Source organism: Petromyzon marinus, chromosome 25 (assembly GCF_048934315.1).
Source record: "Petromyzon marinus isolate PM22_M1 ecotype Great Lakes invasive population chromosome 25, UKy_Petmar_22M1.pri1.0, whole genome shotgun sequence".
Taxonomy (NCBI): Eukaryota; Metazoa; Chordata; class Hyperoartia; order Petromyzontiformes; family Petromyzontidae; genus Petromyzon; species Petromyzon marinus.
Window position 1 is genome coordinate 8,864,833 of NC_133691.1, and position 268,344 is coordinate 9,133,176.

Genomic DNA, 268,344 nt, shown 5'->3' on the forward strand with positions numbered 1-268,344 from the left:
AACGTTTTACCTGGTTAATAACATCCTTCCAATGATTGCTCAAATTGTATCCATCTTCTCGGTTGAAGTTATGTCTATGTTTATATATCTGGATGGCTTCATGAACAAACCTTTGATAGTAGCCTGATGGTTTGCAGAGCACCTTGGTTTCGGGAAAAACAATATCACGAGAACCCAAAGCGTTATAACAATGGTCAGCAACAGCGGAGGAATTAGTTCTGCCGTGTTTCAGATCTGACTTATGAGGTTATGTAAGTAAGAGAGGGGGAAGGAGCAAGAGAGGGGAGGAGTAGGGCCAGGGTGGCGTTGCGTGGATGCTGCTGGACGGGGGGGGAACTCGCAAAATTTAAAAAGAGGGATTGAATAGTCATCCTCTCGGCTGACAAGGGCAATGGTACTGTCATTATGGATAAAACCACATACAACAACAAATCCAGGACCTTCTTAATGATGGTAGCTACTCCAAAATCAACAAAGATCCTACTAACAGCCTGACTACAAAAACCTAAATATCATTACCAGTTCGACTTCTCTAATCGAATCAGCCAAACGGCTCTCCCTAAAACCTTCTGTTGCCAGACCACCCAGATTCTATGGTCGCCCTAAGAACCATAAAGAAGGCACTCCACATCGACCTATCGTTTCCACTATCAACTCACCTACCTACAAACTGGCCCGTTTTCTGTCTGATACCTTGCTTCCATTCACTGGCTAGACTACCTCAGCAGTACATAATTCAGCTCACTTGGTTTCTATAATAAAGGGCATTTCACTGTCCCCAGATGATTTGCTCGTCAGCTTTGATGTTGTTTCTCTGTTCACCAAGGTTCCTGTGCTTGACACCTTAGCAATAATTGAAGATTTAGACCAACATGAACTGAACCCTGATGTCCTTACCCTGGTTAGGCACTGCCTTACCAACACTTACTTTACCTGGAATGGTACTTTCTACAAACAAAATTAAGGTACCCCTATGGTTTCCCCCTTATCACCTGTGATAGTTTATGTTTTCATGGAGAAATTTGAAACTGATGCCATCCAGACATCCAACCTACGTCCTTCCTTGTGGAAGAGATATGTGGATGACACTTTCGTCATTTAGCCACATGGCCTGCCAGCACTAAGCCAATTTCTCAACCACATTAATTCCATCCACCCATCCATCAAATTCACCATGGAAGTGGAGAAGGATGGTAAGCTACCATTCCTGGATGTTTTATTTGAGAAGAGACCTGATGGCTCTCTGGGACATTCTGTCTACAGGAAAGCCACCCACACAGATTCCTATCTGAAACCTGATTCCCACCACCATCCGGCACAGAAGAATTCCCTCATCAAAACAATACACCACAGGGCCCACTGCATTTCTGACCAACACCACGTAGCCAGTGAACTGGAACACGTACACCAGGTCCTTAAGATGAATGGATATTCGGTCCGCATTATCCGCAAAGCTGTTTCTCCAACCATGGAGAAACAACCCCCTGAGACGCCGATCAAAACCATCACGTTACCATACATAGCAGGCGTTACCAAAAACATTTTCAAAATCTAAAACAAACACAAGATCTTGGTCCGATTCAGTACAGTACACAAAATCCGTGATCTAATCCCATCTGTGAAGGATGTCATTCCTAACTTGCAATACCCTGGAGTCTACAAACTAAGTTGCATCTGTGGTGATTGTTACATTGGGGAAACGAAACGACATGTCTCTGACCGTATCCGCGAGCATAAGTCAGATTTGAAACGCGGCAGAACTAATTCCTCCGCTGTTGCTGACCATTGCTATGACGCTTTGGGTTCTCGTGATATTGTTTTTTTCCGAAACCAAGGTGCTCTGCAAACCTTCAGGCTACTATCAAAGATATCTAAACATAGACGTAACTTCAACCGAGAACATGAATACAAATTGAGCAATCATTGGAAAAATGTTATTAACCAGGTAAAACGTTAACTGTTTATGGTTGTTCCATCACATTTACCGGACACTAATCTATTCTACCGAGTCAATTTCATCCCCAGCGTTTGACAATGCTGCTACTGTTGCTTTGTTGTCTTTCATTGGCTTTGCTGCAGTGGCGTTGGCTTTTTGCACCATCCCCCCCCCCCCCATCTTTCTAGCCCTGCCATCTTCCCCCCGTCCAGCAGCATCCACGCAACGCCACCCTCCCCCTACTCCTCCTCTCCCTTGCTCCTCCCCCCTCTCTTACGTACATAACCTCTTACCACAGCATCTCTCCCACTTCAGTTAAAAACAATTATTGCTGTAGTTTTCACACCTGATGATTGCTTGTGTTGCAATCGAAACGTCGTGATTTAATTTATTTTATATTTTCTACCTACGTGACTTTACCGAAAGAACCAAAGAGTATGGATCCTTGCAGTCACAAAAACTTCAAATCTAGAAAGATAACCACCTCCTTCTTTGCTCATTGCGAGCGACGTTTGCTTAACGCCATGACATTTGGAAGAACAGCTAGCTATCTCACACCCGCCTACCACCAACGTGGCTCAAGAATAATAAAACAAAAGTGTTTGATAAGTGTGAGGTGGTTATCTGTTGCTTCTGCTAATGTAAAGCACTTGGGGGGGCAGGGCTGGTAACCATTCGCCCCCCCACTCCCACCGTTGCTCAACAACAAATCCACACGGGTAAAATTTTACATCCTCCTCCTAGCGGCGAGCTCAGAGTGCGCGGAGCGAGGCGAGCCGATGGGCGAGCCCCCCCGTGCGCAGGGCCCCTTCGAATGTCAGCTCCTTCGAAACCCAGGGCCGGATTCACATTTTGTAGGCCCCTGGGTTACAGGTACGGTGAGCCCCCCCCCCCCCAAGTAATATTTTCAAAAGGAGAACAAAGTTGTAGAAAAATAAAATTATTTTTTTACAAGGTTAACAACAAATACAATTCAGCATTCACAAGTGAAATCACTTTTCACTTCATCTCTGGAGGCCCTCCAGCTGTTTGAGGCCCCCTGGGCTGCAGCTCCTAAAGCCCCCCGTACCTTAATCCGGCCCTGTTCGCACGCGACGCGCCTCGCGTGCGAAGGACACCGAGGCAGCCGCCGTGTCCCTGTTACCTGCCGCGCGTTTATTGCGCCGGCTATCTTAGAGCAAACACCAACAGATTGCACCACCCCCACCCCAACACTCATCCACTCCGCTGCTCTGTTATCTGCGTCCCCTTGTGTAAACTGAAGTACTGCGCGCGCGTGCGTTTGTGTGGGTGTGCTCCGTGACTTCCTGCCGGCGGGCGTTCGACACTTCACGTGGCCTCAACGTGCACCTAGCCTGGCACAAGCGCCGTTTTGACGTCACCGCCACTTAGTGGCGAATGGCGGTTGTTGTTGGTGGTGGGGGGGTGGCAGTGTAGTGGTTAGTGCGCTGCGCTACGCACCGGGCGACTCGAGTTCGATTTCCGCTCACGACCAACACCAGTGACGATTATCTGAACCGGTACTGGGCCTCCCCTAGGTCGACTCAGCCTCAAATGAGTACTTGGTGTGGTGTGTAAACATCGCCACTAGGGAGACAAAGGCGGCCGGGCGTGGTGCTGGCCGCCCACCTCCTCGTGTGCCGTGCCGGCCTTCATAGGCGCTACTCGCTAACACTTGCCCCGAAAGTATCTTTAAAAGCTACACGGGGAATTGTTGTTTTGGGTTATTTTTTACGAATGTTAAACTGAGTATAAGCTGGTGCAGGGTTGCCACCTTCCCCCCCCCCTCCCCGGAGGTACAAAAAAATAACGGGAAGAAGGGCAATCTGACGATACCAGAATATGGCAGAATGTGCGTCAGTACCCGCCTGACAAAAGCCCGGAGTCCCGTATCGTGTCACGTATCGTGTCCCCGGGAAGACTGCTTCCCCAGGACAGCAGCTCCCTCAACAAGAGGATTAATCCCGGGGACGCCGGGACAGGTGGCAACCCGAGACTGCTGGTATGTTGCAACGCTTGCGATCCAGTGAATCCGTGGCCAGCGTTGGTGGATCAATCGGAGACCACGTGCGTTAAATACCCACCCACAAGGCATGGCGATTGTTGCATGATGCGGACAGCAAATCGGGCTCTAACAGCTTTGAATTTATTATATTTGTATGCGTTGCGTTGCTTTACAGGCACGCGCTGGTTTCATCCGAGAAAAAAAACACATCGCGACAAACATTGTTGAGACTCGTGGCTTTTAGGTGTTTATCCGCCGATAATGTAACCACGTGTGGATGAATCAAGATGATTTACACTTTTCTGAGAACACCACCGATGCAGTGAAGTTCTCTCGGCCAGGTGAATGTTTGCGAGCTGTTCGTATTTGTGTTGGCAGCAGGAGGCCCCTAGGGTGGGCGTTACTCCGCACGCGTTCTGAACGGGGCTAAACACCCTTGGGTTTTTTTTTTTCCGATTTGGCTCATGCTACTCTGTTGCAATTTAAAGACATTCAGCACAGCGGTTCCTTTGGAGCCCACGTTTTTGGAAGGTCAACGACTTGAATCCAGCACGTGGGCTTTCGCAACCAAGTATTATGATCCATAATTGCGTTTTTGGGGCAAAACACGTGACTAAAATGTGTGTCAAGATGTTCAAACGCCTAATAGACATCGATCACAAGGCATCTAAATTGAAAACGTATTTCTCTAATTTGAAAACTCATTTATTTTTAACAGTTTTTTGTGTTTAGTGTGTTGCCCTTCCCCCGCACCTCCGATTAGCACGGTTGGCTACGTACGGTGCGAAAGAAGTTCAACATGCATACATACTTCAAGTCTGAATTAACCACACAGCATGCTTGTGTTCGGTGAGTTGGAGAGCAATCCACACGCACGTTGTTGATTCGCTGTGCCGGGTAGAGGAGTGTGTACGACACACGTTTTGCTCTGACCCTACAATCAATAATGAATCAAGCACTCTTGACTCATATGAATGTGGCTCTGAACGAAGAAATAATTTTATTGTTGGAAATACTGCCTGCAAGTGGTGTGGCGCATAGCATTTGTCATAATTACCCCGAGGCGAATAACTCTCACCCACTTTGGTTGATCAGCACAGATGGTTATCGTCAGGGTTTCGCTGGAGGATCATCTGACAGGCTCGGTTATGCACGGCGCAGTGGCTGGTCACATCCGCGATATTGGCAATGAAACTGTATGTGTCTGTCTCGGAGGAATTCCTGCAGCGGTCATGTTTACTCTCACTAATATGTCGTGATCAAAACAAAAAATTCATGGGAAATGTAGCAAGGCTTATTTTCAAACTCTTCAGTTGCCTGGAAGGAAACCAACACCATTGATTTATACTGCAGAACGGAATTGTGACTGCACAGAGTGCCCATGACGGGTTCCCCTTGAGACGCCGAAAATTGGTATTTTATTGATATCTACCAAAGAAAATGCATCGCGTGTGGTTTTTATTTTTATTTATTTTAATGAATGTTTAGAAAGCTTGACAATGAAAGACCGCCCTCTCCACGCGAGACTTATAAACCCAGCTCTAGACAGTCCAGTACTCAGTGACTTTCCCGTTCATTCAATGACACTGATTTTTCAACTGGCAGCACCGAGGGAGTTTTAACTTTTTAGAAGTGCGTATCTGCTATTTTATATACTGTACACATGTCCGTGTGGGGAACGATGGGGTAGCAGTTAGCGCGCTGCAGTATGACCACGGTGACCCTAGTTCGATTCCAGTTCACGATCAATAACAGTGGCGATTATTTGAACCAATCTTGGGCTTCCCCTAAGTCGACTCAGCCTCAAATGAGTACCTGGTGCGGTGTGTAGTAAACATCGCCACGAGAGAGACAAAGGCGGCCGGGCGTGGTGATGGCCTCGCACCCCCTCGTGTGTCGTGCTGGCCTTCAAAGCTGCTGCCTAACAGCGCTTGCCCCAATATTTTGTTGAGGCTATACGGTGGATCATTGTTATTGTGTGTGTGGACCCCTATTATGGAACATCTGCGAAGGTTCGAAACATTGAGGCTGACCTTCCTACGATCCATCCTGGGTTTAACCAGGATGGATTGTGTGAGGAGCTCACGCATCGTTTAAAGATCTGGACACAGTCCCATCAGTGAGCATTCCGGCAGGCAAGGCTGCGTTGGCTGGGTCATGTAGCCCGCATGCCAAGCCACTGCATGGTCAACCATCCTTTATTCGCGGAGACCCTGAACTTCGCCTGCATGACCACAACAAATGGCAAATTATGCATTTACAGGATGACGTATTTACATTCCCTGGCCTTGGCCACTCGCCAACTTTAAACGGAACCAGGTTTTCTAAGCCTCTTGCTAATTGCCCTCGGTTATTTCGCTTTTGTTTGTTGTTGTTGAAGTGAGTGTGCGTGTTAACTCAGCGGGGAGCGATGGTGCAGCGGTTAGCGCGCCGCGCTATGAACCCCGACCCCCCCCCGAGTTCGATTCCCGCTCACGGTCAACACCGGTGACGATTATCTGAGCCGGTCCTGGGCCTCCCCCTAGGTCGACTCAGCCTCAAATGAGTACCTGGTGCGGTGTGTAAAAAGATGACCACTGGGGAGACAAAGGCGGCCTGGCGTGGTGCTTGCCACCCACCCCCTCGTGTGCCGTTTTGGTCTTCATAGATGCTACTCGCTAACAGCACTTGCCCCAACAGTCTGTAAAGGCTATCGGGAGAATCTTTGTCTTTGTGTTTTGCCTATGACGATGTATGCGAGGGAGCGGTGGCGCAGTGGTTAGTGCGCTACGAACAAGGCGACCCACGTTCGATTCCTGCTAACAGCAGCAGCAGCAGCAGACCAAGCTTTCCCACCTGACGATGGACGCTTGTGTTGCGCCCGAAACGTCGCGATTTATTTTATTTTATACTCTACGTGACTTTACCGAAAGAACCAAAGAGTATGGATTCCTGCAGTCACGAAAGCTTCAAATCAAAATAGAATGTGTGTCGGGTGTCACGGGACGCAAGGGCTGCGGAGCGCGTGACCCGCGATGGAGGGCCGCTTCGGTATCACGACAGGGCGGAGGAGGGACGGGAAGGAGTGGAGGGGGTCGAGGGAAGAGAATCGGCAACGACGCGTTCACGGCTGCCGTGGTAAACATCCTGCACGTGTTTCCCTTTTTTTTTTTAACCCAGTTGCTGCGCAGAAGTCCAAACACCCCTAAAACAACACGCGGACAGCAACAAGCGGCAAACTCAAAAAGTTGTAATCGGTAAGAGTGTGAACGCTCAATCCTATGATGCAATTGCTCAAATGTGCACTTATCTACGCAAGTCTTTAATGTGCTGTAAGAATTGAAGGGCTATAGTTAGGCGGTGATTATGGGGAGTGGCTTCTGAGATAAAAGCTGAAGGTGATGCTATCCGCATATCTGATTAGCACGGCTGGCTACGTACAGTGCGAAAGAAGTTCAACATACATGTGCATGAAGGATTAGGAGCTGGTGAACGTGACTGGAGACACGATGTCAACACGATGCCGGTGCGATACGAATCTGTATGGCAGCAGCTCAAGTCTCCGAAACCAGACACAATCTCCCAGCAAGCAGCCAGGCGTGCCACAGACATCTCACTCAACCACTGTGTCTGTCACGACACCTGTGTGTGCATGGCGCTCGTGGTTAATTTAGTCACGTTTGTGGGTCCGCTGTGAAACGTTAGCGGAGGAGGCACTTCAGGTGCGTGTCTTTAGAATTGTTGGAGAGAAAAAAAATGTAGCACTTTGAATGCACAAGCGGTACATGTTGAAGCCTCTCGGCGAAGGCGGCGTTTATTGACGATTGCAAACGCTGTACAGAATCTGCAATTGGCTCTGTCAGCCAAACGGAGCGGCCTCAATAAACGACGGATAGTAACCTGCACCCAAGAGAGCCGACCACAATTGAGTAAATTCCCTCTTTCAGGAAATACTTTAACAGATACAGTATATGTCATACCTGTCAACCCCTTTTCAGTGCCGACCGTATTATAGACCAATTCAAACCTCATTGGTCACCCCGTGCTCTTATAAATCTCAACGTTCATTCTACAGAGTCCCATCACAAGGGAGAAAAATACATTTTTTTTGTCCATATTGCAACGGCTGTACGCAGTAAGGACCTGAAAACTCAATTTCTTTGTAAAAGAATGCGGGTAACCCGTATAGGTTGACGGGCATGTATATATATATTTTGTCTCCCAGTAAACTTACGTTTACAATGCCTCTTCGCTCTGGGCGGGGGTGGGGGGTTACTACGAATCGAAGCCAGCTGTGGTCGCTGTTCAATTGTTGAGGCTAATGCCCCCCCCTACCGGCGCTACACGAGGCCGGCACTGGGTCAGTACTGCTGGGGCTGGCGTTGACAAAGGCGACATGGGGATAGAGTTTCGCCGGTTTATGACGTTCAGTCTATTTGGATGAGAACCCACAAGCAGTGTTGTTCAACAGCTGGTGGAAATCACGTTCAGATGTTCACAATAGCAGTGGTCGATGAAGGAAACAGCTCCGTTGCTTCCTGCAAAATACACAGCCTTTCCACTGCAACGTGACGGTCTCTCAAAGCCGTGGATTTTGACGCGGCGTTGTAAAACAGCTGCAGTCGGGACGGCAAGGCACTTGGGGACCCAGAACGGCCCAATGGCACACGAAATGAGGGTGACTCGGAGAGAGAGGATGACGTGGAGAAGATGATTCGGAGAGACGGGGCGACTCTAAGAGGACGACTCGGAGAGAGAGGATGACGTGGAGAGGATGATTCGGAGAGACAGGGTGACTGAGAGGACGACTCGGAGAGGATGACGTGGAGAGGATGATTCGGAGAGACAGGGCGACTGAGAGGACGACTCGGAGAGGATGACGTGGAGAGGATGATTCGGAGAGACAGGGCGACTGAGAGGACGACTCGGAGAGAGAGGATGATGTGGAGAGGATGATTCGGAGAGACAGGGCGACTGAGAGGACGACTCGGAGAGAGAGGATGACGTAGAGAGGATGATTCGGAGACGGGGCGACTGAGAGGATGGCTCGGAGAGGATGACGTGGAGAGGATGATTCGGAGAGACAGGGCGACTGAGAGGACGACTCGGAGAGGATGACATGGAGAGGATGATTCGGAGAGACAGGGCGACTGAGAGGACGACTCGGAGAGAGAGGATGATGTGGAGAGGATGATTCGGAGAGACAGGGCGACTGAGAGGACGACTCGGAGAGAGAGGATGACGTGGAGAGGATGATTCGGAGAGACAGGGCGACTGAGAGGACAACTCGGAGAGGATGACGTGGAGAGGATGATTCGGAGAGACAGGGCGACTGAGAGGATGGCTCGGAGAGGATGACGTGGAGAGGATGATTCGGAGAGACAGGGCGACTGAGAGGACGACTCGGAGAGGATGACGTGGAGAGGATGATTCGGAGAGACAGGGCGACTGAGAGGACGACTCGGAGAGAGAGGATGATGTGGAGAGGATGATTCGGAGAGACAGGGCGACTGAGAGGACGACTCGGAGAGAGAGGATGACGTGGAGAGGATGATTCGGAGAGACAGGGCGACTGAGAGGACAACTCGGAGAGGATGACGTGGAGAGGATGATTCGGAGAGACAGGGCGACTGAGAGGATGGCTCGGAGAGGATGACGTGGAGAGGATGATTCGGAGAGACAGGGCGACTGAGAGGACGACTCGGAGAGGATGACGTGGAGAGGATGATTCGGAGAGACAGGGCGACTGAGAGGACGACTCGGAGAGAGAGGATGATGTGGAGAGGATGATTCGGAGAGACAGGGCGACTGAGAGGACGACTCGGAGAGAGAGGATGATGTGGAGAGGATGATTCGGAGAGACGGGGCGACTGAGAGGACGACTCGGAGAGAGAGGATGACGTGGAGAGGATGATTCGGAGAGACAGGGCGACTGAGAGGACAACTCGGAGAGGATGACGTGGAGAGGATGATTCGGAGAGACGGGGCGACTGAGAGGATGGCTCGGAGAGGATGACGTGGAGAGGATGATTCGGAGAGACAGGGCGACTGAGCGGATGGCTCGGAGGCGCCAGAAGGAGGAATCAACAGCCGGAGTGGGAGAGCAGCAGCAGCAGCTACGCCGTGAGGAGCTCCGCACCAACACGTGCCGAGCTCTGCTTGTTGTTATCATATCATCACGTTAGCACACGATGGTGTCAATAACACTTCTATTTACCAAACAAAAAAAACACGATATGTTCATGAAATAATACTTACAAAGATTTAGGTGAAGTCGAAAATAGTTTTTTTGTGGAGGAACAAATTTCAAACGACACGGTGCATTTCAATACTTAGACTATGTTTTTATTATAATTGTTATTATGTACATTCCCAAAAGATGTGTCAATATATTGCAGCCATTGGGACAAAACTAATTTATACATCTCGGTGAAATTAAATTACAATGAAAACTTTGGCTTCATCAAAACACCTACGCATCAGAAGCCACCGACCACCGGATCGGGCAGCAGATCTCACGGACGCGCAAGCGCACCGAAAATCTTCAGGTTGTTGACACACGGGGGTTCGGCCTTCATACATTGATCCGTAAACAATACCGGCTTCCCCCCCCCCCTCGCTCTGTGCGGCAGTAGTAGTCGTATTAGTAGTAGATGCATTACGAGAAACGGGGTACACAAAGCGAAACCGCACGAGGAGACAGCTGCCTGCCGAGTAGCGCGCACAGTACCCACAGTACACACGCATAATTCTGTCCCACGCCCGACCGCATAACAGCATTAGTGAATTCAAACCGCATACCGCGAATTCTGGGTAGAAAGAGGTTAGCCGCATTTCATATACAGTGGGGAATTTGCAAAAGTGCTGATATTTGTTGCTTTGGAAGCTAATAATAAGTCGTCCCTGAGTGATGCGAGTGGTGGTGGTTTAACGTTCCGATTTAGAAGCATAGTGGGTGGAAGGAGTCAGTTGACTATTGATAAATACAGTTCGGTTTTCCGATGGGTCTAAGTTTATTTAGAAAAACCACGAATCAACCGTTCACATCACTGTTCCCATGGAGGCCTCTTGTCTGCCAACCACAAGAGGTGGTTGAGACAGATGTGCACGCTATACAGAATAGCCACAATCCCCAGCCTCAAACTGCAACATGAAGGGGGTTGGTCGGTTGACTGATCTGGCATTGCAATGCTCAGACCAATAGACGCTCACCCACACTGCCATCTCCGTCTGCCAACCCGATGCTTCTCCCGTCACCCAAACTATCTCTGTGACATTCACAGAGCACATTGCGGCAAACGTTGCTATACATTCATTTTCACATTTTCTTAAATACACGTATGTGTATTACAAATGCTGTGCTCTGTTTCTGTTCGAGAGATGATATCAGTGATAAACTCTATTATTTTTATGAGACCTTGAATAAAGGTGTCAGTTTTTGTGCCAGTTAAAAGGGTAAAACCTATTCCTATCTCTATTATTATTTTTAATTGCATGTGGTTTTTTTTAATACAAATTCACAGAAGCACCACATTTAAACCTTACCAGTTGCGGCGAGTCTCAAAGTCAGTGCTCGGACCGCTTAGTGCAAGGATGACAAACGCCCCCAACCCCAATCCCAGATGGGGCCTCTGAGGGGGTCCTGGTGATGCGGTTTGTGAGCTCAAAATGATGCGACTGAATGCTACGTTGCTTAAACACATCTTGACATTAAAGTCGATTGTCTCACATTTTATCTTAGTCTGAATAATACTTAAACATTTTTTTTTGCCAACTAACAGGTATTAAGATTGGCTGGAAACAAAGCTGGGAGTTTTAGAGTGTACCCAATGCCCTCTTGTTTAAATGAGTGCCCAAGTGGCGAGCTGTTGTGGGCACGAGCCGAGGACAAACGCACGCAAGGGGAGGGCGTTCGACTGCATCGTTCGGGTCGACTCACGTGTCAGTCATTCTGCTACGTTGCTGATCAATGTACAAGGTCACGCTGTCAGCTTCAGGCTGGTGATGTCTTCAACCCACACACTGATGGCCTGCAACATAGTGCATGTTTTGTCCTGTTTACATGCAACCCTTAACATCGTTGCATTACTTATCATTCGTCATTGGCCTGTACAGGCATTGGTAAGAATAACATGAACTTCTACTGGCTAAAAGTACCTTCTTCAGCCCATCATCCCACACCTTGGTTTATGATGAAAGTCAAAGGGTAACGCGTGTCACCGGGGTAAGCAAACACACATTTGGCAAAAAAGATAACGAGCTCCGACCGCTCCTGCCCGAGGAACACATCTCATATACAGTATATTCTGATTCGCCCCGACGCGGGCACGAGATGAGCTCCCTCCCTTAAGGCGCGGCCCTGCGCCTTCACAGTCGAGTCACCGCCGTCGCCTCTGACGTTACGTCGTGAGACAGAAGTTTACGACTGCAAAGCCGGAGTGTGTGCCCCTGCGAGAGCGGAATGGTGGCTCGTGCTCCTCAAGTCCTCCCCCCTCCCCCGGCGTGAGCGCCCGTGGTGCTTCCGGGCGCTACCGGTCGCGGATGTCAAAGAGGCTCTCGGCATCGCTGTCCGAGTCGTTGGCGAGGCCGTTCCGGAGCAGCAGCTCCACGGCCTCCTCGCGCTCGCGCACAGCCGGCTCCACCTCTGCCGGACGACATCGAGCAGCCACGCACAACGAGCAACAACTGAACAACAAGCCCACGGGCTCAACAAGTACGCAACTCACCAAGCCTGCAACTCACCAAGTCTACGAGCCAAAGTGACTTTCTGCACAAACACGCGTGGGGGATAGCGGTCGTATCCTGTCCAGGCGTTGAGATGCCAAGTTGCCGTGGTGAACCAGAGTCTATCCATAGCTCAATCACAGTTGGGATCCGATTTAGCAAGTAGCACCTATAAAGGTCAGCAAGGTGCACAAAGGCGCCGGGCCGCCTTTGTCTTCCCAGATGCTGACGTTTGCACACCGCAGCAGGTACTGATTTAAGGCTGCGTCGACAGAGGCATTTTTGCAGAGGCCGAATTGTGCATGAAAGCCACGGACGCCGGCCGAGGAGTGAATGCCGTACCAGGTGCCCGCAGCGCCTTGAGTGCCACGTGCAGCGAGATGCCCGCCAGGCACACGCCGAAGCCCACCCAGTTGAGCGGAGACATTATGTCCCCATTGATGTGCGTGGCCAGCACCAGCGTACACACCTCCTGCAACACCAAATGGGACCCAGACATTACTCTCCAGGGGAACGCAGGTACCCGCGCGCCCGCAAACATGCAGGCGCGCACGTACCACAAACAGTCATCGAGGAAGAGCAATGCCCACGCCGATAACAGAGCCGTCTCAGAGTGCCTGCTCAGAGCAAGATTAACATTCTACGGGATGAACGTCTTCTTGACATAACATGATCCGGAGGATCAGCTTACAGGGATTCACCAAATCGCACCCCAGTTAAACCTTACGCCAATACCTGCCTCAGGAATCACCCTGCGCTTGCTACGAACATCGTTCGTTCGTTTCTCAATCCGCTTGTGCTGCTGTGGGTCGCGGCGGCAGCATGTGGAGTAGGGCGGTCCAGATCTCCCTTTCCCTGGCCACAGACTCTAGCTCTTCATGGGGAATTCCCAGGCGTTTCCAGGCCAGCCGAGAGACGTAGTCCTACCCAGCGTGTCCTGGGCCGGCCCCGGGGTCTTCGCCCAATGGGACGTGCTGCCCGGTAGAGGTCCAGGGGAAGTCTATTGGGGGGCATCCTTCCAAGGTGCCTGAACCACCTCAACTGACTCCTCTCGATCCGGAGGAACAGCGGCTCGACTCTGAGGCCCTCCCGGATTACCGAGCTCCACATCTGATCACGGAGAGTGTGCCAGGCAACCCTCCGGGGAAACCTCATTTCGGCCCCTTGTGCCCACGATCTCATCCTTTCGGTCATTACCCAAAGCTCATGACCATAGGTGAGGGTGGGAATGTAGATCGACCTGCTACAAATATACACATGTTAAATATGCTATCTTGACCCGTTGCTTTTGCCCCGATTGCTATTTGCTCCATAGCTGGTCTTAGTTTTCACGTCAGTGCTGCTGTCGTTTCGGTAAACCATGTCACTTTTGCATACGAGACAATTGTGGTGAAAAAAAAATGGACAATTCATTATTCCTGATCCAGGGGCTGCATCGAGCGGAGCCACGGCTTACCCACTAAACGACACGGCGTTGCACGCCGTGGGAGCTACACCACGGCCAGCGCAGCCCTAGCTGAGACGGCACACTGCGCCGGTTTACTCGTGACAAAGACAAAGATCCCCCGTATAGCCTTACTAGACTGTTGGGGCAAGTGCTGTTAAGCGAGCACCTATGAAGGTCGGAACGGCACACGAGGGAGTGGGTGGCCAGCACCACGCACGGCCACCTTTGTCTCCCCAGTGGCGATGTTTACACACCGCACTAGGTACTCATTTGAGGCTGAGTCGACTTCGGGGAGGCCCAGGACCGGTTCAGATAATCGTCACTGGTGTTGACCGTGAGCGGGAATCGAACTCGGGTCACCGAGTTCGTAGCGCAGCGTAGCGCTCATCGCTACACCACCGCTCCCCATCCCTGGTGGCGAGGTGCCGCCATTGTCTGTCGCGCTGCTCGCGCAGGAAACGAATGTCGTCGTTCCGTTTCCCCAACATGGACACATCTCCTCCCCTTTGGCGACTATTCCGTCACCAGCCCTGTCCAGCGGCATATCCGTGTATCAGGCTTAGTGATGACGCGGCGCCGCCCAAGGCCCATTTACTTTTGTTTATCGTCAGCGGAAGCGCGGAAGTGACAATTGGAATTAACAGAGGCAGCAGAAGGAACAAGTGTATTAGAGCATAAACGCAAATCAGAAACGTCACATTGACAATGAAAACAGCGGCACGTGCTCTCCAAGCAATCGACCATTGGAGAAGAACAAGACAAAAAAAACATCTACATTTTTATATATATGTCAAAGCATAGCAAAAAGCAACTGGCCTTGAAAATGCCGGAAATGGAGAGAGTGAGGCCGGACGTTTGGGAGACGAGCAGAAACTCAGAGAAGCTGAGGCCAAACGCGAGCACGCCTCCGAGCGCCAGCGTCCCCACGGACCACAGCAGCACCTCGCTGTCGTGGAAGCCAAACAGCTTCTCCGTGCACGCCAAGCTCACACCTGCAGGCGTGGGGGGAGGGGAGCAAGCAACACGAGAGGTCACCGTCACACCAGCAGCACCAACGCTTGAAGGCAGCACTTTTATTTTTATAATTAAAACTCACGCTTGCTGACCCAGAAATCCTCGACGAGTCTCAAAGCTCTTTTTCAGGAGGGTCCTGCCAAGGTTTTTTCAGTCGGAGGCGATGTTCCTGCATGCAATCCCAATTTAGTAATTTGCAAGTAATTTTTCCCCATTGGATTTGGATGTTTCGGGCCAATACCAGGAAACCGAAGAGCCAGGAGAAAACCCATGCAGAACAGGGGGATAACATAAAAACTCCACTCACTCACTCTGCAGAACAGGAGGAGAACATAAAACTCCACTCACTCACTCTGCAGAACAGAGGGAGAACATAAAAACTCCACTCACTCACCCTGCAGAACAGGTGTAGAACACACAAACTCCACTCACTCACTCTGTAGAACAGGAGGAGAACATACAATCTCCACTCACTCACTCTGTAGAACAGGGGGAGAACATACAATCTCCACTCACTTACTCTGTAGAACAGGGGGAGAACATAAACACTCCACTCACTCACTCTGTAGAACAGGGGGAGAACATAAAAACTCCACTCACTCACTCTGTAGAACAGGTGTAGAACACACAAACTCCACTCACTCTGTAGAACAGGGGGGGGGACATACAAACTCCACTCACTCTCTCTGTAGAACAGGGAGAGATCACACAAACTCCACTCACTCACTCTGTAGAACAGGGGGGGGGACATACAAACTCCACTCACTCACTCTGTAGAACAGGGAGAGATCACACAAACTCCACTCACTCTCTCTGTAGAACAGGGGGGGGACATACAAGCTCCACTCACTCTCTCTGTAGAACAGGGGGAGATCACACAAACTCCACTCACTCACTCTGTAGAACAGGGGGGGGGACATACAAACTCCACTCACTCTCTCTGTAGAACAGGGAGAGATCACACAAACTCCACTCACTCTGTAGAACAGGTGTAGAACACACAAACTCCACTCACTCTGTAGAACAGGGGGGGGGGGGCATACAAACTTCACTCACTCACTCTGTAGAACAGGTGTAGAACACAAACTCCACTCACTCTGTAGAACAGGGAGAGATCACACAAACTCCACTCACTCTCTCTGTAGAACAGGGGGGGGGGACATACAAACTCCACTCACTCACTCTGTAGAACAGGGAGAGATCACACAAACTCCACTCACTCTGTAGAACAGGGAGAGATCACACAAACTCCACTCACTCTCTCTGTAGAACAGGGGGGGGGGACATACAAACTCCACTCACTCGCTCTGTAGAACAGGGAGAGATCACACAAACTCCACTCACTCTGTAGAACAGGGAGAGATCACACAAACTCCACTCACTCTTTCTGTAGAACAGGGGGGGGGACATACAAACTCCACTCACTCACTCTGTAGAACAGGGGGAGATCACACAAACTCCACTCACTCACTCTGTAGAACAGGGAGAGATCACACAAACTCCACTCACTCTCTCTGTAGAACAGGGGGAGAACATACAAACTCCACTCACTCACTCTGTAGAACAGGGGGAGAACATACAAACTCCACTCATTCACTCTGTAGAACAGGGTGGGAACATACAAACTCCACTCACTCACTCTGTAGAACAGGTGTAGAACATACAAACTCCACTCACTCACTCTGTAGAACAGGTGTAGAACATACAAACTCCACTCACTCACTCTGTAGAACAGGTGTAGAACATACAAACTCCACTCACTCACTCTGTAGAACAGGGGTAGAACACACAAACTCCACTCATTCACTCTGTAGAACAGGGGGGGAACATACAAACTCCACTCACTCACTCTGTAGAACAGGTGTAGAACACACAAACTCCACTCACTCTCTCTGTAGAACAGGAGGGGGGGAACATACAAACTCCACTCACTCTCTCTGTAGAACAGGGGGGGGGGACATACAAACTCCACACAGAGAGGAGCCTGAGTCAGGAATCAAACCCAGGCCGTTCTTGCTGTGAGACACAGGTGTTACCACTGCGGCACCCTGACAGTCAAACGAAAAAGAGTGGACAAATATCTCCGCCCTAATGATATCAACAATAACAAATAACTTTTCCTGGGCAACTATCCGAGTAACTCACTTGTACAATACACACTGAACCTACCGTGACGGTATCGCAAAGGGAGTGCACGTCACAATCGCTGCAACAAAAACAACGAGGACATGTCATGGGCTTCACCTTCGTTGTAGAGGAACAGTGGGAAGAGAGCGGCGAGCATGAGGGGCTGCAGGTGATACAGAGCATCCACAGGATTGTGCAACCCTGCAAGCCAGAGACAGGAAGTCAACCACTGCCACCGCTGTCACGAGCAAACAACAGTCACACCGAGCTTATTCAAATTCACTCCAACACCTCGACACGCCACACACACTTGCACCTTGATTGGTGGCTGCCAATACATCTGCAGAGTAGAATATGGGGGAAAAGCCCTTTTATAAACAACCCACTGATTTCTAACTTTATTCTCAGCAGGCGATTGAATATTGTCACAGCGATGGATCCATACCCCTCTTTCAGAGGAGTGTTAAAAGATGTAATAAAACATTGAATAAGCGCATTGAGAATGGTTGGTGCATGGACTTTGAACGTAAATGTTGCATTCTCTTCAATTTCTCCCTCTTAATTTAGTGGGGGTATCTACAAGTGGATCACGTGTGTAAAAAAACTGGAATCACATTGGGAATGCTACTTGGAGCAAGGGTGGTGCTGAAACAACCCAACGGTATTCCGCCAAGTGCCACCTCTTGTGTGTAATGCCTCAGTCGCAAGTTAACAGAGTCGACTGTTGAGAAACTGGATGAATGATGTGGAGATGGGGGACCCATTCCATACGCCTTGAGCAAAATAAAATCACGCGTTTCTGCAAAGTGCATGGGGACTTTCACACTGCACCTCGACATTGCTAAAGAAATCGCATGGGACGATGTTCAAGTGCGTAACTCTGGATCTCCTTTTAAGGAATCGTGTCCTGCAATCAGCGGAAGGCGACGCCTGTACCAAAAACGCAATGGCGACTTACATCATTGCATCTGACAAAAAAATACATTTACGCAGAACCTTTTGTCAATCCACTGTCGGATAAGAATCTTCCCCCCTCCCCCCCCACACCATGTCAGTCTTGGGGGTGGTTTGACCATACTTCACTACGCCGGGCAATGCGGGTTGGCAAAGTGGTGAGAGGGGGTGGAGGCAGGACCGGTTCGAACACGGTGGATGTTATCCACGGCTGGGAATCGAACTGAGGTTGTCCGCTTCATGAACTAACCACTGCGCTACCGCCTCTCTCCCCCGTCATACATTAGGGCAGTGGTTCTTAACCTGGGGTGCACTCGCCCCCTGGGGGTGGGAGGTACCCATTCTGAGAATCATAGGGGTGCAGATTGCAGTAAAGGTTAAGAACCACTGCATTAGAGAGGTGAAAGTGACGGGCGTGTAAACACGCCCGCACATGTGTCGGCGGCATGGTGGGGAGGGGAGGCGGTGATGCGGTCCAGCCATGGCGCATTTGCGGCTTGTTGCGTAAGTTTGCGGTTCGAGTCTGGCCGGCCACCCTGCTTAATACTGCAGTGCATTATAAATAATACAACTGCTTGCTACTACGTGGCAACTGCTTCACATGCTCTGCAAATTTACACAAGTGGGATTACACAGAGCAATATCGGCGACTGTGGTCACCGCCCAGAACAGAACCGTGGAGCGAGTGATGTGGATTCGGTGCCCGATTCACAAACACGAGGGAGGAGGAGGTACACCATCACAGTGATCCACTCCGCTACCCCCAACGCAATTAGCTTACTCAACCGCTTCATAGTAAAATTATAGCTGCAGCTCTACACCCACGCCAGCCGTACAAAGAAGACTGTGAAATATCTCCAACGTAAGGAAGCCACTGGAGCTATGCACTTTGAAATCTAGAAGGCTGTCTCTTCTTTAAAAGGCTATCTCTGTCTCTGGTGTTTGAACATCTTAACACCTGTAGTAATAGGTTTTTAGCCTTTTATCTGGCACCAAAACTGACACCTTTATAAAAGGGGTCATGTTTGCAATAACCACAACACAAGCAGTCAAAATGCAAACAAAAAGAGACAACTCTGATAATGATATGCACTGTCCTTGAAATTGATTGGTCCACACCCGAGACGGCTTTTTTTAGAGCCTAGTCTCCACTGGTGTTGGACCAGATGACGCTAAAAGGCGTACAACGCAAAAACAGTGCACTATCAGAGTATTGAGAGCTCTGGGTAAACATTTACACTGAGACCTCCTTTGCCAGTAGCAAGATATAGTAATGTTTTTACCCTTTTATCTGGCACAAAAACTGACACCTTTATACAAGGGGTCATGTTTGCAATAACCACAACACAAGCAGTCAAAATGCAAACAAAAAGAGACAACTCTGATAATGATATGCACTGTCCTTGAAATTGATTGGTCCACACCCGAGACGGCTTTTTTTAGAGCCTAGTCTCCACTGGTGTTGGACCATATGACGCCAAAAGGCGTACAACGCAAAAACAGCGCACTATCAGAGTATTGAGAGCTCGGGGTAAGCATTTACATTATGAGACCTCCTTTGCGAGAAAGGGTAAAACCTATTCTTATTTTTCAACGTATTCTTTTCATGATTATGTCGCACGTGCAACATGCGGTGGGGGGGGGGTAGGGCGGGGGGGTGTTGCGGCCCACGAACCGAGCTCTGCCTTCTGAGTGAGGATCTGGGTGAGCGTCCAGCGGATCCCGCCGATGAACGAGGCGGTGAGCACGAGCAGAAAGCCCTCCAGGTTGAACTGGGTTGACTCGTAGGTGAACATGAAGAGGCCGCCCGCGATGAGGATCACCACCACGATGAGGCTCGGCCGCTACGCGACAACAACCGTCGCAACGTCGCAATGACAATCACGGTCCAAACGAGCACAGGGACACCATGGCCAAGGCACACGAGGTCTCCACCTGGAGAGAGGTTGCAAGGTGCAGGAGATCTCCCCTTGTGTACGCTCGGAGGTCCGCAATGTTTCATTCACGGTAAGTAACTTTGCTAAGTTTGTGATAAATTCTGGATCGCTGCACTAAGCATCGTTATACACTTCCCATGCCGCTAGACAGACGCTGACATTAACGCGAGGATTTTGAGATGGCTCTGAACTCTGAGCTACAGTTCCGTCGATCCAAATAAGCGTGAATGTAACGCGTTACGGATGATTAATTTGTAGTCGGAGGGTGTAGTGGTCAATAAATTATCAAGAAGAAACAGTATACTCTCTGGTTCTTTCAGTAAAGATGGACGCTTGTGTTGTGACCGAAACGTCGTGTTTTCTTTTGTTGTGTTTTTCTATCTACATAACTTTACCGAAAGAACCAGAGAGTACGGATTCCTGCAGTCACGAAAGCTTCAAATCAAGAAGAAACAGGTTTGAGATTGAACCGAGCAGGAACACTGGCAAAAGCAAGCAACTATCAGCAGAACTCTGTCTCTCCACACACAAATACAAATATTCATGAGTCCATCAGCCCATCAGCTTTCTAGACCAACATCAATCAGCATTTGTTTAAGTAAGAAAACTGTGGACCGGTTTAAACATTATAGGTCTCATCAACAGTCAGGCCCGTAAAACAAATGCTGTGGATTACCAGCTGCAATTGAAAAGAGCACTCGAAGTTAAATATGGGGCCCCATATACATGCCGTATGAAGTGCTCTTGCCAATATGCGGAAATATAATTTTATGGAGTTCTCTTTCAATTAGCCAACTTGACCTATATGCGGGGTTATAAATAGATAAAGCACCTTACAAGATCATCTTTAGTCATGTATTTTTATTGTGATTCCTACCTCTGACAGCACCACACTAAGCGTGGCATACTTGTAGATAAGTGGGGGGCATGTAGAGGTATGTAGAGCCGTGCAGTGTCGCATGAAACTAAGAGTGGTGTGTGTGCCAACACTGTTGAGTACTCACAGCCTTCTCCAGCCTGAACACGATGGAGAAGAGGAGGATGAAGATGATCGACGTTGACTTGGTCATGGTGTATCTGGATGGGAGCAACAAAAATAAACATCAGAAATTACATTCGCAATAACAATTTAGTGCATTACGGTATTCGTGATATTCCTATTGCTCATGGCTAGTGCGAAGGCGCTGTTTCACAGACGGCTACAGTCTGCCAGTAGGGAGGGCGAGGATTTTGCGATCGTAATCCCAATTGAGTAACGCAGGTACATTTAAAATTTTGGCAAATTTGGGCTGTGACCCTAGCACACAATGACTTATTATTTCTGAATGACATTAGGGGATCTTTAACGTCAACTGTGTCGTGTTTTGTTACTACGCACAGTGCAGCCTCCTGGACTCAAACCACTACTCTGCAACAAGCGGCAAACGAGCTACTGCTGGGCCGTGTCACCACAAATAAAATCTCATTGCCAAAAACACTCTACACCCTGACCTTACAAAGTAATTATTTGAAAACTCGACGACAGCCAATGGATATATTTGCTTCATACACAAATAAAAATTAAAGTGGCATTTTTGAAGTGGTATGAAGGCGAGAGACAACTTATTTCTGAAAAAAAAATATTTTTTTTTAAAGATATGATTTTCCATCACTAGAAATGACTTCCTCCAAAGGCAGATCTAAAAAACTTCCTAAAAGATAGTAACGCTCCCAAAATACCAAGGCTCAATGTTAAACACAATAACCATGCTATGTATTTTATCTGAGAAATATCAAAACCCAATAGAACTTTCAGGGACTCAAGGGAGAGGGAGCCAAAGCATTGTTGAAACCTCCACTGCCCTCCTTTAGTCTTCACATAGATTATAAATATTGATATTACATGAAACATCAATGCTGAGGATGTTAAAGTATGGTATAAAAAATATTCTTCACATTCCACCGATCGTGCATTCACGTCAGTTCATGAGCTTTTAATCCTGGCCATATTGGTTTTATTTGCAGTTGTATATCTTTAATATTATAGCAAATGCATTTGTGACATACTTTGAATTCATGGACCTGCATTCTGTAACTCTTATCGAAACCTACAGTGGATGCCATATGGATTAAACCTTTCCAAAACAACTCTCCACAAAGACATTTCAGCACATCGAACGCCTGTATGAATTACAGGCCCATGACCAAATTTCTTTGAGTGTGCCAGACCTCATGGGATCTCGGAAGCTCCGCCTGGAAAGTGCTTGGATGGGTGTTATAGGCTACATGGCTACATGGTGGATAGTAGAGGGCGGTGTAGAAATACCCATTGTTGTACATGCTATGAAGAGGGCCCATTGCCCAAAACGTTACCAATTATAATTGCTTTTAAGGCAGTGTTGTTGACAAGTGCATCGAGTTTCACTGTTGTACTGTACTTTCTACGCACCCGCATCCATGCTACCCCGCTTCACCATCTCGCACAGACCAGCAGTGGATTGACAAAAGGACTCTACTTAAAATAAAGAACTGTACGCGTATGCGTGCATATATGTAAACGATGTGTGCATGCAAAAGCACGCTCGTGTTCGTGCCCATGAACGTGTGTACTCGTACACGTGAACGTTCAAATTGATAAGACATCAACGCTCTGACTCACAATGAAATTGTAATGAACAGGAAGCTCCAGTTAGACAGGCCAATATCCAGGGCGCTCGCAATGGCTGAAAACAAACAAAAGAATGATTACATGTTACATTAAACTTGTTAATGCAGGAATGTTTTGAATGTGGCAAACTTGGCCACTGATGCCAGCACACAGTGGAATAAACATCTGAGTGTTGCAGGCCTCAAGGCCATGGCCACGGGGCAACATGAAGTATCGTTCTCACGGTCTGTCAGGACGCTGGAATATATCTCAGGTCCAATGACTACGTCGCACATTTCCCAAGATGGTGGAAAGACATTTCCCGCAAATATTCGAGTACAAGACACAGGGCAACTGCTGATAACTTACACAAATCGGACTGTTCTATTGCTCAATGTTGGTGTGAAGTGGACTCTGACAATAATCAAAGCCGTTCTTGCACCCTGGACATGTGCTATTGCCTGCCCAAAGAGATACAAGTCACGCTCAATAATTTAAATTTATAAATACCTTTTATGAAACAATTTAAAGCGTTTTATTATCACTCTGATATTACGTAGTACACTTCACACGTTATATAATTGTTAATCATTATTTTTTTATCATAATGTATCCTCTCTTGTACACAAGGTGTTTTTTTTCACTCGATCTCACTGCAATAAAATAAGTGCTGCAGTTAATGGGCTGCGGGTGAAATAAAACATTGATATAACGTCAGCGTTCATTGCAACATCGTTAACATTGCACTCATCGAATGAACACTACCGCCGATTGCTCTCCCAATCAGCTACATCATTCAAATGAGCAAGAGGAGAGGTGGGGGTAAAATTACAACTGTAACTGTGCAATTCACAATAGATCGCAATCACAATTCAATATTAAACGTAATGTTAGTCAACCATTGCAATTGCAATCTTGGCAAGTGCCCAAACTCGGCGGGTGGAGAGTTGGTGTCCGTCTCACCCGTGGGCCCCACGCGCTTGAGATACTCGGGCCAAGGCAGGGCCACGCGCTCCCGCTCCCCGGCGCACTGCATCATCGCTCGCACCAGCGCCGAAAACATGAAGTTCATCGCCATGTGCACCATGGTCATGGCCAGCGGGAAGTGGAAACCCTGGGGAAAACAAACGGACGGGGCGTGGCGTCGGTGCCAGGCACGGTGCAGTCGCTATCCCGTATCGCGTTCCCATTGTGCTGGCGGGCCCCATGCTGCGTGGCGGCACAGAAGACGTCCTCCTTTGGTAAATCTTGACAGCAAACACAAATGTTTACATGACGTTGGGGAATGGGCACCCTGAACAGGATGTCACAGGGCTACTTTTGATTTAAAACTTTTGTGACATCTAGAATAGGGCTACTTTTGTTGTAAGTTTTGGTTCTCAAAACATGGCTACTTTTGTTGTACGTTTTGGTTCTCAAAACATTCACATGAATGAAGATGGAAACAAAGTTGGTAATCTTAACTAAATTTTATCACAACTTGCGATCGGCATCAAGGCCTTGATGCCGATCGCAAGTACCCGTCAGATCTGTCGCAGGGCAACCCTTCATATGTTGGTGGATTGCCTACGGAAGTGGATATCACAGAGCTACCTCTGAACTACCTTCAAGTGACCCCTGGGTCCACAAATAGCAGAGTGCAGCACTTCCCACTCGCGCTGCACTCCGACAGTGACATTTGTCACATGCAAGTCAAAACGTTATTTACACTTTTAGAGATAGGATTTTATCCGAATTAAGTGTGAAAACCAAATTTAACAAGATGCCCTTTTTGATTAGGTAAAAACAAAACGAATCAACCAGCTACACTTCAAAACCTGGTTGAATCATGGGTAGCTGCCCAGATGCGATCCAATTGTTGTCGGATCAGTGCTCACATTCCTGAATCACGCAGCCACTTCATCCCTGGCACATCTTTGTGGGCTTGGCGCATCTCTCAGGCTACCGAGCGTTGTGTCCGTGCGCTAAATGTCCAACAAGTCACCCCTCATTATTCCCGCAATTCAATAGATTGCCTTGATTCAGGGTCATATGAAATCAACTCAAGAATCAATATACTGTCTTGTTTGTTGAGTCTCGTCTGCACAATCTCAATGTGTGAGTGTTGTTTGTTCCATCGGTAAGGATAAATTAACATTTTGTAGGAGTTTGCACGAAAGAAAAGTAATTGGTTTTAACAAAGCAAGATTCGTTTCGTGAATTGCAACAACAATAATCGATGCTCAGCAATGAATCGTCTACGTTTCAGTCGCACGTATATACATATTTGTTAACAAGGGTCATCCTTTAGACACCAGCCAATACGTTCCCAACAGCGGGCACACAACTGCATTCAATTCAGTGTGTGGATATTGCTGAACTTCTGTCTCCGATGTATCTCACTAATGACAGTAGCCACTACAAAACATTTCACACAGCGACATATTGGCCAACCGCCTTTCACCATCATAATGCACACGTGTAAGTACCCTTTATTAAGTTGCAGGAATATGCATCCCCTCTGTTGGGCCTGCGTATTGCAGGGTTTTCACATTAAAAAAAAAACTGTTAGCCTTGCTTCATGTGAAGTTTCACGCAAACAGGGAATACAATGTACAGTAAATTCAATCCTCACCAACTTGCAAAATTTGTTGGTGAGGATTGTTGGATATTATCATCCTGGGGTACCGGTTTGAGGGTGGCTTCAAACAATGGCCCGGGCTTTCCAGTCTCAGCTGGTGAGGGTGGGATGATGTATTAAAATCATGAGGAGGTAACCTATAATGCACAAGTAATGGCAGGCCACTTTACCAGTTCTCCCTGGGACACAGACCTGTGTTTGCTACACAAGCAGAGGAATCCACTGCTAGACGAGGGCCTATCCAAGCCTTGCGGGTTGTGCATTGTGGGGAAAAAAAACGCTTTTATGAAGCCACACCATCTGCATTCCAGTTAATCTATGAAGCCACTCCCATTTGCAGGTAACTGGACACAATACTTGAGTACTCTGGATGGATTTGAATATTTGTCATGAGAAAGCCCTGTCGTTTTTAGTACAAAAATAACATGTATTTCAAATGTAGGCTTTCACGGCCAATATTATGATTCGTACTTGGTTTCATTTAGTTTTTCAACTGATTTGGTTTTTCAGAAAACTAGGAGAATGTTGAAAAGCATGAGTTTTTTTGACAATGTTTACACGAAGTTTCGCTGGAGATTATATCCAGCAGAATCAGGCGTTAACAAGAACTCAGCTCTTGCGTGAAAGAGCTTCTCAATCTGGATCCCTAATCAAAATAGAAAACTCCAGCTTTATAACATAATAAACCGTAATATATTCATGGATAGCCTATTTTCACCTGCGCTACAGAGATTCACCTTAATGCGATAAACTAACCTGGCAATTACAACCAACCAACAATCAACTGGTAATTATTAAACTGGTTCACCAGCATGTCTGCCCTAATGATACGATGGCACCAACTAAATGCCCTGGATCAGGAAGCTCTTTCACGCAAGAGCTGGGCCCCACGTCAGACAGGGTACAACAGGGCGAAGGGCACCTCACCCCAGCAGCGAACTGACAAAGGGCTGGTGTCTTCCCCTTCATCAAAGGGCTGGGGAAAGGGCCAGTCTCACCCGCATCAAAGGGCTGGTCTCACCTTCATCATCCACTTGTTGTAGAAGGTGATGCCGATGGAAAAGCTGTAGTAGAGCACCACGAGGCCCAACGTGAGCAGCGTGCGGCGGCACAGGCGGCACCAGTCGGCACCGCTGAGCCGTCGGGCCGGCATGCAGCTGGCAGTAGAGAGAGCCTGGCCCGAGCCCACGCAGCTCTCGGCGAACTTGAGACGGATGGAGACGCGCTTGCGACCCGCTCGCTTCCCCTTCGTCATAATGCCGCGGCGACGGGTCTCTCAAAAAATGAAATATTGGGGTGCACTCCCCAGTTATAAAGTCAAACCACACTGGTTTAACATGCACGAGGGCCAGGTCTTCTTTGTAAAGTAGTTAGCATGTTTAAAGTCTTCAACAGTGAGTCACTTGCCTTGAAGGACTTTAAAAAAAAGAGTGTGGTACGCAAATCCTCTTGCAGATGAGACGTGTCTGAAATAACCGCCCCCCCCACACACACATGGGGTGCTCGTGATATTGACTGATGCGTCTCAACACACCAATATCTCGTCACCTCTTGCCAATGCTTAATTCGCGATGTGGCGTTCCTATTCAACCCCAGGTTGCGTGTCACGACGCGGCAAGTCTTCAGAGGCTAGTCCGCGTCGTCGGGCTGCCTCTTGACGTTCATACTTTCTGCTGAGTGAGCACGCAGAGTCAGCAGATGAATTCACTTCTCTAGCCAGCGGAAGTCGCTCTCAGCCTCACGCTGTTTCACGCAGTTACAAAAGCAGTCGGGTCCTAACATTGACTTTCTCTCTGGCTGTGCGCGTTCCAAGTCTTTTCAAATATGCACGCACGTTTATAGTTTTGTCCGCGATCCAATGTCACACAATAACTTTACTTTTTAGATGATGATGATGATAATAGGAAGAAACCCCGACAATGCTGCATTTGCAGGGACATTAACTCGCCCCTTTAAGAGTAGTGCTGGCTCTCAAGCGGCCAGCTGTCAACATTCGCGCTGTTAAGTGTGCAGCCAACGTCAATAGCAAGCACAGCACCTCCCCGATGCCACGGCCATCCGTGTGACAGGCGACTAGACTTAGCAATAATAAACACGAATAATAATGATCAGTTTATAATAAGAAACATTGACACACTGCGTTGAGCGGTGGATACACGTAAACAAACTCGCTACCTGCGTAATTAACACATCTCTAAGACTGTAAGTGTCAATATTGTCCTCAACAAGCCTCGTCGACAACTCTCTTCCCAGTCACGGTAAACAATGAGAGCTGTGTGTAATCAAACCCGCTTTTCGTTGAGTGATGTCACCGAAGTTAGCAGGGGATGGCTACGCATGATGCGAACTAAGTTCAACATACACACTGAATCACCGACTTGAGATCGAACGCATTATAAAATACACCAGGCGTTGGTCAATAGCCGTTCGTTTTATAGCATAAACGGCAGGCAGATTATAATCAAGGCAGAGCTTCGGCTAGATCTCCAGACGCTTTCACCACAGATACTGGAATACTTAAATCACGGCACAATGAAGAACACCGACGCCGCATAGGGGAGGCGAGCACGCCTCGGTCCGCACGGACAGGTTCACGAAGCCGCCTCCTCGCTGTGCACCGCAACAACTCCCGACGACAATTCGCAGCAAGGCCGCTTTGGAAGTTTCTTTCCCTCCCTCAAATCTGTTACAGCGGACACGGAGCGGCTTGCAGAGAGATATAAAGGGCGGAGAAGAAGCCAGCCGAGGATCGAAGAGTATCGTCAAGTCCGACGTTGCCGGCTACAGAGCCAGGCGGGGGGGAGGGGGGGGTGCGGGGCCTCGCTCGGCCCCCGACGAGGCTCGCTCTGCCTGGGGCAGAGCTTCTATCCGACAGCGGGGGGTTAGGCCGCGGGGCCTCGCGCCGAGAGCGGTCGCCGCCGCGCGTCACCGGGCAGGATGAGACGGGCGGCGCGGCCCTGTCTCGCGTCGCGCACGGCTCGATGAGGCGCGTAGTGGGGACGAGGCGGAGGACGCGGCGAGGAGGCGGAGGCCGCGGGAGAGGCCGAGGCCGGCGATGTCACCGACGGACGCAGCGGGGAACCTCCACGTCACTGCGCGAGCGGGGCCCCGGCACGTGAATCCCCCAGCCCCCCCCCAGTCCCCCCCACCCCCCGTGCGAGGGGGTGGGGCCCTGAACGTGAATCGCACGCACCTTCATCCGGCAACAGCGCGCACATCATCCGCCGCACTCTCCACCGCTCTCCCGGCCGCGTCTCTCTCCGCTCTCTCCTCCTCCTCCACTCCGTCCCCTCTCTGGACCGACCTCCTCCCGTCCCGTCCCTCCGTCCCGTCCGTCCGTCCTCACGGCCATGAGCACGTGGAGTGACTGCGCCGAGCGCTGGGCGCTGGACGCGGCCGCGCTGCTGCTGGCCTGCGTGGCCGCCCCGCTGCTGCTGGTGGCGCTGCCCGCACTGCGCCTCCGCATCCCCTACGGCCGCTACGCCTCCCGCAGCTGGGGGCCCGGGCTGCCCCCGCGCCTCGCCTGGGTCGTGCAGGAGCTGCCCGCGCTCGCCGTGCCCGCATGGCTCATCTGCGGGGAGTCGAACCCGGGAGATGTTTACCCGGGAGGCCCGGTCGTGCCCTGGCCCAACCGCGTGCTGCTCGCCATGTTCATCGGCCACTACTTTCATCGGTGCGATGCTGATGGTGATCGATGGTGCTGTTGCTGCTGCAGGAGAATTCGTGGAGTTTTGTTATTGCTCCTGCATTGTAGGAGCGCAGACGTACGTTGGTGGTTTGCTATGATGCATGGGTCCCGTAGTTTGGGTTGCATGGACACAATTGCCCCACTCTCTGGCTTGTCTTTAATGTAATTCTGTGGGGTCCCGATGCAGCGCTGTGTGTGTCTCTATGGGTTTGCTATACAGTCTGGGTCGCGTGATCACACTCGCACGACTGTAGGCTCGTCTTTAACGCGCGGCCTGCTGATTCCTCAGGTCATGATGTTGCTGCTGATGCGGCTTACTGCTGCTGCTGCTGAATTGTTATCAGCGTTGTTAAAAGTGTGCGTGTGTGTGTGTGGATCGCTCTCCGACACACTGGCGTGTGCTGATGCAATAGATACGTCGGTGCGTTTGTTTACGTGACGACTGTATTTGTTCGTATGGCATTGTACTCAACGTTGTCTGACCCAGAAGGATCAATGATTATTTCGCGTTGTTTTCACACTGGGCAAAGGCGTTTTTTTCTTAGGAGGGTGCTGCCAAGATGTAACAGTAGGGGGTGATGTTGCTGCTCCTGCTGCCGCTCCTGCTGCCGTCTGTTCAATCGCAATTGAGAAAATAGCAAGTGTCGTTCAGGCTTGCGATGTCTTGGCCCAATACCAGTCACAGAGAATAAACCAGATAATCCGGAGTAACCCCCCCCCCCCACGCAGAACAAGAGGAGAAAATCTTGATTTGAAGCTTTCGTGACTGCAGGAATCCATACTCTTTGGTTCCTTCGGTAAAGTCACGTAGTAGGTAGAAAATAAATTAAATCACGACGTTTCGATCGCAACACAAGCAATCATCATCAGGTGGGAAAACCGCAGCAATAATTTTTTTTCCCACTTTGGCAAAAAAAATGTTCTTGCTGTGGTTTTCCCACCTGATGACGATTGCTTGTGTTGCAATCGAAACGTCGTGATTTATTTTATACCTACCTGACTTCACCCAAAGAATCCAAAGTGTAAAGGAGAGAAAATGCAAACTCTCACAGAGAAAGTTGCCCGAGTTGGGAATCTCTAATCCAGGCCCTTCTTTGCTGAGGAACAAGTGTTAACCGCTGTGCATCCACCCTCGCCTCCCTTATCAGGACTCGATCCACACGCTCACGGGTTCTCTGCATCTCGCGCGTGTGCGCAGGGCGCTCATCTACCCCTTCCTCCTCCGCGGAGGGAAACCCATGCCGTGCGTGCCCTTCCTCCTCGCCCTGGCGTTTTGCACCTTCAATGGCTACTTGCAGGGCCGCACGCTGCTCACGTGCGCCCGCTACCCCGACGGCTGGCTCTATGACGCCCGCTTCGTCGCAGGTGTGTGCACGCCTCTTTGTGGTTTTTATTACACGCTTTCTACTAACTCACTCTGTTGTTGTTGTCGTTGTATCCTCAAATCTTTTAACTCAATTTTAACCCACTTCCCAATGTGGTATCGACTGCAAACTTGGTTTAATTATGTCATACTGATGACAATACTATATTCTATCATAAAAATTTAAAAATATATATTTTTAAACATTCTTTTTTATATGTTATGTTTCGGCTTGGGTCTAATTGTCCACGGTCAACTGACGTTGGCTGTAATTGGCCAGGGTCCCTTACGTTGTGGCAAGCTTCGGGGCCACTTCCTGGAGTCGTGGAGTTCTTACATTACTAGTACATTTTATAAAAGCGTGTTTAAATTTTTTTTATTAAATATTACTTATTTTTATTTTTTTGTTTGAACGCAGTCGCTGAGCCTCAGGGCCCGACGGCCCATCATGCCAAGCGGCCAGCAAGCATCATCAAGAGTTGTAACGGATAAGCGTTAAAACGTTTCTCGAATTTGAGCCAGGCAATTGTTATGAGAGCTTGGAAAAGACACAATGGGAGGGAATTCCAAGGTGTGTCAGCGTTTGAGGGAAGACGCAGAGAGAGGAGAGGAGTGATCTGCAGTGTGGTGAGTGGGTGGAGGGTGAATGTCTTTTTGTTGTGACCTGCAGTGTGGTGAGTGGATGGATGAGTGTGTTGTTGTCACCTGTGCTATCGCACGTAACAGGTGAAACGTGTGAAGGTTTCCACCCTGCACGCAATAGGTCAGTGCTGCAATGTTTCTGCAGGTCTCTCGCTCTAGCGTATGGCAAGTATGTGCAAATCACACGTCCAAGTTTAAGTCTGTAAGCCATGCGATAGCTTCAGTAGTAGCGCGACCTAATACTGCTCAGTCTCGCCAGAGAGCAGTTGTTCGCAATCTGGTCCATTGTCTGGTTCGGGTGGCCGCAGTCACTGTGGGTTGTCTTTAATTCTCCACTTGTGGAGGAGGTGCGTGCCGCGACCTGTTGCTGTTCTTCAACGGTTGATGGAGCTTTATTTGGAATGTCCACAGAACTCCACAGTGTTCGCCAGCGGTCTTCAATTGACCCCGCTTCATCCAATTGTCTCGCACGATCCCAGATTGGTTTCCTGGATTTCAAACGAGTTCGTGGAGGGTCAAGCAGGTGGGTGGCTGGTGTGACGAGGTGAAAGTTGAGGGTCACTTCCCTGGCTTCCCTCTGGTGCCAGTTAAAGCTTGAGGGACCGGTTTTAGTAGGGGGCAATAAAGAAGGGGTTGCGGGGACGTGATGTGGTGAGGAGGAAGAAGGCAAGCGCAGTGGCCTGATCCACTGTTGGAGTTTGGAAGAACCACACCGAGTGGAGCAAGAGGGCCTGGTCCACTGCTGGAGTGTGGAGCAACCACACACCCAGGGCTGCAATAGTCTCAAGCAGTGCTGCCCCAGAAGCTGAGTGTGCTGTACCTGGGGCTGAGTGTGCTGGGCTGCGAAGTGTGGGTGCAGTCTCTGCTGCTGGAGTGGAGGGGGGACACCACACCCAGGGCCACGAGGAGGGCCCTATCAACTGCTGGAGTGTGGAGAGACCACTTCAAGAGCTGGGTGAGCAGCGTCGACTGTTGGAGTGCGGGGACTCGCCAGACCAAGAACAACAAGGACATACATATATTCATATTCTTAGCTCTTTCGGTAAAGTCACGTTGAAGGGAAACAATAAAATAATAAAATATATATAAAACACCTGATGACGACCGTTTGTGTTATGGTCGAAACGTGAGAATTTTTATTGTTTTATATATTTTTTTATTATTTTATTGTTTCCCTTCAACGTGACTTTACCGAAAGAGCTAAGAATGTGAATTACTGCAGTCACGAAAGCTTTAAATCAAGACATACATATAGTTGCAAGGGCCTCTTCAGCTTTCATATGTCGGGCAACATCAAGACTTTGGAGTGCTGCATCCACAACCCCAAGGGAGCCACCTGCTCTACCTACCGCTGGAAGGCGGGCACACCACACTGAGGGAGCCATCAGTGCTCTGTCTACTGCTAGACTGGAGACACCGCACCAAAGAAGGCACTAAAGCTCTGCATATTGCTGCATGCTGACTATTAAGAACTGGGACACGCAGGACCGTGAGTCCTTGTAAACGGGCGCGCCGGTGGGTGCATATGCGGCATGGAGTCGTTCGGTTGGGTGCACAAACGTTCCTATTTCTTTGTTAAGTTCAATATAGAACACACAACTCAGACGATACTTGTGGGGTTCTGCCTAATAAGTGTGCATGAAAGCATCTCTAAAAGTGTGGCAAAACGACAAACCCACTTGGAATCGCACTCCCCATAAAGCCCGCAACTATTTCAAATGGTTACAACTGGTTTCCAGAAACTTGGACCACAGTATATTTACTGATACATCAGTAACCTGATACAGTAGTAATTTGATACAGAAACATGCCATGTCATCCGGTGTTGTGGTAGGGTTTTGTTTTATTTAGGCAGTCCGTGGAAGAGTTTTCAGCATTTCAAGCGGATAGGAAAGGATTTTTTACGCATGTGACCGTAGGAAGATTTTAAAGAGCCAAGATGCAGCAGATTTGGTGTAAGCTGTATGGAACAATAGCATAAATCCAACGAAAAGGTGTCGGAATAGTTTGGTGGGGTCAAGATAGGTGTTTGTCAGATGTGAAATGTGATTGTTTAAGATTGTTTTAAAAAATGTGTGGAGTATGAGAGGTAGAAGACTTGAATATCGCAACGGTCCTTTTGCATCCGAGTGACTCGAGTGCAAAATGATGATTCATTTTTGCTAGCGGGGACCTTTGCCTGGACTACTGCAGCTCTAGGCACCTGTAAGTACTGAGGCTGGACCCTGGGACATATACATTAATTTGCAGTGGTGGTAGGAAGGTTTCCTGAATATTTGAACTACGTTCTGACACAGGTTTCATAAATAAGGTGCAATGTGGAGGTCGTTAAAGGCTCTCTGTATTTAGGTAGTACTTCAGTGTTCATGATGCAATGGACTGTGACAAGGAGGTTATTGGCTATAGAAGTTTACAAGGGGTCTAATTTAGCTGCACTTTGGACTGTGTCAGGGGAAGAGTGATGGATGCCATGAGGGCTGCTAGATTGGTAACGTACTCAAATATAACATCATTCCACGTGTGGTACAGTTAACAACTGCCAAGCTGCTATGAGTAGAGGTATGTTTTCATTATTTCATAGCAAACCAAACGTGGTTTTATTTTCTTGAAGCACGGTAAATTTTTCTGAAATTATTCAGCTTTTCCGTAAATACAATTGGCCCTTCTTGATTTAAAGCTTTCGTGACTGCAGTTATTCATATTCTTAGCTCTTTCAGTAAAGTCACGTTGAAGGGAAACAATAAAATGATAAAATATATATAAAACAATACAAATTCTTGCCGTTGGTTTTCACACCTGATGATGACCGTTTGTGTTATGGTCGAAACGTCGTGAGAATTTTTTTATTGTTTTATATATATTTTATTATTTTATTGTTTCCCTTCAACGTGACTTTACCGAAAGAGCTAAGAATATGGCGCTTCTTGGTTTCTGTTTAATTGAATCGGAAGTCAGCCATTGTTTTTTGTCCGCAAATTGCCTGTTGCGATTTTGAACGTTGAAACACAACCGTACCCGCTACATTGTGTGTTTTGGTGTGTCGAGTATCCGGGTGTGGCTGACCTCGTGTGACCCTGGCAGTGCGGGGTGTGTGTGTGTGTGTGGTGTGGCTAGGGGCAGTGCTCTGGCTTGCTGGTTTGCTGATAAACCTGCACTCGGACCACATTTTGCGGAATCTACGCAAGCCCGGTGAAACGGGCTACAAGATCCCACGCGGTCAGTAGCCCAGCAGGTGCCCCGCCTCGCTCTACGAACCTCCTAATGGTAGTTTTTATATCGAGTCACGCCTTTTCAAATGTTGGCATTCGGTCTTCCCTCGTTGAACGGAAACTCAATACACAGAAGTTCACGTTAGGGAGTGAATTCGATGTACGTTACGTTAAATTTGCATTCGTGGAATTTTTACTGTCCAAATTCGAAAAAATGTTGCGGATAAATCGGACAATGTGTGGTCTAATCTTGATTTGAAGCTTTCGTGACTGCAGGAATCCATACCTACAGTGAGGGAAAAAAAGTATTTGATCCCCTGCTGATTTTGTACGTTTGCCCACTGACAAAGAAATGATCAGTCTATAATTTTAATGGTAGGTTTATTTGAACAGTGAGAGACAGAATAACAACAAGAAAATCCAGAAAAACGCATGTCAAAATGTTATAAATTTATTTGCATTTTAATGAGGGAAATAAGTATTTGACCCCTCTGCAAAACATGACTTAGTACTTGGTGACAAAACGCTTGTTGGCAATCACAGAGGTCAGACCTTTCTTGTAGTTGGCCACCAGGTTTGGACACATCTCAGGAGGGATTTTGTCCCACTCCTCTTTGCAGATCTTCTCCAAGTCATTAAGGTTTCGAGGCTGACGTTTGGCAACTCGAACCTTCAGCTCCCTCCACAGATTTTCTATGGGATTAAGGTCTGGAGACTGGCTAGGCCACTCCAGGACCTTAATGTGCTTCTTCTTGAGCCACTCCTTTGTTGCCTTGGCCGTGTGTTTTGAGTCATTGTCATGCTGGAATACCCATCCCCTTAGAAAAACACCCCAAAAGCATGTTTCCGCCTCCATGTTTGACGGTGGGGATGGTGTTCTTGGGGTCATAGGCAGCATTCCTCCTCCTCCAAACACGGCGAGTTGAGTTGATGCCAAAGAGCTCCATTTTGGTCTCATCTGACCACAACACTTTCACCCAGTTGTTCTCTGAATCATTCAGATGTTCATTGGCAAACTTCAGACGGGCATGTATATGTGCTTTCTTGAGCAGGGGGACCTTGCGGGTGCTGCAGAATTTCAGTCCTTCACGGCGTAGTGTGTTACCAATTGTTTTCTTGGTGTCTATGGTCCCAGCTGCCTTGAGATAATTGACAAGATTCTCCTGTGCAGTTCTGGGATGATTCCTCACCGTTCTCATGATCATTGCAACTCCACGAGGTGAGATCTTGCATGGAGCCCCAGGCCGAGGGAGATTGACAGTTCTTTTGTGTTTCTTCCATTTGCGAATAATCGCACCAACTATTGTCATCTTCTCACCAAGCTGCTTAGCAATGGTCTTGTAGCCTATTCCAGCCTTGTGAAGGTCTACAATCTTGTCCCTGACATACTTGGAGAGCTCTTTGGTCTTGGCCATGGTGGAGAGTTTGGAATCTGATTGATTGATTCTGTGGACAGGTGTCTTTTATACAGGTAACAAGCTGAGATTAGGAACACTCCCTTTAAGAGTGTGCTCCTAATCTCAGCTCGTTACCTGTATAAAAATCGTTCTGATTGATAGGGGGTCAAATACTTATTTCCCTCATTAAAATGCAAATCAATTTATAACATTTTTGACATGCGTTTGTCTGGATTTTCTTGTTGTTATTCTGTCTCACTGTTCAAATAAACCTACCATTAAAATTATAGACTGATCATTTCTTTGTCAGTGGGCAAACGTACAAAATCAGCAGGGGATCAAATACTTTTCTTCCCTCACTGTACGTGACTTTACCGAAAGAACCAAAGAGTATAATCTTTGGTTCTTTCGTGACTTTACCTGATAGATAAAAATAAAAATCACGACGTTTCAGGCGCAACACAAGCGTCCGTCATCAGGTGGGACAACCACAGCAAGAAACAATTGCTGACTTTACCAAAAGAACCAAAGAGTATGGATCCCTGCAGCCACAAAAACTTCAAATCTAGATTTAACTAAAGAGTAATGTGTGGTCTGTTTCTCCTCGCGTGCATGGCATGCTGTCCCAGGTTGTCTGCACAGCACGCTTTTCAGACTGTACTGGTTCTCCCACGAGAACCAGTACAGTCTGAAACTTATCTTGAGTCATTCTGTTAAGAGTTAACTCCGTCACACTCTCATGCTGTTACAGTTAACTCTTACCATGGATTTACATCACGGGCCAGGTGACAGCCTCGTGGAAAAAAAAAATGTAATTTTTACCATCAGTGGAGTATTGCATTTGTGACTTGACAAGAACGTGTCTCCCATGTTCGAATAAGCAACAGGCGGCGTCCATCTCCATTAGTGGTCATAAACCAATGGTGGAATTTCCACATTCTGTTGGTAGTTTGATCACTGTTGGCTTCTCCTAGGATGGCGACTTGTATTGCTGGCACAATGTGTGACCCAAAAAGATGTGTTTACTTACCGATGTCCGTTGGCACGTGTCCGCATTTTTCTTCTAGGGGGAATGTTTGAGTTCGTGTCGGGAGCAAACTTCTTTGGGGAGATGGTGGAGTGGCTGGGCTTTGCTATCGCGTGCTGCACCCTGCAGGCCTGGGCTTTCTCTGTGTTCAGCATCACGGTCATCGGGCCACGCTCCGTTCACCACCACAAGTGAGTCTACACCCCTAAACACGGCATGGCGCGAGGACCCAGCACGGGTGGTGACGTGGCCCAGAGGTGGCGCGTTCGCCGCTTGTTGCCGAGGTTTGCGGTTCGAGTCCGACGACCGCCCTGGTTAATACTGCGGGTGAATTTATCGTAAAAAAATACTACGACTACGTGCCGTTTGCTTCAAAGTGGATGTTAGAGATCCCGCGGCATCGTTCAAAAAGTCGGCCATTGTGTGCCGACGTAACGGTCCACATTCGGAGCAACAGCAGCCGCTTCTTATGCGATGGTTCTCTTGCTGGACAGAGCGTGAAATCACCGAGCCAACACGATTATAGTCCTCTCGGTGTATTAAAGTAACCTTTTTGATTTAGCAATGAAAGGTAAACAAACAAACGTTCATTTAAACAGTAATCAAAACATACACGAAAGTAATATTTCGCTAAATAATTCACCCGTTTTTAGGATTATCAGGTAAAAAATGGACTGCCAACATGTGATAGACAACCCCAGAGCACAACCCCGGTTACAGAGACCATCCCCAAAATAAATTAACAGCACTTCGCCTAACTTGCAGTTGAGTACCACTGCGCGCTCGTTCGGTGCCCTACAGTGCAATTTTAATTGGTAACCTCTGGCGTTTTGTGCTGTTTGCTGCAGATGGTATCTGGAAAAGTTTGAAGACTACCCCAAGAAAAGAAAAGCTGTCATTCCATTCCTATATTAAATGCAAATTAAACAAATTGAACGTGGGTTGGGTGCTTGGCCTGTGCAGAATAAAATGTGTGCTGCCTGTTGCACATTTAATCATCTGCTTGCATTTCCTGAAATGAACAGGGGAGTTCATGGTCGAAGCACTACTCCTTATGGACAATAGTTTTTTACGTCACTGTCATTGCTATATGAGATTTGCGAAAACATTTTTACTTTTTTTGCGGCCGTTCTAATTGGAGGTGGCGTATTTGAGCTTCCTATTCAGGCTCTTTCCCTTCCTTTCACTTCGCAGCTCATGGTGATCATTATCACCTGCAAGGATTACTATTTAATGGCATAACACACCTTTGCTAAAAGCCAAACGCATGAAATATATTTTTATTCACGTAAAAAAAGAAACATTTTAAAAATTATTTCTAAAATAGGATTTTACATGAACTTTCGATACAAGACTGACATTTTATAGAAACAATATTAATGTAGACGTTGGCTTTCACGTCAAAATAAAGTGCACATCACAGCACGTGCTATTTCAGTGCATGACAATATGTGCATTCGCGTTTGTTTCCATGTAGAAATCAGTTCATATATACAGCACGTGCTCACATCATCACAAGCAACGAGGGACACCTCACCTCGTGAACGCTTCCCCGGGGTTCTGTTGTGGTACCGATACTCAAAATGATCATGTATTGGATGTAATGATGTTTAAACCAATATACAAAAATATTCCTGAATTCTGAAATGTTACATTTGTTACGTTCCCTGATGGTAAATGTATTATATCGGTCGTGTGACCAGATTCAAATATAATAATTTACACCCCTCTTGTCAAGCCATGCCGTGTCATTCAATGGGGGGGTTGATTGTACTTCACAGCTGGTCAGTGTGGGTTGGCGGAGGACGGCTCGGAACCGAATCACGTATCGCTCGCCACCAATGTTAAACGGAGCTTGGAATTGAACTCGGCTCGAAGGGGTTATAGGACACTGGCTCAACCCGCACAGTAAAGAGTGTAGCGTATACATTTTGGTTAACATTTTCAAAGTGCAATTTTGAAAGTGTTCTAAAAATATATGGATATTGATTTTTTTTTCAGTTTCCTTGCAAAATAGTTACATGTGTATCACTGCATTGAGACATCCGTGAACATTTAAAGAGTACCCCAATTTATTTCAAACGAGATCAATTGAGGCCACCGCTAAGTCGCCAGTCCTGAGATCTTGTGATGGAAGAGTTTCTCAAGCTGCAAGAGCAGACCCAGCCTGTACTGGAGAGTGTCTGTATTGAGTTTCAGTAGAAATGTGTACAGTGGTTCCCTGAGTAAAACCTCAATGGGTACAAACTCCAGCACCTGCTGCCGAACGTTACCCTCCCGGTCTCCTCTTCCATCGCTGCATTGCTCTCCAGCGTTTGAGACCGCATGCTGCAGCACACTGATAAACTCCTTCACGCCTTTGTAAAATGATGGATGGCGCAGACCCACGCAGAGTAAGACGGTGGTGATGTGAAACGAGCTGGGCGAGAGGTTGAGGAAGGAGAGGCGGGAGAAACATTGTGAAAGGGCAAAGATTATTCCTGCAGAGAATCGAGTAAGGGCGGCGGGTAGGGGCAGCACCAGACAGTCGCCCTCTGCCAAGTGGGAGAACATCAGTTGCAATCCGTCAACGAGATTTTGCTGAAACACCACATCTCCGTCGTAGAGCAGTGGGCTGCTTAGAACGCCGACGAACGGTTTCGGAATGAGGGCCGTGTCGCGAGTAGTGCTGCAAGTGTCAAGAGGCGTGGGTGGCAGAACTGAAGGTCCTCCACCGCAAGCACCGTCAGGCTGTGCGCTGTGTACGACTGCACTTGCACTGGATTCATCGGCACTTTGGGATTTGTTTTTCCGAGAATTATCGATGACATCGTCCATGGCGTTTAACTGCGCACAGAGCGTTTGTCCAACAGACGCAAGTCGAGTCTGTTGCCCGATATCCATATAGTAAACGCCTCTCGGTTCCTTCCCATTCAAAAGTTTCATGAGCGTCGCTCGGACGCGCTGCTCCATTTCCGCGGCGCTCCGGCTTCCGTCGCGGTGCTGCCCGCTCAGCCACACGGCGTTGGCCGGCCGCACAACGGCCGCCTTGGCCCGCGCCTCGTTGAGACGCTCCAGCAGTTTCACGTCGCAGAACGGGGAGTTGGCCACGCGTGTGAGCGCAGGCCCGTGCCGCACGGAGAAGGTGCCCTCGTCTGGAGGATCCTGCGAGCACTCGAGCACGCGCTCCTCCGCAGGGTCCTCGGAGCGCCCGTCCGCGCCCTCGCCCTCGCCCTCACGAGCCGCGTCGCGACTTGGCGAGTCGATCTTAAGCAGGGCATCGAAGGTCCGCATGTCCGGCTCAAAGTAACCCTGCATTACCTTCTCTCTCCAGCTCAGGCTCTCCAGTTCTTTCCTCTGGTTGTAGGTCCCCACCTGACGCTGCTTTCCCTTCCCCGAGTACGACTGAAAGGGTGGTGCGCCAGATCCCCTGGGTGGTCGCTGCATCAGCCAGTCGCGCCGGGCGAGGGGTTGCACGTCGAAGCGGTCCGTGTAGAACCAGGCGGCGGCCTCGCGCACTGCCTCGATGTGAGCCCAGCGCTCCTCGCCCGCGTCGTTCTCAAACAGCCACAGGTTCTCCAGAATCGTATCAGCCTGCAGCTTCTGCAACGGGGAAACATTTTCTTAAAAACGAGCTTCGGCACAATTAACACAAAACTATAGCAAGGTCACAATTTATGGAAGGCAAATTCGTGGTCTCCTTTGGGTCCCCTTGGCCATTCCGTATGGGGAATGGTGCGAATACCAAAACGTACTAAACAATTACTAAAGAAGGCGTGTGGCCACCTGGAACATGGTGGCGCAGGCCAGCAGCTGCTGGGTGAAGGAGGGAGGAAGACGGCTGGCAGGGAAGAGGGCCGTGTGGGCGCACGCATCTGGGCCCACGTGCTCCTCGAGCCGCTCCAGCAAGGCGGGGGGGAACGTGTGCCGCCCGCGGAAGCCCAGGCACACCACGTACAGCTCCGAGTTGCCTGCTTTGCTCGTGGCCGGTTTCACCACGTGGACCTCCTATGAAAACACCTTTGCGTCACTCGTACATATGCGCGTTCATTTATTTATGTAGCGTCATACATGGTAAATTGTATATACAAACGCCGTAGAATGTCACGTGCACTTTTCACGCGGGAAATCAAAGACGAGCGCGAAGGCAGCCGGGACCGGCACCAATAATTGCCCAAGCTCTGTGGTCCTATATTCGGACATCTGTGAGAAAGAGCTTCATAGCTCATGGGATTCCTCCAGTCTGAACACTCGATCCTCGTACAGATGGAAATGAATCCACTTGGCGTACTGCCATGCCCTGGCAAGCCAGAAGATGGTGAGCCCGCCATCTCACAATCTGTGTGACCCACTCATGCTTGCTCAAGCGTGCTGGTTTGTTGGAGTGCACAGCCACCAGCGGGAGCGGTCGCGCAGTGGTCAGCGTGCTGCACTACAAACCCGGCGACCCGAGTTCGATTCCCGCTCACGGCCAACATCGGTGATGATTATCTGAACCGGTCCTTGACCTCGCCTAGATCGACTCATCCTCAAATGAGGAACTGGTGCGATGTGTGTAAACATCGCCACGAGGGAGACAAAGGCAGCCGGGCGTGGCGTTAGCCACCCACCGCTTCGTGTGCCGTTCCAGCCTTCATAGGTGCTCGCTAACAGTATAAAAATGTATGGACGCATGTATATGTGTGTGTCGGTGTAGCTGTCAAAGCAGAAACGGTTGCGTTTTTTAATTGGATGAGCAGTCAGTTGAGATTATAAAACTTGCCGCACATGCAAACCCTCTCAACCGCAAAGGATCACACTAATGAAATTTTAAATCGGGGCATTGCACCGAACAATATAATTCTTTGTCATGGACCCAAGTGTCATGACCCACTGGCCTATTTCAGGATTACGCTTGAGAATAAGCTTTTACGCTTCAAGAGAACTCTTTAGGCATAAAGAATCAAATTTATGTCAGGAACCCTAAATATTGTTACCTTATTTCATCAAGTGTGAACTTATGTATCTTTGCTAATGGGTTGAATTAGTTTAATTAAAGTTGGCAAAAGGAGATATTTTGTATGTCACATTTCTCAAAGAGGATCAAGTCTCCAAAATTAGTTCATAATTATATCTAAATGTGCACAAATGTTTATTTCAAATACACTTTTAAAATGTACCATTATTAAATGCATTGTCAGAGTAATGAATCGGATTTTGAGAAGCAGTTCTTAATCATTTTTATATATTTGGCATGAGCACCATTGTTCTAGTTCATGGCTCTCATGGAGGAGCTATGTTTCAGAGATGGGTATAGGCTGTCGGGTAGGGGGTGATGTTGCTGTGCATAATCCCAGCCGAGTCATTCGTGTGCATTTTTTCAAATTTAGAAAAATGTGGACCATGACGATGGCACACAACAGCCTGCTTGTTTTGAAGTACGGCGGAGGATCTGCTACGGCTACTGTGAAGCAGACGGCGCTCGTATGTTTATGGTTACTACACAACTGCGGTAATAACCAGGGAGGGTTGCCGGAGTCGAACCAAGAACCTCTACAACAAGCTGCGAACGTGCTACCGCTGGGCCGCGTCACTGCCCCACATTCCTGCTGCAAAGACTCCAGCACGGGAAAACGTACGGGACGCTCACGAACCTGGAAGGTGCACACGAGCAAGAAAAGGAGGCAGGCCGAGGAATGCTCGAAGAGGGTGAAGAGTTTGAGGACAAAGGAGCCGCCGGGCGCCAGCAGGGCTAGCGCCGTCACCGTCTCGCAGAACACCAGCGGCGCCACACACGCCTCCTGCTCCCCGGGGTTACCCTGACGGCGTCATACCGCATCGCATCACAGCACGCACCACACCGCACGCATTGCGGAGTAAACACTCCACACTCGCTACATCGCAAAACACTGAACCACACACGGGACGTACTCCATTTTCATTTCACAGCAACAAAGATCCCCCTATATTCTTAGTTTTTTCGGTAAAGTCACGTTGAAGAGAAACAACAAAATATATATAAAAAAACAATAAAAAATTCTCACGACGTTTCGACCATAACTCAAATGGTCATCATCAGGTGTGTCGGTTTGCATAAATTTATTTTTAAAACGGCACATTTATTTATTTATAAAAAACGTTGGCGTCACGCGCAGCAATTGGCAGTTTGCCCAGGACTAGTCCATCTATTTTTTTTTTTAAAGAGGAGGGGGGAGACAATTTTTTATAATGTATGCTGTCTGAAAGCCACTGTAAGCGTGAACAATCAATCAAGAACTGAAATGATTTATCAAATCTTTCCAATGATTGCTAAGATAGAATCCATCTTCTCGGTTGAATTGTCTCTGTGCTTGTATATGTGGATAGCCTCATGAACAAATCTCTCATGGAAGCCAGATGGCTTACAAAGAACCTCCGTCTTGGAAAAGTCAATGGCATGTGAGCCTACTGAATTAGAACAATGATCTGCTACGGCCGAGGTGTTGGTCCTACCGTGTTTAAGGTCTGCTTTATGTTCACGAATGCGGTCCGAGACATGGCGTTTGGTTTCTCCAATGTAACTACTACCACAGAGGCAACTTAGTTTGTAGACACCAGGGTATTGTATGTCCGGAATCACATCTTTTACAGACGGAACCAGATCACGGATTTTATGTAATGTGTTGAAACGGACCTGGATCTTGTGTTTATTCAAGATTTTGGAGATCTTTTTTGTGATCCCAGCAATGTAGGGTAAAGTGATGGTTTTGAAAGGCTCCTCAAGAGGGTTCTTCTTCATGGTTTGAGTGATAGCTTTGCGGATTGTATAGTCGGAGTAACCATTAGCCCTAAGAGCTTGGTGTACGTGCTTGAGTTCACTGCTTATGTGTTCCTGGTCGGATATGCATTGGGCTCTATGATACAGAGTCTTGATGAGAGAATTCTTCTGTGATGGATGGTGGTGGGAATCCGGTTTCAGATAAGCATCCGTATGGGTAGCTTTCCTGTAGACAGAGTGGCTCATTGAACCATCAGGTCTCTTTTTAATTAGGACATCCAAAAAAGGTATCTTGCCATCTATTTCGACTTCCATGGTAAATCTAATGGCTGGGTGTATGGAATTGATGTGGTCGAAGAATTGGTCTAGAGCAGGCCGGCCATGTGGCCAGATGACAAAAGTGTCATCCACGTACCTCTTCCATAAGGTTGGGCGCAGAGTGGCAGTCTGGATGGCGTCAGTCTCAAATTTCTCCATGAAAATGTTAGCTATAACTGGAGAAAGGGGGGAGCCCATTGGGGTGCCCTCAGTTTGTTTGTAGAAAGTTCCATTCCAAGTGAAGTATGTATTGGTTAAACAGTGTCTCACCAGGGGGGGTACCTCAGTGTTTAGTCCTTGATGAACCAAGTCTTCAATGATTGCAATGGTGTCAGGTACAGGAACCTTGGTGAATAAGGAAACTACACATTTTGTTGTTTCTCTTCAACGTGACTTTACCGAAAAAACTAAGAATATGAATTACTGCAGTCACGAAAGCTTTAAATCAAAAGATCCCCCTGTTATAGTCTTAACCGACTTGGGGCAAGTGCTGTTAGCAAACACTTATGAAGGGCCGAATGGCACGCTGCAGGTGGCCAGCACCACACCCAGCCGCCTTGGTCTCCCTCGTGGTGATGTTTACGCACCAGGTACTCACTGGAGACCGAGTTGACATAGGGGAGCCCCAGGATCAGTTCAGAAAATCGTCACTGGGTTTGGCCATGAGTGGGAATCGAACTCTAGTCACCGGGTTCGTAGTGCAGCAAAACTAAACAGCACGAGACTGCTTGCACTCCACAAACTCACTCGCACTTCTTTGGGAGTTCTACCCTCGTGTGCGCGTGCATTTTCTTTAGGCACTCCTACTGACATAAGAGTCTCCAGAGCAAGCGAGAATTTCACAGTGTGACGCAAGGTGCCGGAATCGAGGGGGGGGGGGGGAGGGGGGGTTATCCTGAGTGGCACCCCGATTGGCACCCCGATCAGCAGCCCGAGTGGCACGGCAGTCCCGCACGAAACCCCTGCGGACCTGGCAGTCGAAGCTCCCGTCGGCGGTGACGAGGTGCGCGCCGTGCCCCAGCTCGTCGCGCGCGCGTTCCTGCAAGCGACGCAGGTTGGCCAGGCACATGGCGTCGCCCGTGTCGTCCGCACCGAAGCACCAGCGGGCCGCCGTATGCAGGATGAGGCGTGCGTCCGGGATCATACTCTCGCAAGTGTTGCTCTCGTGGAACGGGTTCAGGGTGGTGGCCAGCCAGCACAGCTTGCAGGCGGCCTGCACCGGGGTTACACACGGTGAGAATTGGCGTCTGGTAAACACCGGTGAGGCACGGCCCAATTGCACTCGGGTTGGGGTGGACTCAGGTTGAGATGGACTCAGGTTGCGGTGGATGCGAGTGTTTTTTCCTGTGTTGGCTCAAGCATTTTCCCATGATGGGCACTTCATACAACTATGATTCTTAAAATAATTGTTAGAGACTATTACACTTTTCGTTTCATATTTTGTTAGCTTTTTTTTCTTAGATAACAGATGGAAACATGCAATGGATTGTTAGTCATACTTGTAACACATTTTAAATATAAATTAACATTTACAAAGATAACCCTGAATTACCAGTTCTGAAATAATATTTAAATCCTATTTGAATAGGCACAATAATTGACCATAGAACCTGTCTGCTGCTCCACATCGTTTCCTTTTAGATACGTTGACCAGAAAAGGGAACACATATTTGACAGAGCCTGCTAGAGATACACCGAAAATTTACAAACTTTAATGATGGGAAAACTGATTTTGTGCGCCTACTTCATGAAGGTGCCACTGATCGTATCCCCTCCACCAATCAAAAACTTAGAAATGCTACAAAAAATACAAATTACTGACTATCCAAAATAATTACCTGCTCCACCCCAAGCAATCAAGACTTCAAGGATAAGTTCAGCACGACCTCGACAGTGCTGGAGACTCCTGATTTTATCTTCAACAGCCTGGATTATAAACACCTTCTGTGCCATCCTCTTTCTTGAACTACCTAAAGTGTTTCATACAGCAGATTATGTCATCTGACTGAGCCAACTTAAACCTCTCAAATTTTCCGATCCTACTTTAAAAACTGGTTCCAGAGCTACTTCTCAGACTGCGGGGAAGGGGGGCGGGGCTCTACCCCCCCTGGTCTCCTCCCTGGCTCTTCGGGGGGCCCCGGGTTACCTGGGGGGTGCCACGGTGGCCAGATGTTAAATACCTCACCTGATGTGCAGGTGGTCGTGGGTTCAATACCGACTCTAACGCCTGTATATTTGTTCTTCCTGTGGTCACGTGGATTTTTCTCCGGGTCCTCCGGTCTTTCCCTCCACATTTAGAAACATGCGTTTAGGGTATTTGACTGCTATAAATTTCTACGTGATACGCCACTTTGTTGGGACTATCATTTCTGGCCAGGTCACTTTTGAAAAAAGAGCTATATAGCTCAGTCGGCCTTACCTGGTAAGATAAAAAAAAACGTTTAAACAAAAAAACAGTTTCACCTGGTGCGTTCGCACGTAATGGTTGAGGCTGCAGATGAATGCGCCGGGCGCCTCGCACAGGTGCACCGAATTTATCCTGCTGCCACCGCCGCGTACCAGTGCGGAGGGTGGCAGCACGGGCAGGCCTCCTGCCAGCAGCTCGTGAAACTTGCACCAGGCCTGCGTGCACAACTCCGCGCCGGCCACGCGCCGCACGTGCCCCACCACGTGCCCCGTGCGGTTAGTGGCGGCCGTGTGCTCATGCCACACATCCAGAGGCTTGTCGCTCAGACGCCCTTTGACCTCGTTCAGATCCTTCTTCAGCCGCTGCAGGTCCGCGTGGGGCTGCGCCGAACACAGGTTCGAAGAGAGGATGTGAAGTCTCATTAAAGTGAATCGAGCTGACATGAAGCAGAGTTATATTCAATACTGTAACGGGCACACTGGGATTTGTGAAAAAGCTTAACGATCACGACTTAATTTGTTTTTTTTTTACATGCACCCAGGCCAGCTGTGAACTCTAAACCAATACTAACATCTATTCAAAATAATTATAACACTGATCTCAAGGATATGCTTGGTAGGCGACCGCTGTCTGTATAGGATACAGTAAGGACTCAATAAACTGCTTATCTACGACTGCACATTATGAAATGTTTCAAGTCAAAAAGATGTGCATTCAACAACAATGCTGTGACTCTGTCTTATCAACATTCATTTAAGAGAAACATTTATTTTAAAAAATATGAAATATATGATCCAACCAAGTGGCTCAGTGGTTAAGAATGTGCAGCTAGCCAATCAGAGTCCCGTCCAAAAGTTGACCAGGCCCTTCATTCCACCTGGGTGGATAAAACGAGTACCACTTTGGGAGAAACCAACTGCGGTTGTCTGATGAAGGAACTAACCTCCACCAAAGGAATGTGGAATTTCCAATCACCGAATTGGGGATTGCACGGACGATGAGCGCCATGAGCACGAGCATGTGCTCGGGGAACACAATTTGAACGTTTTCCTCCGAAAAGCACAATTACAACGCTGTGGTGCTCACCTGTTGCGCCGCTGGAGAGGAGAAGACCGAGCGCGCTTCTGGGAGAGTCCACGTTTCACCGGGGGGCACACGGAACTCAAAACGCTTCTCGAACAGCTGAGCCACCTCATCCAGAACTGCAGCGTTTATCGGTGGTGCCTCCTCCACCCGCACTCTCTTCCTCTGCCCGCTCTTCATTGTCTCTTCACAAGGCAAAGACAACGACCCCCGTTACAGCCTTTAATACACTGTTGGGGCAAGTCCTGTGAGCGAAAAATTACGAAGGCCGTGGACGGCACACGAGGAGAGTGGGTGGTCAACACCACGGCCGACCACCTTCGTCTCCCCAGTGCTGATGTTTACATACAGCACCGGTGACTCATTTTGAGGCTGAGTCGACCTAGGGGAGGCCCAGAAATGGCTCAGATAATCGTCACTGGTGTTGTCATGAGTGGGAACCGAACTCGGGTCGCCGGGTTTGTCGTAGCACAGCGCGCAAACAGCTACGCCACCGCTCCCCACTATACAGCTACACACCCATGCGAATATACAATTATAAGTTTGGGCATAAGTAGCTTCAAGTGTAAATTTATTTATTTAAAAAGTGAGAACTCTTAGAGATAAGGATAATCTCATTTGCAAGAGTGACCTGGACAGTCAGTGGACAAAGGCCACTAAAGGGAAGGTGGCAATAAAGCTAATTTCTCTGCCTCCCCCCCTCTATATATAATACCTCGTCACAGAGGCGTTGTTTCTCTCTCTCTCTGCGTCTCTCTCTCTCTGCGTGTCTCTGTATGTCTCTCTCTGTGTATGTGTGTCTCTCTCTGTGTATGTGTCTCTCTCTGTGTATATGTCTCTCTCTGCGTGTCTCTCTCTGCGTGTCTCTCTGTGTATGTGTCTCTCTGTGTATGTGTCTCTCTGTGTATGTGTCTCTCTGTGTATGTCTCTCTCTGTCTCTCTCTGCGTGTCTCTCTCTGCGTGTCTCTTTTGTATGTCTCTCTCTCTGTGTGTATGCGTCTCTCTCTGTGTTTGTCTCTCTGTGTATGTCTCTCGCTGTGTATGTGTCTCTCTCCGTGTCTGTTTGTCTCTCTCTCTCTCTGTATGTCTCTCTCTCCGAGCTTGCATTCGCACCTGATGACGGTTGCTTTGTGTTGCAATCGAAACGTCGTGTATTCTATTATTTATTTTATTTCTACGTGACTTTACCGAAAGAACCAGAGAGAAGGTGGCAATGTTGGGTGGTTGTCCAGGGTGCATGTGGCAGGACTTCTGGTCGAGATATGAGACGCCTAGGAGCCCCCCCCCCCCCCGGAGCCATAAACAACAACCCCCTTCCACTGCATGCGCACCGGACCCAGAACATCCCCATGCACAAGACGGGGGGGGGAGATAAACACGGGTGGTCGACACAGCGGGACTCACAGGCTCGCTTGCTGCACTACCACCTGCGCACCCACACTGGAGAGACCAGCCCGGCCCCCCCCCCCTACCCTGGATAGAGGATCCCGGGCCCCCCACTCTGGATAGAAGATCCCGGGCCCCCCACTCTGCACAGAAGATCTCGCTTCCCCGCCACCCAACTCTTGACGAACAACCGCCGGAACGCCCGGCTCAAGTGAGGGCACGGCGCTTACACACGGCCGTGTAGCTCGCAGCCCGCGTCGCCTCGGCCGTCGTCTCGCCTCGTCCGCACCCAGGAGGAGAAGGAAGAAGGAGAAGCAGCAGCAGAAGAAGAAGAATCGACCCCCCACGATCTCTGCGATCCCCCAGGGATCCCCGCTCCGTCTCCACACGGCGACGTGCTCTTCGGCTCCACCCTCACCCCCCCCACACTTGTGCGCATGCGCACTCCCGCCACCGCTGCTAGGCTACGGTGGCGCGGATGCTCGCGCCGGCGCGGTCCATTTACCAAACGCTCTCGGCTTGCGCGGACTGACACGCGCGGCGTTGCCTAGCGACCGCTCCTCATCCTCCTCCTCCTCCACCGTCGCTCACCCCAAGCCCGCAGTGAAAGGCCGCCAGACCGCGACTTGCCCCTCACCGTTGACCGCTTTGCTGTGCGGCGGCGGGTGCAGGAGAGACGCGCAAGGGGCGCCGCGAGTGGAAGGAGACGGAGTGAGAATTTGGCGGTGATTGGTGGTGGGAGTGAGGAGGATTGGAGATTTGAAGATGAACATCGGGCACCAACAGTCAGTTACCCACGCGCACATTACACACATGCCGAGCTCTTCAGTATATATATAAAAAAAATACAATTGATAACGTTTGATATAGAGTACTGTACATATATTAACGTCAGGCGCATTATAATGTTTTACTTATGAGGCGCCTTTGACAAGAGCGCTCCGGTTGGTTGCGTGACCGCGACGCGGTTAATATCGGCGTGAATCGCTTTCAGATCTCGCGACCCCCTTCAAAGTCACGCCAGCGTCTTTACTTTCAATTAGCGGAGCTTTGAAGCCTCCCTCGGGCGACGTTCCCGCTCGCTGAGAGCCCATCGCGAAACGATTACAGGATCGGAATAATTGCACCGTGTGGTCGGGATGTATTTCGCCTGGAGGATGAGGAGGAGGAATAATCCGATGAGCTTTGCGCACGGATGTCCAGTAGGGGGCCACGGGGTCAGCTAGTGAACAACAACAAACAGCATTTTTTTTTAAATCGCATTGGAAAATAGAGAGACGGGTTAGCAAGGAGCTAAACAAATATATTTTAAATGTATATAATAACAAATTGCATGAGTACGTAAATTCCTGCCGAAGTTTTCAACACTCAATGCAACCTTGAACGGGAAGTACATATTGTGTCTGCGGTGAATGCTGGACTTCTACCCCTAATTTGTGTTTTTGCTCTTATTGCTCAGATTTTTGTTTGGTTGTTTTTTTCTCTCTCAGATTTATATTTGCTTCATTGTGGTGCCGAGTTTTAATTGCGTTGCTTTTGTCATATTGGTGGGCCAGGTCGCTCTCGCAAATTATAAATGATACAATTCGCAAAACTGCTCATTATATAAACATGGCCAAGACCTAAGCGACACTTAGATATCTGTGAAAAAGAGCTTCATAGCTCATCGGATCCCTCCAATATAAATACAGATTCTAATTCTCTGGCTTTCATAGCCCAGTGAAAAGGGGTTTGAGTAAAATTATTATTAAAGTCGATCGCACGGATATATAATTTCTATCATCATGCGCCATATTGCAATATAGTTCATCTCGTGTCTCATTGTGTTCGTCAAAGTCCATGTTGTCTAGACCGCGGGTCGGCAAGCAACCAACATAACACAGTCATGTTTTTGGAATCCATGTGAATAACGTCGCGAAGCAGTCATTAAAGAGCCACCACATGGTCCCAACTCCTGGTCTAGGCCATTCGTCATAGCAGATTATACTCACAGATTTAAAACTTCCCTCTTGAGACACATTGCTATTTTACTCTGCTTCTTTATAGAGGTCAGCTTTCCAAAACCACACCCACCTGCTCTCTTCTTTAATTTAATTACTGTATAGTGATCCTGAAGATGCCTTCAACAGCCCTGAGATGAAACTACGTGGCTGTGTACGGTACCGACTGTTTTTTTAAAGATCAGTGCTCCACTCGATATCGTCGTTAACGCTAAATAAGTGTTAACCACATATATTTACGATGACATGTGTACAGTGCACTAATAACACACGAACATTCACAGCTTGTTTTACAGTTTAATTCGAGATACCATGAGAATGAAGCAGAGGAGGCTGGGGTTGGCTGGATTTGGAATGTTGTATACAAACTCAGTTTGCACCGTAATGGAGCAATCTGGCCATGAAAATCAATAAACAAGACCACATCTCACCAATAACTGTAAACGCTTTGTTTCACAGACGTAATCTGCAGTAGTTTTATAGCAGGGGGCGACGTTGCTGTGTGTAATCCCGATTGAGTAATTTTCAGGTAGTTATTTTTCGAATTTGTAAGCTGTGGATCATGTAATAGTTTCTAAACTAAGCTTATTTTTTTTATTTTACCAGGTAAGGCCCACTTAGCTATATAGCTTTTTTTCAGACGTGACCTGGCCACAAATTATAGCTCAACGAAGTGGCTTATCACGTGTAAAAGTATAGCAACCAAAACAACTCTAGAGGCATGTTTCTAAATTATGTCCGGGATTTTTGGTTTGTCTACTTCAACTGTGCAGCAAGACGGCCGCTGGTATTGTACGTTTAATACACCCGAAACAATCACCAGGGTAGCCTGCCAGAATTCGAATCGCGAACCTCTGCAACGAGTGTGCAAACGCGCGCTCCTGCTGCGCTACGTCACCGTCCGATGAGGCCGTGGGAAACGGGCGCGCGTTGCCATTCCTTCACAGGGATCGATGTGTCGTGGGTGGTCACTGGGCTGCGTGTGACACGTTAGAGGCAAGCCTGTTTGTTGTTCGTGCACGTTAGTGCATGTGTGCATTTAACTTATTTCGCAGCCAAACGTGCTCGTCGGACGTGCGATCGGAGTGCAGAGTACAATGACACAAACAAAAGTGTTTTTCTTGCGTGTTAAAGTTTGTCACGTGTTTTATTACACTTCGTAACACAATTCTTGTTCCTGGGTAGTAAGTGTTATTTCGTCATTGTTTTTGCCTAAAAAAGTATATATACAAAAAAAGTATATAAAGTATATCAGATGGCTCACTTTTGGCGTCATCTGGTCCAACACCAGTGGAGACTAGGCTCTAAGAAAAGCCGTCTCGGGTGTGGACCAATCAATTTCAAGGACAGTGCATATCATTATCAGAGTTGTCTCTTTTTGTTTGCATTTTGACTGCTTGTGTTGTGGTTATTGCAAACATGATCCCTTGTATAAAGCTGTCAGTTTTGGTGCCAGATAAAAGGGTAAAACCCTATTACTATAAGATGGCTATTATTCCCCACAAACTTTGCTTTTGTGACCAGGACAGTGATATTTTGAAATTTTCCCTATTTTGAATGAGAAAATGGGCGAATTTGTGTCTTTTCGTTCACATAAAGTCAGAAAACAACATATGAATCAAAATGAACATGTATTTATACTAAAGTAATACAAAAAATGACTACAAAAGATTTCGAAGTGAGTAGTTTTTCGAGATTTACCATTATACTGTAAATCACTTTCACGAATCAGCCCCCAAATGTACTCCCATCATGTTATCGTTATACTGTCCTTGGTAGCGGCATTCAAAGTCAAGTATATCCTGGTGGAAGCGCTCGCCTTGCTCCTCCGAGTACACTCCCATGTTCTCCTTGAATTTATCAAGATGAGCATCAAGGATATGGACTTTGAGGGACATCCTACAGCCCATTGTGCCATAGTTCTTCACCAGTCTCAACCAGCTCCATATAGTTTTCGACCTTGTGATTGCCCAGGAAGCCACGAACCACTGCGACAAAGCTGTCCCAAGCCGCTTTCTCCTTACTAGTGAGCTTCTTGGGGAATTCATTGCACTCCAGGATCTTCTTTATCTGTGGTCCGATGAAGACACCAGATTTGACCTTTGCCTCAGACAGCTTAGGGAAGAAGTCTCGAAGGTACTTGAAGGCTGCTGACTCCTTATCTACAGCTCTGACAAATTGTTTCATAAGGCCCAATTTGATGTGCAGTGGTGGCTTCAGCACCTTCCGGGGATCCACCAGTGGCTCCCACTTGACGTTGTTCCTCCCCACAGAGAACTCGGTTTGCTGTGGCCAGTCCTGCCTGTGGTAGTGCGCCTTGGTGTCCCTGCTGTCCCAAAGGGAAATATAACAGGGAAACTTTGTAAAACTGCCTTGGAGACCCATCAGGAATGCCACCATTTTGAAGTCTCCGATGACCTCCCAGCCGTACTCATCATACTTCAAGGTGTCCAGCAAGGTCTTGATGCTGTTGTAATCCTCTTTGAGGTGCACTGAGTGAGCCAGGGGAAGAGACGGGTACTTGTTACCATTATGGAGCAGCACGGCTTTGAGGCTCCTGGATAAGCTGTCAATGATGAGGCGCCACTCATTCTGGTTACAGGTGATTCCGACTGCCTCGAACAGACTGGTCACATTGTGGCAGAAGCAGAGCCCATCTTGACAGGTGAAGAAGCTGCAAAAAGGTTGGTGACGCTTCCTCTGATCTGCGACTTGCAGACTTTCATCCAACAAGTTACACTGCTTGAGCCTAGACGTCAAAGCTCGGCATTGAACTTGCTGAGACCAAGATCTCTGATCAAGTCGTTGAGGTCTTTTTGGTTAGGGTAGTATGGGTTTCTCTCCTCAGCTCCACCTCTGAAATTGTCATCTGGATTTACGTCTTCCTCGCTCTCTGACTTGCTGCTCTCTCTAAAAACGGCCGCTGTCTCTCCGGAGTGTGTACGGGCAGCTCATGGCAGTGTGGCACCGGGGCGATGAAGGAAGGTCGGGATACGTGATAACAGGTGCATTCTTGCCAGTCCGACGTTTGGAAGGGTCCACAATGCAGAAGTAGCAGTTGCTTGAGTGGTCAGTGGATTCCCGCCAAATTCTTGAGATAGCGAACTTCATGGCTCTCTTTTCCCCTCTGTATAATCCTACAAAAATAAATTTATTTCACCCATGACTAATGTGTAAGAGATTCTCGCAACGTTTTTCACATATGATAGATTTTTTTCAATAACATTGAAAATTGTAAAACATTTTAAAATTAAAATCTTTTACAATTTACATTTTTTTAAACAAATTTTATAACATAAAGTTCCAAGCAACAATTGTCCATCTTACCTTCCAGAGTTTTGTTGCATTGCTCGCAGTTGAAATGAGGTGCCCAGGGTTTGTCGGCCTCACGCATCTTAGCAGATGCTTCCACAGAGTACTTTTTCGCTCTTGTCTTGATAAATTGGCCGCTGACATAGCAACATGCGTCTGCCGGATGCTTGCGGCCTCTTGATGCCATCTCAGAATAATGCAGATATGTATCCACATAGGCAGCTGGAACTAAACTGAACTGGTGAGCTTAAGGCCCCTGTATTTATACTACTACTAGCGGGAAGTACCCGACACACACATCGACTTACACATACTTACAGACATCGACCCACACACACAAACACAGCGACTTACACACATACACACATATGGACTCACAGACATCAACTTTAGCTACACACACATGGAGTTACACACACATATCGACGTACACGCTTACAGCATCTCACACACATACATAGACAACCACACACATCGACCTAAACACACATAACAACAACCGCCATTCGCCACTAAGTGGTGGTGACGTCACCACGACGCTTGTGCCAGGCTATGTGCACCTTGAGGCCACGTGAAGTGTCGAACGCCCGCTGGCAGGAGGTCACGGGGCAGACCCAGGTGCCACGGGTCAACTGATTGAGATGACTGGCTGATGCACCACCTGTGCCCCCTACTGTGGCAACACACATATGGACTTACACACACACATATCGACGAACACACACACACGGACTTACACACACACATGGAGCCATGCACACACATCGACTTACACATAACATAACAACCGCCACACAGACACACACATACACAGACTAACAAACACAATGCCCTACACACAAAGACACATCGACTCGCGCACACACATCGACTTACAAACACATAAACATCGACTTACACGCACACATGGACTCTCACACACAAACACATCGACTATGACACTAACACACATGGACTCACACACACACACATCGACTGACAGACACATCGACTGACACACACACGCATTGGGGTGGGGGGGGGAACATGACATTTAGAAAAATTAACCTCAGCGTTTTGTGTGAAAATGTCCCCCTGACCCCGACCGACTTGGTCAAAGCCGCCCCCCTACTGAACGCGTGTGACTTGGTACGGTCGATCGTGCGCCAATTCATTTATAAATAAACGCAAACTGCACAAAATCGCTAATTAACGTAATTTAAAGTTGACAGATGGGGAAAATGAATAGCGCTTGCTATATTCCTGGAAAGTTCTTGAATGTTCTAGAAGTTACTCCAAGTTTACTCAGCACTGAATCTATCTGGAATGTTCTGGAAAATAGGTAAATTTCAAAATATCACTGTCCTGGTCACAAAAGCAAAGTTTGTGGAGAATAATAGCAATTTTCTGTACTCTTGAGGCATAAGCCTTACGACCCAGGAACAATCATTCGTTACACAGTGTTATTGCCAGCTTCAAGAAGGTGCTGCACTGGCAGTGTTTGCCTCGCTTGAGCTGGCTTGTTTCCACTGCCACTCGTCAGGACAGAGAGCCTCCTTGTGAGGGCCGGGGGGGCGGGCAGTATTTTTGCTGACTGCCGGCGCTTTGGCATCGGTTGACATTGCACTTGGATTGTGTTTAGTGGATCCCCCCCCCCACCCCCAAATGGTTCGTGCCTCTTGTATAAAAGTGTGGTTGTCAGCATTCCTTTCATTCATACCTTCCCCTGCATCGTTACAAAGAGGAGGATGGCGTCCGATGCTCAGTGAGTTGAGCAGTGAGGTTTAAAGTGTACATAATTTGACAGCCCAGCACCGGTTCTCGTTGAATGATTGCATAAAGTAATGGTTTGCGTTAATCGCTGACGAGAGACCGTGTTTAAAGTAAACCATACTTAAATCAAAACATATGTGTACAGGAACTACTGTATATGTTACTAGAATATAATTTCAGAGGTTCACGTACAAGATTACAAAATATTGTATTTTATGTATTAGGTTTATATAGTTCTGTATTACATTGCTTTGTATGTTAATTGTATACGGTAGCGTTTGTGAATGATGGATCTGATAATGAATCATGATCAATTTATGTTACACTTGAACGCCATTGCTATTGCAGTTACTGAAATACGAAGTAGCAAACACTGCATGTACCTATTTGTGTAAAATATGTGAAGTAATTTACATTGTACACAGAACTATAAAAATATACTCGGATTATTGGCTTTAATGCTCAAATGATTGAGCATTAAAATAATGCTCAATCATTTTTCTCGTTTCAAAGTTGTAGAATATTTTAATGTAGAGAAGAGTAATCATTTGCGCGATATACTTGCGTTATTCTGATTAGATGTTCATGGTTTTTGTGTTTAGTTTGTTGTCATTCCTCCGCACCTCCGATTAGCACGGTTGCGAAATAAGTTCAACATACATACGTGTGGTATGATAGTGGTTGACGCACGATTGCGAAGTTGTGTGTTCACATCCTGCCTAGGGTGGACTTAACTTGTCATCTCGCTAGAGCCAATGTAACAAGTAAGACTTTGTGTGGGGTTTTTTTGTTTCTGTGGTAAGAGTTGGCCTCACCGTGAAAGTCAGGAATTACCATCGCCGGCACGGGGCCATCAATTTCCACTACTGGCATACGCAGTAGCACGCCAATGCTCGCTCGGGCAGGGAGATGTGGTACAGTTTGGGTAAAGCTTGTGCGTGCGCGTGTTTTTTGTGCGTGCGCGTGTCTTTTTGTGCGTGTGCTTGACATTAAACAATGCCCCCAGGCAAGTCACAGTGGCTCCGTACAGCAACTGTCAAAAGCAGTGACGTTCCACCTTATGCATGTTTAAAACTCAGAAATGGCCAGGTGGCTCAAATGGCAGCAGAGCACTGAGCAAGGACTGCCGAGAACTTGGGATAAAATCCAAACAGCGCCCTGTGATGACACTGTGGGAAGCGAGGCAAGCTATGGTAACCAATTGCAGCCCCCAAAACACCCATCGTATTAAATGTGTCCATGCGTTTAGTTTGGATCAACTCTAGCTCTGAAAATTAATACAGTAAAACCTTGGATTGCGAGCATAATTCGTTCCGGAAACGTGTTTGTAATCCAAAGCACTCGTATATCAAAGCACTCGTATATCAGTTGTGATCACGTGATGCTCGGCAGACAAAGCGTATACGTACTACTCGTATTGCAAGACCTCGCTCGTTTGTCAAATTAATATTTATTTAAAAATTTTGCTCGTATTGCAAAACACTCGCAGACCAAGTTAATCGCAATCCAAGATTTTACTGTATATCGGTTTGACTCTTATGCATCAGAGCAATCTCAAAGGAGAACACACGGAAAAGCGTGACCCTTGTAAAGGATAAAAAGGCCACTTGAATATTTAGATAAAATACCTTTGATCGATTTCATCCTTAGTCTTTCTTTGACACACGGGGTGTACTGCTACATGAGATTTCTGGATCGATTCTTCGAATGATTTTATACCAATAGGATAATTGGAATTGTGAAAATAAGGAGACATGTAATTAACTAATGAACAGATATGAACACACTCACTTTATACTTTCTTTACTGTGTTAGCTCCATGGTGTATTTGAGGCATTTGCGTGTTTAGTTAAGTTTTATATTGCACACAAATGTGGCTGTCAAACAGCAGAGCTATTAGAATTATCACCGAGTGAGGCTCTAGGATTTGGTGTTACATGTTATTTATGTAGTTTATTGTAAAAATTCGGTCACAGTCCCTGTGATCACTGTTACGTTGCTATTATGGCTTTATTTTTGGTGATTTCACAAACGTTTTTGATTGGACATGTTTGTTTTGTTGTAGTACGGAGTTAGACTTATGGCCTTAATCTAAGTTTTCTTGTGGTTGTTGTTGTTTGACTTGCATCCCACTGGGATTTTTTTTCACACAGCGTTGGTGTACGGTGCTTTTTTCAGGAATCTTTTTGCTGTTTTTTCATGGATTTTCTGTTTGCACAGTCACATAGTCACTTTAAGATTTTTTTCCTGTTCGTGTTTTTTTGTTGTTGTTGCACCCGATTCAAGAGCCGAATGGCTCACAGGGCTATACCAAAATAAATAAACTGAAACTGAAGGCTAAAACTTTACATCACTGCTTAAAGAGACAGTAAAATGAAGCACTATTAAAGTGGTAATAGCTGCATTCTTCTTATTGGGGTAAAATATATGTTCGTAAAGTCATAGTACAGAAATAAAAATAATAGTAAAATAATAGTAAAATGTATATGCTAAGTCAGTCTATAACCTTGGTGTCATCTCTGCTCTCTTTTAGTCCTTACCAGGGCTGTGATAAAGACACTCACATTGTGAATCGCAGAGAAACAAGAAATGAGCAGCATAAAATACAGATACACAGGCACAGAAACACACCCTGAAACAGAGACGCAAACATGGACAAATACAACATCTGTGGGACCCTGTTTGCCGGTATCAAGATGACGAAAAGATAATTGGATGACCCTTGCCGACAAGGGTCATAAAGCCTTTTTTTTTCATTCAGGATAAAATAGTCAGACACAAAGACAGCGGCAGCCAACAACACGGACACTGTGAGAGACATGGGCAGAGAAATGGAGATATATATGGCAACAATAACACGTAGACAGAAACTAAGTGCTGTTCGCAACGACCATATTAATGCCAGCATGGCACGTACTGTACTTTGTTGTTGCAAGCATCACACCTGCACGGCCTTTATTCCCTTATGTTCATGTTTGCACGCCACACAAATACGTAATAGAGATTTGTTGACCTCGGTGAGCGCTCCAATAGATTCAAATACAATTTCTTATTGACATTATCCTTGGTGAGGGGTCAACCCAGGTGGGCAGGTTTGCAGCACGTTGCGTTAACTACTGCGCCAAATACAAAGCGAGCACCTGTGAAAGCCAGCACAGCACGCGAGGGGATGGGTGGCCAACACCACCCCCGGCCGTCTTTGTCTCTGTAGTGGTGATATTTGAGGCTGAGTCGACCTAGGGGAGGCCCAGGACCAAAAAGGCGAACAGGCCTGGTGCTGTTCTCCTTTTAGCGTGCTTTGGTCTCCAGCACGGGTGAGACAAAGCGATGAAGGAGGCTGTCCCTGGTATAAGCCAGTCAGTTTCAATGACAATGCATACATAATTATCAAAACACGTTTGTTTGCATGTTTTTACTACAAGTTTGTGTGGTTAATGCTAAACGTTATGCCTCGTAGTTTGTGTCTATTTGTTGTTGCAACATCTTAATACCTCCCGTATTATTTCCAGAAAGCTTAAAGCCGTTTCTCCTTTCTTTTTTATGAACTCACATATGCTACGGTAATACTTTTTTTTATATATATATAAAAATTATTTTGGTTGGCATTGGTGCACGAACACATTCCACCTTACTGGACTCTCTATGTGTTGTGAAGAAAGGCCATTGCCTGAAACGTCGCATATAATAGTTTTTTCTCTCTCAAGATAGTGTCCTGGACAGATTTGTCAAGTTTGTTTTCATCTAATTCAAAAAGGCCACTTGTTAATGACTGGAGCTGTCCCAAAATGACTTTAGAACGTTTCAAATAATCGGAATTACTTTGAAACTCCACCTACGTGCAAATAAAACTAAATGTGTTATATTTTTTATTTGATTGTTTTATATTAATAAAAACAACATTTTATTGTTTTATATTTTTATTATTTTATTGTTTCCCTTCTACATGACTTTACCAAAAGAACCAAGAATATTAATCCCTTATTTCATTGTTTTATATTAATAACAATTTTATTTTATTGTTTTATATTAATAAAAATAAAATTTTATTGTTTTATATTTTTATTATTTTATTGTTTCCCCTCTACGTGACTTTACCGAAAGAACCAAGACTATAAATGTGTTATTTTTATGAGCCCTAACTCGAACTCTACTGCAGCTCGGAGTCAATGCACTTTGTCCATAACCACTCTATGCAGCACAACCATGGAACGCGTTTCTTAACTTGGCAACGGACTCGATTCTCTCCCAACGTCAAACCTCACGTTCAAAATATGAATAAAAATGTAAGAATTAAGATGGGGACTTTTTTGATAGGAACAAATCACGTTTATCATTCTCTACATGCAAACATTTGTGCCTATCCTGATATCATATACAAATCAACCTCTAAAACCTTTCAATTTGCTAAATCTTACCTTTCATTTCGCCTTGAATTTTATCTTACACCCATCACTGCGATCCATAACAGAGGTTTTTGGGTTAGATCGCGTAAATATATACTTTGTAGATGTTTCGATTTAAAGCTTTCGTGACTGCAGGGATTCATATTCTTGGTTCTTTCGGTAAAGTCACGTAGAAGGGAAATAATACAAAAAAATACAATTCTCACGACGTTTCGATTGCAACACAAGCAATCATCATCAGGTGTGGTTTTCGTCATCAGGTGTGGTTTTCGTCATCAGGTGTGGTTTTCACACCTGATGATGATTGCTTGTGTTGAAATCGAAACGTCGTGAGAATTGTATTGTTTTAATTGTATTATTTTATTATTTCCCTTCTACGTGACTTTACCGAAAGAACCAAGAATATACTTCGTAGATGTGTTCACCACGCTTCTGTGCTCTTGCACAATGTGGGGGGGGGGGGGGATTACTGAGGCAACATACATGATGCATGTGCATTTTGCGAGCCCTTTGAACTTGTCCTTCCTGTCTATTGTGTTAATTATAATAGCCCTACCAATGGTAATCCCTATTGAAGTGCGCTGCCTTTTGTAGGCATGCATACAAAAGGCATATAAGGAACGAAGCACAAATCTGGCTGTCGCCTGACGAAGCTGGTTGTAATTACTGGCGAAACGTCGTACTCAGATTGTAAATGTTGTGGCTTGGCTCTCCAACACACCGGTTAGTGCTGTACTAGTGGCGAATTGGCCACGTTCTGTTTACGTGACAACCCTTACTCGTTGGCTGTGTCAGGTAGTGGCGGGTTTTAACGACACATTTATATATTTACGCGATCTAACCCAAAAACCTCTGTTATGGATCATATTAGTCGCGAAAGCCTACATGGTAGACATCACTACGATGGTTACTCCAAGCCCGGTTATCACCTCCTTCAACGAGCAAGGGGGAGACTCATTGGACCAAGTTCATCGGTAATGCATACGCACATAACTCAGTCCCTTACCTATCCAAAGTGTATATTTAGGATCAAAATCATCAAATCTTAGACGCGCCACAGCACTTGAAGGGCATTGTACCGAGCACAAAAATCCCCACGCGGTTCTTGCTCAGTCTCCGTTAATGCTCCAAACACCTGGAATCCCATCGCCTCATGGTTTCTCACCCATCCACATCACAATTGGCTGCTGAACTGTTGATTTTTCATGGTAACTTCCTTTGCAATCGCATGTTACACACACCATTGTTTATACATTAATACGCATTCGTCACCCTATATCTGTTTAATGTTTAACGTTTCTGGAGCTTAGTTTTGTAATTTATGATATGTGCGACCTGGAATTACGTGTTAAATATTTTCAGTTCCTCGTCGTGTGTGTCAGCTGTTTTTGTTCAGATTTTGTTGTATTTGCGTTGCTTTTATGATGTTGGTTTCCCAGGTCACTCTTGTAAATTAGTTTCCACCTGATTAAACACAATAAAACGTGAACTTCCCTGTCGCCCCGTGGTGCATGGGGCCGTGTTGTCTCACGCCTCCCCGACCCCACCACGCTCTGCGGAACTTCAAAGCCTGGGGAACCATTGGCGTACGTGTCGATTGCACTGGCAATCATTCCTGAACGATCCGTGACAATAAACGCGTGGCACTTCGGTGGCATTGGTTAAAGAAAGCCCGACTCTGCCGATGAGGCACTCGATGTGTTGAACCGAATGCTGCTGAAATTATGCACTCCCAGAAGGCCGTGCGGCTGATGGGATGTGTGAAAAATACTTTAGTTTTTTTGTCACGTGAAAAGAACAGATGTGTGAAGACGACCTTGTGAATGCTTGCCTGTTTAGTTCCCAGCGACCCTAATAATTATGTTGTGTACTAAATTACTCTGTTTGTCAGCTGCTAGTGGAATTGCAACTGGCACAAACAACCCCTGGAGCGCTGATAGCTATCCATGGCACATTTACTGAAATGTAAAACTAGATCATTGCAAAATGAGGGTGTGGCTTCCTTCACATTGGTTTTGTTCAGCATTCGTTTTCACAGCTCGGAGATAAACACAGAGCCACCATGGGGATGCCAAGGGTTTCACGTTGGGTGACAGGGTGGTACGATGTGACGATGATAACAATTGTACCTGACAGAAAGAAGGTTCCTAGGTTGAATTTCAGATTGGGGACACCTCTCTGTGTGGAGTCAATGTGTTCTCCCCCTAATCTGCATGGGGTTCCTCCTGGTTCTCCGATTTCCTCCAATAGGTAATAACTATGTGTTCCATTGCATGCCACACTTAGACAAGCTTTGACTGACTGGTTGGCTTGCATCTATCTAATGTTAATACATTTCTCTTGTTTACCCCGATACTCGTATTAATTGGATACTGCTGCGTTGAATAACAGTGCACACGATGAACGAGGGACGTTCTGGCTTATGGGTACAATGGAAAACACGAGGATTTGGATTTTAGTTTTTTTTATTATCAACGTCTATTCATGCGTCTGTTTCACTTCCCGTGTTATTTTTTTATATCTTAGTGTTGTTTGCTGTTGTTGCTGTGACTCAAAAGAGGTGCAGGGTGATTGTGTTTTATGGCTGAGAGTTCAACTGTAACAATGTGCAATGATAACATTTTACATCGGGTGATCGTGGTTGAGATTGAGTGTGGAGTTGTTAAACGTGGTCGCGTAGTTATGGGGGATAGGAGAACAGGCGGGAGTCGTTAAGGAGGTAGCAATAGGGGTAGTTAGATTAAATCAGTATCGGTTCTGTTCACATCTCTTGTTTGCCATGTAACATCCTGAGCAATTTCACATTTCTGGGGTGATTTCTCATAAAACGCCAGAGTTTGCCAAAGCTTAACGCAAACTTTGGCAAGCTCAACTATTACAATTCCATAGTCTCTCATCGACTGCTAACACTGGGTGACCGCTTGGGTTTTTTGATGACCCACTATGGGTGATAACCGTCGCCTTTTAGAGTCCACACGCTTGGTTGAGAACCCAGCTTGAGAAGATGTTGCAATTTAAAATGTGTATGGGATTAAGGTATACATGAACGTCATCAGTTCATCCCACAAATATAAAACAGACGTCCATAATTTCTCAAGCGAGACTGAATATAAAAGCCATGTAGATATTTTATTACTGACCAAAATATGTTTGTTTTGGTAGCTTCCACCATAGCAGTGCGATTAAGAATTGTTTTTGCAATTAAACATCATTACATAAATGCCTTACAGTACGTCTTACAATTCGGTAGCAACTGAAAATCCCAATCGTGAATCACAAGTCGACTGCTTTAATTTGAACGGCCCTTATCAGTATTCACACCGTGGTGAGCTCTTCCCAAATCTCTGTGCAAAGAATTTGAATCATTCGCAAGTTGAGACCTTTCTCACTCGCTAATAAACTTACAAAATGTGTGACGTTTGTGCCCCCGATATTGCGCATACAAGTGAGGTTTCTAGAGATGCATCAAACACCGCAAACATTCCAGGCTGGTATATTTATTTTCCTTTCACAAATCACCAGTGTAAAAAATACACGTGTTGTATCTTTTCAAGAAAATCTTTATTCTTGACAATCAGAGGGGCCAACTCACCCTATCACTCCTCCAGGATGGGTAAATTAAGTATCACATTGTGGGAAGTAAACGGTGGGAGTCCTCGCATGGATAGACTCGTCTCCATTAAAGGAATGTGGAATTTCCACCACTGGAGATGAGCGTCTTCCGGGGCTATTTTGATTAATCCGACACTACTTTTGACGGCTTAAACCTTGTAATGCAGAATACAATGTGGAAATATGCAAAATGGAACATTTGCAGGTATTTGTACATTATTGTGTTTATTCATGCTGGACTGACATACTTTAGTACCCTCACAAATACTGTACCTTCTGTCTCGTTTTATTCACTGTGTATATTTGGTGCCACATGTTTCTTCAGAATTATTATAATTTTCTCTACTGATGTTTACTCATTCTCGAGTTCCACTGCTCTCAGCTTCCACGAAGAAACCGATATCCACGGGGCTAGCCATGACTTGTGAAATCGAGAGAAATACAATTTTAATGAAGCCGAGCTTTGTCATATCGAGGGAGGGAGGGGGGGTAACTGTTTTATTGGCGATCAAATCACGAGCGAGACAAATACAAAGCACAGTGATTGCTGGACGATATCATCACTGTGCCACGTAGATAGTGCCACATTGCACCGTTTCACCATATGGCCATACTGGCTTCTGGCCATGGACAGTATGGTGTGTTGACCTCAACACAATAGCATTTATGTGTATGCCTTCTGTCCAATCCAATTTTTGGTAAAAAAATATATTCCATTGTATCTGTGAATAGCTATGGCAGACGCGTGTTTACCTTGTCTGACTCCCCTGTTCAAGTGTACGTTGGTACTTTCTCGATCTCATGGGAGCGTGGCTGTTCTCGTGAATGGTTTTATTGTTTCTAAATATAATAATACTTTACAGCCATTTGTCAATCCACTGCTGGATGAAGGCCTCCCTGCACTGTCACTCAAGGGGGTTGTTTGACCATACTTCATCACGCTGGTTCAGTGCGGGTTGGTGAGGAGTGGGACCCAGGATTTGAATGACCATGTGGCCAGACAACCAAAGTGTCATCCACATATCTATACCAAAAAGATGGTTTTAATGTGCTCGAGGCAAGTGCTCTTATTTCAAAGTTTTCCATGTACAGATTTGCTATAGCAGGAGATAAAGGAGAGCCAATTGCTCTCCTTTATCTCCAGTTTCTTAAAACAATTAAAATTCCATCTATCTCAGGAGTAACTGACAAATTAGCCCGTGTTTTGCAAAAGCAAAACATTACAGTAAGATTTGGTACAGTACACAAAATTCAAAAACTAGTATCTTGCACTAAAGACGAATTACCTAAATTATCAACAGAAGGTGTATATCGGATTAATTGTTTATGTGGCAAATGCTATATTGGACAGACGGGACGTAACATCAGTATAAGACTAAAAGAACACCAAAGAAATATTAAATTATCTCAAACACAACTGTCGGCAGTGGCAGAACATGCCTGTCAACAAGGACACTCAATTGATTTTGATAACGTTGAAGTGTTGTGTAAAACTAATTATTACTGGCAAAGACTAATTAGAGAATCCATTGAAATTGAGAGAAACAGTATTAACTTTAATCGTTCTGATAGCTATAGGCTTCGTGCGGCTTGGAAATGTATTATTAAATAATACATATTACAATACCTTATAGGGGAAACACATTAATTAACGGATTACTAATGTAGCATATAATCACAATAACACACATTACAACTAATTACTAATCTACAACTCATTACTAATCATAACCAATGACTGATTACCAATCGATTATATAATTACAATACCCCCCCCTCCGCCTCAAATCACTGCACCTGAAATGAGTTAAATGATGACGTCACCCTGCGTGCTCTATTTAAGACCGAGAGCAAGTGAGGGCTTTACCATTCTGGCGAATTGTCCAATGATGCTGGATGTAATTACCAGCGAAACGGCGTATTCAAACTGTAAATGTTGTGGATTCACTCTTCAACACACCGGTGGGCTAAAGTAGTGAACTAATTGTCTTTTGTCAGCGTGACATTTTTTTTGCTGATTGGCCATGTCGGGTGGTGGAGGGTTACGACACATTTATAAATAATGCGATCTAACCCAAAAACCTTTATTATGAATAATATTGTTCGCGAAAGCCTACGTGTTAAACAGTAGCCTTGGCTAGGAATCAAACTGATTTGTGGGTTCATAGTGCAGTTGGAAAAGCGCTGCACCACATGTTATGAGAATATTACACAATTGTATCTATATGACGTGATTAAAGTAAAATTGCTTTGCAAATAATTAAACTACGTCCCATAACTCACACTCAGAACAACCATAGTTTTTCAATGAATGCTTCACACAATGTGGGTTTGGGCTTCCACTGTTCCTAACCATGCTGTTGATAGTGAACATAAGCAGCCTCTAATTCCCACAGTAGTTCTTCAGGTTTCTGTTGAAGTGCCGACCCCTGAGTCAGCCGCTTTGAAATACTTATTCTGCAATTTGCTTAATGCCAGCCCCATGGAATCAGCTAGCTGGTTGACTGAGCGTTAATGTTAAACAACGCTACATATCATTAACAGTAACTGTATAGAGGTGACTGTAATTTGTATAACTTGGATTGCTCTTGTTTGCCATAAAACCCATCTTTTGAAAATTGCCACATTTGTTTGGCTGTGATCTTGTTCACGAAACTCACATTGTTTTTGTAAAAATATATATTTTCGTGTGAGTTCCACGAATGATAAATTATACGATTGTGGTCCCATTGTTAGTGCAAAAATCCATCTGTTACATCGGTGCATGGCATTCTCGTAATAATTAAAAACTCCGTTAATTCTGTTGCTGATTTTCGCAACGCAAGCAGCAAACGTAGCACTCCAGTGCATGATGATTTATTGTAAATATTCCAAAAGATTCAAAACAACACGTAAAGTGTGCCAGTGCATTTATCTCAATGCAGAACGACGTTGTGGTGAAAAACTTGGACTTTGATGACAGGCCTTGGCGTCGGTGGCCAATTGTCTTGAGATACATTTTTGCGCTCAATGGTCCTGCATGCGTGTTGGATGGAGTGGGTGATTTATACCTCCAAATGTAGCTGATAACCCAGCATTTTTTGATCACCAGTTATATTTTTCCAAATTGAGCAGAGAAATGGACTTAGGTGAGAACAATCTAAGCTCCTCCAGGAGATATGGGGGTTGATCGTGACCTGGTGTGGGCGCTGAGACTGGACACTGGGGATTTACGAGAGGGATGGAGCTCCTGACCTCTTGTTACAGGTCAGTAGGAAGTGATCATGTGGAGGTACCACAACATGTTCTTTTTTCACCATATTATTTTCATCAGATTTTCTCACATTATTTGGGTCTTTCTGTAAAGAAACGTAGATAGAAAAAAAATAACAATATCATGACGTTTCGATTGCAACACAAGCAATCGTCATCAGGTGAAAGACGAGGGGGAAAGCTGCTGAGGCAGGCTGTTTATAAAGATTTAGAGATGGATGGGGCAGCTAATGTTAATGTAGGAGAGGTCTCCGTTACCGGCAGTAGGTCTACCCCAATCAAAGAGCTGTTTAAAAAGTTTTAGAGATGCTTGTAAATGTAAGCTCGGAGAGAGCTAGGAAGGAGCCATCGCCACATGGAGGTGGAAAAGGATAGCAAGCCGCCATTTATGAACACAGCTAACGGTGGCTGTGTTAGTGAATGTAACTCAGAGGGTCGAAGATAACTGCTAACATAGGTAGGTAGGAAGTGAACATCACAGCCAGTTATGACCTAAACTGGTTAATAACGTCCTTCCAATGATTGCTCAGTTTGTACCCATTTTCTTGGTTGAAATTGTGTCTGTTTGTATATCTGGATGGCTTCATGAACGAATCTTTGCTGATAGCCAGTGGGTTTGCAGAGTACCTTTGTCTTGGCAAAATCAATTTCGTGTGTGCCTACCGCATTAAAATAATTGTCAGCCACAACTGAGGTATTGATCCTACCATGTTTCATTAAAACATCCATGTTAATCAAAAGAGGCCTGATGGCTCAATGGGACACTCTGTCTACAGGAAAGCCACCCATATGGATGCCTACCTAAAACCTGACTCCCACCACCATCCATCCCATCTAACCACGCTACGGCAGAACTAGACACGGTTCGCTATCCCGGTCCAGACCACAAACGGGGTCCTGGACCGCGTGGCTAGAGGCTTCTTCTCCCCGACGTGGATCTTCGTAACACCAGGACACAAGAAGAACCTCGAGCTCCTCACAGGGCCCTTGTTATATGCCCCCGGGCTGGGGCTGGCTCCGCCCTTCGCCCCGCCCACCTTCCAGGTCTCTCGAGCTCCTTCTCGAAGGTTCCTGAGAGCTCCTTTGGACCACGTGACCGCCCACGGCCCCCGTCCACCGGTGCCCCCCCTCCAATATCATCCAGTCACGTGACAGCAAGTCAACCGCTCCCTCACCGGGAGCCCGCACCGCACACTGCTCGCGGTGCCTCCGCGCTAACCAGCGCTCACCCAAGCCCCGCTAGGGCTAGTACTACATCCCGTAACCAGGGCTGCCGGTAATGACAACACATTACCGGCCGTGGCTTCGCAAGCCCCGGCACCATACAGTGACAAGTACAGTCACTACACATTTGCCAATTTTCCTGGACATTGCGCAACGCTGTGTTACGCAATGTCCATGGGAACATGTAGCATTGCATTAACCTTAACATCCGTGTGCGTGTATAAGGTGCAAAGACAAACACCCCCCGTATAGCCTTAACAGACTGTAGGAGCAAGCGCTGTCAGTGAACGCCTATGAAGGCTGGCACGGCACACGAAGGAGTTCTTTGACTTTGTCCTTCGTGTAAGCCTCAAGCCAAATGAGTGTAACGAACGATACGAGAGGCGGGGAAGTTCGGGGTCAGAGTGAGCACATGGGGGAGACCATTACCAGGGTCGGAATTGGAAAGATAAGCGTATTAAAGAGAGAGGGGCGGGGAGCTACCGCAGAAGAGCTATGTCTCGAATAAGAAGACAATTAGGGATGTCAACACAGAGAGGCATTAGGGCACAGCCACGGTGGCGGAGGCGAGGGGAAGGGCTGAGGAGGAGGATAAGGAGGAGAGGTGGTAGAATAGTGGGAGAGTAGAGTTGGCTTTGGAGCGAGAGGAAGGGAGATAGCGGGAGGAACCAGGGAGCGGGCGGATAAGCGAGAGAGTGGGGAGAGAGCGGGCAGAGGGGGCGGCTGTGGGACGGGCGCTCGTGGATGGAGAGATGCGAGGGTGAGAGACAGCGGAGACGAGACAGCACAGTGGGTTCAGCATGTGTTTTACACACCATATTCCTCACACAATACACACGTTGTGCACACCACATTTGCATGTATTTTTTTTAAATATTGATTTCCGATTACAGGTTATGAATTATGTACGATCTACGAGCACGTGAAAATAGAGCAAGATCCAGCGATTGGAAGTCAGACATTGCATGAACTTTGGGCAGTGCTCATCTCCATCGGCACTTCCTAACAAGTGGTGGAAACCCCACGTTCCCAAGTTCCATAACAATTAATCATGCTCCTTTTCCCATGAAAGCCACACTGAAGCTCAGGGACTTAAGTCAGATCGGTTTTGTGTTGTAATTTTTACATGTCCTTTACACATGACTTTTGCAATGTGGGAAGGAAACTCGTTCTGTACTCACACGTGCAATGGGTGATAACACTCTGCCATCTCCTCTGTGATTCGCCACGACCTGTTGGTTGGGATCGCCATGATTTCTCAACTCTTTGAGTTGGGTGTTCTGAACGACAAAATGGCCACACTTCCAGTTCTTTTCTGCTGGTGGTCTGGGTAAGGCTGTAAGCCTTTTTGTACAAGTGTCGTGTGCTCGGTGTGTGTGTGTCGCGCATACACTCAGTCGGAGACGAGGTAGTTGCAGGAGGCACCTTCTCTTTTTATTTCCATTACACCAGGGGTCGGGAACCTATGGCTCGCGAGCCAGATGTGGCTCTTTTGATGATTGCATATGGCTCGCAGATAAAACAAAATATTCTCACTTGTTTTAATCCATCCATCGATTTTTCACTGCGCATGTCCTGTTCAGGGCTGCAGGAGCAATTGTCCATTATTTTAATTGGATGATACTGGCCTACGTTTGCCGTTGCTGGGTAAAACAGGTAAACGCCCCCTTTTGAATCAGTCTGAGACTGCGTCTGCTCGGTCATTAGCTCAAAGCTAACCCTTCGACGAAGAAGATGGCGAAAAGAAAAAAAGACGACGAGTATCGTACATTTCAGGACGAATGGACCGAAGAATTCGCCTTTGTGGAGAGAGCGGGTTCTGCGGTGTGTCTAATTTGCAATGACAAAATTACATCGTTGAAACGGTCGAATGTAAAGCGGCACTTCGACACGCGCCACGCTACCTTTGCATCAAAATACCCTGCGGGAGACAGCAGAAAGAAAGCGTGCCAAGAGCTTCTGAGCAGGGTGCAAGCTAGCCAGCAGCAACTCCGCGTATGGACCCGGCAAGGTGACTATAATTCGGCTAGCTTTGCTGGTTCTTTAGCAATAGTGAGGAACGGAAAACCATTCACAGATGGCGAGTATGCTAAAACGTTCATGCTGGATGTAGCCAATGAACTTTTTGATGATCTTCCGAACAAAGACAAGATAATCAAACGGATACAAGACATGCCTCTGCCGGCAAGAACTGTTCATGATCGTACCATCGTGATGGCAAACAAAGTGGAGGAAACGCAAGTGAAGGACATAAATGCAGCGCCGTTCTTTTCTCTGGCTTTGGATGAGTCAACAGACGTGAGCCATTTGTCGCAGTTCAGCGTGATTGCAAGATATGCTGTTGGTGACACACTGCGCGAAGAAAGTCTTGCTGTTCTGCCATTAAAAGGGTCCACAAGAGGTGAGGATTTATTCAAGTCTTTCATGGAGTTTGCTCAAGAAAAAAGTCTACCTATGGATAAACTTCTCTCAGTGTGTACTGATGGTGCTCCGTGTATGGTGGGGAAAAACAAAGGATTTGTGGCGCTTCTCCGTGAACATGAAAATAGACCCATCCTAAGTTTCCATTGCATTATACACCAGGAGGCACTTTGTGCTCAGATGTGTGACAGGCAGTTTGGCGAAGTGATGTCGCTGGTCATTCGTGTGATCAACTTTATTGTTGCCCGAGCCTTAAATGATCGCCAGTTTAAAACACTGCTGGATGAAGTTGTAAATAACTATCCTGGTCTGCTTTTGCACAGCAATGTGCGTTGGTTGTCAAGAGGGAAGGTGCTTAGCCGTTTTGCGGCTTGCCTGAACGAAATCCGGACTTTCCTTGAAATGAAAGGCGTCGGGCATCCTGAGCTAGCCGACACCGAGTGGCTCCTCAAGTTTTACTATCTCGTAGATCTGACTGAACATCTGAACCAGCTCAACGTGAAAATGCAAGGCATTGGAAATACAGTGTTATCCCTTCAACAAGCTGTATTTGCTTTTGAAAACAAGCTGGAGCTTTTCATCAAGGATCTTGAAACAGGTCGTTTACTACATTTTGAAAAACTGAGCCAATTTAAAGATGCATGCACAGCAAGTGAGCCCATTCAAAACCTTGATCTCCACCAGCTAGCTGGCTGCACATCCAGTCTCCTACAGTCCTTCAAAGCACGCTTTGGAGAATTTCGTGAGCACACTCGTCTTTTTAAGTTCATCACCCATCCAAACGAGTGTTCACTGAACACAGCCGACCTGAATTACATCCCTGGTGTCTCCGTCAGAGATTTTGAAGCAGAAGTGGCTGACCTGAAGGCCTCAGACATGTGGGTGAATAAGTTCAAGTCACTGAATGAAGATTTGGAAAGAATCACACGACAGAAAGCGGAGTTGGCGAGCAAGCACATGTGGACAGAAATGAAAAAACTCCAACCCGAAGACCAGCTGATTCTCAAAACTTGGAACGCGCTTCCTGTCACATACCACACACTGCAGCGTGTGAGTATTGCTGTATTGACCATGTTTGGATCTACGTATGCATGTGAGCAGTCATTCTCACATCTTAAAAACATCAAGTCCAACCTACGATCACGTTTAACGGATGAAAGCCTCAACGCTTGCATGAAGCTTAACCTCACCAAGTACCAACCCGACTACAAAGACATCAGCAAATCCATGCAGCACCAGAAGTCGCATTAATGGTGAGTGTTATAACAACATTATTTAAAAGAATAAATTCAGAGGCTTATTATACTGACATTTAGTTGAATTCACTTTTAAAATATATTATATGGCTCTCACTGAAATAAATTTCCAAATTTTTTGCTTTCATGGCTCTCTTAGTCAAAAAGGTTCCCGACCCCTGCATTACACCAACTCCGGCTTCCCTTCTCGACCACGTTGCCATACAGCCTGGCCTAGACACAACCCCAGTTCCTCCGCCCTGCCGGCACACACACCGTGTATACGGTCGACGGCGTGTACGCTCACTGTTCACCGCTGTGTCACTACACATGCAATGCTGTGCACCTTTGTGTGTTGTTAAATCTATTAGTCACCACCGCGTGTTTTAGTGAAATCACTGTCATGCAGCACCAGTGTGGTGAAAGTTCCACAAATGGAATCTGCGCAATCGGCCAGTCCTGCGTACAAAGTGTTCGAATACAGGTGGTGTGCTTACACGCCAATTTTGGCGAACCAACATTGTCGTTTGTGTACTGAATGTGTATTTGCGCGTGTCGTACCTATGTATGTCATCTCAGTCAGTCAACCAATGGCACCTGGGTATGTCCCGTGACCTTCCAGAGAGCCTTTGACACTTCACGTATCCTCAAGGTGCACCTAGTCTGGTACAAGCACCGCGCTGACGTCACCGCCACTTCGTGGCTGACGGCTTTTGTATCTATGTGTTTCTTTATGCCTAGGTTTGTCTATACATATATACTTTGTGTTTGTAAGTTATATCCGCTTTTCCGTGGAAAATATCCTTCAATTCGCACCTCAGAAATAAGTTCAACATCGCTACGCTGCGTAGCAAAATAACACGCAATGTAACTGTTATTGGTCAAAATATCTCAACGTTGAAAGATGATCAGAAAATTACTCAACTGGGATTACCCATTACCACTCTCTATCGACTAAACTTGGCAAGAGCCTCCTGAAGCAGTTTTGAGACTCAGTGAGTCTTGCCTGGGTGAACTAGCGTCGTGACGATGATGATGACGACGACGACGTGGAGAGACAGATGTGTTGAAGAGGTCGTACGGCTCTGCTGATGTATGTGTCCACTAGGAGCACGACAGCAAAGCGCAATAGGGCAAGAGACACCGCCAGTACAACGTGAACGGGAAGTGATATTGGGCGTATCGTCATGTCCTGAAATGTAGTGTCGATTTAACACGCAGTATGCTTTCGCGACTAACATCGATGAGGTTTTTTTTGGGGTTAGATCGCGTAAATATATAAATATGTTCATAATAAAGGTTTTTGGGTTAGATCGCGTTTATTTATAAATGTGTCGTAACCCTCCACCACCCGACACGGCCAATCAGCAAAAAAAGTGCTGATTGGCCGTGTCGGGTGGTGGAGGGTTACGACACATTTATAAATAAACGCGATCTAACCCAAAAACCTTTATTATGAATAATATTGGTCGCGAAAGCCTACGTGTTAAACTGATATAAATATGTAATTAAAACCCGCCACCACCCGACACAGCCAACTAGTAAGGGTTGTCACGTAAACTGAACGTGGCCAATTCCTCACTAGTACAGCAGCACACCGGTGTGTTGGAGGGCCAAGCCACAACATTTGTAATCTGAGTAGGACGTGATTCATTAACCCCCCCCCCCCCCACTTTGCGCAAGAGCGTGGAAGCGTGGTCACCACATCTACGCCTCTATACAAGGAACGAAACAGACTTTTCCACAAATCTGTCTGTCGCCGTTATAATTACTGGCGAAACGTCGTACTCAGATTGTAAATTTCGTGGCTTGGCTCTCCAACACACCGGTGTGCTGTACTAGTGACGAATTGGCACGCTCTGTTTACGTGACAACCCTTACTAGTTGGCTGTGTCGGGTGGTGGCGGGTTTTAACGACACATTTATATACTTACGCGATTTAACCCGAAAAAAACCCTCTTATGGATGTAATATCGAATCGCAAATTATATGGCAACAATGCAAGCATAGTCCCCTCTGATGGCAGACTTAACGCCCCAAGTCGCTCTTGTAAAATATTCTCTCCTCCTGATCTCTCTCGAGTTCTTGCCTGGTTCAACAAAATGACATGACCGTGGGGAACTGCAAATACAAAGATCCCCCGTGTAGCCTTAACAACAAGTTGTTAGCGAGCACCGACGAAGGCCGGAACGCCACACGAAGGGGTGGGTGGCCAGTACCACGCCCGACCGCCTTTGCCTCCCGCGTGACGATGTTTACACGCCGCACCAGCGACTCTTTTTGAGGCTAAGTCGACCTAGGGGAGGCACCGCTCCGCACAACCGCGAACGGCACGCACACATTCCGTGACGTCACTCGGCGGCGGCGGCGGTGGTGGGGGGGGGAGCTCGCGCTCGGCCCGGCCACTCCTCCGCCTCCACCAATGGGCGAGCAGAACGAGCGCCGTGCTGGGCCGGCCCCACGTGGCGGAAGACGGAGCACGTGTGACGAGAATCCTGTCAAACGCGAGCCGAGACAATTCGCCCGCGCGCGCACGTACACACAGGCAAAGACTACTCCACTCTTCGTGTACTGTCGGGGAGATGCATCCCAAGGATCAGCACACGTGAGTAGCCGCGTATGTGCGCGTGCGTGTGTGTGCGCGCTTCATTTAATACCGAGGGGACAAAGGCGGCCGCGTGTGGTGGTGACCATCCCACCCCCCCGTCGTGTGCCATGCCGGCCTTCATAGGTGCTACGCGCCGGCAGCACTTGCCCCAAACAGCATGTTAAAGGCGATACGGGCCTTCTTGGTTTATGTTTTGTGCGCTGCACTGTTAGCCCCTCTCTCGTGTTGTAATTTTGTGTGCATCTTGCGCGCTCTGCTGTCGACGGTCACTACGCTCACTTAAGCGTTGCTCATGGCCGGCTCCGGCTTCGCAGCGGATGTCTCCGAATCGGTCGAGCGGCGTTTTCCTCCCGTCAGCTGCGTGACGCGGTGTGGAAGAAGCTACTTGGCTTGGCGCTCCATCACGACGCTCGCGAAACTGAACGACGACCCCCTTTTGAAGGAACATCTGCGCCGGTTCGAAACATTCAGGCGACGCTGCCTTACGATCCACCCTGGGTTTAATGGGATTGGATTGTGTGAGGAGCTCACGGATCCATGAAATAGTTTGGACAAAATCAAGTCGGTGAGCTCCGGCAGGCAAGGGCTGCGTTGGCTGTAGCCCGCATGCCCAACCACCGCGTGTCCAAGCTTGCTTCGGTTTAGCCGGAAGGCGGGGGTTGTCTGAGCGGGCGCGGCACGGTCTAGAGAAGAGGAGGCAGGATTGTCGTATAGGAGGATGCAGAGCTGATCGGACTTATCGATTACCGATACCAACGGTGTCAATATCGGTCTATGTAGAGGAAGCTAGGGCAGTTAGAGGCAGTCAACCTCCAAAAAAAGTGGACTGTAGAGGAGCGACGCTCACAACAACGAGCGGAGCCCTGGGCGGCTAAAACGCAGTAAGAAGGCACAGTGAGGATCGCAGGTGGTACATCTGCCAGTCATTTCAGTCAGTCAACCCATGGTACCTGGGTCTGGATATGAAGGGACTCCAGTGCGTACTTGGATTGGAACTATTGCAGGTTTAGCTATCTTGTAACTGCGATGTGCAGGGTTTATTATGATGTGGCCAGTGTAGTGCTTTATATGGGGATAAGGATATGGGTGTCGGCAGTGGGTGTAGCAAGGACGGAGTTGGGGGGAGAGTGGGGAAACCGCCCAGGATCAACAATTTTTTTTAAAAAAAATCTATAACTGGCAACGTTTCTGTTAATGGCCCTTATTCATAGCACATGTGACTACAGTATTGTGATTGTGTGCCACTGCCAACGCTGCATCGCCAAATCATGAGTTAAACTTTTGAATGACCAGGAGGATTTTTACATGTGCTAAGAAGAACATGTGCTATGAAGGGTCATTGCCTGAAACGTCATGAATCATATAGTGTAAATAATTACTTTTAGGGTAGTGTTTTTGACTGTTGGTCATTGGACTTTAACCTTAGACGCTTGAGTGTTAAGTAAGGACTCGGTAGTAGAGTTAGGGACTGGGTTAGACGAAAGCATTAAGAGAGGGCTCGGTTTACGAATATAGTTAGTGTTCACATTTAAATTCTAGTTTACGATAGTGAAATGGTTAGTAACGGGGGGGGGGAAGGTGGAGATTGTAAAAAATGTTGGGCACGAGGAAGTTGTCTCGCCAAGCGCCACATTGGTATGAAGAGTCCAACTCCACAACTTTGTTTTGGGTTTGAAGCCGACGGTAGCGACGTTAGTGCGTCGCCGCAGTTCTCGGCCATGGCCAGGGTGGGCGGTCACGAACAAGTCGCGGCGGGGCTGTTCACGAAACGACGAATGGTCACTCGCGAGGAGGACGGTGGAGGGCGAGAATTGTCTCTGAAAGAGCGTAGACACCGTAAACGCTGTTCCGCTGCATGGGCGTCGCTTTACTGCGCCTAGAAATGTTCGCGTGCAGAGCAGAGCCGCTAGACGAAGCGCACGAGTCACCGCTGTTTGAATGGCGGTCGCAGATAAATACATAAATAGCGTGCATTGTATGCGTATATGTTGGACTTCTTTCGCACCGTATGTAGCCAACCGTACATAGTCGCCGTATATACAATACATGCATGATATTATCTACACGACACGAGCAGGAATGAATGTTCAGTGCCGTGGACGCACAGGAATGTAACCGGCCCTGTAGCAGTAGAGCCAGGTGAAGGTTGAGTTCAACACCTCGTTGAGGGGTTGATTCAGCCCATCGTCTTTGCTTTTGAGTCGATAAAATAAGCCCATCTTTTGGGGGGAATTCAACAGCGGTTGTAATATGGAGAGACTCGCCCCTTGCCATAAGAATATGGAATTTCCATCACTCACTCAGGTCTGTTTAACACGTAGGCTTTCGCCACCAATGTTATCCATAGCAGAGCTATTTTTGCATTAGATTGCGTAATTTTATGCGATCTAACCCAAAAAAAACATCTTATGGCTCTGGTCTGTACTCATGTGAGCAACACATTACATTGTTTAACAGCGATCCACATATTTTCTTTTCATGTAAGAAATGCAACAAACACGTAAAATCCATCATTTTATAAACAACCATTTTCCATAATTTATACACTATAATAACTTGACATCGATAGCCAAAACGGTGAATGTGCCGGAAGTCTGTCTGGCCAAGCGGACGAGGCACTAAAAGAGTTATGTAGCCTACAGTGCTGAAACATACTCCACATTTGAAGGGTACGATCTATTTAACAGTTGCTAAAAAATACATGGCAAAGAGTTAAGTTGGTTTGTCTAACGTCCGAAACGTCCCATTCATCTGGTGGTCATACTTCTGGAAGGGTCATGCACACAAGGCAGTTGGGTATTTATTGCCTGAAACACCTCTTGTTCTGTCCTGCAAGTCGCAAAAAACTCCGCAATGTCAATTGGGAGCAGGGGTCTCTCCGTCGCCCTGGCCTGGAGCTTGTTTGAAGACTCCAGGGGACAATGCGTTCACAATCTTCACATCTCATGACACATGTTTTTTCCCCCCCAAGTATAATGGTGGACAAAAAAAAATGCTATGCGTATTGTTCTTATAAGTTAGGGCATCGGGTTTCAACTTGCCTTTTTTTCTTACTATTTTACATCCTGTCTGAAAATATATCTTCATATTCACATTCAGGAAATAAAATCTACATAACAGGATAGACATGTTTTTATATGCTCCAAATATGTTATATATATGAGGATTGAGAGTTGAATATTTATATTGAAGTCTTATTTATTGATGGAAACAAATTTAACCTTTTCTTAATGGATATTAAATTACATTCTTTGTCATTTTAAAAAAATAGTATATATTTGTACTTTTTAAAACTCCATATCCCTTTGGAGACTCAATCTTGTTCACAATGTAGGAAATTTACAATTAATATTTTAATTAAAGCACTTTACGTTTAAAGTAAAAATTCAGAACTTTAACTGAATAACCCTGTGACTCACATTTCCCTGTTCTGACGTTGGGTGAACGTTGTTGTTCATGTGTTCCTTGCATAAATGTCATAGAATTATACCGTAGTAAAATAGTTATTTAGAATTTACCTTTTGTCATTCAGGTACTTTTTTTTTACTGAGTTCGAGCCGCAGAAGAGAGCATTTGTCAAATTCAACGGATTTGTTTCGTAGCTGTCTTACGGTACGCGGGCTCACCTTATATGGTCACTACAACCACGTACATTTATACAAATCTGCAAGAAGGCAATGAAGATAAACCGTGTCTAAATTCGCGACATATCTTTTTCCATGCTGTTCGTTCAGAGCAAGTACCTATGCTCTGTTGGAACAATTAACTTAAAATATACAAAAAACAGTGTCGTGGTGACCATGCATTTAAAAAGATAAAATCAGCCAGTTTGAGGGATGTTTGTGTGACATCAGTGGAATGGAACATGGCCATTCCCGTATGTCTCGTGACTTCGTATCATCAGCACGGCCTCAGCAGCCACGTGGCCTTGCCGCCTCTGGTGACGATACCGCTCACGTTCACCGTAACATCGGCCTGTGTTTACGTGCCGCCGTGCAAACACGCACGACTAAACTCTCGCAAACTTTGCGAGCGTCGCATCACGCTCGTGGTCACGGTGGTCCGGTCACATTCTTTTTGGCTGGCTGGAACCTAAAATGTCTGGTTATGAATAACATGCATAACCGTAGTGTGGCAGGGTGTGGCCTTGTCATGATACATGACCGAGAAATAACTGCCCCAACCCAGTGATCACAGCCTTTCCCCCCCAAACCAAAGCTGCCATATATGGATAAAGTATCCACCGGAAAACCCTACAAGTGACGAAACCCAACATGATGCTGAGACTTTACTTTGGATGTTGTGACCGGCATATACTAAAGTTATATCTACTAAACAAAATGTAATGTGCATCATATATCCTTAGCACACCTAATGAATAGAGCAAGAGCATACATCACTGTGATTCCGTGATGCTAGCTCTATTTAACAAAATACAGGTAATAAACGTTTACGTCATAATTTATAATTGGTGACGCACTACTGGATGAATGTCTATCCCAGGACTTGCTGGTCCTGGAGGTTTGTTTGACCAAACCTCACGACTCTGGTCAGTGCAGGTTAGTAGAGTTGACCGAGAACCAGTATTGATATTTATATCACTCACCACACAATTTGGCCATGGCTGGAAATTAATCTCGGGTCATTCGGGTCATAGCATGCGGTGTAGGGAACACACTGGTACCACTTCCCTTTTTATACCGTACGTTGAAGCTATACAGTACGTTTGTTTTGATTATGCTTGGTTCAGTAAAATGCTGAAACAACTCAGTGCCCAATTTACAAATACGAAGGAGGCATCACAGCAGCGATACAACACCCGCCCCAGCTCCTGACGCAATTTATGTGGCCCAACCACCTCAATGTAAAGTTATAGTTGATGCTCTACAGCAACGTCAGCCATATGAAGAAGTAATCAGTTAGACAAGACACTCTACAAATCACACTTATTGACGGCAACAATGTCCACATCGGATTGGGAACATGTAGACAATATGACTGCCTCTTCAGCTGCCACTATGTCGACCAAATGTAAGGACAACTTGATTTCCAAATTCAACCGCCTCTCCAACAAGAAATCGGACCCACACACTGAAAAGCTAGACGTTAACAAAGTCGTAATTAATCGCAGTAACAGTTCTATTTCTGATGGTCTGAAAACCGTTTTAGCTGAAGGACTAACCTTTGCAGTCACACCTAGATACATACCAGTTAATATTATTGCCCATGTCGACGTGGCACTCAAGGGCCTGAGTCACATCGCTGCAGACGTAGCAAGATCTGAAATCGCTGCAACCCTCAAAAACGCTAAGATGCCAGCTAGCAACATCAGCAAAGATGAGCACTTTGAATTATCTCAATTAAAAAAGTGGGATGACATTGTCATCCTCTCAGCCGACAAGGGCAATGCCACTGTCATCATGGACAAAATAGAATATAACAACAAAATTCAGGAACTACTCAATGATGGCAGCTATACAAAAATAAGAAGAGACCCCACCAACAGCCTCGTCACTAAAACCAACAAAATCATTTCTGATTCAACAGCATTAATTGATCAAACCAAACAGTTCTCGTTGAAACCTTCTGCGGCCAGGCCACCAAGATTATATGGCCTTCCAAAGATACATAAAGAAGATACACCCTTCATCCCATCGTCTCTACTATCAACTCCCCCACCTACAAACTGGCTCATTTTCTGTCTGAAATCCTGTGGCCTTTTACTGTAAAAACCACCTCTGCGGTACTAAACTCTACTCACCTGGTATCGACAATCAAGGGTATTTCCCTGTCCCCAGACGACCTGCTTGTCAGTTTTGATGTGGTTTCCTTATTCACCAAAGTTCCTGTACCTGACACCATCGCAATCATTGAAGACTTGGTTCATCAAGGACTGCATACTGATGTACCCCCCCTGGTGAGACACTGCTTAACCAACACATACTTCACCTGGAATGGAACTTTCTACAAACAAACTGAGGGCACCCCAATGGGCTTCCCCCTATCTCCGGTTGTGGCCAACGTTTTCATGGAAAAATTTGAGACTAACGCCATCCAGACTGCCACTCTACGCCCGACCTTATGGAAGAGGTATGTGGATGACACTTTTGTCATCTGGTCACATGGCCGGCCTGCTCTAGACCAATTCCTCGACCACATCAATTACATACACCCAGCCATCAGATTTACCATGGAAGTCGAAAAAGATGGCAAACTACCCTTTTTGGATGTCCTAATTAAAAGGAGACCTGATGGTTCAATGAGCCACTCTGTCTACAGGAAAGCTACCCATACGGATGCTTACTTATAACCGGATTCCCACCACCATCCATCCCAGAAGAATTCCCACATCAAGACTCTATACCATAGAGCCCAATGCATCTCCGACCAGGAACACATTGCCAGTGAACTCAAGCACGTGCACCAAGCTCTCAAGACTAATGGTTACTCCGACTACACAATCTGCAAAGCCATCACTCCAACCATGAAGAAGGATCCTCTTGAGGAGCCATTTAAAACCATCACCTTACCCAACATTGCGGGGGTCACAAAAAAGATCTCCAAAATCCTGAATAAACACAAGATCCAGGTCCGATTCAACACAGTACATAAAATCCGTGATCTGGTCCCGTCGGAAAAAGATGTGGTTCCAGATATACAGTACCCGGGCATCTACAAACTAAATTGCCTCTGTGGTAGCAGCTACATTGGCGAAACCAAACGACATATCTCGGACCGCATCCGTGAACATAAAGCAGACTTGAAACACGGTAGGACGAACACCTCAGCCGTGGCAGATCACTGTTATAATTCAGTGGGCTCACATGACATTGACTTCTCCAAGACGGAGGTTCTCTGCAAGCCATCCGGCTACCATGAGAGATTCGTTCATGAGGCCATCCACATATACAAACACAGAGACAATTTCAACCGAGAAGATGGATTCTGGCTTAGTAACCATTGGAAAGACGTTATAAACCATTTCGGTTCTTGATTGTATTTTACAGTGACTTTCAGACCGCAGTCCATTCGCTGGCACTGCCTCTTAGTACCTTTCACACGACGGTCAATGGTATGGTTTATAGCATGTTGTATAATAATAAATAGTATTACAGTGTAATGTTTAACATAATTCATTAGGCAATATATAGTATCGTAATTGTATAGTGAATATACAGCAGTGTGGTATACAGTAGGGTTGGTGGAATAATACATAGTGTAATATTACAAGTCTAATTTTATAGTCAAAGTATAGGGTAGTGTATAGTAACGCATTGTATAATTCAAGGGTGGGTTTGTCTATGGCAGTGTATATTACGGTGTATAGTCGTGTAATTTAGAAAAAAAGTTTAGTTGAAGGCATATCAATATAATGCATAATGTTAGAGCTTACATTGGGCTGTGTATACGATATTATGCAATGTAGTTTAGATTGGAAGGTATAATATTGTAATGTATAGTAGTCTAGTTTATAGCATAGTTGTAACGCAACACAGGACTGAGGAGCGCATCGTGGCTGTTTCTTTCTCTCCCCCCCCTCCTCCGTTCCAAGCATAGATGGACTCGTCCGTCTGAACAAAGCTCGTCGCTTTCCGTGGTGCTAACCTTGAAAAGAAAAAAGAAACCGCCACTTTTTCCGACATAGTTACATGCTAATTCCTCACACTAACATTATGCTATTCTCCCAGTTACATGCTAATTTCTGACTTTAACATCCTGCTAATCCAACACATTAACACAGCTACTTCAATGCTAAATTCTCCTGTTGATGTGTAAACTCCTTCGTCAAGGCGCTCTGCTCCTCCCACCCAGCTTAAAAGACGCTGCCAAGCTTGGCAGTGTTCACTGAAGTGCTGTCTTCCCGACAGTTCTGTTTCTTCACCTGAGGAAGGCTACTTGTGTTGTGGCCGAAACGACGTGAGAATTTTATTTTATTATGTTTAATTTTTATGATTTTATTTCCATTCTACGTGACTTTACCGAAAGAACCAAGAAGAAGTAATACATGTGTATTAAAAAGTCAACTACTCGGCCTGAACACATTGGGGCCGGAAGCAAGATGCGATCGCGGAGTGGCTGACCCCATGCAGCCACGCGGAGTTTGTCTGAGAAGGGAGAGTGATCACTGCGTCGCACTTCCCGTAGAGTTGGCATTCTCTCGTGACGAAGCCAAACCGTGCATCTCGTGACACCACGCCTGCCTGATGTGTGCTTCCGTGGAGCTGTAGACTCGCATGCGTGTGATATTCAGAATCCGGATATATGGGTAATTTGTGTGATTTCATGCATTGTATGGCCACCTTTTGCGGTATAGCTCTCTTATCCGTGTGGTCTTTGGTAATTTAATGTGGCTATTATGGTGAATTTTATCCCTTCTGAGTCGCTACTCCCAGGTTTGCCTTTTATACATTGAAAGATGGACACAGAAAAAAACGGGAGTTTTTGCAGGAAGATTTGGGTCTCGGATAATAGGAGTCACAGATTATAGGGGCACGGATAAGAATTTCGCTCTGCTGACATAAACACAACCACAATTGTCAAGCAAGGATGTGTCTGCCACAGCAAACACAAGCGATATGGACGTGAACTCATCACTATTTTACAAACAACAACGATTTAAAAGTCCATATTTCATGACTAAGTTTTAATATGAACAGTCTCAATTCAGTTTTGTGCGTGAAAGGAATGTGTGCATGCGTGCGTGCGTTTGTTTAAGGCTCCGGATGGGCAGTTCCACACATTGGGCCACTTCAGAGTAAACATTTTAATATCATTCTCATAACGTCACTTTGAAGGTGATTATCTGAAGCTTGGGAAATTGTGGGTTTATGGAAGCATTCCATGGTTTGTCACATACACAAAAGAACATACCATCGCCATCCCGGCTTGGGTAGGATGTTTGGTTGGTCTGGCCCTGGTATATACGTCGCGCACAGTGGTATATTACGACAATGTCTATCTTATCCAGATAGGTGGACAAATTACAGTCCTCACTGGCTGATATGCAGCGCTCAAGAGCCACTTGACGATTATTTCAATGACTACCTACATCTTTAAAGTGTCTGAGACGTACGCATGATATCGATGGAGCTGGTCGGGTGTCTCTTTGAGAGCTCGCACGTGCGTGGCCCTGTGTCCCGCACGCGAGTCCACATTCGGCCGTTTGGTCGGCCTTGCTCCGTGACCGTGAACCACACGTGGCGACGTGGGAGGTTGTGCCATTTGTGGTGAAGCCTCTAAGCACGCCGTGGCTGCATGAGTGTGCTGCCACTTTGCCTTCTTCCATAGCTCCGCACGTTTGGTAATTCACACCCCTCCCTCGATTCCAGGAATTAGTCACGATTCGAGAAAAAAAAAACACGGTTGGAATCCAGAATCTTATTTATTTTTGCGCGTTCGTAGTGCATGTCGAATCGGTCGTGACTCCGGGGTGTCGGTGAGCCAAGTGCATGCAGTATGTTCATGCTAATCAGAAGCAAAATAATTGTTCATTCACAATTAAACGTACCCATCGTAAGCCTGCACTGATATAACATTTGTTACATCTGTACTTCACGGGGAAAGAAGGGAAATGAGCTGGCGCGATGCAGCTGCCCTTTCTGTGTGGCACAGTTTAAGAGATAAACCGTGCAGTCACAATCCAGTGAAGAGTGGACATTCTTTGACACCCATCGCACTGTTGACTTTGCAACCGAAATTCCGGAGTAAACACTGAAACAAAGGATTGCATTTTAACCTTGTATTTGCCTTATTCTTATCTGTTAAATAATGCATGACAGGAAATGTGCTTATATTACATCTTATCAATGCACCACAGTCTTCAATCTTGATACAGTGATAAGAATGGTACTGGCTCAGCAGGAGAAGGCAGTCGCCATCTGTTTATATCTGCATGGGGATGGAGCGTTTCCCCCTCTCATGCGCATGGGTTCTCTCCCACGTGTAATAACGCTCATTAATTGGCTGCATACACCTTCAAATGAACACCCAATGCAGGACCCTCCTGAAAATGAGTCGCGCAACTCGGCGCGGCTTTCCTGGGCAAATTATTGCGCTTGGTCAAACCGTTGGTGTAGCTCCCCGCCGACCCGTGTTGTTGCTACTCGTCAGGTACCGCTATGAGGACTACAAGGTGACGGCCGACTGGTTGCTCTCGAAAACCAAACACCGGCCAAAGGTGGGGATGGTGCTGGGCTCGGGCCTGGGCGGTCTTGCAGACATGCTGGAGGACCAGCAGTCCTTCCCCTACTCCGACATCCCCAACTTCCCGCAAAGCACGGGTGCGTACGCGCACGCACGCACGCACAGGCGGGCGGGCGCATGCACGCACGCACGCACGCGGGATACAACGTGTGGCGTCCACGCCACGTGCGGTGCCCGTTGGGACTGTAGAGTGCGTTGTGTGTATCGTGTATGCCACATCGTCGTCGTCGTCATCGTTAGCGATGTTGGGTATTCACATCCCAATTGATTTGTGGATTGGCCACTTGCCCTCTGCAGGTAATGGGTGCAGCTCTGGGAGGAGTGGCACTTGAAGGCAGCCAGAATTGACGCCAACAATCGCCCAAGCTCTGTCGGTCGACATCATGAAGTTTGGCCAACAGTGGTATTGGCTGAACATAAAATCGAATCTGAAGCGTGGTCCAGCTCTCGTGAACAACATAAATAATAATAAACTCGTTTAAAAAAGTTTTTTTTTTTAAACAACGGGTTTTATTAACAACTTCGTTTAACTCAGGTCAAGAAGTACGTCAATGGCGCCTGAGACACGCGGCGCCTGCGTTTTGTGTGAGCCGATTCCACAGTTTAGGGACCGTGGCGTTTTTTGACCTACACAAATATATAAATGATAAGGCGACCATACAAAATGTAAATTGCTTTAAAGTAGCGAATTAATTGATTAATTGATGCCGATTTTGATGCAGGCATGCATTGTCACCGGATCTGAGTACGTGTGCAAAATGTGGAATTGATTGGACAACGGGAAGTGGACGAACTTTTGATTACAAGATTTGACCCAGACAAATAAAGAAATCCATCTCTTTGCGAGCACACGACTCCACCCCCCCCGCCCCCCGTGTGCGTGAGCTCCATCGACTCGGCGTTCCTGCGGGGCTCACCTCGTCACGCTATCTTTGTGTCTGCGGGTGCAGTGGAGGGGCACGTGGGACGCCTCGTGTTCGGCCAGCTCAGCGGGAAGACGTGCGTGTGCATGCAGGGGCGCTTCCACGCGTACGAGGGATATTCCATGAGCAAGGTGCCGCCCCCACCAGCTTCCGCTCTGCATCGTGCAGTCGGCTCGACCGATGATCTGGCACTCGCGAATCCACTCCGGTCACTCGTTCATTGGTGCTCAGTCGCCTCCTTATCACTCTTCTACAGCTGCTACTGCTATTAACATGGTTACTGTTTCCTGTGAACGTCGGTCGACCAGACATGGACTATTTTGTCTCATCCACCACAAATTGTTTATCCAGCACATTTCAGGTCACAACAGCTAACTGACTTACTCCCCCACTCTCGACTACTCTCACCCAGACAAAGATAAATATCCCCCATATAGCCTTTTAATAGACTTAGGGCAAGTACTGTTTGGGAGCACCGATGAAGGCCGGCACGGCACACGAGAGGGGGTGGGTGGCCAGCACCACGCCTGGCAGCCTTGGTCTCCCTAGTGGCGATGTTTACACACCGCACCAGGTACTCATTTTAGGCTGAGTCAACATCGGGGAGGCCCAGGCCAGTCCAGATAATCGTCAATATTGTTAACCGTGAGCAGGAATCGAACTCTGTTGGCCAGGTTCGTAGCACAGCTTGCTAACCGCTACACCACCGCTGCCCAAACGCAGTCACCCACACACTCAATAGCCCAATCATTTAGCCACCACATTGCAGGTCACAAACACTTCTCCTTCTGCTTCATTCCCCACACTGCATAATTACCTTGCTCAAGTCAAGAATCGTGTTATCTCTTTATCGATTACAACTTTAGTGGCCACTTGACCTTTCCGGCCTTTGGACCTGTGTTCTGCAACTGTGTGGCTGACATAATAAAACAGACAACCTGGCAGTCATAACACGTACAGAAGGGTCATATGGAGATTAGTTGTCACTTTGCTGTTCCGCCTTCTCCTGGCGAGTTACCCACCCTCGCTGCTTCCACAAGTGCTGGATCACAGGTTACATGCGTAGCCGCCACCAGACACGTCACAGGCTACGAGCACTCGCTCCGTCTCTCTGCAGGTGACGTTCCCCATACGCGTGTTCAAGCTGCTCGGCGTGGACACCATGGTCGTCACCAACGCGGCCGGTGGCCTCAACAAGCAATATAAAGTGGGCGACATCATGATCATTCGCGACCACATCAACCTGCCGGGCCTGGCCGGCAACAACCCCCTGCTGGGACCCAACATCGAGAAGTAAGAGCCAGGAAAACATCCCATCGCATCCTGTCACAACTTCCAACATCACCAATCACCCACTAACGTCCCGTAACATCCACTAACGTCCCATAGCATCCACTAACGTCCCTTAGCATCCCCACTCCTGCCCCATGGGAGAACTGAAGAGTGGGCAGGTTACCAGGTTGATACAATCTGCAGTGATTGCTTCAGCCCATCATCTTTACATGGTCATTACATTAAGTACCAACGTGTGGGAGGATATGAACAGTAGTTGGGGAGAGAGACCGTCTCTTGCCATGGCAGTGTGGAATTTCCTTCGCTGGCCCAGGACTGCAAACGGAGAGCCATCCAATGCTTATTTAAGTCCGGGGAGCCAAATGCCCTGTAGTGAGCAAGCCAACAAACGCCGTCCACCAGACGTCAAGTGACGTTTCTTACGATGCCAGGTCACGTGACGCCAGGTCACGATGCCAGGTCACCGCGGGGGTGACCGTGCAGGGATCAGCGCAGCGGGAGTACAGTTGCGGGCTGGATATCAGGCCGGGCGACACTCACGATCGCTCGCGTCCCGACAGGTTTGGGCCTCGGTTCCCGAGCGTCTCCGATGCGTACGACCGCTCGTTGTGCGCGCTGGCGAAGAAGGTGGGTACCACGCTGGGCTTCGGCGAGTTCCTGCGCGAGGGCGTCTACGTGATGAATACCGGCCCGGCCTTCGAGTCCATCGCCGAGTGCCGCATGATGGTCATCCTGGGCGCCGACGCCGTGGGTAAGGCGGTCGTCGCCACATGTGTCCGTTGCTTGGGCCTCTGTGTATGTACGTGTTGCATTTTTAGCTTCTTTCGAAGCGTACGTAGCCAACCGTGCCAATTGGAGGTGCCATGAGCGCGCTCGTCGCTCGCGTGGCTGCTGCGCTGACATTGTGAATACCTCAAAAGCAAACATGACAAAAGAGACCCTGGCAAATCATTGGAGGTGGGGTTGATAAAAGGGTCAATGGGAGTGATAGGTGCTGGTTGGATAGTTGGTTTGGGCTCGTACTCAGTTGGCTGGTGAGCTTTGCCGCAACCGGTTGCCCGCCCCTCCCCATTGCATCGAATAACTGGTTCAGTTTTTGGCCGCTTTTGGTTATCGTTAAAAGCGCCATCTGGAAACTCTCTACCGCCACCTGCTGACGAGCGTGCGAAACGCATTCGTCCTCTGCACACAAGCGGCACTTGCCCTTAAGTGCTCGTTAGCTGCTGTAGCTGTTAGCGAGCACCCACCATTAACACACAAACATTCACAAAGACAAAGATCCCCTCTATAGCCTTTAAAACAGACTGTTTGGGCAAGTGCTGTTAGCGAGCACCTATGAAGGGTGGCATGGCACACGATGGGGTGGGTGGCGAGCACCATGTCCGACCTGTGACCCCCCAGTGGCTATGTTTACACAACTGCACCAGGTACTTATTTAAGGCAGAATCTACCTAGGGCTGATCCAGGACCGGTTCAGTTAATCGTCACTGTTGTTAGCCATGAGGGGGAATCGAACTCGGGACGCCGGGTTCGTAGCGCAGCGCACTAACCGCTACACTCCTACTCCCCCCACACACACGCACTCCCCCCACACACACGCACTCCCCCCACACACACGCACTCCCCCCACACACACGCACTCCCCCTCCCTGTATTGGTTGCGTAGCTGGCTCCACTGCTCACAAGGAAGTTGACTACCGCTGCAGATTTTACGCCGGTCTTCATCCTTCGTATGGCTAATCAAGGGCAATTCTTAAGAGATTCCGTTGTGGGTGATTCGCCCATTCGATTGCTTTGTCCAAGAGTTGGTGAATTGTGGACACCATCCACCCTCCGCCGTCACGTGCACGCTTGGGGTAGTGCATGGTTGCACGCGTAGCCGCTGTCGCACACAGGAGAGCGTCTTTGATCTTCCACTTGCGAGTCAGGTGTCCGCCGTGTCTCCCGTGGTCTGTGTTGACGCTGGTGTGCGCGCGCGCGTGCGTGCGTGCAGGCATGAGCACGGTGCCAGAGGTGCTGATCGCGAAGCACTGTGGCCTCCGCGTGCTCGGCATCTCGCTCATCACCAACGAAGCCATCTTGGACTACGAGACCGAGAAGACGGCCAACCACGCCGAGGTGCTGGAGACGGGCCGCATGCGCGCTGCCGCACTGCAGAAGCTCGTCGCCGAGGTGCTGAGCAACGTGTAGCATCAGGAGCCCGGCTGGTGACTGAGCTCCTGTTGTCTGCGGCGATGCGGGGGGGGGGGATGAGTGTCACGGATCCTATTGTCCGCAAATTTTATGTTCTGTAAATAATGGCACGTAAATGTGGGTGACGATGGGGCCGCCAATAATAGGAGTTCTCATGGACCCTATGGATGACAGAAGTCGTGGGTGAGAGGAATCCTACTTAAGTAAACAAGTTTGTTGATATTTCAACAAAAATATTTGGATTGACCACTTAACAAGCGATACATGTGATGAAGTACAATGCCTAGTCACCGAGTCTAAAATTGCACGAGCACTTTTTACAAAATTGCAGGTAAACTTCCAATGGAAATTTTGATTTAAAAAAATCACTGCTGAGTACGTGATGTAAGCCAGCACAACGTGTACACTCCCAGAGAATGGTTAAATTACCGAATGTGTGCAGCATACCCCTGGCTCCAGGGGTGAAAACCCCTCAGTGCGAGGCTCCAATCAACCTGGGTGGCACAGGGTGTCAGTGCGGTGGCAGCACTCGTCGCGCCTCACAGCAACAAGGGCGGCCCGAGTTTAATTCCCAACTCGGCCGTCTGTCTGTGTTGGCGTTTGTTCTCCCCCTGTTCTGCATGGGTCTCCTCCGGGTTCTGCAGTTTCTTTCATGACCGAAGCCCACACGCGATGTAACTGGCATTGGCCAACATCCCCAGTGCTGATATATGCCCTCGAAATGACTCATTCGGAATGGAAACACAGCATCAACATCGCTCCTTTCGTGAGAAACTTGGCCAAGGCCCTTCTGAAGAAGTGTCTTGAGCCTCGGCGACGCTTTCCTGGGTGAACAGGCATCATTATAATTGGAAAAAATCATTCCACGCCGCATGAGTGTGGCATCTCCAGTGCACACTTCCAGTAGTGTGACAGCCCACGTGACGTTTCTTGTTGTGTTGCTTCTGATGAGCATGTCGCCATGATCGGCGTCGTGCGGTAAACGTTGGGTGAAAGTTGTTACAGAACAAAAAACAAAAAACTTGATGTTAACATTTCAAAAGGGTTGCAACAGCTATCGTTAGTGCTGTCATGAAATTCTGTAGGGTTGTGTAGTCAAAGTGAATGTAATATGTAACTAATCTCTGACCACAAACTATATATATATTTTAAAATGCTTCAACGTATGTAGTAGTGAATGAATATGTACAGCTTCTGAATATTAGAAACACCACAAAACGCTGTATTTTGACAACTTATATACGGCCTGAATTACTAAATGGGGACACAGGGGAAAACACCAGGGGGTCAATGCAAGAAAGAGATTAAATGTTCCCGAAGTAGACGGAAGCCATAGGTTAGGGCTGGAGAGTGGTGAATGGCTGGAGAGCTGTAAATGGCTGGATATTGGAAATCACCTTTCCGCATTATTTGGCCTAAAACATCCAAGAATTGCAAGATGTGATTGACCATTTGAATTTAGTTGCATGGACTGCAAAGATGCGGTGCCAGTTTTTGCTTGTGGGCTTAAGGTCCCCAGCATCTCATGAGACATGCATCTTATGGGGTGTACACAAATACATGATTGACATTTTATGAATATTCATGGGAATTATTAACGTAGGCTAATGGAGTGCACAAGACTGTACAAAAAAAGATGGGACATGAGACACAGGATACAAACAACATGAAAATAATTGATTCTTGGATCGCAAGCCTGAATCATTCCCATTCTATTGAACGGTGGGAGGGAAGGTGGAGGGTTTTTTACGGCCTCAATATTCGTGTCGTCAACCCACCTCGAGTAGTCACTCGGGTACGTGACATTTGGAACCAGTTTTAACTTGCATTGAAACCCAATTAGAACACGTTTCTTGCTTTTTATTCGCACCAGCGCTGTGATTGTGAGCAACTCTTGATACTTTAAGGTGGGAAAAAGTTTTAAGTCCGAAGAAAACGTGTCCTAAAAATAGGTTTGGACGACCTTTATTGGTTGAGAAATGAATTGTTTATTTTTTTAATGGTAAAGTTATTGATGCCACGACTACGAGAGGCTGGGTCGGTAACACCTGTGCGGAGTGCTCTCGGATCCCGGCTGCGTTGTTGTTGTTGTCCGGCAAGGCGTCTTGACGTTTCGCTTCACATGCCGGGAGCAGCCGCTCCCTCTTCTTCTTCTTCACACGAAGCCAGGGAGCTAGCGTCACGCCGGACGTGTGTGGTAACAACCAGTAAACGCATCCGGAGAGCTGTCCAGCACCACCGTGAACACCTACGCAGTGGGGTTAATGACATTTCCGCAATCCCTCAACTGGACCCCCGGCCACGAGCCGACTCCACCCGGGTGATCTCAGGGGCTTTGACTGGGTCTTGTGCGTGGGCTCTTTCACCAAACGCTGCGGGTGTTTATATACACATTGCCATGGAGAAAGACGCTCTACCATGTAAAGACCTGACCTGACCTGCTGGATAAACAACACCATTGGATGCAGTCTTTCCTGTGACATTATAATTTCCTCAGAATGGTCACTATCCGCTGCTGTGTTCAAACTGTACAATAGCAAAGGGATATTTAAGTCAAACTTTGAGCCAAGGGTCTATTAAAATGAGTTTCAGGATACTACAAAGACCTATTAGTTTAAACGTGGTTTTTAAATCTCTCGGCCTTACACGGCCGAGCCATTTGGCATTCCCCTCAACCACTCCTTGGTGGGTCGATCACGAACAGCGGGGCTTCAAAACTTCCTCTAGAAATGCCCAGTTGTGCTTGAATTTAAAGCGGTTGTATTTCCCACGGTAAATATTTCATTTCGGTTGCGGGGATTAGTACGATAGATTTTCTAAAATAGAACAATATTGATAGAATTACATTGCTTGGAAATCACTATTACATGTAAGGCAAACAGTTGGATCCCTGACAGTAACACTTAATTTTTGTCGAGATATTGAGAAAATCTAAGCTGCGTCTGTCACTGCTGCTACGGTTAGCATCTTTAAGTTGGATCTCAAATATCACATTCTCGACTTATTTCCTGATAACCTTTCTGACATGAATTTGTTCATGAAGAAATTAATACTCGCATGTTAGCATTTTGAGAGGACCATTTTCAAGGCGATTTATTTATAATTTCAAAACATCCTGCAATAATTTTGTACAAGGCATGATCTCACCTCTGGATGTTTATTGTTGCCATGGGTAACCTGTCAAGGAAACTGTGCTGCAGTGACCAGAATAACTACACCCTTTTATAGCCATTCTGTATAAACACACGGAGAAAAAATAAATTGAAGGACATTTAAATGCGCCAAATGCTGTTTACTTGTGACAAGAAATGTGGCTGATAGTCAAGGAAGCTAAACTCATTCTAGATTTGAAGTTTTCGTGACTGCAAGGATCCATAATCTTTGGTTCTTTTGGTAAAGTCACGTAGGTAAAAATAAAATAAAACAAAAATGAAAACAACTAAATTAAATCACAACGTTTCGGGTGCAACACAAGCGCCCGTCACTGCAGATTTCTTGCCCAGTTCAGCAGTTGATTCTAACTGTTGTGTCCCACTTGGTGACGGGCGCTTGTGTTGTGCCCAAAACGTCGTGATTTAATTTAGTGACTTTACTGAAAGAACTTAACATTATGCTAAACTCAGCTTGTCTTTCAGAGCTGAAGCATCCCATACCCTGTATAATACATCGGTGGTGGACAAACCGATTGCAAGGGAAGTACAGATTGGCTGTTGGCGTTTTATTTCTGAGTGCAGTATCATTGGCCACATTAATTCACGACGGTCGATCATCCAGGTGAGAGTTAATTCATTTTTAATGTTTTACGGAACATAACACCGGAATATAAAATATGATTAGTGTGGTTAAAGTACTCAAAGTTATTCTATCGATATGAATGCTGTCAATGTACCATTCCCAAAGTGTTTTGGCCACCTTCCATTCCATGTGGAGGTTCTGTTTGCTCGTTGTAACATTCAAATCATCAAAACGTCTTAAGACCATGAACCAAATGCACTTTGTGTTTTTTCCGTTAATTCGTTTAATGTTAAGTGGTAGTGTTTAGTTTTAAGATGTCTCTTTTATTGTCTTAATTTTATCGATGTTATATTGTGGGATCGTAAGAGATGGTGGAGGGTTGAGGGGAGGCATTCATTCAGCAGTAGCTTGACCAAGATTGATGATTAATATTGATGTCAAATTACATCTTAAGTTTATTTTAGAATCGTTCTATTATTAACATTATTGTTTAGAAACGTAGTACAGCATGATTGGAGAAGTATATCATTTGGTTCTGCTTACTTATCTAACCTCGACACTTGTGTGAGACGCGAGAGTGTTACTCGCGCACCAACTTGGCTCCATTGCGGTGAAGGGAGGGTGCAGTCTTTCGGTCCTAAATCCCTAAAAGTAACCTTTGAATAACCCGTGAAATATTCAGGCATCAATTGCATCGGACGCTTCGAAGCCAGTGGTTCCCAACCAAATCTTTGCGGAGCACCATGCACCAACACACATTTTTTTTCTAAATTAAAAATTGCAGCATCCGTGACCGCGTCACCGAGACCACTTCCCGTTGGCCTTGCGGACCACAGCTGGGGGAAGCGGTGATCTCAACACAGTGAGGACATCGCTGAATGCACCCTCCTTGGCTTCAAGTGGAGCCACGTGGAAAGTCGACGGTAGCTCCAGAAAGTTCATCCAAGCTGCCGTACTGTGTTGGTTATGCTCCAGTTGTGTCTCGTATTGCACACCGTTTGTGTTTAAACCAAAGTTATCTCCCTCTGCATTTTGTCGTTATAAAGTCCAATTAAAGTGACTAAAATGCTTGTTGAAATGTTTTGTTATATTTTTTTACGTTGTGAGTGGAATTCGCCATATTGCTAGATGTTGAGGGCAGGTACACTTCTTTACTATCTGCACCCATGCTGCTCTGTCAACTCCCGATACCGCGAGCCTTCTGCTTCAGACCATTGGTGGCACATGCCGGCTTTCACCAGTCGCACATTGTTAAATGTGTCTAAGGGAACTTGGATTTTTATAAAAGTGTAAGGTTATTAAAACATCATTTCAAGAAGTGGGCCCGGTGGCTCAAGAGGTACGCATGCTGAGCTGGCACTGCTGAGATCCGAGGTTCTTCTCTGGGCAGCTGCTTGCGATTGATTCGGGTGGAAGGGTTGACACAGTGGTAACGCTCGTTGTGCCTCATGGCAAGAAGCACCTGGGTTCAATTCCCGCCTCGGGCGCCTTTCTGAGTTGAGTTTTTTATGTCCTCCCCCTGTTCTGAATGGGTTTCCTCTGGGGTTTCCAGTTTCCTCCCATAGCTAAAAAAAAACACAGCGTAACTGGTAGGCCTCAAGACGTTTTTTTGCAGTAGGTGCTGATGTTGCTGTGTGTAATCCCAATTGAGTAATTTGCATGTAATGTTTCAGCATTATGATGTTTTGACTAATAAAGTTGCATTGTATGTCTATGATCGTCATCTATGGGAGGAAACCAGAGAACACAGAGCACATCCAATGCAAGACAGGGAGAACCTACACACTCCTCAGAGGTAGGCGCCCGAGTTGGGAATCGAACCCGGTGGAAACTGCAACATGTTTCCAAAATGGGGTTTCGAGACTGCATGGCTGCATTGTGAAAATCGTGTGAGGGCAAGGTCCTGGGAAACCGGGGATGGAATATTCTGCAGCGGGTAGCTATGATGGAGATGTTGTACCCTCAGACATTACGCAACTCCAGAGGCACAAGAAGACGACAATCCACATTCCCTGTTTGCTTTCAGTAAATGCAGAGTTTTTAATGCAAGCTCTGGTATGTTTGTATTTGTATTACAATGGAAACCTGCCTCCTATGTTTTTGCGGTCAGGAAACAATACAATTGTAACACACAATGCCTTCCTGACATTACCGTGTAATGTACGTTTAATAAAATGCCATGAAAACTCATTGTAGTGGAAGCTGATAAGCTGATTCCACAATGGTCGAAAGAAAATACCCAGTCAGTTTTAAAGTGGTGTCTTACAAGCAAAAGCTTAACCCATCATGGAATGGTGGGGGCAGGGCAATGACATCTGCAAATGACTACCATTTGTCAGTAACTGAAATGGAAGCATGACAACATCTTGATATTATTCTGTGAATGCACTTATAAAATATATTTTTTATTATGTATGCGCAATTGTGGTTTGATTAGGAAATCATTTGCAGCTAAAAGGTAGAACGTATTGGATAACTCACTTCCGGAAGCTTGGTCGAGTCAGTGTGTTTATATAACACGTTTTAAAGGAGTCCCAACTCTACTCTCTGGCTCTTTCGGTAAAGTCACGTAGGTAGAAGAGAAAAAAATATATTATTTATTATTAAATATTTTTTATTTTACTTTTATTTTTCTACCTACGTGACTTTACCGAAAGAACCAAAGAGTATGGATTCCTGCAGTCACGAAAGCTTCAAATCTAGTATCAACTCTCGTGCAAACATGTTCTTGGAGATCCGTTAGTTTACCCAGGTAAATGTATTGCCTGTTTTAAGTCATCGGCATCTGATAGAGCAAGGTCTCATATTTGTCACACAGGTAACTTAATGTAGTTATTTAAATATAATTTACCTTCATTTTTTTTTCATAATCCAAAACCTCAAAACAAATGTGGATAAAGGTCAGTGTGGATTGTCCAAGTTACGGATAATATTGCATCTTCTGTCAAGCTATATTACATTCTGCACCAGTGTAGTCTGATTCTTCTTTTTTATTTTCTGCATGGACTAGTTAACATATTTGTAAGTATATATTTTTTTGTCATTTTGGGGGGGGGGATTATTTTTATGCTTTTCAACTCTGGTTGAAAGTGTTAATGTATTTTCTCTGCCAGGCTGTCAAACACGGAGGCATAATAACTGATCAAGATGATCCATTATCGCAATTTAAATACTCCTGAAGTCAACTGTTGGATCGTGTTACAGAATCCTCGCATATGCATGTTTTTTTCTTCCTTGATATTATTGCATTGAAAGATGTTAATCTCAATGAGCATCGACCTACCTCATTAACATTTGCCCATAAAATTAAACTCAATGTAACTGCAATAAATGATTTACTGTCACGATACATTAATTTCATTCGGGAGTCAGTGCACAAAAAAACAGCTTAACATGTTGTAATACAATTACATTTTCATTTCAATTTACAAGCAGCTCATATCGAGTCTGCATTAAATGCTGCACTTGCTAGTTTTTTTAACACAGAATAAAACTTACTAATTTCCCACATCCTAATATGTAGATTTTCTCTGCAAATTAATTTATTTTTGGGTTAAAATTGAATGACCTGCATTTTATTCTCTCTGGATCTTGCCCTGAAGATGCTTGATGCAGTTTCAAGTGAAACGCAACTAATTGCCTCTGAGTTTGGTCGTGATAATTGTTCTTCGACTCACCGGTGAGCGAGCCGAAACAACAGCCGCTGATACACACGCGACTAAATTTTTTTGTCCATGTCGGGTGGTGGAGGGTCTTACGACACAAATTTGGTCAAGTCATTACGTAGCCTAACCCAAACATCAATTGTGAATTGCCACATTACCTGAGACTGTGAACAAGGTGCAACCCGAGGGATAATCTTGCAGGAAAATAGGTGATCTGTCCAATGGCGGAGCCAGGATTTTCAGGTAGGGGGGCAACCCCTCCAGCAATGAAAAATGATAGGAGTTAGTAAGGACTTGTCCCTTGCTTTTTATTCGACGCGTGTGCGGCGATGGCACAGCCATCGATCGAGGGTCGAATTCGAACCGCGTTGTGTGATCGGCATCATGCTCGCTGAAGGTGTTTGCCTTCAGGGAAGTCGTGTACTGTATACGCAACTGCGCACAATTCTGTGAGTCACTTATAACTGCTTTGCCGTTACTTATTGCCAATTATGGACTCAGACTATTGTCCTATCATCTCATAGAGTCCCTGGCACGTAATAATATGCTACACAGTGGCAGTCGCAAAATGCCGATTTATTACTAATAAACCCCAATGATCCGATCGAAATGAGGGATTTCGATCGGATCATTGGGGGGGCACATTGCATCCCACCCCCTTCCCCCCACTGGCTCCGCCAGTGGATCTGTCCCAATTTATTATCTGGGGAGGTGCTGTGATGAGTATTATTTAGAGCCAGTGTGCCGAGTCTGGCACTGGATAGTCCTTGTGCTGAGCGCTGGCTGTTTTCAGCCTTTTCCAGGTGCTGTTGTGAGCCTTTAGTTGCATCTGTTAACAAATATAAACAGTTTATCAACGCATCTTACTGCACATAATCATAATGATAGCAGACACACCAGGGCACGCGCACACACTTGGACAGTGCCCATGTAAATAAATTTACACAAATAGGCTTAACAAACAAAGCTACATACGTGAAACATCCACACGCAGGTCTATGTACACAAGTAAAAATTCACACATGCGTACTATATATAACCACCATTCACCACTAAGTGGGGGTGACATCACCAAGGCGATTGTGCCAGGCTATGTGCACTTTAAGGCTATGTGAAGTGGCGAACGCCCGCTGGCAGGAGGTCATGGGACAGAGCTAGGTGCCATGGGTTGACTGACCGAGTTGACTGGCCGATGCACAACCTGTGCCCCCTACTATGCCTTCTTGCTGCACATACAAACACAATACAAAGCACAGTTGATAAGCACAGGCTTCAAGGCAACAAGCGGTCAGCAAATATATAGCACTAGTTATTATATATACAAGTTACATGTTTCTGGAATCGAGCAAGGTTATAAGAGCTTGTCAAAAGAGGCGATGGGAGAGACGAATCAGATAAATGTTGTGACCTGCAGTGTGGTAAGTGGTTGAGTAAGTTGTAATGACCTGCAGTGTGGTGAGTGGGTGAGTAAGTTGTGACGTGCAGTGTGGTGAGTGGGTGAGTAAGTTGTGACCTGCAGAGTGGTGCGTGGGTGAGTAAGTTGTAATGACCTGCAGTGTGGTTAGTGGGTGAGTAAGTTGTGACCTGCAGAGTGGTGAGTGGGTGAGTAAATTGTAATGACCTGCAGTGTGGTGAGTGGGTGAGTAAGTTGTGACCTGCAGAGTGGTGAGTGGGTGAGTAAGTTGTAATGACCTGCAGTGTGGTTAGTGGGTGAGTAAGTTGTGACCTGCAGAGTGGTGAGTGGGTGAGTAAGTTGTAATGACCTGCAGTGTGGTTAGTGGGTGAGTAAGTTGTGACCTGCAGTGTGGTGAGTGGGTGAGTAAGTTGTAATGACCTGCAGTGTGGTTAGTGGGTGAGTAAGTTGTGACCTGCAGTGTGGTGAGTGGGTGAGTAAGTTGTAATGACCTGCAGTGTGGTGAGTGGGTGAGTAAGTTGTAATGACCTGCAGTGTGGTGAGTGGGTGAGTAAGTTGTGACCTGCAGTGTGGTGAGTGGGTGAGTAAGTTGTGACCTGCAGAGTGGTGAGTGGGTGAGTAAGTTGTGACCTGCAGTGTGGTGAGTGGGTAAGTTGTGACCTGCAGTGTGGTGAGTGGGTGAGTAAGTTGTGACCTGCAGTGTGGTGAGTGGGCGAGTAAGTTGTAATGACCTGCAGTGTGGTGAGTGGGTAAGTTGTGACCTGCAGTGTGGTGAGTGGGTGAGTTGTCATGACCTGCAGTGTGGTGAGTGGGTGAGTTGTTGTGACCTGCAGTGTGGTGGTTGAACACAATGTGGATGAGATGAAATGTTACTCTGTTGTGTGGAATCTTGGAATGACTTTTGGTGCATCTCCAGTAAGCTGCTTGTTCAAGGCCTTTGTAAATGCCTAATATCGACAACCAACTGAGCTGGTACGCACCTGGACCAATACCAGGGAGGAGCTATTAGTGTTTTTTAATGAACAAGTGTGTTAAGACATGCACTCACCTTTGCAATCTCCACTTTACGCTCCCAGCTGCACACTTCATTCTGCAAGTCCAGCAACTGGGCCTTGTGCTGCACGTATTCCATCACGGGAGGGACACGGAACTCAGACAGCTGTGCCCGCAGTTGCCTGTTCAGACGTTCTGCCTTCATCCTCTCCTGCTCATTCACCCCAGAGACAACTCAATTAACATAAGATGGCCACCTAGTAAGGCACACAGCTAACCCCGAGATATATTTGTCTACTATTTAAGCATAAACCCCTTGAGCCACAATTCTCAGTTCAATCCGAATCCTGATGTTGCCCATCTCCCACCCCGTCATCTCGACGTTGGCTAGAAACACGATGTTTAACTGTGTGCTGCAGGGTGGAATGATGAACTTATGCCCACTGCCATGCATAATGTGAAGATACTCACTTCCTCCACCGCCACGGTCTCCACGTCGATGCTCTTGAGCATCTCCTGCCGAGAAGCAATGTCACGCTCCATGGCCCGAGCCTCCTCCATAAGCAGGTTCAGTTTTTTCTGTGACCACAAATGAGACGCCATGCGTAACCGTAATATGCTTAACGCAACAAAGACGCGCGGAGCACGCGACATAAACATCGCACGTTCACCCCTACGATGGTAACGGTGTCTGTGCCGGGCTTATTGCACTGTGAGGCCATGCACTCTGATCGGTTTTTTTTTGTATTGCTTGTTGTTGTAACATGCTGACCTGCCCCTAACTGGACATCTGTGAAAGAGAGCTTTATAGCTCATCGGATTCCTTCAGTCTAAATAAAGATTCTGCTTCTGATGTAGAGAGGAAGAGGCTTGCTGACTAACAGCTCATAGTACAGTTAAAGGTTGCACATTAACGGAGTGCAACCAAGGAAACGTGTACAAAATGGAACCTTTTTTGCCAGTATCAAAGTATTCTTACATCACCCCAATCTAGAAATGTCCTGATAGTGGCATTGTCTTTGTACTGTTCGCCTTTTAGTGTTGTCTGGTCTGACACTGGTGAGACTAGGCCCCTTTGAAAGCTGTCTCTGGTGTAGACCAATCAGTTTCAAAGACATTGCTTATATAACCGGAGTATTTTTTTATTTAAAGCTTTCGTGACTGCAGGGATTCATATTCTTGGTTCTTTCGGTAAAGTCACGTAGAAGGGAAACAATAAAATAAGAACATTTTCTTGCTGTGGTTTTCACACCTGATGATGATTGCTTGTGTTGCAGTCGAAACGTCGTGATAATTTTATTGTTTAGTATTTTTATTATTTTATTGTTTCCCTTCTACATGACTATACAAGAGTATGTTTGTTTGCATGTTCACCACAAGTACTGTGTGTGGTTAATGCAGACTTGATTCCTTGGAAAAGGTTTCTATTTGCTGTTTGATCATCTTAACACAGCTGTTTTATCGCCAGAAAGGGTAAAAAACCTATTCTTATTTTTTCACAAGAGAACACGTGTCCACTTATCGTCCAACTGTTATTCCTGCCGTTTTAACTGCCTCACATGCGTCTCGTGGTGAGCATCATCGCTTCCTTGCCCCATGTCACGAGAGTGTTGCTGTCACCAGCTGCCTAGAGGTGTCGATTAAAGAACGACGCAACGGGAAAAAAAACAAGCGGCTCTTGCAGTTGCACACCGAGGCCGTACGTCTCGGACTGTATGACACACATTTGAAGGTGTGTTAAAGAGAAAAAAAAAATGTTAAAGTTACAAGTACATCATTATGGTCTTCAAGCAACGTGGCTATGACATACCTGTCAACCCACACGGTTTACCCCGTATCCTTGTACAGGGAAATTTAGTTTTCAGGTCCATGCGGCATACAGCCGTTTCGATTCGGGCAACAACAAAACATTGTTTCGTCTATTTGTTTGTGTTCTCCCTTGTGATGGGACTTTGTAGGACGAACGTTGAGATTTATAAGGACACGAGGTGACCAATAAGGTCTGAATGCGTCTGTAATAAGGTAGGGCACTGATAAGGAGTTGACAGTTATGCTGCAAGGTCACTCCCATACACTTTAATACAATGTCAGTGTCATGTAAAGACATGGCTAGGGCTGACTGTGACTCAAATTATAAGGCTTACAAATAATTTAACTTGTGGGTGTTCCAGCCAATATTATGAGTGATTATTTTTCATCATTTGCACTCCAGTGCCACCCCTTGCACTCCAGTGCCACCCCTTGCACTCCAGTGCCACCCCTTGCACTCCAGTGCCACCCCTTGCACTCCAGTGCCACCCCTTGCACCCCAGTGCCACCCCTTGCACCCCAGTGCCACCCCTTGCACTCCAGTGCCACCCCTTGCACTCCAGTGCCACCCCTTGCACTCCAGTGCCACCCCTTGTACTCCAGTGCCACCCCTTGTACTCCAGTGCCACCCCTTGCACCCCAGTGCCACCCCTTGCACTCCAGTGCCACCCCTTGCACTCCAGTGCCACCCCTTGTACTCCAGTGCCACCCCTTGCACCCCAGTGCCACCCCTTGCACCCCAGTGCCACCCCTTGCACTCCAGTGCCACCCCTTGCACTCAAGTGCCACCCCTTGCACCCCAGTGCCACCCCTTGCACTCCAGTGCCACCCCTTGCACTCAAGTGCCACCCCTTGCACCCCAGTGCCACCCCTTGCACTCCAGTGCCACCCCTTGCACTCCAGTGCCACCCCTTGTACTCCAGTGCCACCCCTTGCACCCCAGTGCCACCCCTTGCACCCCAGTGCCACCCCTTGCACTCCAGTGCCACCCCTTGCACCCAGTGCCACCCCTTGCACTCCAGTGCCACCCCTTGCACTCCAGTGCCACCCCTTGCACTCCAGTGCCACCCCTTGCACTCCAGTGCCACCCCTTGCACCCCAGTGCCACCCCTTGCACCCCAAGTGCCACCCCTTGCACCCCAGTGCCACCCCTTGCACCCCAGTGCCACCCCTTGCACCCCAGTGCCACCCCTTGCACTCCAGTGCCACCCCTTGCCCCCCAGTGCCACCCCTTGCACTCCAGTGCCACCCCTTGCACCCCAGTGCCACCCCTTGCACCCCAGTGCCACCCCTTGTACTCCAGTGCCACCCCTTGCACCCCAGTGCCACCCCTTGCACCCCAAGTGCCACCCCTTGCACTCCAGTGCCACCCCTTGCACTCCAGTGCCACCCCTTGTACTCCAGTGCCACCCCTTGCACCCCAAGTGCCACCCCTTGCACCCCAGTGCCACCCCTTGCACCCCAGTGCCACTCCTTGCACCCCAATGCCACCCCTTGCACCCCAGTGCCACCCCTTGCACCCCAGTGCCACCCCTTGCACCCCAGTGCCACCCCTTGCACTCCAGTGCCACCCCTTGCACCCCAGTGCCACCCCTTGCACCCCAGTGCCACCCCTTGCACCCCAGTGCCACCCCTTGCACCCCAGTGCCACCCCTTGCACCCCAGTGCCACCCCTTGCACCCCAGTGCCACCCCTTGCACCCCAGTGCCACCCCTTGCACCCCAGTGCCACCCCTTGCACCCCAGTGCCATACCTTGTAGGAGTTGAGGACTTGCAATGTGCTGGCCGCCGTGAGTTTCAGCCTCAGCATGTCCTGGTTCCTCTCGTCAATTTTCTCCACAAATTGATTGTTCTCAATCTGCAGCTGGCTGAAGTCTACCTCATGTAGAGCCTCTCCCATCTCCTCCTTCTGCAGACACGGCGTATCCCACACATAGCACTGGCTGTTTAAAAATGGGACATGAGCGAGACTTGTCTTCCCAAACTGATAACCAGACAACTTGCAATGGTTATATTTGCATTGTCAACATTGCTAAGTGGCAACTACTCGAACCAGTAGGTTATGCAGCCACCCAGGCTCTTTAGCAATGTTGAAGTTACGCATTCGCCAAGAGTGAAACGATGTATTTCCCAACCAGATAAACGACAGTTCGGTGAATATAACAGGTGACTGCATTAGTCCGATGTGTTTGTAAAGGATTTCCCAGTAGTGTGAGTCTTGAACTCGGTCTTGATCCCATATTCCGCACAGCACGTCACACATCAGTGCATCATTCCAGTCAGGCACCATCCCTTCTAATTATACTTTTATCCTCTTCTCAATCCGTTTCCAAAACGTTCCATGACTCTCCACAAATCCCATTCACTTCCCCTAACAGTCTCCCAACCGACCCCCTCATTTCCATTTAGTTTTCCCTTGACAACCAATCCGACTTGATTGTTCTCCACCTTCAAATCCGATTTGTGTATCCCCTATGTTAGCTGTCCCCATGATAGCTCCTCACCAATGATAGGTGAGCACGCTATTCAAAATCACGAGGAGGAGCCGTTAGACATCGTTAGTGTATATTGATTTAATTTCCGAATAGGTTTCACCTCTCGGCATCCCTTACACATTTAATAAAGTGTGAGTATGTTAATGAATTGTAACTGAGGAAACATAAACCGTCTCCTAAATCACCGTCTTTCTACATACAGCAGTTGATTGCATTTGCAAGGAAGTTTCCTTTGGGCCTAGTGTATACGTGCAAGTAAGCGATTGCAGTGTGAGGTCACAACGTTGAGGATTTTAGGGGAAATTAATCAATGTCTGACCTGCTGTAGCTGGAGGAGCATCTTCTTGTTTTGAATCTTCAGGCTTCCATTCCTTAAACGCAGTTTCTCTATCAGCGTATCCTGCCGACATAGCACACAGCAGCAGATAGTGACTCGTGCGTGACTGCGATCTGAATTTCGGAACTTCTCAAACATGCAGGCTCAGTAGGTGGTGTTTACATTCAGTCTCTTGGCCGAAGGACTGCAAGAAATAACACCCTGAGAGTAACGGGGGGAAAAAAATTAACATAACTTTGTGACTTTGAGAAAATACAGATGCATCAAGTTAATTGAATGTCTTATGAGAGTGAATAACTTGATGCGCATCATAACCGGGACACTGAAACCAACCCCCCTGGCTCGCTGTCCTGGTGAACGTTCTGCCACCAAATATCCGCAGAGACGTGCAAACTGCAAGGGAGTTCACACGTTTTCTTGTCAACGACAACCACCTACAACCATCATCGACCATGACCTCAGCAGTTTACCTCGCAGCAAACTCAAGTCCCAATCCCCCTTCTGGGGTCGTGCTGTCTCTATCGTAGAATCTCAGCCAGATCCAGAAGATTTCTGGCGAACAGAGTGGAACAACGTGGATGTCCAGAATAAACTACCACATTCGAGGTCCAAACATCGCACCCCGCGGCTTTGACATTCCTCCTCGAAAACACTGGCGATGGATTCAGCAACTGCATCAGAACATCACGAGGTCGATGCGCAACGTGTATGTATATTGAACTTCTTTCACACCGTATGTAGCCAACCGTGCTAATCGGAGCCACATCTCCTTCACATGTGGAAAATAAAAATACACAAGTCACAGTTGTGCAATTGTGGCCATGCAACTATGAAGCACTGTAGTCTGCACTCCTTTAATGAAGAAATCGCAATACTACACGAACGAACTCCTGATGCCCTCTCATGGCTAGCGGATCTCAACAATGCCATTTAGCTCCTGAGCATATTGCCATACGTAAGAATAACATGAGCGTGGGGAAAAATGAAGTAGCATACATATTTCTGCATGCACTAAGAGCCATATGGTATGTATGAGATGTCGAACCAGAGTGGGTTAAAAAAGTGCTGCAAGTCTTGGGAGAATGACATTTGCTAGCTGTGAAAGCAATGACCGTGGCAATATCGTCACAAATAAGTGAATAATGAGACAATCTGGTGTGTGAGTGCAGGGAGGCAGTCATTGTCTCACTACGAATAGGTCACGTGGCCTCAGGCTGAATCTCGTTGAGCACTACAATTGCAGTCCTTGAGGTACTGAAAACAACGTGAACGTTTTTGTTAGATTTATCACAAAAAAGTTTAGCTTGCTCCCAGCCACAGGCTCCAGACAGTGCAAACTTTCAGGCAAATGACCCTCAACATTCTTCATCATACACGACCCACCCTAGGGCTTAGACTCAAGGCGAAGCTGCAAAAACATGAATCACTTTTACAATACCTTTGTTGACAAAGAGAATATTAATCGGCAAACAATGCGATATCAAACACACTACACACCAATGCAGAGCCACCCCCACAGCGTGTATTTTATGAAATTAACAACACAATACAACAGATATATTCCTTCAGTTTACCTCAATGAAAGATGATTTGAATCAGTACCATTATTGTACCTATTGTCATCTAAATTACATTTAGAAAAAGAATTCTCTCCATGGATGTGCAATGAGCAATTATATTTATCCGTGGTAATGTTTCAACAAAGAAATATAACGAAGCACATCCATCACTAACACTATCTTAAAACAGAAAACAATTATATAGCAGACAAATGTTTCAGGCAATGGCTCCTTTTAAGGGCAATTGGACGAAGGGGAAAATGACGAAAATTTGAATCAATAAATATGTTATTGCTTAAAGGCAGAATTAAGGCTGAACGTGGTCAAAAATGGTTTTACTTGTGTACCACTACCAACACAGACCACTGTTATCCTAATAAACAAGTTACTGCAGGTCACCTTGGGGTCACTTGAAAACGTGAATCCTGAGCTCATTCCTCATTATGAATTTAATTTCACAGCGAACAGGCCACAATGTTAAGCCCCACCTCTTCATTCGTATTTGGCCAGGCAGCCCTCTGCTCAAAGTGTTTGCAATGAAAGAGTGGCGAGGTCAAATCCTAGTCAGTTGTTGGCACAGCTCATTATCCCCCCAGGCAATAAAAAGTTGATTCACACTTTGTGGGAAGGGAGATCAACAATGGGTAGCATATGGGGGGTATCTGGCTCCCACTAAAGCAATGTGGCATTTCCCCCATTGGCTCAGGGCCACCAACAGAAGTGAGTACGATCCCATCGCTCGCTTAGGCAGGGAGACGCTTGTAGATTGCTGGAATTTACCTCTTGCTGACAAAATACAAGCTCTTCTCAATTTTCCTATCGGAACAAAATTGTGCACGAAAAATAACGGTCACGTTGGATCAAATTCCGGCCGTAAGCCCATCGCAACAACGCACAAACCAACCGCAGCGGTGCATCCGAGAAACGACAGAGGGACGACTCAAATCCATTAGCCACCGTTATATTTTTGTGAGGTGTCTGAGGACATTCGCAGCCGTGTGCTAAAGTCTAGGAAGGTGAAGTGCAGGATGCGCGTGGCCGTACCCGAGCACGAATCCTGTCTTCCATGTAGTGCAGGATCTTGTCGGCCGGCAGTCGAGCCAGCCCTCCGGCACCAGCTCGTCCCTTGCAAGTGCCCGTCTTGGTCTTAAGGATATCGCGCTCGAACTCCACTTGTGCCCTCCTGAACTCTGTCAGCCTAATGTCTGCCTCTTCCATTGTGGCCTGACCTCCACACCAGACACAAATGGCACATAACCAGCACACCGAACCACTCCATGTCACAATGGCATCTTCCTGCAGAATAACCTGAGGTGAATGTCGAATACATACATAATACACAGGAAATTATGGTTTGCTTAACTAAAGCACAAATTTGATATACAGTACTCTCATTTGCAGAACTTTTAAATTTTTTATGTTTTTTTGTACTATTGCTCAGAAAAGGCCCAAATACCCAAATATGTCAAACGGCCAGCAACAAACATCACCGTGAATTCCGCGTAACATCAGCGGCATGGCTCGGCTTCTGCAGTGGAAAAACAACCCGGTATCTAATGAGAAAACGCAAGGCTGGCTCAGCACGGGTCTGATTAGCACGGTTGACTACGTACGGCGCGAAAGAAGTTTGCCATACGCACTTACGTACTGTGGCCAAAAGTTCTGGTAAACCTGATGCTGCCAACTGCCAAACCTGAGTAGAGTGAGGTCAGACACTTGATGCCGAGTACGACCTTGTAGGTGTCGAGGACTTGCTCAGCCTCCACGCCCGTACGCAACAGCTCGGCCCGCAGCTGCTCCAGTTCAGTCTGTGCCAGCTCGCACTTCTGTGCCGCCGTAAGCCGCAGCGGTCGGTCAGTCGAACTGCCTCGCGACCGTGAGCGACGCAACCCCCGGGTCTGAGGGAGGTTGCAGAGTGCACGTTGGTTAGAGGCATTCAATAAAACAGATATTGTTTTGCCAGATACGTTTATTTTAGAGAAACATCAATGCTGCAATGACACGAAAAAATACATGGTTATGTTGGTCGATTCTTTATCTATTACCCAACAATGAAAATCAGTTTAACACGTAGGCTTTTGCGAACAATATTATTCATAATAAAGGTGTTTGGGTTTGATCGCGTAAGTATGAATGTGTCGTAACCCTCCACCACCCGACACAAATAGTAAGGTTTGTCACGTAAACAACGCGCCAATTAGTTACTACTTCAGCCCACCGGTGTGTTGGAGAGTAAATCCACAACATTTACAATGAAAATCAACTGTCTGGGAGTTTAAGTACAGATATATCTACGATTGAATTTCAATGCAGTTTAACATGATCTGATAGTTACATTTATAATCGACAGAAACTTCATAGCAGTGATGGACATCTGTAATCCAGTACAGTGGAGGTGTGAGACTGCTTACCTGTTGGGCTCTGAGGTGGCTAGGAGATGGTAGTGCAACAAATAGATTACTAATGTGTGGATTGAGTGTTATTGTCCCGTATATGTTGTTTCCCTGAGTACCCCAAATATAAAAATGAAGGAATTGATGAAATATCTGAATGGAGTACTCAAAAATAATATTTAGATTCAATCACTGGATTTTCTATTGAAAGCATAAGAAAATATGTACATATATAAATCTTATTGACTGCACGAGCTAGTTGGATTGTTGTAATCCGAGTCCTTGAGAGATGGCAATGGCTTGAGAGGGCCTTCATCCAGCAGTGAATAGATCATGGCTGATGGAGATATATAGTATATGCTATCCGTAAATTTACTCCAATCACAGCGTGAAATAGTGTAGAACCGGGTTGTTCTCATTTTCTCGTCAAAATTGTTCTGTCAATTACAGTTGTGGACATAATATTTCTAGTTTTCCCCTTTTGCACTTGGAAAACACAACAACACTGCCAAATGTTGTTCTGCAACCATAAACTTTGTGATTCCAATTACTACAGTTGCTCAGTTCAGTGGCTAGCCCTCTCAACTTGCGAAACACTTTTAAGTGTTTTCATCAATCATGCTGCAAAGAAAATAAAACTCGCTTTTTTTGTCCATGTGCAATATATCACCACTGATATATAGATGATGCACGTTACATTGCATACTGACCTGCAGGTCCTGCATTGAAGTGGTGGGTGTAGGACCCTGAGAAGGAGTGCTGTTTAAATCTTTGGGATCCAAACGGTTAAAGTATTTCTCAAACATCTCCGTCTCTGCAAGCAGGACTTCATTTGTTTGCCTACATAAAAGGCAAAAAGCAGATGGGTAAAGTTTAAGTTATTGGGCTGTGCTTTTGACCGACATATATCACCAACAACAATTACACAGGAAGGAGCTGTTACAAGTGAATGTGGATTAGACTACTGCTGTGTCAGAAATATTGGGTATATTTTACAGATGATCATAATACTAGCCCCCGTCTCACCGAATTGAGAAGTCAAAACTTTACTTTGAAGCTGCAAAACCAAAGTACATTCTAGGGATACATTGTGAGAGATGTCCCAAAGATATCTAGAAGTTACCATCATACTCTGTCCGAAATAATATAATTTCCATGTAATATTTCTGATGGTGTATTCATATTGCAATTCATTTTTAGGGCTCAAGAAGGAAATATAGTTGCAAGGATTACTCATGGGAGTGTGAGTGCTCGCTTGGCAGGTCACATTTGGAATGAGATTTGACCAACATGTTTTTAATGAGTTCCATTACACGGTGTGGATCTGTATACTTTATCATGGGTGTACACGTCTGGAGCGAATGCTTTTCACTACTGAGCACAACATAGACGTTTCATACGGGAAAATCCCCGCATTCTTTGAGGCCAATGTGCCAAACCAAAGAAGATCCATTGGGTTGACAACTGTCAAATGCCACTTCCCATGTGATGTGATGACAAACCCTGTGATTTGGCAGTTATATATTATGTTGCTACTCCATAGATATATAAACAAATGTAACTATCCCCATATAACACAGTGAATTGCCAAACCCAGTACTGTACATGTGGAAAACAAAACCCTTGGCTGCACACTGGAATAAACAAGGCATTCGAGAAGGGTGTCTCTCTCTCTTTTGGTGTCTCTCCCTGTCCCTGCGCGGTCTCACTCATTCTTGGGAGCCCCACTCTTTCCCTTGCTTCCTCTCTGTCTCTTGCGGTCTCTCTCCCTTTAGAGCAGTGGTCATCAGTGCAAGGCCCGCGGGTTACTGGGGGCCCCTGGTGGCCTTGAGTGCGGCCCCCGACAATGCACAACGTGTGAACACACTTCCCCATCATCATCATGCTGCTGACAAACCCAATGATACCCAATGGTCTGAAATGTGCGGCGGCCCTCACACCGATGTCTTATCGGCAAAAGTGGCCACCCTCTAAAAATGAGTGAAGAACACTGACCTGGAGTCTCTCTCTCTTGTGGTCTCTCTGTCGCTGTCCCCTGGGGGTCCCTCTCCCTTGGGGGGTCCCTCTCTCTCTCCCGTGGGGGGTCCCTCTCTCTCCTGTGGGGGGTCTCTCTCCCTTTGGGGGTCCCTCTCTCTCCCGTGGGGGGATCCCTCTCCCTTGGGGGTCCCTCTCTCTCCCGTGGGTGGTCCCTCTATCTCCCGTGGGGGGTCCCTCTCTCTCCCGTGGGGGGTCCCTCTCTCTCCCGTGGGGGGTCCCTCTCTCTCCTGTGGGGGGTCCCTCTCTCTCCCTTGGAGGGTCCCTCTCTCTCCCGTGGGGGGTCCCTCTCTCTAACGTGGGGGGTCCCTCTCCCTTGGGGGGTCCCTCTCTCTCCCGTGGGGGGTCCCTCTCTCTCCCTTGGGGGGTCCCTCTCTCTCCCGTGGGGGGTCCCTCTCTCTCCCGTGGGGGGTCCCTCTCTCTCCCGTGGGGGTCCCTCTCTCTCCTGTGGGGGGTCCCTCTCCCTTGGGGGGTCCCTCTCTCTCCGTGCGGGGTCCCTCTCTCTCCCTTGGGGGGTCCCTTTCTCTCCCTTGGGGCGTCCCTCTCTCTCCCTTGGGGGGGTCCCTCTCTCTCCCGTGGGGGGTCCCTCTCTCTTCTGTGGGGGGTCCCTCTCCCTTGGGGGGTCCCTCTCTCTCCCGTGGGGGGTCCCTCTCTCTCCTGTGGGGGGCCCCTCTCCCTCGGGGGGTCTCTCTCTCTTCTGTGGGGGGTCCCTCTCCCTTGGGGGGTCCCTCTCTCTCCCGTGGGGGGTCCCTCTCTCTCCTGTGGGGGGTCCCTCTCCCTTGGGGGGTCCCTCTCTCTCCCTTGGGGGTCTTTCCCTTGGGTGGCGGGAGGGGGGGGCCCTCTCTCTCCTCTCTCTCTCTCTGTGTCGGCAGTCCCGCTCTGTGCGAGCCGCTACCACCCCCACCACCCCCGCCACCCCGGCTACTCACTGCAGGCCGAGTACGCGCTGCGGCAGCGGCTCCTCGAGCGAGTCGGCGCGAGGCGGCGCGGCCTCCTCCTCCTCCTCGGCCGCGCTCTCCGCGTCGCGCTCCGCCATCGTGGTCGTCATGGCAACGGGGGGTGGGGGTTGGAAACTCCGCGGGCGGTCGCCCAGGGATACGCGCCTCGACGTCATCGGCGCGTGGACACGAACTTCCCGCGGGCGGGGGGAGGGCGGTGACGGCGAGCGAATGACGTCATCGCGACTCGTTGTGAATTGCGGGATTTGACGTCATTGCTATGGATGTGTGTGCCGGTGGATGTTGTTCGTCGCTGTTGGGTTAATTGAGTCTTCGTGATAATCTTGCATTTGGAATTCTGCATGGGCGTTCTATGCACAGCATGTATATATAGATAGCGTCTCCGTCTGTAACGTGCGCTACGTAAAACATATGTACGGTTAGTTTTACACGCAGTAGGCTTTCGCGGCCAATATCGATGATATTGGTTTTTGTTCCGGTTAGATCGCCAATAATATAAATGTGTCGTTAAACCCGCCACCACCCGACACAGCCAGTTAGTAAGGTTTTTCACGTGAACACAACATATTTCATTTGTGGGTTCACTCCCCAACACACCGGTGTGCTTTACTGGTAACGAATTGGCACGTTTTGTTTACGTGACAAACCTCAACTAATTGGCTGTGTCGGGTGGCGGAGGGTTTAACGACGCATTTACATTCATCTGTATGGTCGATGCACTCGCGGTGATAATCAGGGGCGGCCGCTGGATTAGAACCGCGAACTTTCTCTCGCCTTCGCACTCCTATCGACCTTATTGTTGTTGTCATCGTTGCTGGAACTCGTTGACTCCGATGCCCATGCTGGGCATCTGTGAAAAATAAGTTTCGCAGCTCATCGGATTGCTCCTCCAGGATGGAGAAAGATTCTGATTCTGAACGCGCTCCCGAGTGTTAGATGCCAATGCCTTTATGAATGTTCGCTCTCAGCTGTCAATATACCTCGTTCGGGAAGTTGTGGGAATATTCCTTAAGGGCTCTGCTGAATTTTGATTTAAAGCTTTCGTGACGGCAGGGATTCATATTCTTGGTTCTTTCGGTAAAGTCACCACGTAGAAGGGAAACAATAAAATAGTAAAAAATATAAAACAAAATTCTCACGACGTTTCGACTGCAACACAAGCAATCATCATTGTTTGCCTTCTACGCTAAAGTCACGTAGAAGGGAAACAATAAAATAATAAAAAATATAAAACAAAATTCTCACGACGTTTCGACTGCAACACAAGCAATCATCATTGTTTCCCTTCTACGTGACTTTACCGAAAGAACCAAGAATATGACTCTGCTGAACACGTATATTTGTTCGCGTTGGTGTCTTAGTCTTTGTTGCTGCTGCTGCTGTGCGCACCACCGCTGATCTCCCGTGTAGAAATAAGCCGGGGAACTGGCTGAACAGACTCATCATCCTTGCAACACATGCAACTCAACTTCATCGTGAGGCTGTCTTTCAACAGTCGTTGGCCGAGCGAGCCTGTGAACAAATTGATTCTGTGACAGACAGGCTATGAAATATTTGCCCGTGACATGGAGCATCGGCTGATGTGTTTCGTTGTCCTCCGGCACCTCCGCTTAGCACGGTTGGCTACATGCGGCACGTGCAATGGAGAACAAACTGGATCGGTTTGACATTGCAGTGCCTCAGCAGCGCTTGCCAGGTGCACAATTTAAATAACGCGATGCACATCATAACCAAAACACTGAAATCGACACCCGTGTAGGCCTCCCCTGCACTGGCTTCCAGTTTCACATAGCATACAGTTTAAAATCATATTAACATACAAAGCCGTGAATCACCTTGCTCCTTGCCGACATCATTGACATGCATGCTGCAACCGTATTTCCCCTGAAGGTCCCTAAGATGCGGGGATGCAGATCGTCTCTGCATGCTCAGGTCGAGACTTCGGTCTAAGGGTGACCCAGATTTTTCCCCGTGTAGCCCCCAGGCTATGGAACGCTCTTGCACGAGATACCAGGATCTCTGAGTCTGTGGACATTAAAAGAAAATTGTCTTAAAAGCTACGTATACGCTTCCGCTTATTAAACTTTTAGTTCATTTTATACATTGTTTTTTAAATGTATTTATAATGATTGTTTATGCTGATTGTCTGCTGCTGCTGTGTCCTGTACATCGCTTTGAGATCCTTGATGATAATCGCTACATAAATGGATTATTATTACCATTCCCTGGCGAACATTCTGACACCAAATATCCGCATGAGACTGCAGACTGCAAGGGAGTGAACACGTTTTATTGTCAACGACAGCCACCTACCCATCATCAACCACAACCTCAAACAATGCTCCTGTCTGCCAACTTAAATCTCCGACCCTCCCTTCTGGGAACGCGCTGCTTATCGCCATCCTGGCATCTCACCCCGTTGCGGGAGAACGCTGCTGGCGAACAGAGTGGAACAACGCGAACGTACACAATACACACCTCATTTGAGACCCCAAAAAAAATCGCACCATCTCGCTTTGACATTCCTCTTCGAGGGCACTGGTGAACTATCAACCGTGCCAAGAACATGTACAGACTGATGCGCACATGAATTTGAAATTGAAGAAAAGCCACAGTAGTGCGACTGAAAGAACTACACACATTTTTTTTATTTCACCAGATAAGGCCCACTGAGCTATATAGCTCTTTTTCAAAAATGACTTGACCACAAATGAATGCTCAACGAAGTGGATTATCACGTGGAAATATACAGTATATAGCAGCCAGATACTCTAAAGACATGTTTATAAATGTGGAGGGAAACACCGGAGGACCCGGAGAAAAATCCACGCGACCACGGGGTGAGAGAAATGCAAACTCCAAATATACAGCAGGCTTCAGGGTGGGAATCGAGCCCACGACCTCCTGTGTACCAGGCGAGGTAGTTAACATCTCGCCACCGTGGCGCCCATCTCGCCACCGACTGTGCCTAGGCAATCCAAACTAAGGACCATAACAGTAAACCACTGTGAGTGCGCGCTCCTTCAACGTAGGAGGAACAACAAGACGACGACAAGGGAGTCAGACATTACATCGTTAAATGGCTTGGGCCAGGAATTGTGCGGTGAGAAATCGGCTAATGCGGGACAGGTTGAAAAGGTCGTCAGATTGAGGCGCACACGTGTCAAAGACGAGCACGCACGGTGTGGTTTGAGCGGTGGGTGCTTGGTGCGGACGGGGCCGAGGGGTGGGGGGGGTCCCTCCTTGGTCGAGTGCGCCGGCATTGGAGTGCGACGTGCAGCTCGAGAGCTACCCGGCACGGCGCGGCGTGCTCCCGTCCGGGGGATGTTCACCGCCCGTGGTAGCAGCAGGAGCAGCAGGAGCAGAAGCTTGCGCTCAGAATCTGGATCTTTATCGAGAGTTGGAGGAGAAGGAATCCGATGAGCTATGAAGCTCATTGATTTCTGCAGATGTCCAGTAGGGGCAACGGGTAACAGCAAGTTCCAACAACAGACAATGCAAACAACCGATTGCAGTGCAAAGTGTTAGGAAAGACAAGCACGTCACTATAAACACATTATACCCCTACTCTTTGGTTCTATTCGGTAAAGTCACGTAGGTAAAAAATATAAGTACCACGCTCGCCTCTGCAGTAGAAGGCCACCCCTCCCCCTACCCCTCCCCCACCCGGCACACCACATCACGGGCGGCGAGCGAGCGAGCGCATCACGCCCGGCGCGCCGCAGTGGCGACCCGCACCGAGCACCCTGCCCCCCCCACCCTGCCCCCCCACCCCCCTCGTGCCCGCGCGGGGAGTTTCCCCGCACTCAGCGCCCCGCTCAGCGCCACCAGTGACGTCACTGAAGCGCCGTCCCTATTTGTGTGGCGCGGAGACGCGGCGCGCCCGGCACTCCCGGGGCCGCGGCTCGCCCTCGCCTCCCACCTCCCACCCCGTGTGTCTTCTGCGAGCTGCGTGCGGAAGAGCGGGCCGGGGCCGGAACGTCGGCCCTGCGCTCCGAGGTTGATGGCTGCGGCGGGGCTACCGGCGCGTCGATGACTCAAGCGCGGTGATGGGACGTCCCGCCGGCCACGCCGCTCGCTGTCCGCGGCATGGGGCTGAAGCCGAGCTCTGACGGGCGAGCCCGGACCGCCTCGGGGCCAGGGATTGCGGGGGTCTCGGGCCACCAGCCCCATCCTCTCCATCACCCCCACCAGCCACACCAACACCACCACCAGCCGCATCATCATCACCATCACCACCACCATCAGCAGCCGCCGCCGCCGCCGCCGCACGCGGGGCTGGCGCTGGGGCGAGCCGTGCTGGGGCCGCACAGCCCGGGACTAGCGGGCAGCCAGGGACCGGGGCAGCAGCTGCTCCTGCACGCGTCGGCGAGGACTCGATCGGGCGGCACGGGCAGCGCTCCCGACGTGCGGCGCAACGCGTCCATCCCCATCCCCGGGCGGACGGCGTCGTTGGCAGCAAGCGGTGGTGCCAACGGGCGGCAGGGAGCCGGGGCGAGCCCCGGGGCCCACGGGCATGGGAACGCGCATGGACACGGGGACACGGGTGCGTCGGGACCGGCGCAGCACGAAGACGCGGGGGGGTCTGGGCGCGCGGGACGGCGCGCGGGGAGCCGCGGATCGGCGAGACGTGACGAGGGTGCCTCGCTCTCTCGCTCGCTGCCCTTGCACCTCAGCCCCAGGATATTCGGTGGTAAGAGCGCTCGCTGCGGCTGCTGCTGTTGATGGGGGAGGCGGCGGCGGCGGTGCTGCTGCTGCTGGTGAAGGTGGCGCTGGTGGTGTCGATGGTGCCATCACACATGTACGCGGAGGCAATGGGGACACGCGTTGCGTCACTCGCAGACAGACCTCTCGCCTGGCTGCACACAGTGTTTTTGCCTTGCCCGTAATACCGTATGCTGTGTTCGTTCATTCATTCATTCACTCACGTATGCATTAGTTGTACGCGTTAATGCATGCATGCATTCCTTCACTCGCCATCACTGCCCATTAATGTAGTCGTTCATATATTTATCATTTCTTTTGTTCAATGTATTCATCAACCCGTTCAGTCGTGTATGCCTCGAGTCATTCAGTCATCTCGACATGCACCGACTCACCCGTTACGTCTCAGGGTGTGTCGTGAATGGGGTCGCTTCCTCTGCTCGGCCTGACCTTGATCACGCGCCGCCCGTGATGCGAACACGGCCGAGGCAATCGCCCTGCACCATTCGGCTGTGCGGAGGGTCCGTGCGTGCGTGCGGTGGCGGTGATGGCGATGGTGGTCATGATGCTGATGATGATGGTGGTGGTGATGGTGACGGCCCGAATTGTTTGCACATTCCACCGGAGTCTCGCCGAAAATATCAAATTATTGATGAGCAACCAAGCGGCGAGCGTGACCATGTTTACACGAGTGGGTGTGGGGGTGGGGGGGGGAGACGAAACAGTTAATGTTAAACAAACTTTAAACAAATCCTAACATGAATAGGCAGACGATTAGCCTCCACGCGTCTGTCCCTTCACATACAACGTGCACAATTTTTTGTTTCGCAAATCCCATCAGCGACACGGCCTTTCGGGGAGTACACCTTCCGGCCGCCCCGCCTGGCTGCCGGAGGGGGTTACGGCAGCCCTGCCCTGCCGATGAGCAAGAAGACGGCTGAACCTTCTCAGCGATGACCTCGGTCGTAATGTCGCTACGTTTATTCACGACGCGTGGCCCGCGGTCAGCCGCCCCTCCGAGTCTCTGATCGCAGCGTGAGGCAGCGTCACCTGTTCCGACTCGCTCGGGTCCCGGGCTAAGGCACCAGGGCTCTCTGCCGGCGCAAAGGCTCCGGACATGTGAACAGTGAACAGTCATGGAACACGGCAGGCGCGCCGCGCACACGTTTGCGGGCTTACTGGACGAGAACAAGCGCCGTGCGCTTGCGAAACGCCCCGCTGGAGCCTTTTTTTGTAAGCGAGCGGACGTGCGTGAGATCAGCACCGCGTCTGTGTGCGCGTGCGTGCGACCAAGATGTGTGGACATCTGTGGAGGCCGGCGGCTACACCTCGTTTAAGTGCCGCACTGGGTGTGAGCGGTTTTATTGGTCGGGACGGATACGTTGCAGGCGGATATGCGACGTTGTTTCTGTATCGACCAACGCGCAGTTGGCTGTGTTCAGAGCTCGCAATCGCTGTGGTTAGAGCTCACAATCGAAATGTTTAAAGGGCCCAGGTCCGGGGGTGGACTTAGTCTTTCGTGCGTCTGGCGCGGTGGTGGATGGTAAGGGAGGGGGGGTCAATAAATCAGGTACCATGTTGTTGCAATTTGACAACGGCGGCGATGCTGTGTGGACAGACTGAGGTCCACGTCGAAGTGGATCTCTCCAGCACTGTGCACTGTTAATCGTGGCCAGCTCTCCCCCGCCACATCCCCGGTGAGCGATTCGCACCTGGGAGTTGAGAGTAAAAATACCACCGCGCGCCGGAGAGAGAGAGCCACGTGTCTGCTCCCATGTGGTGCAACAGGTTGCTCACCGCCAGGGCCTCCATCATTATCATAATTATCCATAATAGAGGTTTTTTGGGTCAGATCGCATAACACCGCCCCCCCCCCCAAACCCCCCCCCCTATATTTTGGATAATATTTGTCACGAAATCCTAATTGTTAAATTATCATCATTATTGTATTCTTGGTTCTTTCGGTAAAGTCACGTTGAAGGGAAACAATAAAATAATAAAATATATAAAACAATATAATTCTCACGACGTTTATTGTTTTATATATATTTTATTATTTTATTGTTTCCCTTCAACGTGACTTTACCGAAATAATCAAGAATATGAATCACTGCAGTCACGAAAGCTTTGAATCAAAATCATTATTGTAATTCACTTATTTACATTATCTAGAAATGCGACACTGAACCCGCCTGGCTTTTTTTTCATTAGGGTCCGGTCATTTTGGGTTTTTTTATCATTAAGGATATGTTCAGCTCTTTTAATGATCAGTGTGTATTATACCAGTGGAGGAGAATAGCGGAGCTGTTCGCGGCATGGGGCTTTGCGCGAGGGGGCAACACTTGATCCCCGCGCAAATGGATATTATTACTTCTGGCTCTCAAGTACAATTTAGCAACTAGAATTTCGGTGGCCTAGCTACTGCGGAGGGCTTCCACGGCGCTTGGCTCCTCTCCCGTCGCCCCCACTGATGTCCTCTTCTCCCCCGCCCCCACCCCCCATCAGTGCAGATACTACTGACTCTATTGTATGTCGGGTGTGTAGGCATATATGCCTACCAAATAAAATAATTTTAGTGGGAGCGAGGTGAAAACATTTTTTTTTTGGGGGGGGGGGTCAACAATTTTTGTAAACCTGTTGGATCAACTTTTTACCCCACTTCTGGTTGGAGGGGGGCGTTCGAGGAGGTTCCACTTTCTATAACTTTTTGATTCAGGCCTTCTGAAAGGCTCTTATAATTTAGTTGACGGATAAACGGACAAACGGAACGCCGGGGTTTTTATAACAGAAGTGTGGTTTCACACCGGATCACTCGAGGCACGTATCGTCGCGGGTAACTAAAGCCTCACGTGTGCAACGTTAAAGGGCCGTAAATGTTAAGTTAGTGTTCCGTAAGAGGAGTTCGAAATTCTATTCCCGCACAGCAATACGTTCGGGAGCTAAATGCCAATGTCGAGGTCTGTTGGCCACGACGAGAAGGGCTTCGGGAGAGAGTTCTTGTATTTTAACTGTCCCTCTTTTGTTAAAAGAGCGTAGACTACAGAGGTTTACTACACGGTCCATCGTTTGGGTTGCATGACCGCAATCGCACGACTGTGGTTTGTCTTGAATGCATCTCTTTATATCTCCCATGGGTCTCTGTGTATCTCTAAAGGGGTCTCTGTGTATCTCTATGGGCATCCTGTGTATCTCCATGAGTATCTCCGCGTGCCTCTATTGGTTGTGGTCCACTCTTGTGGTCCATAGTTTGGGTTGCATGACCACGATCGCACCACTGCGACCCGTGCCTTTCCTTTCCCGGTGAAGGAGATGTCACCCGTCGGCCTGGCAATGCTCTGACGCGGCCGACGATTCCACCGGAGTCGTCGAGGATGAACGTCTGAGAAGTTCAGCGGAGGCCTTAGAGGTTGAACTTTCGGAACCTCAGGCGAACACGAAGTGAACTGGCAGCCAAAGCCGTGCAGTGGGCAGAGCCTGGGCCTGGACAGCGATCTTCAATCACCCCATGGCCCCCAACGTCACGTCAAGTCCCACCGTGGCGGAGGTTGGAGTGCCTCACTCAACACAATGTGTCAGTAACACCGTGGCCTTAAGAGGTAACGGTGTAATAATCGGTGGCATTGCGGGCAACGAACTCTTATCCACAAAGACCTCGAAACAAAAGATGAATGATGCATGCAGTGGAGTGGGGGGGGGGTGTCGAGGCAGAGCTCGGCGCGCCGTGGAGTCGCACCGTCATCTGGACACGCAGAGTGAGTGAACGAGCGCTGGATGCCTCTGGTGGGCATGGTGGTGGTGGTGGTGATGATGGAGGGGGTCGGTCACGTGGTGCGCATGAGCTCATCGCGCGTGTATATTTAGCCGGACAGGCTGCTGGAATTCCCCGTGGCGTCAACGTTGAGGCCGTGGATCGGAATTGGAGTCTCAGCGTGCGCACAGTAAACCAATCCATTCCACGTTTCGTCTCGTTGGCACGCTGAAGGCTCACCGATGAGTCACTCGTTGCACAAGACGGTAATATGGCCGGATTGGCAAAAACGTTTCATCCAAAGATGTTCGACAGTTTTACTTCTCCTTGAATTCCACGCCTATGAGATGTTGCGTGTTTACGTGTGTTTAAAAAAAAAAATCACCAATCATCGCACGCGTGGCGTCGTCCATCGGGACAATTCGCGCGTGTCCCGCAGTGGCGACGGTGGCAGCGGTCGATTCGTGTGGGACAATCCGGCCCCCCCCTCCTTTATCGACGAGCGCACGTAGACGATGTAGAACGGCGATCCGACAGCAGCTGCGAGCGAGTGTCGCGGAGACGCGCGCTGATTGACTGCGGTGTCAGCTCAGCGTTGTTGATTAAATTCCACATCGCGCGCATTCGCGCTCGCTCGCTTCTCGTGGGGCGCGTTCGGGTGCTGAAGGTCAACTTAAAGCAAGGAGAAGCTTTGTCGGGGGGGGGGGGGGAAAGAGGGGGTGGGGTGGAGACGCGTTACACTCTTTCTGCACGGTGCAAACATTAATGACGTGAAACGTGCCGCGTGCTTCTCTGTTGGGACAAACAATACAATAAAGCCGCCCCTACGGTCGAAACGCCGTTGCAGGGGACTGCACTGCAGCGATGTCGCGCGTTGGCAGAGTGCGGATCTGTCGTTCCGTATACTCTGGCTGCACAGTAACTCTGTGTGCTGCGGGGGAGGGAGGGAGGGAAGAGTCGTCCGTCCTGCCGTTGAACGATGCGCGTCCGTCGTAATGATGTCTGATGTCTGGAGAGTTTAGTGTTTCCCTCGCAGGCATCATTTCTGGCCTCGATGGGCAAGACGCGTGTCTAGACGCGTGTCTCGGAGTGGGGGGGGGAGGGTGCGGGTGGCTTTAACCCTCGCGGTCGCGGTGTCTGCCTTGGCACCGGTCGAGGAGTCGACCGTGGGCACCGTGCCGTGAGCCCTGCAGGGCTCACCGTGCCGCTGCCCTGCAGGGCTCACCGTGCCGTTGCCCTGCAGGGCTCACCGTGCCGTTGCCCTGCAGGGCTCACCGTGCCGCTGCCTTGCAGGGCTCACCGACACACGCGCCCTCTTTTTTGCCTGTTGGAAGAGAATCGTCAAAAGGCGCCGCGGGGTTAATCGCACCTCGCGTTGTTGACGCTTTTCGTCGAGTGTTGAAAGCGTTGTCCGCACAAGCTCCGTCGTCTGTCTGTCTGTCGGCAGTTGCAGTCGAGAGTGTTCGGGCGTCAATCTCGCAGGGGTGATGCGGCGTGAACGAAACTCAACCGCGTGGAGTTGCGCTGCCGTCAGGGACTGGCAGTACCGGATTAAGCTAGTTGCGGGGCCTGTAGCATATGCTATGGAGGGGCCTTAAATTAAAAAAAACACAAATATTAAAACACACACACATGTTTAACTTGCACAGTAAAGTAATTGTATTTTTTCATTTGCTATGCGGCCAGATAATACGACAAATCGCTAACCTTATACACCCATACTCTTTGTTTTTTTCCGGTAAAATCACGTAGGCCACTTGACACAGATATTCTGCTGTGACTATTCCACCTGAAGATGGAAGCTTGTTTTGCCTCCGAAACGTCGTGATTTAATTCAGTTGTTTTATTTTACCTACGTGACTTTACCGAAAAAAACAAAGAGTATGAATCCTTGCAGTCACGAAAGCTTCAAATCTAGACTTAAACACCCAGTCGTTCATAAAAGTTGAAGGCGGTATAGTACTATAGTAACAGAGCAAGTGCAGAATCACTGAACCGGAATTGATAGCTTGAAAGCATTTAGCGCGGGGCCCTTGAAAGTGCGGGGCCCGTAGCTACTACTACATATGTAGTAGCTACTACATGTGTAGCTACTACATATGTACTATATGTAGTAGCTACACTGGGAACTTGGCCCTCGAGGGGGCTGCCCTCACCCTCCCCGCCTGCACTGCCGATGTCCGGACCACACCGCTGGCTGCACGCTTGACGCTTAGGCTACCGTTATCATGTTCTAATGATGATAATAATATGATCTTTTATATGTCACGTCGTCCTTCGTGCAATGTGCACCTCTCACGATCGCCGAGGAACCGCAGGCCAAGCAGTCAGGCGGTGAGAAGACGGCGCTCCCAACAAGCTCTACGGTCCTCGACATATTAAGATGTTTTCAGCCAACGAACGAGTGCTTATTATGGATTGTTAAACACTTCCTGAGGACAAACTCATGCCGTTGAACAGAATTACAGAATCCATTGCATATCCCCGCTTGGTCTTCCTCGCGTCATGCAGCACTGGCATGAGTGAGAGCATTGACAACAGCTCTTGTATTGCACTGGTCCCAGTGACTTCACTGCACAATTCCGCCTTCTGCAAACATCCATGTATATCCCTGTAATCCCTGTACATCTATCTACATTCCTGTACATCTATACATTCCTGTAGATTTCCGTATATCTCCGTATATCCCTGTCCATCTCTGTACATCCCTGGATATGTCACTCCATTGCAGCAGGTGAAAGGAGGGAGCTGTGGAATATTTGTGCTTTTTTAGTTACCTTTGCAAATAAGATGGAAATTATTGTATTTTGTCTTAGAATAGATTACTTGAAACTGACATTGTATTTGCATTTGTTTACCAAGATAAAGAGGTAAAATATTAATATTACCAAAAGACAGACTGTACTGCAGTTAAAGTCCACATCCTTAATTATAATTGAGTCGTCGATCCTTAATTATAATTGAGTCGTCGGTATACTGTTTCTATCATCATAGGAAGAACCATAAATTATAGTCTTATAGGTTGCATCTTTACACCATGTAACACTGAACGCACACAAGGGAGGCAATTGATACTTAATACGATAATGCAGTTGCACTCCATAGTATAACGCTACCTTTTTAACACATTCCTGCGGAGGGAGCTGGTAGGAACGTTGGGTTGCTCGATCAATGGCCAGGGTCAACGGCGGCACCACGTGGTGTATTCCGCAAATATGCCCGACTGTGAGGGCGGGCACAAGCCGGCGTGAGTAGGTTAAACGGTGCGTCTTATAAGGGCACCACGGGGTGACCAGCCCCTCCCCACCCCTCCCACCCCCCAACCAGCCCCTCCCCACCCTCCCCACCCAGCCCCTCCCCACCCTCCCCACCCAGCCCCTCCCCACCCACCCCTCTCCACCCAGCCCCACCCCTCCCATTTTTGGATGCACGACGGACGGACGGACACAATGATCCCCTGTGGGCTGGTGTAACCAGGAGGTTCCTACCAGTATAGTGCCACAACAAAATATACCCAGCCCACTCACTCCGTGCAAGGCACCAACACCTCGTGTGGCCACTGCCACCAAGGGGCCTGGTGACCGGCACGGGGCCCTCACCGCTCGCCAGGGCCTGTCCACCACGCGGGCACGTTTCATGACCACGTGATCGCGACACTCGGCCAATACACTCACCTGGCACCTCGCCAGACACTCAGCACTCACTTTACTCCACTCACCTGATAACACTCAGCACTCACTTTACACCACTCACCTGATAACACTCAGCACGCACTTTACACCACTCACCTGATAACACTCAGCACTCACTTTACACCGCTCACCTGATAACACTCAGCACGCACTTTACACCGCTCACCTGATAACACTCACCACTCACTTTACACCACTCACCTGATCTCACTCGCAACTCACCAAATGCTGACCCTCACCAGACACTCGCCACGCAACACACTCTCAGCAAGGAATGGCCCGACACTGGGGGGGGGGGGGGGGGGCGGTCGAGTCAACCTGTCCCATGCTGCTCTGTTTCGCCTGAGCACACAGAGGTTGCTCCGGTCGATGCTGCAGGCTGCACGGCGCGGGCCGCTCCAGACGAAGAGGGGCGGGTTCGCCACGTGTCCATCTCCCGTGTTCACCTCACATGGCCGCAGCTGGACTCGACGATTAACGAATCGTGTTCGTTGGGTAATTTGGAAGCCTCGTGGTGCCGTTTCGTTGGCGGTGATTTGGCCGGCCGAGGTGGAGGGGGTTGGTAGGGGGGTCGAGACATCCTCGCCGCTTCGTGTTCCTGCTACGGCGTGCGCAGGCACCCAGCGCACTTTCCCACGGCATTACTGTGTGCTGCCTGATTTGTACAAAGATGCCTTTCTGGATCTGTAAAAATAATCTGAAGTGGGCTACACATTCCTGGTGGAGCAACTCCAAGCGCTTTCCACGACGCTGGTGACCTCTCCCATGCACCACGCGACCTCCACGGGGTTCCCGAAATGAAGCGAGCGAATTCACGTGATGAGCGTTTTCAGTGCACAATCGTACGGTATTCTATATATAAAAGTCTTGCTGGCTGGATTGCTGCCATTGAGCCGGGGTGAGGCCCACTGACGTCACGTCTATACGCTGTCACACTGCCATATCATCATCCTCATACTATCATCAGCGGTTAGCGCGCTGCACGATGAACCTGAAGATCCGCGTTTGATTTTCAACCATAAGCAAACTTTGGTAGTGAATAATCTTCTGAACGCATCCCGGGTCACCCTCTTCATTGATCCACATTGACCAGCGTGGTGAAGTATGGTCATATAACCCTCCCCCCCCCCCCCAATGACCTGCGCGGCTTGCAGGGGTGGTGCTCCTCCAGCTGTGGATTGACAAAAGGGCTGCACGGCGTGGTGATCACCGCTGCAAAATTTGAGCGGGGAGCTCAAGTAAATGCTTGGTTGAGGTTTAATGCTTGGACAAAGTCGTCACCCACGTCGGCGTGCGTTCACGTCCATGCCTCCGCGTGGCTTTTACGTAAAAAAATATCACCCTGGGCGTGTGCTGGGCCCTCCCGCGCGCTAGTAGACGTTGGCTTGAATAACGGAGGCACTTGCCAACCATTAATGCGATAATTTCTCTTTCAGCCTCGGCTCGTGATCGATGTTGCGCACCCCCCCCCCCGCGCCGCCCCGCGGGTGATTCACGGCGCGTCGATGTGGAGCGATCCGTGGCGCCCTGGGCCTCATTGCTTCGTTATGCGCGACGCCTGCCACATTTATTTTCTCATCGTGGATATTGAGGAGAGTCCACGCTTCGGATATGTCACGCTCTGGAGTCCAGAACGTTGATGAAAAAAAAGAGTTCAGGGACACTGCAACTGCGCAACACATTAAGGTCGCGCTCGTGTTTCCAATCCCATCAGCGGCAACGTTATCCGCGGATCCTTGACGTTGCACAAATCCCTTGAAAAACCCGCGTGGCATTTTTCGGCCCCACGTGATGACAACTCACAGATTTTATTTCAGGCCACAGCGAAACCAGGGGCAGGGAGGATCGCTCGTCGTCCCCATCCGCGTGCCGTCGTGCTCCCAGCACCGCGAGTCGCAGCGGTTTGGTAATTTCGTGGCCGGGATCCCCAGGGCCCTGTCTCACCGTCAGCTGTCGGCATCTGCGGCTGAACGGCTTCACGCGCCGTGCGGCAGCTGACAGTTGTCGCGCATCGATCTGGAAGATTCACTACACGTGCAGTGGACAGTGTGACACTCTAGCGTGACACGCTACCGTGACACTCTCGCGTGACACTCTAGTGTGACACTCTCGCGTGACACTCTAGTGTGACACTCTAGCGTGACACTCTAGTGATTCGTAGCGGGCTCTGATAGCGCCATTGCTGCGAGGATTTTTTTTGATCAAATCCGGACGGTCCAGGGATCGCCGTCCGTGATCTGGTGTCAGGAATTGATTCGTAGACAGCTCTGGTACCGACGTTGCTGCGGTGAACTTCGACGCAGTACCGCTGCAGAGTGGCCACAACAGCGCCGAGCGACAAATACATCTGGGGAGTTTCTTTTTGTTGTTTGTTTTGTTCTCCCTCTACGGAAAAGGTGGCGACCCTGGGCTCGTGCTTGCGCGTGTTCACCCTCGCAGGGTTCAAGTGCCCCCTGTGCTCCAAGTCGTTCATCGCCGACGAGATGGAAGCGCACATATCCCTGTGCCTGGCCAAGCCCCGGATCACCTACAACGGTGAGAAGCGTCGCACCGCGCCGGGACACGCCAGGATTCCCTGGCGATCATCGGTTCACGCAGAGGAACAATTCCCCAGCAGCACGTGTCTCAACTGGCTCCAGCCCACCCCGTCTTCTCATTCCAGATGAAAACAACAAAGAGAGAGTTGGGTTTTTACGGGCAACGCAACATGTACTGCCGTTGACCTTCCTACGCACACGTAACGCGTGGATGCGCACGTGCGGATTGTGACGTGGTAATTGACGTGTGCAAGTTCAGTGTGATGTACGGAGGCACACACTCGAGTTGGAGGCAACACGTTTATTTAACAACTCCCCAACAGGGTAACTGACTAAACGCTAAGTGATAGCTACGCAGTTAATTTTGTGAGCAACGGGTTAACGACACGAACGGGCCAGTCAGCCTACACGCCGCCTGACCCACGATGCCGAGCGAACACGGAAGACGACGAGACGCAGCACCCAGGGTTGATTCCAGAGACGAGCCCCCGATCACTCCCGGGGCTTCCCCTCTATCCCGTTCAGCGTGACCCCCCCCCCCCCACCCTCGGCCCCGCCCCCCTTTCTCGATCTTGCCAGAAGGCTCCCGGCTCGCATCACGTGCCCCTCGGGTCCCCTTTCCTGTTCACACGGAGCAGCACGTCCGCACCTGCTCACCTCCAACCCATCAGCAGAACCATCCCCCATGGTCCGCTTCCACGGCAACCCATGGCTGGTGATAGAGAGCGACGTGCATCACAAACCCCGTGGCAGCAGGTGGCGCCAACCACCGTCGTGGCTCAACTCGGTCACCACACTAACAGCACAGTCACACCATTAACGTCACCGCACATGCGCGGCAAAGCCACACGAAGGTTCGTAGGGTGCTCTCTCTCACGAGGCTCCTGCATTGGGTTTTGTATTTTAAGATGAATCTCATTCAAATTTATAAAGGGGGAGGAAATCGAAGCACCCCGGACAAAACCCACGCGTGCGCTAGGGGGCAACAGTCTACCCTCGTACAGATGGAAACAGATGGCGATTAAGTCCCACTTGCTATACCGCCTTCTCCTGGCCAGCCCAGGGCATGGCACCACCACCGTGTCCACGGGAAGGGAGGTTTCACAACAACATCTGTGCGGTGGTCCACCAACCCTCGCTGCTGCTGCCGCCGCCGACACAATGTTGGATCGCTACAGGCAGCAGTCACGTGCAGCGCAGCCACCACCAGCGCATCAATCTCACGGCTGTTACGATGGTGGAACAGAATGCAGTTTTGCTGGCTGGCTGCCTGGACTTCATGTCCGGAGGGAGGGAGGGAGCAGTGCCGGATTAAACTAGTGCGGGGCCCGTAGCGTATGTTATAAAAAGTGCGCTAAATAAAACAAAAATATTAACACGCGAAAATGTTTATTTGCATAGTAAAGTAATTGTGTTTTTTTCATTTGCTATACAGCCAGATAATACGACAAATCGCTAACCTTAAACACCCAGTCGTTCATAAAAGTTGAAGGCGGTATAGTACTATAGTAATAGAGCAAGTGTAGAATCACTGAACCGGAATTGATAGCTTGAAAGCAGTTAGCGCGGGGGCCCTTGAAACTGCGGAGCCCCTAGTATATGTAGTATAGTACTATAGTAATAGAGCAAGTGCAGAATCACTGTACCGGAATTGATAGCTTGAAAGCATTTAGCGCGGGGCCCTTGAAAGTGCGGGGCCCGTAGCTACTACATGTATAGCTACTTGTGCTACTGGGATAATGTGGCACTGGGAGGGAGGGGAGGGATGGACGATCACGTCCAAATGACGTACGGGCTTGCTAGTTATTAACATAAAATACAACAATTAAGTGTTTTTTTTCTCTCTCGAAAATATAAATGAAATTCGTCGTCTGCACTGTAATTGTGATAGTTGCTGCGACGCGTTGGACGCGTACCTGGAGGAAGAGGCATTGCCACGCGCGCAGAGCTACATGTAGCTCCGCAGTGGACCTGCAGAGAGAAGACTTCTTCTGCACAGAGTCGGGGCGAACTTTGGCTTTCTGGCCACTCTTGCAAACGACGTTCCATGTTTAAATAAGTAACTGACATCTCGAGAATGTGGGGGGAGTGAGGAGCGGCGGTGTGACGGTTAGCGCACTGCGCTTACGAGCCTGACCACCCGAGTTCGATTCCCGCTGACGGCCAACACCAGTGACAATTATCTCAACTGCTCCTGGGCCTCCCCGAGGTGGACTCAGCCTCAAATGAGTGCCTGGTGCCGTGTGTAAACATCGCCACGAGGGAGACAAAGGCTGCTGAGCGTGGTGCTGGCCACCCACCGCTTCGTGTGCCGTGCCGGCCTTCAAATGTGCTCGCTGACAGCACTGGCCCCAATATTATGTGAAGGTGTAAAGGCGAAAACGGGGGATGTGTTTTGTCTTTTTAAGATGATGTGCTGAGTAAGCACAGCGGGGAGTGCGCCATCTGCCTGGAGGAGCTGGAACTGGGAGACACCATCGCCCGGCTACCGTGCCTCTGCGTCTACCACAAAGGGTGATTCACACTCACCCTCTCTCACGTGACACTCACCCTCTCACGTGACAATCACCCTCTCTCACGTGACACTCTCACGTGACACTCACCCTCTCTCACGTGACACTCACCCTCTCTCACGTGACACTCACCCTCTCTCACGTGACACTCACCCTCTCTCACGTGACAATCACCCTCTCTCACGTGACACTCTCACGTGACACTCACCCTCTCTCACGTGACACCCTTTCACGTGACACTCACCCTCTCTCACGTGACACTCACCTTCTCTCACGTGACACTCACCCTCTCTCACGTGACACTCACCCTCTCTCACGTGACACTCACCCTCTCTCACGTGACACTCACCCTCTCATGTGACACTCACCATCTCCTGTGACACTCACCATCTCTCACGTGACATTCACCCTCTCACGTGACAATTACTCTCTCACGTGACACTCACCCTTTCACGTGACACTCACCCTTTCACGTGACAATCACCATCTCTCACGTGACACTCACCCTCTCTCACGTGACACTCACCCTCTCACGTGGCACTCAACCTCTCACGTGGCACTCACCCTCTCACGTGACACTCAACCTCTCACTTGACACTCACTCTCTCACGTGACACTCTCTCACGTGACACTCACCCTCTCACGTGACACCCTCTCACGTCACATTCACTCTCTCCCATGACACTCACCTTCGCCCGTGACACTCACCTTCGCCCGTGACACATGCCCTCACCAAATCACTCTTTTCGAATCACACAACAACTATCGCCCCCTACTGCCACAATAATGCGCGTTTGCAGGACAGATGCTGAGTCACCCTGTGCCGCACAGGGGCAGCTGCCACTGGGGGTGCTCTTCAAATGTGTTAATGAGATGCGAGACGCTCCGGCGTGCAGGAGGTAGGCTCTCTCAAACACAGGAGGTAGGTTCTAACAAACACAGGGGGTAGGTTATATTAAACACAGGAGGTAGGTTCTATGAAACACAGGAGTTAGGTTCTATGAAACACAGGGGGTAGGCTCTATCAAACACAGGAGGTAGGTTCTATCAAACACAGGGGGTAGGTTCTATCACACACAGGAGGTAGGCTCTATCACACACAGGAGGTAGGCTCTGTGAAACACAGGGGGTAGGTTCTAACAAACACAGGAGGTAGGTTCTGTGAAACACAGGAGGTAGGTTCTGTGAAACACAGGGGGTAGGTTCTATCAAACACAGGGGGTAGGTTCTATCAAACACAGGGGGTAGGTTCTAACAAACACAGGAGGTAGGTTCTGTGAAACAGGAGGTAGGTTCTGTGAAACACAGGAGGTAGGTTCTATCAAACACAGGGGGTAGGTTCTATCAAACACAGGGTGTAGGTTCTATCAAACACAGGGGGTAGGTTCTATCAAACACAGGGTGTAGGTTCTATCGAACACAGGGGGTAGGTTCTATTAAACACAGGGGGTAGGTTCTATCAAACACAGGGGGTAGGTTCTATCAAACACAGGGGGTAGGTTCTATCAAACACAGGAGGTAGGCTCTGTGAAACACAGGAGGTAGGGTCTATCAAACACAGGGGGTAGGCTCTATCAAACACAGGGGGTATGTTCTATCAAACACAGGGGGTAGGTTCTATCAAACACAGGGGGTAGGCTCTATGAAACACAGGGGGTAGGTTCTATCAAACACAGGGGGTAGGTTCTATCAAACACAGGGGGTAGGCTCTATGAAACACAGGGGGTAGGTTCTATCAAACACAGGGGGTAGGTTCTATCAAACACAGGAGGTAGGCTCTATGAAACACAGGGTTAGGTTCTATCAAACACAGGAGGTAGGCTCTATGAAACACAGGGGGTAGGTTCTATCAAACACAGGGGGTAGGTTATATCAAACACAGGGGGTAGGTTCTATCAAACACAGGGGGTAGGTTCTATCAAACACAGGAGGTAGGTTCTATGAAACACAGAAGGTAGGCTCTATGAAACACAGGAGGTAGGCTCTATGAAACACAGGAGTTAGGCTCTATGAAACACAGGGGGTAGGTTCTATCAAACACAGGAGGTAGCTTCTGTGAAACACAGGAGGTAGGTTCTATCAAACACAGGGGGTAGGTTCTATCAAACACAGTAGGTAGCCCCTGTGAAACACAGGGGGTAGGTTCTATCAAACACAGGGGGTAGGCTCTATCAAACACAGGGGGTAGGTTCTATGAAACACAGGAGGTAGGCTCTATCAAACACAGGGGGTAGGTTTTATCAAACACAGGGGGTAGGTTCTATCAAACACAGGGGGTAGGTTCTATCAAACACAGGGAGTAGGTTCTATCAAACACAGGAGGTAGGTTCTATGAAACACAGGGGGTAGGTTCTATCAAACACAGGGGGTAGGTTCTATCAAACACAGGGGGTAGGTTCTATCAAACACAGGGGGTAGGTTCTATCAAACACAGGGGGTAGGTTCTATCAAACACAGGAGGTAGGTTCTATCAAACACAGGGGCTAGGTTCTTTAAAACACAGGGGTAGGTTCTATCAAACACAGGGGGTAGGTTCTATCAAACACAGGGGGTAGGTTCTATCAAACACAGGGGGTAGGTTCTATCAAACACAGGGGGTAGGTTCTATCAAACACAGGGGGTAGGTTATATCAAACACAGGGGGTAGGTTCTATCAAACACAGGGGGTAGGTTCTATCAAACACAGGGGGTAGGTTATATCAAACACAGGGGGTAGGTTCTATCAAACACAGGGGGTAGGTTCTATCAAACACAGGGGGTAGGTTCTATCAAACACAGGGGGTAGGTTCTATCAAACTCAGGGGGTAGGTTCTATCAAACACAGGGTGTAGGTTATATCAAACACAGGGGGTAGGTTCTATCAAACACAGGGGATAGGTTCTATCAAACACAGGGTGTAGGTTCTATCAAACACAGGGGGTAGGTTCTATCAAACACAGGGGGTAGGTTCTATCAAACACAGGGGGTAGGTTCTATCAAACACAGGGGGTAGGTTATATCAAACACAGGCGGTAGGTTCTATCAAACACAGGGGGTAGGTTCTATCAAACACAGGAGGTAGGCTCTATCAAACACAGGAGGTAGGTTCTATCAAACACAGGGGGTAGGTTCTATCAAACACAGGGGGTAGGTTCTATCAAACACAGGGGATAGGTTCTATCAAACACAGGAGGTAGGTTCTATCAACCACAGGAGGTAGGTTCTATCAAACACAGGGGGTAGGTTCTATCAACCACAGGAGGTAGGTTCTATCAAACACTGGGGGTAGGTTCTATCAAACACAGCTCAAGGTCATCACGGACACTCCCGAGCCGCGCTCACGCCCGTGCCCGGCACTCGTCACGTGGCAGGCGCTCTGCACTCTGCACAGACTCCACACGTTTGCTCCTCTCCACTCCGAGCACAATGTAAAACTCGTACGATACATTCATCTTCTCGATTGCCCGTTATCTTGCTCTTCCCACCCCTCGCCCCGCCACTCCTTGACATCCCTCCCTAATCCCCTTTCTTCATCCCTAAGTGTCGCTCATTCCTCAAGGCAGGTACGCCGCTGCCATCTAAATCAGTCTTTTGTTCCGCCACCGTTGTGTAAGCTATGCCAAGTCTTGAGTGAAGGCGCTCGATTATAAAATAGATTGTATTTTATTCATTATTGCGCTTTGTCCACCCAGGAAAGCCTCACCGAGTCTCCTAACTTTTTTTTCACGAGGTTCCTGACCAGTTTTATCGCTGCTGCGTGCGATCCCGGTTGAGTCATTTGCAGGTACACTTTCAGCATCGTGCGTGTTTTATTATCCGACCTTACCGGCAGCGTTCTAACATTAACCGCGATAGCTCTTGTGTTAGGTCCCCGGATCAGTTAAATAATACAAAAGTAACCACAAGAGGCTTCCGTACTGCGCGGGTGCATCGTCGTGTCGTTCTTCGGCACGATGTCCGACGTTTCACCCCACGTGCTGGGAGCTACTTCAGGAAGAAGCTCGCGCGGCGCAACACGAATCACGCGCCTGAGAGTTGTGCTGCTGCCTTTGTTGCGTGGGTGACTCCGTGCCGCGCTCTGCTGCTCTTCCCTGCAGCTGCATCGACTCCTGGTTTGAGATCAACCGCTCGTGCCCCGAGCACCCGGCCGACTGAACGACTCGCCCAGGAGGTGCATGGGGAGGGTGGCGGGGAGGAGGAGGAGGAGATGGGGGTGTGGAGCTCAACCTCTCTCCTCGCCACCTGAACCCAAGCTGCAAACGACGAGAAATCCCAGCCGCCACCGTAGTGGAAAGATGGCGTGGGTTCCCGGGACGCCCACGGCTTTCAGGTGGCACCCCGACGCTCGCGAAGAGCGCGCCGCCCTTTGTGCATTCTGCAAAAACCACCAGCAGCTCCTGAAGAAGTTGCACTGTGGTCCTCTCGGCTTGAGGTTTACCCCCTCCGCCTTAGCCGTAGCGACGTTGTCCAGGCAGTGCGGGCGTAGGAAGGGCAGGGGCTGCATCACTCCGTGCCGTTCGCTGCCTCACGAGTTCCCCAAATATGGACGGCAGCCCTGGGTGCGTTCCGTGTCAAGAGAGGAACCACGCGGACTTTCTTGCTTCCATGGCATTCCCTGATAACGTAAGCCTGCCCCTTCTCCACCATCACCACCACTACCAACAACAATTGAAGTTTGTCCACCTTGAAACATTCAGAAATATTGCCCGTACATTCGTGATTTCCGATCGCCGCGTTCGGTTGCCGACGCGGATCAGCGAACTGGGTCAGCAAGCGGCAGTTCAGGTAGCAGAGCCGACGGCGACACCAGTGAAGGGAGCGGGGGACTCGGGAGCGATGAGGAGCGTCCGCGCTGCGCTTGCGCGAGCGTTCGCTACGCCGGTTGATGCTCTTTGCAGTCGTAACCTGCCTGCCTGGGATATTAAAAACCTCAACGCTGTCGTCAATAGCAACACCGTGGCCTTACGAAAGAAGCGCATATAATAGGCGACGTTTCGGGCAATGGCCCCTTCGTCAAAGCACATGCATGAAGAAGGGACATTGCCCGAAACGTCATCTTATTTACGCTTCCTTTGTAAGGCCACGGTGTTGCTCTTGACGACTGTGCTGAGGGTTTTGTTTAGCGTGCCACTGGCGATGTGGCAGCAGCAGCAGCAGCAGCTACATCACGAAATAATTTGCTTATCTAACGACTCATTCTAGTTGACGATCTCACACTAATCATTCAAAGTTGACAATCGAACAATAATGATTCAACCACGGAGGATAGCGTTCGCTGCGACAACCCCCGTGTCGCGCTCACACTCGCCGTGCTGCTCTGCTCTCGGCGTCCGTCTCCCATTGCGGGTGATGGCCGGCAGGGAGTGGACCGTGCCTCCGTGGGACCCGTGCCACCGTGGGCCCCGTGGCCCGTGCCTCCGTGGGACCCGTGCCACCGTAGGCCCCGTGCCTCCGTGTGCCCCGTGGCCTGTGCCCCGTGCCTCCCTGGGCCCCATGGCCCGTGCCTCCCTGGGCCCCATGGCCCCGTGCCTCCCTGGGCCCCGTGGCCCGTGTCGCCATGGGCCCCGTGGCCCGTGCCACCGTTTTTCGCCCTCCACGGACCGCCGCGCCCACGCTGACTGCGGACGTTACGGTGGAAACTCGCCACCCTATATTTTTTGTTGAACCGTTATTTTTTGCACTTTTTTAAATTTGCTTCTTGTTTCACGAAAGAAACAACGTCGAGGCCACTCCGCTACAGTTGCGCACCCCCCCCCCTTCTCCTCCACGGCACGAGCAGTGAGCCTCTCCTGCGAGCGCGTGGGGGGTGGGGGGCCCCGGGGCGTTTACCAGCGGTGCTTCACACGGCCGGTTCAATTCCCACTCCACGTGGTGGTTGTACGGGAGATTGAGCGCCGTGTCCCAGTAGCCCGCCGGAAGGCCGTTGACTTGCGTGCGCCACTTTCAATTTGCTGGCTGAAGAGAGATATTTTTATTTGAGGCATATTTAAATGCTTTATTTTTTTTAGACGCCAAACCACTTCGAGTCTCGGAGAGTACCTCGTCTTTGATTGCGCGACAGAGGCTGGAACACAGCGTCGTTGTCATACCTGTCAACCCCTTATCAGTGCCCTACCTTATGACAGGCCAATTCAGACCTTATTGGTCACCGCTGTGCCCTTATACATCTCAACGTGCATCCTACAAAGTCCCATCACAAGGGCGAAACACAAACAAATAGACAAACACATTTTGTTTTAATTCTAGATTTGGAGCTTTCGTGACTGCAAGGATTCATACTCTCTGTTTTTTTCGGCAAAGTCACGTAGGTCCATGAAGCCATCCAGATATACAAACATAGACACAACTTCAACCGAGAGGATGGTTTTAAATTGAGCAACTTTTGGAAAGATGTCATAAACCAAGTCAAACTTTAGCTGGGTTATAATTGTACAGCCGTTTCCGTTTCTACCAGGATTGTACTCGCTCTCGTGCAGCACGTCATCACCCTCCCCCCAAACCCCCTGCAGCATAACAAAAGGTGGTTTTACGTGCAAGTACACCACCGCCTCCCCGAGAACCCCCTGCAGAATAACAAAAGGCGGCTTAACTTAGCCTCCCCCCCCTCCCCACCCACGTCCCTTCCTGGCTCCTCCCCCCCCCCCTTAACCTGTATATAATCTCGTGTGTCCCAGAGCTGTTCACTTGATACAGCTAATTTTGCTGTGTCTGTTCCACCTGAAGACGGGAAGCTTGTGTTGCCTCCGAAACGTCGTGATTTAATTTAGTTGTTTTCATTTATTTTATTTATTTTACCTACGTGACTTTACCGAAAAAAACCAAAGAGTACATTTTTGTTTTGCCCGCAATGAAACGGCTGTACGCCGTGTGGACCTGAAACACTCAATTTCCCCGGACAAGAATACTACGGGGTAAACCGTGTGGGTTGACAGCTCTTGCGTTGTCGAATGCGGATTATCCCCTAAGAGGATGTGCTGCGGCGATAAATTCGTACACCCGACGACATCACCGATCAGAGATTTCCCGACTCCCCCCCTCCCCCCACGCTTCCCCCCAAATATTTGGCAGAAAGTGGACGTGGCTTTGGCCAAAGGGTCGTTTGTTTGCCCATTTATGGTCGTTGTGGATCGTTGATCAAGATTAGTTGTATCGATTCCGCTCAGTCGATCGCTAATAAACAAACGTGTAAAAAATAAATACCGGGTTCATCATAATTTGCGGGTTAATCGCTGCGTCGATTCATTTGCCGATCGATCCGTAGACCGAGCAATGATGTGACACGCACCCCTTCGTTTGATTGGCTGATATCAGCAAGATCGGTGATTCCGTCGCAGTCCGCTTTTATTGTTACCACGGCAACCGCGTCCTTGTGCATGCACAACGCTCTTGCATCCCGCCATTACATTTCTCTGCCGATCGCTTTTATTGCCATCGCGATTTATTGTATTAGAATGCATAATACAGGGTGCTTCAAAAAAGTGTTAACACTTCCGAGAATTTGCAACAATATCACGTGACATGTGCTGTTGCCTCCGGGCTCTGGAGACCACCTGGGAGAAGATTCCAGGCCACGTGTTGACAACGATGGGAGACTCTTTGACTCTTTGAAGCTATTAACGTACATTTGTTATCATGTAACAGTGTATTATCCGTTGTCTTTCCATTAAAAACGATAGGCCCATATAAGTGTTAACACTTTTTTTTTTAAAGGACCCTGTATATTTGTTTTACTTTGTGATTTTGAGTGGCCAAACCCTCCTGTCGCTTCGAACTGTAAAGTTGCTTTCAAAATGTGCTGCATCACCACCACCACAACATAATTTGGTTGAGAATATTTTCTTGATAAGATTATCCAGGTGAGATGGTACAGGTAAGATTATGTGAGTAAGATTATGGAGGTGAGATTATTCACGTGCGATTATCAAGATGAGATGATTATCTTGGTAAGATTATCCGGGTAAGATAATCCTGGTAAGATTATCCTGGTAAAATGATCCAGGTGAGATTATCCAGGTAAGGTTATACAGGTGTGATTGTCTGGGTAAGATTATCAGGGTAAGATTATTCGGATAAGATTGTCAGGGTAAGATTATCCGGGTAAGATGATCAGGGTAAGATTATTCGGGTAAGATTGTAAGGGTAAGATTATCAGGGTAATATAATCCTGCTAAGATTATCCAGGTGAGATTATACAGATGATATTATCTGGGTAAGATTATCCGGGTAAGATTATCAGGGTAAGAATAACCGGTTAAGATTGTTTGGTTGAGATGATCCTGGGAAGAATATCCAGGTTAGATTATCTCTGTAAGATGATCCGGGTAATATTATCCAGGTGAGATTATACAGATGATATTATCTCGGTAAGATTATCCGAGTAATATTATCCAGGTGAGATTGTCCAGGTAAGATTGTCCGGGTAAGATTATCCAGGTGAGATTATCCAGGTAAGATTGTCCGGGTAAGATTGTCCGTGTAAGGTTATCCGGGGCTGACATTTCCTTCGTGTCCACCTGGGGTTGCACTCTTATGCGACGTGGGTTAAAAGCAATGACACACCAGGAGAGGTTTACGTGCGAAGTGTGTTTGTAGTCGAGCTGGGACCATAACGCCAAGCCATTTGGCCAGTGGTGAACATCTCATTTTTATTGTACCCGTGAGTAATCTGGCTTCCGAGCGCTCCGTATGTGACGGGGAGCACGCGATGGGGCACAATCAGAATGGGATTCTTTATTTCGACCGGAGGAATCCGATGAGCTATGAAGCTCATCTCCTTCTCACAAACCCGCACGCACCCCCATCGCATCGTGCCGAGTTATCTGTGACGACGCCGCGGCGTCACCGTCTCTCCGCCACTGTCCCGTAAGCACCCTTGAGCGAAATGCCGTGGGGGGTGGGGGTGGAGGTGAAATCTGTTGGTGAGCGACGGTGCAGTACGCCTCGGGGCACGGAGTCCTTCGGGCATCGCAGGCCAACGCTGGTAGCGGCACGAGCTCGCTCTCCCCTCCCCCTTGCCAGACCTCCCAGCTGGTGCACGGCCGCCGCCACACCACCGATGGTCTCCCACCCGTCCGCCTTTAGGTTCCACGAAACGACCCCTCCGCGGCTTGAGCGCAAAATCCCCGTGTGGGTGCTGTGCAGGTGGGGGCGCGGCGCGTTCTGGGCGATGCCCACACGGCTGTTGCCCCAATGATTGTTGTCACCTTGGAGCCAAGGGTGGCTTCCCCTTGCGTAGCTTCTTCGTAGTTTAATTTTTTTGGACGCAGTTTACCAATCTGGCTTCGAAAGTCCGAACCGCAAGGCTTAGCGGGTACCGTTGCAACGGCGAGTGCAATCGCTTGCGAGGTTACGGATCACAACCGGACAGCTGTCGCCGTGATCCCATCTGGGGAGACATTGATTGTGTTGTTTAACACGTAGGCTGACTATTATGGATGGATTATGTTGTCTAAGAGTTTCTCTCGAGGTAGCGGCGGCCGCCTAAAGCTGCTCAATCAGCGTCACGAGCAAGGGAAATGTTCCGCGGTTCCTTGGCTCAAATATCCAGCAGCAGTTGCCACATCCCAGCTTCGTGGTGGATGGAGTTGGAACTCCGGTCCATCCTTGCTCCGAGCTGTAGGCAAATTGCCACAGTCTTCACCGTGGGATTAGTGAATGTCGTTCGTTAGCAAACGTAACAATATTTTAAAGGAATCGGTCACTGCAATTGGAACGGTTTACGATATTCCATTACGGACATCGTCTCCACCGAAGAGTGCGAGGAAATTAATTCGTAATGATTTTTAAGTAATAATAATAACCTAAAGCTTTACACGCAGTGTCTCCCAGCAGACATGACCACAAATGTATCCCCCCCCCCCAAGGTGTCCTCGTGTACGGGGTTCACAGCCCGTGCCTGGATCGGCCGCGTTCCACTTTGTGGTGGTCGCGTGCGCGTAGCCGTGGCCGTGTGGGGAGGTCAACCACGGGGTTGTAAGAGGCGTTTCACACCACGACCTCGGTGCTAGATCTTTTTTAGTTTGTTTGGCACAAAACTCCCAAGAGCACCAAAGATATACGCGTCGAGCTATTCTTGCGTCCGTCTCCACGTTTTGCCAAACCCACCCGAGTGGGAAGAAAAAAAAACCCCGCAAACACACAACTTGAAACTCTCGATGCTACTCGATGCTGCTTGCCAACGTTAGCGGAAACGCGACATCGCCACTCGGCCGCGTGGCTCTCGCCAGGACTTGAGCAGGGGAGTGATTGTTGTCTCGATATGGCGATGACGTCTGTTACCGTCGCGTGAGAGAGAGAGGGGGGGGCGGGCATCTTCTTCCAGAGTAGAGATCGCAGGCCTCAGCGTGGGTGGGGTGGTGGGGGTGGGGGGGGAGGTCACCCTACAGGACAGATGATTGGCAAGATCTGACCCTTGAAAGGGATTTGACCCCCCCCTCCTGCACAGCGTTCGTGATGGTGGGTCAAAGGTCGTTAGCCGTGGTGCCGCCCAGACCCCCCCAAAAAAATGACATCTCTCGCTACGCCAACTGCACTCGTGCACAGAAGCAACGTTGTGCCGCAGCTTGGCCACGCGTCACGGGTTGTAGCCGCGTTGCCGGGCTCTGCTCTGCACGGACGTTCACGAGTTGCGCCGTTCGTGCTCTGTGTAGGCGTGGGTCAAGCGCCGTGTTTTCCGATGCAAGTTCTTGACCAACGCGGCTCTGTTTGTTCTCTTTGGGTTTTTGTTGTTGTTGTTGTTGCGGAAGCACATCTGGCCTCTTGTTTTACAGACAGGAGGCGCGTTGCACTCGGCTCCGAACAGTCACGCAGACCGGTGGACCAACTTTCAGAGTTAAATGCATTTCCAACGCGCCCTTCTGGAATCTGTCATATATCACCGGCCGCTTAATTTTTCAATGTCAGTGTGCCAGAGGAGATTGTCTTGGAGTGCGCTATTCATTTATTGAAGAATCCAGATATGTTCGTCATAAAAAAACAGACAATACTCCACGGGATCCATAGCGAGACGTGTCCGTGCAAGTGGCCGCATCTTTACAAATCGTTTCGCGCGGTGGCCTCCACGAACGTGCGCGTGGCCTCGCGAACGTGCGGGCAATGCCGACGGTGAAGAACGAGCACGTGGATCAGAGGACGACCCCGCCGGTGCAGCCCTGCCGATGCCGTCTCGCGGTACTTGCAGAGGGGGCTGTCGAGGAGCCCCCTTCTCGACGGTGTTTCAACTCCTCTTCCACGCTGGCCACGTACGTCTTGGGGAGAAAGAAGGTGGCGGTTAGCCCACACTTGCGTCCCACCGCACGCGACGTCGCTGATCAACTCGACTGTGCTATGTACACGCTCATACTTTGGGGTGTTAACGGAGGCCCCGGCTGCAAAATACCGATTCAGTGACGGATGCAAGCGCGCGCGGGTTTTCTTTGGCCTTTGCTAGTAACACGACGCTTTCCAGCCTTTTTCAGAGATGATGATTTCCACACCGTAGCCTTAACGTTACACAGATATAATCCGCATGACAGAGCTTTGATTCCTCATGTGCCTTATGTGCCCCACGTGTGTAACAACTGTGATTCATATTCGGGTTCAGTTGCTGAACTAAATCTCGAGCTCAAAATCAGAATTAAAAAAGAACAAATGAAAACCCAGAGAGACGGAGAGAGAAAGGAGGATGGTGAGACGTTGAAATTCGTCTCATTTGTACCGATGCGCTCGGAGTCACCTCGCTGAACCATTGTCCCCTCTGTCGCCGTGTGCTTTGCCTCAGTGCCGCTTATCTTCATGTCTTGTCAAAGCTGTGGTCGTACGCAGGACTTCCTTCCGAGCCACCGTCTCTGCAGTCGGTAGACAGCCCTCGCTGTATACACCGCGACTTCTGCGCGACCCGTGTAAAGTTGATTAATCGATTAAACGTGTTTTATTATTTACAACTTCATGCTAAGATATCATTTATATTGCATGGTGGGGGGTGGAGGAGGGGTGAGTGTGTTCCTGCAAGCTGGGCGATGAACAGACACCACGTGCGTCTCTGTGTATGGAGTCATGGTCGTGAAGGCGTGGGTGCAGGGCCGGATGCCTCTTGGTTCTCGTTCTCGCGATGACCAACAGCCCTTGACCAACGCTGGGTTTTAATCTGAGCAGCCGTGCGCCGCGGTCTTCTGCAGAACGTGAAGAACCAGTGGCATCTACATCTACAGGAGGTATTACAACTTTCCCTGTGCTGAGTGTACATGCCGTACAACATATTAGTAATCGACAGGAGTAGAGTTGGACTTACGAACAAATCAACTTACGAACAGACCTCTGCAATCTAACTCGCTCGTAAGTAGAGGAATGCCTCTATCCTTAATCAAGCGGCACAGACACAAAGAGCCGCCTACTCGGACACGTGGAATAAACCGTTCTTGAATGGGCACCTGTCACCTAACTCAAAGCCGCCTTTCCCAACAGCCCTTGGGCCAGCGCTGGGTTTTAATCTCAGCAGCCACACGCCACGGTCGTCAGGTGTGCAAGCCTCAGCCATACGGCAGGGATGTAAACATTTGCATCGCATCCGCCATGCGGGTTTTTTTTCCCCTGGATGTTGCTGCGTGTTGTGCTCTCAGCACGTGGAGCGGAACGTCGGACGTGGCGCTGAAGAACACGACCCAAAAAAAACTCGCATCGAAGATCTCTGGACACCCAATGCGAGCTTTCCCCGAGCCGCGATGGCCACTGCGGGTTGCCACGTAGTCGACCGCTCTTCGCGGGTCATAAGTGGGCCCTGCCCAATGCTGGGTTGCGCTGAGCCATAAAAAAGGCGACTGCAGAAGCGTTTCAAGTTGATTTTGTACAGCCTGGCTGAGAACTCAAAAAGACCAGGATGTAGTCTCGTTTGCGAGAGTCTCCTGGACGCATTAATTTGGCAGCCGGGGGGCTGTCACTACTTTGTGTATCATCCCAATCGAGTAATTTGCAGGTAATTTTCGATTTTGGAAAACGTTGGAGTGCTTCTGTCTTGTCATCTTCCCGCGACCCGTTCCTGACACACATGCCGCGTTTCGATGACCACTGAGAAAGGAGCTGCGCTCTGTGGTCTCGACAGGGCAATCTAGGACCAAAGCCGGCCCTGCGGGCACCACGCGGACCCTATAATTGGGGCCGCAGCCCCCTCTACAGACAACAGTCGCGCCCTTTTACCGAAGGTGCCCTACAACACAGCTTTAATGCCACCGGGAAAACGTGGAATCGGGGTCTCATGGGACAATGGCGTGCCTCGTTTAACGCGAACACAAGCCGTGCCTTGTGTCAAACCTTTTATTTAAACGCATTGTTGCTGTTATGATCACTGCCTTTTGGTGACCACGGATACGATGGGGAGCGGTGGGGGTGGGGGTGGCATCGAGTCATCGGTCACGTGAGGACAGCACCGAGGGATGGGGGCAGTGCTGGCCTTGGGGGGGGGGGGGGGGGTGGCGACACGAGGCTCGCTCTCCCTGTGCTGCTCATGGAGACGCAGCCGCTAGAGGCCCTACAGACGGAGCGGCTCTGAATGACATTCAGTTCGCGACTCGACACCAGCAGCACCTCGGGGAACGAGAAGAGGAGACACGACACTGACGTCTCCCACTTTTTTGCATCGTCCGCCGTTGCTTGGCCATTCCAACGCCGTTCTCGTTTCGAGCAGACAGAGCCATCCCTGGGGTGCGGCGAATCGGGGCGACTGCCCAGGGCCCCGCGATTTGTGGGGTTGGGGGGGGGCGCTTCGACATCATACGACTCAGCGTCGTTTTCCTGGAACAATAGTCAAATAAATACAAATAAATACCACGCCTACATGGCCCCTGCACCCTCGTAGTGGCTTCACTGGCGAGCTCCGGGGGCTCTGAGCTTGAGCGACGCGGGACAATCCGACGGTCCGTGCCACCACCTCCCCCCCCCCCCCCGCGGGTCTCTGTGCCGTGTGCACCGGCTTTGTCGACAGGCTTTACCGTACCGGCGTTTCGTGTCGCCGTGGTCTCTCTCCTTCTGAACAGGCGTCTCGCGTTACAGACAACTGGCGCGCGCGCGCGCGCACGCACACGTACCGCGGTAGACGTTTAAAAAAAATAAATATTCGGAAATTGTCGAAGAAACTGCAACGAAACGCTGTATCCGATGTTGTCGGTCATGAATGTAAGCCGGCAGTGAATAATGTACTGTTGACTGGTGGATGACGTACGACGCGAACGTTAGCTCCATGTTGGTGCGCCGTTCTGTGTGTGCTGTGCAATGGGGTGGGGTTGAGAGTCCACCCGATACGACACGAGCAGCAACTCCCATGACATCCCAACAGGGGTCCTCACTAACAGTGACCTACACACAAGAGCCCTCCCTGGGGTGCGGCAAATCGGGGCATCTGCCCCAGGCCCCGCGCCTTGGGGGGGGGGGGCGCTTTGACGTCAACGTGTGAGATGTAATATTTCCGCTTTAGTTTGAGGTCGTTAGGGGGCCTACAGGGCGGGATTTGCCCCATGCCCCGTACCCCCATAGGGACGGCTCTGCTCAGAGAGACCAGAAATCTCATCTGCAAGAGTGGCCTTGGGGTATAAGTCTGCCAGTGGGGGCCAATGGAGCGCTGCTGTTCGTGTAATCACAATGGGGGGTAATTTTGCGGTGGAATTTTTCGAATATTTGCTCGACACACAGCGGCCTCCTTTTGCGAATGCCGTCAGGGGATCTCGAACGTCCGCTGTGAAGCAGACGGCGCGGAATGTGATAAACACACACCGCAGGAATAATGAGGGCGGCCGTTTGATTCGAACCTCTGCAACAATCAGCGGCGAACGCGCCACTGCCGGGCCGCGTCACCACCCCTGCAGTGTTAACCTGCACATGGGCAGTACAATAGATGGTACACAAATACTCTACTGTATGCAGCACAGACAAACCCCCGAGATACGAACGTCCAACTTACGAACAACCGCAATTACAAACAACCGCATTTACGAGTCGAACCGCGGAACCACGCATCCTGCGTGATCCACGCCCCTTCCAACAAGCAAGCCAGCATCAGGACTCAAGGTAAGTGAAAATAAAACAGATTTTTGTTTTCTTTCTATCTTCCTTTATTTTATGTTGTATTTACCATACTGTATTTAGTACAGTATTACATGCAAATGTACAATATGTATTATTTATTAGTTTAACAATGTTTTTTTTTTGTTGAACCATAACACATTTTCGAACACTGACACTTCAGAGATATGAACCAATCGACTTACGAACGGTCTCAGGAACGTTGCCCGTTCGTAAGTCGAGGCCTGCCCGCACACACATTGCTCCGTATGACTCAGACACCGTCTCGCCGTGTTGGCACAGCAAACATGCTGCGGGGTAGGGCTGCCAGCTCCTGAACTCTATAAACACAATCTGAATCAACACGCATCAAGGGAGCCGCAATGCTGCCCATTATCCCCCGAAAAGACTTAACCAGACTATTGGGGCACGTGCGTCTTCGCGAGCACCTATGCACACTCGGTACGGCGCACGAGGGGGTGGGTGGCCAGCACCACGCCCGGTCGCCTTTGTCTTCCCAGTGGTGTAGTTTACGCACCGCACCAGGCACTCATTTGAGGCTGAGTCGATCCGGCAGAGGCGCAGGACGGGTTCAGATAGTCGTCACTGGTTTTGGCCGTGACCGGGAATCGAACTCGTGTGGCCGGATCAATAGCACAGCGCGCTAACCGCTACACTACCGCTTCCCCACCTTCCCAGACAAAGATCCCCCCCCCGTATAGCCTTAACACAGACCCACTTACGTCCGTGTCCACGCGGGGTGGGGGTCTCTGCAGTAACTCAAACACCCATTGCCACCCGCGGCAAGGAGGGGCTACAACACAGCAGGACCCTGACGCCACAAACCGTGCCCACCGCAGCCACACTCTCTCAGGCGCAGCAGACACCCCCCTCCCCCCGTACCTACTCATCAAGGGGGCTGTCGCTGTCCAGCGTTTGACCATTGGCTGTCTGGCAATTGACATTCACAGTTGCGTTCGGGCGGCAGCAGGAACTGTTCCGTGCCGAGACGTGGTGCCGGTGTTGCTGCGTTGAACGCCATCGCGGTCATCTGCCCAGTGCTGATGATGATCGAGCCAAGCTGGCTGAGAACTTCGTCCGGGTTTGGTCGACGGTGGAGCAGGTGGCTGGATACGCGCGCCTGAGGCCAATTGTTTAAGGGCGTTTTTATCAATATTAATTATTATTACCCTCCTGCCAATGCTGAGAAGTCTCGAGATTATAGTTTAATAATCAGTACTGTACAGTACTCACGTGATATTGTTATTAGGGTTTGCACGTGGGGGAAAGTGGATGATATATGTCTGAATTGTAATTCGGGTGTCTAGGATTGGAGTTATCGTCGCACGGCTGATATTGATGTCGAGCAACGGCTTTAAGTGTTGCATCGAGGTGGGTGATGATCCTGGAGTAGCCGAGTGGTGACGATGCCTCCTCCTGCTCCTCCTCTGCGTTTGTGAGTCCGCGTTCACGGTTCAGTGGTTCTCTTTCGGGTCCCCCAAAGTCTCCGCACACTGCTGGAGAGTTGAACAAAAACCCACACACATTCACCATTTGGGAGTTGTGCATTGGGTTGGAGTGCAAACACCCGCCTGCTACTGAAAACAAAACACATTTCACCTAACTCCTTATCATGGACATCGCTTCGCTTGTACAAACACTTTTTTTTTTTACAATCCCACGTTATAAGTTATTCACGCGTGTGTGTCTGGTGTCAGTTTTACAGCAGATCTGCATCGGAGCATCTCCACAATGCCAACGAATGCACCCCAAAGCGATACTCTCGGATTGGCCTCGCCATGAAACTGTATAACCTTGAACAATAAAGGTGGAACCATGAACCTTGCACCCACTTGCTCGGCAAACGTGAGCGTCAAGTTATACCGTCCCTAATTTGCATGGCAGGACTTGAATTTATTGTAGGTGTTGCAACCTAAGAATAGGCCAAACACCACGACGTTTTACACAAACAGACACAGCGCCTCTGGGTTATCTCTGTTACTTCTCTCAAAGTTTGATAACGAAGCCGTGTTGGGGGGGGGGGTCATTGCCTGCTGATGTCTTAACGGCCGTCGACCTGGAGGGCGACTCTCATGCCTGGCGGGGACCGCCTCCACCTCCACCTCCTCCACCTCCACCTCCTCCACCTCCTCGCTCTTCTCACAGCCCGGACCTGCACTCCACTTTCTCCGTTACATTCAGAGCTAAACAATGCCCCCCACCCTTCACCCAGAGAGCCACCAGAGACAAAGATCCCCCCGTGTCGCCTTAACAGACTGTTGGGGCAAGGTGATGTCAGCGAGGACCCTATAAAGGCCGGTACGGGCACACGAGGGAGTGGGTGGCCAGCACCACGCCCGGCCGCCTTTGTCTTCCACCGTTCGAGAATTCCCACCTCATCCACACTTATTGTGAATGCTGCTGTCGATCCCCGCATGGGGTGGGGACGTTTCAAGTTTTCAAGTTTCATTTTTTAGGTGTGAGCCATGCAGCTCTTAAGTCGGGTGCAACCGCAACAAACAAACAAAATATGAATCTACACTGCAGAAAACTATTACACCACGACCAGACCAAAATAAAGCTAACAAACAAACAAAATATGAATCTACACTGCAGAAAACTATTACACCACGACCAGACCAAAATAAAGCTACAAAACAATGTAACAACGTTGCTTGAGGTCCTGTTCCAGTCCACTGCCGGATGGACGCCTCGCCACGCCGTGCTGGTCACGCGTCGCCAGGCTGGTCACTGAGGATTTGCTCTCTTCACTTCGTAAATCTTCCGTCAGAAATAAAATCCTACAAGCAGAAGATCGATGCTGGATGCAACCGTGTTTGCAAAATGTGATTTGCAACGTTTATCCTTGCCGGGGTATTGACAGTTCAATTTTAATGTGCAGATTTATAGAGGGGCTACTGTGCGGTGTTGTTCTGGCGTGGTCTGGGACTGCCATTGTTGTTGTTGTGCTGCCTTGCCCAAGCTTGCGTTTAGTGTGTAAAAGCCGACAAGCACGTGTGTGTGCTTATGCAATTCATAATTGTTGCTTCACCTTCTCTCGAGTTGTCGCTGGTATCGTTTACTGTGTGCTGTGTGTGTGCTGTGTGTATGTGCTGTGTGTGTGTGTGCTGTGTGGATGTGCTGTGTGTGTGGTGTGTGTGTGTGTGTTGTGTGTGTGTGCTGTGTGTGTGTGTGTGCTGTTTGTGTGCTGTGTGTGTGCTGTGTTGTTGTAACTTGCTGATCCGGTTTCTACTGGACATTTTGTAAAAAAAAAGAGCTTTATAGCTCATCGGATTTCTCCCCCTCCTCCAGTCTATAAAGGTGGCGGGTAATAGGCGGAGTTTCTATATTTGTGCGAGGGGCTGGGGGTTCGCTTTGTCCCGCACATTAGGAATCGTGGGTTACATATAATTAATGCTTTTGTAATCTTTATTGTAAACAGCTGAAAATAAATAAATGTTCTCAGTTTGGGAGGGACTTTGCCCCCCCCCCCCCGTGCCATCCCCTCCCCGCAGACTCCGCCTATGGGCGGGTTCGTTGAGATATCGCCGCTGATGTTTCACGTGGCTACAGGCATTGAACTTAGGTGGCAGGGTTCAGTGCGTCAACCACTGCGCCACCGCTCCACTCCCTGGTGTCAATGAAGGTGTACATACGGGACCCGACTGCAGGTCTTGTGAGATATGTAAATCCCTTGATTAGTTTTCTCATACAGTTTCGCGACCGATTGCCAAAGCGAATAGAGCAAGCTACTGTCACCATATAACTCACTTTTATGAATAAACTGCCCGCCAATACCAACGACTGCTTTGTAACTCTGCGGGCAATCACCCCCCCCGCCCCCACTAACTCCTGCGAAAACTTAGCAGGACTTCCCTGAAAGAGAGGCTCGAGACTAGTAGTAATAATAATAATAAAGCCAGGGTGAGTGAGAGGGCTTTCCTGTCAAGCGATTGAGATCTGAGCCACGTGTGAGAGACAAAATAACTTTCTTGAAGTCGTCGTCGTCGAGTGTCGTCAACGCAGTCATTTATACCACAGAGGCATCGGGATAACATCACCGGCATGTTGGCCTCTGTCTCGTTGACCAAGATGGTGCACGTTATTGGGAGAGCTCCAACTTCTGCATTCGACACGGACATGTCGGACTTACATTGCCATCACTTCTCCTTGTTTCTCCACCTGCTATCCTAACCTGCCATCCCAACCTACTATCCCTATCTATTATCCCAACCTGCTATCCCTTCCTAACACCCCAAAATACTATCACTATCTGCTATCCCTCCTTACCTGCTACCCTAACCTACTATCCCTCTCTGCTATCCCAACCTACTATCCCTACCTGCTATCCATCTCTACCTGATTTCCCAACCTGCTATCCCTCCCTACCTATCTCAACCTGCTATCCCTCTCTGCTATACATACATGCTATCCCAAGCAGCTATCCCAAGCTGATGGGTGGGAGACGATAACAGCACGCACGCGGCCAACCGTGCTAATCGCACCTCCGATTGGCACGGTTGGCTACGTGCGGTGCGAAAGAAGTTCGACATGGACACGGTGCAGCCCCTTCTCGTCGTGGCTCCGCGTGCCCCGTGCCTTCGCGTCACTTTAAGCAACAACGAGCACCGACATCTGGGGGGAAATGGACGCCGTTAATTGGAATCCACATCTGACCCCGTAGAGCAGCAAATATCAAAGAAGAAGAAGAAGAGGCGGTGGCGGCGGCGGCGGCTCCCGGCACGCGAAGCGAAACGTGGCCGGGACCCAAGAGGACTCCGCACAGCTGTTACCGACCCTGCCTCTCGTAGTTGCACAATCCACGACCAAAGAGCCCTTTGATCGCTTAATCAAAGGGCTCTTTTAATCAAGGGCCAGACACCGATGAGACCCCCCCCCCCCCTCTTACCGCCCCAGGTACCTCAAAATCAACGGAGCACGGGCGGACAACTGCGACCTCCCCACGCTGCCCTCCTGCTCAGAGGCACCACTTGTCAAGCTCGCCGAGTAAAAACTCCCCGCCACCTCGAGGGAAACTACCCGCAGCCAACAGATCCCCCCATGAGAGGGCCAATAAAGCCCCACGAGGCGCCCGCTTGCGTACGATGACCGGAAATCCCGAGTTCCTAAAGCCACCTGGGACTACGCGGACAACAGTGGCTTGCAAACCCATGCACCGCCATACGCAGGGAAGGCAAAATCCCAAAAGTCACGGAAGCCCCAAAAACCAAAGTTGGTGCCATTCTGAGACCCGCGAAGCCACGAGCTTCGCCCTCCAGCTACGGAGGCAGCGTGCCTCTTTGTCCTGCCCCGGCACGCTGCCTCCTGAACGAGCGGGGGGTGGGGGGGGATTTCAAACCAATCCTCCTTCTGGGATCGCGCCGCTGCTGCTGCTGATGTGGTCACCATCCTAGACTCTCGACCCGGAAACAAAAGAACGCTGCTGGCCGAACAGAGTGGAGCAACGCGGACGGCCAAAATTACCACCTCATTCCAGAATAACCACCTCATTCCAGAATTCCCACCTCATTCCAGAATTAGCACCTCATTCCAGAATTAGCACCTCATTCTAGAATTCCCACCTCATTCCAGAGTTACCACCTCATTCGAGAATTCCCATCTAATTTCAGAGTTACCACCTCATTCCAGAATTCCCACCTCATTCCAAAATTCCCACCTCATTCCAGAATTAGCACCTCATTCCAGAATAACCATCTCATTCCAGAATTCCAACCTCATTCCAGAATTCCCACCTCATTCCAGAATTCCCACCTCATTCCAGAATTCCCACCTCATTCCAGAGTTACCACCTCATTCGAGAATTCCCATCTCATTCCAGAGTTACCACCTCATTCCAGAATTCCCACCTCATTCCAAAATTTTCATCTCATTCCAGAATTACCACCTCATTCTAGAATTACCACCTCATTCTAGAATTACCACCTCTTTGCAGAATTATCACCTCATTCCAAAATTCCCACCTCATTCCAGAATTACCACCTCATTCCAGAGTTACCACCTCATTCCAGAATTACCACCTCATTCCAGAATTACCACCTCATTCCAGAGTTACCACCTCATTCCAGAATTACCACCTCATTCCAGAGTTACCACCTCATTCCAGAATTACCACCTCATTCTAGAATTACCACCTCATTCTAGAATTACCACCTCATTCAAGTTTCAAGTTTCATGTATTAGGTGTAGCCCTGTGAGCCATGCGGCTCTTGAGTCGGATGCAACCGCAGCAAACAAAATATGAACAGAGAAACATCTTAAAGCGACGACGGGCAACAGAAACATCCTGGATAAACCAGCAAATCTTCCAGAGAATTACCACCTCATTCGAGACCCACACAATCCGCACCTCCTGGCTTTGACATTCCTTCAAGAGACACCGGTAGAACCGTCAACCGCCGCACCGCATCCCCTTCGTGAAAGTAAAATGAAAGACAGGCCACAGTGGTGCGACTGTGGCCATGCAACCCCCAACTATGAAGCATGCAGTAAGCCACAGGGGTATGGCGTTCAACGGAGGAAGAGGAACAGCAAAACGACACGAACTCTCCCCTGAAGCCCTCTCTCGTCGTGGCCAGCAAGACCACCACATTGGCGGTTAGCATCCGGACATAGAGTACTGCTGCCATACACAAGGAGAAAACAGCATCCCAAGGCGATTGATCAATGGGGGTCACACGCGGCAATCATCGCCCCCTACTGGCCAGGCCAATGCCCCTTTGTTTAACACGAAGGCTGTCGCGACCGATATTATCCATAATCGAGGTTTGTCGCCTGATGAGGCTGGTTGTAATTACCGGCGAAACGTCGTACTCTAATTGTAAATGCTGTGGGTTTTACTCTCCAACACACAACCGGTGTGCTATACCAGTAACGAATCGGCACGTTTTGTTTACGTGACAACCCTTACTAATTGGCTGTGTCGGGTGGTGGTGGCTTTAACGACACATATTTACGCGATATAACCGCCCCCCCCCCCTAAAAAACTCTCTAGTATGTATAATGCCCCTTTGCAAGCAGGGTGCTGAGTCAATTGTGCCCAAAGCGACAGCTGCCACGGCGGGGGAGGGGGGTTTAGCGCCCTTTAACATGCTTGGTATGAGATGTAATGTCAAGCCACCGCGGTGTATGGGAGGGTCCTAAAACCAAAACCAAATGGCCATCGTCGTGGACGCTGCAGTCCGGAGCTGCCCCCGAGATCCCCTCCTGAGCCTTCTCCAGCCTCACCACACCGGGGATGAACGCAGACCACGTGCTTCGCAGCAGCACCGCGAGAGGGCGATGTCACACAACAACAGCCGGCTGCTCCGAGCTGTTTGCGAGCGCCGATGAAGGCCCGCAGGTGTGTCCAGGACCTCGACCTTTGTTTTGGGGTTTTTTTTTCAATTCCCCAATGCTGACGTTAACACACCGCACCGGTACCATAGTTTAAGGCTGAGTCGACCTTGGATAACCCCATGGCAGGTGCGCATCATCACCACTGATGGTCGTCGTTGCCCGCAATTGAACTGGGGTCCCGCCGATTTTGTTGCACGGTGTGCCAGCCACTACAAAAGGCAAATATAATGTTGGGGCAAGTGCTGTTAGCGAGCACCTGTGAAGGCCGGTGCTGCACACGAGCGAGTGCGTGGCCGGAAACCACTGAATACAACTTAATATGTGGAGAACAGCAGAACAAACGTCGCTACTGTAGCGCCGGCTCATAGCAGCCTTCCAACCTGTGCCAGTGGTTCCTACTCAGCGATTGTGACAATTTGCTGGCACGCCGACGTTCGTGCGACGTGTGGACCCCTCGGGTGAGGTGTGCCACCATCCGCTCAGGGAGGGGGGGAGCGTGCAGCGTGCACGCTGGAGGCGCGGCGAAAAGCGCGCCGGTTGACAAACGTCGGTTCACCGGTTTCTTTTCGGGACAACTCGAAGCCTGCAGAGTTGTGCGGCTGAACGTTCCGTGTCGTCGGTCGCGGCTGAGCGCGGGTTTAAGCGCCGATGTGACCTGAGCCACGCGAGGTCGGGTAGATCGAGCCCCCCATCGCGTTGTCTGTGAAGTTCCCCCAAGAAGCGATTGCACGGGGCAATACGATTTTGAAAGTTCCATTCGTACGCAGCGTTGCGTCTGTGCGACGGCATCGTCGCAGGCACGCGGAGGCGGCGAGAGGCCACGGCCGTGCCACTCTCGAGCATTCTGCGCCCCCCGATAGAACCCTTCCCCACTCCTCCTCCTCCTCCAACCCCAACCCCACCGGCCCATCCATCACTCGGCGCGCTTTGTGTCTCCCCCGTGCCTGGCGCTAAAGCTGCCCCCGACTCAACGCGTCTGGTGTCGCCACAAACTGAGACTAACTACGTACAGCGCACGCTCAGTAGAGGCCGCGCAGACGACAGAGCAAAGTTTAAATCATCACAGTGATGTTTGAATGCGTTCATCCACGAAAGCGTCACTGAGCATAAGAGCATGCGTTTACGAGGGCCCTGCATTTGGATGTTTGGTTAATTCCAGAACCACCACCACCACTTAAAACTTTAGTGACTGCAGGAATTCACGAAAGAACCAATAATATCCGTTTGAAGGAGTTTTAGAAGTGAGCGAAAACCAGAGCACGCAGAGAAACCCCAGCCATGCGAACAGAGGGGTTCCCGCACCAACTTGCTGTACTCCACTATAATAATCATTATAGTTTCGACTTGGAACGCACCGCACACTATTCTGTCGCTCTCGTAGACAGAAGACGATTCAGAGGCGCGCGAAGGAGGAACCAGAGAGGACGGGAAGGCAGTCACGTGGCGAGGAGCCGGCACTACCAACAATAAATTGTCGAAGCTCTACAGTCCTCTATATATTAAGGTGTTACCGGCCAATTTAGTTCAGTGTTTAAAGTGCGAGGAAACCGGTACATGCGGACGCAAACCACTGCGTGCGAGGGGAACACTCTCATTCCATGCAGAGGGAACAGCTGGAGTCCACGTTGCTGGAGTCCACGAGTTTCACAAATCTGTGGTCCAAAGATTCCTATATCATAGGTGGGCACTACCATCCCCGCCTGGCATGGGAATTACAAACAGAATCAGCAGTCAACGTGAAATAATTGCAGTGTTGTTGGATATCCATACCAGGATGTTTCAATGCCCTCGGAGACAAAAATAGAAATCCAGATATGGATACTTATTACACAAAAAACGATTCTGGTTGTTGTTTTTTTTTAACCCACAGGGCATTTAATGCAATTGTGCCACACAAGGACTGCAGTGCACAACTAGAGGCTCTCTGAGAAGGCGAATGAGTGCCTGTTTGAGCCGCACACGTGCGTGTGCGATGGGGCTGAGTTACTTTGCAGGTGAAGTGACTCACCGGTAGAGCGAGCGTAATTAAAGAGCAAGACTCGTTATAAAGTTTACCGTGTAATATTTAACTTTTTTTTTAGGGTATGACAAATCATTTAGGGCTCATAACGTGAGAAACGCTAGTACACCGTGGCCCTGATAAAAGTTAGGGTTTCTAGAAATGGAAAGCGGGCTCGGCTTGACGGTGGAAATGTTTTTAATGTATACCACGTGCATGTGTGTGTTTGGTGATGCTGGTTTAGGCCGGCCACGTGTCAACTCGGCTTGGCTGCTCCGGCGAAGAGACAGACGCTTGTATCTGGAAGTCGTACAATGTTTTTATTTTTTATCTCAACAGCAAACAAATAAAATAAAAAAAGCACAGAACTGAAATTTGACAAATTTACATTTTCTTTAACAAAAAAAACACCTTACACAATTTCTCTCTCGGTAAAGTCACGTAGAAAGAAAAATAAATTAAATAACGGAATACGACGTTTCGATTGCAACACATACAATCGTCATCAGGTGGTGCACACAGACAGACACACAAGCAGAGAGAGACAACACAGAGACACATAGAGAGAGAGAGAGACACACACAACATAGACACAATTTCGTCACACAGTCGTGCGATCAGTGATAGGCCATGTGGCCGTGTTTCCCGAGTTCAATCGGCGCCCCGCGGATCTGCCGAGCCAAATCGGCCACTGCCCTTCGACTGAGACGTCCCTTGTGGAACCCCCGGCCGTGAGGGCTGTCATCTTATACTAGACAGGAACCATGCACAGGCTCGAATTAGTAATGCAATCAAACCTTTAAGATGAAATGTGACGTTAACACAGCAGGCCTAAGCTGAGTGAGCGGCACTTGATGAACAAGGTCATCACGTGAGTCGTCGTGCGTGTTAATCTTACACGCAGAGACAAGCGGTATTGCACAGACGGCTCTGTGACTTGCATAATATTACCGGGATTTGTGCCTCACGCCAAAGACGAATGGTCACACCAGCACGGGAGGGTTCAACCGTAATACTGGGGTCAGGGGACAATTAAACGCAATTTTAACCGATGCTTCCCTCATGCAAATTAACCCCCCCCCACCTTCTCCCGACATTCACAAGCCCGATCTGCGTGCAAAGTGCATCCTTCTTACACCAGCACCACCACCAGCACCACCACCACCAGAACCATCACCACCATCAACACTACCACCACCAAAATCACCACCATCAACACTGCCACCACAACCAGGACCACCAGCACCACCACCACCAGAACCATCACCACCATCAACACTACCACCACCAGAACCATCACCACCATCAACACTACCACCACCACCAGAACCACCACCAGCAACACTGCCACCACCACCAGGATCACCAGCACCACCACCACCAGAACCATCACCACCATCAACACTACCACCACCAGAACCACCACCATAAACACTGCCACCACCACCAGGACCACCAGCACCACCGCCAGAACCATCACCACCATCAACACCACCACCACCAGAACCACCACCATCAACACTACCACCACCAGAACCACCACCATCAACACTACCACCACCACCAGAACCACCACCACCACCATCAACACCACCACCAGCACCACCACCAGAACCATCACCACCATCAACACCACCACCACCAGGACCACCAGCACACCACCATCAACACTACTACCACCACCACCATCAACACTACCACCAGGACCACCACTACCAAAACCACCACCAGTAGCACCACCATCACTGCCGCCACCACCAGCAGCGGCAAGCAGTGGGTACTGCGCACTGATGGCGCTTGACCGTTGCCCTCGCACGATTCCCGTGCGTGCTGCCCGGACGCACGTCCACTGCAGGCGGCATTCGCTGCACGTGCGCGACAACAATGATCGTTGATGTTGACGATGGTGATGATGAAGATGGCGATGATGAAGATGGTGATCGTGATGATCATGAGATGTGTCGTTGCTAGAGGCCGCCTTCCGTTGCGCCGGGCCTGTCGCAGAGAAAGCGTCACACGCGCGTCAAGCAACTCGCGTCTCATCTCGAATGTTTGGAAGGGTTCTCTCCCCTTTGGTCAGCTGTCCCTATGCGGGACAGGGTGACTCGGCACCTGGCCTGCAAGCGGACATTGTTGTGCCAGTAGGGGGCGTGACAATTGCTGCGATGTGTAATTCCAATGACGCCAGGGGATGTTTTACGTCCATCGTGAGCGAAGCAGACGGCGCCGAGTATATGTTATGGTCCGTGTGGACACTGCTGCAGGGCGGCCATCGGAACCGAACCGCGGACCTCTGCATCCGGCTGGTGGGCCAAGTCACACAGCGCGGCCTCTGTCTGAAGATCGAGTTTCCCGTGAATTTCGCGGTTCCCCCTTCCGCCCCCCCCCCCCCCGCAACATTGTTACGAGGGTGAGGACTCGTGATGAGATGGCAGCCACGAGAGAGAGAGAGAGCGCACGTGGAGGATCGACCGTGGAGATGGAGCGATCAGCTCAAAATGGACCGTGACATCGCCATGGCGTCGACACGGGGAGGCCTTCATCCAGCAGTGGATATATAACGTCAGTTCATGATGTTCCGTAGGAATGGCACCTCGCATCATCCGTGGCAGGGTTCAGTGAAGATAAGAGGCGTCTCGCTTTATTGGGTCGCCGTGTTGCGTGGATTGCGTAACATCTCGTTATCTGGTGATCGGAGTTCAGAGTCCTCCTGAATTCGTGCCTGAGTGATGTTTGGTCGCCCGCGATGTCATCCTTCGCGATGCGAGACGACATGAAAACGTGACGATATGGCGATTTTCGCAAGGAGGATTGCAAATTGGAAGTGACCAGTTAATGAAGACGAAACGAGTTCAAGGTACCTGGGTGCAACGATGTGGTGCTGATGGAATCACGAGAAGGAGAGATGAGAACAAGGGCTGCTGGATGGCTGAAATGGCGAGAGATGACCGATGTGGTGAGCGATAAGAGGGTCCCCGAGTTTGGTCGAAGGGAAAAGTGCACAAGACGGTGGTGAGGCCCGGTGCTGTTGTATGGGGCCGAGTGCTGGGGCACGAGAAAGAGGGAGGACCAAGCTATGGCAGTCACAGAGATGAGGATGTTGCGGTGGATGTTGGGTTTAACAAGGAAGGACAAGGGGTGAGAAATGAAGAAGTGAGAGGAAGATTCGAGGTGGTAGAAATCACAGAGAAGATGAGAGAGAGAGAGAGAGAAAAGGCTCTGGTGTGGTTCGGTCATGTGGAGACGACAGGAACATGTCAGAAGGTGCAAGTAATGCAATTGGAAGGAAAGAGATCAAGAGCAAGGCAGAAGAAGAGGTGGGGGCGGGGGGCGGGGCGATGGGACACGGTGGCCCGAGGTGCGGAGAGAGAGATGGCGCAGGACGGGGCAGCGTGGAGAAGGTTGGCAAGGACAGCGGGAAACAGCCCCACAGGAGTGGGACACACGCGTGGAAGAAGAAGAAGAAGTAGAAGAATAAGTAGAAAAGACAATGTTGGCAATATCATTTTCCCGTAACTTTATTATTTGCTTGATTGGCTTTCACTTTTCATCGTATCGTTCGTGTGCTTTGTTTTACGATGTTGTCGGAATAGAGATCGCTTACGACCTTGGTGCAAGTGCAGTTCACTCGGCACAGGCCTGCCAACAAGTCTTCCCACCGTTGGACCTTGACTTGCTGTCTGTCACGGTCGTGTTCGTGTCGCACACGCGCACAGGGACCAGGGGCTCTGGGAGTGATGTGCCAGGGGAAATGAAGGCGCCGGATAATTGCCACGCCACAACTTATTCCTAAAATAAAATAAATCATCTTGTACTCGTAGTTGTTGTGCACAACCTCTAATTGTTTCGTTTTAGTGTTTCACAAACGTGATTTCATAAAACAAAACAAAACGAGCAGCAATAGTCATATTCAACCACCGCACTGCAGCTCACAACAAAGACAAAGATGCCCCTTGACAGACTATTGGGGCAAGTGTTGTTAGAGCGGAGCACCTACGGAAGCCACAACAACACACTAACTCACCCTCCCACCAATACTCACGGCACTGCAGCTCACAACAACAACAACAACACCCGCTCACCACCAAGACGCGCGTTAACGCGTATCTACTCCACTGTTGACAGTGCTGTTTGTTGCTGGCCACTTGGTGTTTCGGCCCTCGGGGCCTGCGCTCAGCCGCTCGTGTTTAGCGAAATCTCAAAGCCGCCGGCCGCTGTTGTCGCTGCTGATGCCCAGAGGCGACTTCTCTCGGGGACCGTGGAGGCAGTGGCATAGAAGCAGTCGCCAATACCCTCCTGAGCAGGAAGTACAGCACTGGTCCTGAGCAGGAAGTACAGCACTGGTCCTGAGCAGGAAGTACAGCACTGGTCCTGAGCAGGAAGTACAGCACTGGTCCTGAGCAGGAAGTACAGCACTGGTCCTGAGCACGGAAACACAGCACTGGTCCTAATGAGAGGAAGCACAGCACTCGTGCTGATGAGAGACAGTACAACACTGGTGCTGATGAGAGGAAGCACAGCACTGGTGCTGATGAGAGGAAGTACAACACTGGTGCTGATGAGAGACAGTACAACACTGGTGCTGATGAGAGACAGTACAACTCTGGTGCTGATGAGAGGCAGTACAACACTGGTGCTGATGAGAGACAGTACAACACTGGTGCTGATGAGAGGAAGCACAGCACTGGTGCTGATGAGAGACAGTACAACTCTGGTGCTGATGAGAGACAGTACAACTCTGGTGCTGATGAGAGACAGTACAACTCTGGTGCTGATGAGAGACAGTACAACTCTGGTGCTGATGAGAGACAGTACAACACTGGTGCTGATGAGAGACAGTACAACAAAGCAGCAGTAGCAGGAGTTAGTAAGAGTTAATTATTTAGACCAGAAAAGGTCACAATGAGACTGAAGACTTTTGCAGGAGCGTCCTCTTCCATTCGGGATGCTTTGGCCAAGACCAATTAAATTGCTACGCTTTCATTTTACCTCGGGGAGAAATCAGAATAACCTGGAGACAACCCATGCAGAACAGGGAGAGAACGTACAAAATTCACACCGGTCGGTGTCGGGGTCAAGAATCAAACTCGGGACCTCCTGGCTGTGGCACAAGTTTCCCCACTGCGCTAACCCTTGAGCTGTGGTGTAGAGAGAGGTGTGCGATATTTGCCACCCTTGGGGTGTCACGGTGACGCCTGTATATTGGAAGTATGCGTCTCTCTCTCTCTCTCACTTCCTGTGGTGGTTTGGATTTTTCTCACGGGTCCTCCGGGTTTTCTCTGCAAATGTATAAAAATGCGTTTGGAGTATTTGGCTGCGATACATTTAAACGTGACAAGCCACTTCGTTCGGCAATCATTTGTGGCCAGGACGCTTCTGAGTGGGCCTTACCTGGTCAAATAAAAAAAAAAGTTTCGTTTTTAGGTTGTATGTAATGGGGTTCATCTTCCCGCAGGTTAGCAAACACTCACTCGCAGGTTAGCAAACACTCACAAAGGAACAGGCCAGATATTCCCGGGCAGGACCCTCGCGATAATATTGAAGAAACTCAGAAACTGCTGATTTCCTTTCAAGTTAAAGTGAACCGCGAGGCTCTCCTGGCTTTCGTTAAAGACTCCGTCGCATTATTGTCCTCAGGAAGCCCCGTAGCCAAGATCACACACCTGGTTAGTGCCTACTGTGCTCACTACTGCAATAACCATAGTCTCAATTTACAGGAGCTGTGGCTATCATAAAAATGCGACAATGTACCCCACAAATCCGATTATATGATTTTATTCTGGAGGAATCCGATGAGATATAAAGCTCTTTTTCACAGATGCCATCTCAATGGGCCACCACCGGACGCCTCAGCCGCATTGAACCACGACCTTGGTTGTTTAGTACTTGTAAACGCATGGCCTCAAGATGCTAATTCCAGGTGTGAATACACTTAATGATTAATGTGATTAATGATGCAGCTATGGGTGTGTATGATTTGGTTTGATTTTATTGCAATCAGATCGCCTACTGGGCACCAAAAACTAGGTGGTAATATTTAACAATGACCCCCATGTTCTGGGCCCCTTAATCTCTGAACGGATTCAGCAAGTGGCGTCAGGAGGAAAGTTAACGGCGGATCGCGACGGCTCTGATTGCTATCTCGCCGCAGCTCGCCTGCGTTAATGATTGCAAATTTGCCCCACCCCCCACCAACCCCCCTCAATCTCTCTCGAGTGGCTTCGGCGCGTTTTGAAAATCCCTTCGGCTGAAGTTGTTGACCAGCGGCGGAGAGCAAGCGGCCCTGTGATTAGAGGCACCGTGATGATCGGTTTACGCGTTACAATCGAGATTTTTTAACGGTCTGTCTGTTCCATCTTGATTTGAAACTTTCGTGACTGCAGGAATCCATACTCTTTCGGTAAAGTCACGTAGGTAGAACATAAAATAAATCGCGACGTTTCAGGCGCAACACAAGCGTGAACCATAGAGTATGGTCTGTCTGTTATTCGATATCTACGCATGGCTAACTTTGCAATGGCCAAATTAAGACCGTTCATCCGGAAACATTCCTAACGTGTATTTGTTTTGTTTTGTTATCAGAGCCTCGTGGTAAACAGTGCTGTGCCCAACTGTTATCCCCTCTGTAGCTTCTCTCCGTTCTATGGATAAGGGTAATTGCCCAAAACGTCGCCTATTCTGTACTCTTCCTTGTAAGGTCACGGTGTTTTTGACGAGTGTGTTGACCATGAATAGGAGTATTGTAGATCGTGAATAGAACTTCATGGCTCAAACTGCCCTTGTCTCTTGCACGGAACCAATAACAGAGCCATTTCGGAGCCATGCGCTCTCCAAGGTTTTACTTCGTGATGGAATGATCCCCACGCCAAACGCCCCAGCCATTCCATTGCCATGACCACGTTGTCTCTGTACAGCGACACACCAGTTTCCCATTCTCTACAGCCGCACACCAGTTACCCATTTTCTACAGCCACACACCAATTGCCCATTCTCTACAGCAGCACACCATTTACCCATTCTCTACAGCCACATACCAATTGCCCATTCTCTACAGCGGCACACCAGTTACCCATTCTCTACAGCAGCACACCATTTACCCATTCTCTACAGTAGCACACCATTTACCCATTCTCTACAGCAGCACACCATTTACCCATTCTCTACAGCAGCACACCATTTACCCATTCTCTACGGCCACACACCATTTACCCATTCTCTACGGCCACACACCAATTGCCCATTCTCTACAGCGGCACACCAGTTACCCATTCTCTACAGCAGCACACCATTTACCCATTCTCTACAGCAGCACACCATTTACCCATTCTCTACGGCCACACACCAATTACCCATTCTCTACAGCGGCACACCAATTACCCATTCTCTACAGCGGCACACCAGTTACCCATTCTCTACAGCGGCACACCAATTACCCATTCTCAACAGCGGCACACCAATTACCCATTCTCTACAGCGGCACATCAATGACTCGCTCTGTACAGCAGCAGCTCCTACAGTAGCAGACACAGAACACCACAGCAACAATCCGACACTCAACACCACCACCACAATGCAACCACGATCCACCACTGCATCGGTAACGGCCACCAAAGCCACATTACTATACTGAATCAGGAATGTATTTCCCGAGTCGAATCCCATTAACTAAGAAGCTCTTTTTCAAGGGCAACATCAAAACATTCCACAAATAGAGATTTTAAAAACCCCTTAACAACAGCAATTACGTTGTAAAATGACATTCGCACTTAAACTTTAGTGGCAGAGTTGGGTGCCGGGAGACGAATCTAGGGTGGTCCCAAATACGTTTGGGGCAGTAGCTACATGGAATGCTTTTGATCGAAATTTAAGAAATGAATTGCAGCGATACTGCCCTGACATTACAGCTTGCCGTAAACTGAATACCACAACCACGCCGCTGGCGAACCACCCAGGGCAGTCGAAGCGGCCACGGTCATCACTGGCGCTCACTGAATCCCACTCCCACCAGCCATATCGCAATCACACATTCCGCCAGACCTAACTCGACGGTTACTGCCGCCGTACCCCTATAAGGAAATGATTGAACGTCTCAAAATAGCGCAATCGTCAACAAAGTAGTTGTTTGTCGAGTGTAAACCCCATTGAAGTGCTCACTTTAAACGCGCAGTGAAAAGAAAACATTAAAAGTGGGGCTCTGCGTTCATAACTCATCAGCGGCAGCGGCACGCTCCTCCTCCACGAGTCCACCGGGGAGCTAAACGCACCTCGCTCGCTCCCACCGCTCCCCAGTACCCAGCTCCTGCTGTTCATAGCCCGCGAGGGACTCCCTGTGGAGTTTATCGTCATCCGGTCGGTCCAGGATCGGTAGCTGTTTGCCCGGTTACGCAACGCTTCGAAATTGTCACGAACGCGGAGCGATGCTCGCATTTCCAGAGCAGCGAAATGTATCCACGAGTCAGGATGCTGTGCAAAGCAATGATCGTCATGGGCACGGACGTCCAGAATAAACACCGGGACCCAAACATCAACGCACACGACATTCCTCCTCGAAGCCGCCGGTGGCACCCGTCAACCGCATCGGAAACATTATGAGGCCGTTGTGAACATCTCCTCCATGAATGGAAAATTAAAGTCACGAGCAACAGGAGTGCGACTGCGGCCATGCAACCCAAACTACGGACCACATCGTGAGCCACTGTGGTCTTCGCGCGCCTTCATCGGAGGAGTAGCAGACCTCGACATTGGCATTTAGAGCCTGGTCGTAATGATGGCATACGCCAGAATACAATGATCGTTACCGGAAGACGGAGGCGTGTAAATATTAGTATATAATGTTTACATACTTGTTGTATTTACGGAAGAGAGAGAGAGAGAGTCATAGGCAGAGGAGAAGACGTCTTGAGCCGGAACTCGAACAGGGAGGGGGCAGCGAGTGGACAGCACGGATGACTGGGGAAAGGGAGTTCCAGATCACAGGGTTAGAGGAGTAGGAGCGAAACTCCCACTGGGCGAGGTTAACTGTGGGGCTGAGGAGTAGAGTGAGATGAAAGGGGAGAGTCACGAGAGTGTGTGGAGGTGAGTGGAGTGAGATGAGAGGTAAGGGAGTGCGTGGAGGGGAGGGGAGTGGAGTGAGATGAGAAGGGAGAGGTAGGAGAGTGTGTGGAGGTGAGTGGAGTGAGATGAGAGGTAGGGGAGTGCGTGGAGGGGAGTGGAGTGAGATGAGAGATAGGAGAGTGCGTGGAGGAGAGGAGAGTGAGATGAGAGGGTAGAGGTAGGTGAGAGGCTCTATACCTAATCACATCATTACGCTCACGGTCTCGAACATGTAATGCTGTAGGGGCGCTCCGTCATCGCACAATGCAGCCACTACGGCTCTGTCGTGGCTCTTTGCAATATAATTGACGCGTATCTAATACAAGAAATAATCCCGCAAACGGAGTTCTACGTGAAAGCAATTTCATTTTAAAATACTACGTCGATTTAAACCGCGTGTTTAACAAGCGTTGTTGTTCTTGCACACTTGTTGTTGAAAACAGATCTCATGGTGGTTGTCGAGGTGGGGGGCCCAACTCGTAGCTTTGGCCACCGGGGGGGGGGGGTGGTGGTGGTGGGGCAAGGCACCCCCTTGCCTGACACCCACGCTCGCTCCCCTCCCTGCCTCCTCTCTCCATGAGCAGCCACCGCTGTCTCTGCTGCCTCTCGGATCTCCGTGCTGCGCGGCCTGCCACGCACCAGCCCCGGCTCGCTCTGTGTGTGTGTGTAAGTGTGTGTGTGTAAGTGTGTGTGTGTGTAAGTGTGTAAGTGTGTGTGTAAGTGTGTGTGTGTGTGTAAGTGTGTGTGTGTAAGTGTGTGTGTGTGTAAGTGTGTGTGTGTGTGTAAGTGTGTGTGTGTGTAAGTGTGTGTGTGTAGGCCTGGGCTCTGGGTTGTTCTTCGTGCTTTGTCCCTGACCCTCTGCTCACGATCATTAAGGACCTTCATGATGGTGAGCGGGCCCGGGTAAAACTACGTGGCCGGGAGTCAGAGCCATTCCCTGTTAACCTTGGGGTGCGACAGGGATGTCCTCTGGCTCCCACATTATTTAACATCTATTTTGACCACGTAGTTCGTGAAGCCTTCAATAGCTGTACCGGGGGAATCTCCATATGGTACAGATATAATGGGAGGCTGATCGACGCCCGGGTGGGGTCAAGGGATGGCTCCCTATTGCTCAACCACGTTATGTATGCTGATGATTTGGTAATAGCTGCTCATTCAGAGGAGGAGTTGGAGATGCTGCTGCTGAGACTGGAGAGTGCCACTAAGAGGTGGGGCCTTACCATCAGCCCCACCAAAACTAAGCACCTGCCTGGGTATTTTGTACCATCGGACACTCCACCCCCACAACTCCCAATCAGTGATGGGGCAGTTGTGGAGAGAGTGGAGAGTTTTCCATACCTGGGTAGTGTGCTTATGAATGGCTCCAGTTTAACAGCAGAGGTCTCACTCCGAATCAGTCGAGCGGCAATATCTTTTCATCGGTTGCATAACGCTGTGTGGAAGCTACCTGGTCTGTCGCTCCGCACTAAGCTTCAGGTCTTCTCGGCCACGGTCATTCCCTCCCTTCTCTACGCTTGCGAAACGTGGACCCCCCTAATGGAACATCTTCGCCAGTTAGAAACATTTAGGCTGGCCTGCCTACGATCCATCCTGGGTTTAACCAGAATGGATTGTGTGAGGAGCTCATAAATCCTTGAAAGATCTGGGCAAGGTCCCATCGGTGAGCTCTTCCGGCGGGGAAGGCTGCGATGGCTGGGTCAGGTAGCCCGCATGCCCAGCCACCGCATGCCGAAACAGCTTTTGTTCAGCCGGATTGAGGGGGCTAAGCGGGCGCGGCACGGGCTAGAGAAGAGATGGAGTGATGTGGTACAGGAGGACGTGGAGCTGAGTGGACTTGCCGATGACTGGTACCAGCGGTGTCAAGATCGGCCTCTGTGGAGGAGGCTCGTGAAGGACGCTACTGAGCAGTTGGAGGTAGTCGCCCTCCAACAACAACGGAGGGCGGAGGAGCGACGCTCAGAACAACGAGCAGAGCGCCGGGTGGCTAAAGCACAGCAGGTTGGCACAGTAGGGGGCACAGGTGGTGCATCAGCCAGTCATCTCAGTCAATCGACCCGTGGCACCTGGGTCTGCCCCGTGACCTCCTGCCAGCGGGCGTTCGACACTTCACGTGGCCTCAGGGTGCACATAGCCTGGCACAAGCGTCGTGGTGACGTCACCGCCACTTAGTGGCGAATGGCGGTTGTTGTTGTGTGTGTAAGTGTGTGTGTGTGTAAGTGTGTGTGTATGTGTGTGTGTAAGTGTGTGTGTGTAAGTGTGAGCCAGGAGATTGAATCTCTACCCTCGGGGCTCCTCCAGAAACAACGAAAAGCCACTTCGTGTGGCCACGTGGAATGTTCGAACGCTCACTGCGGAGGAGAGGAAGCCACTCCTCTGTCGGGAGCTGGACCGGTACCGCCTGGATCTCTGTGGCATTCAGGAGGTCCGGTGGACCCGTTCTGGCTCCTGCCACCATGAGGGGTGGACAGTCCTCTCCTTGGGGCAGCAGACTGCCAAACAACAGGGTGTGACTCTTCTTTTGAACAAAAGAATGAAGGTGGCGTGGGAGCGTGGCGGTGAGGTGTGGGAAGCTGTAAGCCCCAGGCTACTTTGGGCTCGCTTTCCCATCAACCGGAGGCGAGGAGCGGTGGTCGTGGTTACTTATGCCCCCACCGAAGACGAACATCCGTGGAGGGATGTAGGCAAAGCCGATGAATCAGATACCTTCTATGACCTCCTGTCACAGGTGCTGGCTAAAGTGGCCCCTCGAGATAGAGTCATCTTGTTGGGTGACTTCAATGCCCGAGTTGGTCATGATGCTGGCACCTGGGCTGGAGTAATTGAAGGGCATGGGCCAGATCAGCTCAATAACAACGGTAGGAGGCTGCTAGATTTGTGTGCAGCCCATGGGCTTGTAATTACCAACACGCTGTTCCGGCATCGGCGCATCCACACAACATCATGGATGCATGCCGGGTCCAAGCAAGAACATCTGCTGGACTACATAGTGACGGACCAGCGGATGCGAGCCCATGTCCTTGACACCAGGACCTACTGTGGAGCTGATCTGCCCTCTGACCATCGACTTGTCATCTGTAAGATGCGCCTGTCATTCTTCCACTCCGGTGGTGGGTGTACACCCAGGACCCCATTCAAACCCTTAGTGGCATGGTCTCAGTTAGCTGATGAAAGTTGCAAGCGAGAATTTAATGATCGCTTGCGGCTGGGGTTGGCATCGTCCCCCACTCCTCCTGATGTCGAGGGTAAATGGGCGAGGTGTAGGACAGTGACTCATGCAGCTACAATGGCTGCTTTGGGTACACGGTCCAGACCTCCCCAGAGACCCTGGTTGACAGAGGAGGTGTTCAGGATAGTTGAGAAAAAGCGACAGGCCCACTGTCATCGGCTACAGAATCCCACGTCAGAGAATAAGGAGGCTTACCGCAGCCTTCGCTCGGAGATTCGGAGAGCCGTGAGGCGCCTCAAGGATGGGTGGTGGTCGCGGGTTGCTGAGGAGATGGAGTCTGCCTCAGTGGCCCGCGATCACAAATCTCTATTTAACGCCATCAAAAAAGTAACCAGCAGCGCCAGGAACAGGTTTGCAGATTTGCTGAGGATTTCTGTGAGGTCCTGAGGGAGGGGAAATCCCTCAGCCAGGAAAACATCGTGGCACAAAGTGAGGATGACCCTGCCGAGGCTGCGGTGCCTCAAATATTAGAGGAAGAAGTCACCCCCTGTGAGTGTCTGGCTGAGGTGCCATCTGTTGAGGAAGTACTGAAGTCGATCTGGAGTCTGAGACCAGGAAAGCCACCGGGCAGAGATGATCTCCCAAGCGAAATGCTGAGGGAGGGTGGCGTTTGTGCACAGACTGCCCTACATGACATCATAACAACAGTCTGGACCACTGGATGGGTTCCGCAGGATTGGAAGGATTCCCTGGTGGTACCCCTTTTTAAGAAGGGGGATCGCACAGACTGTAACAACTACTGTGTGTAAGTGTGAGACTGTGTGTGTAAGTGAGAGACTGTGTGTGTGTGTAAGTGTGAAACTGTGTGTAAGTGTGAGACTGTGTGTGTAAGTGTGAGACTGTGTGTGTAAGTGTGAGACTGTGTGTGTAAGTGTGAGACTGTGTGTGTAAGTGTGAGACTGTGTGTGTGTAAGTGTGAGACTGTGTGTTTATGTAAGTGTGAGACTGTGTGTGTGTAAGTGTGTGACTGTGTGTAAGTGTGAGACTGTGTGTGTAAGTGTGAGACTGTGTGTGTGTAAGTGTGAGACTGTGTGTGTAAATGTGAGACTGTGTGTGTGTAAGCGTGAGACTGTGTGTGTGTAAGTGTGAGACTGTGTGTGTGTAAGTGTGAGACTGTGTGTTTATGTAAGTGTGAGGCTGTGTGTGTAAGCGTGAGACTGTGTGTGTGTAAGTGTGAGGCTGTGTGTGTGTAAGTGTGAGACTGTGTGTGTGTGTAAGCGTGAGACTGTGTGTGTGTAAGTGTGAGACTGTGTGTGTGTAAGTGTGAGACTGTGTGTGTGTAAGTGTGAGAGCTCGCGCAATCAAGTTACAACGGTGCCCTTGGAACGAGGGCGTTCATGCCCCCACTCGTAATTTTATTATTCCCTGCGCCCATTTTCTCAAGACATAAAACAGTTAGAAGAAGAAGAAGTTTAAAGCAGGTACAGCGGTGCTACGAGGCCTTGTCTATAAACAGGGGCAGCGCTGTGCATCATCATCAGCTGCTGCTGTGTGTATGGTTTGTTCCCCCTGCCCATCTACACGCCCAGGCACTTGAATCACTCTCAGCATTGGTGTATCCGCTGCTGGATGAAGGTTTCCACCCACACCCCCCTCCCCCTTTAGTAGGGGGTGTGTGACCTTTAGTGGCGGGGTTTTATACGCGTACATGAACGTCTGACTCGAGAGCTGGTTGTTCTGAGAAAGCCGCCAAACATGACACGTGGTTCTCACGTTTGCCAAGCCCGAGATGCGGTGGCGGGGGGGGGAGGCTGTGGTGTCCACTCGCCTCGTGCCCAGCCGCGTGCCACGAAGCGTGAGGTCCTGGGGGGTGAAGGCACCCCCCACCACCACCTCCACCGCTCCTCCTCCTCTTGACCCCCCCCCTCTACCTGCGTGTGCCCACAGAGAGCCTGCGCCAGGCTCACCCCGCCAGGTGTGACCACTTCAACGCCGGCTTCATTCCTCCTCGGGTTTGCAACAACATTGAGGCCCCTTTTTATTGCTTTATAGCTCGCGAAGAAAAAAAAACAGCCCCGCGGGTCATTAAGTTAAAGCTCTGCTCGTATCGGCGCGGCGTTCCCTCTCGCGTTGAAGTGGGGAAGGGGGGCTGGTGGGGGGCGCAGGTGAGGGGGTGAGGCTGGAGGGGGGGGGGCTAGTGGGGGGCTGGGGGGGCTGGTGAACTCCATCCCCGGTTATCCCCGAGGCAGCCGCTCCTGCCGCTACTGCTGTTGCCACGTCTCACGCCGTGTCAATGCCAGAGTCCCTCCCTGCTCCTGAACCCATGTATTCTTTGCGTTTGTTTCACCAAAGCCCACTGAGCTATGTGGCTGTTTTTGAGAAGCGACCTGGCCACAGACGATAGGTCAGGGAAGCCGCTGACAATCATCGTGCGGACATTTCGAGCGATGTCGATTCCAAATGTGGAGGGCAAAACCAGAGGACCGGGAGAAAAGCTCACGTGACTACGGGGGGAGAGAGAGAGAGAGACCGCACACTCCAAATGTACAGCAGGCTCTTTGGTTCTATTGGGTAAAGTCACGTAGGTAAAAAATAAAATAACAAAAATCACGACGTTTCGGCCACAACACAAGCGGCCTTCATCAGGTGAAGGGACGAGACTGTCTGGAGGACAGCGCTGGAGTGAAACGTCGTGATTTTTGTTATTTTATTTTTTACCTACGTGACTTTACCCAATAGAACCAACGAGTATTGATCCTTGCAGTCACGAAAGCTTTAAATCTAGAATGTACAGCAGGCGTCGGGGTCGGGATCGAACCCACCTCCCTCCTGCACACCAGGCGAGGTAGTTAACATCTCGTCACCGCGGCAGCTACGGCAGCGGGAGCTCTGGACAGGCCTTCTCGAGGGTATATTGCCCAACACTTCCATGCCGGTACAATTAGGAGCACCCACACTTTATCCCACCACACGAGAGCTGGCAAAAGATGGACTGAGGCGGGGGAGGGTGGGTTAAGAACCTTGCATTTTCGTTTCAAAATTCCGCGCCGGTAGGTGGCGGCAGTTGAAACGATGGCAATGCCCCGCTCAAGATGCTTGGACGCAGTGGAAGAGTCCTCGTGAAGAGGACTGCGGGGGGTGGGTGGGTCGAGGGGCTTGCCTGGCGAAGGCTGCGGCACCGCTCCGGTGACCTACAGCGGGGACGCCTCGAGGGTGCTGATCGTGAGTGCAGGCAGGCCTCGCTTAGCGCCCTAGAGTCGTCGTTCTACGGGGTCTGCTTGTACCAGCAGCACCGCTGAGTTGGATCGAGAGCACCAACTCCGACAGGTCTCGTGGGGGGTCACGTGGTGAGTGTGGTGAGTGTGGTGAGTGTGGGGGTGACGTGGTGAGTGTGGTGAGTGTGGTGAGTGTGGGGTGACGTGGTGAGTGTGGTGATTGTGGAGGTGACGTGGTGAGTGTGGTGAGTGTGGTGGTGAGTGTGGTGAGTGTGGAGGTGACGTGGTGAGTGTGGAGGTGACGTGGTGAGTGTGGAGGTGACGTGGTGAGTGTGGTGAGTGTGGTGAGTGTGGAGGTGACGTGGTGAGTGTGGTGAGTGTGGAGATGACGTGGTGAGTGTGGAGGTGACGTGGTGAGTGTGGTGAGTGTGGAGATGACGTGGTGAGTGTGTAGGTGACGTGGTGAGTGTGGTGAGTGTGGAGGTGACGTGGTGAATGTGTAGGTGACGTGGTGAGTGTGGAGGTGACGTGGTGAGTGTGGTGAGTGTGGTGGTGAGTGTGGTGAGTGTGGAGGTGACGTGGTGAGTGTGTAGGTGACGTGGTGAGTGTGGTGAGTGTGGAGGTGACGTGGTGAGTGTGTAGGTAACGTGGTGAGTGTGGTGAGTGTAGGTGACGTGGTGAGTGTGTGGTCAGCGTCTATCGGGGCTGCTGCCGCTACATTGGGGATCTTTGTCTTCGGAGATCAGCAGACAACCACGCCGCTTGTCGGGCAGGGCAGTAAAGGGAGTTGAAGGGCAGAGAGAAGGGGTGGAAGGGCAGCTAAGAGGCAGAAGAAGAGAGAGTGGCTGCATGGGTTGAGAGCTCTACATGAAGTTGTTGAATAATAACAACAACAACAGAAGTGACACAGTGTGGGATAGGTTCCTTTGTTACATATTTTATTAAAATCGTATCACCCATCTAAGTCTTCTCTTATACGATGAACACTTAGCGTAATAACTGCTCGGCACACCGCACACAAACGCGATCCGCTACCGGACTGCGCCGGATGCCCCGCTCGGACACGCTGCGCGTGGCGAGCAGCAGCCCCACGGCAGCACGGCGAGACACCCGGCTCGTGAGCCGCGTGCGCCCAAACAAACACCGCGAATGCCGGCGGCGTCGTGCGGGATTCACGCCACGACCACAGTGGATGCGGTCCGCTCCGCGTGACGCCCGCTACGCACGACCTCCGCTCGCTATGCCACCCCGTGCCAACGCGATAACCACCGTGCCAATACGACACACACACACCGTGCCAACGCGATAACCACCGTGCCAAAACGACACACGCCGTGCCAACGTTGATACACCCCGTGCCAACACAATACACACCGTGCCATCGCAATACACACCGTGCCAACAAGATACACACACCGTGCCAATACGACACACACCGTGCCAACGTGATACACCCCGTGCCAACGCGATACACACCGTGCCAACGTGATACACCCCGTGCCAACGTGATACACACCGTGCCAACGCAATACACACACCATGCCATCGCGATACACACCGTACCAACGCAATACACACACACATGCCATCGCGACACACACATTGCCAACGCGATACACACCGTGCGAAACGCGATACACACCGTGCCATCACGATACACCCCGTGCCAACGCGATACACACACCATGCCAACGCGACACACACCATGCCAACGCGATACACACCGTGCCAACGCAATACACACCGTGCCGTGTTAAATACAGCAGGTAGATTTGGGGCGAGATGTTAACTACCTCGCCTGGTATACAGGAGGTCGTGGGTTCGATGCCGACCCTGACGCCTGCTGCTGTATATTTGGAGTTTGCGTTTCTCTCTCCCCGTGGTCGCGTGGATTTGTCTCCGGGTCCTCCGGATTTTCCCTCCATATTTAGAACCATGGGTTTAGCGCATTTTGTTGCTACAAATTTCCACACGATAAGCCACTTCTATGAGCTATCGTGTGGCCAGGTCGCTCTTGAAAATGAGCTGAGACAGCTCAGCTATCCTTACCTGGTGAAATAAATAAAGAAAAAATTGCTTCGTAATTTCCAGTTTTCTTCCATCGCTTTGACGTGAGAGGAATCTGACTTTCGCGATATAAGTCCAGGGAGCAAGACGGGGAAAAAACACAACTTGCTCGGCACCGGGCGCTTCTGTGCAGTGAGCCTGGCGGTCCGAGCCTCATCGCTCACAGACAGACCACACGCACGGCAGCAGTCCGATCTCACACTGAGCACGCGGATAACGAGTGGATTACGGGTCGACTTTAATACAATATACAAAGTAACAGCGTGAAGGGAGACATGGGCTAGCTTTACAGTCTTCATTCCGTAATACGGTTGTTCGTAACCTATTTAGCACTACCAAACTAAAACTACTCCGTAATACAACGAGAATAACATCTGGAACCGCAAATGCAAACCCGTACAGTGCACAGCACGATTACTGCCGTGTCTGCTCTTTTACACGAAGCTTCGGTGCGCCTCTTCGCCTCGACCCACGGCGAGTTGCGGCTCAATCGCGATTGTCTCTCAGTGTGCAGCAGCAGCGTCACTCGCGAGCGAGCGTGCACCACACACACACACGCGCAATCGCATGCGCACACACACGCGCAATCGCATGCGTACACGCACACACACGCACGCAATCGCACACACACACGCAATCGCACACACACACACACGCGCGCGCAATCGCACACACACACACACGCAATCGCACACACACACACACGCGCGCTTGCCCCCGTTTTTGATCGGCCAGGCTGCGGATCGGCATTCGCCCCGCCGTGTTCACGGTGTGTGGTGCACCAAGAACAGGTCAACGTGCAGCCCTGCGGTTGTTCGACGGGAGGCGCCTCGTGCACTCGAGCGAACTCCCCCCCCCCTCTCCCCGCACCCCCTCCGCGAGGGCGCCTGCTCCACCGTGGTCGTGCCGCTCTGCATCGCCGCTGGGCGGACAGACCCCGGGGAGACGGCAGCGAGCCGGCGACACGCCGCGTCGTGCTGACGCTTGGCGTTCCGCCGCGTCGTGCGCCACTCCTTGCACGTTTCTTCATTCGCGTCGCACGTGTCTGGTGGACGGCGAGAGGCGAGTTTCACGCGAGCGACGGGGGTCAAGTGAGTGTCTGGTGAGTGCCGAGTTGTGGGTTGCGAGTGCCCTTGGCGTCGAGTGTGCCAGCTGACGGCGAGCGCCTTCGGGCGAGCGTGTGGTCCATGGTGAGCGGCGAGTTGCGCCACGCGAGCGGTGAGCGTGAACAGCGAGGCACGCGGTGACACGGGCAGAGCTCGTCGCAAGCAGGCTTTTGGAGGCACGCGCCGGTGACGGATCTCCGCATCGATAGCGCCGAGTCTCCCTTTGGTAAAGGCTGCGCATTCCTATTTCGCGACCTAAATACAAGAAACATCCCCCAACGGCGCTTTGCGCTTCAAAGTTGCACGCGGAGCGGAGCTGCGGCCTCAGCGTGGCATCATCTCACGGGGACTGCACCTCCGCCCTATTTTTCACTTCACACGGAGCCGTCGGTGCACATGGCCTGCATCACGGTGGGGGTGGGGGGGGGAGGCTGTGCGGCCGTCATGCACCACACAGATTCGCAGATTCACTCGGCTCATAAGCGGCAGGGCCAGGGAGGCCACGCAGCGTCACTTCGTCGCACCGGCGATTGGTGTCACGCGGCTCCACTCTACCTGAGAGAAGCTCCATTCTATTTACACGTCCTGAACGCGGCATGCACGGGGAGAGGAACACTCTAAGCCAGGGGACAGCTCGGAGAGGGAGAGATGCCAAGCAGGGAGGTAGACGTTTGGGGGGGGACATGAGGGGCGACGCGGGGGGTGGGGGGGGGGTGGGGGGGACACACGCGGGAGACACGGCCGGGCCTGTCGGCGCTCGCGAGCGGCGCCAGGACCCCGCGGCGTCGCCGTCACTGGCAGTACAGGGTGAGCACGTTCTCCTGGTTGCCGCGCATGAGCAGCACGGGCGGGCGCAGGTCTTGCGAGATGGTCTCCAGCCAGGCCATGTAGAGCGCGCTGGGGCAGACGCCCTTCCGAGGCAACGGCATGCACCTGCGTCCGCGCGTCGGGAGAGGCACGCGCGCGGCGGTTAACCCGGGCGTAGCGCTGCGAAGGCGAGGGCGAGCGATCGTCACCGTTCAAGTTGTCCGAATTAACGACGTACAGTTTTTACACCAGACGTCGGTCTTCGTTGTAACAGGCGGGGGCCAACGCGAGGCCGTCTCCCGCTCAATGTAAACGTTGAGCGGGAGACGGCCGCAGTGGGGACGACTGCGGCCGCGCGACCCAAACCACGGACGACGTCGTGAGCCCACTGCGGACTGCGCTCCCTCGGCAGGGGAGCGACAGCGAGAGGGGGCGAGCTCTCTCCCGAGGCCCTCCCGTCGTGGCCAGCAGACCTCGACATTGGGCGTTTAGCTCCTGAACAGATTTGCCGTGCGCAAGAAAGGAATTGCTCAGGGCGGTGGGAGGGATGTGCGGGGTGAGTAATTGGCGGCCATTATTCGCAAGCGCTTGAGTGCTGCTCTCTCAATAATCAGAAGTGAAAAGTTCCATTCAGAGAGAGAGAGAGATCCCTTCGATTTTGTGAGGTCCAATCAGGGAGAGGGCAACAAGGCAGAGGCCTAGCTGTTGGATCCCGAACAGTCGGACTCTGGGCAGCAGTAGCCAGGAGTCGTAATGCCTGCCGCTGTATAACCTGGGCGTGGGCATCTTGGCTAAAATACCAAATGACAACCATTACAACCCTGCCACTGCAAACTATAAAACTACAAACTAAACTATTTTTTTTTTATTTTACCAGGCAAGGCCCACTGGACTGAATAACTCTTTTTCAGAAGCGACCTGGCTGCAAGTGATAGCCCAACGAAGTGGCTTGTCGTGTGGAAATGTATCGCAGCCAAATGCCCGAAACGCACGTTTCTAAATGTGGAGGGAAAAAAACGGAGTACCTTGGAGAAAAAACCACGCGATCAATTAACAGGTGTCAGGGCCCATAACAGACCCACGCCTTCTGAATAACAGACGAAGTAGTTAACATCTCGCTACAGTGGCACACCGTGTATGTCCCTGTGTATTGCAACACCAAAAAAAACTCATCAATAGCACTGCTAATGATGATGATTGCTTGTGTTGCAGTCGGAACGTCGTGAGAATTTTATTGTTTTATATATATTTTTATTATTATTTTATTGTTTCCCTTCTACGTGGTGACTTTACCGAAAGAACCAAGACTATGAATCCCTGCAGTCACGAAAGCTTTAAATCAAAATAGCACTGCCATTAATGAGTTGAGTCATTCCCGCTGCTAACTTGCCACAGAGTGCTACTCATTTTAGTGACCTCGGAGGGATGACCTTGAGCGGCTGGTGGCCTGCGGTCTTTCCCTCGTGCCGCGGGCGTTAATCCTCGACAACAAGTGACCAGCCAGCCACTTCGTTAGGTTGAGAAGCACACAGGAGGCGCGTGCGCCGTTTTCCCATTGTGACGCTCGCACGCTCGTGCATGGCTTCCACACCGCTCGGGCCTGGCAGAACGACGCGTGCATCGCGTCGGTGAGATTCTGCCTTTCCGACAGCCCCTCTCTCTCTCTCTCTCTCCGCTGTGGGGCTTCGAGGCTGCGTTTTACCGCGAGTAGGCGGCTGCTTATTCCGCGTTACGACATCGCGCGGAAACATGTGGAACATTTGACTACGGGGTATTTTACGCAACCCTGCTTTACAGACTCGTAATGCGTGGCCCTAATGGCTCGCAATAAACGCAGACCGCTGACCGGTTCTGGGTTAAGGGGTTCACCTGCACCTCAAGGTGGAAGCGAGTTAATTACTGATACCGCGTTACATTCATATTATTATTATTGCGGAGACTTCCGCTGAGCGTGGGAGTTACAACGGCGTGGAATGAGCCACGAGCTGCTTTGTCGTGCCGCCAGCAGTGGCTACTGAGGGGTACGGTGCGTGCGCGGCAATGAGCCGACTAAGTGAAACATAGAGTGTCTTCTTACTTATGCGGCCTAACGACGTTCATTCTAAAGACATGAACAAACAAATTCAATACATGGAATCAGGGGCGGAGCCAGGGGGGGGTGACAGGGGTGACATTCTGCGTGTGTAAGTGTACGACACTCGGTCTGGCGGACTCCGTGCAACTGCATTGCCAGAGCGTGTCGCCAACCGATGGCGTCTAGTTCAACAGCCTGACTCTCTAAATCATTCTTGAAATTAACATTTGTTGAATGTCACCCCGGCCTGAAATCCTGGCTCCGCCCCTGCATGGAATCTGCGCCGGCTGTAGAAGACCAATGTTTTCGTGAGTTGCAGTAAAGTCGCTTACAGCTCTCTTAATATCACAAGATAAGTTTTGTACCACCGCCGTTTCACGAGCGTGGCTGTGAAAGCCATTCGCCAGCGAGCCGTACACGTTACACGCGCCAGCCGCAAGCGCGACGCTGAGCAGGAACGAAGCTAGCGCGTGCGTGCATGATGGCGGCACGTGCCAGCGCAGCTACCGTTCGGTGGCGTCTACGTACGAGTGCGCGTGTGCGTTCGAGTGCAAGCTGGAACGGAGACTGCTGGGCGCCCCTGCTCTGCCCTTGGAGCACGTGGCGTAACATCCCCGCGTGGGAGCCACGCAGGGATCCCCCGCGGAGTGAACGGAGCCAGCCAGGGCGCAACTCCTCCGACGCTGGGCGCCCCGGGCTCCCCCGGGGTCACTGACCGTGGACCGTTGCGCATGTTTACACGGGCCCCACGCGCGAGCGGGCGGCGTGATTGCTGGCGGCGCCTGCGGACGCGCGCGAGCGCTTTTGTGTGCGCGAGTCGCTGCTCGTGCCAGTGGCCGCTTCACCGCCTGCCCTCGGTGCTCGCTGATAACCGAGTGGCCAAATGCCACTCGCTTCTCCGCCCTTCTGGCATCTGGCACCGAACTGAAACCAGGGCGTATTGTCAAATTGGCGTGCGTTGACCTTCCTGAATTATTTTTTCTCGAACTGCCCACATCTTGTCCGTGGAGTAAAAAAACAAAATCAATTTGGCGCACGTAAGGACTAGCGCTTGACCTGGCGGCTATCAATGATTGACGCAGTGGTACTGGGTGAGCGGTGCATCGCAGACAATTACTTCTGTAGCCTACATGCACCTGACGAGCACTGGTCTCAGTTAACGGCTCATAGTTAATTATTTGGGGAGATTGGCGGCTATTCAATTACTACTTGGTTGGGAAATAATCAATCTTTATGCAAAAATGCTTTCAAGGGTAAAACAATCACCGATCTTGAAGCACAATGCAGCAGCGGCGCGCCTGCTCCTCTGCAGAGTACGCAGAGCGACCGCAGTACGCACGAACGCACGCACGGGAGAGTGTGGGCGCGTGCATGCAGAGGCACTCACACGATGACGAGGGCCGAGTCCCGCGAGTAGTCCAGCAGGATCTCGTTCAGCCGCACCTGGCGCGTCGTCTGAGGAGAGAGAGAGTATTCGTGAGCACTTCCCTGGACCCCCCCCCCCGCCCCCCCAACTTCCCCCACCCCCCACACCCTCCAACTGGACACACGAAAGCACGCACGGACGCACACACGCTTAAAACGGTGACGGTAACTGACAAGGTTGCTCTTGTGTCTTTTCTTTTTTAGTAAGCCGCTTGGACCACGTGGTGAGAACTCTAAAGGGTCCGTTTTGCAAGCGTGACCCGGCTCGCCACAGCGACAGCGGCGATGGCGACAACAACAAAAAATCCACACGACAATGAAGCAAGCAGAAATGAAGGGCAAACAAGCAGCGGATGGACATCAGAGCAGGAGCGCTGCAGAACAGAACACACCGAGCGTGGTGACGCGGTAACGGTTTTAAAGCCATCGGTGAACCATCAAACCATTGTAAACCACCACGCAGCGGGATTGAACTCATCACCATCGATGTGACCTGAAGCTATTTGCACCTGGAACTATCGGAAGATTCGTACAAAGCGCGACGAGAGACGGAAAGTGAGGCCGAGCGGCGTGCTGTGTACGATTCGCGCCTTGCGGCTGTTTTAATATCGGTGGAATCTGCAAAAGAGGACCTACAGAATGACGGCGTAATAGATATACTGAGTGATATACTGCCACTGAGGGTGCCCTTCGAATGTTCGAGATGGGATGCGACGCAAGGCGCTGTGGGATGAGGAGGCATGTAAGTGAGGGCGAGAGGTGAGAGGTGAGTCACGATGGAGTGTAACACATGACTCACGATGGAAGGTGACACGTGACTCACGATGGAGGGTGACACGTGACTCGCGATGGAGAGTGACACGTGACTCACGATCGAGAGTGACACGTGACTCACGATGGAGGGTGACACGTGACTCACGATGGAGGGTGACACGTGACTCACGATGGAGAGTGACACGTGACTCACGATGGAGGGTGATACGTGACTCGCGATGGAGGGTGACACGTGACTCACGATGGAGTGACACGTGACTCACGATGGAGTGACACGTGACTCACGATGGAGGGTGACACGTGACTCACGATGGAGAGTGACACGTGACTCACGATGGAGGGTGATACGTGACTCACGATGGAGGGTGACACGTGACTCGCGATGGAGAGTGACACGTGACTCACGATCGAGAGTGACACGTGACTCACGATGGAGGGTGACACGTGACTCACGATGGAGGGTGACACGTGACTCACGATGGAGAGTGACACGTGACTCACGATGGAGGGTGATACGTGACTCGCGATGGAGGGTGACACGTGACTCACGATGGAGTGACACGTGACTCACGATGGAGTGACACGTGACTCACGATGGAGGGTGACACGTGACTCACGATGGAGAGTGACACGTGACTCACGATGGAGGGTGATACGTGACTCACGATGGAGGGTGACACGTGACTCGCGATGGAGAGTGACACGTGACTCACGATCGAGAGTGACACGTGACTCACGATCGAGAGTGACACGTGACTCACGATGGAGGGTGACACGTGACTCACGATGGAGGGTGACACGTGACTCGCGATGGAGAGTGACACGTGACTCACGATCGAGAGTGACACGTGACTCACGATCGAGAGTGACACGTGACTCACGATGGAGGGTGACACGTGACTCACGATGGAGGGTGATACGTGACTCGCGATGGAGGGTGACACGTGACTCACGATGGAGGGTGACACGTGACTCACGATGGAGTGACACGTGACTCACGATGGAGGGTGACACGTGACTCGCGATGGAGAGTGACACGTGACTCGCGATGGAGGGTGACACGTGACTCACGATGGAGGGTGACACATGACTCACGATGGAAGGTGACACGTGACTCACGATGGAGGGTGACACGTGACTCGCGATGGAGAGTGACACGTGACTCACGATCGAGAGTGACACGTGACTCACGATCGAGAGTGACACGTGACTCACGATGGAGGGTGACACGTGACTCACGATGGAGGGTGATACGTGACTCGCGATGGAGGGTGACACGTGACTCACGATGGAGGGTGACACGTGACTCACGATGGAGTGACACGTGACTCACGATGGAGTGACACGTGACTCACGATGGAGGGTGACACGTGACTCACGATGGAGAGTGACACGTGACTCACGATGGAGAGTGACAGGTGACCGAATCCCCACGGCGGCCCCATTACCTTCTCCTTGAACTGTTTCAGCTCCGCATCGGAAATCTTCCAGGGGCAATCTTTCCGCATCTCGTTCACGACCTCCTCCTCCTTGAATCCATCGTTGAGCTGATATGGAGCCACCATGTCCTCAAACCGCTTCATGCTGTGTCAAACGCCACAGTGCATCGCTTAATTAGAACGAACGTCGTCATCGTCATTATCGTACAGGCCTTAGTCACACATTGTCAGCCATGGAGGTTGTTTCACCACACGCTGGTCAGTGCTAATTGGTGAAGCAGATATATCGCTCGCCATGATGTCAGCCCTCGCCAGAGTCGAACTCAAGTCGCCGAGCTCACGGCGCAGTGTGAACGATTGTGACTCGCACAAACTCATTGATTTCGTGTTCCACCTGTGTCCCCATTCCCCCGTGTCCCCCTTGTTCAGTGCGACGCCGGTTACTGTCACCAGCAAGCCAACCGCAACCGGCGCGTCGCTCAACGCTTGCGCACCACGTGACAATTGAGTTTGTTTGGCTGCGTTGGGTAGTGAGGGGTCTTCACGACGCACATTTAGTCAGATCATTACACGGGGACAAACCCAAATGTGTTAAATTATGAATCGTAACATTGGCGCTAAAACCTACGCTTTAAAGTCAAACGCCTCGTGTTTACCATTGCAATGAGTGTATGTTACGTGCTGTACACTAACAACTGCATATATCTTGTGTGTGTGTGTGTTTGTTTATTTGTTTCTCGTGCCCACTCACTGTTCGGGCCTTGGCTTCTGGTTGAGGTCAGGCAGGATTTGGATATCTTTGAATCCCAAGCGGAACTGCTCCAGCAGAGTCACCATGCTGCACGACCGCACAGTGAACACACGACAGCCGTTATACCGTATGTACCGTATACATGTGTGTGCGAGGAGGCGGTCGTTCTCCCACAACAGTGGAGGGTGGAGGAGCGACGCTCACAATGACGAGCGGAGCGCCGGGCGGATAAAACGCAGCACGATAGCACATTACAGGGCGCAGGTGGTGCATCTGCAGTCAAGGCACCTACTGGGTCCCGTGACTTGCCAGGTGGCCTTCGAGACTTCACGTGGCAGAAGCGCCGTAGTGATGTCACCGCCACTTAGTGGTGATTGGCAGTCTTTGTTGTTGTGTGTGTTCGTTGCTGTTTCTGTGCGTGCGGGAACGTACGAGCGCCGCTCTTCGTCGAGCCGGATGATGTGGCCGCCCACGAAGACGCGCACCTTGCAGTCTCTCCAGCGCTTCTTGCGAGTCAGGAGGTAGGGGATGAGGAGGGTGAGCCCTGTGGTCCGCAGCACACCCACAAGCAGTCAACACAACGCAGAACACCGCAGCACATGGCAAGCGCCACCACCGCACACCGCTAGCAGTCAGCACGCCGTTTAATAGCCATCCGCTGCTGCTGCGTCAATCGCTCTCGGCAACGAGATGAGAACGGGAGGAAAACGATCGGTGTCTCCAACTACGCTCTCACGCTCTGAGCGGACGCAGGCCGATCGCTGTGCGGCGAGTGCTCGTGCTGCGCGGAATCACCCACCGCCGTCATCGAAGAGCCAGTACACGTCAATCGTCTTCTTCTCCTGCTTGCTCTGGAAGATGGTGCTCGCCTGCTCCGCCTCCATGGCCAAGTCTTCGTCCCCTGCGCGGCGGTGGGGGAACACGCACAACCTCGTGTGAGACTGAGATAGGCCCGAGTCACAGTTGGCGGTACAGCGAGCGAGATCTTTTCCAGCCGTGTTAAACGCTTGTACGGGGATAGAGTGTTGCGCCCTCGCACGTGTGGGTTTTCATCGGCTCCTCCGGTTTGCTCCCACGTGCATAAACATCGCATTCATGGAGTTGACCAAACATCGCAAAAATAGGACCACAGAGCTCTGGCAATTATTGGCACCGGTTCTGGCTGCCTTCTCAAGTGTTTGCGGTTTCCCGCGCTTCCGTGCAACAGCTGTGCGCATTATACATTATTTAGTGTTTTGATTTGAAATTTGCATGCCTTGCGGTGTAAATATATAACATATATATAAAACTAATAATCCGTTAGAGCTCACTGCTCGATCTGCGCATGGCTCGTATCAGCAAGAGAAGCCTCCACGTGACAACGCCTGGAGGGTGGAGAGAGACCGCTGGCACAGAAGCCCAGCAACGCTTCTCCCCATCATGGAAATGACACATTGCTAGAGCAGAGACTAGTCTCTGACGGGCTGTATCGCTAATTGCAAAGATGAACTATTACATCTGAAATTTGACAAACTGGAAACTAAATTTTAATTCATTGGTGGCTGAGCGTGATGCACAATTGAAGTCCTTTGGTCGTGACCGTCCATCAGTCCCTCCCTCCCCTCCCTTCCTCCCTCTCGACGTGACGTCCGGCCAGCCAGCCAGAAAAAAAAAACTGTATTTCGAACATAGAATCGCTGCTTTATTTTGCATGAAAGAAAGGAAAGTACAATCGTTTTTTAGCTCATCAAAATAAGCTAAAACAATGAAGTGCCATTCACGTAAAAATGTTAAAGAAAATATTAAAAATGCTAATAAAAAACTGACATTTGAAAGCAACACAGTGAATGTGTTGTAGAGTAGAACCGCTCGGCGTACTCACCGTTCGTGATGGAGTTTCCGTTTGTACTCTCCATTTGCACCTTGACCTCGCCATCGTCAAATGCGTGGTTCACTGTCGTGACATCACACAACAGGGGTCTCGCTCGGCTCTCGCGACGAAGCAAAAGCCGTCAAATCGAGATTCCTCGGCCTCAAATCCATCACTCTGTTCATCCCCTCCACCGTCCCCCAGCCTCCACCACTCCACCCCTGTGTTGATTTGTTTTTACTTTATTATAGACATAAGGTACAAACTATAACTGAGAATCAGAGTGCCTCTCTGCCCAAGCAAGCAAAGAGAAAACATTAATTTACATCACTGCTGGACATTCCACATTCTCACGGTGAGGGCCATTCTCTTCGTAAGACAACTGCAGTGGTAGTCACCCGGCCACTCCTGGAGTACTCCTATCCTGTGCGTTGTTTGCGCTCCAGACGCCTCTCTCCCGAACCTTATCCCAGCCGTGAAGCCCTCCAAAAACTCCCGCGCCTTTCTTTTGAACCCCCCCAGCCAACCCCAAGCTCGCTGGTGGAACGGACGAAGGATCGTGAGTGGCTGTTCCTCGTGGCCAATCGGGATCTCGTCCCGGCACAAGTGACCCCCCCCCCCAGCCAATGGGAACCTCACAGCATCCGATTCGAACCGTTAGGTTGGTCCGCTTGCCGCAGGCGACGATGTAAATAAATAATTAATCAGGGATCGCCTCTTGGCGTCCTCTTACATTATTGCACCACGGCTAAAAAAAATATCATGGTGGTGTAGAGTACACAGGCGAGTGCGGGCATGCACGGCCGTGCTCGTGTCCTCACCGTGGGCTCGCTTGATGCGGGAGATGTCCAACCCCTCCTTCATCCGCAGCACGCAGAGGCCAAAGCTGAACTCCAGCGCGTCGCTGTAAACACAAAAACACGCGCAGGCACCACAGCGATGCTCACATCTCAAGCACGTTCACCACAGCATTGCTGGACGACAGCACTGGGGGCAGCCCTGGCCGGGTGGCTCAGTGGCAGAGCGAGTGATTGGCAAATCGTAAAGGTATGTGGGTTCAGATCCTGGTCGGTGGGGTTGACTCAGCCAATCATACCTCTAGGGTCAATCAAATAAGTACCACTTTACAGGGAATTCAACAGTGGTTTTCCTATGGAGAGAGTCGCCCATGCCATGGAAATGAGGAATTTCCACCTCTGGCTGAATACGGGCTCTAAACAGAAGACAAGCAGCAGTGCCTCATTGCTCAATCGAGCAGGAAATCAACTCTCGACTTTGTCCAGTGTTTTGTTCCCGGCTCACTGTCCACATCCTCGCCTCTGGAGTCCTCAACTGGTTCAACGAATAAAGTCTCTAACACGCTGTCCCGTGGCTCATGGGAGCGCGTGACGACCCCGTGGCCTCTGGGTGGGCGACCTACTGCATGATGTTGACGTAGTTGTCCATGTTGCGAGGGTGGTCCACCTGCCAGTTCTTCTTGAAGCCCATGAAGAGGACGTTTGGCCGCATCTTGCCCAGGCCGCTACCCTGCACGCAGGAGCAGCAGCAGAGGCCACATGGTGACACCAGTGTGGGTGTGCGGTGTGAACGTGTGTGTGTGTCGAGTCAGCCTAGTGTGATGTGTAAACATCACCACTAGGGAGACAAAGGTGGCCGGGCGCGGTGTTGGCCACCCACCCCTTGTGTCAAAATCCGGAACTTTATCCTGACATCCTGCCTCCTGTCCTGAAGGTGCCTGCCGCAGTTTCAAGCGAGCGCCAATCAAATTCGTGACGAAAGACGAACATAATCGCCACGTGCTCGAGCATCTAACTAATCAATTCATATTCTTTCAGCTCAACGGCAAATTAAAACGACCGAATGTATCAATTAGATATGACGTCTCGCTTGAAAATTTGCCAAGCATCTACAGGACACGATCCAAGAAGTACGTCCCCGAGTACTGTGGCGCATTGCCGCATGCGCCCGGCGCATCGCCGCGTGGGTCCGGAGCGCCACCACGTGCATGCGTCGAACCTGCATGAGGATGTGGACTCCGGAGCGCACGTCGTCGGCCACCACGGGCCGGTAGAACGTCTTCACTTTGCGCTTGTTGAGCCATGCGACGTGGCCCGGCGCGTTCAGCTCCGGCAGCTTGTCCTTGCGCGACCCCTGTCGCTCGCAGGCAGCGCGCAGAGTAAAGTTAGCAGCTGACAGTGCATGCAGACGGCCGCTGCTTCGCAGAGGGAGCTGCCGCACGCGCGGCGCGAGTGGCGCTGACACGTGGCGGCCAACATTCACGTCCGTCCCATTAGACAAAGACGTGGCCGACAGTGTAGAACTTTGTGAATGTGCTTTGTTCAGCAACTGGCATCACGATATAAACCCTAACCCTACTACCCATAATGTAGACGCAACTTGCAAGGGTTTTAAATAGGGCACTATCATGTGTTCATCATCCTCTGATTCAAAAGATACAAAAATAACGTTAATTTAAATTTTGATTTAAAGCTTTCGTGACTGCAGGGATTCATATTCTTGGTTCTTTCGGTAAAGTCACGTAGAAGGGAACCAATAATATAATAAAAATATAAAACAATACAATTCTCACGACTTTTCGACGCAATACAAGCAATCATCATCAGGTGTGGAAACCACAGCAAGAAAATTTGAAAAAAGTGGCGGTTTTAACGTTAGCACCACGGAGAGCGATTTGGCAGTTATTCAGGTGGACGAGTCCATCTATGTTCGGAGAAGAGGAGGGGGGAGACGAAAATAATGGGTGCGGTCTGAAAGCCACCGTAAGCGTGAACAATCAATTAAGACCCGAAATGGTTTATCAAATCCTTCCAATGATTGTTAAGCCAAAATCCATCTTCTCGGTTGAAATTGTCTCTGTGTTTGTATATGTGGATAGCCTCATGAACGAATCTCTCATGGTAGCCAGATGGCTTGCAAAGAACCTCTGTCTTGGAGAAGTCAATGTCATGTGAGCCTACTGTATTATAACAGTGAGCTGCCACGACCGAGGTGTTGGTCCTACCGTGTTTTAGGTCTGCTTTGTGTTCACGAATGCGGTCCGAGACTTGTCGTTTGGTTTCTCCAATGTATCTACTACCACAGAGGCAACTTAGTTTGTAGACGCCAGGGTACTCTATGTCCGGAATCACATCTTTTACAGACGGAACCAGATCACGGATTTTATGTAATGTGTTTAATTGTACATGGATCTTGTGTTTATTCAAGATCAGGGACATACTTTCTGGCTCACATCTGGCTACCATGAGAGATTCGTTCATCAGGCTATCCACATATACAAACACAGAGACAATTTCAACTGAGAATATGGATTCTGGCTTAGCAATCATTGGAAGGATTTGATAAACTATTTCGGATCTTAATTGATTGTTCACGCTTATGGTGGCTTTCAGACCGCATACATTATTTTCGTCTCCCCCCTCCTCTTTTCTGAACATAGATGGACTCGTTCATCTGAATAACTGCCAAATCGCTCTCCGTGGTGCTAACGTTAAAAAAAGACGCCACTTTTTTCAAATTTTCTTGCTGTGGTTTTCACACCTGATGATGATTGCTTGTGTTGCAGTCGAAACGTCGTGCGAATTTTATTGTTTTATATTTTTATTATTTTATTGTTTCCCTTCTACGTGACTTTAACGTTAATTTAGTGACAATGTACTATGTATATATCCTCTGGTAAATATCAATAAATCGCATCTTGTAACGCCCACCATTTACATCAATTGTCTCTTACGCGGAAATAATTTTTGCTTAACGCGCCGCTTTTCAGGAACGCATCTGGCACGTTCAACGAGGAATCACTGCACGTGGGTACACCCAGGCCAGGATAACAGCAGGGCCTGCGGGTGGATGTGTGCAGGGTCCCAGTGGGGGGCGGTGGTTTGGGGGAGGAAGGTGGGGGGAGGGGCAGGGCGAGTCGCTCACCACCAGGACGTTGGTGCAGATCATGAGACTCTGGTTCTTGGTGAACGTCGACACGAAGTCCACGAGGGCCGGCCGGCAGTTGGGGGGCCCGGTGAGGACGAGGCACTGGGGTCTGACGCGGAGAGCACACAGCGGCGGTCAACGCGCACCCCGCGACGCCGCACAACGACAGTGGGGGGGGGGGCATGTGGGGGGGGGCATGTGCATCAAGAGAGAGTGAGGGGCGTGGGAGGCTACGGAGGTGACGGCGCAACGAGCCGCGAGTGAAGATGCTTCGCGGAGGTGAGGCAGAGTCGGAGACTCGCAGGGCGGCGCTAACTCCCAGCAGAGAGAGTGCTCGTGCTGTTAGGAAGAGCATCATGCAGTGTACGCCCACGGGGAACGCACTCGAGAGAGTGTTCCTAATGCAGTAAATACTGAGTTAGGTAACCGAGGTAGGTGCTGAGGTAGGCACTATGTAGGGACTGAGGGAGGTAATGAGATAGATATTGAATACTGAGGAGGCCGAGCAGGTACGGTTGGGTGAAGGAGGAGCGAGGAGGGTGAGCGACCTACCGGAAGTTCTTGATGTGGTCCTCCACGGCGTTGAGGCTCACGACGTAGCCCAGCGCCATGTTGTAGGAGCTCGCCTGCACCGAGGAGCCCCAGTTGACGTCTGCGAGGGGGAGGAGATGCGCGGCCGACGCGGCGAGGAGCGTGTCAAGCACACGCACACGTGGGAATCGGGACAAGTTCCGAAAGGAAGATGCCGGACGCAGGTGCCCGCGCGGACGAGGCGGCAGAGCGAATGGAGAAGGTGGATTCTGGTAGCGGAGGACAAGTTACGGTGGAGTAGGGGTTCTGATGGACGACGTGGGATTTGGTGGAGACGGATCCTGGGATTGAAAGTGCCTCCCAGTGGTGGAGATGACACAGTGGCTCAGATTCGTAGAGCATCACGTGACACCGAACAGTGATGGAGAGGCGTGTGAAGTGAGCTGTGAAGGATGGAGGAGGGATTAATAATAAAAAAAAGGCTTTAACCCTTTCCGTTGATACTACAGGAGGTGTTAAGATGTTCAAACACCAAGTGGACACCGATTGCGAGGCATCGTCAACTCTGCATTGACCGCACATCATGCTTGTGGTAAAGCGTGCAAACAAGCGTGTTGCAGTAGAAGTGTTCGCGCCGCCCTTGAAAACTGATCGGCGACGGCCGCCGGCGCCGACAGCCGTCGCCGCCGGCGCGGGGCGGCGTGCGGCGGGCACCGTCACCTGGCTTCTTGTAGGTGACGTAGGCGAGGAGGAAGACGACGATGCCCACCACGATGAGCGCCGCCCACCAGGTAAGCAGGAACATGATCACCACCGAGATGACGGCGCCGAACAGCGCCACCCACTTGTTGTAGAAGCGGAAGGACGGGCGCCACCCTGCACGCGGTCAGACACGGGAGCTGTGGGACGCGACGACCGGCCGCGCGGCGCTGCTGGCGGCACGCAAAGGCGCAGCCCTGCAGCTGCTCGCTCGCGGCACTGCTGGCGGGAGCCCTCGGAGAGGCCCTCGAGACGGTGATTTTGACCGACTACTCCACGCTGGCCATGACGTGTTGGAAGAGCGATGGATACCCACACTTTACTCTCGAACACGCGGCCTGCCTATCAATTAGCTGCGGTGTTACCCGTGTACACCGTTGCATGGACAGAGGTGGTGGTGGGGGGGGGTTAAGAAACGTGACCCCCATTGTTCCCGTGCTGTGCTGCGTAAATACCGCACCGACCCCTCACTCGTTCGCAAATGTAAGCGGTGGCGTCGGTGGCAGTGCCGGGGGTGCGGTGGTCACCTGGGGAGTTGGTGATGGAGGCGTGGAAGCAGGAGAAGTTGATGAGCGCGTAGGAGGCCAGGTAGAAGTTGGAGATGATGGGCGCAATGGTGTTCAGCTCAGCTATGGAGGCACACACGTCACGCCGGCGCACATCCGAGAGTTACCGTCACGGAGCAGCCTCGTCATCTCGACCGACGCATGCAGAAGCATCGTAACGAGGGCCCTGATCCTCGCCACGTCACAGCTTCCTATTCGTTTAGCCGCTGGTGCCTCCACTGCAAGCCCGTGAAGTCGAAGCTCGGTGGATCAAGCGCGCAAATCTGTGAAACTTTCTACCCGTGGGCGTCGAGGTACGGCAGTACAGCAAGAGAGTTAATTTCCATCTGTACAAGATTGAGTGCTAACCCCCTCACACGCATTATCGAGTTGACCAAAGGTCCACATATAGGACTACAGAGCTTGGGCAATTGTGGGCTTGATGGTGGTTTTCCGCACCTATTTACTAGCCGTTGTCTCTCGGAGAGTGAAGAAAAATATATTATTATTCATGGACAATTTTATAGAATCAAAAAAATTGCAAAGAAAAGTCTGAACTGAAGTCAAAACATCTCTACGCTCAAAGAAGCACGGGGCGGCACTCATCCCTGTTGGTAGCCCTCAGCCAATAATGTGGAAATTCCACGTTTCTCTGGGAGGGACCGGTCTCTCGACGCGATAAGCCGCCAACCGACTACGAGGACGATGACGGCGCGTGGCCCGGCCGGCGGAGGCCCCGAACCATTCACAGCGATTACAACACAGTCCCCCTAACAGTGCAAGTTCATAATCGTAAGACAAATAAAAGTTTCACAGTCAGCAAGTGCTGACGAGAGTGGCTCACCCCCCCCCCCCCCCCCCATGGAACACGAACCCGGCGTGGGGGTGACCGTGGGAACCCGCGGAGAGGCGGGGACCCCAGCGTGCCACGCGGCACCGTTCATCTCTCCCTCAAGGCTTCTCAAGAGGCCCCTCCGTCAAAGTCCATCGGCTGCCACGGCGTGCGGCATTGTCCACCGGCCGCTGTGGCCAATTGTGCAATTGTGCGGTTTTTTTTTTACCCTTTGATTGTTTTACCGCTCTTGAATCGTTTACGGGGGCGAGTGGCACACGCGAGAAGTGAGGGTCGCGTATCCGTGTCATCCCGGTGGGGATCACACGGCACTCCGGTCCCACGTTCCGCTCTGGACGTATGTACGTACGTACGTGTGTACGTTGAACTTCTTTCGCACCGTACGTGGCCAACCCTGCCCATCGGAGGTGTGGGCGAATAACTCCGCGAGCAACTGGCCATTTGCCGCGGCCTCACAAGACTTCGAATCTGGTTTGGGGGCCAAGCAGGGCCAGGGGCGGGGCCAATGAATCGGATCGTTGCTTGCGGCGCCAACGGCGCGGCTTGGCTTCGGCAGTGGTAAGCCGCTGGGCCGGGTTGGCACGGCGTGGCCCCGGCACTGCTTGGGGGGTGTGCCGTGGAAAAAGAAGTATCGGTGGCCTGGGGGGATTGGCGCTCCGTTCCCCCTTGGGTCTCTCTGGTGCCGTGCGGTCGCAATCACTCACCAATAAGGATGAACCCGGCCGCGATGAAGAAGGTGAGGACGTAGCCCGGGATGGGCTCGTCGTTTTTGCCGAAGCCACGGCCAAAGAAGCTGATGCCTGGGTACAGCTGGTCCCTGCACAGGCACTGCACGGCAGGGAATGGTGACAACCACAACATCTCACTTGGTATTCGCGCAATCGTTCGCATTGTGCAGTCGTTGCAATGTTGCTGCGACGCTATTTTTGTTATAAGGCGTAATCCCACCTGGAAGACCTTGGGAGCGCTGACGAGGCAAGCGAGGGCGGAGGAGAGCGTGGCGCCGAAGATCCCGGCCGTGATGAGCGGGGCGAAGCCGGACACCAGGCTCATGGCCTGCGCAGGTGATGGCGCCACACACCACACGCGGTCACACACGGGGTTAGGGACACCGTGCAGTGTTCAGCCACTTCGTGGGAAGATGAAACAAGATAAGAGATGGAGCGGTGGCGCAGCGATTAGTGCACCACGAGAGGAGCCCGGGCGAAGCGAGCTCGGAGACCGCGGCACGCACCTGGTAGTGGTTGTAGAGGCCGTAGGTGCAGGTCTCGGTGGCCGTGCAGGCCGAGAAGTTCCAGCCGTACTTGCAGTCGAGGCCCGTGCACTCCCCCCCCACGCCCAGCACGGCGAGCGTGTCGTTCATGTCGCCGGAGGCATCGCGCAGCACGCACGCGCCTGCACGGCACGGGCGGCACGGGGAGGGAGCGGGATTAGTGCGGAGCGCGACACGGGGCCTCGTCGGCGAACGGCGGCGCTACCGCTGAGCTCGCGTTCAGTAGAGCCGTCGTACACTCTCCACGTGAAGCACAGGCTTACTCATGGCACAAGTTTACTCATGACACAAGCTTACTCATGGCACAAGTTTACTCATGACACAAGTTTACTCATGACACAAGCTTACACATGGCACAAGCTTACTCATGACACAAGCTTACACATGACACAAGCTTACACATGACAAGCTTACACATGGCACAAGCTTACACATGGCACAAGTTTACTCATGACACAAGCTTACACATGGCACAAGCTTACTCATGGCACAAGTTTACTCATGACACAAGCTTACACATGTCACAAGCTTACACATGACAAGCTTACACATGGCACAAGCTTACAAATGACACAAGCTTACACATGACACAAGCGTACTCACGACACAAGCTTACACATGACACAAGCTTACACATGGCACAAGCTTACACATGACACAAGCTTACACATGACACAAGCTTACTCACGACACAAGCTTACACATGACACAAGCTTACACATGACACAAGCTTACACATGACACAAGCTTACTCACGACACAAGCCTACACATGGCACAAGCTTACACATGGCACAAGCTTACAGATGGCACAAGCTTACTCATGGCACAAGCTTACTCATGGCACAAGCTTACTCATGGCACAAGCTTACACATGGCACAAGCTTACACATGGCACAAGCTTACACATGACACAAGCTTACTCATGGCACAAGCTTACTCATGGCACAAGCTTACTCATGGCACAAGCTTACTCATGGCACAAGCTTACACATGGCACAAGCTTACACATGGCACAAGCTTACACATGATACAAGCTTACTCATGGATGCACGCAGAGCCGTCCCCAGGGTACGGAGAATCGGGGCGACCCAACTCTGTAACAGCGGCGGCAGTACGAATACATCACTGTCACCCATTGCCGATCGCTGCCGCTGAAGAGGAAAAATGCCAAACGGAGAAATGTCACGCAACTCACAGAACCCACGGGTGGTGCATTGCTCACCGATTGTTGCCGAGATGATTATGTAGGAGACGGTGGTCCAAAAAATGGCCATCATGGTTCCCTTGGGAATCGCCACCGCCGGGTTCTGCACGGACGACACGTCACGACGTACACACGCCACGCTTCTTAACTTGATGATGTCAAACATTTGCTCCATATGACCGAATGCGACATGAAGGAAGCAGAGAGAATTGTGGGATAGCGAAGCAGTGGCGTGGGAAGCTGAGGTAACGGATCTGGGAAAGAGATGGAGCGACTAAATCAGCGCACGCACAGGCTCCGGACGGATTGTTCCATCGCAGAGCGGCGAGAGGTGGCAACTGCCTGCGGCGTCCTTCATCCAGCAGTGGATTTGATCATGATCGACGACGATGGTGATACGCAGCCCATCTCCGAGTGGCAGGTGGAAGAACGGTGCGGTTGGCTGCACAGCGGGGTGCGTGGCGGGGGAGAGCTAACGCGGTATGGCAGAGCGTGGGCAACATTGCCACGGCGGCGGAATGGGAGGAGTTAAGTTGCGTGCCCTCGATTCACGCGGAGAGAAGTCGGAGGGCACGGGCTATTCTACCTTGAGATCCCCGGAGATGTTCGCTCCGGCCAGGATGCCGGTCGCCGATGGGAAGAAGATGGAGAACATCCCAAAGAAATTGTTGTTGGTGCCGCGGAATGCCGGCACAAAGTTCGTGGCAAAAATGTCCGCTGCAGGGCGGAACAAAAAACAAATCTTGTTGAAGGTAGAACGGGCGGGCACGGTGATCACGTTACGGCGCGCCCATGCGTCAGTTTAGAAACGAAAACCCAACACGTGGAACCTCAAAGGCAAAACACACAACAGGTGACATTTCGGGCGACGGCCCTGTTGCATAGCACATCTACAGAGACTGATCGACCTCAGCCAACGTCCCGCTCGGCTACGTGGAGGGAGGCAGAGTGGCAGGGAGGGAGGGGGGGAGGGAGGCAGGGAGGGAGGGGGGGAGGGAGGCGGGAGGAAGACAGGGAGGGAGGCGGGAAGGAGGCAGGGAGGCAGGGAGGGAGGAGGGGAGGGAGGCAGGGAGGGAGGCAGGGAGGGAGGGGGGGAGAGAGTGAGGTAGGGAGGCAGGAGGAAGGCAGGAAGGCAGGGAGGCAGGGAGGGAGGGGGGGAGGGAGGGAGGGGAGGTGGTAGGGAGGGGGGGAGGGAGGGGGGCGGGAGGCAGGGAGGCGGGGGCTGTGCTGGCACCCGCCGCGGGGCTCTCACAGCGGTAGCTGAAGAAGCCCTTGGACTGCTTCTCCTCGGTGGCCGGGATGATGGTGCCCACGATGTAGTTGACGAACGACACCATGATGACGAAAAAGAAGACGACCTGGGCCTGCACGCAGCGCAGAGTCAGGAGATCGCTCGAGGTTCTCTCCTCGCCCACAGAGGGCAGCGTCTACACGGGGCCTCGTGCTATGCGAAGATTTTCTTGACCAACATTAGGCATTGGGCTAGATATTAGGGTTATGTTTGAGGTGTAATGTCAATTGTTGATGATAACCCTCCACCACCCGACGACAGAGCCAAAAAAAATAAAGCTGTTGTGTGGCTAAATCTACAAATCGATTTGGTTATTGACACGAGCACCGGTCATCCTCGCAGCAGCTTTTGGATGGCCATCGAACAAAGACGGTCACCGCATCGCGCGGCGCTTTCGGGTGCGCTTCTGCGGCCGTCTGGAACGCTCTTCCTTCCGATATTAGGAAGCCACTGGAGCTGTGCACTTTTAAATAATCTAAATTGAAAAACTCATTTCTTTAGAACTGATTTTTGTAGTTTAGTTTGTTGTCCTTTCCCCCGCACCTCTCATTTAGCACGGTTAGCTATGTACGGTGCGACAGAAAGCTCAACATACGTACACACATTCAGCAAAAGCCGCAATGCTGATGAGCGTCAATTTTTAATTCTCGACGTTTCCCCGGAGATTCCATCCGCAGTCTCCCGGCGTAACCAGGAGCTGGGTTCTGCGGCCCACTCGGGGGCCGAGCTCCCCTTTCGTGAGGGCCGGCGACCTCCGCGTTCCGTCTCCCGAGCCGAGGGTGTCGCTAACCTTGGCCTCCCACTCCATGCCGGCCAGCGAGATGCCCAGGAGGAGGACGACCGTGATGATGCCGATGATGCGGATGTCGTTGACGAAGTCCACGATAATCACACTGTTTTCCTGCAACCCAGCGGGGAGCGGGGTGGGGGGGGTCGGCAGTGGGGGGGGGGGGGGGAGAAATCAATAAGTGAGGATGGGCCCCAGGGATCTGTCAAAACGCTTGAACAAATTAAACTGTACTTTTTATTTCACAAGCTAAGGCCCCACTGAGCTATATAGCTCTTTTTCAAGAGCTAACCAGGCCAAAAATGATAGCTCAACGCAGTGGCGTATTCATCGTGTGGATATTTATAGCAGCCAAATACTCTAAACGCGCGATGTTGATTCTAAATGGGGAAAAACCGGAGGACCCGGAGGAAAATCCACGTTACTCCAAATGTAAAGCAGGGCCAGGATCGAACCCACGACCTCCTGTATCCCAGGTGCGAGAGTTAACATCTGATAGCCACCGAGATGTGTACGAAGTGCGCAGTTGGGGCGTCACGCGCATCGGAGGGGAGTGGTGGGACGCGTGGCGGCGATGGAGCGGGGGGGGAGGGGTTGGTGGAGGGCACTCACGAGCATGAGGTCGCGCACGGTCTCCGCAAAGCCCACGGTGTGCATGGCCACCGCCACCGCGTTGGCGAAGGCGAAGATGAGGCCGATGGAGCCGCCCAGCTCGGGGCCCAGGCTGCGCGAGATGAGGAAGTACGTTCCACCTGGGCGACGAGGCAAAGGGTCGCGAGGAGGTGAGCGCCGCCGAATGGGACCCACACATTATCGTGCGATGTATGTATATACACACAAACATCACAAACCCTGCCGGGGATCGGTGTTCTATGAACGCGGTAACACGCCCGCAGTGCCCCCAAGGGGCGTTCCCCTGACCCCCCCACACTCACCACCCGCCCCTCGCCACCGGTTTTCATTCCACTGATTCGCTCAGCTCCACTTTGAAATTCCCTCTCCCCTCATCGTCTCGCTTACCCCCCCGCCCCCCCAAGCTCTTACAACAACAAAACAAAAATAATAACCTCGCGCAGCTCAAGAAACGCGTCGCAGCCACATCTCTTCACAACTTCGGCGGTGCTGTTTGTCGCTGGCCCCTTGTGGCACTGTGGGTTTCGAGAATGAGATTTCCAATTCACAAGATAAAACTAAACTTAAAAAAACTATCTTTTATTTTACCGTGTAAGGCTCACTGAGCTATATAGCGACCTGGTCACAAATGATAGCTCAACGAAGTAGATTATCATTGTGTGGAAATTGATAGTAGCAACCAAATACTCTAAACGCACGTTGATTCTAAATGTGGAGAGAAAAACTGGAGGTTCCGGAGAAAAATCCACGCTACCACGGGAAGAGAGACACATGCAAACTCCAAATATACAGCAGGAGCTAGGGTCGGGATCGAACCCACGACCTCCTGTATACCGGGCGAGGAAGTTAACATCTCCTAGCCACTGTGGTAGATGACACTGACAGAGCGAGCGGAACCACCACAGGTGTCGCTAGGGAGCTCCCAGCCGAATCCCGCCATGCACTTGACCGCCGGGGGCGAGCGTGGTGACCCCTGGCTCCTGGCCCCTCCCCCCTCCCCCCTCCCCTCGTGACCCCTCCCCCCTCCCCAAAGGGAGCGTGGGGGTCACCTGCGGTCCGCACGGCAACTTACCGGACTTGACCTTTCCATTGGTGGAGATGGCGGAGATGGAGAGGCCGGTGATGCTGGTGACCACCACGGACATGATGATGATGACCCACGTCAGTCCTGTTGGGCCAAGGAGGGAGGTTCATCGACAGGCGGCTCTCCTCCGTTTACTGAACCACGTCGCCGTGGTGTCATCAGTCAAGCCGAGTAAAGCCGAAACGCTCACATCATTTGCATACAGACTCGACTATGCACACACAGGAATAGTCACAATATCAACACTGCGCAGACAGCGTTTTTGGCTGGCAGCGAGTGACGCAGCAAATCGCAGATTTTGTAAACGAATCGCCCGCTCGTCCGTCCGCACGTTCGTGTCCACTGCACTCCCGAGGGCCCTTTGCAGTGGAACGAGTTACAGGTTGGAGGGAGACAAAGAGGAACGCGGAGCGAGTTGGCGCGCTGGGTGTCGAGCCTCGTGAATGATGCTTACTTAGAAGGAGATATTGCACACCTGTCAACCCCTTATCTTATTACAGACCAATTCAGACCTTATTGGTCACCCCGTTCCCTTATAAATCTCAAAGTTAATCCTACAAAGTGCCATCACAACGGAGAAACGACAAATAAATAGACAAAACAAAACTCAATTTCCCATTACACAAGAATACGGGGTAAACCGTATGGGTCGACACGGTATGGAATTGCAGAGGTTTAGCGACTAGATTCCGGCAGGCCGCCCTGGCTGTCACTGCCGGCGTGTCTCACCGCAATAACTCCGCGCCGTCTGCAGCGGTGGACGTTAAAGAACCCGGGGGCCTAGGCCCATTGCGTGCCGGCGTCATGGGCCAAAGTGCAAACATTTCCCTGCATTTGTTCAGTCGGGAGTACGCATAGCCAACATCGTCCCCTGCTGAGATACTCCTGCGGTCTATACCCGTCCGTGAAACATAGCGCCTTGCGCTATGATGAATGCGGTGCGAATACCACGTGCACTAAAACTACAAGAGAGTGTTTGGTTAGGAGGTTACGGTCGGAAAATGAGAGACAGAGAGGTGGGGTGGGTGGGCGGACGGAGCACATGGCCCTATTTCATGATAACGCGAGCAACTTAAAACTCGTGCGACAGAAGTCTCACCGATGCCTGCCTGGCCCGTGATCCATGGAAGGCGCAGGTAGAGAATCACACCCCAGATATTGAGCATGCACCGGATCTGTGGGATGCAAAGCGTGGTCGGTAAAGGGCTCATTCGAAAATGACACCGAAAAATTACTGCATTGGGAACGCACACGCACATACACACAGAGCAGAGTCCGTTGGGTCACCACCTGCCCGGGTTTGTTGCGTGGTCGACCACTCGCTGGCAGAGGCTGCTGCTGCTGCTGCCGCCGCTCCCCGGAGGGGACACTGTTTGTGAACCGCCGCGTATATACAACGGAGCCCCGCTAACCCGCCACCACCCCACCCACCCCTTCCCCAGCGCTTGTTGCTGCGAGGAGGCGACTCACCATGACCCCCTTGACCCATCCGAAGCGCACGGGTTTGTACTCCTTCATCTTCTTGAGGTTCGCCTTCACCTCGATCTCCGCCGCCGCCTCTTCCTCCGGCGTCGGCTCCGCATTCTCGAAGTCGCCCCTTCCGAAGTTGACCCCCAGCTGCGGCACGGACACGCGGGACACGGACACGCGGGGGACGGACACACGATGGTGAAATCATCTGGTATGCAGGCGGTGCTTGTGGATTATTGCATCGTTAGAGCAGTGCGCTAACCACTGCGCCACCGCTCTCCCACCTTGAAACCAAACATTCAAATGTAAACTTATTATTTGGATACTGCTGCTGCTGCTTCTTTGGCGGTCGTGCGCAAGCAACAACAACAACACTCAACATCATTTGTCAATAATTCTGCAGCCTTAAAAGAAAATATATATCGGAGACGTTTCGGGCAATTACCCTTCACAAACTTCAAAAAGGTGCTGCTGGGTGACGTTGACTTTTTTCTAGAGCAAATCGTTCAAACTTCTGCGGGGAAAAAAACGACTTGTTATCACTACAGTCTGTGTTATCACCACAGTATGTGTTATCACTACAGTATGTGTTATCATTACAGTACTTGTTAACAATACAGTACTTGTTATCACTACGGTACTCGAATGTGCTGCATGGAGCTTCTCCCGAGCAATCGAATTGAGCTTCTTCGGGAACGGATTTGGGAGAGGCTCTCGGTGGCACGCGGAGCGAAACGTCGGACATGCTACCGAACGACTCGCGGGGTGCGACCCGAAAACAACGCGGCAGAGCTACCCAGCCAGCACACGACCGTTGCGAGCTTCTGTTGTTCTACACGTGCGTGATGATGACAGCAGTCTGCTCAGGAGCTCGAGAGAGAGAGAGAGAAATAAAGTCGGTGTAGTTTTGCTCTCCCTCTCAGCTGTGAGCGGCAAAAGCGGCGGCTCTCTAATTCGCACGCGCACGACGAGAGCGCGCATCGCAACAGCGGCATCAGCGCACGCCACAAAAGCGGATGCCGTGACAACAACAAACAGCAAACACGGAGAAATGCGCAGCGTCGCGCGTGTAAAAAAAAACAACACGCGAAAGCCACCTGCTCAAGATAACTGCATGTGCGGCCACTGCTCTGGTCTCTGTGCACTCGGCACCACAGAGCGCGCGTGCGTAGCGTAGCGGACGCGCGCGTCTCACTGCGGGCTGCGGGAGGGCGAATCGACCACGCCGCGACCTGGCACCTCCACCGGAGGTGTCGAGCTGCACGGCCGCCACGGGGTGACTGGGAGCAAGCGGAGCAGGCGCGGACGATCGGTGCCCACCACACCGCGCCCCCCCCCCCACCACACCGCGCCCCCCACCACACCGCGCCCCCCCTCCCCCATCTCGAGGGTAGTGGACGCAGCGAGCGCCACCGAGGCGATCTTCATCCGGCGACGACTCCTCCGATGCGTCGCTCTCGGCTGCTCGCGGCGTCTCGACGCAAGGGGCTGTTCCTCGCGCTGGAGGCTTGAAGGGGCTGCGATCGCACTTGCGTTGGAGTGCGTCGACCCGCCGAGTGGTTCGATAGGCGCACGATTATGTTTCCACGTAAGAGAAAATAAATGTAATTCTTACACCGCCCGGCAAGCAATCGTTCAGTAATTTAAAACGCAGGCCGTCACGACCAATGCATATCATGGCTCATGGTTATTTTCTCTTGGGGTTAGAGCGTGTAGACATAATGCCCACGTTCGCTATAACCCTGCACCACCCGACAGAGCCGATCAAATCGAATCAATAACAATAATAATAACAACAATAATTTACATTTATTTGTAAGGCGCCTTCCACAAATGTCTCAAGCCGTCAAGCGAAGCACAAAGATCCCCAAGTGATTTGGGTTTTTTTTTTCCGCAAACCGGAGGAGTTTCGATTTAAAGCTTTCGTGACTTCAAGGATTCATAAATTGATAAAATAAAATAACACAATAATAGTCTCACGACGTTTCGGCCACAACACAAGCGGCCTTCATCAGGTGAAGGGACGAGACTGTCTGGAGGAAAGCGCTTGTGTTGTGGCCGAAACGTCGTGAGAATATTATTGTGTTATTTTATTTTATCAATTTATTATTTTATTCTCATTCTACGTGACTTTACCGAAAGAACCAAAGAAGACGGAGGAGAAGTGTTGACAAGCGAGCAGAGTTTTGACAATTTTTCTTTTGTAATCTCTAGCCAAAAACGTCGTTCGTATAAGATCGTCAAATCGCTGCTCGCTTTTCAGCTCTCCGTCTGCTCGTAAACCAAATCGAGCGGCACGTCGGCCCACGTTGCGGCATTAATTGAATGTCTGTCGGGTGGTGGAGGGTTCTACGAAACCGAATTACAATACACCTACACGATTATCTCACCCAAAATGAACGAATTACGAATAATAGTTCAGAACACTGGACCGTAACTAGAACATGAAGATCAATAAAGGGCGATCCACTTACAGACACTCCACGGGTTTCTAACAACCCCTCTCTTAACAGCTGATTGCATCTTGGCTGGTGAAGGCAGAGGATAGTTAGCGACCTCCCACTGAGTCAAGGATTGCCCTGGGGGCTTCGACACAGCGACGGACAGAGACAGAGAGTGAACTACAAAGACAAAAGAGACGCACACACACACAGAGAGACCGCCAGAGAGACGCACACGCTCGGAGCCCCCGAGACAAAATTAACGCGAGGTCGGCACGGCACGCGATGAGTTGGGTTGGCAAGGACCGCGCCCTGCCGGGCCGGCACCAAAGTCAAATAGAGAGAGAAGTAACGGAGAGAGACTGGATAGAGAATGCGCGTTGCGTGCGTGTGTGCGTGTGTGCGCGTGTGTGCGCGCGTGTGTGGGTGCGTGTGTGCGCGCGTCTCACCCCCTCGAGGCCATGCAGCGCGGCGAGCGAAGGGCGCTGCTTTCGCGTTGCCCCTGCCACATGCGTGTTGCAGTAGTAGTCGAGGCGCGGCACCGCGTCCAGGGTGTTGTGGCCGAACGTGCGCATGGACGAGGTGGAGCTCGACTGCGTGCCGTACAGCTGCTGCTGCTGGGTGCTCTCGTACGAGGGCGAGTCCGCGTCTGCTGCGGCCGCCTCCTCGCACGAAGTGAGGCGGCTGATTCGGAAGCGGCCCTGCGGCTCCCCGCCCGTCTGGCACACCGGATCCAAGGAGATGTCGCTGGCCATGGTGGTGGAGTCGTGGCGGACGCGCGCACTTTGCTGGAGGGAGGAGTTTGCCGACTACTGACTCTTGATGAACTCCGGGTTGATGCGCAGAGCGCGTTATATAGCACGGGACGGCGGGGGGTCGGGCCAGACCGGATCATTCTCGCGGTGTGCCCACCCGTAATCCACAAAGCGGGGTGGTGGGGGCGCGCGGGTCCATCAAAGTGTGACTTGCTAATTGCGGCAGTAAACTCGGGGCTGCACGTTGTCCCGAGACATAAATAACTCACAGAGGTTAAAGACGGAGTCGCGTGGAGGAGGAGGAGGAGGAGGCGGGGGAGGGAGGTCATCACAATGGGTTTGTTGATGTTCACGTGCAGCCCAGAATTCACAATGGGGGTGAAAGCGAGACGCGCGCCCTGCCAGGATAAACACGGGCGAGCTTGGCTCACGCCGCGTCGCAGCGAGTCTATTTACTCACGGCAGGCGCGAGTCGCTAACTCGCACAAACGCACGGCGGCGTAACACGAATAGACGAGGGAGAACGGAGCAACGGGATGCATCACGATTTAAAACGTCAAGGAGGTTTTTTTTTTAAGTGTGTGTGTGTTTTCATTATATCTCGTTCAAAATACTTGCGTTCATAAAGCAGCGGATCCACAAGGACTCGGTCATAAAAGCGGCAGCCCGTATACGGCCTGCTCGGCCCGGTGTGTGTGCTGTGCGATTTGGGAAAAGATGGGAAGGAAGCCGCGGCCGTTCTGGGCGCAGGAACGCGCACGCGGAGTGCGCACGCGGGACACGCGGCCTCAGGCAACGAGGAGTCAACGGCAGCGTCGGTATGAGCAGGAGGAGCAGGAGAAGGCCACGGCGAGCCCAGGGACTTGCGGGGAGCGCCGGCCGCCCGAGTCGCGACCATCCAGACCCATGGGAATATCCCACTCAACTCGCTCACTGTCTGGGTTGAATTTGCAGCTCAGTTATCCATCGGCTCGCCCCCACCACATCGCCAGCCACGCCAGCCACCCAAACATCCCAAACAACGAACCAGTCACACCACCAATCACACCCCACCAAAACCACACCAACCAACCACACAAAGGACAACCACGGCCACACCGACAACCACACCGCGATGCAGGCCGTGACGAGTCATGGCAAGGGCAGAGGGCAAGTGCCACCGTGGGTGCTGCGGCGCTGCCCTCTGCTGACAACAGCGTGCCCCCCCCGCCCCTCTCCAGCAACCTCGCACAGCACCACCTGCTGTGCTGCACCTGCAGGGTGCACGCACAGACAAGCGATGCACAGGCTTAAAATCCTGCCTAGCTCCCTCCATGAGACGTGTTCGGACGACGGCAGGCTAGGCGCACGCCGTAAAGACGGCGCCATTGTGTGCCCATGAAGCGTTCTCTTCAAGGTCGTGCAATGACATGAGCACGACCTGGACGTGCGTTCACGTGATGATGATCATCATCATCATCATTCGTTTGTTTACCCAGAGAGCCTCACTGAGGCTCAAGACTGTGGCGCAGGAGGGTCCTGCGCTGAGTGTCTGGCTACGCTGTTCCATCCATGCGTGCGGGGAGGTGACTTGAGTGAGCCAGAGGAAACCTGTGCACATGCGGGGGTAACTCTCTAAGCTCCGCACGCACGGGCACACGAGCCCACTTGCTGCACTGACATGTCCCGGTCGCAGCGCAGCCCTGCGGGGTTTGGGAGTTTCACAGATCTCTACGTGATCCACCAACCCTTGCCCCTATCCCCCGAAACGCCGACGAGGGCACAAATGAGGAATTTACCACCAAAGCGGCACAGACGCGCGACTCTCTCGGCGGTGTTGTCTTTGTCTGAGTTAAGGTTTTAGATTGCCAAGCAAGTGCAGGACTCGAGAAAACAACACACAACTATTATGATGATTATTATAAGTGCGGGTCCCAATTATTAAATGAATCGTTAATTCGCGTGGCGATCCTGCGCTTTCGAGATGGGCCTGGACCCGTTGCGCGATAACAACTGTCTAGACGTGCTTGGTAGAATTCATCAGAACGCCGACGAGTTGTTTATTTGTCTCTTTATTGATTTATTTGCCGACGCGATTCCAGTTAACGTGCCTTCGGCCCCGCGTGCACAAAAAAGGAAGAAGCGGCACCGGCAATGACCATCGTGGTTCGCGAGTTTAGCAACCATCTGATGGTGCCGACACAAGAACATATAAAAGCATCGTCGTCGTTATTATTCACAGCCCGTTGAGTGGCCCTCACGCTACGTCTGGCGATGAGCAAACTCAGACTTCAAGGCCGACTCTTTGCGCAGTGCGCGCCTTTTGTGGATTGTAATAAGGCGCGGCGCGCACTCGCGCGAAGCTCCAATCGCCTACCCGGCACGGACTCCTCCTGACTAGGGCAAACGCGAGCCGCGAACGATGTCGTTCCATCTCCATCATCTCCCTCTCTGTCTCTCTCTCTCTCTCTTCGTGCTCGACGATGACCACGTGCCCTGTTTGTGTTGTGTGTGGCGCGTGCAGCTCCATGTGCCGCGGCTCGTCATTTTTTATTGTGTTTTTTGTTGTTTGTTTGTGACTTTTTGTATCGAAATCGGCCCCAGTGCTATTGCTGCTAGCAGCAATAAAAGTGTTTTTGAAAGTCAAAAGACTCCGTCTAGCTGCCTCTCTCTCTCCGTCTCCCTTTCTCCCGTCTATCCCCATCTCCCCCCCTCTCTCTCCCCCCGTATACCCACTCAGTCATTTGCTGAACGTTTTTGCAAATGAAACAGTTGTGTTCGGTTGTAGATACGCGGCGTGACCAACAACAGCAGGGCACAGACATTGGCGATCGTTCGGACCTCAGTGGCGTGACTATGAACCCAGACGAGATCTGAGATAAAGATAACAAATACAACACAATCGCATTGCTCATAAATGTTGTAAGTAGGCAGTCTTGACTTAATGCATTGATTTAAAATAGAAACACGACTGACGGTCTCGGCCAGATGTTACTAAGCGTGGCGGGAAGGTCCTAAGATTCGCGAATAATGATTTTATAGGAACGTGCAACTTGACAATATAACTGCGACGACGCTCTTACGTTGCATTACTCTGGAGGCAGCCTTAATCCACCAGCGTCTTGTGAACACAATTAGCTTGGAGCACAGGTGCAGAGGAGTTCAGTAGATTGGGGTGGGGGGGGGGGCAGAAGAGGCGACGAGACAAACCTAAAGTCCAGCGTGGTGAAGAAGTATGGTCAAGCAACCCCCACGAATCGGCACGGCGTTGTGAAAGATCTCACCCAGCAGTGGATTGAGAAAGGGCTGTGAATGAGGAAGTTCACAAGAGAGAGAGAGAGAGCACGACCCGGAACCTGTGGCACAGCGAGGCCTCAGTGAGAGCACTGCCGTTCTTTTAATCGTTCACGTTCACGCACGGACGTTGTTGTTAATCCACGGCTGGACGAGGGCCTCCCCGTGCCGTGCGTGACATTGCGGGCCGTTTGACCATACTTCACCACGTAGCCTCCTGCTGCCCCCCTCCCCACGTGGCCCCGCAGACCCCCCCCCCCTCCTCGAGGCCGAACCGCCGTGCACTGTGGTCGCCCGTCCAGGCACTGCCCAGGCTTCACCCCGGCTTGGCTTGCGAGGTTCTGACGGCGTCGCGCGAATTCTGGCGGTGGTGGCGGCTGCTGCTTGCACGTGGCGGCTGCTGCGCTGCACGTGGCCCAGCGCTGTGCGGGCAGCAGCAACAGCGAGGGTTGGTGGACCACCGCACAGATGTTACGAAACTCCGTTCGCGTGGGGGGTCGAGGGGGTGCCATACCCTTGGCTCGCCAGGAGAAGGCAGTACAGCAAATGTGTGGATTCCACCTGTCCCATATAAATTGTGATCTCTACGGATAAGCCGGTTTCCTCCCACATGGAAACACTTAGTTAATTTACCCGTTCCAACCTCAACATGAAGAGGATCGCAGAGCTTGGGAAATTGTTTGGTAGCAACGGCCCAACTGCGTGTCCGCTGCTTTGTATGTATGTTGCATGTACGAGGGAAAAAAAGTATTTGATCCCCTGCTGATTTTGTACGTTTGCCCACTGACAAAGAAATGATCAGTCTATAAGTTTAATGGTAGGTTTATTTGAACAGTGAGAGACAGAATAACAAGAAAAAATCCAGAAAAACGCATATCAAAAATGTTATAACTTGATTTGCATTTTAATGAGGGAAATAAGTATTTGACCCCTCTGCAAAACATGACTTAGTATTTGGTAACAAAACGCTTGTTGGCAATCACAGAGGTCAGACGTTTCTTGTAGTTGGCCACCAGGTTTGCACACATCTCAGGAGGGATTTTGTCCCACTCCTCTTTGCAGATCTTCTCCAAATCATTAAGGTTTCGAGGCTGACGTTTGGCAACTCGAACCTTCAGCTCCCTCCACAGATTTTCTGGCAAGGCCACTCCAGGACCTTAATGTGCTTCTTCTTGAGCCACTCCTTTGTTGCCTTGGCCGTGTGTTTTGGGTCATTGTCATGCTGGGATACCCATCCACGACCCATTTTCAATGCCCTGGCTGAGGGAAGGAGGTTCTCAGCCACGATTTGACGGTACATATCCCCGTCCATCGTCGCTTTGATGATGCGGTGAAGTTGTCCTGTCCCCTTAGCAGAAAAAACACCCCCAAAGCATAATGTTTTCACCTCCATGTTTGACGGTGGGGATGGTATTCTTGGGGTCATAGGCAGCATTCCTTCTCCTTCAAACACGGCGAGTTGAGTTGATGCCAAAGAGCTCCATCTTGGTCTCATCTGACCACAACACTTTCATCCAGTTGTCCTCTGAATCATTCATATGTTCATTGGCAAACTTCAGACGGGTATGTATATGTGCTTTCTTGAGCAGGGGGACCTTGCGGGCGCTGCAGGATTTCAGTCCTTCACGGCATAGTGTGTTACCAATTGTTTTATTGGTGACTATGGTCCCAGCTGCATTGAGATCATTGACAAGATCCTCCCGTGTAGTTCTGGGCTGATTCCTCACCGTTCTCATGATCATTGCAACTCCATGAGGTGAAATCTTGCATGGAGCCCCAGGCCGAGGGAGATTGACAGTTATTTTGTGTTTCTTCCATTTGCAAATAATTGCACCAACTGTTGTCACCTTCTCACCAAGCTGCTTGGCAATGATCTTGTAGCCGATTCCAGCCCTGTGTAGGTCTACAATCTTGTCCCTGACATCCTTGTAGAGCTCTTTGGTCTTGGCCATTGTGGAAAGTTTGGAATCTGATTGATTGATTGCTTCTGTGGACAGGTGTCTTTTATACAGGTAACAAGCTGAGATTAGGAGCACTCCCTTTAAGAGTGTGCTCCTAATCTCAGCTCATTACCTGTATAAAAGACACCTGGGAGCCAGAAATCTTTCTTATTGAGAGGGGGTCAAATACTTATTTCCCTCATTAAAATGCAAATCAATTTATAACATTTTTGACATGCGTTTTTCTGGATTTTGTTGTTGTTATTCTGTCTCTCACTGTTCAAATAAACCTACCATTAAAACAATAGACTGATCATTTCTTTGTCAGTGGGCAAACGTACACAATCAGCAGGGGATCAAATACTTTTTCCCCTCACTGTATGTTGAACTTCTTTCGCACCGTACGACAGCGCGTTACAATTTTGACATTGCTACCGCTCTTAATTTTGTTGTTGTTTGTTGTTGTCCCGGGGCGATTTGCTCCGAGGCTTATAATCGTGGCGAGGCGCGTGGCCGGCGTCTTCTCGATGATGAGGCGGCTCCGCACGTGGCCCGCGGTTGCTAGGAAGCTGCCACCGCGGCCCCGCTATCGGGGGGTGGGGGGGGAGACGCGGGGCGCGATTTTGCGAAAAACAGGTTGTACGCACCATACCGTACATCCGACGAACACGCAGGACTTTATTGCCATTCCAAGAACCTGCTCGGGCCTTTCAGTACAAAAAGAAAAAAACCACCAACAAAAAAACGCCGCAAACCCTACAAAACCACCGTGGTATATGAATACCGATGCGTCGGTGGGCGAGACTTGTTCACATTCACGAACCCGAGAGTGCGAACTGAATGAAGGTGACATCTGGACAGATTGAGAGCGACGGATTCGACTCTGCTCACAGCGCCGGCGGTCCCCGTGTCGCTCTTCGTGACCCCGCTGGTCTCTGCGTGATAGTTGACCGCCGTCCAGGACTCTTTGGTTCTATTCGGTAAAGTCACGTAGGTAAAAAAATAAAACAAAAATCACGACGTTTAGGCCACAACGTCGTGATTTTTGTTGTTTTATTTTATAACGTACGTGACTTTACCGAATAGAAGCAAAGAGTATGGATCCCTGCAGTCACGAAAGCTTCAAATCTATAGAATCGCGGTCCAGGATTTTAAATTCGCAAACTTTTCTCAATTGTGGCCGGCGAGTGGCGCGCTAGTCGCCGCATTGCACGCGGATTTTCGTCGTGACTTGTAAATATAAATATTTACTAGATGCAAATAAAATCATTGATCTCAAACACATTTATTTGAAAAAAAAACCCCGTGGAGATCTACACGAGAAATTTGTCCCATCACGCGTGGGGTGTTCCTATTGATCAGGCAGCCGAGATAGTTTATGACTTTGTGTATTGCAGGCGCACTCATTCGATCGCGTATCTTAGCCAACGAGGGTCCAGTGAAGGGCAGACTGCACATCCACAACGCTGCGCAGACAAAAGTAATTTACATTTTAATAAATCGGCTGTTTTTCCATGCATCATTTATTCTGGTCGCCAAGGGCATGCGACAAAATTACGTGGCAATACAATGGGATGTTTAAAGCAATACACGTTTCTTGTATTGCGTTTGGTTTAATATTTGACAATCCAGTTAGCCATGCTGTCTCTCGTCGTCTTTGTAACACGCTACGGCTATTGTTTCTGTTGCGTATTAGGGAGTGGTGATGTAACCTTCTGCCAGGGACAATATAGTTATACTTATCATTCATAGTATATATCTGTGTTCATTCTTCCCATGCATGTATGCACAGAATGTCAAATGGATTATTGTTATAGTGTTATTTGGTAGTAAATTGGATTCGTTCGGATATTTCGTGACGTTTTTTATTTGTTGTGGAGCGGACAACTCAAGCATTTTGCCACACCCGCTATAACATCGGCTAACCTGTGTATGCGACTAAAACACTTTGAATGATTGATTAATGAGGCATAACCTCCCTGGGAGCTGTGCGGATGGACACCCCCTTCCCCCCATTTTATGGACATGTTTATGGAGAAGAGGAGGAGGAATGCATTCTTAAAGTTAAAACGCACACATTTGTAACGCCCTGCACAGCTTTCCTTGGATGCAGAGGCGCGAGAATCCACAGACAACGTGGCAAGGCAGCCAGAACCTGCGCCAACAATTTCCCGAGCACCGCGGCCCTACACTTGGAACGTTTGGCCAAATCCACTCTCCCCGCGTACATCCCCCACACTCGCGCGTCGTTAACTACCTCGCCTGGTATGCAGGAGGTCGTGGGTTTGATCCTGACACCTGTATATGTGGAGTTTGCATGTGTGTGTGTGTCTCTCTCTCTCTCTTCTCGTAGTCGCGGGGATTTTTCTTCCTGGTCCTCCGCTTTTCTCCCCTCCACATTTGGAATCAACATCACGCGTTCAGACTAATTCACCACTATACAATTTCGCGCGATGATCAGCCATTTCGTTCGGCTATCGTTTTTGGCCAGGTCGCTTCTGAAAAAAAAAAGAGTTAGCTCAGTGGGGCCTTAGCTGGTAAAAAAATAAAAAATAACAGTACAACATACAACGGAGTGAGTCTGTGAGGGTGCGCGCGAGTTCAGGCAGAGTCAGAGATAGTGTGCGTGTAGGGACGTGTCGCGTTATCGCGCCAGAGTCGTTGAATGTCTCCCTCGTCTTTATCACCGCGTCCGATAGCGGCAGAGGCGTCCAGTCACGCCATGCGGCGCTTTGAGGGCACCGCGTTGGTAGTGGCGCCTCTCCTGCCGTGGCGGAGGAGGAGACGAAGCTGCTGCTCACTCGCTCGGGCCCCTGGCTAGAGCCACGTGCTGCCGCCACCTTCACGGCCGCCTGCCGCTCATCACGGCCCATTTTTTTTGGGGATGGGCGGCGAGGTGGAAGGGGGGGGGGTCGCGCGTCGCGGCGATGGCTCGTGAATGGAGCGCTAGGCTCACGGGACGTGGGTAGCGCTGTTAGCGTGGCTTGGGGTGATTCTATCCCGGATCGATCTTCTCGAGTGACCGCCACTCGTTTTCTCACACACGTGGCCTGCTGAGAACTCCCAGCCCGTGATCGGGATGGGATCCGCCACGAGTGGCTCATTCGTTCCGCGGCGATTCAAATAAAATAAAGGACATTGACGCGGCGCGCGATTTTTTTTGTTTGTTTCAAAGCCGCGGTGTCTCGCTCTTGCCGGAGGCCGTGGAGTTGAGGGCAAGGCTCGTGAAGCGCCACGGGCATCCGTGCGAGCCCACGGGCCCACGCACCGTGTGGGTCCGTTCATTCGCCTCGACGGGTTTGAACAATCCACGAGCAAAGGTGCGGCCCCCGTAATTCCATGCTCACGCCACTGTTGGCGGAAGGGCTTGCGCGAGTAGAGGGAGTGCCTCCTCCTGAGCGGGTTATTTTGGCCTACTCTTCCACCGTGGCAAGACGCCTTGGAAGAGGTGGGACTATCCACACTTTACCCCACCAGACGCCACCTGCTGATCGATCGGCTAACTCCGCTGTACCCATTCATACCGCTGTGTGGACAGAGGGGTGCGACTGCAAGAACATTTCCCGGTTGCGTAACGAGCGTGGGGCAGGCAGGGGGTGCCCTGCTCCCCCCACCCCCTACGCCTTCCCCTGGTGGCCAAAGCTACGAGTTGGGGCCCCCTCGAGAACCACCACGGGATACGTTTGCAACAACAGTGTCAAAGAATACATTTAAAACGCGATTTAATTGCATGTTCATGAACATGCTTTCATTTACGTCCCCCCAAATTTTGTGTTCATTTAATTAGAGCAGTAACGCAACGTTACAAAGGGGTAACTACGGAGCTACAGTGGCTGCATCTTGCCAAGACGGAGCGCTCCTACGGCATTACACGTTCGAGACCGTGAGCGTAACGATGATGTGATGAGGCGAGAGGGGACCGCGTGATGGAACAGCCTCGGTGCGACCGTGCGAGACAAATCAAATATTGGAGCCTCACCTGACCGATGATCAATCATTTATCTCGCTCAACACCAGTGGCTATTTATACATCCTGAACGGGGGAGGGGTGAGCGGGAAGGATGGAAACGCTCGCGTTGAGTGTGCCAGGGTCATTCCCTCCTCGGTCTCAGAATTGGGTTGGATCCACCGGTGCTGGCCTCTAGGCCCCTCTCATTGTAAAAGTCACGCGCGCGCGTTTCGCCAAACGTTCAACAACCTAAGCAACTCTTTTTTGTTATTTCGGTAAAAGTCACGTAGAAATTACAAATAAATATAAATAATAGAATACGACGTTTCGATTGCAACACAAGCAGTCGTCATCAGGTAGAACTCAATTTGAGAGAGAGACAAAACACAGACACGGAGACACACATACAGACACGCAAGCAGAGAGAGACAACACAGAGACACACAGAGAGAGACACACAACATAGACACACAGAGACCCAATGCCTCTGTGTCGTGGCCTTACATAGAGAGGTGGGGGGAGGGCAGAGATAGAGGTGGGTCTGCTGGAGCAGAGAAATTAGCATGTCAATGAGAGAGCTGTGTGGAAATCCACCCCGAAGCGGCCGGGGAGAGAAAGGGCGAATTGACCTATGAGCAACGCAACCACCCAAGATAGCCTCTGTACTCCGTGGGGACTCGCTCACGTGGTTTGCCCGTGGAGGCGATTGTAACGGGGCGATTGTAGACTCCCCGCGAGTGTGTGTTTAACAGCTTTGTGTCCTGCAAAGAGATAAAGATCCCCCCGTATAGCCTCAACAGATTGTTGGGGCAAGTGCTGTTAACCAGCACCCATGAAGGCGGGAACAGCGCACGGGGCGGGGGTGGATGATGGCCAGCATCACGCCCGACCGCCTTTGTTTCCCCAGTGGCGATGTTTACACACTGCACCAAGCACTAATTAGAGGCTGAGTCGACCTAGGGGAGGCCCAGCACCGGTTCAGATAATCGTCACTGGTTGTTGGCCGCGAGCAGGAATCGAACTCGGATCTTGGGGTTTCGTGGCGCGGCGCACTAACCGCTTACACTACCGCTCCCCCCACCGTGTGCCCTGTGCACACACGCACGCGTTGCAGTAAAGCTCAATCCGTGGCTGCGACAGTGATTACAAACGAACACTCCATTATAGAACGAGGCGGCACACACCGCTTAGCACGGAGCCTCCTGCTGCTGCTCTACCCCCCCCCCCCCGCAGCACCCCCCTTTGTGCGGACGGTGGTGGGGGGGGTAGCCCCATCACGATCGCAATCAGCTGCGAGATGAGGCGACGTTCCCCGTCCATTGTGCCCGGGAGGGGGGGGGATGGCTATTATCGCCGCTTCTCGCTGGGCCACTTTGTGGCGCGTGGGGAGTGAGGCCCCCCCCCCCGCCGCCCGCTCCGTATCGGTGTTTACATCTTGGGGCTGTCGGCCACTCAACAAAGCCCCGCGAGGGGAGGACTGACTAATGGTGCGCAACGACGCTAATGATTATTAAGTGTTTGTTTTTATCGAGTGCGGCGTCCGACTCAGGACCCGTGGTCCCAACAGAGAAAGTCCTTGCCTATGAACATCTGGAAGTTCACCAAGCGTTAGGAAAGCTTGGCTCCCAAGTTTCAAGTAATAGTTTTTTTTTTTATATCACCAGGGGAGAACTCAAGAGACTATTTTGTTCTTTCGGTAAAGTCACGTCGGTTTAAAATAAATTAAATCACGACGTTTCAAGAAAGAGTATACTCTACTACAGTACTTTGTTAGAGCGACCTGGGTCACCTACATGACTCTGCTTGATGAGACAATGCATGTCAAAACCGGTCCACAGTTTACTCGAATTAAATCGATCCCGCTGAGATTATTCACTCGTAGAAAGCCACGTGGCTGACGGGATGTGTTAGATAATTATAACAATCTTGACTTAAAGCTTTCGTGACTGCAGGAATTCATATGCTTTGGGTCTTTCGGTAAAGTCACCACGTAGATAGGTTCAAATTAATTTAAAAGTATATTTTTCATATATATTTTTTGTACCTATCTACGTAAATTTACCGAAAGACCCAAAGAATATGAATAATAATAATAACAATGCTAGGAGTCGGTGTGCTGTGGAGGGACGTACTTGGGGAGGAGGGGAACGCTTTGTGCTGTCCACGAATTCAGCCCGGCCGGGTCACGTGATGAGTCTCGCGCTCGCTCTCCAGGAGCGCGCACGCGGACCGGAGGCCGAGATCGGAGATGAATCTTAACACCGATTTTAATTGCAACATTTTTACTTGGGAGCGAGCCGAATTGGTGAAACAAAACGTGGTTTCAAACATTTAAGTAGGGACACGCGTGCGTGTACGTTTAGAATCATAGATAACAAGTCACTCAACGATATACGACTGATTTAAAGCTTTCGTGACTGCAGTAATTCATATTCTTAGCTCTTTCGGTAAAGTCACGTTGAAGGGAAACAATAAAATAATATATATAAAACAATGCAAATTCTCACGACGTTTCGACCATAACACAAACGGTCGTCATCAGGTGTGTCGGTTTGCATAAATTTATTTATTTTTAAACGGCGTATTTATTTATTTATAAAAAAACGTCAGCGCCACGCGCAGCGATTTGGCAGTTTATTTAGAAGGACTAGTCCATCAATGTTCTGAAAAGAGGAGGGGGGAGACGAAAAATTAATGTATGCTATCTGAAAGCCACTGTAAGCGTGAACAATCAATTAAGACCTGAAATGGTTTATCAAATCTTTACAATGATTGCTAAGCCAGAATCCATCTTCTCGGTTGAAATTGTCTCTGTGCTTGTATATGTGGATAGCCTCATGAACGAATCTCTCATGGTAGCCAGATGGCTTAAATAAATACACCGTTTAAAAATAAATACATTTATGCAAACCGACACACCTGATGACGACCGTTTGTGTTATGGTCGAAACGTCGTGAGAATTTTTATTGTTTTATATATATTTTATTATTTTATTGTTTCCCTTCAACGTGACTTTACCGAAAGAGCTAAGAATATGATATACGACTCATTAATTCGTTCAAGGTCAGGGTGGTCCCGATGTCTTGTGACTACCAATTATTTGACCCTTACATTTTTTTCCCTTTGCTTATTCATTTATATTAAACGGAAGTCACGAGACATTTGGACCACCTTGTAGGGTGACTTGGGAGTGTCCCAACACGGTTCTCGATCTTCGTGAGTGACCACCGCTCACGTCTTGTGCCGAGAACTGCCTGCCCGTGATCGGATGGACTTTACCGCCAGTGGCTCAATCCCACTCAAAACTCATTCCCTGCGACAAAGCCTCCACGGCGTGTGGCGTGTTTCATCTTTCGCGCCGGCGCACGTCGCTAAGCGTGCTCAGCGGAGGTGCAGGACGGACGGGCAGGAAACTAAATTGAGATGGTTAATGGTGTTGAGATGGTTAATTCGATCCACACCGAGCTGAGACTTCCCACGAACTCGCCACCTCGCGTCTCGCCCGCCCTCCACGTTACGACGCCAACCAGCCGTGCGCGTTTCAACCGCTCGCCTCTCAAAAAAGCCCCGCTTGCTTGAATGCACCAAGGCGCGCTCGTGGTGGATAGTGAACGCGATCGTCCGGCGAGCGGTTGAGGACATGATCCGACGTGTCGGGACAAGCGAACGGGCTTGAACAGGCCACGTGGCTCCAAGGGATGATGATGGTCGAGGATAATGATGGAACCGCAGCCAGGGAATGGAACGCGTCCCGAGAGGAACGTCCACCGGGTGGGGATCGTTGGGTCGCGGGATCGTGAGCGGTGACGGCGACTAGGGGAGGAGGCAGGCCTTCATCCAGCAGCAGGATTCCTCATGGCTGATGCTTACATCGGACAGGCTGACGAGAGAAACAGGCAAACCCCACGTCTACAACTCCGGTCCAGGGACGATGAACGATGGGAAGTTAAAGATTTGCTTCCATTGTCCCGTCTTCTTTCGGACGATTCAAGACAAATATTGGACTCCGCTAATGTCGCCGGGTGTGGGCGGAATGAACCGGCTGGTATCTCCGCAGCGAGATTCCGCTTTGCCCGCACGCTGGCCTGCTTATTCATCGTCAATCCCACTCGGACGCGTGCTGCTCAATTTGTCCGAACAATGCAGGATTACGAGGCCCATGGGTGATGGTGGAACTCACACAATGGGATTCGCGCAAACATTTCCATGCTGGGTCCTGCTGAAGGTCTTAAAGGCCCGCCGAGGCCTTGATGGGTGAACAATGCACCGCGTGCACGCGTGTAGACATTACGGATCTGGTGGAACACTGTGGGGCAGTGTTAATTAAATCGTGCTTGCTAAGCACATCCCGTGATGGATGCTGTACAAGTGTGACTCCATCGTGGGCCGTCGCGGTAGGAGCTAGCGTCAATGGAGGACAACCGTGAGGAGGACAACGGTGATGGCACAGTGGTGATGGCACAGCGGTGATGGCACAGCGATGATGGCACAGCGGTGATGGCACAGCCTCGCAAAGCTGCAAACCGTCTTCCCTCCGCACAGCTTCTTTAACATAACGGGCGCTGTCGTGTCGTATATGCAGCACCCTGTGGGCAATCCACAATCGCCAGCTCCATCTCCTGAAACAATGAGAACGTTACTTAGAATTCCACCCCTACCCACCCATCACCACCGTCTCGAGCCCACCCAGCAGTATACTTGGGCACAACCAGTTGATCAACTGGCAGGTCGCGTGTGGTGGGGTAAAATGTGGGTACTCTCGCTTCTTACAACCGGTACCGGCCAGCGTTCAAAGAGATGACAAAAATATCACTGCAGAGGGCCACTGTGGAGCTCCCTCGAGTAGAAGCCCTTCTGCTAGCAGTGGCGTGAACGAGCAATTGCAGGGACCGCGCTTTTAGCTGCTGTCGCCTGTAGTATCCGTTACACTCTGGGCGAGAAAGGCGACCTCGAGCAGCTCGCGGTGTGTGCTGCCCGCATGCCTGCACAGGTGCAGCCCGGGCAGGTGAAGCCCGGGCAGGTGTAGCATGGGCAGGTGAAGCCTGGGCAGGTGAAGCCCGGGCAAGTGTAGCATGGGCAAGTGAAGCATGGGCAGGTGAAACCCGGGCAGGCGTAGCATGGGCAGGTGCAGCCTGGGCAGGTGTAGCCCGGGCAGGTGAAGCCCGGGCAGGTGAAGCCCGGGCAGGTGCAGCCCGGGCAGGTGAAGCCCGGGCAGGTGTAGCATGGGCAGGTGAAGCCCGGGCAGGTGTAGCATGGGCAGGTGAAGCCCGGGCAGGTGTAGCCCGGGCAGGTGAAGCCCGGGCAGGTGAAGCCCGGGCAGGTGTAGCATGGGCAAGTGAAGTCTGCACGCGTCAACCGTGCGCATGTGCAGCTACCACGAGTGCAGCCTGGGCAGGTGTAGCCCGGGCAGGTGCAGCCTGCACTCGTGAAGTATGGGCATGTGCAACCACTCGCCCAGGTGAAGCCGGCGCAGATGAAGCCCACGCAGGCGAGGCCTGCACAAGTTCCGCATGCGCACCTGCGTTCGTGGATTTGCACGACTTCCCGTCCGTGGTAAAATACCCTAACCTCAATAATAACCACAATTGACGAGACTACCCATTCGTCAATAACACCGCCTTACAAGGTGTTAAACAATACATGTGTGTAGGTCATTGGCGATGTTTCAAGCAATGGTCCCTTATCATGGCGCAAGGCAGCATCAGCAAATCATGCACTTCATCGGCAACGTGTGGGTGGTGGTACGGAGGAGACGTTCACTTGCATTCGCTGTTTCAGCTGCGCCCCGTGTGGGCCCGAGCCCAGGTAGCTTCTTACCCCTTGGCAAGGGGAGGTTAAAGATCAACCCGGCAGCCGCCTCGCTACTGAGGCACCAACAATAGGAGCAGCGCACCTGTTTGGGGTATGACCAAAAAAGTCGCAGCCCAAACGAGAGTCCGGGCCGTGTTTGGAAAGCCATTTTTGTTTTTTTTGTTGCTTTGCTTTGTTCGAGCACCACCCGTGTCACACACACACACACACACCCGTGCCACACACCCCCGTGTCACACACACACACACACACGTGCCACACACACACACCCGTGTCACACACCCGTGTCACACACCCGTGTTACACACACACACGTGCCACACACACACACCCGTGTCACACACACACACCCGTGTCACACACACCCTTGTCACACACATGCCCGTGCCACACACACACCCGTGTCACACCCACCCATGTCACAACCACCCGTGTGACACACACACCCGTGTCACACCCACCCGTGTCACACACACGTGTCACACACACACACACCCGTGTCAAAGACACACGCCCGTGCCACACACACGCCCGTGTCACACACACACCCGTGTCACACACGCCCGTGCCACACACACACACCCGTGTCACACCCACCCATGTCACAACCACCCGTGTCACACACACACCCGTGTCACACCCACCCGTGTCACACACACGTGTCACACACACACCCGTGCCACACACACACACCCGTGTCACACACACACCCGTGTCACACACACACACCCGTGCCACACACACACCCGTGTCACACACACCCATGTCACAACCACCCGTGTGACACACACACCCGTGTCACACCCACCCGTGTCACACACACGTGTCACACACACACACACCCGTGTCAAAGACACACGCCCGTGCCACACACACGCCCGTGTCACACACACACCCGTGTCACACACGCCCGTGCCACACACACACACCCGTGTCACACCCACCCATGTCACAACCACCCGTGTCACACACACACCCGTGTCACACCCACCCGTGTCACACACACGTGTCACACACACACCCGTGCCACACACACACACCCGTGCCACACACACACACCCGTGTCACACACACACACCCGTGTCACACACACCCGTGTCACACACACACACCCGTGTCACACACACCCGTGCCACACACACACCCGTGTCACACACACACACCCGTGTCACACACACACGTGTCACACACACACCCGTGCCACACACACACACCCGTGCCACACACACACCCGTGCCACACACACACCCGTGTCACACACACACCCGTGTCACACACGCACACCCGTGTCACACACACACACCCGTGTCACACTCACCCGTGTCACACATACACCCGTGTCACACACACCCGTGTTTACACACACCCGTGTCACACACACACACCCGTGTCACACACACACCCGTGTCACACACACACCCGTGCCACACACACACACCCGTGTCACACACACACACCCGTGTCACACACACACACCCGTGCCACACACACACACGCCCGTGTCACACACACACCCGTGTCACACACACACCCGTGTCACACACACACCCGTGCCACACACACACCCGTGTCACACACACACCCGTGTCACACACACACACCCATGTCACACACACACCCGTGTCACACACACACCCGTGTCACACACACCCGTGCCACACACACACCCGTGCCACACACACACCCGTGTCACACACACCCGTGTGGGGGAACTCCTCCCGAGTTTGCCGCTCCCGAGTTGACCGATGCTGATCACTGTCACTGGACATTGCTTTTATTGATTTATCTGCGTGATTTCGAAAACGTTTTTTTTGTTTGGCCATGTTTTTTTGTTGTAGTACGGAGTTGGAATGATGGCTTTAATCTAAGTTGTCTTGTGGTTCATATTCTTGGTTCTTTCGGTAAAGTCACGTTGAAGGGAAACAATAAAATAATAATATATATAAAACAATAAAATTCTCACGACGTTTCGACTGTAACGCAAACAGTTTCGACTGTAACGCAAACAGTCGAAACGTCGTGAGAATTTCATTGTTTTATATATTATTATTTATTGTTTCCCTTCAACGTGACTTTACCGAAAGAACCAAGAATATGAATCACTGCAGTCACGAAAGCTTTAAATCAAAATTGTCTTGTGGTTGTTGTTGTTTGACTTGCATCCCACTGGGATTTTTGCACACAGCGTTGGTGTACGGTGCTATTTCAGGAATATTTGGATATTTTTTTCCTGTATTTTCTGTTTGCACAGTCACATAATCACTTTAAGATGTTTTCTTGTTCATGTTTTTGTTTGTTGCGGTTGCACCCGATTCAAGAGCCGAATTGCTCACGGGGCCATACCAAAATAAATGAAACCGAACTGAAATAAATGAGCGGGAGACGGCAGCGAGCGGCATTCGCGCGGCCCAACACTGTTGTTGTCAACTGAGAAAAATGACGGCGAACGCCATGAACGTCGGCGACCGAACATCTCGAGCGTCCGAACATCTCGAGCGTCGATCTCCCCCGTCTCCAGAGCAACAACGCTGCACACACACACCACCAACAACACAACCACCAACACCACAATCACTACCACCACTACCAACACCATCACCGACAATACAACCACCAACACCACAATCACTACCACCACTACCAACAACACCATCAATTTTGATTTGAAGCTTTCGTGAATGCAGGAATCCATTCTCTTTGGTTCTTTCGGTAAAGTCACGTAGGTAGAAAATAATAATAAATCGCGACGTTTCGATCGCAACACAAGCGGTCGTTCTCAGGCGGAAAAAAATAATCCAGTAGTGGAACTGCTGAACCAGAACTGCTGAACCAACACCACCACCAACACCACCACTACCACCAACGCCACCACCTACACCACCACTACCACCAACATCACTACCTCCAACACCACCACCTACACCACCACTACCACCACCAACACCACCACCTACACCACCACTACCACCAACACCACCACCTACACCACCACTACCACCAACACCACCACCTACACCACCACTACCACCAACACCACCACCTACACCACCACTACCACCAACAACACTACCTCCAACACCACCACCTACACCACCACTACCACCACCACCACCTACACCACCACTACCACCAACACCACCACCAACACCACCACCAACACCACCACCTACAACAACAACCGCCATTCGCCACTAAGTGACGGTGACGTCACCACGACGCTTGTGCCAGGCTATGTGCACCCTGAGGCCACGTGAAGTGTCGAACGCCCGCTGGCAGGAGGTCACGGGGCAGACCCAGGTGCCACGGGTCGACTTACTGAGATGACTGGCTGATGCACCACCTGTGCCCCCTACTGTGCCAACCTGCTGTGCTTTAGCCACCCAGCGCTCCGCTCGTTGTTCTGAGCGTCGCTCCTCCGCCCTCCGTTGTTGTTGGAGGGCGACTGCCTCCAACTGCCCAGTAGCATCCTTCACAAGCCTCCTCCACAGAGACCGATCTTGACACCGCTGGTACCAGTCATCGGCAAGTCCACTCAGCTCCACGTCCTCCTGTACCACATCACTCCATCTCTTCTGTAGCCCGTGCCGCGCCCGCTTAGCCCCCTCGATCCGGCCAAACAAAAGCTGTTTCGGCATGTGGTGGCTGGGCATGCGGGCTACATGACCCAGCCATCGCAGCCTTGCCTGCCGGAGGAGCTCACCGATGGGACCCTGCCCAGATCTTTCAAGGATTTGTGAGCTCCTCACACAATTCAGTCTGGTTAAACCCAGGATGGATCGTAGGCAGGCCAGCCTAAATGTTTCTAACCGGCGAAGATGTTCCATTAGGGGGGTCCACGTTTCGCAAGCGTAGAGAAGGGAGGGAATGACCGTGGCCGAGAAGACCTGAAGCTTAGTGCGGAGCGACAGACCAGGTAGCTTCCACACAGCGTTACGCAACCGATGAAAAGATATTGCCGCTCGACTGATTCGGAGTGAGACCTCTGCTGTTAAACTGGAGCCAGTCATAAGTACACTGCCCAGGTATGGGAAACTCTCCACTCTCTCCACAACTGCCCCATCACCGATTGGGAGTTGTGGGGGTGGAGTGTCCGATGGTACAAAATACCCAGGCAGGTGCTTAGTTTTGGTGGGGCTGATGGTAAGGCCCCACCTCTTAGTGGCACGCTCCAGTCTCAGCAGCAGCGTCTCCAACTCCTCCTCTGACTGAGCAGCTATTACCAAATCATCAGCATACATAACGTGGTTGAGCAATAGGGAGCCATCCCTTGACCGCACCCGGGCATCGATTAGCCTCCAATTATATCTGTACCATATGGAGATTCCCCCGGTACAGCTATTGAAGGCTTCACGAACTACGTGGTCAAAATAGATGTTAAATAATGTGGGAGCCAGAGGACATCCCTGTCGCACCCCAAGGTGTACAGGGAATGGCTCTGACTCCCGGCCACGTAGTTTTACCCGGGCCCGCTCACCATCATGAAGGTCCTTAATGATCGTGAGCAGAGGGTCAGGTACTCCAAAAGCACGAAGAACGACCCAGAGCCCAGGCCTACTGATGGTATCATAGGCCTTGACCAGGTCAATAAAGCAGAGATGTAGGTCTTGTTGGAATTCCCTACACCTCTGCTGTAGCAGACGGACAGAAAATATGGCATCTGTGCAGGACCGCCCTTTCCTGAAACCGCACCACCACTACCACCAACACCACCACCTACACCAACATCACTACCTCCAACACCACCTCCTACACCACCACTACCACCACCAACACCACCACCTACACCACCACTACCACCAACACTTATTTTCGGCGACTCCGTCCCCACCGCGCACATAAACGCCGCGACCCGCCTGGCGCGGATCATTCTGTTGTCGTGTCGTCCAAGCACAGCATCGAGGACGAATGCGCAGAAGAAACAAAAAATTTAAACTTTGATTGGCGCATCGCGTAGAGCTTGCCGAGAGGAACAGATCGCCGTATCGTTCGCCTTCAACAGACATTAAATTACGTCGCAACGAAGTGTATGCGGGAGCCGGGGGCTTATGGGACCCCGGGGTCCCGCCATAAGGTTCATTTGGCGCAGATCCATCCACCGACGAACTTGCGTCCACCTGCCAACCCCGCACAGGTCTCCGCTTCCCGTGGCCACGCGACTGCATCGCAGCCCAATCCGGTCTCTCGCTCAAGCCCTCGTTTGGCTGACGACCTGGTCCCGGCGTCAATGGCAATGTGTCCAAACCGTTAGTTATTGTGACTCTTCTCATTATTATTGCCACGCTCGTTCACTACGAACACTACCCAGGAAAAGCCCGAGTCTCAACACTTTTTTGAGGAGGGCGCTGCCAAGTTTTAGCAGTAGGAGGCGATGTTGTTGCTACTGCCGCTGTTGTGTAATCCCAATTGAGTAATTAGAAGCGTCAATTGTGCATTATTGGGGTGTCTTGGCCACGCAGAAAGGTGCCCGAGTTGGGAATCGAACCAAGGACCCTCTTTCTGCGGCACAAGTGTGGCCACCTAAAATTGCGCATCAGTGGAAACAACCCCTCAGACTGTTACACAATCTATATCAGGGGGTGAGCACGACATCCTTAACCCTTACGTATCTCTGCGTCTATGATAGCACGAGTCACTCAAGGCAGAAGGAAATGGGACGTCCACCCAACCTGTCGATGCTATTCCTCACAGCGATGTATCCTACACGTAACCAAACGAAGGCGACAAAATCCGTACCATCTTATCTGAAAGCTTTTGAGATGGGTGCCAATGGAGACGCACGGGGGGGGGGCATGGTACAGAGGTCATCTTCATTGTGCAAAGACAACGACATAAACAGACAGTACACAATGACCGCGAAAAAGAGATGAGTACATTTTAAAAGGCAGAGAGAGAGAGACGGAGATACTGAAATAAAAGCCCAAGGGCAGATAAGCAAAGGCAGATAAAAAAAAACAAATTTGGAGGCCGACAAGAACCATAAAAGGCAGTGGTGTGCGAGACTAAGAAAAGAACGAGTCGCTAAACTCACCTGTTGACGAGTTTACCTGCTTCGACGGACGTCTTCAGGCCTGGTCGTGGTCTGCAGAGGCGACGACGGGCAACAACACATTCTGTTTGTTTTGTGTTTATCCCTCGTTTGTGTTTTCTCCCTTGTGATGGGACTTTGTAGGATGAACGTTGAGATTTATAAGGGTATACGGGGTTGGCCAATAAGGTCTGAATCGGTCTGTAATAAGGTAGGGCACTGATAAGGGGTTGACAGCTCTGCATCTCCTTCACCCAGTGGTCCGTGCTTGCTTCTTTACCTCCCCATAAGTCGCAGCAGGCGACGCGCATCGCTTTTCCCAAATCCCCTTCTGGAGAGTCGTCGGCACACCGCTCAAGCACTGCCAAGTTCAGCCGATGACAGCGCCACAAATAGTTCCCGTCCACCTCTCTCTCTCTCTCCTTGCATTCATCTCCCTCATTGCTGCAGTAACTACTGCCCTAGGCTCACACACTCACATACCTGTCAACCCCTTATCAGTGTCTTACCTTATTACAGACCAATTAAGACCTTATTGGTCACCCAGTGCCCCTTATAAATCTCGACGTTCATCCCACAAAGTGCCATCACAAGGGAGATACACAAATAGACGAACTAGATTCGAAGCTTTCGTGACTGCAGAATAACTCTTTGGTTCTATGGGTAAAGTCACGTAGAAATAAATAAAATAATAATACAATACGTTCCGATTGCAACACAAGCAACCATCATCAGGTACAAATGAATGAGAAAACATAGTAAACTTGGAAATATAATGCAATACAACACAGAGAGTCGGCCAACATAACAATCAACACCCCACCTGGTTGATTACATTCTTCCAAAGATTGCTAAATTTGACTACGTGACTTTAACGAAAGAACCAAAGAGTATGGATTCCTGCAGTCACGAAAGCTTCAAATCAAGATTGACAGACAGACAAAACACAGACACGGAGAGACACAGACAGACACACAAGCAGAGAGAGACTCACACAGAGACAGACACACACATAGGCACACAGAAAGACGTCTCTGTGTCGAGGCCTTAAATAGAGGTGGGGGGGGGGGGGGCGTTGTGTGGAATTCCTGCCCATAGCGGCCGGAGGAGAGAATGGACTTATGAACAAGCATGGTAGAAAGCAAATTGAGTCAAATTAGGAATTGTAATGCAATGCAACACAGAGAGTCGGTTAGCACACAGTTAACGCATAGCCTGGTTGATTACGTTCTTCAAAAGATTGCTAAATTAGAAGTGTGAAACAGACAAGCATGGCAAACCTTCCCCGTAGAGGTGGTTCAAACTAGATTCGAAGCTTTCGTGACTGCAGGAATTACTCTTTGGTTCTTTCGGTAAAGTCACATGTTGACTTGTGTTGGCCGACTCTCTGTGTTGTATATTTCCAAGCTTACTATGTTTGTTTTCTCATTCATTTGTACATGATTATGGTTGCTTGTGTTGCAATCGAAACGTCGTATTCTATTATTTTATTTCTACGTGACTTTACCGAAAGGACCAAAGACAAAAAAAATGTTGTTGCCTGTAATGAAACGGCTGTGCGCCATCTTCTGGGATCCCTCGTAGTCGAGTAATGATTTCCCTCCAGGTGTCACCACTTGTCTGTGTTGTGAGGTGGACCTGGCTGGCCATGGGTCTGGAGATGGCTGAACAGGCCAATCCGTGACCTGTAGATCTTGGCACAGTGGTGGCACGGATGGTCCATCCTGGAGATCCCACTCGTCGTTGTCTCTGTCTCTGGTGTACGTGTGATTTGCGGCGTGCTCTTTTCCTGGCTATCGACTCTCTTCGCTCAGCCTCAAAATGCTGAGTTCTATTGTTTATTTTTGGCCCTCCATGATGGTCTATCAAGAGCATAGATTTCCCAGTTGGCTTCGCTTGAGGTGCATTTGAAGGTTGTCACGGAAACGCTTCCTTTGACCTCCGGGGGCACGTGATCCATCGCTGAGCTGGGAATAGAAGATTTGCTTAAGAAGCCTCGAGTCATTCATCCTCACAAGGTGACCTGCCCATCTGAGTTGATACTTCATGATGATGGCCTCTATGCAGGATGAGTTGGATCGCTCCAGGACACTGATATTAGTGTGTCTTTCTTCCCAGGTGATGTTCAGTATTTTCCTGAGACAGCATTAATAAAACATTTCGAGAGGTTTTACGTGTTTACGATAAGTGGTCCATGTTTCTGCACCATATAAGATGATTGGAATGATCACAGCATTATACACAGCCACTTTGGTCTTGGCAGTAATGTCGTGGTCTTCAAAGACCCTGTTCTTAAGTTTGCCAAAGGCAGCATGAGCTCGGGCAATCCGTTGTTGGATTTGATAATCAATTAAGACATTGCTAGAGAGATGGCTGCCTAAGTATGGGAAACTGGGAACGTTTTCTAGTATTGCATTGTTGGTCATGATTGTAGGGGGTGGTAGGTGTCCTCCCGAAGCTTGTTGAAAACGGATCTTTGTTTTGCTGGTATTCAATGTTAGACCCATCCTGCTGTAAGCATCTGTAAATATGTTGACGATGACCTGAAGGTCAGCTTCTGAGCAGTTACTGACTTGGGCATCATCAGCATATTGATCATTTCGACTTGGCTCTGAAACGGTTGATGCTGAATATGTCCCCGTCTGTTGGTTAAAACTGCCATCTTCAGTTGTGTCCAGTACTCATGAACATTTGCTGAAGCATGGTTGGTGCCGAGTCTTTGAGATAGTTCTTTCAGTCGGGCCTGTACTGCTGGGTCTTTTAGTCTGGTTACATTGAGTCTTTTCCTCTGTAGTTTTTGTTGGTTGATGTGTTTGTGGTTTAGTTTGAGTAATCACTGATCGAATTAGTACGTGGTCAGTCCAGCTATCGTCTGCATTGACCATGGCACGAGTGATACGGACGTCTGTGCTGTCAAGCTTCCTGACAATCACGTAGTCCAGTCAATGCCATTGGTGTGATCGAGGGTGGCACAAAGAGGTCTTAAGGCTATTCTTCTGCCAGAATAAGGTGTTGGTGATTGTCAGGTCGTGCTCAGAACACGTTGTAAGAAGGTGACTATTGGAGTTGGACCTGAAGACTGAATTCCCAGGTACAAGAATACGGGGTAAACCGTATGGGTTGACAGGGATGCACACGCTCACGGCGTGTCCCACTGTGGTACCTCCGACAGATATCTTCGATTATTTCGCGAAATTATTGTACGCAACGTTTACATTAAGCTCTCGCAGTATTTATCCTGAGGCCCAACTTTTCATCCTCCTTTATTAATCTCTCCTAACGGTTCCTGCAATCAATTCTCCATTGCCCATCGTAGTGCCCACATCACCGAATCTCGCGTGCGTATTGTTTTCTTTCATTAATATTTGTGGCATTGACTTCTCTCAAATTACTACTTTTGGAGATAGATAAAAACAAATATCTTCCAACATTCGTGAGAACCTCCTTTTGTGAAGGCATGCCACCTACTGTGCGTGTCGATCCTCCCTCTGTGTCACCTCAATTGCATGGATTGTGAAGAATCCAATGCTTATCTCGTCGTCTACAAAGGTCGCTAATAACGACGATGTTATTAGCGACCATTAATTCACATCCCTATCAATCCATACGGTTTACCCGTATTCTTGTACAGGGAAATGGAGTTTTCAGGGCCATACGGCGTTCAGCCGTTTCAATACGGGCAACATGTTTGTTTGTCTATTTGTTTGTGTTTCTCCCTTGTGATGGGACATTGTAGGATGAACGTTGAGATTTATAAGGGCACGAGGTGACCAATAAGGTCTGAATTGGTCTGTAATAAGATAGGCACTGATAAGGGGTTGACAGGGATGCTTTCATTTGCCTTTCCCGTGGCCATGTCCGCGACAGAGCAACACCAGCTCATTCGCAAAAAAATGATACAATGGATTGCGACACCACAGGACAATTTAGAAATGGTAACAACTTAGGAACGCTTTCGCCCAGGAGTAGATTACGGTTCATGGTGATGATGAAGCAAGGGTGGACAGTGGGCGCTGTAAAATCAACGATGTATTCCGCAGTTAATATTTGGACTGCCCGGACTTAAGTGCAAAGAGATGTTATTTTACCAGCGTAGCTGTGTGCTGCATGTAAAAGATGCACACGCCTTGATAACATTGCATGACCTCACACTTTGTAGATTGCACCAGGCTGACTACAAATATAACGAGGGGACAGCCTACCGAGAACCCACCAAGCCCCACTCATTGGCGACTCGTGGGCCAGCGTAAAACCACGTCGACACTCAAAATACAAAATCTTAACATGGGAAAAGCCAGATATATTATCAAGGGGGGGTCTCCTGCTTGGGATGTTGCAGTTAACATCATCATCAGCCATATAATCTATCCACTCCCGGATGAAGGACGTTGGGAGTGCTTGGCGTGTGTGTAAAACACGATCAGCGCGCAGGTCGGCATCAAGGCCTCCGATTTTCATTCGCTTCAACAATCCCGAGCTACCAGCCCGACCCCCAAGCTGCCAGATTACTGGAATGCACCTCTGCCATAACCAAACCTGTGCCAACACCACCACACCTGTACCATCACACCTATATCAACACCACCATCACACCTCTGCCACCATCACCACCACACTTGTGCCACCACAATCAACACACCTGTACCACCACCAACACACCTGTACCACCACCACCACCACCACACCTGTACCACCACCCCCACACCTCTGCTACCACCACCACACCTCTGCCACCATAACCACCATACTTGTGCCACCACCACCACACCTGTGCCACCACAACCACCACACCTCTGCCACCACCACGTCTACCCAGGTCGAGTGAAGTTGAAGTCTCAAAGCAGCGCCAGCCATTCACCTGCAGGTCTAGGGCGCCTCCCAGTGGTGAAGGGAAGGCAACCCCCCAGCCCCATGCTTACCACCAGACTGGCCACACTCCTCGTCGCGACAATGCAATAACCTATAACGACCTTGTGTGCTCGCAGATTCGAAGCAAAGACTTAACTCACAGTTGCGGCACGTTTTATAAAGCCGAGCAAATGGGAAAAGGTGAAACCAAGACGAAACAAAGCGAATGCCATCCCATTTCTCAAAATGGAATCCATCAAAAACTGTCCTGAATCAAATCAAATCACACCAACACTGTGCGTTTACTACGCACCGATCTTAGGCAACAGTATATATGGTTATGCATTACTGCCAGAAATGCACAACAAAAAACTTAATTAACAATATCAACAATAACAAAACATCCTAATTGAGTCACAATATTAAGGCAATGCATAAAGTCAGACTTGCAAGCACGTGATGTAAGTTGTGCTGGGAGATAGTTTCATGACTCAGGGGTTTGTGTTGAAGTTCACATGAGCAAAAAAACACTTGAAAATATTCTGGGGTACGTGCAATACATACGATGCGTTGCGTTACATGCAATTCCTTATAAGTGCACGTTCTGCACAGGACAATACCTGCCAGAGCGACGTCAGGGTTGTGGTTAACATTGCCACACGCATACACAGGATGATGATGGGAATGCACACAGCAGACACAGGCTCTGGCCACCTGCGTAATTCTGCGGTTGTGGTTTGCAGCACGACACATTTGACCCGAGATTCGTGGAGCCAATCCCCTGGAGTCAAGGAGCCCGAGCGGCGGACGTTCGGCAAAACGGAGCCCTTGAGGAACGTGCCGGGCGGACCGACTTGTCTCCGGGTGGTACTTCAAAAAAAGGGCATAAAGGCAGTTCTGTCCTGAAGTGATGAAGGCAGTTCTGTCGTTAAGTGATAATGGCAGCGATACGTTCACGTAAAAAAAAACCCTGACGTCGCTCTGGCAGGTATCAGGGAAATGGAGTTTTCAGGGCCATACGTCGTTCAGCCGTTTCAATACGGGCAAAAACAAAATCTGTGTCTATTTGTTTATGTTTCTCCCTTGTGATGGGACATTGTAGGATGAACGTTGAGATTTATAAGGGCACGAGGTGACCAATAAGGTCTGAATTGGTCTGTAATAAGATAGGCACTGATAAGGGGTTGACAGGGATGCTTTCATTTGCCTTTCCCGTGGCCATGTCCGCGACAGAGCAACACCAGCTCATTCGCAAAAAATGATACAATGGATTGCGACACCACAGGACAATTTAGAAATGGTAACAACTTAGGAACGCTTTCGCCCAGGAGTAGATTACGGTTCATGGTGATGATGAAGCAAGGGTGGACAGTGGGCGCTGTAAAATCAACGATGTATTCCGCAGTTAATATTTGGACTGCCCGGACTTAAGTGCAAAGAGATGTTATTTTACCAGCGTATCTGTGTGCTGCATGTAAAAGATGCACACGCCTTGATAACATTGCATGACCTCACACTTTGTAGATTGCACCAGGCTGACTACAAATATAACGAGGGGACAGCCTACCGAGAACCCACCAAGCCCCACTCATTGGCGACTCGTGGGCCAGCGTAAAACCACGTCGACACTCAAAATACAAAATCTTAACATGGGAAAAGCCAGATATATTATCAAGGGGGGGTCTCCTGCTTGGGATGTTGCAGTTAACATCATCATCAGCCATATAATCTATCCACTCCCGGATGAAGGACGTTGGGAGTGCTTGGCGTGTGTGTAAAACACGATCAGCGCGCAGGTCGGCATCAAGGCCTCCTCTTTTCATTCGCTTCACCAACAATCCCGAGCTACCAGCCCGACCCCCAAGCTGCCAGATTACTGGAATGCACCACCACCATACCTGTACCATCACACCTATATCACCACCATCACACCTTTGCCACCATCACCACCACACTTGTGCCACCACCACACCTGTACCACCACAGCCACCACACCTGTACCACCACACCTGTACCACCACCCCCACTCCTCTGCTACCACCACCACACCTCTACCAGCATAACCACCATACTTGTGCCACCACCACCACCACACCTGTGCCACCACAACCACCACACCTCTGCCACCACCACGCCCACCCAGGTCGAGTGAAGTTGAAGTCTCAGAGCAGCGCCAGCCATTCACCTGCAGGTCTAGGGCGCCTCCCAGTGGTGAAGGGAAGGCAACCCCCCAGCCCCATGCTTACCACCAGACTGGCCACACTCCTCGTCGCGACAATGCAATAACCTATAACGACCTTGTGTGCTCGCAGATTCGAAGCAAAGACTTAACTCACAGTTGCGGCACGTTTTATAAAGCCGAGCAAATGGGAAAAGGTGAAACCAAGACGAAACAAAGCGAATGCCATCCCATTTCTCAAAATGGAATCCATCAAAAACTGTCCTGAATCAAATCAAATCACACCAACACTGTGCGTTTACTACGCACCGATCTTAGGCAACAGTATATATGGTTATGCATTACTGCCAGAAATGCACAACAAAAAACTTAATTAACAATATCAACAATAACAAAACATCCTAATTGAGTCACAATATTAAGGCAATGCATAAAGTCAGACTTGCAAGCACGTGATGTAAGTTGTGCTGGGAGATAGTTTCATGACTCAGGGGTTTGTGTTGAAGTTCACATGAGCAAAAAAACACTTGAAAATATTCTGGGGTACGTGCAATACATACGATGCGTTGCGTTACATGCAATTCCTTATAAGTGCACGTTCTGCACAGGACAATACCTGCCAGAGCGACGTCAGGGTTGTGGTTAACATTGCCACACGCATACACAGGATGATGATGGGAATGCACACAGCAGACACAGGCTCTGGCCACCTGCGTAATTCTGCGGTTGTGGTTTGCAGCACGACACATTTGACCCGAGATTCGTGGAGCCAATCCCCTGGAGTCAAGGAGCCCGAGCGGCGGACGTTCGGCAAAACGGAGCCCTTGAGGAACGTGCCGGGCGGACCGACTTGTCTCCGGGTGGTACTTCAAAAAAAGGGCATAAAGGCAGTTCTGTCCTGAAGTGATGAAGGCAGTTCTGTCGTTAAGTGATAATGGCAGCGATACGTTCACGTAAAAAAAAACCCTGACGTCGCTCTGGCAGGTATCAGGGAAATGGAGTTTTCAGGGCCATACGTCGTTCAGCCGTTTCAATACGGGCAAAAACAAAATCTGTGTCTATTTGTTTATGTTTCTCCCTTGTGATGGGACATTGTAGGATGAACGTTGAGATTTATAAGGGCACGAGGTGACCAATAAGGTCTGAATTGGTCTGTAATAAGATAGGCACTGATAAGGGGTTGACAGGGATGCTTTCATTTGCCTTTCCCGTGGCCATGTCCGCGACAGAGCAACACCAGCTCATTCGCAAAAAATGATACAATGGATTGCGACACCACAGGACAATTTAGAAATGGTAACAACTTAGGAACGCTTTCGCCCAGGAGTAGATTACGGTTCATGGTGATGATGAAGCAAGGGTGGACAGTGGGCGCTGTAAAATCAACGATGTATTCCGCAGTTAATATTTGGACTGCCCGGACTTAAGTGCAAAGAGATGTTATTTTACCAGCGTATCTGTGTGCTGCATGTAAAAGATGCACACGCCTTGATAACATTGCATGACCTCACACTTTGTAGATTGCACCAGGCTGACTACAAATATAACGAGGGGACAGCCTACCGAGAACCCACCAAGCCCCACTCATTGGCGACTCGTGGGCCAGCGTAAAACCACGTCGACACTCAAAATACAAAATCTTAACATGGGAAAAGCCAGATATATTATCAAGGGGGGGTCTCCTGCTTGGGATGTTGCAGTTAACATCATCATCAGCCATATAATCTATCCACTCCCGGATGAAGGACGTTGGGAGTGCTTGGCGTGTGTGTAAAACACGATCAGCGCGCAGGTCGGCATCAAGGCCTCCTCTTTTCATTCGCTTCACCAACAATCCCGAGCTACCAGCCCGACCCCCAAGCTGCCAGATTACTGGAATGCACCACCACCATACCTGTACCATCACACCTATATCACCACCATCACACCTTTGCCACCATCACCACCACACTTGTGCCACCACCACACCTGTACCACCACAGCCACCACACCTGTACCACCACACCTGTACCACCACCCCCACTCCTCTGCTACCACCACCACACCTCTACCAGCATAACCACCATACTTGTGCCACCACCACCACACCTGTGCCACCACAACCACCACACCTCTGCCACCACCACGCCCACCCAGGTCGAGTGAAGTTGAAGTCTCAGAGCAGCGCCAGCCATTCACCTGCAGGTCTAGGGCGCCTCCCAGTGGTGAAGGGAAGGCAACCCCCCAGCCCCATGCTTACCACCAGACTGGCCACACTCCTCGTCGCGACAATGCAATAACCTATAACGACCTTGTGTGCTCGCAGATTCGAAGCAAAGACTTAACTCACAGTTGCGGCACGTTTTATAAAGCCGAGCAAATGGGAAAAGGTGAAACCAAGACGAAACAAAGCGAATGCCATCCCATTTCTCAAAATGGAATCCATCAAAAACTGTCCTGAATCAAATCAAATCACACCAACACTGTGCGTTTACTACGCACCGATCTTAGGCAACAGTATATATGGTTATGCATTACTGCCAGAAATGCACAACAAAAAACTTAATTAACAATATCAACAATAACAAAACATCCTAATTGAGTCACAATATTAAGGCAATGCATAAAGTCAGACTTGCAAGCACGTGATGTAAGTTGCGCTGGGAGATAGTTTCATGACTCAGGGGTTTGTGTTGAAGTTCACATGAGCAAAAAAACACTTGAAAATATTCTGGGGTACGTGCAATATATAAGATGCGTTGCGTTACATGCAATTCCTTATAAGTGCACGTTCTGCACAGGACAATACCTACCAGAGCGACGTCATGGTTGTGGTTAACATTGCCACACGCACACAGCAGGCACAAGCTCTGGTCACCTGCGTAATTCTGCGGTTGTGGTTTGTAGCGCAACACATTTGACCCGAGATTCGTGGAGCCACTCCCCTGGAGTCAAGGAGCCCGAGCGGCGGACGTTCGGCAAAACGGAGCCCTCGAGGTACGTGCCGGGCGGACCGACTTGTCTCCGGGTGGTACTTCAAAAAAAGGGCATAAAGGCAGTTCTGTCCTGAAGTGATGAAGGCAGTTCTGTCGTTAAGTGATAATGGCAGCGATACGTTGATGGTGTAACCATCAACTGCGTCAGAACATCAACGGGCCGCTGAGCTCATCCCCTTCATAAACGGAACGTTAAGGACAAGCCCCGGTGTGACTGTGGCCATGTAACCCAAACTACGGACCAGATAATAAACCACTGTAGTCTGTGCTGCTTCAATGGAGAAAAGAGTAAAACAAGAGCAACAAAGAGGGAGAGGTAGTGGGGGCAAGGGCTTAGCTGGGTAGGGGCAGAACTGGCTATTTTCAGAATCCAGATATCTAGGTGAAGGCAGAGGAACATCTAGAGAAAGGGCACCGGAGATTGGGAAAGTAGAACATTGAAGATGGGATTGCATCCGAGAGTGGACACTGTATAACAGCGTTCTGGGATCGTGCACTGCCAAGGGGCAGAGGCTCCATTACAGTCACGTTTATTCGTGCACTGAGAGGAGGGATGCAGCGTCGAGTGCATTTGGTGGTACGGCAGCTGAAGCCAAGCACGGCGCAGGCAACCGCTTACCGCAGGGGACACCGCCGGGGAATGGCAGAACGTTTGCAGGCTGCAGACGCGCATGTTCACTCAGCGCCGACGGCAGCGCAGAGCGCGGCGGCGGCGGCGGCACGGTCGTGTTGTGCGCCATCCACGCGGGCCCGGCTGGCGGCTGACTTTGCCAAATGTGACCGTGGATTAATGGAGGTAGAGGTGAGGGGGTTGTGGGAAGCAGTGGGAGGGCCAGTGAGGACTTCTGTGCAGGCAGCTGGTCGGGGGCCGGCCTCACGAGTGATGGCGGGTGCGTCCGTGGGCGCGACGAGTTGTCGTTTTCAAAAACGGCCGCTCTGCCAATTCTTCTTTCTGCGAGAGGAATTGTCAACAACGCTCAGGTCACGAATATGTAATTATTCACCGTGACTACAGCATTTTTTTTTTTTACCAAGTAACAAAAATTAAACATTTTATTCCGGGGATGATCCCGTTCATCCGTATCGCCCAGATATTTCACACCGGGGGGATCCGCGGTGCGTAAGCACAGCAGCAACACGCAAGACGAAACCACCCAACATTGTGGAGAACGAGTGCAGGTGTGACCAGAGAGTGGTTGCGTCAGAAGAGAACGCGTGCGGTCGGGTTTGGTGAGAGCCCCCACCGCGGGCAATTCCACCGAGTGCGGCCACTTTATTTTTCTCTCGCCAAAGCGGAATTCACAATCGAGTCCGGAGTCGCTCTGCTCATGGAAGACTCACCGGCCAGTTCCGCAGGACGTCAGCCACGGCGGCGCTCGTATCCGCCGCTCCTGGCATGACGCGGAAACGCAACACCGTCGACGATGTGACAAGGATAACGAAGGAGGATCCTTCGTTGGAGAAACGCACGTTTTTGGTGCCTGCACGCATCAGCAGGTAAATTAGGGTTTTGTAAAGATATGCAAAAATGTGTTAAAAATATCAACATTGGATCATGGACTGCTGCAGTACTAAAAATGCTGTTATAGAGAAATATTGCAGGCCAAACAAATCTATGCAATGAGCCCTGGCAAGCAAAGGTGCTGCAATGCAGCAGCAGCAGCAGCAATGTGCCACGTGTAGTTGGGCAGCGATCGTTTCCATTTCCATACAAAGCGACCCCTCACCTCTCATTGACAGCTGTCGCAGCCCAAGGTAATTCTCCTCCGCCAGCTGCAGCCCTCTGCCATCAATGACAGGACTGCTGGAAAAGCAATTTAATCGCTTTAGCAAAAATGCATCAGACGGTTCGTGAAGTCGCAACCTGGCTCTCATTAATGGTCACTTGCAGACTAACGCGTTACCCATATCTCACATGCACCCTTGTTGCCAATATACGATTGATCATTAAAAAAAAAAGGCTTCAACCTTTCTGGTAAGAATACAGGAGGTGTTAAGAAGGTAAAACACCAAATAGACACCTTTCGCAATTAGCCACGAGCATTCGCCACACATGCTTGTGGCCAAACATGCAAACAAACAAGCTCTGATGATAATTATGCATTGTCCTTCAAACTGATTGGCCTACACCAGTCTCGTTTATGGCCTTGTCTCACTGGTGTTAGACCAGCGAAGGCGAAAAGGCAAACAGCACAATGCAAATTGGAAAGCATTAATATCCGACCGTTGCAAGTTAGGCACCTCAAGACACAAGTCTCGAGCCTTCGTCTTACAATAAAATACCTCATTCCATTCATTCAGTATACAAAGCAAATACTGTGTTTAACCACCACACCGCAAGTCACGAGCCTTCCATTTCTGCGCCTTAACTCGCTCTGCTCCACTTTGGAATTCCCTCCCATTGTCTCTTTTCCTAGGCCTCAATTGGCATGAGGGTGTGGAATTGTGATACATCGGTTAAACCGGATAAAATATTAGTTTGAACCCTCTGTCAACATGATGCTATATTGCTACAGGCTCGTATATTCATGAGTAATTATAACGAATAATGCATATATTAAGCAACCGGCGCAGACAAATCGAAACAAAATGGAATAAAATTATCTGTAATGGTTAATACATAGTTTCAATCTGATTGGTTGTTCCTGTTTGGTCATGACTCCTCTTTAAGAAGCCGGGTTAGATGACACAGTGACCGACTCTCTGGATTGTTGCTCGGACTTTATAGATCTTGTCCCGACGATGCTCTATGTAAAATCTTGATTTAAAGCTTTCGTGACTGCAGTGATTCATATTATTGGTTCTTTCGGTAAAGTCATGTTGAAGGGAAACAATAAAATATATATGAAACAATACAATTCTCACCACGTTTCGACTGTAACACAGTCATCATCAGGTTTTCACACCTGATGATGACTGTTTGTGTTACAGTCGAAACGTCGTGAGAATTGTATTGTTATATATATTTTATTATTTTATTGTTTCCCTTCAACGTGACTTTACCGAAAGAACTAAGAATATGATGCTCTATGTAGTTTCAAGCAAAACGTCATATTTGCTAAATATGGTTGTTAGAATTGTTCTTGCAACTTACCAGTGAGCTGAAATATTTTTTAAAAAATTGGCTCGTCAAATGCTTGTACACCACTTGACAATTAAATGTTTGGCTGTCAGGTAGTGAAGGGTTCTTAATGGCATAGATATGGTCAGATCATTACGAGGCCTAACCCAAATATGAAGTATGAAAATAACTTTAATGCTGCGATTTAGATTCGACACACAAATCTGACCTTGCAGTAGATTGGTGCTTGGTGAGGTAAGAACTGGACTGCATGAAGGTCGACATTGATGGTTCAATTTTTCCTCTCAACTAATTCCTTTCCAAACCATGCCGCTCTCCTGCACTTGCGTCCAATTTTTCCACGATGCGATGACACATCACAACTTCAGCAGGGTTTTCAAATCCAAACAGTTCCTCGTCAAAACTCACCCATGTCTAAAATCAAAATGTCATCCAACCGTTCCTTGTGCTCCACGAGACATGTCTTCTCGAGAGACCTATTGCAACAACCCTGACTGTTTTCCATAGCAGCCGTCACTCTTGGTGGAGCAGTACACAGGTTTGTTGACGAGCTCCCCGAAATCTCAATGGCCTGACTCGGTGATGCCGACACACTACCTTCGAGAAATGGGCGCACTATCATCGTCACTAGAATGTCTTCCGCCTCCTAAATCATGTGGGCTCTCAAACAGGTTTTCACTTTCTGTAGTCGAGTTTTTCCCTTGGGTTTGATCTTTAGTTGTCTTCTGGTCTATGTTCGGCCCCAAGCTGTGTCTGCGTACCTTCCCAATGACGGAAGTCCTCTTTAAACGATTCCTCTGGTCTCCCTGAAGATTTAGAATGATATTTGATTTTGCAGGAAGTTGAAGAAATGGGCAAAATGGCAAAATCGTCGACGGTAAGGTTCTTACATACCAAGGCACTATGAGAATGTTTGTGTCCTGCTCTTTGCAAACTCGTACTGACCGTCACATTGCGCGTCCCTGGCACGAGCCCTTTACCACAAACTTGTAATGGACTGCTTACGGAGGAACTGTGGCAATGATCCTCATTTTCCCTCGGCAACTGAAGAGACTGGCAACGCTTAACCTTTTCTGCAGAATATTTCTCAGTGGATGTCTGTGGTGAATCAACTTGGTGGTCTATAAGTTGGGGAATTTTATGTTTCAAACTGACGTTATAAGGCTCTGCACGAGTCCTCGTGTTTCTAAGGGTTTGAAGAACTTGAATGTATTGATTCTTCAAAAGATTTCTGTATTGGCTGTAATGTTCTATAATGTTGCTGAACCTGTGTCATTGTCTGGGCACTCGTAGTTTCATGAATGCTCACTTGGCAGTCTTTTTCTCTTTGTTTTGCGTGTTTGGCTGTTTTGACTTTACTTAAGTTTCCAATATCTTCAGGAAACTGGTTACCAACAAAACAAATATTTTTATCCATATTCAGACTTCTTTTTTGTTTCGGAGTCAACTTCAGCAAAGGCTGATTTTTTACAAATGGCTTCTTAGCACAATACCGCATCTTGGCATTGGCTTTACCTACCAGCTTTGGATATCTCTCTTGTGCATCAGTGATAGCACCAACGGCGGGTTCTGTCGTGTTCACAGTGGACAATTTAGGTTTTACCCCATTCTGCGTGGTTCTGGACTTGCTCTGCTTGGCATTGCGGCGACTGTTAATTTCGACTCTCATATCTCGCAGCTTTAGGTGCTTATCCTTCTTAAATTGTTCAAAGTTATTTGTGTTCTCAAGAGCACAATTGTCGACACAGACCTCCGTCGACCCAACGGGGGCCTGGTTCGTATCTGCAGCACATTGGACTTTTTTTTTTTTACCACGGTCACGACCGTTGGCGTTCACGCAATATATCCCATTGGCTTTCTGACAGTCAACATCTGCGATATTTTGTTCGTTTTCGCTCTCCGTCACACCAAACTGACAACACGTTTTATATATTTTCTTTGCTGGTTCTACCATTAATGCTAAAGGATTTGCAGAAATGTTAACGTTGGGCAAAGAGATATCTGATTTTCTAGAACCCAGAGGGCCTCTGAGTGTAGAATCTACCATGTGTTGCTTCTCAGTGCTCCATGGATCATATGGAGCTTCACTGGTGTTTCAATATAGGGCCACGGCTTGATCTCGATCCTCATCATTTACAGAACCATTTTTAGGTGCAAGTATCCCACTGCCAACCAACGTTGCTGTTTTTGTAGCCGCAGTCTTACCTAATTCGCAAACAATAATCTCTTTATCAGAAACATGCATGTGATTCATTGCTTCTTTAAACTTACTGGTGAAACTTACATCCTGAAAGTCACCCGTAAGCTTAGGTCCTTCACTTTTATGTCCTATAAATTCATCCAACTTCATGTTTTCATTGTCAGCGGAAGCAGAGGACTTCTCTACATTGTCCACTACACGGATTTGTTCCAATGTGAGAACCCTTCCAGGAAACGTCCCTTCTTCATTGCAGGAAAATCTGTCGGCGTGATCAACATTTGGGGACTTGTCAAAGGGTTCTGTCCACTTGAATGTTTTCACGTGCGTTATTACAGCAGCTTGATTTCCCCCGCCTAGTGAATATTCACAGGTAGCACAATCTCGCGTCGATTCTGTTGCCTCCGACAAGGCATCAAGCGGTTTCAATGTTTTTGTTAAATCTTGACTGCTGGCAGCAGAAGAAATATTAATGCCTTCATTGTCTGCAGCTGCGCTTAGCCAATCACAAGGGCTAGATCCAGAGAGGCTCTCCTTTCCTCGAATCGCACGAGTAATGTCAGTTCCTTTGGTGAACACGTTTATTGCGATCGTACTATTAAATGTACTTGTAGGCTTCCTGCAGATGACTTCTGTAGATGTTTTCTCACGATTTAGGGCATGCACGACACTACCCTTGTCCATCACAATGCTTGTTTCTAACATAACAGTGACACTTTCGTCACCATCAGAAAAGCCTTGAATTTTATCATCGGACCTTGTCATAGTTTCATCAATTTTGTCAGATAAATTTTCCCTCAGTAATTTTTCCACAATGTTGATGGCTGTCACCCTGACAGGATCGACTGAAGATGCATCTGTTAACTGATTTTAAATGCCATTCCCAGTTTTTTTATCGTTGATCAGTGGATCCCGTTCACTCTGTTCCGTTTGATTTCCATCTACGTTCAATGGGATAGGATTTATACGTGCATCTTCTTCTACACATCTCAGTGATTCAACATTTCCTTCAAAAGAACAATCTGCAATTTCACCAACACCAACAGGAACTGTGACCCCAGTCTCACAATGGCTCAGTTGCCCAGCATCGTCATTTACTCTTTGCATGTGGCATGGACGATGTACTCGCCTGCTATCGTTGTCATGATCAGTACAGCGTAGATCTGTAACAAATCCAACAGTTGGGGCTTCACACCCTACAAGAGTGGAACCATCATGGTGACCCACAGATGAGCTCTCCGTGTTACCGCTATATGCAGTGGACAGCGGCTGCCCTGGTAAATGCTGTGGGCCGTTTAATGAGCAAGAATCACTTCCAACTTGACTTTTATTTTCTACCAGAGCACGTGTTTCATGTTCCATGATCTAATTTGTTGCCACGGCATTAAGCGTATCTTTGCAAGTTAATGAGCGTTCGCTGTTAAACGCCACATTACTGTGCGCTTGCTCCAAACATACAGCGTTGAGCACAGGAATCACTCCCAAGACAAATTCATTCATAGCTAACCGAATTTCACCAGTCTGAGACATGTCGGCCTTTTCTTTGGCATCACCACTGTTGTGGCTTTCGTTGACATCGGCATTGTTATCAAGCAGAGTGGTTCCAGCAATGGAATGGACATTCTGATCACCGAGTGTGGAATACATGTATTCCACCGGCTGATTGTGTTCACTCTTGTTTTCTCTCCTGGAAAAATTCCAAATATCCAAACTAATAGCATAATCACGATTTCCCTCCCTCACATTCGTGGCCTGAACCTGTTGAAGCGAGTCCATTTTGAGTGGAACATTCATGCTCTTCAGTGGCAGCCCTTTCTTTGTCCCAGTCGGATAGATGGCCATCAAGCAATGAAGACTCAGGATAAGGTACTCGGTGATCAATAAAGGTGTCCACTGGACACCTGGCCGGCTCATGCTCTTTGGTCAAGGACTGTTTTTCATAAACGGTCATCACTTTGTTTTCATTTGCATCAGCAAACAAATCCAAATATTCGCCATCCGTGAATTCAGGATTGTCATCGTATACCATATTTACAGCAGTGTTGTAAAGGGCCCCTTTTCCAAATATGTCCTCCTCAATACATAAGCCAATATTAGATGCGTTTACGTTGAGACACGTACCCATGGCGTTTCTGTCTAAAGCAACCCCTGCCGGTTTAATGGAACTATTTTCTTCTCCCGATGCTGGTCCTCCTTTGTTGAGGAAGGTAAACATAGAGTGGCTTTCATAATTAAGATCAAGTGAGGTGCTATCACAATTAACTGCTGCAGTGGCTTCATCACTGTTGTCACTCGGGTTGTTGGAAAGAGGATTGGCAGTCACTGCTTGCGGTTCAAAAATATGCACAGGAACATCTTGACCTGCGTCCAAAAACGCTGTGAAAAACAACGATGTTTGTGCAAAACATTTTAATGAGAATACAATGCACGGTAAAACCCCAGAGAGAAAAACTACTAAGAGAGGCCCTGCTCCAGCCAGCTCGAGTCTGGTCAGCCACAACTTCAACACAAATCAACGTGTTAAACACAAACAGCCCTGTAAAACTATATCTAACATTTAAAATATGCATAAAAAATGCCAAAATATTTCACAATTAATGTAGTTTCCTTAAAATTATGAACTAAAAAAACAAACAAAAAAATCACTGCCCTATATTGTCGTGCCCTGCGCCACAGACAAGTGTGCTTTGTACTCGCCTTTTTGATGACCTTCGAGAAATAAAACAAGAACGGAGCGAAAATAGCGAGATGTGAGAAGAACGTGCTTGGTAGGAGATGCGGCAAAAAAAAATACCATGGGCAGTGCACACCCAGAGGACTTTCGCACACCGTGGACTACCAAGCGTGCCGGGAGGCCGTGTGGAATTATTTATCATTTTGCCAGGGCGTCGGCCCGGGCTAAACGAGTGTTCTGGCTAGTCACCGGAGTTTTATCGTCCGCATTTCACATTCACATCTAAATAAACTGCAGAGCCATAGAATATCTTACAAACCCAACAGACACACGGACTTGCATTGACTGATACCAATGTGTTGGCTCACTTCTCTTCGTGACAATACGAGGTGTATATTCACTGACCTGATGAGTTAATACAATGCAGGGCCATGAATGTATTCAAATTCATATAATCTGATGTCGATGTTTTACTATATTGTTTCGTTCCTCATTATTTCCACTAAATAATGCAGTGAGTTTTTAAGAGTTGGGGATGCTGTCAACAGCAGTTGACACAACCAATCTCTGTGTACCCAGCAGTGTAAATGGGTACAGCACAGTCGACCAGCAGGTCAAGCGTGGTGGGTTAAAGCTTGGGTACTGATACCTCCTCTTACAGAATGTCTGGTCCGCATGGAAGAGTAGACCAAAAGACTCTCTAGACTTGCTATTCCACAGCTTCCTCTAGTGGAAGCACCTCTAGCAGTGACGTGAGGTACGAAGTTGCTGGGCTGCAGCACCATAAGAATCAACATTAATCAACCAACGGGTGCATCGTACTCCCAGCGATCGCATACCTTCCACGGGATACATGTTCACACTTGACTCGAAGTAAATTATCTCAAACTCTTGGGCCATCAGCTCTTCTGTCGGTTCATAAGCGCTGCTGTAGGATGGGTCCTCGTCGTCCAAGGTGTTGTTGCAATGATACAGCGCGTCGGTGTCGACTGCAGTGCACTGCTGCTCCATCTGCGCCATGGCTCCCTTGGATGCCGTGTCACTCCACGGGTGCACGGGGGGCTCACGGACATCCATTTCACACCCCGATATCGCTGGTGGTACTGGACAGTCATGGTCGGTGCTTGTTCTGCAACTATCGTGCGCATCCAACATCCAGTTACAGGCCGCAGAGCCAGAACCATCACTATTTTGGGGCTTTTCAGAGTCGAAGCTTTTTCCTGTGTTAGCTGTTCTGTCACATGCTTTGGTTGCTATAGCAAAACCTGCACGAGCGTCCGATCCTTTGAAATCTGTTAGCATAGGACATAACGGATAGATTGAACGAATGAAAAGAAAAGTATTCCATGTATATTGTATGCATTAGTAGATCTTCCCCTTTGCCGCCGGATTTATGGAGGCCACTCCAAGGCATGTCCCAGCCATCAGCCCTCCCCCCATCCTGCATACGTCCCTCCCAGTGTCACCGTTTTGGCCTAATCATAGCTAAAACAAATTTTTTTACATAGTATATAGTTATGGGATTAGGTGGAAGAGTAATAATTATCCCATTTACACTCACCGATACAGCTTGCAGCTGAATTCAACTGAGATGTCCCCCGAGCAGGACACTCCAGTCGGCAACCGAGAAACTTCACAAATGATTTTAGCTTGTCCTTACACACTAACACAGCAATGAGACACACAGGCACCCATTAAGGAAGCAGTAAAACCTCTCAAAGCCAGACCCCAGATTTAGGGTGAGCTGAAAGGCTTCCTCAAAGAAATGATGAAAAAAACATTGTAATTATAACATACCAAATTACTTATCCCAGAACACATCTTGTGTGCCAAGCTGCGTGTGGTAGGACACAGGATCCGTATGCGCACTCGCAATTTGGGATGTCTTCATTCAGCAGTGAATTGACTATGGCTGATGATGACATGCACTGTACTGGTCTGCTGTATGGAAATTCGCGAATCCGTTCCCCTTGGGACACCTCGTGCACCGTCGGTGGTCTCAAATTTTTTCACATTTTAAGTTAATTTAAAATATAAATGTCAAATAAATGCTCAGCCTTCATCCTCTTAACGGTGATGGCGAGTGACTCGAATGCAACTCTACAGGAGCGATTTTTTTTATTATTACATTATAAGCATTACATTTGATGTATGTAGTTGTTATCACGTGTCAATTAAATGTCTGAAATAAAAATAGTACTTCTCAATCATAAAAAATATATTTCCAACATGTTTTTATGTTACTGCGTTTGTCATTTTGGTGACCCCAGGTCACTCGTGCAAATGATAATCTATCTTGGTCTCTCGAGTTCCTTGTCTCACCTGGTTCAATAAAATAAGCTTGAAAGCAATCTCTTAAAGTTGGCTTTGAAAGCCACTGCCGTGCAGGTTCACTTTGGAGGTAAAGTGATGGAGAGCGGCGTTCAATGGCAATGTCGCTTAAACGTTACCCCATGTAAAAAAAAACCTGTAATAATGAGCCTACAGAAACAGATTTTTATAAACCACAATATCTATAAATTTTGATTAAAGCTTTCGTGACTGCAGTAATTCATATTCTTAGCTCTTTCGGTAAAGTCACGTTGAAGGGAAACAATAAAATGTTTTTATTGTGTTATATATATTTTATTATTTTATTGTTTCCCTTCAACGTGACTTTACCGAAAGAGCTAAGATTACACAATATCTATGTTATGAAATAAATCCGAGTTGTTTTAACTACCTTGATTTGGGAATTTTCTACGCCCAGCTTTCTTTCTAGGTGGACAAGAGATCTGGTGAATGACCACAACCTTGGAACCCTCTTTCCTACCAGCCACTGTGAACAACAAACAATGTGGATGTATAGATTAAGTTTAAAACATTGGTGGCTATTCACACGGCAGTTCCAAGACAATGAAAACAAAAAACTATTTTACAACCAGAAATAAATGTCCATCAAAATAATGAAATATGTTTAACAAGGTGATGCAATGAAACACAACGGCAAAAGGACCAGGATGCTTCATCTGCCTCTTGTTATCTGTGGCACGTTCATGACGGCACTGGTCCTTTGGCCGTGATGTTTATCGCACGCTGCATGTGCTTCCTCCGATGTCCGGACCATGGCACCTCAATGTGAAACAAGCTATGACCTCACCAGCCTCCTTATCCAGCAATGGCACCCTTCCCTCCCCTTCACATCACGGCTAAGAGAAGTTACACTGTATTTTCGGACACGTTCTACGGATTACTTTGTCCGTTTCATTACAGGCAAAAACGTAGCGCTGGCTCCCAAGGCTTTACAAGAGGAAGGTTGTGGAGAAAAGTCATCGAAAACCAGCAGCAGCCTGGGTATTACACTACGATCTGACAATCTAAACACATTCTTTGGTAAAAAAAAAGTGTCCGAGTAGGATTGGTAGTGGTGCAACAATAAAAAAAAACCTTTATTAAACATTAACCTTTACCCTAGAGCATGTGCAGTTAAAATCACATGTTAAATAATGGGCCATTTCAAATGATGTGTTTTTGGAATAATTTGATAATTGTAAGAGCCATGAAGGGTGCAAAATGTCAGTGGAATTAAGTCAAGTTCAGGGTCCACTGGGCAGTACAGGTACAGTTCCGTACATCGCGATATGAACATCCCAAAACGTAATGTTCAGCAATTCCACATTTCCATTCAACGCTGGCAAAACGCTGTTTTCCCAGCCACAGCTAAAAAAAAAACCCTAAACGAGCACGAACCTCGCGGGTAAACCGTCTTGCACGGGGTCACCAATGGCACTCCGTGGAGGTCACCGTTCCCGGCCTTCGCACGACCTCTACCCCCGCCCTCCTCCTCCTCAGCGACCCTTGGGCCCACGGCGGCCCACGCCGCATCGATGCGACCCCAGGCCCGTGGCTCGATCGTGAAACGCATCCCTTCCGGAGTGCCCCCGACGGCAGCCCGCCGGCCCTGCGCAGCGACCCTCTTCCTCCGGGGGCCTCCTTCCCGCCTCTTGTCGCCTTGCCACCAGGGCCCCTTCCCGCCTCTTGTCGCCCTGCCACCAGGGCCCCTTCCCGCCTCTTGTCGCCCTGCCACGAGGGCCCCTTCCCGCCTCTTGTCGCCCTGCCACGAGGGCCCCTTCTCGCCGGGGGTCGCGGCTCGACAACGACGTGCCGCCGCCGCCGCCGCCGCCAGCAGCAGCCCTCTGCATCGTCCGCGAGACACACGGCGAGAGGGGCATGGGTGGTCGTGGTGGTGGTGGGGGCAGCGCTGGCCGCCTCGTGGTGCAGGCACGCGGGACACAACCCAACGGGCCTTAGGGCCAAGGCAGAGCAGGGAGTGGGGGCACCCTGCTTCGTGAGCATAAAAGGCAGGGGGCGAGCCAACATCTCGGCTACAATCATTACTTATAACAAACATTTGGAGGGTGATTAATGATACGCGAGATTCGGTGCATTCCTCGTGCCGAACTCGTCCTAGCAAGTCTCGTGTCGAACTCTTCCGTCATCTCGTCCACGGCTCGCTTCGACTCCCGTACACGCGCCGCTCCTTCTTGCCGTCGCCCTTTTCTCTCGTTCACATCTCGCCGATGGAGGAAATGTTGAATCCACCCCAAGGCCTGCCCGGAGCGACTCCCCCCAAGACCTGCCCGGGGAGACCCCCCTACCGGGGCGACCTCCCGTCCACCCCCCAGCAAACACATTCCGTGTAGGGCCTCGCCTCGCCCCATTCCCGCTAAGCTCTCGAAGCCAAACGGCGCGACACGGCCACAGTCAAGCCGGTTGCTTGGCCTAGAAAGGCCCTCGGTGGACACGGGCACCGGAATAAGACCGACGCGGGCTGACAAAACGAGGGGAGGCTTTTTGGGGTGCTCCGACCTCGCCCGGGAGGAGGAGGAGGCCCAACGCGGCCCTCCGCTGGAGGTTTTGCACATTCACAGACACATTTCTTGTCGTTGTATAAACAACCACACACACAAACACCGCAACACGGCACATTTGCGTCTTTAATGTTCGTTTGTTGTCGTAAATAAATCGCCGCAACGAGACTCACCGACGATTTGTGATATTTCTGGTTTTTCATTTACGAATAATTTTCTCCTTCACACGTGGAGCGGATTCCCCTCCGAGCTGTCGGCGGCCACGTTGGACTCCCGGACAATCACGTGCGCCCCAAGTGTTGCCAGAATGATCGCACAATTTATTATTATCATCTTAAAAGCCATCATTATTATTACTATTTTTTATTTAATTAACTCAACGCGTTCGTCAATAAAAGTGCTTTCAAAAAAATGTTAACATTTATTATGGTACTATCGTTTTTAAGAACGGATACTACGCTGAAACATGATAACAAATGTATGTTGATAGCTTCAAAGAGTCTCCACTTGTTCGCCATCGTTGTCAACACGTGCCTGGAATTTTCTCCAGGTGGTCTCCAGAGCCCGGAGGCACATTGTGGTATTGGTGCAAATTCTCCGAAGTGTTTAATTTTTTTTGAAGCACTCTGTATATAGTCGACGACGTTTCAGGCAATGACCCTAACCACAGCAAATAGGCCGAGAGGGGTAAGAGTGGATACGATATGTTTTTGCTATGTGATTATTACCAAGGCCCCAGGAGCTGCAGTTGAAAAAATGGGGCAAGTTTATTGACCCTCACCTAACCCCACCCCACCTTCGTTCTCCCAGCAGTTGGGGTTGGTGGATTACGGCGAGATTTTGGGTTGGCGGGTCACGGAAAGATTTGTGGATTGCTGAATCGTGGTGAAATTTAGAGCAGATGCATAACGGAGAGATTTGGGGTTGGTGGATCACGAAAAGATGGGATTTGGTGGACCGCAGATTTCTGGTTGGTGGACCGTCAATGACAAATCATGGACAATTCACCAACTTGTTACAATTATGAGCAAAGTGCAGTGTACATAACCTTAATGACTATCGTAATTACAAATTACATTCACAACAATTATTTTTTCCCCCTAGAAATGTTTTTTTAAGCAAGCTGATAATAGGCAAAAAGATAATACGTTTCTCCATCACTTTTGTACTAAGCAGTATTAAAGTTCCACAAAGCAGATGTATGCACACGGACTACACCACATTTGATTGCAACCTTGTGGGTGAAATGTTTTCATCTTTTATGCAACTACTGTACATCAATAACATTTGTAACCCAAGTACTGAAACATTTAAATTTTTAAATAACAAACAATATTCTCCATATAAAACTGAAATGTACCATACCCGGCATAAAGTATCGTTTTAAACTAATAATTTAAGGCTCTCGTTTGTTTCAGCCAAGCAACGCAAACGGCGTTCGGATAAAACACATAAGGAATACCAACCCTATGGCATTCAAGCGGTCGAATTTGTCAGACCTTAACCCACACAAAAATTCCGTCCACGTTCGCTCCTCAAGCAGAACAATAGAGTCGCCTTGCAGGGGATGCTCCTTGGTGCCTCCTCGGGGAATTGCCGCTGCATCATCACCCAGTGGCTTGGTGGGAGAGCCTCCCCAACACTGCCAAGACTTCTGCTCTGGGCACCACAAACCCGGTGGGCCACCCAGCATCTCAAGGATGCCCCCCCCCCTCCCCGTTGGCTCCTCCACAAGTCAGCCTCACGGCACGAGGGAGGAGACATCAAGAGCGGAAAGAACAAACTCGTGAACGATTTCACGATTTGCCTTTGATAGAGCCACTTCTACTTTACGCCGGGGCATCTCACAGCGATTCACACACGAACACGAGACTTGCATCGCGTCCCATCTCAAACGTTTGAAAGGGGACGGCTCCAGCTGCAAATTGGGACGAGGGGGGGGGGGCGTTTCAGTCCTTGGGTGAGGTCCCAATGCCAACCACACTCCGCCACTCGTTCCAGATTTAAACCTTGCACAGCTAAACAAACGTGTTATTTTTCTCTTGTCGTAAGTTCACTGCCATAAGACTGAAAGGCTTAAAATGGTATGCCAGAAGACATTGCTGTGTCATGATGTGTTAAATATAACTCGAAGTAATTAGATATTTTATTTGAAACATCACCATGTGAGAGAAATGTACATGATTTATATATTCTAGGAGGCTCCAAGCACCATCATTAATTGGTGGCTCAATGAGGATGGGAAGCTCCTGGGTTAGAAGCAGGTACAAACCAACCTGGCCAAATCATAGCCTGGTGAAGGAAATTCGCTCCAAGCCGAGTCTCCTGAGCACAAACGAGCCCCGTATATAAACTACGACTCCGCATTTAATTTTCTCATTTTCCACGCCCGAATGCACAGGGTAAATCACACGCATGTACAACATCGCTGGAATAAACGAGACAATGTTCGTTGGAGCTAAAAAAACGGCCTTGTAAGACAGATCCTTGAAGGATTATTGCAGACCTACAATACCTTTTAATGTGGAGAGACAGAAGCAATGGGGCGTATTTCCTGGTTATTGTGTGACTACCCTCTCTCAAACGACACCCATTATTTTGTGCAATGTACAATGCCTCCAGGTTTGTTGCAAACTTAAACGCATGTTCCTGTTGCAGGTGAGAAGGCACAAAGGCACAATTGGACCGTTCCTCCACTGGGGACATCTGTGAAACTACTGAACATCTGTTTCCTGTCAGGACACAATTCATTCATAGCCAATGAAATAGGTGTGCGACTAAAATGTTAATTTGTTTTTTAAAATGAAAACAGAGGGATCCATTGAGTCAATAAAAATTACGTGACATTAATATTTTTCACACATTTAAATAAAATTGGCAGTTTTTTTTATCGTGTTCAATTTAAATAGATGGTTGAACTAAACCATAATTAGCTAAAGTAACTGTGGTCAGCCAACAATTTACACAAACAACATTGCTAAAATTAATTCTCCCAGCCCTGCTGCCCACTGCTTCCCAATGATATTCCTTCCACTCGTATCCCCTTTCTTCACACGCGGACACATGTGTGTTATTGCTGCAGTAATTGATTGGGAAAGCAGGTGTTTAACATTACATTTTTGTCCACTAGCATGTATATCAGACGGAACAGATATGTAGAAAAGTGAATAACGACATTTGTTGGAAGTGTGCCGAGTATGCCATCTGTGTAAATGCACGAGGGGCTTGTTCAGAGTTATTTTCCAGAACGGTAAAAACGGTAAAAACGCAGTCATCGGCTTGCCGCGTGTCGAGGCATGCTTCGCAAGTGGCACGAGTGAGCAATTTCAGAGCTACACCTTTATCTTTCAACTAAGAAACGAGAGCGAACGTAACTTGGGGCCGCCGCGCGGTTTGTACGGTGGCATGAGCCAATTGGTGCACTCGTGACTAACAGTTCCACCGGAAACGATCACCAGTTTGCTGACTTATGGCACCAGTAAATTATTTTAGAAGTGGTTACCAGCTTACCGGTTGTCATTAAATAGCACTAATCACACACGCGCTGGGTAACACGAACACCTCCTCCAAACGTGCCGAACCTCCGCCCTCGGGAAGCCACGTCCACTCGCGCCGGCGTCCGAGCAGAAACCTTGCCGAGCCGCCCTTGCCGCGGTTAATCTTGGCTCTGTTTGGAGAGGCACATCAGGGGGATCTTGCGTCGCTGCTGCCTGGGTGCAGCTGCGGTGTTCTCCTGCTTCTGGAAGCGGCGGACCGTGTCACGGTGCGTCTCCTCGAGCCGCTCGAGCTCCGTCCGGTGTTGGGCCTTCACCTCCCCCAGCTCCCGCTGCACACGCGCGCACGCACACGGCACACACCGTGAACACCACAGCGTTCACCGCGCTCACCACCGCAGCTCCAGCGTCAGTGCTGGATGCAAAGGGGAAATCATATTTTTACAGATTACGTTATTTATCGATTCTTGTTAATCCAGGAAGGCTTCACTGAGCCTCGAGGCTCTCTCATTCAGGAGGTTCCTGCCAAGTTTTCACTGTGGAGGGGCGGGGCGATGCTGCTTCTGCCCCTGCCGCTGCGTATAATCCCTATGGAGTTATTTGAAAGTAATTCTTGCAGCATTGGGATGCTTGGACAATACAAGTTACATTGTGCATGTGTGTGTGCATGTGTGTGGGGAGGAAAGCCAAGAACCCAGGAGGAAACGCATGCAGAGCATGGGGAGAACAGAGAGGCGCCCGAGTTGTGGGAGCGCGGGCAAGCAGGAGCGTGAGAAGTGGGAGCAAGTGGGAGCGTAAGAAGTGCGAGCAAGTGGGAGCGTGATAAGCGGGAGCGTGAGAAGTGGGAGCGTGAGAAGTGGGAGCAAGTGGGAGCGTGAGAAGTGGGAGCGTGAGAAGTGGGAGCGTGAGAAGTGGGAGCAAGCGGGAGCGTGAGAAGTGGGAGCGGGAGCTGTAGGAGCGTGAGAAGTGGGAGCAAGTAGGAGCGTGAGAAGTGGGAGCAAGTGGGAGTGTGAGAAGTGGGAGCATGAGAAGTGGGAGCGTGAGAAGTGGGAGCGTGAGCAAGCGGGAGCGTGAGCAAGCGGGAGCGTGAGAAGTGGGAGCGTGAGAAGTGGGAGCGTGAGAAGTGGGAGCGTGAGAAGTGGGAGCGTGAGAGTGGGAGCGTGAGAAGCGGGAGCAAGTGGGAGCGTGAGAAGTGGGAGCGTGAGAAGTGGGAGCCTGAGAAGTGGGAGCGTGAGAAGTGGGAGCAAGTGGGAGCGTGAGAAGTGGGAGCGTGAGAAGTGGGAGCGTGAGAAGTGGGAGCGTGAGAAGTGCGAGCAAGCGGGAGCGTGAGAAGTGGGAGTACGAGAAATGGGAGCGTGAGAAATGGGAGCGTGAGAAGTGGGAGCATGAGAAGCGGGAGCAAGTGGGAGCGTGAGCTGTGGGAGTGTGGGAAGTGGGAGCGTGAGAAGTGGGAGCCTGAGAAGTGGGAGCCTGAGAAGTGGGAGCCTGAGAAGTGGGAGCCTGAGAAGTGGGAGCGTGAGCAAGTGGGAGCGCGAGCAAGTGGGAGCGTGAGCAAGTGGGAGCGTGAGAAGTGGGAGCGTGAGAAGTGGGAGCGTGAGAAGTGGGAGCGTGAGAAGTGGGAGCGTGAGAAGTGGGAGCGTGAGCTGTCGGAGCGTGAGCTGTGGGAGCGTGAGAAGTGGGAGCGTGAGCAAGTGGGAGCGTGAGCTGTGGGAGCGTGAGAAGTTGGAGCGTGAGAAATGGGAGCGCGAGAAGTGGGAGCGCGAGAAGTGGGAGCGTGAGAAGTTGGAGCGTGAGCAGGCGGGAGCGCGAGCCGTGGATGCCGTTTACCTCCTTCTCTTCCCTGAGCTTCTCCATCTCGCCGCACACCTGCTGCGCCTCCATCTGGTTGGAACAGACACAGCAGCAACGATCGTGTTAAACCCCACAGCGTGTGCGTCAACATCGTCGGAGCCAGCGTTCGCACTGCACATCGCTCGTACTTGCCACCACGCACGTGTTTACTCTGAACGTGTTTACTCTGAACGTGTTTACTCTGAACGTGTTTACTATGAACGTGTTTACTATGAACGTGTTTACTATGAACGTGTTTACTCTGAACGACCACACCGCATAGTTGTAAAACTCAGACCGCAACATGCTTGCCGAAACCAACGCAACAGCGTATGCATGTATGGAACGACGCAGACATCAATTGATTAAAACTGAAACTTCCACTGGAGGTAAGTTATAAATTCGATTGATCGTGTGTGTGGGAAAAAGGGGGTTTACTGTATTTCCCAAACGGCTGTGGGCTTTATTGTGGAAAGGAAGTCCCTGCCAAAACCCAGCAATAAAAAATGGTCAAAATGCATAAACGTCCACCAATCGAGCAGTTTTCTCACCGATATTTTCCATGACAGTGGTTTTCCCCAACAAATTACTCCGGATCTTCGTTAAGAAACAACACAAACATGGTTGCCCATCGGTGCATCTGAAAATCAACTCGGCACAGCAGTGGCGAACGGAGCGCTGATCGGGACACACTTGCTCCACCCAAGCAATGCATGTCTGGACCCAAACATTTGGCGAACGTGCCAATAACCCCCACCCCATGACAGCTACGCTGGGAATTGCAGCTTGCCCTGTTGACTGCAAAAAAGTAAAGCCGTTTTAAAGCTTTGCACTTTGCACCGTGATCATTCCCATTCACACCCTCTACACAAACAGCACGTGGAGGAGGACTCGAGGAACCGACACTCCACTGCCAGGCTTCGACCTTGGCAGCGCACGCGATCGCAAGTCCACAAGGCGCCCGACATCCGGGGTTGTTGCCCCTTCGCAGAGGCAAGAGGGGAAAAAAAACAGCCCTTTGCCAATCCACTGCTGGATGGAGTCTGGATGCAGTAGGCAGGAAACCCGACACCGTCGTGCAAGTAACTCACGCCGTGTACGGGGGTTTTGTCTCTGTTGGGGATCATCGCGGTGCAACAGCCGTTGATAATTATAATTACCCCGCCAACACAAATGTCCGGTTTACAATTCTGCCCAGCGGAGACTCGGAGAGCGGGTGGTGGCTAATCCAGGGCCTAGGCCCCGCCACCACGTGCCCACACCAAACCACGCGTTGCAACGAGTCGACGCGAACCCCACGGGCAGACACGCGTGTTCGACGCATGCCCGCTCACAGGTCAGCCAGCTCTTAACAGCGCACACAGAGATGCGCTTCTCACAAACAGCAGGAAGCACGACTCCCATCCATGTGCCTTGCTTCCACATCGCGCGACCACCACATGTACATTTCACAATGCTCTCAGCCTTGTCTAGACCACCAGCTCGGAAGAGCTGAGAGTTTGGCCGCATTGCATATTGGAACTCACCTTGTATTTAGTAACGGCCTCGAGGTGCTTCTCTTCATTTTCTCTCATTTGTTGCTGTCAACGACACAAACAACGCAGGTTGCCATCACAGGCATTGAGGTGTTATTTCAAATGAGAAACACAGATGGAAAAGCATCAGTACACAGGCACACGCAGGTCCATGCACAACACTGGAAGGTAACAGAGTCAAGGTTATGAGTTACAGCATCCAGAATACCCAGGGAGGGCACCGGTTCTCCATAGTTTTTCTCCTTGTGTTCATCTATAATGAATCAGATTACAGTGAGGGAAAAAGGTAATTGATCCCCTGCTGGTTTTGTACGTTTGCCCACTGACAAAGAAATGATCAGTCTATAATTTTAATGGTAGGTTTATTTGAACAGTGAGAGACAGAATAACAACAAAATCCAGAAAAATGCATGTCAAAAATGTTATAAATTGATTTGCATTTCAATGAGGGAAATAAGCATTTGACCCCCTCTCAAATCAGAAAGATTTCTGGCTCCCAGGTGTCTTTTATACAGGTAACAAGCTGAGATTAGGAGCACTCCCTTTAAGAGTGTGCTCCTAATCTCAGCTCGTTACCTGTATAAAAGACACCTGTCCACAGAAGCAATCAATCAGATTCCAAACTCTCCACCATGGCCAACACCAAAGAGCTCTCCAAGGATGTCAGGGACAAGATTGTAGACCTACACAAGGCTGGAATGGGCTACAAGACCATTGCCAAGCAGCTTGGTGAGGTGACAACAGTTGGTGCGATTATTCGCAAATGGAAGAAACACAAAAGGACTGTCTATCTCCCTCGGCCTGGGGCTCCATGCAAGACGAGTTGCAATGATCATGAGAACAGTGAGGAATCAGCCCAGAACTATACGGGAGGATCTTGTCAATGATCACAAGGCAGCTGGGACCATAGTCACCAAGAAAACAATTGGTAACACACTACGCCGTGAAGGACTGAAATCCTGCAGCGCCCGCAAGGTCCCCCTACTAAAGAAAGCAAATATACATGCCCATCTGAAGTTTGCCAATGAACATCTGAATAATTCAGAGGACAACTGGGTGAAAGTGTTGTGGTCAGATGAGACCAAAATGGAGCTCTTTGGCATCAACTCAACTCGCCGTGTTTGGAGGAGGAGGAATGCTGCCTATGACCCCAAGAACACCATCCCCACCATCAAACATGGAGGTGGAAACATTATGCTTTGGGGGTGTTTTTCTGCTAAGGGGACAGGACAACTTCACCGCATCATCAAAGGGACGATGGACGGGGCCATGTACCGTCAAATCGTGGGTGAGAACCTCCTTCCCTCAGCCAGGGCATTGAAAATGGGTCGTGGATGGTATTCCAGCATGACAATAACCCAAAACACACGGCCAAGGCAACAAAGGAGTGGCTCTATAAGAAGCACATCAAGGTCCTGGAGTGGCCTAGCCAGTCTCCAGACCTTAATCCCATAGAAAATCTGTGGAGGGAGCTGAAGGTTCGAGTTGCCAAACGTCAGCCTCGAAACCTTAATGACTTGGAGAAGATCTGCAAAGAGGAGTGGGACAAAATCCCTCCTGAGATGTGTGCAAACCTGGTGGCCAACTACAAGAAAGTCTGACCTATGTGATTGCCAACAAGCGTTTTGTTACCAAATACTAAGTCATGTTTTGCAGAGGGGTCAAATACTTATTTCCCTCATTAAAATGCAAATCAAGTTATAACATTTTTGACATGCATTTTTCTGGATTTTTTTCTTGTTATTCTGTCTCTCACTGTTCAAATAAACCTACCATTTAAATTTTAGACTGATCATTTCTTTGTCAGTGGGCAAACGTACAAAATCAGCAGAGGATCAAATACTTTTTTCCCTCACTGTACTTTGCATATTTCCACTGAAGACATCTCATGATTCCAGTACTAATTTTCTTTACGTTTTTAAATTCCCAATCATAACAAAAGGGGAATCGATTGTGGGAGCGGCTCTGTTACCTTGAGCAACAGCAGTGGCAGCACTGCGTGCGAGCGCGCCACAAACCACGCAGCCAAGCGCTGGCCGCGGTCAAGAGGTCATCACCACCATGAATGCTACCACCTCTTTCCATTACTTATTCTCTGCCAGATCCAGCAGCTGCTGCTGATGAGAAGAACTCCGGGTCTACGCTCAAGATCCTCATCATGGCGCTCTCGTGATGTCATCGCGACGTCACTTGCGCGCGTTAACACACCCACGCGGTGATGTTATTACCACATGATCGTAAAGCTCTTTTAATCATCTTCCTTCTCTTAAGTCAGGGGTGGGGAACGTCCGGCCCGTAGGCCGTGTAAGCCCAACGAAATCATTTGGTCTGGCCTTGCCAAGGCAACCGCAGGCGGGACTCGAAATTCAATAAATCTAGGGAGCAAAACTGGAAAAGCAGTTGCGAGTAGCAACATCATCAATACCAGCTAACAATATCACACGCCTCACCAAAGAGAAGCAGTTCCAGCCAGCACATTAGGGATGAGTTAATAAAATGTTTGACCAAATATAACAGGCTAATTTTTAAGTTGATAATTCTGTATGGCCCGCGAATGATGTTATAAATATCCAAATGGCCCTTAGCAGAAAAAAGGTTCCCCACTTCTAGATTTGAAGCTTTCGTGACTGCAAGGATCCATACTCTTTGGTTCTATTCGGTAAAGTCACGTAGGTAAAAAATAAATCAACAAAAATCACGACGTTTCGGCCACAGCACAAGTGGCCTTCTTCAGGTGAAAGGGACAGACACACCTCTGTCGTCCCAACAGGTCTGTTCCTTTCACCTTTGTTGTGGCCGAAACGTCGTGATTTTTGTTGTTTTATTTTTTACCTACGTGACTTTACCGAATAGAACCAAAGAGTAAGGTTCCCCACCCCCTGCCTCAAGTGAACCAATCTCCCAAGAGCGAAGCGTGCAGCTGGCCGGGCCGTGGAGCCACGCGGGGTGACGCGCGCCCACAAGACACGTCCGCACCTTGTACTTCTGTTTGGTTTCCTCCCGCGTCTGCTCGCGAATCTTCTCCTTCTCCTCGGCGACCCGGCGCTCGGCGCGCTCCTTCTCCATCTGCGTCATCTCGGCGTCGGAGCGCGACACCGCCGCCTCCAGCGGGGCACAGCGCGACTCCCGGAACTCCGCCAGGGCCTCGGCTGCGCACGGCCCCAGGTCTGTCCCGCAGGGCGGCCAATGAGAGCGGCTCAACAATTTGGAAATCTACTGAATACATTTGGAATTCGTGCCATTCCATAGGGCGTGGCAGGGCGGTGGCGCAGCGGTAATGCTCGTACCCCATAGCTTTGAGATGCGCTTCTGCGGCCGTCTGGAACTGCTCTTCTGATATTAGGAAGCCGCTTTTAAATCAAGATTGAAAATGTATTTCTTTTAGGGACTGCTCGTCACGTTTCGTTTGCTGTCCTTCCCCCCGCACCTCCAATTACTACGGTTGGCTACGTACGGTGCGAAAGAAGTTCAACATACAAGGGCCAGAATAGAGGAGAAGCAATGGAATGTTGGTTTCGGCACGAGGACGGACCGGGCCGCTTGAACCGATCCCCAAACACGCGGCTCGAGGGCATCGCTGCTGAAAGTGCCGCCAGGATGTCTCTGCGGCCGTTGTGTCATTCAGAACAGGGGTCCCCAACCCCCTGGCCGTGGACCGGTAGCGGTCCGTGGCCTGTTAGGAACCGGGCCGCACAGCAGCAGGAGGTGAGAGCGGTGAGTCCGCGCGTGGCCTGCCCCATTATTTTATTATTTACCACTTCTGTCCGCGCCTCTTTCCCGCACTGCACTACTTGTCTCAGTCACAGTGTTGGTATAAAGCCCACAAGCTCTAACCCCTAGTAGCCACAATGAGTAAAAAACAAACGTCGCTGGAGAGCTTCTTTTAAAAGGGGGAAAGACCCAATGATGAACCCCCCCCCACCGGTCCGTGAAAATATTGTCTTCCACGAAACCGGTCCCTGGTGCCAAAAAGGTTGGGGACCGCTGGTTTAGAAGATTGGCTCTGCTTCTGACTGGACCCTCATCACTATTGCCAAGAGGCGGCCAATTTACTGTACACGTAATGCAATCTACACTTTATGTATTTTTTTTTGCAATGCATGAATGCGAGTTAACGACGTAGTTCTCATCATCGTTATGACGATGAGAGCAGTACTAAAAATCAAGCCCCTGCATTCTTACGCCCTCTCCTTCCCCCCCCCCCCCACCCCCCACTCCTTGTTTTCCACCTCCGCTTGTCTTCAACTCGGTTTGTTTTCCGGTCGCGCGCACGTTCCTCGGGCTCTCTCGTCGGGGCACAGATTCAAGATTCGAGGTGGTTCGCGCCGGCACGGACCTTTCCTCTCGCTGAACTCGTGCACGAGCCGCAGCATCGCCAGCACCAGCTGCAGGTGCCCGCCGGGCACCATGAACGCCCCCTCGTCCCCCAGGGCGGCGCGCGCCATCTCCTTCAGGGCCGCAGCGCTGCGCTCCCGCGACAGCTTCTCGTTGTGCTTCCAGTCCTCCTCCTGCTCTGCGGTCAGCTCACTCTAAGGGGGAGCAGGGGGGTGGGTGGAGGTGAGTGCGCAAGAAGTAGCACGGTGATCGTGGAATATTCTCATTTCCCCAGTGGTGCTGCAATAGCGTGACCGTGTGTGCCTGCATGTGCCTGCGGGTGACTGTGTGCCCGCACAATGTTTGCTGGAGTCGCTATCATCATCCGGTTTACAGGGCACTGCGGCTCCATGCCAACGATTCACTCTCCTTGCTCCCGATCCCCATCCCCAAATCAACTGTAAGATCCACCACCCCAGCGACAAGGCCGTCCGTGGACTCGCTCGGCCCATGCTACCTCTCATATTGCTCCACCCTACTCCACGAGCTCTCCGCTCCAGCACACAAGGCCTTCCCGCAAAACCCTTCAGCAACCCCTGCCGAGTAAAAGTTCGCTCCCTCTGTGCCGCCACTGCCCCCCGTAGTTTGGTGTGAAATTCCCTCCCCCATCCGCCCGTGCTGCGGGCTCCCTGCTCGAGGCTCGCTCGCGACATTCCTCCCCTCCTTTGGGCCACAGCCAGCCCTGGCCCTCATCCCTCCAACCGCGTCCATTGCTTCGCACGCGCCACGGTGACTGGAGCCGCAGCGTCACCTGGCTCCGTTGTCATTGTATGCAGCCACTCGGTGCTATAGCAGCTGCTCCACGGCTCATGCAATTGTCGCCACCTTCATTCGTCGATACATTCCCAGTCTTTAACACCCCCGGAGAACAAAAGCAACATCGTAATAGCTCGCCATCCTTCTGCCGTGCCGTTGTGCAAGGGTACAATGCGTCCGAATAAAAGCCAACATCTTTACGCACACTTTAAATGGAATTAATTCCCCACTCACTAATTGGTCAATTAAACCAATTCAGACTGTAGCCAAGGTAACGGAGATAGTGAACGAGAGCGGCGGGCGGGCGGGCGGGCGGGCGGGCGGGCGAGCAGACCAGGAAGCCGGGGAGGAAGCCGGGCGTCTCGTTGTGCAGGCCCAGCTCGGCGAGCCGCATCACGAACGCCGACACGCCGGCGCTGTGGGCCGCAGCCAGGGCCCGCGCGAGCACGGCGGGCCCGTGCGGAGGGTCCGCGCCCCCCAGCCGGACCTCCAGCTCGGCGCGGCGGGCCTGGAGAGCCTCGGCGGAGGCGCGGCGCGCGTCCCACTCGAGCAGCGCCAGGTAGGCGTCCTGTACGCACGGCTGATCGCCCGCATTGAGCGCCGCCACGTAGTGCTGGGCCACCGTCACGAACTCTGTGCGGGGCAGAGGGGAAGGGAGAAGGTCGCGCGCTGCCATGGATGAGAGCTCTCGAGGCTCGGCGAGGCTCTCCTGGGTGGACAAGCGAGATCGCAATCACACCGAGTACAGTACGTCTGAAAATTATATAGTTTTTTTTTTTTACACTGGGGCCGCAGGCACGACGCTCGGCGGGACGACGCGGAACGCCCGCGGGAACTGGTAAATCGATCATCCGAGCGGTTGCCAGTTTACCGGTTACATTCTATAAACCCAATAGGTCATCGCAAATGTGCTCGGCCAACTTGAGTGCCGTACAATACTCCTGCCATTTTGTTTTATTACGGTCGTTGGTGACCAGCCTCAGATCCAAGATTCAAACACCGTGGCCACGTTTTCTGGTTCGTAATTTTAAATATAAAATGGCTTCCCCCTGCCTATTACCATAACGAAGCGAGCGAGGTTACGTACACGAGAACCCTTGTAGGTGTCTGGGGCATGCCCGTGCACAAACCAATTCTCCTACTGTAAGTTGTTTTACTGCAGCATGAACAGAAAAACACCGCAGAATGTTCATGCAAGTGCACAAGGCTTAAACAAAATAAACTTACACAAATCTATATACAGGGGACTCTTCTACTTACGACTATTCGACTTACGAACTTTCAGAGATACGAACAAACCTGTCCGTATGTCCAGTTGCCTGTTCGGAACGAGAGTTGTAAGTTCAACCGCCGCGTAATAGATGGCGGTGGTGGCATCTACATCTACAGGAGATTATACACATTTTAAAGCCGTTCCCACGTGTTTAGTGTACAAGTCGTACAGCATGTTTGGAATCGACAGGAGTAAAGTTGAACTTGTGAAATAGTTACCCGAAAACAGACTCCGAAAACCAGGGCATGCTTATTCTGAACACCAAGGTCAGCCTGGCTCCGATGCGTGCACCTGATTTGCTATCAGATGGGTGACAGTTCAAATTCTGTTGAGCGGTCATCTCTGACCATTATCACTCTGGGTTCAATTAAACGATTACCCCCTCTTCGGTGGATGGACTGGCCCCACCAAGGGGAATGTGTAATTTCTGCCACTGGAGCTCAGCCACCAACAGAGATGAGGTTTTCTCCACCGCCCGTCTGAGTGGTGACCTCGATCGCGACTGCCCTTGGCGGGCCTGCAGCTGCGCTCCAACAAGATCACAGTGTGGAAATGCTGCACTAGCTTCTGGGAAGGATGCAGCAGCAGAAGCAGCAGCAGCAGCAGAGGTCGGATTGAGAGTGCGAGTTTCTCTCCACAGAGTGGGCACAAGTTCCAAGTCTGTCTGTTACAGTGGTTAACTGCAGTAATGCAAGCACTGATAATCGAGGTGTTGAACCTGATGGTAGTGGTGATTCAACTTGGTTGCCATGGGGATTGCTCGAACATTGCCCAAGCCCTGCCTTTGTTAAAGCCACCATACCTGCTCACATTTCATTATATATTATTTTTGTGACACCATCTAGCGCCTAGCTTCTGAATCGACCTTAAAACATCTCGTTCCACGATACCACTCCACTCTCCATTCCACCCTTGATGTCACCTATCGAACTCTTCATGCAACCTGCACATTCACTCAAATCTGTCCCCCCTGGATATCCAGAGAGACGATCACTGGGCCTTCCCCATCCTAAAGGCCCTCTTGAACAAACCTGTCAATTACCTACAGGGCCACTTAGTTGCAAGTACTCCCTCCCGTGGCTTCAAAAGTGCCTTCTTATTCCTACTAAATATTATATTTCTTCAAACTGTGTTTGGTAAAAAGTATTTCCGCGTTGCTGCTCCACGTTTGTGGAAAGCCCTTGTTGATCATCTACATCTTGGTTCCCTCCCTTCACTCCCCCTCTTTATGTCCCAGTATTAACCAAAAGTACAACAACAACAACCGCCATTCGCCACTAAGTGGCGGTGACGTCAAGTAAGTGGTGACGTCACCACTTACTTGCACCTGCACCTAACTTTTTCTAGCGCCTCTTTCCCCCACATCTTTGCACTCTCTTTTTCGATTTGCATGCGTTTATGTCACCGTCAGACTAAAATAGACAGCTTACTCTCACATGTACTTAACTTTTTGTGGCACCTCTTGCTCTCACACTGTTATAATGAACAAGCAATAAAGGAGCAAAGCCGGTGGGGGGCAAGGTAGGTGGGCGACTCACGCAGCGGGTCGAGCGTGCGGATCGAGCCGTCGTCGCTCATGATACGTTTGGGCGACACCACGGACGTGAGCACGGTGCTGATCATGTCCTCCGCCTGCCTCCTGAAGTCCTCGTTCAGCTCGCTCGGAGACATGTTGTCCAGCTCTCTGCACCAATCACACGCCAGTTAGAGTCGTCCAGCAAGCGTGCATGCGCGAGCGTGTGTACGAGCGTGCATGCGCGAGCGTGTGTACGAGCGTGCATGCGCGAGCGTGCAAGCGTGCGTGCCTACCCACCCGAGCTGCGCGGCGTTCGCCAGCGGCGTGCTGAGCGGGAAGCAGCGCCGCACAGGAAAGTATTTGCGCAGCGAGTCCACGAGCTTCCCTTCGGAGGACGACTCGAAGCGGCTGAATGCCTCCTCCATGTACTTGTCAGGCGTGGAGTCCAGCGCCAGGTGGAAGTCTCGCATCACCCAGCAAAGGGATCCGGCCAGCTCCTCCCCATGGCCGGTACCACTGTGCGTCCCCGGTGCCGGCTTCAGGCGGATGTACTCGGAGAGCTTCAGCACGATGCTGAACACGGCATGGCAGCATGGAGAGCCACAACAGCAGCAGCGGCGGCAATGGCGACGATTATAATAATAATAACAAGGCAGTCCATTTGGTGCCCGCGCCATTCCCACCACGCACGGCCGTCACCAAGGTGCTAAGGCGGCACACGGACGCAGCCTGCACATCAGCAGGGGCCGACGTTGCTGCTTCTGTAGCGGTGGCAGCAGCAGCGTGAGAGATTCCAACCAAGTAACTAGCCGGTAATCTTTGGAATTCGGCAAATTTGGACTACGACGCCAGCACAAAGTTTGTGTCCTCATTTCGAATGACGTCGCAGGATCTCTTAGAGTCCCACTGCATACGTTTGGAGATAACGGTCAACCTTCACACAAACGCCGGAACTTGACTTCCTGCATTGCACCCTGTTGCTCTGCATGACCCACCAACCCCACTTGCAGACACGCTGGCTACCGCTGTGTGTAGCCTACGCCCAGCCAGCAGCGCCGCGATGCACGCCCTTCAACAAAAGTATTGTCATGGTGCCAGGACAAAGCTGGGAACCCAGGTGCTCCAGAGGCGGCATCAAGCCCCGACCCCGGAGCGTGGATTAGGGTGACGTGATTGAACAACGTCAAAACGTCACGCGAGGTCTCCCCCCTTCAACTATCTAAAATCAAAGACGGAAAACAATCCGCGGTGCGCGTACCGCCTACAGAGGGATTTCGCGCCCCTTCTGCATGGAGTTTTAATGGACGGCGATTTTTTTTGGGGCTCCCCATTACGCTCGCCGCTCCACTCTTCCTCCCTCTCACATTCATCGACCCCCCCCCCCCCCACAGCCGTACCCGCCGACCAACTCCACTCCCACTAGACAAACCTCGACGTTAACCAAATAATAATGGGGGCTGGGAATGTTCGATCCAAAGCACGACACAACTCTGTTGATTTAGGTTTGGCCCATTGTGTAAGAAAATGTGTAAAGAACCCTAAAAGAATGAGTTGCCCACAATTGTACAATTTGAAAGTTCCATTGCCACACCACACAAAGTGTTGTGGTGGTGATGCGGCACAGCGGTGGCGCGTTTGCCACTTGCTGCAGGGGGTCACGGTCTCAATCCGGTTAACGCCACTGGTTTACTAACCATACAAACACAACGCACCGTTTGTTCACAGTGGCGTTAGAAATCCCCTGACGTCATATGCAAGAGTAGGCCATTGTGTGCCATCCTCAGAGTTCAAATTTGCCATATAAGAAAACTAACTACACCACAAAATTACTCAACTGGGACTCTACTGTAATAAGTAAACCGCCGCCCCTTCTTCCCCAGGTGACGCTAGCAAATGAAACTCCCTCTGGTCTCGAGAGTCAGAACCGATTCGTAGATGTATTGAGATTGAGCCCACACACTCAAGGCGAGTGAACATTCAGCCACAAAACTTCACGGGGAGCCTCGGCTCCGGCTCGTGGACGACGCAGGGGCGGGTGGGAGCGAGCCCAGAGGCGCGCCCGCCGTCCATTGTCTACATCGTGACAGACACAAACGCTCCACGGTGCACTTTGAGCTCCTGGACCGTCGTTGTGAATGCCAAATCTGCCGTCGCTTTGTTGCGAGGTGTCGACAGTGCTTCCTCGGACACCGACGTCAAACTGGCCCCATAGTTCCCATCGCAGTGCAAGGACCACAGTGAATACATTCTATTTGCCCCATGGGGTTCATGTTTTTTTTACAATCGGAATGGTACTTCCTGGCACACGAAATGTAGAGAAGTTAATCAACAATTATACAGTTAATTAATAACTCAAAGTTGGTGATGATGGTGGTGGTGAGTAGAATCCTGGAAATCACCCATTCAAACGCCCATTCCCTCACCGAGATACAACTTGAGATGAACGAGCGAGCACGAGTTGGCCGGATTAAATACGCTCTCGCAAGCACGACGGTACAGGCAGGTTCCCCACTTGCGTCAGACTGGTGCTGCCCACGGCGTGTGTTCCCACGCAGCTGCTGCTGCTGCTGATGCTGCTGGCACGGGCGAACCACGCCAGCGCGTACCACACACGCCAATTCCGCTCCAAACCGCCACAGATCCACAGAGAGCAGGGCTCGCACCATCATTTGTGGGACAACCCTGTAGCACATTTGGAGTTTACATGTCTCCCTCCCCGTGGTCACGTGAATTTGTGTCCGTGTCCTCCGGTTGTTCCCTCCACATTTATAATCAACGTGCTGTTTAGAGTATTTAGCTGCCATACATTTCCACAAAAGCCACTTCTTCATTGAGCTATCATTAACGACCAGGTCGCTTCTGAAAAATAGCTAATGGCTCGGTGGGCTTTATCGGTTAAATACAAACAAGTTTTTTTTTGCTTCACTGCGAGCGATGCCAACTGATATTTATCCTAGATCACGGAATTAAAAACACGCACCGTGAGAAGCCCTCGTGGGAATGGGTAGCGGGACATGCTTCAGGGCCATCAATGCCCTCTCAGGATTCCTGCCGTTGGCAAAGTCACGTGGGCTACACAGTGGAACTCTTCAGACCCGCACCGCCCTTACGCAACTCGGCTGTTGTGGATACGAGAAACGAGGAATCCTAATCTCCTCGGTTATCCAAGATAATGGAGACGAAATACCGCAGTTATATTTTCCACTATAAATCACAGACTGTCAAAACACGCTTGTATGTGTTAGAAAAATAAATAACAGGAAGACCTCGTAATAACCATTTGCGACGTGAGAGACTATCTTTATATCGCTGACAAATATTTGTATCAACAACCAGAGTTATCAATTCAAGTTGACTGGCATTGTGCACTTCCTTTCATTGTTATCCTGTGGATCAGGGCCTGAGGCAGCTGCCAAGAAACCTCAAATTACTCCACAATTTTACACCAAATTTGGAAATATCTTGGCAGTTGCCACATAGGAAACGCCTTTGAAAAAGAAAAGTCTAATGTATGACCACCGACACATATCGCAGCGCCCTTGTGATGGCTTGCCTTGTTTGGCCTATTGCGTACAAAAAAGTGTAAATGTGGTGGCAGCCACAGGGCCGGCGCTAGGGGGGTGGCTGGCATGGGCCCTATGCCACCGAATATCCCGTCGGCACCACCTCAGCCATTCTCCTTGGCGAGCGCTGGATCACTGTTACGGTGGCCCCGCACACAACCGACCCACTGGCCCCCGGTCCGCGCGAGAAGCTGGAGCCGGGCGCAGTGTGTGAGGGATAGAAGCGGGAAAGGTCTCCAGACGCCGAGAGGGGGGCGACCACTCTCCGGAGGGTGGAGGACACGACGAGAGGGGAAGACAGCACGTGTACACGTGCACACGTGCGTGCGTGAACGCGTGTGGCGAGTGGTGGGAGCCGCACCGCAGGGCGTCGATGTCGCTGCGCTGGATCTTGCCCACGGTGTTGTAGAGCACGCAGCTGGCGAGCAGCACGGTGAGCGAAAAGAGCTTGTAGTCATAGTCGCGGCCCTCGGCCGTGCTGGGCTCATCCAGGCCCTCCGTGTCGAGCAGCACGAGGCGCGCATCGGGCCGGAGGGGGTGCTCGCGGCTCCACAACCACACGCCGCGCGTCACGGGACGCGTGCTCGCGCCCGTCTCGAAGCCGCCCTTGCCCCAGCCGAAGAAGCGTGACAGCAAGTAGGACTTGCCCGTGCGGCTGCTGCCGATGATGGCCACCACCTCCGCGGGGCCCTCGGGCAGCAGGGCGAGCTGCGTGGCCACCGACTCGTCCACCACGAATTTGCCGTCCGCGTCGCTGCGGATGAAGTGAAGGGGCTTCTCCATGGTGGCGGCGGTGGCGGGGATCACGCTGCACGTGGTTTGGGGAGGGAGAAGAGTGTCCGTTAGCACAGAGGGGGCGGGGGGGGTCAGTCGCACGGCTCGACTCATGCAAGAACACAGCGTTGACAGCTCTCTCTCTCCCTAATCTGACGTTATGTTTACGAAGCGCACCATCACTCAAGGGGCTTGACATAGCTTACAAAACGATGACGCAGAGTGGAATGGGACGCGACTACCACCCCTCGGAGACATCACGGACGAGCGACGCGAACGTGCCGCTAGGCTGGTGGCCAGGTTAGATGTTCCAGATTTGTATGCAGGGCAAGAGCCGGGCGGGCTTGGGTGGCACAAAGCGGCGTTAGTCAAGGTCAATTACAGTTCACACGCCTGTCGGTGTGTCTCTAGGGCAGCGTTCTTCATTGCAAGGCCCGCGGGCCACTGGTGGCCTTTAGTGCGGCCCCTGACAATACACAACATGTGAAAACACCACCCATCATGCTGTCAAACCCAACAGTGGTTTCAAACGTGTGGCGGTCCTCATACTCATGATCTATTATTATGAAATTTAGTGCCATGTCTCCGTGTGTCTCCCCAGGTCTCTGCTTACACAACAGGCGACCCATATCCGTTTAATGTTTCCATAACTTAATTTTCTCGTGAATTATGGACCAGCCTAAAAATAACCTACCCGAGCCTGCTTAAGTTACAGAGGAAAATAATAATTTAACATCGATTCCCGTGTGCACTATTTGACATATCTCGTGACAAGTTATAGTTGACAAAGCCAACTAGTAAGGGTTGTCACGTAAACAGAACGTGGCCAATTCGTCACTAGTACAGCACTAACCGGTGTGTTGGAGAGCCAAGCCACAACATTTACAATCTGAGTACGACGTTTCGCCACTAATTACAACTAACTTAATCAGGCGACAGCCAGATTCTTTTCCTCCAATTTACATTTGTTTCTTATCATTTATTTATGTATTCACTTTGTTCTGCTTTTGCCATTTTGGCGACAACCCGGGTCACTCTTCACAAATGAAGAACCCCCCCCCGCCTCCCCTCCTGCTTGTCGGCTGGTCAAACAAATTAACCTGCAACTCGACATCCTCCGGTACCCTCGTGTCTCCCCGCGCGTCTCCTCTCTACGGCCCTGGGCCAACCCGTTCCTTGTTTGTTCCACGTTGAGAGGGCGCTCGGGGTGACGGTCACGGAGCTGTCGAGAGCAAAACGCGACCCCCTCTCGCTCGGAGAGCAGACGCGAGAGCCTGTTGGGGAGAGCCTGTTGGGCAACGCGGGCTGGAGAAACGTGGCGCTTGCTTACAGTGTTGGGGATGAAGACACTCGAATCTGCGTGATGCAAGCCCCCCACACCCCACCCCACCCCGATCGAGTAACAACTGAACTGGCACGCGTTAACTGACGCCCGTCTGGACCAACTCGCACCGCCGATTGGCACGGTTGTGGCCACGTTACGGTGCGAAAGAATGTCAACATACTTACACACAAAGGTCCCCCGTCGGAGCCTTTAATGGCCCGTTGGGGCAAGTGCTGTTGCGAGTAGCACCTATGAAGGCCGGCACGGCACACGAGGTGGTTTGCCAGGACCACGACCGGCCGCCTTTGTCTCCACAATCTTTATGTTTTTTTTCACACTGCACCAGTTACTCATTCGAGGCAGAGTAGACCTAAGGGAGAACCAGGAACCGCTGATGTTCATCAGCGATGTTGGTGTCCGCGAGTAGGAATCGAACTCGGGGGGTGGGGGTGGGGGGGGTGGGGGGGTTCGAAGCGCACCGCGCTAACCACTGCGCCACCGCTCCCTACAACTCGCACACGCCACAGGCTCACGGAACCACTCCTCACCGAACGCCGTACAAAGTACAGCTGCGACCGCTCACCTCGGAGGAGGAGGGAGGGAGGGGGGACTGTAAATTCCACCCCTGGGACACGAACAGCGAGAGGGAACGCGACCCATGGAGAACGGCGAAACCTCTGCGGTTGACGCCTTAACACAGCGACTCAAACACACAATGGGAACGCCTTCACGCAGAGTCCAACACGGCTACGATACGCAGCGGAAAGAACTCCACACAGACAGAGGCTAAACGCGGCTATGATACGCCGTGGACATTCCTTTACGCATCGACTAACAAGGCTACGAAGGCAAAGCACTGGAAAACATCTCGCACAGAGATGACGAACACGGCCACGCAAGTACAGAGTGGCAACGGGGCAAAACGAAGGCGGCGATATAACACAACGGGGACTCCTTACGCGGAGAGAGCGGCGCAGACAGCCACGGCAGAGCAGTGGAAGAAGAATAAGAGGTCCTCCTTACACAGGGCACAGCCGACGGGCTTGGCTTCGGAGTCACCTTCAACAGGCGTCCCCGCTCGCCTCCCTCGCTCTCGAGACCCGGCGGCAGCAGCGGCGCCTCCTCCTCCTCTTCCTCCTCCTCCTCTTCTGTGAATCGCGCGGTCGAAAGTCCAACGCGGCGAGGCGGTGCCTATGCGGCAGCGTTAAAGGCGACTGGCACTCGCTTCTGCCAACCGATGCGGTCAGCGGACTCGCCGCCTCTTGCGGCGGCCGGTGCCTGGGATGCGAGTCGCCTTTAGCAACGTCGCTGCAGGCAGCGGTTGTTGGTACAGGGCGGTGGTGGCCGTGGCAGGTGGCGGTGGTGGCCGTGGCAGGTGGCGGTGGTGGCCGTGGCAGGTGGCGGTGGTGGCCGTGGCAGGTCGCAGGTGAGAGCCGTCGCCGGTGCTGGAACGGACCGGATCTGGCCGGGGGTAGGAGGAAGGAGGCTGCTGCTGATGCTGCTGCTGCTGCGTGGGGAAACTCCTCGGGCTGAGTTGTAAATCCGTGGCAGTGGAACTTCCTTCCCTACCAGGTTCACGCCGCCCGTGACCTCTGCGACGAACCTCTCGGCAGAGGCGGACCTCGCGGGGGAGGAGGAGGAGGAGGGAGGTGATGCTGGTCCCGAAATGTCAACACATCGTGCTCACGCTAGAGTAGAAAGAATAATAAAACTTTTGTCCGGCTGGACGTCACGTCCCGGAGAGGCGGACAGACGGTCACGTCCGAAGGGACGCGCGTGCTGATAGTTAAAAACAAAACAACAACATTGAACGCGTTTTCTCTTGAAAAAACAAAAAACATTTTTAAATACAAGTTTTCGGTGTTTTAAGGGTGAGGAGTGGGGAGGGTGAGGGGTGGGGGAGGGTGATTGCACCCCCCCCCACTCCCTCCCTCTTATCGGTGTGAGCATCTGCGCCTTGGCACGCGAAGCGGGTTGGCAGAGTTGCGTGGCTTCGTGCGCGCCCGTGCGGACCGCGATGCAGGCAGCGCCTCTGATGCTGCTGCTTTGCTGTTCGTGTAAACTCAGCGAAGCAACACGCTACAGGTGCGGCACGGGCTCCAAGCTGTCGGCCAGCAAGCACTCACTGTACCTGCGGTTTTTGGGGCAAGTGGGGCCGTGTTTTTTTTTGTTGTTGTATGGGCAGGAAACGTACTGCCCTTTTTGGTCAAGTAAGATTCTTTATCAGTTCGCGATAACTCGAGCTTCACAGTCCTGTTGCGTTACGGAGAGCCCCGGCCTCTCGTTTACCACCACGACAGAGTTGAGCAACGGCATCGCGAACGATCGATTCGGTCTGCTGGGAGCGTCCGCCAAGTTTGTCCAGCCCCGTCGCCTGTTCTCCTCCCAGCTGGGCAGCTCCGTGACCTCTCACTCAACCCACCCACACCGGATATGTGACCTTGTCTCAGGCAGCCGTGACACGCTCACGTTACCTTGCTCCGTGCCAGACTCTGTCGCAATCCGTTCACCTTGGGGTTATTAAAGCCCTGCCGAGATAGAGGCGCGTACAGTAGTTGTTCCAAGGACAATATTTTATCGGAATATTTTCTTGTTTTTTTTTTAGGTGAGCCATTTCACAAGCGTCTGGTCACAGGCGCAGCGCGCATGAAGGAAATTAACATTCGCATACAAAAAGAGCAGAACCTCAAGTCCGCTTTATGTACAGTGCAGTAATTAAACCCTCGATCGCAATCCAAGTACTGCTGCTAAGGCATCCATTCAGAAACAGTACTCTCAAATTACCTTGAAGATGTTAGCCTAAGTAGTTCCTGAAAGTATTGCTGATATCGTCTCACGCGGTGGTTAGTGAAAACACAAGTTGTACTGTATCCTCTTTCATTGCAATTAACATGTTATTTACAATTAGGTTTTTTTCTGATGGTGCGAGGTCTTTCAGGTTATAATGCAGCTGAAATCTGTTATGATAACGCACAATTAGGTGATAATATGGAATACAATATCCATAATAAAGATGTTTTCTTTGTTAAACTGCTTCTAACCCCACCCTGTGCGTTGATGCACATCCAACGGAACCCTACTGTGAAAGCAAAAGAATGCTGTACCTGATTCATAATTAGCTTTGGGTTAGATTGCTGAGGCGTGTAGATTGTTTACCCTGACGCTCAATCACCCATCGACTGAGCCAATCGAATCAAGTTATTGCGTGGGCAAATATGCCAATTGATTTGGTTTCTCAGCAAAACCGGAATGTCGTAACATCGGTCGTGAAAGCTTACCCAACTCCCTATTATTTTTACGGTTTGATCTTAAGAAGCCAATTCAATATGTTCTGGATAAAATATGAAATACTAATAAGGAGAAACTGTTGATCAAAATCCCATTCTGATCTCACTCACAGCTGCGTTGCGTGAGTGGGGGACTGCCGCTGGGAGGAGCTGTCCTCACCCGCGGTAAACGGCTCTACACGGGCAAACCTGGGAACTTTTCTAAGATAACGCAATCAAGCGCGACATGCGAGTCACATCTACATTCAGCCACACGAACTCCAATACAACAAAAAAACCTCGTGTATTTAATCGCCGTAATCAATTGCCGTAACGCGATCAGCAATACACACATTCCCCTCCCCCCAGCGGGTTAACATTTACATCCAGGAATATCCATCAGCCACACGAACTGCAATACAACAAAAAAAACCTGGTGTATTTAATCGCCGTAATCAATCGCCATAACGCGATCAGCAATACACACATCCCCCCAGCGGGTTAACATTTACATCCAGGAATATCCATCAGCCACACGAACTCCAATACAACAAAAAAAAACCTCGTATTTAATCGCCGTAATCAATTGCCAAAACGCGATCAGCAATACACACATTCCCCTCCCCCAGCGGGTTAACATTTACATCCAGGAATATCCATCAGCCACGCGAACTCCAATACAACAAAAAAAAACCTGGTGTATTTAATCGCCGTAATCAATCGCCATAACGCGATCAGCAATACACACATCCCCCCAGCGGGTTAACATTTACATCCAGGAATATCCATCAGCGTGCACTGCCTGCACGCTGATGAAAACAAAAAAACTACGCACAATGATTGCTGCGTTACTTTTCATAAGAATTCAGCTTTCCCAACGCGTTTTGATTTCGGATCGCCTGCACGAGAGTGGTGTCTCAGGCAGCGCGTGCACGCCAGTCGTGTGTGGTTTTTTTTCTCTCCTAGTTGTACGGCACCACCACAGCGGCGAACTTGTTTGGCTTGTTGGGGGGGGGGGGGGTCTGTTCGGCTCACGTTTACCCCGCGCCCAGATTGGCAACCTTCATTATTTAGATTTGCCCACGACTCCACGCGGTTCGTTTACATGAGTTGTTATGATGCTTGTTGTCAGAAAATCTGAGAATGATTTTTTTTTTGGTATGTGTAGTGTAGTAATGCATGCGCAGCTGATGAGAGGCACGTGTGTGATGGATTGGCGCACGCGCAGCTGATGAGAGGGCACGTGTGGTAATTGAGTGACGCAGCTGATGAGAGGGCACGTGCGGTAATTGAGTGACGCAGCTGATGAGGGCACGTGTGGTAATTGAGTGACGCAGCTGATGAGAGGCACGTGCGGTAATTGAGTGACGCAGCTGATGAGAGGCACGTGTGGTAATTGAGTGACGCAGCTGATGAGAGGCACGTGTGGTAATTGAATGACGCAGCTGATGAGAGGCACATGTGGTAATTGAGTGAATCAGCTGATCGAGAGGCACGTGCGGTAATTGAGTGACGCAGCTGATGAGAGGGCACGTGCGGTAGTTGAGTGACGCAGCTGATGAGAGGCACGTGCGGTAATTGAGTGACGCAGCTGATGAGAGGGCACGTGTGGTAATTGAGTGACGCAGCTGATGAGAGGCACGTGCGGTAATTGAGTGACGCAGCTGATGAGAGGCACATGTGGTAATTGAGTGACGCAGCTGATGAGAGGCACGTGTGTGATGGATTGGCGCACGCGCAGCTGATGAGAGGGCACGTGTGGTAATTGAGTGACGCAGCTGATGAGAGGGCACGTGCGGTAATTGAGTGACGCAGCTGATGAAAGGGCACGTGTGGTAATTGAGTGACGCAGCTGATGAGAGGCACGTGCGGTAATTGAGTGACGCAGCTGATGAGAGGGCACGTGTGGTAATTGAGTGACGCAGCTGATGAGAGGCACGTGCGTGATGGATTGGCGCACGCGCAGCTGATGAGAGGCACGTGCGGTAATTGAGTGACGCAGCTGATGAGAGGCACGTGCGGTAATTGAGTGACGCAGCTGATGAGAGGCACGTGCGGTAATTGAGTGACGCAGCTGATGAGAGGCACGTGTGGTAATTGAGTGACGCAGCTGATGAGAGGCACGTGCGGTAATTGAGTGACGCAGCTGATGAGAGGCACATGTGGTAATTGAGTGACGCAGCTGATGAGAGGCACGTGTGGTAATTGAGTGACGCAGCTGATGAGAGGGCACGTGTTGTAATTGAGTTACGCAGCTGATGAGAGGGCACGTGTGGTAATTGAGTGACGCAGCTGATGAGAGGCACGTGCGGTAATTGAGTGACGCACGTGCAGCCGAGGAGAGGCGTCTGTGTAGGGGCTGCGGGTTGGCTGTTGGACAGATCCTGGAATGTCGGCAGAGTCTAGCTGGGGGATTAAAATCCGGCATGCGGGAACACACGGGCATGTGCTGGCGGTGTAGCAGAGAGTCGGGGTAGCTAGCAGGGAATCAGGTATACCACGCGTGGTGTTAGACGTGAAGTGGAGTGTGCGCTCACAACTGGCGTGTATGGAGATCAAAGAATGAACAGGTGTTACCTTTTGATTTAAAGCTTTCGTGACTGCAGTAATTCATATTCTTAGCTCTTTCGGTAAAGTCACGTTGAATATGAATATATGAAAATATAGGTGTTACCTTGCCTCGGAGTGAGTTCCACGCTACATATGAATGCCCATACCGTTCTTTCTAAAAATCCCATTTTCGTAAAATATCTTCTCGCGTCGCTCTGAATAACTGGCCAAAGCGTGTCACCATTTATTTTGATAATTGATTTTGTTAGGATTTAAAACTCCTATTTAGACGTTTTGTGTATAGTTTGTCCTACCGCACCTCCGATTAGCACGGTTGGCTATATAGGTGCGGTGCGAAAAAGGTTCAACATGTAGACGGTTTAGTGCATTGTTAACGCGATGGGGGGGGGGGCTCCTTGAGTCGCGTGACTTTTAAAAGGGGCTCTTTTGTCAGGTTTTTCGCAGGAGACCGCTGGTGGTCGCGCTCTGTGTACAGCGACCGCGCTGCGTGTACAGCGACGGCGCTGCGCACGCAGCGCCGTTGCTGGAAGCCCATTTGAGTAATTTGCGAACAATTCCCCAACTTTGAACCGCGACGGCCTACTCTTCCAATCGCGTCACGGGGTATTTAACGTGCGCTGCGTGTGACGCTAACCACGCGTAGTATTGTTATTGCGAATACCAAACCTGTCGAGCCCTTAATTATCAGTGCCCTACCTTATTAGAGACCAATTCAGACCTTATTGGTCACCGCGTGCCCCTATAAATCTCAACGTTCATCCTACAAAGTTCCATCACAAGGGAGAAACGCACAAATAAACACGTATATATTGCCCGTATCCAAAAACGACTGTTTGCCGTGTGGACCTGAAAACTAAATTTCCCCTGTACAAGAATACGGGGTAACCCGTGTGGGTTGACAGGTTAGTTACTCATAGAACACGGATAGTTACTCATAGA

At 50.0% G+C, this 268,344-nt stretch overlaps 8 protein-coding genes and 1 long non-coding RNA gene across 21 annotated transcripts; 3 read left to right on the top strand and 6 right to left on the bottom strand.

Moving 5' to 3' along the window:
- Window positions 1–10,243: 10,243 nt before the first annotated feature.
- Window positions 10,244–28,443, bottom strand: SLC35H1 (solute carrier family 35 member H1). Its single transcript, XM_032960297.2, has 9 exons — window positions 26,391–28,443; window positions 23,713–23,863; window positions 22,762–22,825; window positions 21,128–21,200; window positions 19,862–20,030; window positions 17,350–17,433; window positions 14,908–15,083; window positions 12,987–13,116; window positions 10,244–12,564 (listed from the first exon to the last, which is right to left on the bottom strand). The coding sequence occupies exons 1-9, from the start codon at window positions 26,622–26,624 to the stop codon at window positions 12,449–12,451; spliced, it is 1,197 nt and encodes a 398-aa protein (XP_032816188.2). The 5' UTR covers window positions 26,625–28,443; the 3' UTR covers window positions 10,244–12,448.
- A 54-nt stretch (window positions 28,444–28,497) lies between these two features.
- SRD5A1 (steroid 5 alpha-reductase 1) lies at window positions 28,498–38,424 on the top strand. Of its 4 annotated transcripts, XM_032960308.2 has the most exons (6): window positions 28,850–29,042; window positions 30,256–30,422; window positions 31,474–31,585; window positions 34,177–34,278; window positions 36,736–36,886; window positions 37,544–38,424. In XM_032960308.2, the coding sequence occupies exons 1-6, from the start codon at window positions 28,964–28,966 to the stop codon at window positions 37,608–37,610; spliced, it is 678 nt and encodes a 225-aa protein (XP_032816199.1). In that variant the 5' UTR covers window positions 28,850–28,963; the 3' UTR covers window positions 37,611–38,424. The 4 variants fall into 4 exon arrangements, with proteins under 4 accessions (XP_032816198.2, XP_075925679.1, XP_032816197.2 ...); XM_032960307.2 differs by lacking the exon at window positions 37,544–38,424 and having other exon boundaries at window positions 28,498–29,042; window positions 36,736–36,873; XM_076069564.1 differs by lacking the exon at window positions 31,474–31,585 and having other exon boundaries at window positions 28,512–29,042; window positions 34,144–34,278.
- Window positions 37,960–49,022, bottom strand: CMTR2 (cap methyltransferase 2). Of its 2 annotated transcripts, none has more exons than XM_032960276.2 (7): window positions 48,835–49,022; window positions 47,222–47,403; window positions 46,288–46,515; window positions 44,699–44,941; window positions 42,308–42,472; window positions 40,461–40,682; window positions 37,960–40,277 (listed from the first exon to the last, which is right to left on the bottom strand). In XM_032960276.2, exons 2-7 carry the CDS (start codon window positions 47,396–47,398, stop codon window positions 38,799–38,801), a joined length of 2,514 nt encoding a protein of 837 aa, XP_032816167.2. In that variant the 5' UTR covers window positions 47,399–47,403; window positions 48,835–49,022; the 3' UTR covers window positions 37,960–38,798. The 2 variants fall into 2 exon arrangements, with proteins under 2 accessions (XP_032816167.2, XP_032816165.2); XM_032960274.2 differs by having other exon boundaries at window positions 46,192–46,515.
- Window positions 49,023–49,094: 72 nt separating this feature from the next.
- On the top strand, window positions 49,095–93,840 carry PNP (purine nucleoside phosphorylase). 4 transcript variants are annotated; one of them, XM_076069563.1, is made up of 7 exons: window positions 49,095–49,389; window positions 53,207–53,288; window positions 84,534–84,703; window positions 85,577–85,680; window positions 86,667–86,842; window positions 87,403–87,593; window positions 88,836–93,840. In XM_076069563.1, the coding sequence occupies exons 3-7, from the start codon at window positions 84,607–84,609 to the stop codon at window positions 89,030–89,032; spliced, it is 765 nt and encodes a 254-aa protein (XP_075925678.1). In that variant the 5' UTR covers window positions 49,095–49,389; window positions 53,207–53,288; window positions 84,534–84,606; the 3' UTR covers window positions 89,033–93,840. The 4 variants fall into 4 exon arrangements, with proteins under 4 accessions (XP_075925678.1, XP_032816195.1, XP_032816196.1 ...); XM_032960304.2 differs by lacking the exon at window positions 53,207–53,288; XM_032960305.2 differs by lacking the exons at window positions 49,095–49,389; window positions 53,207–53,288 and adding an exon at window positions 55,591–55,660.
- Window positions 93,841–94,785: 945 nt separating this feature from the next.
- On the bottom strand, window positions 94,786–110,558 carry CFAP263 (cilia and flagella associated protein 263). The gene is made up of 9 exons (XM_032960295.2): window positions 110,399–110,558; window positions 108,146–108,275; window positions 106,776–106,940; window positions 106,087–106,266; window positions 103,466–103,546; window positions 102,405–102,560; window positions 99,314–99,421; window positions 98,898–99,053; window positions 94,786–97,264 (listed from the first exon to the last, which is right to left on the bottom strand). Exons 1-9 carry the CDS (start codon window positions 110,515–110,517, stop codon window positions 97,166–97,168), a joined length of 1,194 nt encoding a protein of 397 aa, XP_032816186.1. The 5' UTR covers window positions 110,518–110,558; the 3' UTR covers window positions 94,786–97,165.
- Window positions 110,559–112,697: 2,139 nt separating this feature from the next.
- On the bottom strand, window positions 112,698–115,818 carry LOC142929102 (uncharacterized). The gene is made up of 2 exons (XR_012945256.1): window positions 115,528–115,818; window positions 112,698–113,871 (listed from the first exon to the last, which is right to left on the bottom strand). It is a non-coding gene; the product is annotated as an uncharacterized LOC142929102 (long non-coding RNA).
- On the top strand, window positions 114,210–139,522 carry LOC116945769 (uncharacterized). Its single transcript, XM_032960302.2, has 4 exons — window positions 114,210–115,121; window positions 125,012–125,107; window positions 127,518–127,623; window positions 131,699–139,522. The coding sequence occupies exons 1-4, from the start codon at window positions 114,518–114,520 to the stop codon at window positions 131,754–131,756; spliced, it is 864 nt and encodes a 287-aa protein (XP_032816193.1). The 5' UTR covers window positions 114,210–114,517; the 3' UTR covers window positions 131,757–139,522.
- A 30,226-nt stretch (window positions 139,523–169,748) lies between these two features.
- LOC116945752 (solute carrier family 12 member 3-like) lies at window positions 169,749–197,398 on the bottom strand. Its single transcript, XM_032960268.2, has 26 exons — window positions 197,020–197,398; window positions 194,130–194,276; window positions 193,759–193,834; window positions 192,648–192,743; window positions 191,555–191,694; window positions 190,946–191,056; window positions 190,117–190,228; window positions 189,451–189,581; window positions 188,883–188,967; window positions 187,620–187,780; window positions 187,334–187,441; window positions 187,090–187,213; window positions 185,515–185,616; window positions 184,949–185,104; window positions 184,250–184,349; window positions 183,695–183,806; window positions 181,769–181,903; window positions 181,173–181,279; window positions 180,574–180,656; window positions 179,765–179,836; window positions 178,703–178,804; window positions 178,336–178,447; window positions 177,904–177,990; window positions 177,162–177,297; window positions 174,902–174,969; window positions 169,749–171,566 (listed from the first exon to the last, which is right to left on the bottom strand). Exons 1-26 carry the CDS (start codon window positions 197,323–197,325, stop codon window positions 171,425–171,427), a joined length of 3,111 nt encoding a protein of 1,036 aa, XP_032816159.1. The 5' UTR covers window positions 197,326–197,398; the 3' UTR covers window positions 169,749–171,424.
- A 43,837-nt stretch (window positions 197,399–241,235) lies between these two features.
- Window positions 241,236–262,741, bottom strand: LOC116945757 (guanylate-binding protein 3-like). 6 transcript variants are annotated; one of them, XM_032960283.2, is made up of 10 exons: window positions 262,628–262,741; window positions 259,832–260,278; window positions 256,205–256,480; window positions 255,930–256,075; window positions 253,453–253,751; window positions 252,325–252,517; window positions 250,965–251,155; window positions 247,980–248,033; window positions 246,451–246,504; window positions 241,236–244,955 (listed from the first exon to the last, which is right to left on the bottom strand). In XM_032960283.2, exons 2-10 carry the CDS (start codon window positions 260,251–260,253, stop codon window positions 244,785–244,787), a joined length of 1,806 nt encoding a protein of 601 aa, XP_032816174.1. In that variant the 5' UTR covers window positions 260,254–260,278; window positions 262,628–262,741; the 3' UTR covers window positions 241,236–244,784. The 6 variants fall into 6 exon arrangements, with proteins under 6 accessions (XP_032816174.1, XP_032816173.1, XP_032816175.1 ...); XM_032960282.2 differs by having other exon boundaries at window positions 262,592–262,726; XM_032960284.2 differs by lacking the exon at window positions 262,628–262,741 and adding an exon at window positions 262,528–262,612.
- Window positions 262,742–268,344: the final 5,603 nt, after the last annotated feature.

Excerpts from the sequence above, each read along its gene's own strand:
- SLC35H1 (XM_032960297.2), bottom strand. The coding sequence starts at position 26,624 with ATGACGAAGGGGAAGCGAGCGGGTCGCAAGCGCGTCTCCATCCGTCTC. Across the intron at positions 23,864-26,390 it reads ACAACAAGTGGATGATGAAG|GGTTTCCACTTCCCGCTGGC; the intron begins GTGAGACCAGCC and ends TGTTTTCCCCAG. Across the intron at positions 22,826-23,712 it reads CAAGCGCGTGGGGCCCACGG|CCATTGCGAGCGCCCTGGAT; the intron begins GTGAGACGGACA and ends GTTTGTTTTCAG.
- SRD5A1 (XM_076069564.1), top strand. The coding sequence starts at position 28,720 with ATGAGCACGTGGAGTGACTGCGCCGAGCGCTGGGCGCTGGACGCGGCC. Across the intron at positions 29,043-30,255 it reads ATCGGCCACTACTTTCATCG|GGCGCTCATCTACCCCTTCC; the intron begins GTGCGATGCTGA and ends GCGTGTGCGCAG. Across the intron at positions 34,279-36,735 it reads GGGCTACAAGATCCCACGCG|GGGGAATGTTTGAGTTCGTG; the intron begins GTCAGTAGCCCA and ends TTTTTCTTCTAG.
- CMTR2 (XM_032960274.2), bottom strand. The coding sequence starts at position 47,398 with ATGAAGAGCGGGCAGAGGAAGAGAGTGCGGGTGGAGGAGGCACCACCG. Across the intron at positions 46,516-47,221 it reads CCTCTCCAGCGGCGCAACAG|CCCCACGCGGACCTGCAGCG; the intron begins GTGAGCACCACA and ends TGTTCGGCGCAG. Across the intron at positions 40,683-42,307 it reads TGCTCGTGTGCACCTTCCAG|GAGGTCCACGTGGTGAAACC; the intron begins GTTCGTGAGCGT and ends GTGTTTTCATAG.
- PNP (XM_032960303.2), top strand. The coding sequence starts at position 74,398 with ATGCATCCCAAGGATCAGCACAC. Across the intron at positions 74,421-84,533 it reads CATCCCAAGGATCAGCACAC|GTACCGCTATGAGGACTACA; the intron begins GTGAGTAGCCGC and ends GCTACTCGTCAG. Across the intron at positions 84,704-85,576 it reads CAACTTCCCGCAAAGCACGG|TGGAGGGGCACGTGGGACGC; the intron begins GTGCGTACGCGC and ends CTGCGGGTGCAG.
- CFAP263 (XM_032960295.2), bottom strand. The coding sequence starts at position 110,517 with ATGACGACCACGATGGCGGAGCGCGACGCGGAGAGCGCGGCCGAGGAG. Across the intron at positions 106,941-108,145 it reads CTTCAATGCAGGACCTGCAG|ACCCGGGGGTTGCGTCGCTC; the intron begins GTCAGTATGCAA and ends AACCTCCCTCAG. Across the intron at positions 103,547-106,086 it reads AAGACAGGATTCGTGCTCGG|GATACGCTGATAGAGAAACT; the intron begins GTACGGCCACGC and ends CTATGTCGGCAG.
- LOC116945769 (XM_032960302.2), top strand. The coding sequence starts at position 114,518 with ATGGGGCTGAAGCCGAGCTCTGACGGGCGAGCCCGGACCGCCTCGGGG. Across the intron at positions 115,122-125,011 it reads CAGCCCCAGGATATTCGGTG|GGTTCAAGTGCCCCCTGTGC; the intron begins GTAAGAGCGCTC and ends TCACCCTCGCAG. Across the intron at positions 127,624-131,698 it reads CTCTGCGTCTACCACAAAGG|CTGCATCGACTCCTGGTTTG; the intron begins GTGATTCACACT and ends TCTTCCCTGCAG.
- LOC116945752 (XM_032960268.2), bottom strand. The coding sequence starts at position 197,325 with ATGGCCAGCGACATCTCCTTGGATCCGGTGTGCCAGACGGGCGGGGAG. Across the intron at positions 192,744-193,758 it reads CACGGGCCAGGCAGGCATCG|GACTGACGTGGGTCATCATC; the intron begins GTGAGACTTCTG and ends TTGGCCCAACAG. Across the intron at positions 181,280-181,768 it reads GAGTCCACATCCTCATGCAG|GGTAGCGGCCTGGGCAAGAT; the intron begins GTTCGACGCATG and ends TCCTGCGTGCAG.
- LOC116945757 (XM_032960280.2), bottom strand. The coding sequence starts at position 262,228 with ATGGGTCGCGTTCCCTCTCGCTGTTCGTGTCCCAGGGGTGGAATTTAC. Across the intron at positions 248,034-250,964 it reads AAACCAAACAGAAGTACAAG|CAACAAATGAGAGAAAATGA; the intron begins GTGCGGACGTGT and ends TGTCGTTGACAG. Across the intron at positions 246,505-247,979 it reads AGGCCGTTACTAAATACAAG|ATGGAGGCGCAGCAGGTGTG; the intron begins GTGAGTTCCAAT and ends TGTTCCAACCAG.